Source organism: Miniopterus natalensis, chromosome 1 (assembly GCF_054644295.1).
Source record: "Miniopterus natalensis isolate mMinNat1 chromosome 1, mMinNat1.hap1, whole genome shotgun sequence".
Classification (NCBI taxonomy): Eukaryota; Metazoa; Chordata; class Mammalia; order Chiroptera; family Miniopteridae; genus Miniopterus; species Miniopterus natalensis.
The window spans coordinates 29,512,189-29,741,654 of NC_142081.1; the positions used below are offsets into that span (position 1 = coordinate 29,512,189).

The following is a 229,466-nucleotide window of genomic DNA, read 5'->3' on the forward strand; positions in this document are numbered from 1 at the left end:
CACAAATATAATAATGAATAATAATAAAGAAGCCCATCTACCTGCAACCCGTGGCTTTTCCAGTGTGTGTGTGTGTACTTATGTGTGTCCCATAAACCTTCAAATAGGGAAGAAATGCATAACCACCTGCTCCTGGATTAAAAAATAGAGCACAGATGGAAAAAACGCATTTACTTATAAAAGAAAAAACTAAGAGTCACTTGGACAACACAACTTATTACCAGCACATACCTACCAGGTGTGGTCCACTGCACTTATATAATATGCGAGGTTGGTTTTTGACTCTGGAAGAGAGCAATTGGCTCTCTCTGATCCCATCTTTGATGTACTCATTGCATATGTTAAGTTTCTAACACACACATAAAAGTCTCTAATGTATATGGGTTAGCTGTTGCTGGGTTGCTCCAATGACTCTACACTTAATCAGGCCTTTGTCTTGCTGGATATGCAGAGAACAATGTTGTCTGCTTGGGAACGCCCTCCACGCGGGCACTGCTGTCACGGTCACTGGGACAGGGGCCTTCCCAACCTCCGGCTGGTGAACTGCTAAGAAGCGCCAGCTCCTGCTCGGAGGAGGAGACACGATGCTCCTGGTACGTGCCGCCTTCCCTTCGCCCAACGAATCCTGCGGGTCCAGCGCGGCTGCTCTCTGGGTACAGAAATCATCATTGCCTCTGACATGTATCCTTAAGATGTTCGCAAACGGCCTACGCAGAGTGAGTTCTCTCCTGTGTTCGCATGACTCATGCCACCCCAAGACCATTTCAGGGCCAAGTTTAGTGAAGAACGTCTGCCAGGAGATGGGGCAGTCTCCCAGGCACTTAAGCAAACTTCGTGTTGGAAATAAGCTGCCAAGGGAAATATCACCGGGTGCCTTTTCCAACGAGGCCTCTGCAACCGAGGGGCAGAGAGCAGCTGCCAAGCACTCATGACCCCCCTCCCCTGCTTAATAAAGTCACCTCTGTTTCACCAGAAATAAAATTTTATTAGTAACATGTCAAATATGTTTTAAAATACAGTTACCTTTCTTCTTCCTCTCAGTTTAAAAAACAATCCAATAAAAACTCTAAATCATGAACCAAATATTTTTAAATGTTAAAGAGACATATGTTAGCTTACGTAACAGGTACACGTTTTCCCGAATAAATGCTGGAGAACACCATCTGCTTGATATTCGGGTGCGTTTGCACAGAACAAAATTTCTTTTCTCCTTTTGTTAATGGTTCGTGACAAAGTTATGACACTATATTTCACAATAGCTATACCAACAATTTATGACCGAAGGAGAGCCTGACACAAAAAAAAATCACTTGGCATGCTCAGGTTAGACAGTTTTTGCGACACTCTCATTTACACGGGTCCTCTACCCCGGACTCGGGGCGGACGACCAGAGAGGGACAGGACGGCTGCAGCAAGGGGACCGTCGCCCGGGGAAGGAAGCTCGGGAAGGGGTCCGCGCGAGCAGCTGAGGGTGCCGTGCCGGTTTTCAGCTCAGATTTACCAAATTCTCCAGGCTGTGCAGCCACCCAGACGTCTCAGTTTAATATAAGGTCGTCTCAGGTTCGGCCAAGGAAAAAAAGTGCCAAATTCTTGCTAACTGAACAAACTCCCATCTCTGCCCTGATGTTACTGCCTGGCGCTCCCTTATCTGGGGGAATCGAGGAGAGAAAGTGGCCGTGTGCCATTTCCTGACGGATAAGGACGGCACATGATTGCGCCCATGTTCCTTTTTAGCTCCTTGGTGTAGAAACATTTGATAAGGGAAATAGTCTTCTGTGTATTTCACGATACAAAATATTCTCATATGTGTGGCCGATTCGGAAAACCAGTTTATGATATTTACTTTTTACTTTGCATTTCTTTAAAGAAAAAAAATTTCCATGGAAAACAGGTCTGAATACATATTCTTTGAAAATACTGAGTACAGGCTCGCGTATGTATTTGGATTCCCAAAGTGATACAGAGCCTCGCTGCTCAAGATACGTCAGTGGGCCCGCAGCACCCCATCAGCCAGGTAACGAGAAACGCTGACTCGCGGGCCCCGTCCCAGACCTTCAAAAGGAATCCGTATTTTAACAAGATCTTCCACGACTTGTATGCACAAAAGACTGGAGGAGTGCTAAGGCTGAGGAATGTTCTTCATCCACCCAACGATAAGTAATCCTTGGAACAGCTAGAACTACTTTAATGGGGAAATTTTGCCCAAAATGTTCAACCATGAATGCAACGACAACTTTTCAACATGGTCCACTTTAAAAAGAAACAAAAAACCCCTGAAACCTGTCACATGCTGATACATAGTACTGAAGTTTGAGAATGGGAAAATGTAAGTTAAAATTCCATATATTACATATTCATAAACTGTTTTAATTAATTACACACAGTCTGCCATTGTTTCCAATCTAAAGTTTTTTCTTTAGCAAAAACATATACAACGGATCACTATTACAGAGAACTCTAGAAACATGAAGATCACTTTAACAGACAATTATTTAATAACTAAGCACAATAGTTTTTAAAAGAATCGTATCAAGAAACTGATGAATTCTAGTTTGATACACTCTGGAAACCCTTTCCCACAAGAGTTCAACTACACTGCAAATGGTCGCTTTCCTGCGAGTATCACATCAAATCATGTCAATGCTGGGGGGGGAGAGCGAAGAATTACCGCAGAGGCTGGACGCTGGGCTGACTCGGGGAGGAAGCCAGCGGTCCGGGGGAGGACGGCTCCAGGACGGGTGTTAAGGTGTCCCCAGGGTTTATTCAAGCCGTTCGCAGCACAAGGCAAGCTCAAGAACGCTGCTCTGTTAACCTTGAACACACTACATGCAATTCTCAAGCTGTGATTTCCCAATTCTGCTTCTCCACCAAGACTCTCCTTGACATTAACATTAACCTGATTTCCCATTTTTAAAAAACAAACATGAAAGCTACAGAAGTCAGAGGAGGAGGAACTGGTCTGTGTTTGCATTTGTCTCCCCCCCTCGCCTATGGCCTCTTGGGTCCCAGGGATGAGCTAAGGTCAGCCATGCTTTCCCTCTTCAACCCCGGTTTCCTATTATGCCTCCAAGTCTAAAACATGCTGCAAAGCGGAACGCACACTCCTTTCCTAAAATCTGGGTTCACAGGCCTTCCCTTCTCCCTGTGCGGCTTCCGAGCCACAGATGCCTTTGGAGTCCTGTGTTTGAGAACCATCCCACAGTTTGGAAAAGAGAAATGCAGGTGCTACTCCCAACAGGGTTCTTGCCGTTTCGGTGAAAGCCAAACGTCACCGAGTTCCTCTGTCATCAGTGCGATGCTCAAGCAAAGAAACCGTGCGCACGGGCCTCTCTGCCCTCAACCCCGGCAAGCGCCTGGCTCACAGCAGTTGCTCAATTAGTGGTGGGGAACTGGCCTTATTTCCAAGCCCTCTAGCACTAGAATTGACCAAATCTAGGGGTGTACGTTGGAATCTGCGCGTGCATCTGAGCCTCTCCATGTACACACAGGCTCACCAGGGAGTCTTTCCTCCAACTTAATTTCTGTGTTTCTTTTTCTCATCTCCCGGGGAGCTCAGTGTCAGGACTGTTTCACAGTGATTCCACATTTCAAATACATACACTGAACAGGATCTAACCTCATGCATCTTCAGGGAATGAAAGAAAGGATAGTGCATTGTGGAGATCAGGTTTTAGATGCATAACAAAGACAGGAAAGAAAATTGCGCAGAGCAAGCAAGGAGCCCCTCCCCACATGAAACAACTTTCTCTTTCACGTACGGGTCCTGTCCCTGATTTCTCTGCCCTCCTTTTTTCCCTTCCTCACCTTTTCATTTTTCCTATTCTCTTTTTAAAATGTTCTCCATTTTTACTTGGCTGTTTGGGTACCCACGAGAATGATCGACATTACCAAAGGCACTCGGATTTCCCATCCTGTCTGTCTTCCTCTGAAAGTGGCTCTGGTCACCAGAGAAACGGTGTCCGGGTTCAAAAAAGTTGTAACTTGTCTCCACCTTTTACCTCTCCCGTAACAGAGCAGGCAGGATGGGTCAGCAGAGCAAGACTATGTAGGGTCTCCCTATAAATCAGTTTGGCTGATAAATAACATCCATCTTGTTGGTTAACTCAGAAAGTTACATAGCTGAAATACAAACTATTATTTTTGTAAAGTCAAGATAACATTAGTCAACTCATCTATGAATTGTTTATTGGAAAAGAAATTAGATGCTCTAGAAGGTATTTTTTTAAATAACTTGTTTTGAAGTCAGCATATATATTTTTTAAAAGCATATTCACAAATACTGCTGTTTTCTAAGACAGTTCCTTCTCTACATATGACTGTATAGATCGGAGAGCTGGTTAATGTCACCAAATAAACAGACTTCACCTCTCTTACTGGTTCGTTGACCAAGAGGTCTTGCTTTGTTTAAGATTTCTGACATACAGTAAATATTACAATTTCACACTTTCTTGGTAATTTTTTTCTCTCCCTCTCTCTTAAACTGCAAAGTATGTGCATTTCTCTCATCAAACAACTCTAATATGTGACATTTTTGTAAGTCACATCTATTAGCACTGTCCTAAACCAAGCCAAATGTTCTTTTCAGTAAAAAAACTTAAACTACTGGAGAGCTAATTCTATTTTTAATTATGTGATAGTATAAGTATCCTAAAAAATTTGGAGTCTATTCAATTACTGTCCCCATTGTTTAAGAAACCTACATTTTAAAAGACACATTCTGAAAAATAAGGTATTTTCTAAGCAGTGAAATAAAGTTTCTAAACTTTGCTGCCAAATTATGGCCCTTAAATTAATTTTTAAACATCTCTATTTGTATTTCAAAGCTATCTCACCATTTATACCAAATTGCCTTTAGAAATTAACCTCAATTATAATTGTTCAGTTTGTTCTAAAGCATTTTTTTGCCTAATTTTGATTGAGCAATTAAATATAAAGCTGATACTTTTACCAATTATATATCTGTGTTGCTTTAACAATGCATGCTGGTTAGAGTACCAATATTCTCTATACCAAAAGCATCCGTGTTAATCGCCTCTATGATTCGTTAGAGGGAGCAAGTTCTGAATCAAAACTGAAAACAAAATTCTCTTGAAGAGAAAAGGCCTTCTTGGTTATAAGATGGCTTTCAACTAGGCAAGATACAAGGCTGACACATCACCACGTTTAAATTTGCTGAAACATATGATGGATGAAGGCCTGTAATGTCTTTAATTAAAGCAGTGTCCTTGACTACCATTGTTATGTATAAAGTGCTCTGAAAGCACGTTAGTAAGCAAATCGTTCAAAACCCTTGACGATGTTCTCCGAGGTCCTGTACAATCCTTATTTAAGACTCTTATCTTGATTATCACAGTCTGTCCAGCACTCATCTTTGGGTCTTTGGTATTTTGAATATACCTTTGGCACCTAGTTTTCCCAATCTGTTTTATCAGCTAGTGACAATTATTTAAATGGTATGCTCCATAGGACGCAACTCCGGACATTGAAATCAGACATCTCACTCGAACCTCAAAGAAAATGATGAACCACTTCAAACAATTCCAGGAAATCTATGCAACTTGTTAAATAATTAGCTTTCAAGTTGCACAATAGAGGGACTTATCTAAACTTGACCACCAAAGGCATTCTGAAACATTTGTCAAATAGTGAATGGTCAACTATTATACAAAAATCAGTGCAAAGTTTCATCCAGGCAGCCTGAAATGCACTCTAAGATGATGAAATCACATCATGGAGAATTTCTGTTGCTCTCCCCAATTTTTGCAGATAAGACTTTTTAAAAAAATTATCAACCCATTAAAAACAAATTTTGCCTGCCTACTCTTTTCCTGAGCTTCACGGCCTATAAAAATTACATCGTAAATAAAATCTAAACTCTTAACTAAAGACCCACCACAAATTTTAACTGCCCCTAGAACTTAGAGATAAGCCCATCCACAAGGCTATTTTATTAAATTTCACTTTAAAAGAGAAAAATCTACCAAGACAAAAAAAAACAAAACCTAAAAGCAAAATGGAAACTGGATCAGGTTGGAGCAGTCTGGTCGTTACACTGAGCAGTCCGGTCGCAGTGCGGCGGCCCCGCCCTGAATGGCCGCTGATGCTAAAGGGGGACTGGCGCCAATCAGCGGTTTGGCACAACGCTTGGCGAGCCGAAGCTTTGCAGCAAGAACCTCCCCCTCCTCATCCTCTACAGAAAATTACTGTAAATGTGTCCCACCCTTAATCCTCAGGGACAAGATTTTATCAGTTTGAGTTGTTACTTTCTGTTACTTTCCACTGTGAGTGGCACAATTTGCAAAGAGGGGGCTTAAAAGGTTTAAATCTGTGTAAAATGTTGATACGGGTCTCTTTCCTATATACCTTATCTTTAAAAAAAAAATTGGGGAAGGGCTTCTAGAGCACTTATTCGCCACTTTATAACAGGTGGGTGTGTTTCCAATTTGACTGGATGACACTAAGGACTGCTGAGTAATAACCAGAGCTCTCTCCAATCAGTTTAGCATGCATCTCATCTTTGATCTCAAGTGCCTTATGTTAACGTCTTCACTATAAACAGTTCAGGCATTTAGAAACAAAGTATCAATGGACTTAACAGTTACTTTAATTCATTTTATAAATAAGCAACTGGGAATTCTGCTCCAAGTGGCTGCTAGTGTAGCCCATCCCATAAATGGCATTTTCCGAAGCATAAGGCACAATATGATACGAATGCAGCTCTTCGTAATAGAGCGACTGAGAACAGCATTCCTGTACCATAAACTTCAGCCGTTTTCTTGTATCAGAATAAGCAGTCTTATAACAGGGAGCTTCTTTAAAGTATTCATAGCTCTCTTTCTCCGTCTCCAGGTGGATCTTCCTCAGCAAATTGTTAATTAACACAGACCTTCTCAAGTAGGTTTCTGGGTCTTCTAGAAACCGCAGCTTCTCCAGGGACAGTTTGAGTATGCAGGTCCTGTCCTCGGGCAATATCAGGTGCTGGAAAGCAATCGCACCGTTAAATCTGCTTTTTTTTTAGAAACATGAAAACCAAAGCTTTTTGCTACTGGCAAGACTCATATAAAAATGAAAGAAGAATAAGTGAGCCCTTACTTTTGGAAAATACCCATGGTAATCTTGATGTAAATCTTCTTCTTCTGCATATTTTCTCTTAAAGTAGGCTACTTTCGACGTTGTTAATGTGTATGTTAATACTTTTGTTGGATAAGCTAAACAAAACAGAATAATTGGAGAAGAGTCAGATTTTGCAACAAAGAGTGTTTTATAACAAAAGCGCTACTTGTAAAAAGGAACAGGTGAGCCCAGAAAATCATGTTCTCTCGTCATTTACGAAGCAACATGGCAAAGCGGTCAGTGGCGATTTTCCTGTGGCCGAAAAGCCTGTTTGCAAGCAAATGCCACTATTCAGAACCAGACAAGATGTCTAGGTTGCAGAATTATAATTATTTCCTTAAGCATCTGCTCAAAAATAAAATACTTACCAATCCTCTATTTAATTTCATGCCATTTAATGTCAAAACATACCCAGATTTGAAGTCCATTCACAAAATGTAATTTTAAAAAAGCTGTTATTTTCATCATTTTTTAACTGTCTCATTTACAGCAGTAATTTAACATTTCTGGGTTAATCAAGTTGGTGTCAAATTGGCTGGTGGCCCAATTACACATTAAAGAAATAACTGTGCATGTCTATAGACAAACCCTATGACATGGCCATGGACATAACCAGCCTCACAGCGCCTGGCTTAACAGAGCCAATCATCAGGAAGTGAAAGGTTTAAATAACATCCTGACTAGCAAACGTCACCTTGGTATAATGTCTAGCAGTAAAAATCTGTGCTCTCTCCTTTAAAATACTATTGTTGTCGAGGATTCTGACTGACTTGAGGAAGGACCGTGTTCTGAGAGCAGATTTTCAGAAGCGAGATGGTTCGGTTTAAAGGAAGCTCCCAGCGTGTCCTCTAGGTGGTGCTCATATCACAGAAAAGAAGCAAGTTCAACGTCAAAGGAAAAGGCAAGGAGCTGCCTGGGGAAAGCAGGGAATGAATTTAGGCTACAGATTGAGGTCCTGTTCGGTACTCCTGCCTCAGAGGGCCAGGCCAGGGGGGGGAAGTTCGTACTGAAACATTGTCTATTTTACCTTTAATCCACACCCTCATCTATTGCTAGGTGTTAAAACCATGTGATTCACAAAATAAGCAGTTTATGAATGTGTTGGTTAAATAAATTTTTGGTTAAGACATTTGATGTTTTTCCTCTAGCATCCTAAATTTTTTAAATCATAAATATTTAAAATGTGTTTTTCAAGAACCTGCCTCTTCGAATTTTTCCCCAACTTGATGTCATTTGTATGAATGCTTCCTGCAGCTTTTTGTAGCCAAGTGGTTTTGTTCTAAACTGGTAGGAAAAGCTACAAAAATCACACCTAAAGCACTCCAAATGTTCACTTCCCCACAGTGGATTACAAACCCGAGAGAGCCTTAAAATAGTTAGCATGTTATGTAAAAAACAATAAAAATTTTAAACCACTGGTGTGCCTGACCTAAAAAGAGACAAATGTGTAATGATCACTCACGAGCTAAGCAAAGACAAGAATTGCTACTCTATGTACATAATCTTTGAACTCAATAAGCAAAATTCGGCTTATATTCAGTTTTTACAGATTTCAAAAGGTTAAAACAAAAGAATAGCAGCATTGATTGTATTGAAAACAAAGGAAGCATCATTGAAAGCAGTTTTCCCAGGGGCTGTTTTCTAGTAAACTGCATTTTCTTTGGTGTACTTTAAACGGGTTTAATCCAATAATTAGGTGAAGCTTTGGGTTATTCCGTGATGACAATCGATTACTGTGACTGACTTCTTTTTAAACTGTTTAACTAGTTGATGCCATAGCGGCCCTCAAATGGTAGCCGGCATTGGAGCCATGGGAGAGCTCCTTAGGACCCGGATTGCTGGGCCCCACCCCCAGAGTTTCTACTTCAGCAGGTCTGGGCCAGGGGCAGAGACATGACATTTGTAACAAATTTCCAGGTGATGCTGATGCTGCAGGTCCGAGGGCCACATTTTCAGAGCCTCTGTACCAAAGCATTAGGCAAGCTCGGGAGTAGCACCACAGCAAGCGGAAAAACAGAACAGCCAGCCAATCAGCCCACTGCCGTATCGTCAGAATGCCAAGCAATCAGCCTGATTGATTTCTGTTGTTGCTGGTGCAACGCTGGCTGTATTGGCTTAGATGCTTCAGCCCCATGAACAAAGCCAGGCTGCATTTTAACTAAACAGTGAAGAAAGGATGATGTCACTTTTCAACAGAATTTCCTGGGCTCACATTAAGAAGTATCAATGGCTGTTATTAGCATTACAACTGGAGAAGTCACTGATTTCTTTAAATAAGGTCCAGTGCCTTACTACAGCGTAACAAAGGATGAAGAAAGACTTGGAAATGAGAAGAGTGACTTTACCATAAGAAAAACATCATGTGTGTGTGTGTATATATATATATATATATATATATATATATATATACACACATATAAAAAATATATCATCTTTAAATGTCTGCATTTTATTTTCCAAAGCAATGCAATGTCTACAGCATTTACGACCAATTAAAAACCTTTGAATGAATGATATAAGGAAGGGCAGGTGGCAGCTTGGAGCAATAAACTGGAACCAAATGTCAAATAAAGTAAGCGACGCTCTGGGGAAGACATTTTTATTTAAGAGATCAAGGCCAAAAAAATATACCCAATGTCTCCAAGGTTCATAAAGATTCTGTCCGGCTGTATTCGAGCAGTCAGCCTAAGATTATGAATGTTTCAGACCCTGAAAATACAGAGTAAATTCTCAGGGGACTAGATTCGTGTCTCCGCTCCATGGGCAACACACTTAGCTACTTAGTTTATTGCTCTTAAAAAAACACCCCCATGGGTTGTTGAAATGCTGAAAAGCTTTCACAGCTGGTATCAGTTTGACAATTACCTCCTTGCAGGCTGTTTAGCTATTTGCAATGTTTTCGGCATCACATGTTGGAGGATGCTTTCAGCCACTTTGAGGCTAAAATATATAGCAAACATAAGTTCCTACATCTGTTTTCTTGGCTGAACTGTAACTCAAAAACCCAGACCTGGAAACTATTACTGATCACCTGGTTCAGACTCCAACTCCAAAGTCTGCAGAGGAGGAAACTGTGGCCCAGAGGGGTTCAGTGATTTACAGTCTGTTGTGCACTAAGAGTGTGGGTTTTGAAGTCAGATGGAGGTGGGTTTGAATTCCAGCTCTGCTGCTTAGATGTGTAACCTTGAGAGAATTACATCAACTCTCTACAAATCTCATTTGTAAAGTGGGGAGAGAAATAATACTGGCTCATAGGACCACTGAAATAACTCATGGCAAGTGGCTGGCACTGTGCCTAACATATAGTAAGTACTCAATAAATCCTAGCTCTTATTAGTGCCAATAGGACAGATCTATCCCACAGAAGCAAATCCCGGCCTGGCCTCCTAGCTCTGACTCGGAGCCACTTTCCATCACCCTGCCTTCCAGAGATACTAGATTATAATTAGAGAGTTAAAAGACTGCAAAGGAATTTATCAAACAGTCATATTTAAAAATATAGCACAGGGACTATAAAGGCTCCAGGCAAATATTTCTGGATTTATCGCTACCGGCCATACATTTTGGGTGAAAGAAATGTTTTTGAAACATACAGTCATTTGAAGAGTTAAAGTTACTCTGAATATCCAAAGAAGTTTGCCTGTTATAGTCCAGTAAACATGTGTAAATCTGTGTATATCAGTCTCCTGCAACTAAAAGGGGAAACTCAGCCCAGCCTGTAATTCAAATAAAGCTGACGAAACAGAGAAAAAAAAGTAAAATGACATTGTCTTCCTATACAGTGTCCTGAGCTCTGAGAACAGCATATAAATCATAAAACTGAATTAGGCTGAGCCTAAATTTATCTCTGAAGGTAAAAGGCCAAAGCCGTCTTGTATATTCAAACTGTTTTTAATGCTATAACCTCTGGGCACATGAAATCTTTCTGCTGGGCTCAATGGATTTCATAGTGTGAAACAGCAACAAGCCACAAATGAAGCCACAGGACAGAATGACCATCCCCATCACTGGAGCTCTGGCAGTACAATTTACATGTATTTCTTTAAATAAATGTTTAAAATGTAATTACAAACGATTGCTCAAACGCTCTTTCTTACTGTTCTGCTTCTGCCTCCAGACAACTGAAACCCTATTATTGTGCAAGTGATTTCATTTGGTACACGGCCCCGGGGCAGTACATTAAGGAAAGATCATCAGCAAATTAATTTACAAACACTTTGGAAGAACAGACAATAATAAAAGAACAACTCTTGTCATCGTAACCCGTTCTTTGTCCGAGGCTGTGAAAGGCCCGAGAGGTGGTGAAGCACCAGTGAGTCCAGCGCATCTGAATTTTGGTAAGGTTTTCATTTTCCTTCAGTCACACACTGCCAAACCAGCGCTGAGAGCATCCCGGTCGCTGTGTGCGTCTGCAGCCACAGACAAAAGGAGAGTCTGGTCCACGGGGAAATAAGGTGGGTTCTAGTCTCAGGTCAACAACTAACCCATGCTGTGGACAACTCAGGGGCCTTGGCTTCCAGTCTCCCATGGTTTCCCTTTGTATGGAGTTAGCCTGGCATGAGCCTTAATAAGAACATGTCCCTACCTATCTAAATAATGCTTTGCTGGTGGCAAAGCTACCGGACAGCCTTCTTTAAGGGCCATGGCCACTTTTTAGAAAGAGCTATCCCATCTGTCACTGTTATTCACATTCTGTAATCCTGCTCCATGGCTTAACATACATACTTCAGCAGCAGGATTTTCTAGCGCTGCCCCACAGTGCTGGTTCAAATCCCAGCTCTGCAGTTTATTTGCTTAGCGACTTTGGGCAAAGTATTAACCTCAAAGAGCCTGAGTTTCCCCATCAAGGAAATATAAACTCACTGAGTTGTATGCAAGTTAAATGAGATGATGTTTTAAAAGCACATACTCGGTGCCTGTCGTAAATCCACGTATTTTCTGCTCAATAAATGTTAGGTACTATTATTGCAGTGACCTTGCTTTTAAAATCACGCATATATTCTTCCCAGCAGCACTGGGTTGTATGTGGGACATCTGTCCTCCCTCTAGTGTTAAGCACAGGCTGCCTGAAGCACTCCTGAGTGTATTCAAGGACGGACATGGGTGCAGCACCCACGGTTGTAATGCTATGCCATCTGTGGACCTTCAGTTTTGTTTATAATTCATCAGTCTTCTCCCTCATAAGTCTTTGCCGGGCACCTTTCTGGGAACTGTGTTCTGTGGGAGCAGAACTCGGGGCCAGTTTTGTGCTCTGAATCATGGACAATCGCTTGCTTCCCATGTATCATCTACCCCAAGCACAAGGTGCACTCTATGGACAGTTTAAAATTACCAACGAGCTGCAGCTCCTGGAAGACTTTCTTAGGAACTTTCACTGGGAAGCTGACAGCCAGCGAGTTAGAAGGGTTTCTCAGCAGCTTTGGGGACAGCCCCAGTTACAGGCACAGAATATTAAATAAAATGCCACCAATTCCACAAGTGTCTCCTGTTCCACTAGTGATGGCCTCGGAACCAAAGAGAAGAGCATTAAATGGGATATGACCAGCCACGTGGTTATGAATTACCTTAGACGCTGCAGAAAGCCTAACTTCTGCCATGAGCTGGCCCTAGCAATGACAGACACCAAGTGCTCTAGGTTTCGTGGGTGAACCGTGGGACTCACCCCTCACAAGTGCATTCCTTGTTTTGAAGATTATGCTCCCTCTCTCTCCACCTCTCACTTTGGAAAGTGGAAATAAGACATTAGCAAAGCAATCGCATGGCTATATATAGGTTCCAAGAAGTATCTCACCAACAGTGTCTAGGGAGATGCTCTCGCTGCCTCGGATGCCCGCGTCTGTTGCTCAGAGAGGAGGGCTGTCACCCCAGTACAGAGAGAGGGGTGGTCCTTAGGGAAGTACTTGACCTGTATCACCCGCACCATCTTCCTCTGATACCACCGTCGGGTCTGAGTACCTCACCCAAAACATTTAGCCAGGTACCCCAAAGGGTTGGTAGAGAAACACGAAATGTAACTACTCATTAACAACTTGACCCACTGAGGGTATCTGAGGATTTGCTCTGGAGCTGGGTGGTTCTCTGTCCTCACTCTCACGGTGCCTGATTTGTGTCACCACCTGGAGTTGCTCTAGTGGCGAAATGTTCTTCATTCCCAGGGTGTCTGTCTTCTAGGTGCTGTCGGTGCTTCACTGAATTGCATTGCGTTCAAGCTCAAGCACCCCACCTAAGTTAATAATAGTCGGTCTATCTCCCGCATACATGTAGAGAAACTGAGCCATGAAGTGGTACCACAAGCAGCACATGGGGGCAGCATTGAGACGAGGCTCCGGAGTCCGGATTTCCTTTGCAAATCCCCAAATTTTCTTGATATTTTTGATCCTTGCTCCCTTTTTATAAGCATTTAAAAAATAATACATACTCTTATACACCACCGCAGAGAAGTGCCCGCTTCAAACCTGCCCCTCCTCCCCTTCTAAACATCACTGGTATGGAGAAGATACTTGGGTCTCGGCCTACCGAGAAGACTTTCTGTTACACTTTACATATAATTTATAATATGAAAACGTTTTTTTATTCCAAATATAAAGCTATATTACAATACTGAACATAACACTAGCCAACCCTTAGTGCTTTTCATTAATAACCTCCTACCACCCCAGTGAGAATTAGAGCAGTAAACTAGATGGCTCTGTTATTAGCCTGTTTGTAAAAATTTAATCAGAAAAAATAAAACATAATTGGGTTAGATTAAAAGGAGAAAGTACTGATACTATTAGATAGACAACTTACTAGAAAATAAGATGTGGGGATGGGAGCTTGAGCAGGATCGGCTTCTCCTAAACTGAACCGTGTACTTCTCCCTCAGTTTTAGTGCCCAGTGATTGCGGTCAATTTCCTCCTCTGCTTCTGAAATTATTCTAATTTCAGCTTTTGCTGGGTTTCTTAAGCACACTGCTCTGACAAATAGAGCAATATGAACTGGCCGTGCCTTAGCTTTGGAGCTATTGTTGGGAAGTCGGTGTCTTGGCAGCAAAAACAGCTGGCACGAGTCCCCAGTGGAGAGCCCAGATGCAGGCAAGAAGCCTCCGTGTCTTCATCAAACCTTTCAACTTCCCTCCACGTTTCAAAGCCTCTTCTTAACCTCATGACAGTAACATGACATAAAATTGAACATGGAATGTTCATAAAGACCTAAAAACGTCCAACTAGAGTTAGAAAAAACTGAAACGAGGGCGGTTTCAGTTATAACCAGACTGACCTCAGCTTTACCTAAGCCTCCTAGACCACAGTCTACCCCCCTCTATAAGCCACGGTCTGCTCGTCACAGCTGGTGTTCCCATTGATGAGGGGCTGCATTCTTAACTGGAAAGTGGTGGAATCGTTTCTCACACTCTGACTTAGGATCCACCAATGTCTCTAGGATTAAATGCTTATATTATAATGATTCTATTTGATTTACTTAAAGCTAAATACCACGATAACATTTTCTGGCGAATGATTTTAAACAGATCTGTTCTTCAAAAGTACACAACATATAGTCTGCACATTATACATTCATGATAAAATCACAATAAAAATGTAAGAACCTCTTTTATTTGACCTTTTTTATTGTGACCATGGTCTTCACGAAAGGACAGACTCATTCACATAATTAAAGGCACTGAATGATTTTGAACTTCTATGCATGCTACATAAAAAATAGGATGAGTGTAAATTACTAAACACAAGACTAAGGCATATGCATGAACCAGTACTTGTGGCTGCTTTACTCCAACTTCCCTCAGATTGACAGCATGGTTAGATCCCTACAAACATCTCACGGTGGATGACAGTGAATCTTTCTGGTCTCCTTGGATTTGTTTCTCACCATAAAATGTAGTAATTGTGATGGAGAAAGAAAAAAGGGTGGGCTGTGCTACAGACTAATTGAAACCTACATCTGTGATGGTTCAAATGGTCATCTTTAATGCTTAAAATGATTAAACCTCAGATATTTCAATGCCTGTGGAGACCAGCACTTCTGAAGTCTCACGAAATTCATAAACACTATACTAACGTAACTAACATAATATTGTATATCAACTATACTTAAGTAAAATAAAAACACTATACAACCACCAGGACAAAATAAATTTTCAAATAGGTTTCTGAGTAAAATTGTTCAATTATTTATTTTTACAAAGAGAAGGAAGGAAGGGGGAGAAAGGTAGCATGGCACATTTTCATGAACTTGGTTGTAACTTGCTAGGCTGGTTGGTTACCTACAGGAAGCGCACATGGATGGCTCAGTGCATGTGAAAGTTACACAACGCTGGAGGGCTGAACACTCATTACAAGACTGTATTCAGTCTTGAAAATTGAGTTTAAATGCTTAACACTGATGGGTTTGTATCACCATGACCTTAATGCAAATTAAATTTAAAACATCACCACAATCTTTTTTGCAGCTTAGAGAGTTCTCTTCATTGCCTCCATTCAGACATGCACTGGGGTGCCGAGCGGGCTTCCGCCTGGCCTGTTCCCTGCGCCAGGCTACCTACTTTGGCTCACCCTGCTCACACGGGTCTAAGAGAGGAAGACCTGCCAGCCCACAAATGTGCTTTCTACAGAAAACCTCTATTGACTTCTACCCAGCAACCATCTATATAAACAACCCCTTATATTGATCTTGTAAGTTATGGTAATGCTACATTAGCATTTATTTCTCTGGATACATATTCAAACAGTAATTTCTTTCAAGCCAGTGATTACCTGGTAATGCTGAATCAATCTGAAAAGCGTATTTCTAGGACAGCTTCAGAAACTCTGGTGAGAGTCCCCCTTTGCACAGTGAGCATTTCTCACAGCCTCCGGCTCATGAATGAACGGTTACCTGAGATTTTGAAACAAGGAGACAAACACGAGTGACACGGGAAGCGTCAGGACTGCACCGGTTGCCCAGTCAGGAGAGAGCGTTTACTAGGAGGACACTGAGAGGTTTTGAGGTGGGGCTGATCTGGACCAGAGAGACAAACAGATAAACTTCTGAATGCACAATTAATTTAATCTCCAGATTTCATTTCAAACATGAGGAATCTTAACTACCCCAAGAAATCTGGAAATAACTGAATAACTGAACTCACTGGTAGATTATCAGGAGGTTCGCTTTTTAAAAAGCCAGAGTCAGAGATAGGTAACTTGTTTTCAGATGCCAGCGTCTGTGTAATGTCAGAAAATACACTCTCCCAAGGAACGATCCAGCTGTTAACTCAAAACACACCCACTCGCTCCTTCTCTGGGATGCACACCATTTCTCACAAGATCTGAAATAGGCGAATGGTGCTTTTCTTTAACCGGCACGTCTAGCTGCACCGTTTCTACAGGGCATGTGGGCTCCCAGAGCCCATCGTCTTCTATCTTGAGAGAGCCGAGCTTCGGGGGGAGATGGGCAGCCATGGGGAGACCCGGCAGGAGAGGTGAGTTACTATGGTTACTTTTCAGGAACTGAGTGAAGGGCGGGCTGCTCCCGGCCAGGGGACCCCGTCCAGGGCGGGACCTGGGCGGGTGCCGCTCTCCCTGCCGACTCGAGGGTGCGGGCTGACACGAGGTCACTTCAGCCTCCCCGCGGCTTCCCACGGTGGCCGCGGCTTCCACGGTGGCCGCGCCTGCAGCTCTCCCGGCCCCGCAGGCAGCCCCGTCAGGGCAGAAGCAGGGCTGAAAACTTCGAGCACAGACCTTAGGCGGCGCGGGCAGGGAAGTCCTCAAGAACCACGTTCCAGGATTAAAAAACACACACACCAAAAACCCGAGTCGGGGTATTTGGGGCCACCAGCTGACCACCTTCCAGGGGCCGGGGCGGCATCTCGAAACACCTCCCTGCCCTCGCCCGCAATGAAAGGGGTCCCCTCGGAGCCTCGCGGAAGGCGCCTGGCCGGGGGCGCCCGCACCTACCTGGCGAGCTGGGTCCACTCACGCGGGAGAGGCGCGCGCTCGCTCAGCAAAGGTGCGCGGGGCGCTCCCGGCGGGGCGGCGCTGTCCCTCTCGGGCCCGGCGCTGGCGGCGGCGGCGGCGGCGGCACCCGCTCCCTCCCGGCAGCCTGCTCCTGCGGGTCTGCCCTTCCCTCGCCAGCGCCTCTCCCCGTTCGCAGCGCGAGGCGGCGCGCAGCTGTTCTCCGCTCGCATTGGACCAGAGGGAGCAGATGTTACCCGGTTGCTAGGAGCGTTGCTAGGAGGCGATGACGCCCCTCCAGCAGCTCGCGAGCAACTTTCCTGTTGGTCGGGCGCCCTGGCGGACGCTGCTAGGAGCAAGGTTGGCGAGCAGGGATGAAGGGCGGCTGCGAACAGAGCCCCAGACAGGGAGGGTCCTGGTGTCGCCTAAGTTGGGTCCAGGAGAGCGCGCAGGGGCCCTGGGGCGGGCGACGCAGCCACCGGCGCCTGGCCTCTTCTGGCTGGGCTCCCACAGGGCTGCGCAGGTGATTGGGGGGGGGGGGGGGGCGGCATGTGCCTCCCAGGGCGGGGTCATTCTCTGTAGGTCCTAGCTGGACGTCCCCTGTGGGGATCTGGTATGGGGACCGGAGTGGGACAGCACTTTCCGCGGCTGAGGGAGCAGCAGGACTTGGTCAGTGCGTTTTAGACACTGAGACTTCCACAGGGATGCTCCTTTGCCTTGGGGCAGGTCCCTGGCAAGGGGAGAGGTAGAGGAGTTGTGCTTGTGACCTGGGTTGAGGCATGTGGGATGAGGCGCTTAAGGTCTTCTGCAGTCTGGGACTCTCCCCTCCAGAGGGTTCCTGTTCATGTCTGCGGGTTTGAGCAGTTGTTAAATTTTAAAGAGTGAAATATTAATCCATGAAAATGAGACCAGGGTCTAATTCCTTCTAACGTTGTCCATGGCTGACTATTGGCATGCTGTCAAAGATTTCAGAAAAATGCCCCCGTTGGCCTAAAAGACTTCCCTTATAACAGAAAGTCTTCATTTTCATCTGATGGCTAATCAAAACTCAGAGTAATATGCAAACTTCTGTAAAGTAAAAATATATAAAACAAACTTTTCACAAAGAAGATTGGAGAAGTTATGCATGTTTCAGTCATTTACACTTTAGTATAAATTCACTCAAAAGATTCTATCATCTCTGATATCTCATTCAAGTTATATTTTTTACTATTGCTTTTTGTTGTTGTTGTCCAATGGGGTTGAAATTCCTGGATGGAGAGGGTAATGGAAACATCAAAGTGGGCAAATTTGGGTAGCCAATGAGCCAAAATTAAAGGCAGGAAAATGACAAACCTAGCAGGAAAACGCTGCCCAAAGCTATCCTCAGAGGGGGAAATCTCACTGAAGGAGATACACCACTTTCCTGGTTCCCTACAGGATTGGGACAGGGCCTAGACGGAAGAGAGCACCACTGGGAATCAATTAAAATGAAAAGCTGCTGTCCTTGGAGCCAGAGCAGGGCTCCTGTGCAGTATCAGGTTGACTCCTGCCAATGGCAGACGTTCTGCAAAATATAAGGGCTACACAGTGACCCTGCTCCTCTCAGAGGCCCCTACTCCTGCAGGCACCCCGTACCCGCTTAGCACATCCGACAAACCTTAGAGTCAACAGTTTGTTAGCCCTAAGACTTTCCCCTTTGCTCTTCAAGGTCTAGTCACTCTGGACTTTTTTCGGCTTCTCTGAGTGGGGGAGGTTTTCATTTGTCCCGGGTATTTTGTACCTGCTGTGTCTTCTTCCTTAACACGCGCCCCCTTTTCCCTGGCTTACTCCTCCCCAGCCTTCAAGCCTCTGCTTAAACACCACTTCCTCGTAGTGCCTTTCTTTCCCTTGCAGCCTCCCACTGACTAGGTTAGTCTCCTCATTACATTCTCAAATCCTACTGATCCCACCTCACAATAGTCACCTCGCCAGGTTTTAAGCTAGTTCCATATTGTTAACATTCTGTCCCCAGCACCTAGCTCACAGTGCCTGGTACATAAAAGGTACTCAAGAGCACATCTGAATGGATGGAGCCCCCCTGCCCGGCCCCATGTCCCTGCTCATACCTTAGCCATGTAGCTATCAGTCAGTGAACTGACACAGCCATGAGGGCGGCGACTAGCTGCTGTCCTTTCAGGAAATCAAGTAGGGGGCAAAAGCCTATTATACAGAAAATTGTTTTCTGCCCTTAATGAGACATCGAGTAGATACAGCAAGGTGTGTTTTTCCAACGCATCTTATAAAGGTTGCTACCTGGATTTTAGTGGCGTTAGGAAATGACCTGAAAGTCCTTTATTTTCCGAATTCTCTTCTGTGTCCTCCAGAATGAGTCCTCTGAACTGAATTGCTTCCTTTCCTTCAAACACTCCTCTACCTCAGGTGAAAAGCAGCCTTGATAATCACGTGCTGCATGTTCATGGAGAAAAAAACAAACCTATTCGGGGAGCTGCCCATGAACTTGACCAGTAGGGCAGCACGTCTAGTCTACTTCATCAGGATAGACAAGGATATATTCTTTTCTGCTGTCGATAGAACTCACCAAGTAACTGCCAAATCCTCTCTTCATCTGGGACCACCTCAAGAAAAATAACAGATGTTGGAAGACATGAGGAAAGGTCAAGGTAACGTCAAGGCCACAGAGTTGCTTGGTGGCCAGGCCAGAAACAGACCACAGGTACGAGAGCTGAATCTTTACTGGACTACTTATGTTTGCAGATTTAATTTTTAAATTCTTCAATTCTCTGGACAAGTGATTAGAGCAAATCTTTCACTAAACAATTTTGGATTTTAAAATTAAATATTAAAATACCATACAATCCATCTTAGACTTCATCTAAATTCTAATCTCCTCTCCACTGAATCTTGTCCCTCCTCAAGACAACTACAGATGTGATGCTAATCCTGTCTCCTACGCCTTGTTTGCTGAAAAGAATGAGATGTTTTATTATGTAGTAGAATGAACATTAAAATTCATCAGAGCTCTGAGTTGTCAGCCAATCTTCCTCTTGAGTCATGTCTCTGAATATCCCTGGAGAAACCTGAGGGAAACTGCAAAGAGAGACTAAAGTTTACAAGACATAAAATGTGACTTGATGCATTAATAAAATGTTACTCAGGATGGTTAAAATTTTTTTAATTACTACAAAAGACTTCAAGAACCAGAGTCATAGCTTGGTGTGTCCATTATTTTTAACACTTAAGGATGGGTAAGTCTTTGAAGGAATGTCAGAAGGTAGCAATCACTTGTCAAGATTTAGGTCCTGCAGATGATTTACTCTACGAGTCATATACTGAATAATTTCTTCCCTCTGCAATATTCTGCTTTTGTTCAGATATTTTTTATGATTTGCTTTGGTGTTTTTAGTATGTCACATATGTACATATTTACTAGGGCACATACACATGTAGAAACGGTCAACCTGGCTCAGGTTATCAGTCCAGAAATGTGAAGTCAAATGGTTTTTATTTGCAACAGCACCCACCTCGCCAACAGTGTTGAGATGCTCTGAGATGACCCGGGTGAACAAGTAGAATCCTTCATCGGCCCATCATGTTCTAATGCCCTAGGGGTTAGAAAGAACTTAAGCAACAGTGAGCCTGCAGTCAGCAAGCTTTCTTTAAATTATCAAGTGAACAGCATTTGAAATAATTTTTTTAAAAAGAAAGATGTACATGTGCTAGATATTATCTAGAAGAATCTCACCAAACATTTCATTTTCCTGTACATACAAACTACAATTCCCAGCCTTCTTAACTATAGGTGGAGCCATGTGACTAGCTCTGACCAATATAGTTTGGACAGCAGCAGAGATGACCACCTCTCTGGCGCCTTAAATATACATTTGATTCTAAGACCCCTTTTCCCCCTCCATGTGCAGGGCAAAGGATTCCTTAAGGACTCTAAGATAGCCCTCAATCTCTGAGATGCTGCTAAGAAAGAAAACCGCATGGACAAAAATGGATTAGAGAAATAAACCTTTCTTATGGTAACTCTCTGATATTTAGGGTGGTTTATTAGAACAGGTAGCATTACTTAATTGTCTCAGCTAATACAATGTGCACACCAGCCATACTTTCTGGTCATGGAGGTGTTTGATCATAATAGCCCTGCCCCCCTACTTCTATTTGGCTGCATCAGAGCCTCATAAACTTAGGAGAACTGGGTACACGTGGAGGGGAGAGGGCTCCAGAAAAGAGCCTCTCTGATGAGCAATTACCTACACTTTTAGTCAGGAATACCTACATTTTGCCTTCTTGGAATCCTCTTCAGATGCAGTTTAGTTATTTCAGGTGATCTTTACATTTATATAGCTCCTCACTTATCCAATATTCTTAATTTAAATTCCACACTTTAGCATTTGAGTTGATATACATTGATGTACATACATGCTCAACATAAAAGCTGACAGCACCCCAAAACCAAAATAAATTATGTGGATCATAAACGTAATGCTTGTTGTTCTAATATATATATCTGCAGTTGGTGTGGTTTTTGTAGATACTAAAATAAGCAATATCATTCGGGCTCATAAAATGTGCATGTTGATACTGCAAAACTGTATCTTTTTTAACATAAAAAATTTCACACATATACATATAAGCCATCTGCTTAAACTTTATTGACAAAACCAGTAGCAGCAGTTTCACAAAATTGGAATGATTTTCAGTTTTGAACTATCATGAGTTCAGCCGCAGCAGACATTTTGTACAAACTGGGGCTAATGTTTCTTCTATATTTCTGTCTGAAACAAAAAGCAATTAGAATTTATCCTCATGCATTTAAATATCTAATACAGAAATAGTTTTGGGGCTGCATAAAATATGCTTCCAAAAATCATTGCGAGACTGAACATCTGCCTGAAGCATTATTTGTACAAAAAAAACAGTATAATTCTTCTAATCACGAACTTACTCTTTATCACAGGTAAACGATTTTATACTTTCTAACATATTTTCCAAGGGTGATCCTAAAACAACAGTATCGCCATAAGATATTTCACTGGGGTGCCCAGTTAAAACACAAGACCTAACAGTGCAACAGTAACACACTAAAGCGACTGTTTAATGAAATCTTGACCACTATAAACGGTTAAAAGCTACACTAGTTTTTTTAGGTTTAACAATTAAAAATTTTTCCAAACCTTTTCCCATATACTAATTATTCACCAATAGTAGTTTTAAAAATGGGGTGGGTCATCACATTCTATGGCTGTTTGTTCTGTTAACAGCTAGAGATACATTCATACTTCTGAAGTGGGAGACACTGTAAGTCAATAAGCGATGGCGTGAGAAATATAAGGAAACCTGCATGGAATGTACTGAAGATGTTCAAAGTTTCTAGAATTTAAGTTCAACCCTTTGGCCCTGGCCTGTGTGGCTCAGTGTTGCAGCATTGGACCATGCACCAAAGGATCACGATTCCTGGTCAAGGGCACATTACCTGGGTTGCAGGTTTGATCCCTGGAGAGGCAACCAATTAACGCGTCTCTCACATGGATGTTTCTCTCACTCTCTCTCTCTTTCCCTGCTCTCTCTCTTCCACTCTTTCTAAAAAAGTCAATGGAAAAAATATCCTCAGGTGAGGATTAAAGAAACAAAAAACTGAAGCCTCTGGAGGAGAAGATATTTTTTGTTTGTTTCTTGAACCTCTGGAACCCCCAGGGATTCTCTGCTGGAAATCTTTGGGAGAGGAAATATGAAAGCAGACAAGTCTGAAAATGCCCATGAAACAATGGGAGATGTTTGGGGCAGCTTCTATCTTACAACTAAGTCTGGCCTTGAACAATGCATTTGACCAGGAATGCCTTCCAGTGACTTAGTAATCTAAAGGAAGGGCAGATTTTATACTAAACCATGTTATGCTAAACTGTCCTGATACGTGAAACTATTGACAGCCATTTACAACCACCAAAAACCCAGGACAGTCAATACACAGACACAACTCATTCAAATAAACATGGACTAGAAAAGGCACAGGTTTACAACATTAAGAAATCTTCAGCATCCAGCTGTGAGTAGAACAGAAGTACAAAGCACACTCCCTGCTAAGAGCAGCGTGCTTGCTCCATGTAGGGTAAAATCTCTCCAAAGTAGTTACATATGTTCAAAATGAATGAATCATTCACATTTACATTTTTAATGCAAGTTCTTCAAGGACACCCATCAAAAGTTGAGATAGAACAGAAAACCAATGAAATATTTTAAAACAACGGAGTTGCACACAGTATGCATATGGGGAAACATAAATGTGTGAATATGAACAACTGTTTTGGATGCCATATGAAGACCAAAAAAAAAAAAAGAGAGAAAGTCAAATTTATCTTGCACTGTGAACGCAAAATATTGTTATGAAATTTTGGACATACCTTGAAACATTTTTTTATTTTTACTTGTTTTCTGAGAGGTAATAAGTGGTATTTAGGAAGAAAGGATTACATGGGTGAGGAAAGTCACCTGGAGCAGAGAGATGGAGAAGCCTAATTTTTCTAAAGAAAAACAGTAACATAGATCGGAGGAACTTTTTTTGGTGGGAGGAGAATCTTCCCAAATACTGCATTTAAATCCTATTTTATGGGGGGGAAAATGCTATTCAATTGAATACTTTCCCTGAATTCAAAGTTAATATTCTTAAAAAGAAAAAAGAACGAAAAAAACAAAAGAAAAGGTCTGTGCTCAACTCAAAGGTTGGCAAGCTGGCTGAAAAGGTGGGTTTTCAATTTGTTCTGTGGTCAGGGTGTCTGAACAAAAGAATTAGAACCAGTACTTCATCTTCCCAGAGGCAGAATGGCTACAGACCATTCCATTGTAACTTTCAGTCAAATCACTAACGTTCTGTGAGTATAGCTCAATGATTGGCAGAGTTCTCAAAGTGTCAATTACTTTGATATATCAACATAAAGAAATGATTTGACCTTAAAATAAAAATAATCAAAGGTCTTGTCGTCTTCAAAAACTCTTAATTCTGCAAAGTATTTTTCCACCTATGACCTTGCCATGCTACATAGTGGGGACTCAGAATGTTTTAGTATATTAATGAAGGAATCTCATTCTTACAACAATCTGGAGAAAAATCAATGAGATAAGTATCACTATTTCCATCTGACAGATGCCGAAGTGAAGGCTTGGAGAACTCGTGACTCGACATTCATTTTAGACCTCATTGGGGAAAGGTTTGGTACTGGAACACAGGCCTCATTAATTTTAATCTAATCGAATATTCTTTCCACAACCACACCATCATCTCTGCAGTAACGCCAGGTTCCACAAGTCGCTGCAACTACAAAGCCAAGGGCAGTCAATACACATACCAATACTGTCAAAATGTTCACCGGATATTGATCATCCGTCAGGCCTCCCCATTCACCCAGTGTGATTATCAGTACGATCACTGCAACATCCATGCACCTGCCCACTGAGCCTCCGAACTATCGTGGGTCATCCCCCACTCGGAGCTCGGAGCTCGGAGCTGCGTGTGAGCCAGGTGCTTACCTACCACTTTTGGTTGGTTTGCACAACTGATGATGACAGGGCACAATCACAAAGCTTCCTTTCTCTCGGCAGCAGTAGGAAAGTCACATAAACTAGTAATAGAAGGTGGTTTTCTATCATGAATGAGTAATAACATAATTAGCACTTTTTAAATCATTGCTCAACAACAGAAAACACAGTCACTAAATTTGGGGGTCACATCCTCATAGCCTTAAGAACGTTGTTTAGATACCAATGGAGGGAGGGGGAAAAGGCTTAGATGGGTTAACATAAATTATGAAACTGTGGTATTTTTCATGATTCTTCTCCTCAGATGTAAAATAAGCCCAGTATCAGGTGAAATAGAATCCAGACTGGAAGTTGCTACATTTTATTTCATTTAATGACTAATGTGAATTAATCCAACTATTTTTGAGAACGTGCACATTAACAAAATGTACCATAGCAATGAGAACTACAAACAAAGGTAAATAAAGGTAAGTAAAAAACTGGTACATCCAGACAATGGGATATTATTATTCAGTGCTACAAAGAGATGAGCTATCAAGCCATGAAAAGACATGGAGGAAACTTAAATGCGTATTAGTAAGTGAAAGAAGCCTATCTGACAAGACTACGTACTATATGATTCCAACCATATGACATTCAGGAAAAGGCAGAAGCGCGGAAAGATTAAAAAGATCAGATCGGTGGTTCAAGGGTTGGGGGCAGGGATGCACGGGCAGAGCACACAGTATTTTTAGGGTAGTGAAACACCAAGAGTGAAACCGAATGTGAACTATGGGCTTTGGGGGCTAATGATGTGTCAATGTAGGTTCATAGATGGTAACAAATGCACCCATCCTGACCTGGGATGTTGACAGAGGAGGAAGTTGTCGGGGGGGAGGGCGGGGAGTAGGAGCTATATAGAAACTCTGTACTTTCCATTCAGTTTTGCTGGGAACCTGAAACTGCTCAAAGAATTAAAGTTATTAAAAATTTAAAATGTAGAGATCACAAAATTACCATCATGCTTTTTCCTGTAAATATAGGTCAAATCTTACCCCAACAGATATTATTACACAAATTTCTCAATTACAATAAAGAGTGCAAATACTAACTTATTCATAAACTTAAAATCTGCAATACAATTTTAAAATCCTGGAAGAGACTTTGTATTTCATAGTAAAGTTTAGTTTGTAGCTGTATTACTATGGTAGCAGAACAGAAGACTGCTTTATAATTTGGTGTAGTTGTGAATTAACAAAAATTATTATCATGGGTCACAGGAAAATGTGGCAAAATTAATAAGCTTTGCTCAAGGTGCCAACTATAAGGAACTTGACAAAGAAACTCTTGAGAGAGACATGTGGACTAGAATGTGAATATATTATACGGGATAACATACATGAAAATCTTCTTTTAGTATGCATGTTCCCCACTAATCTGTTTTTATTGGCAGCCTTCTGCTATCTTTTCCCAAATATCAGGTCTTCATCAAATAGGAGATGTAAATTTTTTTATTATGGGCTGTCAACTGGGCAACACTAAAAAATTGTCTTCAATAAGAATTTTTAGGGATATTAAAGATTCCAACTTAACTCACATGAACTGAGACATGTTTAGTAGATATTTAAGATACGTTTTTATGATATCAAAAATTACAAGCAATAAATCCATTGGCAAAACTTCTATTTTTGTCTCCTGTTATAAAATTGAAACCATTAAGAGTTAGATTCAGGCCGGTTTAAAATTGTTTGAGACAAAGTACTGGCTAACCTGCCAAGGTAGGGACACTTCCAATGTTGCTTTTTACCCATGTCATAGGGATGCCCCGCATGTGTTTAGTGTGTAATATCTAAGACAGCTTAATCAAAAGACACAGAGGAGTAAGCAGAGTTCTTTGTTCACACCATCACCCCTGGAACTGGCAGCTACTGTCCCCTCACTCTTTCAAAGAGTAAAAGGTAGCAATGCCTTTCAACTATTAACACAGTTTATAGGAAATGTATCACATTTGTTTGTACGGACCTAGCATTCCAGGGTCTAACTTACTGCCTTGCAAAGGTGACTTAATATTTAATTATAAAAATAAGAACATCTATTTTATGCTACATTGCTTCCTTCAGATGCAAAGCACACCCGTTTATCTTGAAGGGAGAGACACAAAAAAAGTCTACGTCTGAACTCGAGGCAGAGTAGTAACTTCCCCTTTCCATAATCCTTTCCCTTTCGACGGGGTTGGAGGAGAAACCATTAGAGGAGTACATTAAGCCCAAAATTAAAGGGTTATAAAAGATCTTACTGTTTACCTAGAGTTCTTATTAAGATCAAGTTGTGTGTGTGTTTTTTAAAAAGGAATATTTAGCAACAAAAATGATGGTTGATCTCAAACTGTTGTACTCACCTGCTGTTCTCTAGCCCCCAGCCCAGAGTCTGGGACATAGTATACTTAATAAATGTCTTTTTAATAAATATGTCTTATATAAACTAAAATAATTTTTAAAAACCTGCAAGTAGGGGAACAGGAAGTAAACCAAAATAATGCATAAATATAGTGAACTAATGGGAAAGGCAGCGTCCTCCTCACATCCTCACAGAGGGAGTGGAAACACTGACCTGAAATAAGCAGCGTGACTGAGCCGCAGAGTCGGGAGCAACGTTCTGCGGTGATTTTGTCCTAGGAGGCCCGCAGGCCTCTGCATTTGTTCTGTGAAGCCTCAGCTGTTTTACAGCGGACACAAATATAGCTGATTCTGGTCTGTGTGTCTAAGATACTGCTTTGTGACCCAAGGGAAACACAAACAAAGTCCCGTGAGAGAGGAAGCTCACTCAGAGCCTGCAGACACCCCTCATCACCTAACCAAAGCCCAGACAGCAACTCCCCAGAGAAAATCTTGTATGATACAGAGGAAAATCAACGTGGGAAAATGTCCAAAGTGGGAAAGGTCAGGCCTAGTGTTGTCACTGTGGATCCTGTTTGGAGGTTACATATAAAAAATTAGACTTGGGAGGAACTCTATGAAGACTGTCTTCCTGGTGCCCCCCGTTCTCCTGTAGACAGAACCCACAACTCACGCAGATGTTTCTATTCTAAAAGACTCCCTAAGATGGTGATTCTGTGATCTCCCTTGGGGAGCCCCCTTCCAACATGACCGAGGCTTAAATTCAAGTCCCAGGCTTCCTGGATGTTTTCTCCAAGTAATTCTGTCAATATATTTTACCTCTTTCCAATAACCCAGAACAAGGAAGTCTACTTTTTATGGCCTGTGATTAGACTAATTGAACAAGTATGTGTTGGTAAGCACTGCTGGTGTGATTACGATGACTAATGCTTCCATGTGTTGTCGCAGCCCAAAAAAGATGTTAGGTTCTGCGCTATCCCACAGAGCATAGTGCTAGACACAAGGAAATCCAATGAATACATTTTTAGTTAATTCAAAACAACCTTCATATAATTCTCCTTATATCTTAAATTCTCTTGACCTTCATTCAGGTGGAATCTCTGACTGTCCACATGGCCCAGAAGAGGAGTGCATTGGCCTCTGGGTCAGAGCTCCTTATGTCCTGGATAACTGGTACTATAAATCACTCCACAGCCTTCTCAACTCCCCACAACCCCTTTAACGTCCCGACCTGCCAAGTTATTCCCATCTAAAACCCCTAAGCTAAGGGATTCTCCAATTTATTCATATTTCTCCTGAATTGGGGAGCCCAGAACTTGAGTCAGCATACTGGCAATTCGGCAACATTGGGAATATAGCCTTCCACTTCCCCATCCCAGAATCATGCTTAATATAGAGACACAAGTAGTCCATGACTGGCTCATGGCACCTGGTTACACTGAACCTGAGGAGGTGTGTTACTGACCACTTCTTCAGATCAAATGTCCACAAAGCTTTTTCTAAATCCTCGGGAAACTTGCCTCTTTACTCAAGGTTCGAACACTTGAGAACAACTGAACATACTTTCTGTCCTACCAACAAGTCACTCTTAAAACTTTCCAAAAAGAAGTTAGTATAAACTCTGATAAAATTCATTTCATTAAGGTATTTTAAGGGAAACAGTAATAAATAACTGGTCCTGAACAGAATTTTCCAGTCCAACCAGCTTGATATAAGTTTTGGTAGTTGCATTATTAGATCGTTTAAAATTTTTGTCTGTATTGGCTATAGTATGGATGTATAATATCAGCCCCAAAAAAAGTGTTGTCTGTTTTAAGAAGGGTGTGAGTACAGCGCCACACCTTTTACCTTAGGTTTTCAGATCACAGTTGGAATATGTCCTCAGGTTGCCCTCTTCACCAACTCTTCGGATGATGACAAGGTGCTCTATCCAGGTACAAATAAGAGAGCAGAGCTGGTGATGAGGAGAGGCCTTCTGTGTGAGTTACTAAGATGGGCATACAAGCACTCAAGTTTTGCATCTCCTCGAAACTAAGGAGGGGGCAAATAAACAAAGATTTGGTTATTATACCTCACAGGGACTTATTAAGACTCAATATCCTCCATATAAAAGGCGTATCTCTTCTTAGGTTGTCCTAAGAAGACTTCTTTCTTTACAAATCCAGACTAGCTCCATGAGCCTATCCTTTTTAAACTTTCCTCTAATGTTATCATTTCTTTCATTAGAAATGGAAACAAATCTTAAATACCTCTTTTTCTTTTTAAAGCATGATTATGAGAGGGAAATATGGACTGTGTACTCTCTGCCAGGCTCTATGCTGTTATTTCTTGAATGTCTCTTTAAAACCTTTATGAGGTAGATGTTATTTCCATTTTCCAGTTGAAGAAAAAGGGACACAGGCCGGATAAGTAATTTTCTTAAGGCTGCACAGTTGTTAGGGTTCCACCCAAACCCAGGCTAAAACCACAGCCTACCAACCTCTCTGAGTGTGTTAGACCCGTCTCATCTTTAAGTATTTTCCAGAATTCCACGAGATGTGAAAAGTGATAGCTAGTTAGCCTGAAACATCCTTTGGATTCTTAGTTTACTCTTCTTGAATATATGCTGGGAGATGCTGAAGTTATCCAGCTTATTTATTTATTCGTCAATTCTTCCATACGCATGCTATACGATTGTTTGTTTTTTTATAGCTTGCATAGCTTTTTTCTTTGGAATAAAAGAATGACTATCTTAAGGCAAAATACTTTTGCCAGTTCAGGATTATCTATCAGTTGCTTTTATTATGACTCATATAGAATGGAATGTGTGTTCTTTAGCCACACTTCCCTCAAAGGTAAGAGATGCTGCTGCATGAATTTTTATCATGAAAGAATATGCCTTCATTTGGTTTTATGTCACCTACGAATAACCCTTTTCTACTCAGCTCTCTGATCTTAATGTACTAAGTCCTCGGCTGCAAAAGGACAGCCATGCTTTGGGGAAACTGATAATTCAAAGTCCACAATGAACCACCCATTTAATCAATCCATTGGCTACCAGAGAAGCACTCTGAAGCAACCTGATAGTCACTTCAACTTACACAATGCTTATTTGAAAAGAAAAGTTTTCATTCTCAGATAAGACCATCTTGTGCAGTCAGGACATAAAGCACAGTTCCTGACTGAGAGGTGTCAACAATTTGTAAAATACTGTGCGAGCCACCTGTAGCACCCGGCACTATGGCGGATCTCAACATTTGGGGTCGATTATTGTCTTTGGGGGAATAGCAGAGTGAACAAGTGGCAATGCAGTACCAAACTCTCTTTCCCCTTGAAATCACAAGGAGGATTCTTTCTCAAACTCTGTGCAGATAGAATGCTGAGTGCAATACATCAGAAGGGATTGTGGTGAGGCCTCCCCTCACAGTTACGCAACATCAGCCAAAGCAGGTCCCAAACAACTGCGCAGCGCACTGGGCCCCAGGGAGGGGGAGGGGAGCGAGCAGGTGCGCAGCTGCCTGTGAATGGCCCATTCACAGACCCAACAGTGTCAGAGGGGCGACGGGTAAAACCAGCCCTTCGTGATCCAGTATAAACCCATGCGCTGCAAGAAGGCACACTAGAAAGCCGATTTCCATAAGCCCGGTGAATCAATTTCTCTCAACAATCTTATTGAAAAAGCACCTCTTCAGGAAAAATCATGGAGAGAACTACTCATGCAGCAAACACTGGTGCTTCCTCAACTTCAAATGTCCCTGTGAGATATTAATTATGAGCCAGATAAAATACGTAAAAGCAGCTTTTTTACTTCAGAACCAACTAATTATCTTTCATAACTCTTTTGAAAAGCAAATGTAGACATAAAAGCTGGAGTGAAAAACATGTTAAATGCATCGTGTCTAGACTGCCAAAAAAATAAGGGAGTTTAAATGCACAAAATCGAAAAGATCTTACTAAACCAGAATTTCAAATCAATGTAAAAAAAATTCCAGCCACAGATTTTAATGTATCGTGTCATTAGCATTTTATATTTATACATCAGCTTTAGGGTGGATGTTGCTGTATATTCAAGATACACATACATCCCACATGGTGAGTAGCACCAATATTGTAAAATTATAAAAATAAAAAAGTGCTTTTCAGGCATCCCTTCCCTTAAGATGCTGCACATTCCTGTAACTGTCAAAGGCAGACTATTGGAAAGCAGATCAAACATAAAAAGATATCTTCACTGCACCAGCAGAAAACCTTAAAAATGGGTGGGTCAAGGCAGCAGAAAGGGAAGTGGAGGTGATTATTGGGCACCACAAGGTGAGGGATGCAGCGAAACATACGGAGGGAAAATAGGAGGGGGGAAGAGATCCAGGATGGTCTGCACAATATATGCAGATTTTTTCAAATGTAAATTGTCAAGTGAATGCTGCTTTTATGCTCCTGCATAAAGGAAGGCATAACAAGGCTGCTCTACTTCCCTTTAAACACAGGCACATAAAGAGAGTAAGAGATGTGAAAAGCCAATTCTTTGAGCCGCTACTTAATCAATTGCACTCAGTTCTACTCGATGACACAGCCACACTGCAAAGACCACTCAGCAGTTAATGGATATAATGTTGGAAAAGCACTTTGAGGTCTTCCAAAAGAAGACGGGGTAAAAACCCAGAGAGGCATGGCTTTATTACTTATTAACTGAGCAGCATTCTACACGAAACTCCCCTGACCTGAAAAGAAAAGATATTAATTTATTTTGCATATTATTCTGATGATTCCATACAAAAGCACTTCTTTCCAGACTTGGAATTTGAAAGCGTGGTAGGGTTATCCTGCGCCCTGGGCTGGTCTTGTCAGGATAACCATTATACGCTGTAAGGAATAAATATGTTCTTCAAGTGTTACAGCCTACGTTTACAATCTGTCCAAATGTAGAGCTGAGGAGGAGTTATGTGTTTTTAACTGTATACATCCATCACTAGCTATCACTCTTTCCACAGACAGCAAAAAGTCAACAGTGAAACATAAAAGCTAAAAATAAGAGCCTGAGCAATTGCTCAGAAGAGCTGCACATGGGCACAGTGTTACATGGACACACATCCCTTCCCTTTTTTATTACTGCCAATTTAAAGTATCTGAAATTAAGGGCTCAGATCTAGGAAAAACGAAATAAACATGCACTGCACAAATATGTAAAAGTCGGTTGGAAGTAAAACTTCATGCTCAAAACTGCACAATATCACCGTTCCAAAGGGCACGTGCCCAGATGCAGGTAGTGACTAAAATGTTTTGCTGCAAATGCCATAAAAAATGACAATTATCGGCACTTCAAATGCTCCAAGAAAAATTTAGTGTCATTCCATACAAGCTGAAAATATTTCTCCACTCACAGGCATTTTAACATGTTCATTTCCAAGAGTCAATCAAGTTGACATTATTAAAGACCCACTGTTTACAACTTACCATGCTCTAATGATTGGAAATATGGCATAAAAAGAGTATGGTTTACATGCAGGCGTATGCTCAAAATACATGTCTGCGTATATAATTGCATATAGAAAAAGTATAATGTAAAAGGGAAGCACTAGACTCAGAAAAATCAATAAATCCATGACTTAAATAGGTTTTTTTGTGTTTTCCCCCCTCATTCTGTAAGGATTGATTAGGTGAGAAAAAAAGCATAAAAACCTTGGAAGTTGTAAGTTTGAAATCTTACCTATTCAAAAGAAACAAGTTGTCTTTCAACAGTAGTTTTTGAACTATTTTTTAGCTTCAAAATGATTTATCTAACCAAACCTCGTAGGAAACCACAATATATGAGATAAAAAGGTATTTAATTCATACAAATCTGTGGTGCAAGTTTATAATATGTATTTGTTAGGGAAATAAATGGAGGGGTGATAAAGAGAAAATTGTGAAATAGGAGACTAGGGGTGACAGTTGCATTCTTCTTTGAGCCTCAGTGTCTGACTCATTTCTGTATTTTGGAGTTTTTTGCACCATATTAAGAAAATTCTGATTCATACACAGAAGTGGTTACAAATAGTAACATTTAACAGCTCCCTTGCAATCTGAGGTTACTCTTCAAGCAAACAGAAAAGAGAGCAGGAGAAGCTTCATTCCACAGCCTGAACCAAACTCAATAACCTATTAACACAATTAACTCATCTTCACTGCTTGCAACGATGCTAACATTTTCCACATAGTTGACTGTATATGTAAATTTTTTTTAAATTACAATATGTAAATCCAATTCAAACCATTTAGAAACCCGAAGATCCCCATCCGCCCAACCTCCACATCTCCCCCGACACAAAATGTCCTCGGGGGTTAGGGGAACCCAACCCCTGTTTGAAAGCCTGTCTTTAAAAAGCCTGCCAGCATACACTGAGACGGTGTTAGCAGTCAACCAGTAGGGTGACCGGGGCGGATGTAGCATAGGGAAACCTGTTGGCAAACCTAGGATTCGAGCAAGGTGTGCCACCTGCAGACCTGCTGGCCTTTGGTCTCCTTCATTTCCTCCCAATGGTCTTGTTCTTCCTCCCCACTACTGTTTTGGCCCAGAGCGATCCAACCAATCATCTCTTTACGCTTCATAGTACGCCTGTTATAAACCGAAATCATCAACGTGACATCAGAGAGCTGAAAGAGGGCCACCTGGAAAACAAAGGTCTCCTTATAGACAGGATTGGGCTGGCCACGTCGAATGGATGTCTTGCAGCGGGACATCTCTTGACCCACAGAATTGAGGAGAAAGAGCTTTCCATATGTATCTAAGGAAAAAACAACAACAATGGAAATGAGAAAACATCAGTGCTTTCTGTTTTGCTGGTCTAGTTGTAATATTTACGTGGGTAGTGTGTAACATACTGATCAGCATCCTTAGGCCTGGTACTTGCTGTAGGACTAACATATCTTACATAACTGATTAAGGAAAGGAATTATTACCTTGAATGTTTAATGTTTCATGAAGCCCACTATCGAGCACCTTGCTGATGTTCATCAGAAGCTCTACACATACAGGAGTGTATACATGCACAGCGTAAGTGCAATGGTGTTTGTGGGCATGCACTGTTTTTCATTCACATTTTATGTATGTAACAAGATAAATATATACATTTTGCTCTTCATGTATTTTTCTTTCCATAGTCAAAATACTGTTTTATGCCTGAGTTAAAGAATGTCTTCTTTTCTCATTGTGTATATATACTTTGGACTATTTCATCTACTCAATGACAACCACCAAATCTGGCTTCCATGACAACTACCAAATCTGTATCTCTAGCATAGACTTCTCTCCCAAGATGAAGATCCAACTGAATACTACGTTTCTCTTCATGGACACCCACACACATCTCAGACATATCAGGTTCCCAATTCCTAAAAACGTGCTGCTCCAGTGTTCCCCACCTCTGTGAATCGTAGCGCTATCCCCTCAATGATCCAAATCAGAAACCAGGACTACATTTTTGACAAGACTGGCTTCCTCACCCTGGTCCAGCCAATGAATCATCAAGTATTACTCATTCTATCTCCTAAATAGCTCCCAACCCACCCACTTTTTTCCATCCCCAATGCCACCGAACTCTCAGTGTTCACTGTAAGTTCAGATCACCAGCATCTCTCACCTTCATTACTGTATACTTGCTCACCAAACACCAGTCACTGGATAAAGCGATATTTGTAAAATGCATATCTGGTCATATCACTCTCACTAATAAGCCAAAACTAAACCATCAATGCTTCCTACTAGTCTCAGGATAAAACTAAATTTCTTTATATAGACTACACACTTGGGCCCTGTTTATCTTCTAGTCTTATTACATACCTCTGTTGCCTTTACAAATTATAATCCAACTATTTTGAACTAGCTTCATCCCTCCAACCCCAACTGATCTCTTTCCCTTTCACTTTTGCACAAACTATACCCACCTGGACATCCCAAGTAATACCCACTTTCACACGACTTCTATACACTAGTTTGGTTTGGACGTTACTTTATCCAGGAACTTTTGCTGACCACTCTCCCTCCCCACCAGCCCTAGTTCAGATAACCCTCCTGTGGGTTCCATCAAAATCAAGTTTTACAGACTCACAGATACAGAGAACAGACCGATGGTTGCCAGAGGGGAGGAGGGCTGGAGCAGTAGGGGAAGGCAAAGGGATTGAGAAGCACAGATTGGCGGTCGCAAAATAGGCACAAGGATGTAAAGTACAGCACAGGAGATATAGCCCATAATATAATAACTATGGATGGTGCCGGGGGGTACTGGAAACATGGTGGGGAACACTTTGTAAGTATAGGATTTGCTCTACACCTGAAACTGATATAAAATAATATTGAATATAAACTGTAATTGAAAAAAAAATTTCAATTTTAAATCAAGTTTTAGCTTGTTTCAACACTTATCACCTTGTATTTCATTGCCTATTTATTGTCTGCAAGATTATCAGTACCTCAATGGTAAAAAGAGGAACTGCCCTGTTTACCACTGTACCCAATGCTGGCCCAGGGTCTAACATGTAGCAGATATTTAATAAGTATTAAATATTTTATAATGAATGTTCATGACTAGCCAGGAGGCTCGGCTTTCTTTTTGCTTTTGGTCTCAAGTTTTTTCAAACTTGCAAAATGTAGCTACACCCCTTGTTATATAACCCTTGCACTAGAATGCTATACAGTAGTAACTAACATCATATGCTTAGCCATTTATAGAAAGGAAAGTAAATATCCAAATCACTGATATAGTCTATTACTTTTGCTAAAATTCTTGAAAGGATCATTACAAAGAACATTATCTCCTAAGACCATTATATTTTTACTAAAATCATTTATCAACTTCTTGACTTTTTTCTTAACTACAACTTTTACCACTAAGTTATATGTGCTCTACTTTTTTTTTTCCAATCCTAAATGTTACAGTGTTTTCCAAATTTGTTTTTTCTGTACATTCTGTTCAGGCTGAAAGTTGATGAGTGTTTACTGCTCACTTTCCCACCTAAAGCCAGTCAAACTTTTTAAAAGTGAAAACCCAGGCTTCTGTAATTTACTGTTCCCTACAAGAGCACCGTGCGACGCGGAACAAATTACAACCTGCAGGTTTCCTTTCGATGTTGATCTTTTCCTATTCCAGTTTGATGTGTTATTTTATGCACTTATCCGCTGAGAAACACAAGGTGTGAAATTACACTTCAGGTGGGAAAACACTTCTCTGTCTCAGGGCTCTCCACTCTTCAAACTGCTCCACGGAAAAGCTATCAGGAAACCAACAATGGGGGAGTGAATTTGCCTTGTCGCAGCTGGAGGGCTAGAGGGAAAAGCTCACCCCAGCCGCCAAACTGCTCTGGGAATTCTGCTGCCTGCACGGCGCTGGGAATGGAGTTAATCTTGCAAACCAAGACCTGCTCATTTCACAAACAGAGCAATATCAAGCTTTATCCTGACATAAGATTGTTTTCTAATTATGAGAACGGCCACTTACTACAAAACCTCTATCGTGGAAGCTGAACTGTAAGTGAAAAGAAAGGAAAATAGTAATTTTATAAACAATCCAGTCTGAGGACACCTGACCGAAAGAAGGAAAGGTGCTGATCGTTCTAGCACAAAGGGGAACCTTTCTCAGCAGTAATGCTGTGCTTGCTTTTCCTGGGCCACACCAGAGGCCCAGGAAAGTCTATTGTGCAGAAGGTTGCGGAGCACGGCTGGGGAATTCTGGGTTCCGTGACTTATTCCGATGAGCACCAGTCCAAATAGATAGAGTCCACTGAAGTAAATATACAACTAAACTTAGCTCTGTTTTAATTCTTTGAAATTGATAATACTTGTTACAGAAAAACACCAAGCAATATTTTACCTTTTGACGATGACTTAGAAAGTCTCTCAGTGTCTCTAGTAACTCAAAACTATCATCAGAGCACTAGGACCCTTTCAAGGGTCCTAGTCCCTTGAAAGTCCTGGATGCTGCTCTTCTGGCTCTGTCCTGCCAACTGTTTTACTGGTCACTTGTTTCTCCATAAAGGAAGATACCACATGTAACAAAATATTGTAACAGTACAGTACTCCCCCCCCCCAATCTGTGGTTTTTCTTTCCATGGTCAGAAAATGTTAAGTGAAATTTTTCAGAAATAAACAATAAATTTTAAATTGCACACCATTCTGAGTAGCATGATGATCTCCTGCCATCCCTGTCAGTCCTACCAGGGAGGCGAAGCATCCTGTTGTCCAGCGTATCCATGCTGTACATGCTCCTCACCCATTAGTCACTCAGTTGCCATCTTTGTTACCTCATCAACTGTGGATATCACCATGCTTGTGTTCAAGTAACCCTGATTTCACTTAATAATGCCATATTCACATAACTTTTATTATAGTATTTGTTGTAACTTGTATTTTATTATTAATTTATTAATCTCTTACTAATTTATAAGTTAAACTTTATCACAGGTATGTATGTATAAGAAAATATAGTACACAAAGGGTTCGGTACTATCCACAGTTTCAGGCACCTACTGTGGGTCTTGGAAAGTATCCCCTACAGATAAGGGGGACTACTGTACACACATTCTCAATTTATCATGGCACAAAGCACGTTGCTTGGAACTCAGAAGTCACAGTGATTACTTATATAGTCCATGCCAAAAGCTACCCATTTATAGCATGGTCGTCCACCACTTGTACTACAAATTTAGCCTCAAGAGTGGGGCCAGGGGAACCACGATTCTCTGGGCAAGAGAAAGGAATTTGGTTATTTAACCTCCCCTACCTCTGGAATTTATTAACAACTATAAAACATTTAAAACTTACATAAGAGAGTATAGTATTACATATGTCCACCCAGACTTGTGATATTTAGTATTTGTCATATTTACTACAGATCTTTATGCTTTTTGTTTGATGTTTAGGAAATAAAATAGTACAACTGAAGATCCTTGAGCATCCCTCCTTGATCCTGTTTAATGTCTCACATTAAAGGTAACTAATACCCTGGGTTTGAACTTCATCATTTTCATGTATGTTTTTAGATTTTCACCATATAAGCAGATATATCTTATATTTTCACTATATACATAAAGATGTCCAAAATATATTTAACAGTATTTTGAACATTAAAAAATATTTAACATTTTAGTGTATGTCTTCCCAAAACTTAACTTTTTTCATTTGACATTAAAGTTGTTACATTATCTATATTGATAGATAAACCTGTAATTCATTTATTTTAGTAAACTACAGTGTTTAATATACTACAATTTAGTCATCCCTACTTTTAACTAATGGACATTTAATTGTTTATAATAACCAAGAATTGAAAGTAGTTCAGTGAACATTTTTCTATACTTTGCATTGTACCAATATTAAGACAATGTTTCCAGTATAAACCCAGAGGTGAGTTACTGGCTCTTTATAAATTTTAGATACAGAATCTTTGTTATATTTCCCACTAGTACCTTCTCCCTGCTTGTAGCTTAACCTTTTGCTTTGTTTATAGTGAGTTTTGTAGTATAAATGTTTTACATTTTTATGGCATCAGATTTATCAATGTTTTTCCTTTTCAGTTGGTGATTTTTAAACAAAATTAAGAAATTCTACCCAAACTCAACAGTCTCCCATACTTTTTTCTACAAGCCTTAAGAATTTATTTTTCACACTGGATCTTCTCTTTTAGATATAATTGACATCTAAGTTTGTTAGTTTCAAGTGTACAACATAATAATTTGATATATGCATATATCACAAAATGATGACAATATGTGGAGTTATCATCCATGACCACGCATAGTTTCAAGTTATTTTTCTTGTGATAAGAACTTTCAAGATCTACTCAGCTTTCAAACATACAACATAGTATTGCTGACTACAGTCACCATCACCATGCTGTACCTGACATGCCCAGGACTTGCTTACCTTACCACTGCAAGTTTGAACCTTCTGACCACCTGCGCCCATTTCACCCCCCACATCTCCCACCTCTGGAAACCACCAATCTGTTCTCTATATCGATCTTTAAAAAAAAAAAAAAAAAGATACCACATATAACTGAAATCATACACTATTTGTCTTTCTCTGTCTGACTTACTACATTTAATTTTTAATCCAACTGAAATTGATCTTTGTGTGTGGTGTGAAGTAGGGGTCTAATTATGTTTCCATATGGGAAGTGTTATTCATTAAAGGGTCCATTATCTCCCAGCTGGTTTGTAATATGACATCTGTCAGGTATCAAGTTTCTAAGTTTGAGAGTCTTTCTCTAAGCCTGATAATATTGATTATCATCATTTTTAATATGTCTTGATATCTGCTAGGAAGAATCCCTCTATTGCCTTTCTAAAAAATGTATCTTTATTGTCGAAAGTATTAGGGCTGTCCTCCTTTTTCCCCCGTTGCCCCCTCCAACCCGCTCCTGCCCCCTCCCCGCACTATTGTCTGAGTCTATGGGTTATGCATATATCACATAAGTTCTTTGGTTAATCTCTTCCCGCCCTCCCCCCCTTCCCTATATCATCTTTTTTAAAATTAAGTTACTCTAAGCTTTCGCTTGGTTTAACTGGCTCTTGCATATGAATTTTAGAATCAGCTTATCAAGTTCTATTTTTTTAATTTAAAACAAAGGGCAAAACATACCAAAAACACTGTCAGGATTTCGATTGGGATTGTGCCGGATATATGGATTGATGGGGAAAAGCTGTTGTTTTCATAAAATGGAATATTCTCACCAATGAACATGATATATCTATCTAGTTTACTTTTGTGTCTTTTAGAAAGCTTTAGAATTGTTTCCATACTTTTCATATTCATCTTTTATTGTTACCCTTTAGTTTATATATGTATATATGTAAATGTATATTTATCTTAGATATTTTGTTGCTGTTGTAAATAGTGATGTTTTAAAACTCTACTTTCTAATTGTTCCTGATTCATTAGAAAATAAATGATTTTGTATAAGAGACATCTTAGTTTAAATTTGTAGATTTTATTGTATTTTTATGCAGACAACCATATTTTCTACAAATAATGGTAATTTTGTTTCCTCCTTTCCAAGCTTTAACTTTTTTTTCTTATTCTATTGCATTGCCTTCAGCCTCCAGCCTAATGTTTAATAAGTGAAGTGATGGTAGTGGGAGCCTTATTTTGTCCTGACTTTGAAGGGATTCCAGGATTAAGAATGATGGTATGTATTTTCTTAAAATGCCCACTACTGAGGCTAAGCAAGTTCCCTCTGAACCACATATTAGTTGTTGATATGCAATACCATTTCTACCTTTCTAAGCCCTTTCCTGTACTAAAAGGGTATAAAACCTTAAAACTAAATCTCTTGCCTGTAAGGCCCCAGTTAGATTCCACTAATAAAAGCTACTTTTATGAGGCTGGAAAGCAGAAGGAAAGGGAGAGCCATAACTGTCTAGACACAGTTGCAGGAATGTGTGCAGCTTAGAAGATTCTGCCCTGACCAGGTAGCTCAGTTGGATAGAGCGTCACCCCTAGAAACAGAGTTTCGGGTTGGATCCCTGGTCAGGGCACATATAAGGATCAACCAATGAATGCATAAATAAGTACAACAAATCCATGTTTCTCTCCCCTCCCCCTGGCCCTCAAATCAATCAATCAATTTTAAGAAGAGACGAGAAGGAGATTGCAGATCAAGGGTTTTGCCCACGATGTTCAAACATCCTTGTGCTCAGAACATACTGGCACCTTTCCTGTGGTACCAGTACTTCCCGATTTCCTGAAGAGGGCCGGCTGACACTTTCTCCCCCGCCTTCCCATGCTTAAACCCTGTAATAAACAACTCCCGACTCAAAATACCTATTTTCCTGACAAAATCTGACTGATGTAGTAATTGGTCATCTGAACTGGAATGTTACCATAATAATAAAAATAAAAAGATACGCAATGGCCTAGAAGTTGGGTGCTGGGTGAGGAAGAAACTAATATCGGAGGCTAGAACCGCGGAGAGCCATAATCCATATTAGGTGATGGTAAAAACCGCCATCCGCTATAGCTCGGAAGGAAGAGCATATGCCTAATGAAGTCGCTGCTCTCAGAGGACAGGTTGGAAACAGAATGTTAACAGTTGAGTATTTGGTACGACTGGCTTCACTTGGCAGGTGCAGGGGCGTGAAAGGTAAGCTAGGGAAAGGACTGACTAATATGTAAGGAAAAAGGAAAGGAGAGAGAATATAGGAATTCAGACCCTTCTGTGGTTGGAAAAGCTGATTGCTTCTAGGCCTCCAAATAATAAGAGGTGGATAATGGTTACTGATTCACGTCAAATCCCAAATTAAGATGTAGGCTTCCCACCAGATTTGAGTTGATTGGGCCGTGTGACTGAGTTCTGAATAACACAATAGGAGCAGAGAGATGTTGCCTTCCCATGGCTCTACCCAGCCACTCCCGCCAAGCAGGAAGTCTCCCCGGCGGCCGCCTCCCCTTTCATGGCAACGATGGAGGTCACATTTGAATACAATACTATGTCCTGACTAAAGAGCCTGCCTCCGTGATTCACTTTGGAGACGGATGCAAGGGAGCTAAACCTTGGCTGTAGAAGCCACTGAGACTGTAGGATGTATCTGCTACTGCACGACAGCCGAGTCTATGCTAATACACCTTCTATTATTCATCTGCTAAGGGTACTTTTTATCAGTAATGGATACTCAATTTTATCAAAAGCTCCTTTCGCATCTATTGAGAAAACCATGTTTTCTCATAAATTCGTTAATATGGTGAACTACACCAGCAGATTGTCCTGATGTTAAATTATCCTTGCATTCCTGAGCTAAGCCCAATATGTTGGTTATTAGGTGTTTTTTCTTCCTTATTAGGATGCTGGGTGGGCACAATATAGACTGCAGTGTATATGAGAGGTTGTGGGGAGAAGGGACAGGGAGAGACTGAGAAGAGAAATATTAATCTAATGTTATACCTATTTTTTACATAGCAGTCCCTTTACATTTATTATAACCACTGATTATTTTGATTTTTATTGTTTGGGTTCATGCTTTCTAATCTGGATTTTCTATGCTTTTAAATATCTTTTTCTGCTTTCTATTGGATTGAAGTTTTTTATTCTAATTTATTCCCTCTCTTGGTTTGAATGTTGGATTATAATGTTAACATGTACACTTGATTTAGCCTCTCAAATCAATCAATATCTCTTAAGCAACATCAGGACCTTAGAATTCTTTGATTTCCATGTCTCCTTCCCATACTTCATGTTATTCCTGCCTAGAATTTTATTTCCACTTTGTGGTTATATTCCCAGTGTCGGTCATTTACTGTTGCTGTTTTGATGTGCGCAGTCTGCACGTGCTCATATTTACCTACACTGTTGACCATTTTTTGTTCATTCCTCCTTCTTGCACTTCCCTTCTTCCCTGCTCAATTTCCTTCTTCCTGAAATACACCCGTTAGTTCTTTCAGGGATAAATCCTCTCACTGTGTGGAAAATATCTTTATCTTTCCTTGACATGAGCAGAACACAAAGTTGGGAATGGTTTTCCACCCAGAACTTGGATGATATCCACCCCCACCCCCCACCCTGCTCGTCATTGCTGCGGAGAGGCCTCTCCTCCCTCTTATTGTTATTCTTCTGCAGGTAACTTGAATTTTTTGTTTTTTCTTTTTATAGTGTTATTTTTTTCTTTTCATGTTTTTTTTTAAAACAGCTTTATTGAGATTTAATTCATATGCCATGGGAACTGTATTTTCTCTCCTGTTGCTTTTCAGGTTTCCTAACTTTGACATGGTTGCAGGAATTACATGAGTCGGTGTCAGTGAAGGGAGACCATTTACGTACTCAGTCAGTGCCGTAACTGAGTTGGTCCCACTGCTGAGCGTAAAGGGGCTATTGGTAAGTATCACTCTATTTAACTGAAACCTGGACCAGGATTTTTAAAGGTGGGATGCCCCACATCCTCACTTGGGAGGCGGTTATCACATGTGGCCAATCCTGCACATGCTGACAGGCTGGGGAATTTGTTTTAACAGGCCGGAACAGCTTAATGATGGTTTTTTACCAGGACCGTTACTTGTGTGTGTACACACACATACACAATGCAGTAACACGTCGGAAAAGGAGACATAGCCAAGACAGAGATGGAGAGAACCTGCAACAGAAAAGCTAATATTTTTTCAACATAGCACTTGTATCAGTAACATCAGCTTGTTGACCTCACTTAATAGGGAAGAAAATGAAATCCAGGGAGGTTAAATGCAGGCCATGCAGTAATTGGGTGACAGGCCCAGGAAACGGACAGAACAGAGCTGCCAAACTGTTAAGAGAATTGCCTTCCCATGAAGTCAACTTCAATAGGTAATTAAATGTTTCTAATTCTCAATGGTGACTTTTCCAAAAGCATTTGCAAATACATGTCAGGGTTTTAGATGTCTCCCAGACACTATAAGCTGCCCTTTCACCTGGACAATCCCTTGCCATCACATTTGTAGACTATCCTGGACCCTCTTAACAGCAATCACGACCGCAATATTTTGAACACTGGTCAGATATACTAAATGAGATGTTACCTTGAAAGTGCCTGGAATGACTCCTTGTTATGTGACGTGGGCTAAGATGAGTTCATGTTGCTACCTCATTTATATATTGTTTCTGAATAGGGTCTATGAGCCAGTTTCAGTAATTTTTCAAATAGCCTATTTTATCTTCCGTAGCCCACCTATGATTTGAAAAAAACACAGCAATTTATAACATGGACACTTTCACCAAAAAGGTGATTGTTAGGTAGGTAGGTAGGTAGATTGATAGACAAATAGATTTTCTAAATCTACCTATCAAATTAACAGAGAAAAGATTAAACTTGGAAATGAAGAAATGCCCAGCCACATACTTTTTCTTGGGATGAATCTGGTTTATGGAAGATACTGCAGAAGATGTCCTCAGGTCCAGCTGCTTGGTACCATCTATCCTGTCCCAGGTTGACTCAGGGAAATAGAGTTCGACCTTGAGATGTCACCATGATGAAAAACAATGTAATGCCAACCACAGAAGCCTGTGTCCACGGCTGAGACTCCAGTTTTTATTTTCACCCTCCCGGCCCCGCTGAGCTATTCCAGACCATTTTTTCCTACTCAGTATTTTATAATTAAAATTGTCAAATGCACTAAAGATTTGAAATAATTGTGCAGTGGACACCCACATACCCATCAACTAGATTCTTCGATATTTCGCTCCATTTGCACTATGGACTAAATACACACATCCTCCCACAACTCACATGCTGAAGCCCCATCCTCAGTGTGATGCCCTTTGAATGCCATGGTAACTGAGGCCATTGGGAGGTGATTAGGTCATGAGGGTGAATGCTCAGGAATGAGATTAGTGCCCTTATAAGAAGAGACATGAGAGAGATGTGAGGACATAGCAAGAAGGCTGGCTTAGCAAGAAGGTGTCTGTCTGCAAACCAGGAACATGATTCTCACCAGGAACCAAATCAGCTGGCACCTGGATCTTGGAGTTCCCAGCGTCCGCACCATGAGAAATAAATTTCTGTTGTTTAAGCCACCTGGTCTATGGTATTTTTGTTATAGCAGCCTGAACTAAGACAGTTTGCTTTCTTATGTATCTATCCATCTATCTAAACATCAGTCTATCGTAGCTGTAGCCATTCATTGCTCTTCACCTAAACATTTCAGCATGCATTTCATTAACTAGAGTTCAATATTTTATGGTTCTTTCTAAGTTAAAATTTACACACAGTGAAATGTACAAAGCCTAGTACCATTCAGTAAGTTTTTTATTAAATTTATTGGGTGACATTGGTTAATAGGATCATACAGGTTCCAAGTGTACATTTCTGTGATACATGATCTGTATATTGCACTGTGTGTCCACCACCCAAGTAAGTTTTGACAAATGCAAACATCCATTTAACACAAACTCCTTTTAAAATATAGAACAAGTCTATCCCCCCAGAATATTCCCTCATGTCCCTGCCCAATCCATCTTGACACCAATACGAATCCTAAAGCAACCACTCTCTACTTTCTAAATTCACTATAGATGAGTTTTGCCTGTTTTAGAACTTCATATAAATGGAACCAGGCAGTAGGTACTCAATACGTTTTTGAGATGCCTCCATGCTGTTAAATGCCTCAGTTAATTCCATTCCTTTTTATTGCTGAATAGTATTCCACCACAGAAATAGATCTTAATGTGTTGATTCATTCATGAGGACATGAGGACTTTTTGCAGTTTTTGATATTATGAATAGAGCTGCTATGAACACTCTCGTGCAGATCTTTTTTTTTTTAACTTATGGGTAACTGCCTGAGGATGGAACTGCTGGATATTCAGGGCATATTTAGTTGTATAAGAAACTGCCAGGCCTTTTCCCAAAGTGGTTGCTTCATTTTCCACTCCCACCAAGAATGTATTCTCCACACTTGGTGGAACTTGTCTTAGTTTTAGCCATTCTGGGAGAGGGGTGCGGGAGACTCACATCCTTAAGTATGCTCCCACCACCTCCTGCTCATCAGAGTTAAACCTGCCCCTCACTGAGCCTTCTCCCCAAGGATTCAACTCAAACGTTTGGGGAGGGGAGCTTACATTTCAGTGGCTTATTTCTTCTAAGACCCTAATAGAGGAGAGGAACTTCATCTACTATCTGTCCAAGTCTTTTATCTTGCTTAAGAAGACAAGTTTAAAATATCGGAACAGTCATCTGACTGAATCAAGCTGGCCAATTCAATGTTATCTTCTGTCTCATGATATATTTTGAGACAAAAAATTCACACATCTAAATCTCAGCCTTTGTCTCTGCTTCCAGCAAGATTTAGAACCATCACTATTTTAGAGAAGGAAAGTTCCCAGTACACAGGCTCAGCCTGTTTTCCTTCAGCTTCCCTAAGAACTATTCTTAATATTATCACAGCCACCCTGTAAGGCTGGATCGATGTCTTGACAGAGTAGATAACTGCACCCATGCCAAGAGTCCCCAGCACAAGATCTGTGGCCCTCGCACATACATGCTCCTACAGGTCTCTTTCTGCTGGCAGGCACCTCCTACATCCTTCTTGGTGGACTCTTCCATGGGGCTTTGGTCACACATCCTGCCCTCGCTCCCCCTTCACCTTGGAGGCCAGTGCGCTTGGCAAGGTCCTTCCACTCCCCCGCCCCCGCCCCACTCCCAATCCCATTAATTTTCCCACTCACATCGTCTTTCTTTCTCCCCATTTCTTCCAACTCTGCTCAGTTACCTCATAAAACTCTTGTCCCCTCACCCTTCCTCTTGTTCTCTTCCATATGGGAACTAAAAATGTATCCTAAGCTTGCCTGATGACTGCCAAAGTAGTGCTGGTGGTGTAAGGAAGTGAGACAGAATGAAGAACCAAGTCGACATCGAGAGCCCTTGAAAGTACCAAGAGGTCCCTTTCACAAAGGAACCGTCCACTTTCTCAACCCCTCCTAATTAAGCTGGATTTTCCTCAAGTACCGGCATTCTATGTAAACAAAAAACTTTTGTCTTCCCTATTGGGTTTCTGGTCTAATTAATAGCACCACAGCAATATTGTCTTCTATTACTTTGATTGCAAAGACACAACATGTCAGTTACATTTTAAATTAAATTGCAACACTATGTCTATGAAAAATCAAGTTGTAAATGCCAAGCTGACTTAAACTTCTGGAATCAAGTAAATTTCTAAATTAGAACTTACTTTTTTTTCTCCTATTTTGTTGTAAACATTTGTTGTAAGAATTTCTCTTTGGCATATTTTCTTTCATATAGAAATGTATGAAAATACAATAGTAGCATCCTCAACATCACAGCTTTCTTTTGATGCAGTATTCCTACCTAGAAAGTATATATTGTTATGACCCCATTTTACAGATGAAGAAACAGATTCAGAAAACTTTATTAACTCACAGCTAGTTAAGTGCCAGAGACTGAATTCATACCTTAGTTTGTTGGCCTCTAGCTGATACTTTCTTAGCCACCGGGCTGTCCTTCCCCACCCCTTGTATATCCTGGTACCAGCCAGCACACAAATTAAAGCTTCCCAGCATGCAGTGGAATGAGTCATGACTGTGTGATCCACCTTCCCCATCATTCTCTGTAGCGCTGCCATGCTCTTCCCCACAAACTGTTCAGATTTCACCAAACCTCAGGAGGAAAGAGACCAGCAAAAGGTCTGAAGATAAAGCATTAAATCCAGATCTTTCGTAATTCCAGAGCTATTTTAAAAAGCAAAGCTGTATCTAACAGTTAAGCTGTGCAAACAGTACCTACTATGTGTTTTAAATAGCTCTCACCTGGCTATGAGTGTCAACACAGACTGTGGCTTACGCACCTGTCTATTTGTTATCTGCTGTGCTGGGCTTTCCTTATGAACTTGCTCTAATGGCTTTAATACACATTGGCTAACAAAATACCACTGAATGGAGACTTCCTGGGGTGCAGCACAGTTAAAGGCTAAAAAGAGTAAGAGCCCCCCCTCCCCCCAAAAAGAGTAAAAGCCAATGTTTGGTTGTTGGAGCCAAACTTTTTCTACCAGCTCTGCTGGCTCTTCACCTGATGCTGACATATGAGACCAGAGTCCATTGGCTCGTGCAGCCTACCATGTTGTTACCGACTTCATCTTTGTTTCAGGAAGACTTTGGTGCCAATGGGGACAGGCTCACTTGCCCTCCACTCTACCCACTTCTAGTTCATCTTCCTATACTTGAAAGGCTGGAGATTCAACAACAACATTTTTCAGACTCTCTTGCAGCTAGCATTCTTTATACAAGTTAGGTTCCTCTGATTAGATGTACTTACGTGAGATCCAGAGGGCAGAGCTGAGGCAAAAATCATCTTCCCGCCCCCTTTAAGCTGTTTTTTGCTGACAAGTAAGATAATTAAAGGTAAGCTCATTTTTAGCAGCATCATTCCAGTGTTCAATCTCCCACTTCTTGGGCATTGAGAGGTAGTTGGCAAGAGCTCGTTTCCTGAACCCTGGGTTGCAGCTACTGAAGTATGTCTTGAGCCCCTCTTCCTAGTGGTGATCTCATAAGTGGTGGATCAGGCCTGTATTGCCCTAGATCTTCCTCCTTCATATATCTCCCTCCATTAACACCGAAACTACTAACATTTCTAGTATGCTCGCTGTGTCTTAGGCACTGTGCTAACACTCTACATAAATCATTTTATTTACACCCCAAAAGAACCCCATGAGGAAGATACTATTAATATCTTTTTGTTCTAGATGAGCCTACCAAGATTCAGAGAAAACAAGAAAATTGCACAGATCAGAGCAAAGCTAGTAGATAAGCAAACAGACCTGCCTCCAATGCCTGAGCTCTGCCTCTATGAAGAGGTGTGAGGGCCTGGGACCTACTGGCAGATTTTAATCGCCCGTACACATTATGATGCTGAAAAGCCATCACTCCTTTCCCTTAAACAATATACACAAAGAGGTCAAGATGTGTCTGGATATCAAAGAAGCCTCCAATCAAATTAAATAGAAAGGCAATTAAAAAACACAAAGGTATCACTTTGTAAAAACTCTCTAAACCATACCAAGATCACTTTTGTAGTAAAAGTTAAAGAACTAAGATGAGAGCAGACACAGCGTTGTATTTGCTCCTGGAAGGAGTAGAGCTGGGGGAGAGACATGCACTTACCAGGCGCTCTGTTCACAGCGAGGTTTCGGAAATGGCTGCCTTTGATCATTTCCACAGATAATCGCCCCGTTGTGGCATTGTAGGACAGCCCCACCAACAGCTCTGGCGCCCCTCCATGAGACAGCGACTGCGTGGATGAAGCACTATCACTGTGAGAAACGGCAGATGGGCTGAGCGAAGAATCTCCACTCTGGAGGGGAAGAAAAACAAAGAATCCATTGGCCCACGCTGCACTACTCTCTTACAGAAAGCCAATATTATGTTTGGTGAAATTGTGGCCCAATCTCAATGGCTGCCAAAGATTACTAAGGAAGGGCGCACTCCGTGTGAATGATAATGGGCCCGGGGAGCTGGTTGAGGGTGAGAGCCCCTGCATTATTAACTGACATCTCTGTTTCAAGAGCTGTCGCCATTCAATATTTTCTCTAAAGACAAAGCGAACCAAGATGTTATTACTAGTGTAAATCAAACCCTCTAAGATTCATAGAGAGCTAATAATACATTTAATATAGACCAAAATTCCCTCCTGTGTAATTTGTGCTTGAGTGTTTCTATGGAACCCATCCCTCCATTCTCTGCAGCTTTGTGATGAATATAGCAATTCAAAGGACATTTTGTCTTCACTAGAAAAATGACCACTGGATGTCTACTACCAGATGGGACATTTGGCCCCTAGTTCTGCTTCCTAAGGTTGGCAGGAATATGCCAGGTGCTATGTTTTTCCTCCTAAGAAATGAATTACATTGAAAATGAGCACTTTTTTATAAGGAAGCTGACACATGGACTGCGATCTCAGAGACCTGGCAGGCACCAGATGAGCCCAGGGCAGAGCCCCCAAGTTCTGTTTATTCACGAGCATGCTTCTCAGAGGCACCCACTTTTATGCACCAGGCACACCGGGAAGAGGAGCGTGAAACTGATCACCAGGTTGATTCTCACTCAGGAAAGGGGAGTAGGAATCAGCTCTGCAGGGGAAACCAGCCAGCCTCCTGGAGCCATCACCTCCTCCACCAGAAACAAGGACACTGGATTTTGCTCAAACCTTTCTTCTCTACATCTAAAATCATTTCCTAAAACTTCTTATCAGAAACTCCAAAGAATAAGTGCATTAAAAGCAATTAAATATTCTTTACATCTGTAGGAAAATATCCTGTTTACCAAGCCATGGGCATCTAGAGCCTGGGCCTTCATGGAATACAATTTGTAAACTACAGGGCCAGGCGGTTTTGATAGTGCCTCACAGCACCTACTGGATGAATGATAACCCAATGTTGGAATATTTGCTTTGTTTTGGTTGAGGATTGCCCTCCCCTGCGTTTCTAAAGAAGCATCTACTGTGGCACCTATCGCTGCATAGCTTGCCTCTCCCATCAAATTCCCAATCCTTATAGACCTCTCAGGCCACAGTGCATAGCTCAGTGTCTGGCCTATAATCACACTCAACAAATAACTGGAGAATGGAAAAGTTTTGACCCTCAAAGTTCTTTCATACGGACTGATTTTCCCCACTCAACTCTGTGCTCCAGGCACACAGCACAGGGCCTGCACAGGGAAACGGGTGTGATCACACCTATCTTGAAGCTCTACAGTGCAGGCAGGGCTCCTGACCTCCCATGGCTTCTGTTTTTCATGATTTCAGATATGCTTTCCTCAGAGCTTCAGAAAAAAGAGGGATTTGAGCAGAGATGCCACATGATCTGGCTTATGTCTTAAAAGGCTCATTCTGAGCCCATGTTGGGAATAGTCTGAGGGGCAATGGCAGCAGCAGGGAGAACACTAGGAGACCATTTCTTCCAGCGGAGAGTCGGGTTCCAGTTGTATTTTTAAGACAGCCAATAGGATTTCAGGTGGGAAGGAGAGAAGTCACGAATGACTTATAAGATTTTTAACCTGAGCAACTAAAAGGATGAAATTGCCTTTAGCCAAGATGGAAAGGCTGTAGGTGGAATAGAATTAGAGGCAAAAATCTGGATGTCAAGTCTGGAGATATTAATTTTGAGACATCTATTAAAAATGTAAGTGGCTGGCTCTCCTGTCGCTACACTGGCTCCCCTCCTCCTCCCGAGACTGACGAGCTCCTCCCCACCCAACACCTGCACGCGCCCTTCTGTCTGACATCTCTGTCTTCTACATGTCACCAGCTTCCTCCCCTGATTCCTTGAGTTCTGTATTTTATCACCACCTCAAAGGAACTTTCTCTGACTCTTGTGAAGAAACAGCAGCCTGTCACAGTCTTTCCTTCCTGCCCTGGTTTGCCCACTGCATCCCCTCCACCAGACTGTAAGCTCCCAGAGAACAGAGGGCTCACCTATTGAGCTCTTCCCTGCATCCCCTTCACAGTACCTGACACAGAGTAGGCTTTCCGGAAACATTTTTGAACAAATGACTGACTGACCCAACAGCCCAAGAGAGCTACTTGATCTTTTTAGGTGTTTTTTAAAAGGTGATACTCACACGAGAGGACACATCACATGGCAATACTGACCTGCCCGTCTTATAGACACGCAAGCTGCTCTGTCTTTGCTCGAAACCCCAGGGGAGGCTGAGGATGGGGCACATGGAGGAGCTTGGTTTTAGAAGTGACTGGGGTCCTGGGTTACTGTTTCAGCCTACTTAGGCACACTTGTCAAGGACCTCTCCTTGACAGTCCCATCTCTGAGATTCATCATTATGCACGTTGGGGGCAGAGCAGGGTGATGGGTGGTAGGGCCGTTTATTAGCTAACTAGAAAGCTTACCCACCTCTCCTGGTTTTCCCAAGCCCTCGACACTGTGCTCTTATTTCCTAACATGGACATCCATCAGGTAATAGAGAAGATGGGCACAAAAAACCCAAGGAAGCATAAAGTGCAAATCATGGCTCATAAGGACACGGAGAACCACATGGAAAATTAAAGTGTTTGAATCCACAGGCCAAATGTACTAAATCAGGGGCTGACAGTTCCACACCCTTGACCACAGCACATCGTTAGCAGCACCATTTAACACACTCACACTGATGTTACTTCTTGGCTCCAGAACGAGAGTGGCTTTCATTTCCCCTTCTGGGAGCAGGTGGCTGAGATAGAACAGCTTCTCTCCCATCATCCTCTCACGCGTCACCTTGCGGGCAGCATAGAGGCGGAAGCGGATGGCACAGGCAGCCACGTCCCGGGGCTCCAGCTTGGCGAAGGTGATCTTCTCCTTGAAGACAGGGTGGGGCCCCTTCTGTATGTTCGTCCTGCCCCTCTGTTTCTTACTGGGCAGCAGGACAACGTGGACCTGCCAGGAACTGATGCCACTCCGGTCCTTATCTGGGAGGCCCTGGGCTCTCACAATGGTCACTGTGAGTTTCTGGCTGGCGGCTCTATATTCAAAGATGACATCCAGATCACCACACTTTGAGATGGGCTCTGGGACCCCAGATGGCACCTGAAAATCGGCCCCATCCTGCTCCTGTTGTAGACAGAGGGAAAGATTAGGAATGGAAATGATAATACCCAGTTACATTTCTGTGAGACGATGCCCCTTCTGGGCTCTTTTGGAACCCTGTGCTAGCTCAGACCCCTCCATATTAGAAGGGTCTGTTTACTGGTCTATTTCTCCATTAGACTGTGAATTTTTTGAGGGCACAGTGCCTGGCATACGAGAAGGCTTCATGAATGCTTTTGGAAAGAATGAACAAAGCTTTTATATTTTGCAGTGTCTTCATCTAACACTGCCTCTCAAAGAGCACAACTGACCACTATCATTGAGACCAACTGAGATACAAAGTCTAAGAGTAGTCAGCTACACAACTGCTAAGGGGTAACTTTACCTTGAATCCCAGGAGAAATGGATGAGCCTGAGCCTTTGCTCTATGGGCAACGGCCACATAATAAAATTGGGGTCATGGGTAGGTGATCCCTCAGTATATTCAATCTACATGGGAGAAAAATTTAGGGCAGAGCTTCTCAAATGTGCATGTGGACTTGAATCAGCCAGGGATTCTTACTCAGTGGGAGTGGGGTAGAACCTGAGATTTTCCATTTTCAGAAGATTTTGAGGATGTCACAACTGGCCTCGAATCCCTCTCTGAGTAGCAAGTGTTTAGGGGGGCATCCCCAGCAGCCATTTAGTGAGCAGCGACATTGGACTTGAAGACAGAACACCTAGGCAGAATGTCTACATGAGTGCCAAGCAAAAATCATCACTCTACCACTGACTAGCTTTTTGACCCTGGCCATACAGGCCATCCTGTCTGTACTTTTGTTGGGGGTGGGTTGGCGGGGGAGAGCATTAAGATGCCTACTTGATAGAGTGCTGCTGTGAGGTTTTAACAGATGTGAAAAAATACCTGGCTCAGAACAGACTCCATAAATATCTATTCCCATTTGTAGACGGGTGCTACCTATTTTCAAACAAGCTCCCCTCATTATGAAATATCACCCTTAGACAGCAATTCACCTGTAGCCAGTCAGAGCTGATGACCTCACTGAGAAAACTGAGCTGAACTGCATTTACTGTAATGAACCACCCTCCAACAGACTATAAATAATGTCAGCCTAATTTGATTTCTCCTCCGAAGGCATGACTCTTACCCATAACTAAACTTTGGTTGGATTTCTTATTGTAAATCAGAATCAGTTCTTGTTTATGTAACAGCAGACCAGACTTTGCTAACTTAAGGACCTCTTTATTTCAAAAAATATATAATAAAACACCTGAGAAATGCAAGTACATCAACATAACTTTCCAATGCACAGTTCTCTGGAATGAGACTGCCTTAGGAATCCCAGGTCTACCACCTGCTACCTCCATGACACTGGGCAAGTTATCTAATCCTTTCCACTTCCTGTTTTTTCTCAACAGTAAAATGGACAGAGAGTACCCACTTTATAGGGTTGCTGTGAAAATCAAAGGACTTGACATATAGGAGACAGCTATTAAATGCCCTCTCTCTTTAGGTTCACATTAGTCGACCAAGAAAATTTAGGTTTCTTGCAAAATAAGGGAAGCTCCTTCTATCTCCTCCTCTGAGTATGCATGCATTCATGTGTGAGTGTTTCTATTCAGAGGCACTTAGTTTCAAGTGGTAAAAGTGGTTGCTATAGAGACTTCTGAATACAACTGACTAGATATAATATTAGAAGCAAGTCTCTAAGGAGTTAGGCCAACTAAACTCAAGTCACAGTCTTCTGTTAAAACTCCTGTCTATTTTAGCCTGCTCTTGATCATTTCTATATTGCTTGCCAGAACATAAGTAATAATAGATAACATATACTAAGCCCTCCCTTATCCCAGGTACCCTACTAAACCCTTTTAGACTACAAAAGCCCGCTTTCGTGCACTTCAGACTCTCTCAGCCTCACCTTGTATTCCATCTTCCCCTAGAAGCTGAGCCTGTCTGTGCTCTAAGTGTCTTCAGCCTAGAGAAATTCAATAGTCTTCCCTCCTGCCATGCTGTGTAGCTCTCCGCTCCTACCACAGGCTCTCTGTGGATGTCAAGACTTGGAAAGTCACAGGATCCTGCTTGGCACTTATGTACAGAAAGTCCAGAGCATGTGGGGAGTTAATGTCTCATGCACTCAACTTTTCTCCCCTTGGAAAGATGTCCTGACATTAGTTTATACAGCCTCACAGAACACAGTCCCACAAGAGCAAGCCGTGAGTCACACTCAGTGGTGCCAATTTGATTATACTCGTAATGACGCTCCGCTCTTCCCCGCCTCAGTCCCTTGTCTCTCGCTCTTCCCTGGGATTGCATGTCCTGTGCTTTTCGGGAAATGCAGCTAAGAAATGTTATCTTTTAAAATATTCACATTAACTTAATGAGGTAGGTATTTTAATATCTTCCTTTTGATAGGGGAGCAAACTCTGGCTTAGAAAGGCTAAGTAATTCACTCCCTGCCCCCAGCATCATAAGCTCAGCCAGGACTATCCAGGGTTTACCAGTACTAGTGCTTAAAATCCCAAACCTTATGTTGAACCATAAGTTCTCCCCGAAACTTTTCACCGCAGCCATTTATGTCTAGTAAGTGTTTGAGATAAGAGGGGATGAGATGGGAGCAGAGAGTTGAAAATGCACACTACTTTGAATTTCACATCCTTTTAGGTCCCTGCTCTTAATATTAGTTAACAGTTTCCAGTTTTGTCATCAACTTCAATGCCACGGTAAAAATATCCTAGTTAATGACTCTCTCTCCACTTACCCATCATGCTGTCTATTAGATAACACTCGCTGCACCTGCAGGTTTGTGATAAAGTCCTGGGGGGCAGGGGAGCGACTCTGCAATAACTAAATAAGACACAGCTCCAGGCAAAGACCAGGCTCTGGATGGAGACGATCCAAACGGTGACCCATGAAAACTGGGGTGTGGCCCCTTCCTGGGTTGATCTGGAATGAAGGTTTGTGAAGGCCGGTATTTTCAGAGCAATTAATCATTTCAACACACCTTACCTATCACCAGGCAACTAAAGGCACTCATCATGTGGGTTGCCATTAATATCACTAATCCATCTGACCTTCCTGCAAGGAAAAGATCTCTTCATTTGTATCCCCATTTGGCAGATTTTAATTAACTTCTCAAGGCAGACCAGTTAATCAGTGGAAACAGAGATGAAAAGTGGGACACCTGCCTCCCTGTGTGCTCAGCATCACCAGCCACCCGCCCATCATCTCCCACCCCATCCCGAGCCCTAGGCTTGCAGGAAAGAGTTGAGGGCCTTTTCCAGCAGGAAAGAACAGCATGTGGAAATCCATCAGCCTAACAGGTAGCCACACTACATGACCAGTTTCCTTCTGAGTCCAAAATAAATGATTCCTTTCACTCTAAGAGCCTGGGGTTGTCTTTCAGATGGGAATACTTGTGCCACATTGTCAGAAACCCATGTAGGTTTAAAGATTTTCTATCAAATTGAAAGTCTTTTTTTGTTCTGGTAAGACAGTATTGATGTCATCTGTGTGGCCCAAAGTAAACAGACCCACGATATGTTCCCGATGCCAGATACACGGGGGAAGACAGGGCTCTTAATACAGCTAAGAGGCAAATCAATCAATTCTTAAAAGGCGAGCTAAGCCTGCCAAGTAGGCAGTTACAGGAACTGTCTCCGAGCTGCATTTGAGGTTCTACTGTAAGAGCACAAATTACAGTTTTTGTCTCAAAATAGATAGGAGGTTGAATGGAGCACACAAAGATGTCTGGGTATTTCTGGAGTCTGAGAACATTTAGTGCCCTCAACACCAAGTCTTCTATTAAAGCTCCACAAGGCAGGCAAATGGGCGATTACCTGGAGAAAGCAATCCCAGGCTAATGGTACAGTGATCAAGGGGACGGAGTATCACCAGGCAGGTAAACACTTCTGTTTTGTTTATGTGGTGAGAGAGCCAAAAAGAGTATTTTTAAACATTAAATGTTACTGTGTGGGATTTAATATGAAACTGACAGGGAAACACATTTAAAAAAAATTTTTTTTTTTTACAAAACTTGTAAGTTAATAGCTTGGGGTGTCTCCATATGAAGGGCTGCTTTTAAGAAGCCACAGGTACACATCTGAGTTACCATCTCCTGTCCTGAGCAGGAGCACCAACACAGGCATGCACATGCATGTGCAACCTCCTCACGCTCTCTAGCAGTAAGGATGTGGAACGTGATTTTTTTTCTTCTCCTTGATAAGCATTTGGTGCATGTGACAGTCCAGGCCCTAATAAGAGATTTTCATCCTGTTTATTTCCTCAGTCAGACTGAAGCTAATAAAACCCACTCACCCTTCTCTTCCTCTATCCCCACAAATTACATGGCAGTTTTATATACTTATATGACTTATTTCATCAAAATTAATTTCAATAATGGTATTAGACACCACTATTTAATATCTCTTAATGTTATATAATCTTTATAGAAGGAATTTAACTAATAAGGAGTAACCGTAAATGCTTGTTAAGATAAAACTCTTTGTAAAATCCCTATCACGGTGCTTGGCACATAGTAATTGCTCAATAAATGGTAGTTTCAAGTGCTATCACCTCCAGTCGCACCTCTGGTTAATTAGGCATATTCTGGAGTAAGTTTTAATTGAAAAATAAATTTAGAAGAAGCATCTTTTAACATAGATTTATTTCAGAAAGCAAAGTCAATAGCCAGAGGGCTATTATAGACTCCTGCCATCTCTTAGACCTTTAATTCAATGAAAAGCTAACAAATACACTGTAAGATCATCATCGTAATATCTTGTATAATTTCATTTGGAGGGCCACTGTATTTTAGCTTAATTTTCAAATAATTCTCATATTCAAATAATCATTACTCAAGATTTGGAGTAAATAAAAATAGACTCCACTTAATTGAAACCATAAAGGAAATAAACCAGTCTCTCTAAAGAACTAAAAGCTCCTTTATGTACAAAAGAAGCCTGATTGTTGTTGGGCCCATCCTGCCGCCATTCTACTTTCCTTTTTTCCATTTTGATAAAAATGTATACATAATTCTTTTATTGGTCCACATAGGGATTGGGCTTTGGTCATCTGAACAAAAATTTAGTTAAATAAAGGCTCTTTAGGTCTTTGTTTTTCAAGGCAATGCTTTCTTTTGGGGGAAATTTTTGTCTTGAGGGATGGGGGAGGGGAGGAGCACAAGAACTAGACAGAGCACAAAACACTAGAGCAAGAAAGGAATGGAAAACAAGTAACTTGCCTCTGGACTCCACGCAGAGGAGCTGTCAGTGGCATAGGAGTCTTCAAGTCCCCGGTTATTAAAAGCGGTCTCCATCTCCAAGCTGCCCTCTGTGGACTGGCGACTGAGCCTGCGGACCACACTGGTCTCTTGGGGAGATGCTCCATGGTGCCTGGCACCCCCCACCTCACATGGGGGCTGTGAGTGGGCAGAGATGGGACCATCGTCACCACAGGACAGACTCTCAGAACAATTCAGTTGGCTGATTCCATCCAAATCTAAATTTGCAACAAGGAAATCATTTCAAATATGTTATTATTTTATACCTTATTATCTAGAGAAATTGAGCAGTCGCAACTACACCAATCAAGACTTCAAAAACAAAACCCACAAAGTAACACCTGCAGATATATAATTCCATTCATACAATGGATACACTTGGTCCATATAACCCAAAGGACCACTGTTCATTATGTGGGACAGAAGGTTAAATACTTTCTAATAATATGAGTGCAAAGGATGTGTATTTCTGTTAGGAGGTTAAATGAAACACATTAGCATTTTGTTGGAGCGAATGACCACAAGACTTTGGGGATGGATCTAGAAAGCAAGAACAGCAGTCTACTGTGGAGACCACGGGGTCTCCTGACTCTACCCTTTCTCTTCTCTTCCACGTTCAACATATTACTCTCTGCTCAAAAGGCTTCGGTGGTTTTCTCAAGTAGAAAGTTCTCTACTGATCTGTGCAAATAACAGTGGGTTTGGATTCAGATAATAAGGATTTAAGGACTTGAACAATGTGAGCTGCCTGAACCTTTGTTTCCTTATCTATAAAATAATGACAGAAGCCCTCAGAGAGATGCATCAAATAATAGCTGCCTGGTAGCCACCAGGCCTTCCATAAATATTAGCCTTGCTTACTTGTATGGCCCAAACTGGCCTCATCCCACCCAGCAAACCTCACTTTCTCCTACCTCCCAACTCTGTCACCTGTGGTCTCACTAGCTCATGAAAATGCTAGTTGTGTATTTCTGTTCACAGCAGTTCTCAAGCTCTCCCTCTTGTCCTTTCCTCCTGTCCATCTAAAGCCTCAACACCTCCCAAATCTTCCTTGGCTCCTTCAAACTCAGTGTTTTTCTCAAACCACCTCCTCCTGCTCTCTTCTCTTCTCCCTCTTCCTCTCCCTCTCTCAGTATTTCCTTACTCTGTTCATCCCCTACACTCACAAAGGAGCCAAGGATTTCTTATCTCTTTGGCCTTCAGGCTCCCCCAGCAGCCTCTATCCCAGGATGAGAGAAAAGTACGAGATACAGACAGGATAAGTGAGTGGGTGACAAAGTATGTATCAAAAATTCAGCTGTTATTTATACACTGCATGGCAACAATTGTTTCCACTGTTAGTCTTTAAGTTTCAGCTAGAACATAAGCTCCTTGAAAGCACTGAGCCACGTACACCTACTGCATAGTCTTTATCTACCAGTGGACTTCACTAAACCCTCAAATAACTTCAAAAGCTAGGCAGGTACCAAATACTTGAAGAAGCCATGTGTGTAGCAATATGGAGTGGTGGTGACAGTGGCTTACCAGACAGTATATGACCTACTTATATTAAACATGCAAACTTAAAACTATCTCATCAGCTTTGCAAACCATATAAAAACATTTCCAGGCAGACTTGGTCCTCAGTGCACTTCAGACTCCTGATTTGGGATTCTGCAAAACCATGGCAAGCCATTGAGAAGTTCCCCTATCTGCCTTGTTATTCTTAATAATTCGGTTCAGGGCCCTTGGGAACACTTTCATAGGACACCATAACATTTTTACATGCACACTTTCAGTTATTTGGCAAATACAACTTTTAAAAAGGCCATGGAAAATGACAAAACAAGGGTTATTCCATATGCAAAACCCTACAACATAAAGCAGAATTTTCTTCCAAGGCTCTAATTAGCACATCCATTCCTCACATACATGAACACTAAAATGTCCTATTAAACAGTAGGTCATCCATCAACGTGTGTAGCACCCAGCAGGGTTTCAGCATAAAATCTAACTCTGCCAAGAAATTACTCCCATAAAATTGTCTCATGACTTCAACTCCTACAGTGATAATACCTAGATCAGTAATAAGAGAATTTTCCAAAGCTACATCAAGCCTTGAAAAGCTATTCATAACGGAAAAACATAAGAACTATATTAATGTAACAAACCATTTTCCTTGACAGACATTCAAGGATGAATTAGACAAGCAAATCTGGGGTGCAAGTTGAGTTGCAAGGAGCAGGAGAGGGAAAGGTGATTCACCGTTATATAAAGCAGTCTTCCCAAGCTTTAAATTAGAGAAGATCATGTCACCTTAAACACGTACAGAAAAGTAATTGCCTGTTGTCAGAGAAATGTATCCTGACTTTGTAGGAATTACAGGGCATAATTATGTCACATCAACCACATTAATCTCAGCAGAGGAATTCATCTGTTTAGTCCATACCCCACACTGATGGAGTGTAACCAATTACTTTCTTTTACACTCCCACCTCCTCTCTCCCGACACCACTCAAATACAAATACTTTTACTTACCATCTATGATGGTCAGTGTTAGGTGTCAATGTGGCTAGCCTATAGGTAGGTCCCAAATATTCAATTAAACACTAATTTAGGTGTTGCTGTGAAGGTACTTTGTAGATGGGATTAAAGCCCTTAAGCAGTTGACTAAATAAAGGAGATTATCTTACATAATCAGTGCATTAAAAGGCCTTACCGGGAGAACCAAGGGGTCTGTGGAGAAGAAACTTCACCTGTGGACTGCTTTGGCTCCTACCTGAGAGTTTAAAGCCTTCCCAGCAGCTGTTCCTATGCATTTCAGAACTGCCATTCTGTTGGCCTAGCGAGCCCACCTTTCATGCCTAGGGATGTGAGGCACAGCCTCTGATCCAGATCACTTAGCCCAAACCCTCTTTGACATTACCAGGAATACAGTGACAATCAGTGCAAAATAACACTAGGTGAGATATGAGAGACAAGAGAGACCTTGGCTAGAATGAGAAGACAGCATTGTCTTGGTTCTAAAATAGCCTCATCACTCAATCTAGAGTGAAGGGTCTCACTTAAGCAGAAGAAACATGAGACAACCTATCAGGAACTCACTCTCCGTTCAGGTTTTACTTGAATTTTGCGGGTCCCACAGTTTGAATGCGTTTTTAAAGTAAGAATTGTCTACAATGAAATTTTATCTTAGAAAATCAGTGTAAGGTAGAGTGAAAAAATAGCTAAATAGAGCACAGGCCAAAAAAAAAAAAATGCTCTCAGGGTACACACTTAATCTCATTATTCTCTATCACTGAAACAAATTCACTGATCTACAGATGAACAAAAAGAAATGACATGGGAAAAAATCATACAATAAAATTTAGCATGCAGTGACTCATTCCTAGGAAAACCCTGCTGGTTTTCTTTAAAAACTACAGGTAATTCATTCACCGTCATGGACTTTTTCCTCTCTCCTATAGAGAAAAATTTACCTCTCCTATCACCATCTGTCAAAAAATTTAGAATCACCAGTTATGACAAAAGTTGTTGCTAATTTCAGGAATGGTGAAGGTTAGAGGGGTTGTCAGAACATCAGCCAATTGACTAAATCAGAAACTAGACACTCAGGCTTCTGGGAAATGGGGCCATTAGCTTTAGAATTAAACAAGCGACTCCTAGGGAGTCAACTGTTATTAAGTTTCATTAGCTAGCATTTGCCCTCCCCGTGGAGAGGGAGGAATGCTGTGATGTAACATGAGAGGGAGAGAGAAAAGAAAGCAGGAGAGGGTAAAAGGAAATGATGGAGGGTCAGCAGTAAGCTTTGGTTACATAAGGCATCTATTTCTTGGCTTACCTTGGGCTAAAAAGAATAGCAATAAAATATGTTACGTTGCCCATATCAACAAGTAAAATTCTATGATGGACAGCAAGTTATGATATTCCCACTGGGAAACAGAGTCAAAAAATATTGCTACAAAGAATAGCAATAAAATATGTCGCCTGTATCCGTAAGTAAAATTCCATGACAGATACCCAGTTATGATACTCCTGCCGAAAATTGGGGTTCTTTCTGTCAATTCTCCCTTTTCCCCTGTGTTCTTTCTCTGCCTGCCTCATCTACAAGTCAAGTCAGAAACCTCTCTGTCATCTCCTCTCAATTTTTCACTTTCCTTTTTCTGTTTCCTTTTTCTACCGCTATGTGTTGAAAACCCATAGAGGAGCTACAGCTACAGCCCCACTGGTGTGACCACAGTCCAAAAGGAAAAAAGAATAGATGAGAGAAGCCAGGTCACTGAGACCAGGTCACCGAGGCATGGCACGTTCTCCATCAGCCTTTTATCGTATGCATTGCACAGCCCCTTCCCTTCCTCATGTCCTGTGCCCACTCAGGGCTCTGGGCACAAGGGAGTCAAGGAGATGCCCAGCCTTCACTCAGGAAAGCACTCAGGAGCACTGTACTGTCCTCTGCCCAGCTTATTTTGTGCAAGTGGTGGGGAGGGGGGAGGGTGCTCCACGAGGCCGTCCCTCCATACGGGCTGTGCTCACCCTGCCCCCGAGTGTCCCCGCTCCTCTGTGGAGGGTGAACGTAGTACAAAGGTGCTAGAGGAAGGCCTAAGACCCTGCTCTTGCCCTGCAAGTCTCATGTGAAGTGGGGGTAGGGGTGTCCAGAAACTCAGGGAAGGAGCAAGAGGGAGCAGGGCATGTGCTGTTTGAGAAAGGCTATTCAATATTATGTTTTTATTTGAAAAAATAAAACATGCCTATTGTCGTAATACTACAAACCATTAAAAGAAAGGCTTAAAAAATCTTCTGAGGTTACAGAGCTATGTGACAAACAGACTTGATGATTGCAAACAGGAGCAAAGGCTCAGGATCTCAATGTTAGCGGTCAGGTGTGTGACGTTTTTGCACGTGTCAGAAGGGATAGAGATTATATGTTATAAAGCTTGATAAATACCATTCCGGTCATTAGTGCTCAGAACACACAAAGTAGTAACTCCAAGGAAGGAAGGAGACCCATGAATCAGGGGTCCAGGCCTCAGCGCCTCTGACGCATCCCCTGCCCCGGCTCCCTGCAGGATGCCCCCTGCCCTGCAAAGTATGAGCAGCCCTTTCTCTGTCCCAGCCTCTGGCTCCTACCCCACGTTCTCTCCCTCTCTGGACTCTCAGATGCAAGTGCAGAGGTTACGTGACTCAAAGACACCCTCCCCGTTGGCCACCCCTGGTCTAGACAGAGGGAGGGCTGGGTGCGAAGGGTACCTTCCCCAGCAGACACCTGGGTGCTGTCCTCTTCCCTGGTGGAGAGCAAGCGGCGGACTTTTGGCTTCTGCTCCGATCCTGTCTGCTTGCTTTTCTCAGACGCTCTTGTGCGGAAACTCTGGGACCGGGACACAGAAATCTCAAACTGTTTGATCACTTCCTCGTCAGTGTCAGAAGATGTGCACAGCTCTTCGTCATCTCCAAAGCTGTTAACTGAGAGCAAACAAGAGCCATGAGTCCCCCACAGGGCCCGCAAGCATACAGAGGAAGACAGTCAGAGAAACAGGAGAGCTTGGGCCGTGAGTCTGGATCGAGCAGTTCCAAGTTGGACAGAAAGAATCTAAAGCAGGGTTGAAACACAAATTTGAGTCTACATGAATGAAACGGGAAGAGGCAGCTCCCAAGGGCAATCAGGAGGAGATGCCTAGAGCCCCGAGAAACCACTGGGATGGCCCTGACCAACGCTATGGGCCCTCTCACTGAGCCAGCAACCCTGCTGCTTTGCTGTTGCTGACACGTGCTCGTAACTGGGAGGCGGAAACTTATCCGTGCACATGCCTTATGTGCAGGTCCAGTCACCATGACAGAAAATACGCTCTCTGCTGCCCCTCAGCTATTCAAACCCACAGAGCAGACTGAGATCTGCAACTGAGGTTTTCCAAAAGCTTCCTGGTTTTGAAAAGAGGCATCCGTGTGCACGTGTGATCCTGTTTCTACTAGAAACGTTCTGATGCCTTTCTCAACACCAACAACCCAACCCAAATACCCTCTGAATTATTTGTGCCGCTTTCTCTGCGCTCCCCACCCCCCAGCACACGGGTCCTCTTTCAGTTTTTCCAACATGCCCAGGCCATTCCTGCCTGAGTTCTTTGCATTTGTTGCTCTTTTTGCCTGGAAACTTCCCTCCCCTGGCTCCTCTCACCAAGTGTCAGCTCGACAAACTCTACCCTAATCACCTTCCTGATCATCCTACCAAAAGCAGTTCTCCTCATAGCACTTTCCAGTTTTATTTCTCTCTTCTCTCCCATCACTTCCATAAGAATAAAGACATCATCTGTTTTATTAAATGACGTGTGCCATTGTGTAAAACAATGCCTGTTGGAAACTGAGTGCTTAATAGACACTTGTTAAGTGTTGAATAAATTGGTGAGTACCCAGTGTTTTATCCCAACCCTGAAGGCTCCCTCATATACATAGTTCCCTGTGCCTGGAATAGTCTCCAGCCCCTACTCAGACTAGTCAAAAATCTAGCTCACATTCAGGTCTCAGCACAGAAAGCCCTTCCTGACCCCTTAAATCATGGTCAGGGCTCCTTCCACACGCTGTAAAAATCTTTCTGTGTCCTGCCCTGACAGCACTCCCTCCAGTGTTGGGGCAGAATTACCTGTTTAATTGGCAACTATTCCACCTATCCTGTGCACACCGTGAGGGTAAGAGCACATCAGGCCACCCACTTTGCATCCCCCTAGGCCTGATCTCTGCACCAAGCACATGGCAGACTACCCTGTAAATATTTTCTGAATGTGAACTGGAAATGATAAATAATGAGAAATTATTTTTTGAAAATTTCCTCCTTCCATCCAAAAGTCACACAGTGATTCTGGGTAAGAATATGGTCGTTAGTTCACAGATGGCTCCTGAAGATTGCTTCTGAATCAGAAGCTAAGAGGAAATTAAAAAGCCATATTTTAAGTGAGAGAAAATACTTCAAACACCAGCCTGGTCAAAACATTTATTCTCTGGCTTATTTAAGAGTTGATATTTTGAGGTTCTTTGGAAGACTAATAATAAAAACAAACACGTTTTGAATACTTTTTATGTGCCAGGAACTATCCTAAGCCCCTTGCACATATGATCTCATTTAAACCACACACACACACCCACCCACCCACCCACCCACACACACACACACACACCTATTATTGTTCCCATTTTGCAGGTAAGAGAACTGAGGCAGAGAGAAGTCTGAAACTGGCTGAAGATCACACTGACAATAAGCAGTAGAATCAAGACTTGAATTCAAGGAAGCCTGTGTCTAGAGGCCATGTTTCTAATCACCACGCTGGAGGACCAGAGAGAGGTAGTGGAGGTAATTCTTATTCTATATACTCACATGAACTAGCTGAATCCCTGTGGCTAAGTCCCTTAATCTTTCTGGCCCTGTTTCATCATGTGTGGGTCATTTCTAACATCTGGGTCATCTCCCAGGTCTTTTCTAGATCTAAATTCTCCGACTCCAAACTTCCTGCCCACAGGCATTAAAATGTTATCTGTTTCTCTCTTTTTTAGAGCAGGTAATCCAAGAACATGAGAGCACATCATTGTCAGCTCACTCAATTCTATCAGCTGTGACCAGCACCGTGGGAGGGCCTGAAAAGACTAGATTCATGTCAGAAGAGACTAGATTTCCCACTAACAACTCGAATGCATCCCAACAAAACTCTACCACAATGAGCAATCTGCTCATGTCTCAACATGCTGGGCACTGCATTCTGGTAAGGGGTGAACCATCACAAATGGGAGACATCCAGAGACATATTGGGGCAAAATTAAACTCTACCTTTAGAATATAGGATCAGCTAAGTACCTGGGAGGGAGTCAGGGATATTAGCACAGGAGGGGTGGTTGGATTAGACATCTGCTTGTAGTTCTTTTCATCTTTGAGATTCCATTCCACTTGTATTGCTGGCAGGCACTTTTTAAATTTAACTAGTCATAAGTCATCAATTTCAAATTAAGTAAGTTAGCTCATGGATACTTCTCCACATATAAAATCAGTAATTAGAATTCATTAATTTACCAGTATGTGGTCCTTGATTTTTTTTCCAGTGAGTCACTGATCACCCACAGAGCAAGATTCCCCTCACTTGATATAAGAATCATGATAGAAATTATAACATTTCCCATTTACTAAACATATACGATATGCCAGGTACCTTTCTTGGGACTTTGCGTATATTATCCCATTTAATCATCATAGCAACAGCAGGAAGTAGAGATGATGATTATTCCCATTGCAGAGATAGGAAACAGAGGCACAGAGAAGTTAAGGAACTTGCCCTAGGCAACAAAGTTAGCAAAGTAACAAAACAGACTTAAACAGAGTACCTATACTCTTAGCCACTGTGCATATCGTCAGACATCACTGCAGCAGGTCACTACAGCCATATCTAGCTTACTTTTTAGAGGAAGGTGAGAGAACTCTGCCACTTCCACCCTGACGTCAGTCAGGAGGTTGCTTCCTTTGTGAGAAGAGCAGAGCAGTGAGAAGGGTCAGTCCCTGTGGGAGTGAATGCTTACAGGCAAGCCGAAGTGTAACTCCTATTGCTCCTTATGGGATTATAAATAAACCTGCTGTGCTATTCTAAACCTTCCTCCCCAAGGATCTCAGGGAATTCTCCACCTAAAAAGCAAAACTTTCCATCCCTTCTGGAAACCACTGAGCAGCAACAGACGTCAATGGTGGCACTATTACAAGGATAAGATCAATCCCACATACATTAATTATGTGCCAACCATTGTTCTAGAAATTTACATCTGTTAATCTATTTACTCCTCACAATAACCCTTAATGAAATTGGTATTTTATTGTCCCCATTGTATGGATGGGGAAAGTGAGGCACAGTGAGGCCAGTAATTTGCCACAATCATAAGAGTGAGTAAATAATGGAACCAACATTCAAACTCAGGCTGTCTTGCTCCAAGGTCAGTGTTATGAATGACCACATTATGCTCCCTCTACCATCTACTGCCTCAAGGAATAAACTTAAATCCTGGTCAAAATCTACATAACTGCGTTTTATCCCTAAAAAGACAAGAATCATGTAGGTGGAGCTGGAAAGAATTTTCATAAGCATCTATCTATTCCATCATTTTCACAAGGAGAAACCAAAGCCCAAAGAGGCAGTGTTTTGCCCACAGTTATACCGTGCCAGCACCAAATGTGAGTCTCCAGTGTTCCACATCAATGGGTTTGCTGCATTGTTTTCCCAGCTCTTCACCAATGGGCTGTTTTTTCAAATTCAAATATTGACTCTTATCTTTTTGAAAGATCCCAGCTACTCCCCTTGTAATGAGTCCATGTCAACAACTAAATAATGGATCTGGATTTCATTCAACCTAAATCTTTGAAAATCACAAAGTCTCACCTAAGTTGGGGCACTTATTTCGGAGGTAAGATACGTCTTCCTGTATTGCCATATCGAATACCAACTTCAAATCCCTTTTAAGATAAGTACCCAGGAAACAGCGCAGTGGGGATTTATATTAAAATCTTCACCCCTTCATCCAATTACCTTGCTAAAATAACAGGAAAAAGTTGCACCATTATATGGATGTGGATACATCCTGAAGATACGATTGTTCATTTCCTCAAATCACAGAATGCAGAGAGATCTTAGACACCCCCCCAACATACCAGACTCTTCTGCAGTCTCTCTGACGCATAGCCACCCAGCTTCATCCCTTTGTTCACATACTATCAAGGTGCTACTCTGGGCTTCCTGCTCTGGCAGGAAGCTCATGACTTTGACACGCAGAGAGGGCTAACTATAGATCCATCAATACCCAGTCCCTGCTTCAATGAAGTCAGATGGTCCCTCCCTCTAACTTTAATGATTTTTTTCTATTTTAAATAGATAGAAACAGAGGAAATGATATCTCCATCTTGCACATTTAAGAGAGGAAGGTGGTTCCCCAGTGCCACAACACTGCCTGTCAAGTGTAACATCAGGTAAAGCTAGAGTGGCTAAGGATGTGGAATCTGGAGCCAGGACGCCTGAGTTTAAATCTTCTATTTGCTGTTTTGAGACCTCAGCAAGTTCCTTAATCTTTCTGAACATAAGTGTTCTTATTTTGATATTCCTTACTTTTCAAAATTGTTGAGAAGACTAAATGAGATAAACCATATAAAGGCACTTAGCACATGCCAGGCATATGCTATGTTAATAATAATAATAATAATTATTATTATGCTCCATCATGGCAGTGACCTATACAGATAGGTCACTTTTATGAAGCCTTGTGTTTACATGCAAAGAGTGTGCCTGCTCTTGCAGTGTCTAACTTGAAAACACATCACCAGAATTACTGTGGGAGGGCAAAAGAAACAAGGATGGGAAAGGAGAAGATTAAACTGAGAATGTAGGTTGTACGACCTTCCTAACCTCACCACTCTTCTTCTTAAGTCTGGAGGTGGCATGCTCTGTAAGAGTTGGCAATGCTGTCTGGATGTGGGCAGTGCCCACACCTGCTCATTTTGTTGTTTCCTTTAAGACAACAAAACCACCAACTGGTGAGGCAAGATTATTTCTTAAGCCTGCCTGCTGCTATTTTACAGATGGAGAAAGAATTCTAAGTGATCAGTACAGCTCCAAGATTATTAATTCCTTCCCACCCACATAGGAGCAGTTAGGTGGAGGGAAGTACTACTTATCTCATAGATGGGAAATGGAGATGGGGGTGGGTGGTGCATGGGGGTGCAGTACCAGGGAGCTACTTTTAGCTACAATGGCAGGAAATCCCTTATATAGCATATTTCACAAATACCCACAGCAAACGACTGCCCATGGTGGCTAGATAAGGACAGATATAAGAATAAAATGTTGGTTAAAGTGAAAAAGCAGAAAGGAGGTCTAAGGTAACAACTGCACATTTGGGGTCCTAAGAATATGGCCACAATCCAGCCATTCTTGGATTTGGGCAGAATAGGAAAACATTTGTATAAGTCACTCAGCCTTGATTTTTTTCCAGACTATACTCTGTGGAAGCCTAGGGTTCCACAAAGCAGCTTCAATGCCACTGTACAAGTAGAGATGGGGATTGCTGCACTGAGCAGGCTGAGCTATGCACCATCTTCAATTAGGGCTATTTTTCTTTAATGTGGTTTATATTTTGTAAGATTCTGTTGGGATGTAGAAAAAATAGGAATCCTGACACTGTTTAAAAGTTTGAAAATTTTTGATATAACCTAACTCCCTCATTCTATAGAAGAGAACCTAAGGATGAGACTACTTAAGAGATTTATTTATAGTCAAACAGCTGTTTAGTGACAGAGGAAGAATTAGCATCTGGGTCTCCTGGACACACCTGCTCTGTAACCCTACACCTTGTATGGAATGTTTTGACAACTCCATTTTGTATATAAACAAAGAGGTGGCACATGTAATGGTTACATATGAGTGAGTCAAACAGAAAATCTTTTATAAAAATTAGTAACATACAGATCACTATGCAAGGGAAAAAGTAAATTACAATATTGAGGATTCCAGTTCTGATAACAGCAAAGCAAGTGATTTGAACTAAACTACTACTAATAATAATAAATTCACACACACAAAAATAATAAACCAACTATTTGAAAGCACAGAGAATGAGCAAGAGCAGGTAGAAATGGGAGGAAATCCAATGTTTGAAAGAAGGAAACTTCACTGGGTGAGATACATGGTTACATTGCTTACCTGCTAAAAGCACTCCTCAGTCAGTGCAGCACAGAGCACCTAGGACTCACGCAGAAGTCAGAAGTCTATTGACTTGAGTGTACAGAATCCAGGGAAGCTAGAGCAGCTGGAAATGGAGAAACCCCAGAAAGAAGGGAACCACAGAGAGGTAATCCCAAATCCACATGTGAACCTATCTCAAACTCTTGGCTGAAAGTGGAACTATGAATGCATGGGGGGAATCCAAGAAACCCAGAAAAGTAACAGCTAGTGGGCTAAAAATTTGAACAGACATTTTGGCTGTATCCTACCTCAGGTGAGACCAAGTTAGGAGCTTGAATCTGGCCAAGTTAGAAGGACTGGGCCAACATGCCAGGATTTCCATTAAAACCCTAGAAGGGTCAATCTCAGAAGCAAGACTAAAAGTAAAAGTGAAAGGAGCCCATTGTAACAAAGTATAAAACCTATAATACTTCACAACCTCAAATGAACCAACTAGTAATTAAATTGTGGGCTAAAACAAAAAGTGATTCTTTACAGAAAGATGAAAGAATCCAATGCCTCTACATTTCATCTTTAGTGTCCATTGTACAATCAAAAATTACTAGACATACAAAGAAACAAGAAAATGTAAAGAAACAAGAAAAATGTAAATCATCAAGAAAAGAAGCAGTCAATTGAAACTATCCCAAAGATGACTCCGATGTTAGATACAGAAGACAAAATCTTTAAAGCATCTATTATAAATATGCTCAAAGAATCAAAGGGAAAAGTGATCATAATAAATATATAGAAGGATAATCTCAGCAGAAAATGGAATCAATATAATAAAACTAAATAAATACTTAATTGGAAAGAAAATCTCTGAAATAAAAAAAAAAATTACTGGACTGGTTTTATAGCAGATTGGTGATGGCAATGAACTTTGAGAGATCTCAATAGAAAAAAACCAACTGAAGAACGTAAACTTGAAAAGAATAAACAAAACCTCAGTGAAAAACAATAGCATATCAAGTTGTCTAAAATGTGTATAATGAGTGCAAGACAGAAAAAAACAAAACAAAAAATGTGGGGAAAAGTACTTTAAGAATAATGGCTGAGCATCTCCCAAATTTGGTGAAAAAACAACAGCATACAGATTCAAAAATTTTGACAACCTTGTTCAAAAGTTCAATAGCTAAACATATCATAGTCAATCGGCTGAGAATCAAAGGTGAAGTAATATGTTTGAAAGTAGGAAGAAAAAAAATCACATATGGGAGAGCAATAATACAGATGAAAACTGGCTTTTCTCAGAAAAATGAAAGCCAGAAACTACATGTTTTAAGAGCGGAAATAAAAAAAAGTTAACACTAAATTCTATATCCAGAGAAACTATCCTTCAGAAAGTAATGTAAAATAAACAAGTTTTTATATAAATGAATAGAAAATTCATTAGACTTGCAGTTCAAAAAATATTACAGGAATTTCTTCATGTGAAAGAGAACTGGTAAAAAAGTAAATTTCTGATCCAAGGGAAAGAATAAAGAGCAATAATGGCAATTTTACATATGGTAAATACAAAAAAAATTGATGTTTTCTCCTTTTACTTTTTCTAAAGATAAATGAAGAAAGTATATACTATTGCATCATGAGGTTGATAAAGTGTGAAGTAAAATATAACGTAACACAAGAGTGAAGAGGTAATGATTTATACTGTTGCAAAATAAAAATCATTGTAAAGTGGTATAATGCAAAGAGCAAATGTTGCAAAGTGGGCTGTGATAAACTAAAGATGTATATGTAGGTATGTAATTCTTAGAGCAACCACTAAATAAAGAAAATACTAACAGGTATAGCGAAAAATATAATGGAGAAATTGAATGCTAACAACAGAAGTAACAGACGAAAAAATCAGAGGCAACAATGAGAAAACAAACATCAAAATGACATACCTAAACCCAATAATATACATACACTAAATGCAAATGAAATAAATATCCCATTTGAAAGCAGAGATTGTCAAACTGAATAAAAATGCAATACCCAATTATATGATGGCTGTAAGAGACACATTTTACATATAAAAATACAACAGGTTAAAAGTAAAAGGATTTTAAAAGATCTGTTATGTAAAGTACAAGCATAAGGAAGCTGGTACAGTTTTATTAAAATTGAAGTAGACTCCAAGACAAGAGTTTTACCAGAGATAAAAAAGGATACTTTACTTAGCATAATACCCTCTAGGTCCATCCATACTGTGGCAAATGATAAGATTTCATTCTTTTTATGGCTGAATAATATTCCATTGTATATATGTACCACCATTTTTTTATCCACTCATCTCCAGATAGGCACTTGGGTTGCTTCTACATATAGACTATTGTAAATAACCCTGCAATAAACATAGGAGTGTATATATTCTTTCAAATTAGTATTTTTGGGTTTCTTTGGATATAAACCCAGAAGTAGAACTGCTGGGTCACAAGGCAGTTCCATTTTTAATTTTTTTGAGGGAACTCCATATTGTTTTCCATAATGGTTGCATCAATCTATATTCCCACCAAAAGTGCGCAAGGGTTCAAAGTAGTAGTTACAAAATAGTCACGGGGATGTAAAGTACAGCATAGGGAATACAGTCAATAATTTTGTAATAACTGAATGGTGCCAGGTGGGTACAGGAAATATCATGGGAAACACTTTGTAAAGTATATGACTGTCTAACCACTATGCTATACACCTGAAAGTAATACAAAATAATATTGAATGTAAACTGTAATTAAAAAATAAAATTTTAAAAAATTAAAAAGGATATTTTATAATGATAAAGTGATTGATTCATCAAGACACAAAAATCATAAGTGTGTACTTATTAACCTGGCTTCAAAATACACGATGAAAAAACTAATAGAAGATACAGGTGAAATAGACAAATTCAAAATAAAGTTGAAGATTTTAACAGCCCCCTCCTCAGAAGTTGATAGAGCAAAATTTTAAAAATCTGTAAGTATATAAATTTGTATTATGACCCAACAAATACTAAATTGTGATAATGTGGACTTAAAAAAATAAAACTTCTGCAGTTTGGGGGTACAGAGTTCTATAACTGTCAGATAATACCGGTATCTACACAACTCTTATAGAAGGTAGAAAAAACATTTCTCAACTTATTTTATGAGGCCAGCATAACCCAAATACAAACACCTGACAAAGATATCACATGTACAGAAAATTGCATACGAATATAACTTATGATTATAGTTACAAAAAATCTTTGGCAAAATATTAAGAAATGGAATTCAGTAATGTATTAAATGCATCATATATTATATCCACATAATGTTTATCCTAGCAATGCAAAGTTGGTTTAAAATATTAAATCAATTGATGTAATTCAACAAATTAACAATAAAAAAGAAAAACCAAATAACCATCTCAACAGTTACAGAAAAGTTATTGCCAATATTTAATATCAATTTCAGATAAAAAAAATTTCAGCTCACTAGGGATGTGCATTAATCTGAAAAAAGGGAATCTACTAAAACTCTACAGCTAACCTCAATGGTGAGACTACTTAGCGAAATTAGCAAAGTCAATATATAAAAATCATTTCTATTTCTATATTCTGATAATAAATTAAAAATATAACTTTTAAAAATTCTGTTTACAATAGCATCAAAATACATGAATAGTGAGGAATAAATTTAACAAGAGGTATCTGAAACCACAAAGCTAAAAGCAATAAAATATGACTGTGAGAAAATAGAGAAGATTCAATGTTAACATGTTACTCTCTCCAAATCAGTCTACTGATTTAGTACAATCCAAATCAAATCAAAGCAGATGTTTTATAGAATTCTACAAATAGATCTAAAATATATAAGGAAATATAAAGGATTTAGAATATTCAAAATAATTCATAAAAAGAAAAAAGTGGGAGTACCAACATGCCTGATTTTAAGACTTATTACGTAGATACACTAATCAAGACAAGCTGCTATTGGCAAAAAGAATAAAGCAATAGAATAGAATTAGAGTCCAGAAATAGCCCCATACAAGTACGGTCAAGTTTTATTTTTAAAAGTGCCAGGGTAATTCAATGGAGAAATTAAAGTCCTTCCAAAAAATGATGCCTGAGCAAAATGGATATTAATATGGAACATCAACCCTTATCTCACACTGTGTGTCTGTGTGTGCGCGCGCACGTGTGTGTGTGTATGTATCTAATTGTAAAATTTTAAACTATAAGACTCCTGGTGGAAAAACAGAGGAGAAATTTTTGCAACCTTAAGATATGCAAAAGCATGAACCAGAAAGGAAAACACTGATAAATTAGACTTCAACATTTAAAACTTTTGCTCTTTGAAAGATCATTATGAAATGAAAAGACAAGCCACAGACCGAGAGAAAATATTTACATACATATGTCAGATAAAGGACTTGTATCCAGAATATAAAAAGGCCTTTTACAATTCAGTAATAATATAACAATACAAACAACCCAATAAAAATTTTCAAACCAACACATTACAAACTAATATGTGCAAATGACTATAAAGCAAGTGAAAAGATGTTTAACCTCAGTAATCACCAGGGTAATACAAATCAAAACTAAAATGATATACTAATAAAGTTTTTTAAAGTGACTATATCAAGGGCAAGGAAGTAAATCATCGGAAGCTCTTGTACACTCCTGGTTGAAATGTAAAATGGTAAAACAATTTTAGTAGTTTCTTAAAAATTCAAACATACATTTGACTGCATAACCTAGCCACTCCACTGCTAGATATTTTCCCAAAGGCAAAAAAAAAACACACATGTCCACACAAAGGCTTTTAGACAAATGTTATGGAAGCTTATATTTGTGATAGCCCAAATCTGGAAGTAACCCAAAAGTGCAGCAACAGGTGAATGGATAAACAAATTGTGATATAGCCTACAATGGAACACTAGTCAACAATCAAGAGGAATGAACTATTTATACCTGCAGCAACATGGATGAATCTCAAAAGCGTTAGCTGAGTTGGGGGAGAAAGTCAAAAAAGAGTATACTGGTAAAAAATAAAAAATAAAAAAGAGTACCCATTGTATGATTCCATTTATATAATATTCTAGAAAACTTAAAATAATATGTTGTAATAGAAAACAGACCGGTGGTTGTCAGGAATGGATTACCAAGGGGCATCAGGAAACTTTTGGAGTGATGTAAACGTTTTCTTAATTCTGGTGGTGACTTCACATGTATAGTAAGTCAAACTTGCCAAATTGTACACTTTATATACATGTAGTTTACTGTATTTCAATTGTACCTCAAAAAACTTTTTAAAAAATGGTTGCAGTAGCCCTGGCTGGTGTTGCCCAGTTGGTTGGGCATCGTCCAGTACACCAAAAGTTTGCTGGTTCGATCCCTGGTGAGGGCACATGCCCTGTTGCGGGCTGGATCCCTGGTAAGGGGCATGCAAGAGGTAGCTGACAGATATTCCTCTCTCACATTGATGTTTCTCTCTTTCTCTCTCCCTCTCACCTTCCTCTCTCGAAAGCTCAATAAAAAAATATTTTTTAAATGGTTGAAATAATGCTATATCCCATGGCAGCCTTACCTCCCCCCAACCCCCTGCAAGGCATGAGGACCTCCCCTATGGACTGAAATATTCCCAGCCTTGAGCCATTTCTGTGCAGTTGAGAAGGCTCCAAGCCAATGAGGTCTAGAACTTGTCCTCCTACTCTAGCCCTAGAAAAGATGTTGGAGTGCCAGAGCACCCACCAAATGGAGCATCTCTCTGATCCCCACTGTGTCCACATGAGAAGTTCTTCTGGCTTTCTGATTTATATTCTGAGTTTCCAGATAAGCCTTGAAATGCAACCCTCATTTAGCTCCTCTGGCCTCTCTATGTCTCCAGTTATTGGACCTTATTGCCACAGCCAACAGCTACTTACCAAAGTCAAACCTAGCTAGCCGTAAAGACAGAGACAATGCTGCCACAACCTGGACTCCCCTGCTGCCATACTCAGCTCACCATATATATCACCAGGAGAAAGGTGTTTGCCTAATCAGCCCCATATTTTCCTTGCATCTATAGACGATGCAAGGAATTTGTTTTACTAATTACCGCCTAAGGGATTAACCCTAGACCCAGGGTTTCTTTAGTCTCTTTAAGACTGATTTCTCTTCCCCACCAGGTCAAACTCACCTAAAATATGAGAGAAGGCATTGTGAAAACATTGAGGGGTAGGGTGATCAGCTCTGATTGTGGGGATATTCTGAACAGACCTGTATTTGCACTCACTGGGCCCTCATTTTTCACTATTCGGACTCTTGAGTACAAATGTTTTCTGAGCAGTTGGCTTTGACAATCACTCTAAGCTGTTTCATTGCTGCAACAGGACTGACCTGGACAAGAGCAAGTGCTAAACTGTCAAATTCCCTGTTGCTTTCAAGCTCTGCTCTCTAATTTGTATGCCTCCTACAAGGGAATTTCTTGATGGGACCCAAGTGTTGTGTTGTTTTCCTACAATGGTGGCATTTACATACAAATTAATGGCCAAGGCTGTAATTTACTCTGTTGAGAACTGAGGTGACCTGATAATTAAATTTCTGCACATACGGAGAAAATATAAAACCATCATGGCTGTTTGCTTTTCCCCCCAAGCCCCCAATAGTTCTCTATCACTCCAAAGAACTCTTACAAGTAAATGTGAATCAACATTTTAATTTACAAATGTTCTGATTAGGAAGACAAAAAACAATTCCATTGCCATGGATACTAAAATGCAGGGCATGGAATGTGTAACCCAGGCTAAGGAAGATAATGAACAGATCTTGTGATTTGCAGGTGTTATTTCTGAAATCCTAGCTGTTCACTTCATTCCCTCATCTTCCCATCCTGTTCTGCAAATGATCCTCAAGTCAGTTTCCAAAGTTTTGTTTTATCTTGCAACAGACCCCAGCCAAGCGGCAGAGATAATTTCTATAAGACAGTTTTAAGTCTCCCCAGCACCAAATCTACAGTAAATATATCCAAATATATCATGACAACTGAAAATAAACAGACTGAAATACTCCCTTAGCTAAGTAACAGCTTTTTCAGAAAAAAGAAAAAAAGTCATATTCTCAAAAAAAAGTCATGCGATTCATGCGTCAGATACTCAGTCGTGGTATGCACACATTAGAATAGCAGCCCCCAGTGATGCCTTGAAAATCAGAAAAATTAATGGAAAATTTTCTAAAAGTTCCATTTTCCCCATAAAGTTTCTATGCCTCAGGTGCCTGTGATCATACATGCTGACAAGCAAAAGCAGGTAATAAAACACATGAATATTAAAGGAACTGCTAATCATGCTTCCTTCCTCAGCTTGTTTTGTCTTGAACATGCATCCTCACAGCTGTGACTGTTATGTGGCTTACAAAATCTAGTCACATTTTCCATTGGAAAAATGATTCCTGATTCATGATGGAAATAAATGCATTAAAATTTCATGGGGTGCTACAAAAAGCACCTCAATTTTCAGGCATTGAACCACCTGAACAAGCTGGGTACCAATGCATTCAAAATGTTGCCCTGGGTATAATAATAGCCCCTGTTCCATCCTCAATCTTAACCATCATGCAGCGTTCACCTTCTATTCGTTTTCTTAGTTACATTTTCTAATGAGTTTATGTAATTGTGACTCTTCTAACATCTTAAAGGAATCTGCAGTCTTAATTCATTCTTCTCTAGTCTGTCCACTTAGTGTCTAATAAACTATTAGGAAAAAAACAAATGCTAAATAAATTTGAAATTAGTACAATACTATATTAGTCAAGGTTCTCCAGAGGAACAGAACCAATAGGAGAATATATAGGGTATCCCCCCAAAATGTATAAACACTTTACAGCTGATGGCTTAATTGATACTTCTTTCTTTTCAGATTTAACCCATTGGAATTAATAATTATTCAAAGTGTGTATACATTTTTGGGGACACCCTGCATATATGGCATTGGCTTACAAAATTATGGAGGCTGAGAAGTCCCAAGACCTGCAGTTGGCAAGCTAGAGACTCGAGAGGACCACAGTGTAGTTCCAGCCTGACTGAAGGTCTGAGAACCAGGAGAGCCAATGGTGTAAGTTCTAGTTGGAGGGGAGGAGAAGGCTGATGTTCCAGCTCAAGCAGAAAGGCAGGGAAAGTTCCCTTTAACTCAGTTTTTTTGTTCTATTCAGTCTTCAACTGATTGGGTGAGGCCCACCCACATTAGGGAGGGCAATCTGCTTTACTCAGTCTACTAATTCAAATTTCATTCACAAAAACCCTTTGGGACACACCCAGAATAATTTGGCCAACTCTCTTGGCACCATGTGGCCCAGTCCGATCGGCAGATAAGATTAACTGTAACAAATAGCACATAAAAACTAAATGCAAAGCAGGAAGAATACCAACAAGAAGCAGATCACATGAAGGTTTTAATCTCAGTTCGGGTACTTTCCAATTAGGTGACCTTAGGTGATCGCTAAACCTGTTTATTCATATTTAAAAATTAGACCAGCTTTTGGCTCTAGCTGTATGGAAGCCTGAGACCATATAGAACCCTCCTGCTACAAACTCATAGAGATACTGATGAAATGAGAACCTGGTGTTAGTCCAAAAGGGTAACCAACTTGTTTGCAGGTCCCATAGACTGGTATCTAGGATATTAATAGTCCTGGGTTCATGCAAACCTGGCTGGATTCAGGACTCTAGCATAAGGCTTCTGCTCTTTAATAAGAGCTGCCCTTTCTTTGAAAAGGGGACTCATAAAATTTCATCTAACAGTTTGGACCTAGAGAAGTAGCAAAAAAGGTTGCTATCTGTTGGGGCTGTAAATGAGGGGGGAAAGCCCTATAAGAAATAAAAACACCAAGTCTTTACTTCTCACAGAGATATAATATCAGAACAGAGATAAAATATCTGAAGGCAAGGACTTAATCAGAGAAATGGTTAAGCATCTATAGAATCCAGGAGACCTTAGAGAAGCAAAGTGCAAAATTCATCTATAAGAACAACTCCATAACCCAAGGTACACAGGATTATACCCCTCACTAAGCACAAAAAGACCCATTCTGAAGATAAGTTCTCCCCACAAACACACAGAATATAATACACAAAAGAGATTAAGCTATCATGAGGTGGGATGAAAACAATCTAAGAATACACAGTAATTTCAAGTATGTAAGAAAGATTTACAAAAGCTAGCCATGTATTAGGCCATAGAGGAAGCTTCAAAAATATGATTAGACCACATTATAATTTCAACACAGTAAGAAATAAAACAAAAGACTTTTTAAAAATTATAAAAATGCTTTTGGAAACCAGAAACCACATTTTTAAATAATTGATGGGTCAATGAAGAAACCCTAATTGGAATTATAAAATATTTATAACTGAGAAATAATGACTGCATCACGTATCATATACTTGTGGGATATATTTAAAGTGGTACTTAAAGGAAATTCATGGATTAATTTAAGATATATATTAGAAATAAAAAAGATTTAAAAATATAACTGGTAAATTCAAGATGTTATCAATCAACAGTTAAACAAAGCAAAATATAAGGAAGAAATAGAAGAGAGAAAAGCAGATATTAATAAAAATCTTAATATAAAGAAAACATTAAGAACTAGAGATGAGAAAAACTACCTTTAATGATAAACCATTGGCAAGACTGAGACAAACAATACATTTACAAATATAGTGGGCATTTAAAAATCACAAGAGAGAAAAAACAAGTTTAAACAATTTTTTCAAAGAAAAAATAGAAAACATAATAGCCACTAAAAAGTTAAATATAGAAAAAAATTAAAAAGGGACATATCACATCAAGATGGTTTTATATGATTGCTTCCAACTTTGAAAGAATGGGTAATTGCTCTTTTATACAAGTTGTTCTAGAAGATAAACCTTCCTGTATCCTTTTATAAGGTTAACATAAACCCAAGTAAGGTAATTTATATATCAATCTCTTATGATCCTAGTTGCAAATATTCTAAACAGCAACAAACAAAATTTATGATGTATTAAAAACAAATACATCAAGAATAAGAATTTATACCAGACAAGCACAGAAGTTTAAGTATCAGGACAGTCTCTTAAATGTAATTAACCACATTAACTGATTAAAGATGAAAAACAATTATCTCAGTAGATTTGGGAAATTACTGAATAAATTTCAATATCCATTCACAATAAAACTCTTAGCAAACTAGGAACAAAAGAAAACTTTCTCAACTGAAGAAGAATATATACCATGCATCATACTCAAAAGTAAATTTTTTTTAGTTGGTATAGGGGGATATAAACAATAATATTGTAATAAGTTTGCAAGTAATGAATGATTACTAGAATTAGTGGGTTGATCATATAGTAAGGTATAAAAATGTTGAATCACTATATTGTACACAGGAAACTCATATAACTAATATAATATTGTACATAAAAAGTAAACTTTATCATTCTTTATAAACAGCAAAAGACAAAAATACTTGCTCTTATCTCTCCCTTGTAATTTTGTACTGGAAGTCTTACAAGTGCTATAAGACAAGAAAAATAAATGAAGAGTGTGGATCAGAAAACGAGAAATGAAATTCCAAGAGATCTAACTTTCCATATTCAAAAAAATAGAAGAAAAGCTAAGGTCAACCTTTAAATTATTAAGAGTTTATCAAGAAGGCATTTGCCTTTGATCACAATAGAATAATAAGTACCAAATTTACCTTCACACATGCAACAACTAAAAATCTGGGCACAAATAACTCTTCTCAAGATATTGAACATTATACAACAAAAAAACAGGGACACCTGAAAGATGAGAAATGAGCAAGTCAGTCCTGTGATTGCCCAAACTGACTGCTTGGAGGAAGTTTTGAGGCCACCATGCAGGGAAGGGGAAGCCAGGCAAAGCTGGTGGTCTCCCTGAGTTGAGGAGATGGAGCTAGGAGGCCAGGGAGGCCAAGGCTATGAGAGCTTACCAAAGCAGTATTAGAGCAGAAAGCTACAGAGAAAGAACTCCAGAGATCTGCTGTATTTGAATACTCAGCTGAATACTGATGTGTGTGCATGTGAGGAAACCACCCAAAGCCATGGAGAGAACCACTGGAAAAGAATGGAGGTAACAGTACCTGGAGCTCAGTGCCTGATTCAACTAGAATAGAAAACCTCATAATTAATGGGGTATCAGCTAAACTACTCAGAAGGGTTTTGCCTCGGTAGGGAAGATCAATTAACACTAGATAAAACAGTACTTTGGTCCTACCTAACAAAGCTTCAAACCAAGGCCTGAAATGATCAAACTGCTCCCAAGTAACTTAACCACATCTCAGAACAAAGCTCAAGAACATTTATATATCCAGCATGCAACAAGGTAAAATATCCTTCAAAAACAAAGGCAAAATATAGACTTTTCAGAAAGAATTCATCATCAGCAAAATAAGAAATGTTAAAAGAAGTCCTTCAAACAGAAGAAAAATGATACCAGATACAAATGTGTAGCTAGCTACACAAAGAAACGAAAAGCACCTGAAATCACTAGGTGGGTAAAACTGCAGAAAGATTTAGGTTCTTATTATTTAAATTTCTTTTTTAAAAGTGCCAAGTTTTAGATATGTGTTGTACCATACAGATGTTAATTTTGACCTTCTGGGGGCTTTCTTTCTCTTTAAGTAATGATATTCTGGTTTTTATTTATTCACTTATTTTTAGAAAACCACTCCCCTTTAAATCTCAATCCACAAGGTTGGAGTGAGGTTGACCATACACTTCTTCATTTTAAGAAAGGCATAAAACTCAAATCTGGCCAATGACAGCCAGGCTCAGGACTTCGTTAGAAATACTGAAACCTATTTCCTTCTAGCTTATCAACTCTGCACCTAGGGTTGAGAAGTTAGAAGGATATAAGCCTGTCTCTACTATCACCTAGAGGGACAGCCTGCTGAAGAGAGAAACCAACACAGAAAAAAAGCAGGACTAAGAATTGTGAGTTCCCGATACTAACCACTGTGAGCTGGAGCCAATCATTCCTGTATCCAGCACAACCTAGTGGGCTTTTTACTTTTGTGAGCCAATAAACTTGTGTGTGTGCCCCTTTTGAGCTGAGTTTCTGTCAACTGCACCCTGAAGGATTCTGACTAATACAGTAGTAAAGTGTAGAGAGTATTATCATAGGCGAGAACAAATGGATCTCCATTCTAGATCTGCCTCTGTCAACACATAATTATGAAATCTTGGCCAAGGAACTTTATGTCCTCTATATTGCTCTCTCTTCTGAATTCCTGCAATAAATGCTGTCTGCATAATTTATTAAGCAAATACGTATGTACTGCCTTGTGATATATCTTCTCTCTTGACTATATTTAAATCTTTATTAACGTTTTATTCACTTACATCTTATTTCCCCAATCAGATTATATGTCCTTGATTCCTCCCACACAGCTGATGCTGCTCCCCTGAACCCAAACACACACAAAGCATGCCTTATATGAATAAGCTGATCTATTAGGGCCCTTTCTGTTTAAAATAAATCTACGCTCTTGTAAGAATACTGTGGTCCCAGATATCATGACTGTTTTTCTGATTCCACAGCATACACTGACCAAGCCACCCCATGCCCTGTCCCAAAAATACCACGAGTCCCCAGAAGCAGAGTACGCCTTGGGCTTTTACAGCCCCCAGATAAAGTACAGGCTCTTGATGCTGTCAGCATACTGAAAGCATCAGCTGAATTAAACTGAATCTATCTAAATTTCCTTTCATGTCCAGAAATATTTTCTTGTACTGAAGAAGAGTAGAAGTGAAGAGCAAAGGATTTAGAATCAAAAGACCCAAGTTTTAGCTCTGGTTCTGCCATTTGTTAGCTGTGTGCTATTTGCCATTTGTTAATTAACTTCTCAGAGCTGCCATTTCTTCAAATATAAATGGAAATAATAATCCTTGCCTTGCCTTTTAAGATTGCTGTGAGGAACAAAAGTAATAATTTGTGGGCAAAGAAGGACTGCAAGTGACATTTACTAAGCATTATGATGTACTCATATTACATATAATAGTCCATTTAAAACTTATCACGTCCTCACTTACTGTATCCTTACTTGGCAGATGACATAACTGAGGCTCACAAAAGTCCAGTAACGGTAGGCTGTGTGACTCCCAAATCGGGATTCCTTCCATCACACTATTCCACTTGGCAAACACAAAGATGTACAAATAACAAGTGTTCTGTTCCCCAGGTCCCAGGAGACTATGAAAGACAACAGGCTGGGCTTCAAAACCAAATGAAAAACAGGAAATGAGAAACTCAGTGCAACCCAAAGAGTCCCTGCGTATCCACAGTAGTTAGGATTGACAAAATCGTGGAGCACGTGCCACTGTACTTTCCTCCCATATCCAAAGCAGAGGACACTAACTGGTCATGACTCTCTTTCCTGAGAAGCTTGGCCATGTCCTCAGAATCTGTAAACATCACTCCAAATGGCAAAACCCACCCTTCAGAGCTGCCTGCAACATGAAGCCTCTAGTCATACTCCATGTAAAGACTCTGCCTCCGTCCTATTTATAGACTGGAGAATGGAGCTATAGCCAGGCCAGGGAGCAGGACGGGAAGAGGAAAGGGAATGAAAGGAAATTCACTTACTGAAAAGTCCACCTGCTTAATAAAGAGCATTGATTGCACAACACGCAAGGCCCAGAGCCTGATGTCAGACACACGTGGGAACAGAAATAAACCCCGGCCCTCGGCTGGCATTTATAATCCCACCAGCTCTGTCTTCTATGATACCAAAAGGCTTCGGGGTCCATGAAGCAGCCTGGAAAAGTGGGCTCATTTAAGAAAGCAAAAGTAGCTTAGATGGGTCAGCAACTAAAGAGACTGCTAAGTCCATCGGTGGAACCCTTGGGGTTAGATACGTTTCAGAATTCGGGTTCTCTTAGATTTTACAAAAGAAATATGGTATACATGCCATATATTATTTAAAACCCCAGTGGAGTCTTAGGCAACACCTCGTAATAAAACACATTAATAATTAAATCATGCGAATATTCACTCAGATAAGTAAAAGCTCTAAATAACCTCATTCCAGTTTGAGTCATCCCTGACCTTATAAAGATATATTCCACTTTTCGATGTTTTGGATTTGGGAATTCCAGATAAGGGTTAGCACATGTGTATTAGGATAATGTTGAATATATCAATTTAAGATAAAAGCTAATTTTATGTTACTTGATTTCTAGAAAAGATATCCGAAACCATATGTTGCATAAAGCTATGCAAACCTTTTACCCACATTTATTCATAAATTAATAATTTTTAAGATGTAGGAATCTCAAAAATTCTAAAAATTCTTGTTTTAGGATATTAAAGTACATTTTCAGGATAATGCACAATTCTAGGGTCTGGAGATAGCACAGGGTAGGTGAAGAAATTACACAAATACAAGGAAAACACTAGAAAACCAAAAGGACCTTGTGAACTGGGACCCTGCCATAATTAAGCTGGAGGGGCAAAAGGCTCATGCCAATATCTTCTCCCATTTAGTTGGTGGTCTTGTTTTGCTGGCGGTTTCTTCTGCTGTGTGGAAGCTTTTTAGTGTGATATAGTCCCACTCATTTACTTTTGCCTTTACTTCCCTTGCCTTTGGGGTCAAATTCATAAAATCCTTTCTAGCACCAAGGTCCATAAGTTTAGTACTCATGTTTTCTTCTATGTCATTTATTGTTTCAGCTCTTATATTGAGGTCTTTGATCCATTTTGAGTTGATTTTTGTATATAGAGGCAAACAGCAGTTTAGTTTCATTCTTTTGCATTGAGGTTCCTCAAAAAATTAAAATAAAGTTATTACCATGTAACCCAGCAACCCTTCTTCTCAGTATCTACTCAAAAAATTTGAAAACATTTATTTGCAAAGATGTATACACCCTTATGTTCACTGCAGCCAAGACATGGAAACAACTAAAGTCTCCTTTGATGGATGATTGGTAAAGAAGATGTGGTACATATATACAATGGAATACTAGTTTCCATAAGAAACGGTGGAATACTGCCATTTGCAACAACATGGATGGCTCTTGAGAATATCATACTAAGCCAAGTCAGATGGAAAAAGACAAGAACCATATGATTTCACTCACATGTGGGATATAAAACTGAAAGCAATGAATGAACAAACAAAACAAACAAACAAAAACTCACAGACACAGACAACATTATGGTGGTTATCAGAGGGAAGGTGGGGTGGAAAGGTAGTAAAAACATAGGGGTGGAATATATGGTGACGGAAGGACATCTGACTTTGGGTGGTAAACACACAATGCAATATACAGATGTATCATAGAATTATACACTTGAAACCTATATAATTTTATTAACCAATGTTACCTCAATAAATTTAATTTTTAAAAAAGAGCTCATGCCCCTGACAGTCACTTAATGTGGGTCCAGTGTCCTCAGAGCACGTAAAACCTGCTTTGTAGCTCAGGGGCCAAAGTGTCTAAGAAGCACAATGACTTGTCCCTTGCTGCACACAAAGGATGCTTGCTTTTAGGCCCTACTTGACTGTCCCCTCACAGGATGTGACACCACTGACAACATGCCTTCCCTGGTCTTCCAGGGCAGCGGAGCCTCCTGTTTTCCTCCATCCCCCTTGCTCGTCTCTTGGCACCGGTATTCTTCAGTGTTCTACTCTGAGCACTTTTGCTCCATCCTCATGCTGTCCCTGCAAATCTCAAACCACCAGTTCAACTACCACGTCCACAATGTCAACACGCAGAGCAGCTCCACCCCTCTCCTGAGCTCTGCAATAATGCGTTCTACATGTGCCTCTAGCCAGGCTTTCTCTACGACCCCTGCCCCGCCCATTCTGCTCCCATCTACTCCCAAACAATGCACTGTTGCCTTTTTCCTTTATTCATATTCTCAATTCTCTGTGCCCAGAATGACCTCTGCTCCCCTCAACTCCCATTCCCAATTTTAACCTCGTTTGTCAAAATGCTTCTGGCTTGACCCTGTTCAGAGTCTAGTCTCCCACCCCCAAATCACAGCCTGAGCTTGGGTTTCCTTCCCTCACTATTGCGACCCCTGCCCTGTGTGCTTACCCCTATGGAAGCACTGCCTGAAGTAATTTCAAACTCTGTTGACTTGCACATGCCCCTCTCTAGTGTCAGCTCCTTAAATGTAGGAGCAGAGTCCCTCTCTCTGCATCATCAGAGCCACGCCAGCATTGGGTCAGGCCCATGGCAGCTGCTCAGTGCATACTTATTGAATGAAAGCAGTAATTAATAATTAGTCCTATCATACTGTAGGGAAAGGAGTTGGAACCCCAAAAGCATCTAACAGGGAAAAGTACCTTTCACCATAATCAGGCACAGAGAGGGTGCTTCACGCATGTGTTAAGTGAATCAATTACATATTTCATTAGTATTTATATGACTCTTCATCTTGTATTTCAGATACACACAGATTAAATGAGCTTTTGTGGTCTGGACATCAGCTCCAAATCATAGGAAAATGCCTTTCTAGTTCCAGACAGCTTAGCAAGCAGCCTCTGGAACACACCCATTGGTAAGCAGAGACTGGGTGTACAACAGTGAAACACCATTTATCAAATGTAGCTTTTATTAATCTATTGTAATTATTTTTTTCTAAACCTGTAAATGGATATCTACCTTTCTCTTTGATGCAATTACAAATTTTTTCCCTCATATTTGCTCTCAGTATTCTATCCATCCTCTCTTCATCTTCATGGGTTTTCTTTTTTTAATTAAATGGACTTGACGTTGTTACGAGATACTATAACATGATAAAGAGATGAACAGAATCATCTAAACAAATAATTAAGACAAGGTAAAAATCAAAGCAGTACACAGCACGAATAGAAACAATTCATACTTTTAAAAATAAGATGCTAAACAACTGGGCTCTGTGCCCTTGGCACTACTTCACGCTGAGTTCTGGAACATCGCTTCTAAATTAAGAAACTGGTGGTCTGCGAGTACGGGGTTCAGTCAGGTCCACCCTTCACAGTAAAACTTTTGTCATTTTCTGGAAAATGACTGTATGAGACAGGTTTCATTTAGGGGGTGGAGGGTTGGGTTCAGGGGGTCTGGGCTATTTTAAACAGCTTTATTGAGATATAATTCACATGCCATACAATTCACCAATTTTAAGTGTACAGTATAGTGGTTTATAGAGCTATGCAGCCATAACCACAATTCTAGAATATTCTCATCCCAAAATAAAACTTTGTATCTCTTACCCACCATCCCCTCCCCTCAATCTCCTCAGCCCTAGCCAGCCATTCATCTACTTTTCATTTCTGTGGATTGGCCTACTGCAGACATTTCATATGAAAGGAATCCTATAATATGTGGTCTTTTGAGACTGGCTTCTTTCACTTAGCATAGTGTTTTCAAGGTTCATCCACATTGTAGTATGAATCAGTACTGCATTCCTTTTTATGGCTGAATAATATTCCACTGTATGGATGTACCACATTTGCTTATCAACTCATCAGTTGATGGACATTTGAGTTGTTTCACTTTTTAGTTATTATGAATAATGCTCTCATGGACACTCATGTACAAGTTTTTGTGTGGACATGTGTTTTCATTTCTCTTGGATACGTACTTAGCAGTGGATACGTACTTAGCATGGGTTATATAATAACTCCATGTTACCAAATATGCTACACCATTTTATATTCCAACCAGCAGTGTATAAAGCTTCCAATTTTTCTATATTCTCATCAACACTTGTTATTACCTTTTTTATTATAGTTATCCTAGTGAATGTGAGGTGCTATCTTATTGTAGTCTGAATTTACATTTCCCTGATGACTAACGATGTTGAACATCTTTTCATGTGCTTATTGGCCATTTGTATACCTTCTTTGGGAAGATGTCTATTCAAGTCCTTTCCCCATTTTCTAATTGGGTTATTGCCTTTTTACTATTGAATTGTAAGAGTTCTTTACATATTGTATATGTAAGTCCCTTATGAGATGTATTATTTGCAAGAACTGTCTTCCATTTTTTACGTTGCCTTTTCATTTTGTTGATAGTATCATTGGTAGCACAAAAGATTTTAATTTTATGAAATCTAATTTATCTAGTTGTTAGTTTTTGTGTCACTTGCACTTTTAGTGTCCCATCTAGTAAGGCTTTGGCTAAACCAAAGTCATAAAGTTTACTCCCAGGTTTGTTTTTAAGAGTTTTATAGTTTAGCTTTTACAGTTATGTCTATGACCCATTTTGAGTTAATTTCTGTATATGCTGTAAGAAGGTGTTTTTAATTGGATATTAGTTACATATTTACAAATTGTAGCATATCTCTGCATCTTCCGTTTTCTTACAAGTTACTAACCCACTCCTTTGCCCCTCCAGCTTGCTCATGCTTTCATACACCATCTCTTCATAATGGCTTATGAAGTTCTTCTCAAATGATTCAGTTGATACATGATTGTTAAATTTCTTCCAGAATGTGTGTCCTTGCTTTGAAAATTAAAAAGTGAGGTATTCTATGCCAGTTTCTATTCTTTATGCATTGGGGTGAGGAAGGAGGGATATCCCTGATCTAATGACTGAAGTTTGTACTTAGCACATTTATTTGTCATATTGTCCAACATTTTATTTCCACTTTTGACCTCCAGGAGGAAAAAATTCAGCTTATGTCATTAGTAACAAAATCTGAAGATACAAATTCATCCTGGATTGTATAAAATGTCCATAGAACCTACTTTTCAATTTTCCTATGGTTTTTGAGATGTACTTTGCTTTTATATTTTAAAATAAAATTAAGTATTTAGCCTTCTATATTTTTGAGACATTATATTTTCTGAAATATTTAGAGAAATATATTTTCCTTGAGTTTATTATGCTAACTTAACATCAGAGATACTTTTAACATCATGAAATATCTTTTGAAGGTTACTGATATGGGAATTTATGATCTAGTGTTAGATTTACATTTAAGAGTTGGTATATTTCTAGAAGTACAGAATTCCAAAGTAAACCAGACCAGACGGGTTCACCTGAAGTAACTAAGGACAGGTATTTCTTTCATCCACTGCAATGACGCTCATTGGGTAAATAGATTTTTTTTAAATTCTATTTACCTAAATAGTCTATTCCTGAATCCCTGAAAAAACCACCAGCCACCCCACTTTCAATTCTTCTCACTTAGTTGTTTTAAATTTTGTTATATTTACCTTAGTTTTTTTTACTTAGAAGCTCCCCAATGTATCAATATTATGTTTAATCAGATATTCAAAATTGAATAAGAGTTTTGCTTGAAAACTAACCAGGTATTTAAAACGAAAAGGTCATTATCATTACTCAGTTTCAGTACCCTGTATGGACTGATTTTGATAAACTCAAATGAATGATATATTTATAAACTAAAATGTTATGTATTGGGTAAACAAAAACCTCCTAAGCTCATGGACATTACAAAATAACAGGTTTGAAATTGCCAGTATTTGGAGGAATTTTTAAGTAAATGATTACTGATTCTTCCAAATGTCATAGAAAAACAGGCCTTTAGGGTGGTAGGCTATTTTAATTCTTACCTTACAGAGAAAGGAATTAAAACCCAGAAAGATTAAATAGTTTTTCCATAGTGAAGAAAATGACAAAAATTCTCTTGTATAGTATCCTCAATTTCTATAGAACTTTAAATTTTATTAAAATGATCAGGTGCTAGCAGTGACACCAACATTTACCCTCCTTGTTGTTTAGGCTTCTACCATTTTTCTTTTGTAACTTGCCTCTCCTACTTCCCATGCTTGCCTTTCTTTCAGCTTACTGGGCCATCAACTTCATCATTCCTGGTTTACTCATCTAAGACACTAATTCCCTTGTAACCTCTGGAGCCCATGTCAAGGTAAACACCCATTACTCTTCATTCTGTTAAATTCCCTTCCATTTTTATAGTTTGAAAATTATGCTGCAGCTGCCTTTTTTAGACTTTAGTGTCTGCAGCCTCTTGCTTTTAGGGGTCAGATGAAGTCTATCTTTCCTATATAGGTGCTTCCTTATGTCTCAACTGTCTTTTAGTACCAGATAAAGCCTTTCTCTTTGGGCCAAACTCTGGTACACAGACACCACCCATTCTTACCTTCCATGTGAGGCCCAGCTCCTCAGTGTCAAGGATCACTTAATCAGAAGTCACCACTTTATCAAGATTTTCTAATTTACTGAGGAAGGTGAGTTTGATTTTGAGTCATTTCATGAATCATGATGTCACCACCCATTCATGTGATTTAGAGCAAGTTCACCATACCCTCCAGGTCTCAGTTTCCTGGACTGTAACATGAAGGGACTCTTCTGATTTCTAACTTACTTTTAGCCCTAAAACACGATCATTTAACTCACTTCCAGGCTCACATTTGCCTTTCTTGTTTCCATGAATAGTAGGGGTGAAAAGATGCCCAAAAGTTCAACTACCTGTTCATGTAGATTAGTAACTATTTGCCTTTCAAATGAGGTTGAACTATTTTTTTCCACCTTTAAAATATACTGTGAATACCATCTTCATTTCTGAACAGCTCCACAGTGTTTTTCTAACTATAGTGTTTGTGCTAAATGTGAAGAGACCTGCAAATTAATGCAGTTTAGCTCACTCGAAACCCAGATTGGCAAGTCTCTTTCTCTGAACTCAACCAAACAGGAGTCAGTTTTGAGGACATGGTTGTGTTTAATATGGAAATGTCTGCATTTATTTGTGCATTGTGACCTTTTATCTTTTAAGACACTGAGTATATTTTAAAAGGGACTTTGAAGCAAACTTTCAAAATATTAAGCTAAGTTGATTTTAATAATTCAAAAAAATCTATTCTACACAGCTTGTGTGCTTTACAGTATCTTATGTAATCCTCACAACAATGCTATGAGACAAGTATTATTATTTCTCCCCATTTTATAGACAGGGAAACGGAGGCACAGAGGAAGTAAGTTAACATGCCCAGAGATACCTAAGCTCTAAACACAGACAGTCTGGTTCCAAAGAACATATTCTTTTACTTGAAATCAAATGATATGGCATCTGTTTCTGACTAATAACTAAATGCAGCAGATAAATTATGGCCTTAATTTTCTTTCTTTGCAGGTTTTATTTTATAAATACAAAGGCCACTGTCTGAAAATCCATTTAACTTCACCTATGCTTGGCTTCAATTAATGATGATTTAATACACTCTATTCACTAACAGAGAGAAAAGTTAAAACCACCTTTGAATCTGATTAACAAGTAGCAAAAGAAACCTGCATAACCATGCTATAGACAGATCAAAGATATATTCTGCCCCTTAGCAAGGAAGTGAAACAGGTAGTTCAACCAAAACTGCATAAAAAAAAAGTGAGGGTAATCAACAAAATTCATGGCACAAAACTAGACTGGATTTGGACTGCTGTGGAGATGGCCTACATGGACCTCTTATTTTCAAACAACTGACGGTAAATCGAGGCCACACTAGTCTCAGTACAACTTGTCATTTGAAGACCTTCAAAATGATTTCTACTCAAGGGATTCATTACTTTTTGGTTGAATTTTCAATAGTCTATGAGCAAGTTCTGTTTATAACACTTTCATAACTAACTTCTTTCCCTTAGCAGCACAATATTAAGTGGGCAAAGTTGCCATTCTATTAAAAAGACTGATCCAAACAAAAAAAGTCAGAGAAAGACTGGCAAAAATGGCTTTAATCTGAGCAGGAAGAGACATTTCAGTTTGGTTCTGACTGAATCTTTTCAACAATTGTCAAACTTTCCTACTGCCCAAACCTCCCTAACAGAGCTAAACATTGCATCGCTTTTCTGCACTATCTGCTGATGCCCAGCAGAAGAAGAGGTGGGGGGAGGAACCAGTGGCTGAGAGTGGTCACCTATCAGCTCCTGTTAAAACCTGTCAACTGGTGAATGAATCCTCCTGATTTGTGAGCAATTTCAAAAAAAACAGAACTAGCATCTGGGAAGTGGGAAGATGATGCCACTTGGCAAAAATGTTTCAGAAAACATAAGCGAACACAGAAACACCAACACACCAATGTGCACACATACATACACAAAGAGAAATGCAATGCCCTCAAGCTGATAAAACTGGCAAACTCTCCCTTAACTTTTCCTCCAACTATCCTACGTTAAAAGGGAGGTGGGAGACTTCCTCCAGAGAGTCCGTGGGGAGAGGAACAACTGGCTTCCACTGGGAGTCCCACTGCTGACTCACTACCCGACTTCAAGCAAACCACCTGCTATGAATTTCAGGCAGAGTTTATCAATCTGCAAAGCAGGTGTGAGCATTCTCACCTTCCACAAATCATGAAGCTCATTTAAATGAGGATTTCAAAGAACTGTGCTATTCTGGGAGTAGAATTCCCAAAAGGAAGTGTAATATGTCATTTTTAGAGCTCCGCATGATCTCCATACACTCATCAAGAATCTTCACATCAAGATAAAACCACTGTGGGCATCGCTATTTGTTCACACAGGTGCAGCAGAAAAGCCTGACGTCTGTTCCCAGGGTGAGGTGTGGCTGCCACCAATACTGAGAGAAAGTGATGGATGCTCTTTATATCTCCTTTTCACCTCCTGTTCACCCAAGACTTTGCTCCAAAAGGGCCACTTCATTCCTAATTGTGATGTCCAGGCTGGCCCCATGGGAACCACTCCAACGAAAGGCAATTGTTTAGAGCATCACGCATTGCTTGAAACTCTGCCCCCTTCCTGAATTTTCCACTGAGGAACAGACATAGCTACGTTCGCTTTAAAGAAGGAGCTTCCAGAATTGGACACTGAAATGTTCTATATTTGTTTTTTATTATACTTACTAAATTCCACTAAGTTTCCCCTACTTCTTTTTTTGGTTACACTTCAAGGTACTGTCTATATACTTAGTACTTCCAAGTTCGCATTTACAAATTAATTTTCAAGTTCCCTTTTTAAATTGTCTTTTGAGCCCAATCCAAAATATTAGTGTACTTTTTTTTTTAAAAATCCTTACCCAAGGATATTTTTTCCATTGCTTTTCAGAGAGAGTGGAAGGGAGAGAGAGCATGCTTGAGAGAAACATCAATGTGAGAGAGGCATATCATTGGCTTGCCTCCCACACGATGCCCCGACTGGGGTGGAGAGAACCTGCAACCCAGGTACATGCCACAGGGAATGGAACCTGAGACCCTTCAGTCTGAGGATGTTCTAATCACTGAGCCAAACCAGCTAGGGCAGTGTAGTATACTTTTTAAAAAAGAATATTTACTTCAGCACTGGTTGTAATAATAGGATTTTAGCCTTTCAGATGTTAATGCTTTGATGACTTTCCCATTTAATCATAAATCCTATTCTCCTTAACCAGCCCTTTCAAGTAATTCTCAATTCTATTTTGACAACCATAATTAACAGGGGAATTCATATACAATATTCTCCAATTTACACAAAAGTTTAAAGAAACAGAAGAATGCTGTAGGTTAATTATTTACAAAGGCAGCATAACCTTGCGGTTAAGAGTCAGACTGCCCGTGTCCAAATCCTGCTGTGCCACATACTAGCTATGTGACTCTGGGTTTACACATATGCCTCAGCTTCCTCTTTTGTAAAATGGGGTCAATAATAGTGGTTATAGAATTGTTGGGAGGATTAAATTATTTAATGTATATAAAGCACTTAGAACTGCTTAATACACAGTAAGCTTTCAAGAAATGATACCAATTATAATCACCGTCATTACCACCATCACCAGGACCAAGTTCAACATAACCCAGTAAGTGCACAACCCACTGTGTTTGAGGAACTGATCAAAGAGCTGCAAGAAACCAACTGAAGGCAGAGGCCAGATGTAAATGACTATTCAGGGCATCATATGGTGGGACAACCCAATTGAGCAAATTCTGCCTTCCAAAGCCCAGCCCGGCCAAGAATGGCACAGTGACGTCCCTGGAATAAAAAGCAGCTCAGATGGAGCATCAAAGCTGTCAGTAGTAGATAAGAATAAAACTCAGAGGTTCCTCCTTCCTAAGGAATCAGATCTTACATTTGACACAAACCCCAACAGTAATGAAGTCTGTAAGTAGAAACGAGCACTACTTATTTTCAAAGATGCACTACTGCACAAGCTACAGGTTTCTCTCTGAAATAGAAGTCTCTTCTGAGCAGTTTGAGGGAGGTAACAGAAAGAACAGAAGACTCGAGTTAAACATGGCCGCCTTGAGATTTCTGAGCTGTGTTTTCCATCGGTACCCAGGCCTGATTCAATGGGAAGGTCAAGGAGAGTTAAACTCCCAGCATAATATTGAGCATGAAAGATCATGACACTGTAAGAACCAAAGGATGGTGATCTGTGAAATGTCACCTCTGAGAGTACTACTACAGTGCAAGTAAGTCTGGACTGAAATACCATGAATGGCAAACTCATGCTTCAATCTAAAAAAACACAGTAACATGGTAGAAGAAGGATGTTAAATTTTCTTTAACAGCGCACAAGACATCAGCAGGAACCAATCAGAATCGCCTCTGCATGAAGAAGCTCTTATACCCATCCCTGCCGTGTACCCTGAGAGCAGGGGTGGAGAACCTTTTTTCTGCCAAGGGTCATTTGGATATTTATTAACATCATTTGTGAGCCATACAAAATTATCAACTTAAAACTTAACTACAAACAAAGCTCCTAGATTTACTGAATTTCAAGTCCTGCTTGCGGCTGCCTTGGCAGGGCCAGACCAAATGATTTCTGTACCCCTGCCCTAGAGAAACCCAGATCTAGAGCCCCACACAAGAAAGTGAGGTCTCTCAGCTCAGAGCACAGTCCCCCTTACTGGGCTCTATTTTCGAGGTGGTTAGAGCCATTTCTCTTGCCTGGTCCCGCATCAATACAATTAGGTCTGTATTCGTTCTGGCAAGCACTGCTATTAGATATGAAACGTGGCCAAACTGGGATGTGAAGCCATACACTGCATCTTATAGATAAAGCCACAGGTACTAAATGAGGAAGTGGGGGGGGGGGGAAGAGGCTCAACTTGCTCTCATGGAATTTTTCCACATAGACCATTGAAATGACATATTTCAAGTGTTGAAAGAAAAAGAAAACTATCAACCAGTGAAAATATATCTCAAAAATGAAATAGAAATATAGACATTTTCAAACAAACAAAACCAGAGTTCATTTGCAGCACATCTGTACTCTAAGTTCTTCAGAGTGAGGAACTATAACACGGACGGAAACCTGCATAAAGAAATAAAGAGTAATAGACATGACATACATGAAAGTTAAGTTTAAAAATTTATTTTCTTATTTCTAAATTTTCTAAAAGGTAACTAAAGCAAAAATAATAGCTATATATTGGGTATTTAGAGTACATGTTAGAGTAAATGTGTGATGATGACAAAGGACAGGGAGGAGGAATTAGGAATATACTGTTGTGAGGTTCTTATACTACACATGAAGTGGTAAACTATTTAAATTATACCTCAATCAGATTAAAAAACAAATATTAATTACAATTCCTTGGGGATTTAAAATACGTGTAGAAGTAAAAGGTATGACAACAGGAACACAAAAGTACAAAGGTGGATATATACAATTAAACTGTTACAAAGTCTTTGCATTGCTCAGGAAGTAATAAAATTTAGAGTAGACTTTTAAAACTTAATGATAAATATTATAATCTCTAGGGTAGTCATCTAAAAGTATATACTACTAAAAAGTTAATTTAAAAATGAAGTAATGCAAGTATTTGATTAATTCAAAAGGCAAGAAAGGAAATAATGGAACAAAAAAAGCAGGGTGGGTATAGAAATTAAACAGTAAAATGCTTTAAACCCACTTGTATCAGTAATTACATTAAATGTAAATGAGCTGACTATTCCGCTTATAATATAAATATTGTCATAGTGGGTAAAAGTAAAGAAAACCCAACTGTATCTATTGACAAGAAACCTGCTTTACATTTTATAAAAATAGATAGAAAATAAAACAAACATGCAAACAGTAACCAAAAGTAATATGGTACATTTTTATTGATATCTGAATAAACTTTAAGGCAAGGAGTATTACTCAAAATAAGAAAAATATTTCATAATAATAAAGTGTTTTTAATAGGAAGAGAAAACAACTCTCAATAATATAAATTCAAATTATATAAAGAAAAATAGAGAAATCTGTAATCCTATTTAAAGATTTTAATACTCCTCTCTCTAAAATAAATGTAACTGAAAATAAATCAGATTGTATAAAAATTGAACATGATTAACCAATTTACCCTAATGAGAGAATATACGTATATACACACACTTTCGTGAGAGGCATTCTTTTCAAATTTTAATGGAATGTTTAACAAAAATGGACTACATACCGTGCCAGTAAAGAAAGCAACACAAATTTCAAATATTAAAGGATTGAAGTTACAACAGTATATCCTCTGACCACAGGGCAGCTAAACCAGACATCAATAAAAGAAAGATAACTGGAAAGATACTTGAAAAAAATTAGAGAATATGTTGAGCATAATTATAATGAAAATACAACATATTAAATCTGTGGGTGGCAAGTAAAGTGGTGTTTTTTAAGGAAATGTAACTTTATATGAATATGTTAGAAAAGCATACATTAGAAAAGATCTGATAGAAGAAAACCTGAAAGGTCTATTATATATTAAAGAAATTCAATCAATTATTTAATTTCTTTCCACAAAGAAAACTCCAGTTCCAGATAGCTTCCCTGGTGAAATCTGCTCAACTGTACAAGAAGAACTAACACCAAACTTGCATAATAAGAGAACAGAAAAAGAAGCAAACATTGCCCAAATCACGTGATTCGAGACAGGCACGCCCTCAATAGTAAAACCTGAAAAGGACATTACAAGAAAGGAAAATGACAGGCCAATATATTTCATGAACAAAAAGATGTGGAAACTATAATCAAGACATTTGAAATTCAAATCCCTTCATATATAAGAACAACACATCATAACCGGGTAGGATTTATTATAAGAATATGAAGTTGGTTTAACATTTGAAAATCAACCAATAAAATCCACTCCGCGACAGAATAAAGGAGAAAAAAATCATATGGCTGTTTCAATATGTGCAGAAAAAGCATACAATGAAACTTATCATCTGCTCTAGCCCCAAACTAGGAATACAAAGAGAATTCCTTAATCTGTGTTGACAGAAGTTAGGGCTGCGGCTACCTTAGGGAACAGGCGCGAGGAAGCCGGCTGGGGTCTCTCACTAGATGCCGACGGTAATCACAACAGTGTAATTCTGCAGGTTGTACACTTACACTGACCACTGCGCTTCACCGGATATAAGTTATACCTCAATAAAAGAATTCGGAAAAAGACAGAAAATACCCCCGCCGGCCTCTGTATGAGAACAGGAACTGACCCATGGCTAATGGACTCGATAAGGCATCCCTGAAACAGATCAGCAGACAGAAGAACGTGATCCATGATAAAGGGAACTCTACAATTTCACAAAGATCAATGGGGCAGGAGGAAGAAATTGTTCAATAAATGGTACTTTGAAAAAGATGGCCCATCTGGGGGGAAAAAAAAAAAAATCTCCAAGTTAAAAACTTCACCAACATGCACCACTAAGGGATGAACAAGTTCAGTGTAAAAACCACGCCCCTCCCACCCCTACAGCCCCCAGGGCAAAAAAGCTAAGAGAGACTGTGACTGAATATTCAACTGACAGGCCCTCCCGCGGTCAGTGTCCCCTGAGAGCTTCCCACGGGCCAGGACCTTAAAGGCCCTGCATGCAGCGCACACTATTCACAGGCAGGCAGCAGCGGGGATGGGAAACTGGGGCCCAGAGAGTCCAAGCGGTTTGCCCCAGGGTCACACAGGAAATAAGAGGTTGGGCCAGAATTCAAACCCACATTTTCCGGGCTCATTTTCGCCACGGCCCCTTGCTGTTGCAGCGTGATACCTCAGAAAGCGGGGCTTGAGGTAAAACTGACTGGAGATTTCATTCTTGCCTTTTGATTCTGAACATAACAATGAACAACCCCCCCCCCCATGACCCACTGATACTATATAATAGCATATCCGCAAAGATATTTGCAAAACAGTACTAATGCTTGAGAGTTACGAGTTTTTAGGAGGGGAAGGATTACGTAGAATCCCGCCCCCCCCCCCGCCCCCATGAATAAAACCTCTTAGAAGGGCACCCACACGGACGGTCAATGGACACGGGTTGGTTTGTTTTTGAATCCACAGACAGTTCAGACCCCAAGGAAGAATAAAATGTCCTCTCACGAGCGTGAACCTTCACAACTTTTCTTTTCCTCAGACCACCCGCATTTGAGAATTCGGAACTCAATCCAGCGCACACCCGTTAACGGCATGCGTGTGAATTTCCAGACCCGCGGCCACCGCTAAGCGGCGCGAGCCGCACATACCAGCGCGGGGAGCCCGGGTTCCCAGGTCTGTGCGGCGGCCATGCTCCGGTGCCCATCCGCGCTGCCCATGCGCAGCGGTCATGCGCGGTGCCCATGCGCGGCGGTCACGTGCGGCGGTCTTGCGCAGTGCCCATGCGCGCGGCGCCGCGCATGGCCACTGCGCATGACCGTCGGGACGAAATTTGCAGTGCAGTGGAGATGCCCAGCCCGGAGCTGAGCGCTGTCTGCTGCCCACTGGAGACCTCCGCAGAGATGCTGCGCGCTCGGTCAAGGGCGCGCTCAGGCCACACTGAGCCCACCGCGTGCGAGGCTGGCGTCTGCGGTTTCTGCCGAGAGCCAGGGCTGCTGGTCGGTGAGAACAAGTTGTAGAGGGGTAAGTGAAAATGTGGCAGCTTCTGGGGAGGCGAAGGGGGCACTCCCATCACCCCCTGCCCTCCCCTCCCCTTGGGAAATGAGGAAAACGTTGAACTTGAGCCCTCCGAATTCAGTTCAACAACATTTTCTGGATGAAGATGCAGGTAAAGTTAGGAACTCTACAGAGATCTGTAAAATAATAAAGATTTAAAAATACTCCAATGTGGAATCTAATGAACAGAATAAGCTGGTAAGATACAGAGATACAGAACCATGGAGCAGTCGGACGAATTTCAGAGGGGAGGCAGGGGGAGGGAGGTGGGGGGGATATGCATCAAAGAACTTAGATGCAGAGATACATGACCTGTGGACACAGACAATAGTGTGAAGAGGCCCTGGGAGGGAGCAGGGGTAGATGCTGGGTGGAGGGGATCAGTGGGGGGGGGGGGGGGAAGAGGGGGACATCTGTAATACTTTCAACAATAAAGAAAAATAAATAAAAGATTTAAAACTAAAGGACAGGTAGGTGCTAGGGTTGTAGCTGCTATTCTATAAAAGATGCAAGGCGAGGGGGTTATAAAGAAAAAATATCTACAGACCCTGCAGTAAACATGAGGTTATATGTTAGTTTGTTTTTTACCTATTACTAGAGAAGGGGGGAAAAACCTCTTTAAGGAAATGAAATCAGTGAGGATTTTAAAAGGCCTCAGATTCTCTGAACTTCTTTACAATCCACCTAAATAAAAGAGCCAGAAAATAAAGAAATCTCCAGAAGTTGAAATAACTCTTAAGATTGTCAGGCCAGTTGCTTCAGGAATTTTTTAATGTGATATATGAAATGATCCAGATAAAATAATCTGCCTTTTCTAATCCAGTGTATCGCTAACAAATAAGTTAAGGGGGAAGGGGATCTCTCTATTGATACCTGCTAGTAAAATTGATAAAGTGTTCAGCAATCAAAAACAGCCAAATCGTAGTCAAGAGTCTAGATAAAAATAGTGAATAGTGAAGATGTAAAAAATAACTGTGTATCAACAACATACTTAGCACAGAGGATGATAATTGGTTTGAAAACATGGTAATTGATAAATTAAAAGATTGAAAAGAATGGGCTCAAAGTGAACATATTTTAGGAATTCTGTAACCAATTGAAATTGAGACTTAGAAAAGTTATGTAATTTTCCCAAAGTGGTATAGTTTGCTTATATTTTTATATGTAAAGTTATATTTAATAACTTTTGCATATCTAAGTAAGTCTAAAAGAGCTCTTTCAATAAACATAAAAAGTTTAAAAGTATAAATTTTAGAAAAACATTCTGTTATAGTTTAATTGGAAAAGTTTTTTTCCTTCTCAATTACGTATAATATAATGGTACTTCTGGGAATTGATGGTATCTTAGATTAAATAAAGTACTGAAGCTGGGGGGGGGGGATTCCCTTTATTGCCCTGGCTGGTGGCTCATTTGGTTGGAGCGTCATCCCATACACTAAAGGTTGCAGGTTGATCCCTGGTTGGGGCACATACAGGAGGCAACCAATCGATGTTTCTCTCTCACATCGATTCTTTTCTCTCTGGTCCTTCCTCTCTCTCTCAAAATCAATAAACATGTCCACTGGTGAAAATTAAAAAAAAAAAAAATTCCCTTCATCAATTCCCACTAATTCCAATCTCCAAGGTGGTGGTGGTGTTATTATAGCATTATTTTTTTTTAATTAAATTTATTGGGGTGGCATTGGCTAATAAAATTATATAAGTTTCAAGTATACAATTCTATGATACATCATCTGTATATTGCATTGTTTCAAGTCTCCTTCCATCACTAAGGTGGAAGAATAGTCTTTGATGGGATTATAATCAGGCCGCCGTTTAGAATAGGTTGTTACATCAGCACTTTTAAGTGATACGGTGGGAAGCTCATCTTCATCAGGGGCGCCAGGAAAGAAATCTGGTGCCCCCTCCTCTGGGCACATTCCACCCAAGGTGGACCCGGGGACTTCCCATGACCCTCCTGCAGCTTCTGCCTGGTTACATAGCAGGCTGGCAAAAGAAGACTGGCTATGTTTGCAAATGTATCACCTGGAGAAGGAAATGTATCACCTGATTCTAGGTCAATCTTCAATTTACAAAAGACCCTATACAAAACAGCAACAACAACATGCCTAACTTAATGCCTGGTTTGGTGCAGGTTCTCACATTTCACCAGATACTCTTACCTCATGCTACAGGTGAGAAAAAAGAGTTCTCTTTAGGTCAAGTAATTTGTCAATGCTCACCCAGCAAGAAAGTGGAAGTGTTGGCATTTGAACCCAAATGGCTCCAAGGACCAGAATCTTCACACACATGGTTCACTGTGATAATTCAGAAAATGAAACTGATTTTTTTTCTGAGGAAAAAGGTATAAAATATCTCCATTTGTGTGTTTTCTTCCATGTTCCCAGCTTCTTTTAAGAAATAAGCACATGCTAATTCTGTTTGTCTATTAAAATCTAAGCTTTAAAAAAAAGTCATTTGTATTGCCACAGTATTATTTCTTCTATTAACGTTTTAGCCAATTTCTTTCTAATACCTTGTAAAACATGAAGAAAAGCTACAATTCTTCCATTTCAGTAGCTTAAAGTTTCTCTTTTTACAAATCTAAAAGCATCTCATGGCAAATTCAGTCACTCAATTTATGAATGCTGTCAGAATAAACTGAAAACGGTATAACAAATACCAACAAAAAGCATTCATTTATTTGAAAAATATTTATTTCCACCATGAGGCAAGCACTTCTAGATGTAGGGGACACATCCATGAATGGAGATGTGTGCCCTCCTAGAGACAGACAGACAAGCAAGGAAAATAGGTCAAATCGTGATAACTGGTGTCGGAGGGTCAGGGGGAATGCCATAAAAGGGGATGGGATGGTGGAGAGTGGAGGGAGGTACAAGTAAAATTCATGTGATGGGAGAGGCCGTTGAGAAGGGCCATTTAACAAAGAAGTGAGGGAAGTGTGGGACCAAATGCTAAAGACATCTGGAGGACTGGCATTCAAGTCAGAGGAGACAGCATGTACAAACCCAGAGGCAGGAGCACAGCTGGTGTTTTAGAAGAAGATCTGAAGCAGCCAGAATTGCTGAAGCAGAGTTGGCAAGAGAGAAAAGGGTAGTAAGAGGTCAGAGAGTGGCATGGGGCTAGGTTACTATGGATCTGGTAGCCACTAAAAGGGCTCTAGCTTGTATTCTAAATGAGTTGGAAACTATAGGGTGGGACAAAAGAGACAAGTCCAAAGGCTGAGTTCTGGATTGTGATAACATTGAGAGGTTGGGGAGATATTAACGATCAAGTAAGGGAGATGAAGAGAAACTGCCCAGGCCAGTAGGAGGAAACATTTATATTCCTACACCAAAAATGTAACCTTTGGATCTGCAAAGAATTGGTAATAAAACAGATACTTGATAAATATCAGTTTTCCACAAATTTTCTTTTTTTAAAAAATTCCTGAATACAGAACAGGTAGGCCAAAAGAGCAAGCAAGCAAGTACTCTTCGGACATGTCTCCAGAGTCTTCCATTGCCTGACAAAGCTACACCAGAACCTCGGCAAAGTGTAATAGTCCCCCTAATTAATTTATGAAGCATTTATTGTAAACCTAACATGAAAGTCATAGTGCTAAATATAGTGGGGATGGGATGGATACAGGGAATGTTAATACATGATCCCTGTTCTAAGGAGTTTATACAGTCTAGCAAGGAAGCTCAAGCACCAGAAAAAAATGAGACGTTAATATAAATAAAATCACAGCAGTTTCAGAAACACATTTGAGGGTCAAATACTTACCACTTTGAAAAGAATTCCATTATCAATGCCATAACTATAAACCAAAAATATAACTGAAATAATTTAAAGACTCAGTCAATAACCAGCAAAATAAATATTCTTCTGTGCTAATACTGAATGACAGTTCCTCCCTGGTATATATACCTCTTCTCCCATCTTAGCTAAAAATCTCTTGACATGGAGACACCTCTTGTGAAAATGACTCAGGGCTGTGCCACTGAGGACTGAACTATCATGACTTCATTTCCACGGCTGGAGTGCCAAAGGAGAGCTATTGCTCCCTTGATCTTTTGTCCCTGGTGAGTGCTCAGGAGATGCTGCCGGGACCTATCAATTGGCTTTACATTGTAGTGGTTTTACTATTGCCAGGTTGACTGAGATGGGCCCGTTTACAGCTGCTACACATGGTGATTCCATGGTAGCCTCTCCGGTACAATGGGAGCCCCCTACTTCAATCCCAGAAGCAGAATTCATGTGCCCTGCCCTGTATCTCAGAGAAACAACTAACCACGACAAGTGAAGGCTGACACAGTCACGTTCACAATTCATTTTCACTTGCCTTTTAAGTCTTCCTTAATGCTGGGTGGGGAAGGTCAAGGCAAATCTTAAGATCCTGTCTTTTTGCCTGTCTTCCAACAGTGTCAAAAGTGCTAAGCCGGAGTTTGCACTGGGGTGTGCAAGAGTAAATACTAAAGCTCGAGTCCTGCCAGTTGGCAAGCATGGGACTCTTTAACAAGTGCAAAGCGAGAAAAGGAGAATGTAAAGCTTGTGTACTGACTGAGACTAGGAGCCTGGCCAGCCAGTAGGGAAGACCAGCGTGGACAAAAACAAATGCTCCTTCCTATGGAAGAGCCTTCAAAAGGGACATTCCAGCCCTGGCCGGGTGGCCTCGGTTGGTTGGAGCATTGTCCCATATACCAAAAGGTTGTGGGTTGACTCCTGGTGAGGGCACATTCCTTGGTTTCAGGTTAGATCCCCGGCTGGGGCATGTACGTACGGGAGGCAACCGATCGATGATTCTCTTTTACATCAATGTTTCTCTCTCCCCCTCCCTCTCTCTTTAAAAATCAATATAAACATATCCTTGGGTGAAGATTAAAAATAATTATTTTTTTTAAAGGGACATTCTATCTCCATGGTCTGCCCTCCACCCTGAGTAACACTGCCAACTATAGGTTAGCCTTGGAGCTGGGAGAAACCCTTTAGGGTAGTGAGAATCCAACCTTCCGTGCATTTGGTGGGATCTGTGGATGGAAGCATGGTGGATCCCCAGCTGATTCACAAGTGTAAACGAGGCCTTTACATATGGAAAGAGGAATTAGGGCAGATGACTTTCCTACCTGTGAGCCTTTTGGGAGAATCACTGTCAAATGTTGACAGTTATTTGAAATATTTTAAGCTCCTTCCTTGAATTCCTCTCCTTTCCTTGGGGACTTAGATGGCCAGGAAGCCATAGACACCACCCTAAATTTCCCCAGTGATTGGAATGATGCTAGAAGTGAAACCCTGAGTGAACGGCTCCTCCGCCTTCTCAGACCCACCAGAGTGACAGCCTGCTTGTACTGGTTATGTAGTGTTAAATGTATAAGAAACCATACATTCTCCTGTTTTCTCATGTTTCTTCTGTGTGGATAAAAATAAAGTGAAGTATGCAAATTATTTGAATGCCCTAGAAGGAAGGTACTTTTCAAAGACAGTATTTAGAACCAATAAACTTACTATTTTTACAGCAAAAAAAAAAAAAAAAAAAAAGAGTTAAGAAACTTAGTGTTTTTGACTAGATTCTTCCAACAATATATAATCTATAGGATATTTACAGACTGATCATTTTCCTGAAGGTAATCAGATACAGCGGTGACAGCTAAGATTAGGTTTATGTTCACTCCTTAAGACATTCATCTTTTTTCTATTCATGGTGCTGTGCTAAATGTCCTGCCACCAAAGAGCCTACACACTTGTATGGACACACTTGTTAAAAAAAAAAAAAATTACAATGTAAAATCTGTATTACTGAGAAAAGCAATATGCTGTTGGAACACAAAAGAGGAAGCAACTAACTGCCAGAAAAAGGCAGGGTGGGGGGGGAGATGTGCATATGGGAAACGTGACAGAAGCTGGAGAAAGAAGATAGGGAAGGCTTTTAGTTATGAACCGAATGTCTGTATCCTCCAGAATTCACATGTTGACATCCTAACCTGCAATGTGATGATAGTAGGAGGGGTAAACTTTGGGAGGTAATTGGGTCATGAGGGTGGAGCCCTCCCAAATGGAATTACTGCCCTACAAAAAAGACTATCTTTTATACACCCCATCTAAATAAACTCCACTATATATGCTCAAAGATATATTTACATTGCAGAATTACTTGTAATAGTGAAAATTTTGAAATTAATTAGATGTTCACAAGAATGGATAAATTAGATCAGCATAAGAATTGATAAATGGTTTGTTAATTAACACAGTGGACTACTATATAACAGTTACTATAAACCAAACCTATATCTATCTGAATAATTTAAAAGCATAACATTGAGGGGGAAGCAAAAACAAGTTGCAGGAAAATATGTTCAATATTATATCACTTGTGTAAACTTTTAAAACATGGTATGTGTAATTTATAGATACAAAAACTTGCAGGAGAAGAATAAAAATACAATGAGAATCATAACCCCCAAATTTAGAGTTGTTTTACTCCTAGTAAGGAGAGAAGGGAAGGAAAACAAAGAGGGCTTCTCAGGGAACTCCAATTATATCTGTCCTAGATGGCTTCTTTAAAATAAATCTGAATTAAATACGGAAAAATGTTAAGATTTGGCAAAGTTAAATGGTGGTTTTGTGGGTGTTTGTTATATCATGCTGTATTTTTCTACATTTTTTGAAATGTTTCATAAATTTAAAAACTAGGCAATGTAAAGGGCACTAAAAACTCCATTAGCAGTGGCCTCCCCCACCCCCAGCAGAATTCACAAGAGCCCAAAGAGAAGAGAGACAATCACATCTCAGAAACTCTATAACGCTCTTTTTCAAAAATAAGACTCTCTCTCCTCAGGAGTGGATATTGGAAAAGAGGACCAGGGGAGGGAGAAAGGGGGGGTTACCAAAGAAGAATAAAAGAGGGGGAGAAGAGAACAGGATATTTCTGTGGTATTTAAAAAGATAGACAACACACAAACACACAGGTAAGAATCTCCCTCAAGCAAAAAGAAACAAGATAAATGGGGGGGGGGGTCTTCTTAAGCTACTAATTCCTACCTGGCCCCAACTTCACCATTAGGCTAGGTAATTGCAAGAAAGATGCGCCTGGCTCCATTACCGCCTGAGTCTCAGGGCTAGGAAGACTCCTGAGCCTTCTTCTCATCAGAAATTCCATTATGTAAAAAAAAATTCTGGTTCTTTGAGAATCATTAAAATGGAATTTAAGCTTATTTGTAGTATGTCACCTCTAATTCCTATAATCCATTCCTAATGATGGTAAGAATGGGAAAATAGAAAATGGACTTTATTTTCTCACTTTAAACCTGCCCTTAAAAAATGTTCTAGCATTTGTTATAACACCCAGAAATCAAGGTAAAATTGAATCAGTATTTTCATCATGTGTACAAGTTATGTGTTCTAACTTCTGTCCATGTAGGATTTTGTTACATGCCTGAAATTTCCTTTAAAAATGACAAACATTGCAAAATAAATAAAATGGCAATAACAAAGTCCTTGCCTCAGTGTCAAGACCCTGAAAACTATATGTCAGCTTTCAGCATGTTCATTAATACCTATTGTTTCTAAAACGTGCAAGTCAACATATTGAGAAAATTAACCTCATAAAGCTTTTAGAAAACAAATCTGAAGCTTTTTCCGACTGAACCTTTTTCCGTGGACAGTTCTAGACAACCAAGGAACATGAATGCATTTGCTATCATATGAAGGCCTAACAAATGAAGATAAATTAAACCAGGAATAGATTTACTCTCAAGAAAGCACTTGTGCAATGAAAAAGCAAAGTGCCAGTATTACAAATAAAGGATCGGCAGGATGCAACACTTTATGTGCAGTCACGCGTCCTATAGAGAGGCAATGAAGCCTGTATGATTTATAAATCAACTGCATTACATTCCCTGGGACCATTTAGTCTCGACTGCCACGAGTCATCCTAAGAGCGTCAACAGAACAAAATACCTTCAGTCCATAAAAGCTTGAGACCAACCAGCAACTAGGAACACTGTAGGATTTTCCCTTCCATGTCATACTAACCTCATGGAACAATCTGATTCAACAGTCAAATTATTCCACCCTCATTTCAAAGCCTACTGTTCTACTTTTTCAATACATTGCATGTAGCCAAAGAGTGTTTCTAAAGTCCTATGTGCCAGTGTGCTTGGAACACATTAATTCCATTAGCAGGCTATTTCAGGAAACGGGGAGCATATTTCTTGGAAACAAATACATGTGGTTAAAACACAGCCTCAAAAAAAAAAAAAAAAAAAAATAGGAGGTGAAAAACTGAAAACAAAGATTATTTTTTTAAATGCAATTAGAACTCTCCCAATACATATCAAAGGTGTCACAACTGCTTCTTGACTGAGAAGTTGGTGTTTTGGATTTGGATCTTTAAACCGAAAAGCCAATCTTGATATGGCACTGTGAGGAGTCTCTCTGCCTCTTAATCATAGGCAACTGCTAAATGAAGTGTATCTATTTTCTCCGCTACATTACTATTGGCAACCAGGTCCTCAGTAAGTGCCCAGAAATGTTTCCATGGTTACAAAAAGCATTCAGCATCCCTCTTGTTTTAGGCCAATTTAGCTTAAAATCTATTGTGGAGAAAAATATGGCACATTAAGGAACATAAAATCAAGACAGCGTTATGAAAAGAATTCAAGGTTAAATGGGAAAAGCAGGCTTGACAAGGCTTTTTAAAAAGCGCATATAAATCACTGATTAAAATGCTGCCTTTTCCTAGTATATCTCCACATACATCTCTCTATAGACTGCAAAGCAGCCCATGTGCTGTGTCTGACGTGATCCCTTGGTATAAAGGAGAAAATAAACGTGAACATAATTTAAGGCTGTTAACCAGCAGGTAAAATCCCCCCCCCCAAAAAAAAAGTGTTTGAACATTCATAGAGCTGAGAGTCCAGTCCCTTATCCCAGTTTCATAGGGTCCTGGGGTATTTAAATATTTTAAGGAAAAAAAGGAATAAGAGCTTTTGTTATTTTGCTGTAGGCATTTGAAGAGAATTAATTAGTGGGCTCTATCACATCAGGGAGAGAAAAAGATGGACGCTTCTTAGAGGCAACTTAGTAAAGCTCCTCCATCTATAAAGTCACCAGTGAATTGGGACTAGGGGACCGTCTCATTCTAGGTCCCTACTGCATTCCCAACTCCCACTGCCAGCAAAGAGCCACCAAAGGGCATCACAAACATTTTTGCATCTTCTGGAACATGTTAAGCAAATGGTATAAGCTTTTCAATAATGTGAAGGAGAGGCCTACTCCCCACAGTGCTTTGTACACGGTAGGCATTCGATAAATATTTGCCTAACTGAAAAGGGCACCCTAAGAGACCTCTCTTTATAGAGAAATGTCTCTCCCGGGTTTACCTGTGCACACGGACCACCCTTGCTCATTTTCTGTTCTCATTTTCACTGTGAAATGGAGAAAAGTGGTGGGATTTAAAATCCTAATGCCAGGAAGAACTAATTCAAAGACTCTTCCAGGAAGGCAGAATAGATGTTCTTTTCTCTATTATTCACCCTGCTTACAACCAACAGAACCCTTCTCTTCTTTGTATACAGGACAAAGGAGAGAAGACTGAGCAGTGCCGAGAAGAAGGCAGACGGGCTGGGACCAGGGACTCGGGGAAAACCTGGTGGTGAGTGCCCGGTTCTGTGCCTCGTGGAGCTGAGCCTTGAAGCTGAAGGAGCTGGCAACCCTGGAATGCCAATGGGCGCAGACAAAAAAGGCCCCGAGAAAAGCCTGCTCTCTCTACGCAAAGGACCCGGGAAAGGGCAGCCTAGCAAAAGAGAAAACTTTTAGACAATAAATGTTCTGCTCCAGCCAAAGAGCACAGAAGACACTGTGTTCCCTGTCCTCGCCCACACCAGCAGAGCCAAGTGGGGAGCCTAGACTTGCATCCTCACCAGCCTGTAATGAGGCACCTCAGTACCCTCACCAGGCAGTGCAGAGAAGGCTGCACAGGGGTCCAGGACTTGCTCCTTGATGGCCGGTGATGAGCATCTGCACCCCCGCAGAATCCGAGGAGACCGCCTGGAGAGCCTGGCCCCCACACATACTGGGAAGCGATGAGGCGCCTCTGCCCCTCCCAGCCTGGGTGGTGTCAAAAGAGGTCTAGTGGAGATTCAGGATTTTCACCATTGCCCAGCAGTAATAAGGCTACTCTCAGCTCTGTAATAGTGCAGACCATGTGGGGAAACAGAACCCCCGTCCCTACCCTGCACTCATGAGGAGCACCCCTTCAAGTGTTGAGGCCAAGAGGGAGACCTGGACTTCTCCCTCCACCTACCAGGAATGAGCCGGTGCTCCACTGCGCCGACAGAGCCCTGTCAAAGACTCTTTTTTACATGCCCTTTTCAGGGAGCAACATCAAAATAATGACAAGAGCCTGGGCCAGTGCTGCTCAGTGGTTAGAGTGTCGGCCCTGTGCACCGAAGGGTCCCAGGTTCGATTCTAGGTCAAGTGCATGTACCTGGGTTGCAGGTTCGATCCCCTGCCCCAGTCGGGGTGCATGTGGGAAGCAACCAGTTGATGTGTGTCTCCCACACAGATGTCTCTCCCTTTCTCTCTCCCTTCCTCCCTTCCACTCTCTAAAAATCAGTGGAAAACATATCCTTGGGTGGGGATTAACAATAAAAATAATTATGATGGCAAGAATTTCCTCATATATATTTACAGTTTTACACAGTTTCTTCTGACAAGCTATTATAATAGCTCCCTAACATTTATTTTTTCCTCCCATTTAGCCTCCAAGCTGATGCTTGAGTTGTCCTTCTCAAACAGAGCTCTGTTGGTGTCACTCCTGATTAAGATCTTTTTGAGATTCCCAACTTGTACAGAATAAAACCTAAATCCTTAACATGAAAAGCCAAAAACCTTCCCAACTGCAGCCTAAACTCTAGCTTCATGACCCATCCCTGAGAAGGCCGGGCTTGTCCACATGTGTGTTCATGCCGCCTCCTTCCATTGGGATGCCTTCTTCCTCCATGCACCTGTCAAATGTCACCTGTGCTCAGTTTGCAGTCCTACAAAGTCTGTTCTGTGGAACTTTTTCTGACCGCCTCTGGCAAAATCACCCCCAAAGCTATCATGTACATAATTGTTGTAACTTTACCCAAACTTTTTTTATGCAGCTTGTTACACATAACTGTCTCTCAGGCATTATAGAACTCCTTAAGGGAAAACCAGTATAATCTTCTACCCAGACAGACCCCACCTTCTGTAAAAAGAAAAAACAAAAATGGGAGACAAAAACTACCAATACCAGAAAATAAAGGAGATCGCTGTAAACCTTAAAAGCAGTAAAAAGATAACCAGAAAATATTATGTCCATAAATTTAACGACATAGATGAAAAGGAAAAAAACCTTAAAAATGCCAAAAATCACTTAAGACCTATAACCTGAACATTCCTATGCATATTAAAGAAATTGAATTTGGTTTTTGTTTTATTTTCTTTTACTGAATTTATTGGGGTGACATTGATTAATAAAATTATATAGGATTCAGGTGTACAGTTCTAGAGAAGATAGTTGGCACACCCCCAGGGAAAGGGCTGGGAGTTCTGGCTGGGGACAGGCACCTCAAGAATCTCACCCGCCTGGTTCTTTGCCTTCAGGCGAGCCCTGATCTGTGGCAGGTACTTCTGAGGCCTTGGCAGACTTCCTGTCCCCCTCTTTCCCAAGTCCTGAGCAGTGGGGATGGAGATGGTGGCTCTTGTCCACAGGCTGTGGGTCTCCAGGGGTGTTAAGAGCTGCCCAGAGCCCATGTCCTAGCCAGACCCAGCTGGTGGAATGAGGTATTGGCCCCAGTCCTAGTGCAGGTTTATAAGCTCTAAAGGTACAGTCCCCTGGTCTCCTGGAGGGCCAGTGGGAATTGTCCCCTACTCCCACTCCCCATCCCCAAAAGCACGAAATGGGGTCGGGCTGCCTCCAGAGCTGGGTGAGGGGGAGAGACATCAGGTAGCCTGGGAGGGGGGTGTAAAGGCTAAAATAAAAATTAAAACGTGTCAAGTAAAAAATAAATAAAATAAATTTATATTTCAAGATTTTCCACAAAATAAAATTCCAAGCTCATCTGGCTTCACTGGAAAATTCTAGCAAACATTTAATTAATAAATAATACTGATTTAACACAAATTTGTCTGAACTATAGGAAAGGAGAAACATTTCACAACTCATAAGGCCAGCATTACCCAAGGACCGAAACCAGAGAGACTGTAGGAAAACAAAACTACAAGCTAATATCTCTAATGAAAATATATTTTTAAAAATCCTCAACAAAACACTAGCAAATCAAATCCAGCAATATATTAAAATGGTAGTATATCATGGCCAAGTGGGTTTTATCCCATGTATGCAAGACTAGTTGAACACTCAAAAATTAATCTGTAATTCATTTCAATAGATTAATCAAGAAAAATCATATGATCTGCTCAACAGATGCAAAATAGCACTGAACAGAATTCAACATCCCTTTTGATAAAAACGCTCAGCAATTGGAATAGAAGGGAATTTCTTCAATATAATAAAGAGCATCTACAGAAACCTACAGCTAACTACTAAGTAACAGTGAAAGACAAAGCTTTTCCACTAAGGCAAAGATAGTTCCACTTTCCCCACTCTTATTCAAAATGATAATATACTGTAATCAGTCAAGAAAGAAATCATAGGCATAGATACTGAAAAGGAAGAAATAAAACTGTCATTTCTCTCATAGATTACATTATCGTCCACATAGAAAATCCCAAAATAGCTACAAAAAAGAGCTATTAGGACTAATCAGTGAGTTTAGGGAGGTTGTAGAATACAAGATCATGATACAAAAATCAATGGTATTTCTATCTACTAGCAAGTAACAATTGAAAATTAAAAATTATTAAAGTATTATTTATAATAGTCTCCAACGAAAGGAAATACTTAGTTATAAATCTAACAAAATACAGGTGTGAGACCTGTAGGCTGAAAACTACAAAACAGAGGAGAAAATTTAAGAACTAAAGTAATACGCATGTTCGTGGATTGAAAAACACATTGTTAGCATGTCATTCTCTCCAAACTGATCTATGGAGTCAACATAATTTCCATGATATTTCTAACAATTTTTTAAAAAATCAGTAACCTTATTCCAAAAATTATATAGGAAAGCAAATAAACTACAATAGTCAAAACATTTTTAAAAATATAATAAAGTTGGAGGGCTCACACTACCTGATTTCAAGACTTATTATAAAGCAATAGTAAACAAGATAGTGTGATATTGAAGAAAGAATACAAATATAGATTAATGGGGAAATGTACAGTCCGGTAACATTATCTACATATGTAGATAACAGGTTACTGACAATGATGTCAAAGCACATAATGGAGAAAGAATGGTAATTTCAACAAATGGTGTAGGAATAATTGGACATCTATATGGGGGTGGGGGACTACAGTCTATACCTTGTATTATATAAAAAATTTCCTGGAATAAAACGGGAAAAATCTTTTTGACGCTAGGTTATATGGATTTCTTAGATATGATAGCAAAAGCACAATTCATAAAAGAAAACTCGATAAATTGGATCTCCTCTAAGAATCTCTGTTCTTTGAGTGACATTGTTAAGAGAATGAAAAGACAAGCCCCCAAACTGGGGGGAAATAGTTTTAAATCGTGTATCTGAAAAGTAACATGATTATATTCAGAATACAGTTTTAACTCTCAAATCTCAAAAACAAGAAAAGAATTCAATAAAAGTGGACAAAAGATTTGAAGACTTTCCCACAAAAGCCATACACATGACAAATAACTACATGAAAAGATGCTCAGAGTCATTAGTTATTAGGGAAATGAAAAGTAAAGCCAGTTGGGATGTTAAAACCTACAAAGGGTCTGAGGTTTTACCCTACTTGCATACTAACAAATTAGCCTGCTACAGTTTTAGGGACGCTGGCGGAAGACCCAAGACTTTTAGGTCAAAGACAAAGGATGGCAATGCGTTAGGGCACAGCAAGCAACGTGAGCAGCGCTGGTTCCCCATCCTTCAGGGCCTGCGGGGACAGATTCTGCGCGGGCGGTAAGTGTATGTCACAGCCAGGGGACACCAAGTCTGGGAAACCTCTAGCATTTGCAAGCAAGTCTGCTTAAGCTTTGCCCTGAAGAGAGGCACATTAGAATGGACAGCAAACAGATCTCCCCCTGCTCTGGAGGGAGACACCGTATCTTCCAAGGCTCTTTGTCCTACAAATGTCCTTGAAAAGACAACCCAAAATAAAAGATGTTTGTGACTGTGCTCTCAGGACATGCAAAAATGCAGGAGACCAATGAAGAATTACCTCCTAACGTAAGCTACCACGATAAGAATGGCTTTACATTTTTTAAATTACACCTATAAGAATGGCTTTACATTTTTAAAATAACACCATCAAGTGCTGGTGAGGATATGAGCGGCTGGAAACCTCATAGATCACTCTGAGAATGCAAAACGATACTTTGGAAAACAGTGACGTTTCTTTTATAAAGTTAAACATACACTTCCCACATGACCCAGCAATCCCACTTCTAGCTATTTACCTAATTGAAATAAAAACTTACATTCGCACAAAAGCTTGTTTTGCAGATGGGGTGGTAGCAGCTTTACTCATATTGCTAAAAACTGAAAACAACCCAAACACCCCTCAACTAACCCATAAAGCAGCCCAGCGGGGCGTCCGCGCAAGGGACGCCCCCCCAGGAAGCGAGCAAGCTGCTGGGACGCGGCCGACGGCCCTCCGGTCGCCAGGGCGGGTGCGGCGCAAGGCGGCCAGGTTCCAAAGGCAGCGAACCGCACGACTCCATTCCTGTGACATTCTGGGAAAGGCGAACGACAGAGACCGAAACTGCCAGCGATTGCCAGGGCTGAAGGTAGGGGAAAGGATTCACTGCAAAGGGACTTGGGGGAATTTTTCTGAGGCGGTAGAACTGCTTTGTACCTTGATTGTGGCAGTGGTTACAAGACTATGCGCGTTTGTCAAAACTCACAGGTCCTGCGCTAAAAAGGGTGAATTTTACTCTCTGTAAATTGTACCTTTAAAAGGAAAAAAGGGAGCGTGTATGTGTAAGCTCTAGAATCGGACTTCCTGAGCGCCGCCTCTTTCTTAATGTGGATCTTGGGTATATGTTCAAACTCTCCAAGCATCGATTTTCTCAACTGTGAAGTGAGAATAACAGTATTTACATCCTGCTGCTGTTCCAACATGAATTATTATTTGATGTCCTATTATATACGTAACATTGTGCTTGATGTTAAGGATACAGAAATGAGTCTATGACATGGCCCCTGCCTTCCCGGAGGCTACAATCTAGTGAATATGCATCTCCTGAATGGACAAATGAAAACAATTGTTTTTAGACTATTACAATGCCTTTGGATTATTACAATGATTACAGAAATTGGCAAAAGAATTGTTAAGCATCTATTGAGTCAAATTTATGTTAAAATTTTTAAATATAGTTCAACTTGAAGAGTTTTCTAAAAGAGGAATCAATTTTTCAAGTCAATTCTAAGAAATCCTCCTGGTAGCCCAGATATTTCCAGAATTATCTCTACAGATAATTTTTAAACACTTGAAATTGTACTTACTTATCGTTGATCAGATTCAGAAAGAATACCAGCCTACCTTGTTTTCACCAATTTATTCTAGCATTTAATATTACTTTAACTTGAGTATCAAGGAAGCATAAAAAGGACATGAAAATGTCTCCTCATTTTCCAAAACTTAATATATCCGAATAAAACATTTCCTTAAACAAGATAAAGCCATATAGTATAGTTTGATGTCTGGTAGTGCACATATTCGCCAATGATACATCTGATAAGGGGTTAATTTCCAAATATACAAAGAACTCATACAACTCAACACCAGAAAGACAAACAATCCAATTAAAAAATGAGCAAAGGACCCAAATAGACACTTCTCCAAAGAGGACATACAGATGGCCAAGAGACATGAAAAAATGCTCAACATCGCTAATCGCCAGAGAAATGCAAATTAAAACCACAATGATACATCCTTGGCAAATATGTTTTCCCAGACCGTGGGGTTCCTTTGTATTTTGAGGCTGTTTTCTTCTGCTGTGCAGAAGCTGATGTTCATAGCAGCACAGTTTACAATAGCTAAGATCTGGAAACAGCTCAAGTGCCCATCAGTAGATGAGTGGACAAAAAAGCTGTGGGACATTCACACCGTGGAATACTACGCAGCTGTAAAGAAGAAGGATCTCGTACCCTTTGGGACAGTATGGATGGATCTGGAGAATATTATGCTAAGTGAAATAAGCCAGGCAAAGAAAGACAAACATCACATGATCTCGCTTATACATGGAATCTAAAGAACTTAATAAACTGATGAACAGAATAGATTCAATGACATGGAAGCACAGATGAGTCTGACGAATGTCAGGGATGGAGGAGGGCAGGTGGGTGGAGGGGGAGAGAGTAACCAAAGAATTTATATGCATATATGCACAACCCAAGGACACGAACAATGGTGGGGAGAGGGGCTGGGGAGGGGAATGAGACACAGTGGAACGGGTCATTGGGGAGAAAAAGGGACATCTGTAATATTTTTAAACAGAAATAAAATTTAAAAAAATAAATTAATTTAAAAAAAACAATGAGGTGTCACCTCACACCTGCCAAATGGCTGTGGAGAAAAGGGAACCCTAGTGCACTGCTGGTGGGAATGCAGACTGGTGCAGACACTGTGGAAAAGAGTATGGTGTTTCTTCAAAAAATTAAAAATTGAACTTCCATTTCATCCAGTGGTCCCACTTCTGGGCATATATCCTAAGAAACCTGAAACACCAATCAGAAAGAATATCTGCACCCCTATGTTCACAGCAGCGCAATTTACAATAGCTAAGATCTGGAAACAGCCCAAGTGCCCATCAGTAGGTGAGTGGATAAAAAGTTGTGGGACATTCACACCATGGAATACTATGCAGCTGTAAAGAAGGATCTCTTATCCTTTGGGACAGCATGGATGGACCTGGAGAGTATTATGCTAAGTGAAATAAGCCAGGCAGAGAAAGACAAACATCACATGATCTCACTTATATGTGGAATCTAGTGAACAAAATAAACTGACAGACAAAATAGGTCCAGAGACATGGAAGCAGATTGAGGGGTCTCAGAGAGGTGGGGAGTGGAGGGGATGGAAAGAGATTAACCAAAGAACATGTATGCATATGTGCATAACCCATGGACACAGATAATAGTGCGGGCAAGGCCTGGGGTGGGGTGGGGGCTGGGTAGAAGTGGGCAAAGGGGGAGGTAATGGAGGACATCTGCAATACTGTCAACGATAAATAAAAAGATAAAGGTAAAAGGCATCATGAAAATAGATGAAGAAATTATGAAATAGTCCAGAAATGTCTGCTTCCCCTAATAAGAGAATTAATTACTTCACCTTTGTATTACATAAAAGATCCAATAGTCCGCGTGAGCTATGTATTACCACACATCCTGCATACACACCCAGCGCCTTTCTCTGCAGAGCACGTACCTCTCCGTCCCTAGCCAGGCGGATGTCCTTACTTCCAGCTTGGGGTATTGGAAGTGTGAAAAAGATCCAGAACATACTACAGCTGCCTTTACAGAGTTAATTACAGCCTCACCGCATGCATTTTACATTTATTGAAGGCCCATTATATGCTCAGTTCTGACAGGATAAAGCTTTATAGGCAGTTTGTTTTAAATATATCCTTTCCATTCAAGGCTAAAAGAAAATCAAGCTATTCTTATTTCAAAGATTTTCTATCTACTGTCATCTCACATCACGTCTCAGTGAAATACTGTGAGAAGTGTTCTTGGAGTGTTATCAACTAAAAATTTTGCAACAAGTATGGCTTTTTGCACAGGATTTCACACTGAATAATATAGTAACATCTAGAGATTCCTAACCTAGTGGGAAAAAGAGAACAGCTTAAAAGATATTTTAAAAAGCATGACATGCATAAGGGGCCTCTCAAACAGAACCCACAGACTCATTTTCAACATTTCACTTGCTTGCAACTTTTGTTTTGGAATATGAATCCCACAAATACGGATATTTCAAAATTTTATATGTTGAAAATATTCCTAAGGATTACAACTCTCAATAAAAAGCCAGCATATGGAAAGGTATAAGAGGGAGAAAAATAAAAGTCATATGACATCTAAAGTAAGTCAAAATAAAATGAGCAGAAATGTCCTTTGGCAGAACCCAGAGAAAATGATTACTGGCTAGCTTACCTTGCTTTTTTCCATAAACATTTTCTAAAGTACCAGAGTGCTGGCTCTCAAAGCCATGTTGAAGGTCACTCGTTTGCTTTTCAAGGTAATGTTCTTCCTCAGCAATAGAAGAAAGCACATGTGGTGGCTTTTGGTCATCACGGGTCTGATTGGGCCATTTGGATATAATGGAACATGAGTCCTTTGCATGTTGGCTAAGTCTAGGGCTTGACTTTTGGGCAGAGTCCTGCAAATCACTATTACAACAAGAAAAATGATCCACTTCAAGAAACAAGGAGTTCATGTCCTCTTGACTCCCATCATTGCTTTGTGCTTCATCCTCAAAGTCAGTTTCCTGAATCTGAATGTCATCTAAGTCCTGGTCTAGCTTGTCACTCAATTTAGAGTCTTGCTTGCTTAAGTTAACCAACGAGGCAGATAACACATCTCCTGCTTGCTGGAGAGCTTCATATACCCGAGATATCCAGGAAGAGAGAGGCTGGAAGAAGTTGTGAGCATCCTGAGACGCCATGGCCAACACCATGGCCAGAGATCTGAAGTCTGAAAGTCCACTTGTTGACTTCCTTCAGTGCTGTGGACTTAATATGAACTACAGAATGACCATGATGAGACATTAAACTGGAGGTCTCTTAATGGCTGTGAATATTTCACTCTCAAAACTTCTCAGCTGAAACAGAGGAAAGAAATACTTACACCCGTTCAGGTTACAACTTTGGACCCATCACCAAACGCCTACCATCAATGTCAAACAGCAATTGGGGACAAAAAGAGATCATCGTTGAAATCGTAAGGCAGCGAAATAAAAGTGACTGTGAAAGTTTAAACGTAAATTATTTCAACGCATATTCGCCTCCACAGGCACGTGCGAAACTTCCATTACCAGTAATGGGCTCTATTCACGTGGACTGAAAAACGTCTATCCCCACAGACCATACCTAACAGTGTGAAAAGAACAGATGAATCTTCATTAAAAGGCAGTTGGATATGACATTTGAAAATACAAGAAAGGCTGGATGCTTCATCTACGAACACGCAGATCCCAGAGAGCAGGTTAATAAGCATCTCTGCTCATGACACAAAGATTTATCCTTTCAAAGGAAATGTGTGCCTGGCATTGAAAAGCTTTTAACAAATCTAAAAGTAGGATTTTATATTTTTATGCAATTTGTAGAAATTATATCTATTCTTGGGGAGCAAACCATCACTGAAAAACTGAGGATGGAAAGTGGATTTTGCAGCTTACTGAAGACATGTCCCTAGCATTTGGTTGTCTTTGTCTATATTCCAACCTCCAGCTCCCCAAGAGACCCCTCCCCAACCTATGAGACTCCTGGGAGCCACTTCTTCCTATCAGACGCACAACCTCAGGGAGGCAGCTGGGGGACATCAACAGAGCAACAGGGCACAATGAAGGCTGGAGAGCTTAATATCTGCACTTTTATATATATATATATATGGCCTTTAACTGCTCATCAACTGCTCAGGATGAGTGTTATAAATGACAGCAGAGCCTAAATTCGCTGCTTATACTTAATTACCCCGTCTCTCTTATAGCAATAGCTTCCTTCTGGCCAAATCTACCAGCAGTAAGTTTGAGCCCTCTTGACCTCAGGCTACTGCATTTAATATGATTGCCTATATTGTCCTAAAATTTTCTCTTTAGCCTTGTGAAAACCATGCATGCATGCATTGATTTAGTCAATAAATATTGATTAAGTGCCTATTGAGTGCTGGGCACAATGCCAGGTGAAGGTAACCCCGAGGTCTGTCCCCATGGAGCCCACATTCCAGTTAAGGGGAAACTGAGCTCTCTGCACTTTGCCCTCACGCTGAACAATCCGTGTGTCCGCCTTACAGGCTCCTCCTCGCCTCCCCACCCGCGGCACCCACGCAGCCACTCACTGTCCTCTGGTTTCTCCTCTCCCTTTATCCGCATCAGCTGGGAGAGCTGGTCCATCCATAAGTCTCAATGAACACTTTTTAAAAAAAACTCCAAAATATACATCTCCAGCCCTTAGCTCCTCCCTCTTTCCAGGCTTGTATCTGTGGTTATCTAAGTCGGTGGTTCTCAAACTTTGCCGTGTCAGTGCCACCAGGGGAGCTAATAAAAAACACAGAGGCCCAGGCTGGCTGAAGGACTAGGCCCTGGACCTTTGTATTTCTTTTGTTCCCCATGTGATTCTGACACCACCAAAGTTTCAGAAAGGCCGATCTCAGAAAATATCTACACATGGTGTCCATCAAACTGTTAAATTCAGCTCATCAAAACCTAGCACATCATTTTTGCAGCCGCAACTTTCCACACTCTAAAACTCACAACATTCTAGGGGCTTCGAATGTCCCTCCTGGACGCTTCCCCATTCCACTCCGACTTCTGCTAGTTTGGGGCCCGTGAAACCTGTCTTCCGTTATGTTTTGTACAGTGGTCACTGTTCCCTAGTTGGTTTCGGCCTCTGGTCTTCCCCGGCCTCAATCCACCCCCCAGGTTTGCTCACCACCAACCTGTCCCGGTACCAGGCCGATTGACCATCTCCTGCCCTAGAACGAAAAGTTCCGTGGAGGGCAGAGAGAGTAAATTCGCAATAAATGAATTAGCAAATCCCCTACTTAAAATTGTGCCTGGGACAGTGTCTAGCATATGGTATGTACTCGAATGTGTTAAATTGATGAATAAAAACCAACACGGAATTGTCGGAAACATCTTCATGTTCCCACACAAATCCCCTGCTTGGTAACATTCAAGAGTTCTTTCGGCATTTGTTCCACCCCATTTCACCACCCACGGCTTTTCGTTTGTTTTTTCTCCACAAATATTTTGCTTGAGTTAATACGCGTCAGAGCATCCCCGACTCAGAAAGTTCTCAAAAATCACTGCGTTTAGCTTCTCCCATTGTGCTTTACGCACCTGAAACTTTTAAAGGCAGAAATAACATATCTTCCCTACAATCCAATAATCCCTTCTATTGTTTTATCGTAAAGGAAACAAAATACTTTGTTTTTCATATGCAACCCAAGATCTTTGCATTTAAGCCAGCATTTTCTAGTCCAATATTTGAACTAGGAAGAGCCATGCTCTCAAGTCTCTTATCTCCATGTCTTCTGTAAATCTCTGTCCATCAAAACATCATGGCAATTTTAAAAAGTAAATAAACCTTGTATCACTTCTCCAGTTTAAAAAAAAAAATGTGGTTCCCTGTTCCTTATACTGTGAAATTTGAGCACTGGCAAACATTTGTTTATGGTTGTGGACACGGACTTCTTTAAAAGTTCATTTTAATACCTCAAATTCATTACAGTCCTCAACTTTCCCTGTTCTTTACACACACTTGCTTTGCTCATTTCTCTGGAGCCTCCCTACCTATGGAGGCATTTGAATTTTCAAATCCTACCCTATAGGATGAAGTTTACATTCTTTACTAAGGCAAATGACAGGAGAGGAGAGATGCTCAAAAAAATGAATGATCAGCACCATCTAACTGGCCTAGAGGGTTCCTGCTGGGTGTCAACTTTTGAATCCCTGAATCCCTGGGTGTGAGGAGGTCTGGGGGTGCAACAAGACAGTGCAAGAGGCCTTAGATCGTTGGCTATTTATCAGCCAGCCTGGAACTATTTCTACATTTTCACAACTCACAGAGCCCTCCCTTTTGTCCTGAACGAACGTCCAGGTGGGCATGAGCTGTCCCCAGTAACACTGCCCCACGGTGGGGACTCAGCTACTCCTCCCCACTCACCTGTGCAGCCAGGCTAACACACTCAGCGTTTTCCAAGGCAACTGCTCTTTCCTGACTTGTTTCCTCTGCCCTGAGGCCTTCTCTCGCTAGACTGCCTGGTAAAGGCTCATTCCGTACAATGAAACTCTTACATGGACTCTTCATCTACAACCAAGGGTGTGGCTTCAAGAGCTCTGAATGTGCCTTGATGATACAAGGTGTCACTTGATGTGTTAACTGTTTGTCAATCTTCTTATTCCAATGAACTGTGGAGACGGTAAGTGCTGGGACTGTGTTTATATTTAATAACTCCAGGACCCACACAGGGTGGGGACTCAAAAGCTATCTGCTGAATGAATGAATGTTATTAATGAAAATGTTTGAAGCTAAATAGCCCTGATTCTTTCACTTTTCTTCATCTGTAAAGTGAAGTTAAGTAACTACATAACCTCAAACAGTTCCTTTCTCTTTGAAACCCATGAATTTACCAGTGTGGGCCAGAAAGCACTGTAATATTGACTCTGGATATATTTAGCAGTAAGTTGCCTTTTCAGGGATTGGTTCTGTACTTTTGTCAATAACCACTGTCAGATGAGCTCAGAGTGACTGGAAAGAGGCCAAATCTCAGTCTATATATGAAACAGTGTTCAGCTGTTATATTCCAAAATGCTAAAAAAAGGAAGGGCACCTACAGCTAGAACCTGAAAAATGATCTAGTTAGCAACACTGGAGACCTTTCATGCATTGCTAAAGCAGTCTAAAGCCAAAAAGGCCATGTCCTGGCTGAGTAACCATGGAGATGTCTTTGCTGCTTAGGTAAATTTCAGTTTCACTGGTAGAGCACGCCAAGGGTGATACCAGATATATACCTGATAACTTGGTTTTGGGGGGGTTGTGTTACAGCTAAGAAGACAAAGCGGCCTCTGGTATTATAATAATAATTTTTAAAACTGAAAAAAGAAAAACAGACAAGAAAAGACAGTCCAGGCCCCTATTAAAAGGAAAAATACATATAAGGTCTGTGGTAGCTGAGAAGGCTCATTATTTGAATTAAAATAGTTATGATACTTCATTCTTATGAGAAGTTAAAACAAAACAACAAAAAACTATGTGTGTGCATGTTTAGGTGTATATGTTTCAGATACAAGCTCCAACCACAAACATGCCCAGGGACTACATACAAACATCTCCAAGTACTAAACTAATAAAGAATTAATGACAATTAATAAGTAAAGGTGGAAGTAAAGCCATTGATTTATTCCTAGGGGCTACCTTTTTAAAAATTCTGCGTTAATTAGAATTACATTTTAATTATAAAAGTATTTATTTAATTAAGGTTATTTTAAACATAGGAACAACTAAACAGTAAACATAAAGAGTTGTGCTTCTGTAGGGGGAAAACTCTCAAATCCCTGAGCCATATGCTTTATCACATATTTTGATCACTCTCACGAAGGGTGATTATGAATAGAAGCGCTCCATACCCAGAACAGTAGGTCCTTCAAAGGCTGTTTAGTTGAATCTTTCTGCCCCCATTTTCTATCTGATGACAGGTGTTTGAAGGGAAGGGGAGAGCTAGGACCTAAGAAGAAATGCCAGCTTCTAGGGGCCATGCCTTACAAACCAGGTTATTTCAGTGAAAGTAAAAGTGGAAGCCTATATGCCTCTGTGATTTTTAAAGGATTCTCAGCTCCTGGAGAGAGTCAGACAAATTCTGAGAGAGAAGAAAATGTTTCCAATATGGTCCCCAGGTAACCAATCCCCAAATTAAAACCTTAAACAAGTTCATCTGCGAAAGTGTGTTAATGTTCAGCAGTTTTTGAAGGAGAAATTGCCTTGGAGAATCTACTTCTTGAGCAAGATCTGCAGGGCAGTCATGAGGAAAAAGTCAAGAAAACCAGGTTTACTTAAAGTGTCTTCTCGCGGCCACCAGTTAACTCCCTTGTGTCATCTCTTAGATATGGGTTAGGTATTACTGACTTCCTAGAATGGTCATGAGGCTAATCAAGTCTACAGTTTTCATGACGATCATCAGACCTTTCAGAGAAAAGCATTTTGCACTGCCTACTATGAACAGGAAGGCTTAGAAAGATGAACAACGCATGTGGTCAAAATAAGAACCATGAAATGGGCCACAATCCACCTTCAACGTGATTCAGAAGAGCCTACAGGTGTTTTCTGTTAAGAGCAAATTTGTCATGTGGGTAGGAATATGTGCCACTGAGATGAAATAACTTTTGTAGCATTTGTCCAAAATGTGTTCTAAATGCTTGGAATCCTGACAAATATAAAAATGGACTACTGAGGACTCTTTCTATCATCAATATGGATACAGCACAGCCACGCTGTCATTGCTGGGCCATGGGCAATCCAACGGGCTCTTTCCCACTGGGCTTCAGGGGGGCAGTTAATGTAAAATGAAATGTATAACCACCCTATAATCAAAATAGACTTTTTCTCAGTAGACACTGAGAAAAATGAGACAATGTGAAGGAAAGAAACAGCAAAGGCCTTGGAATCTCACAAAAACATGCTCAGTGTTGGATTTTCCCTCCGTTATGCCACAGCATGGGGCAAATCATGTTACCTGGGGCACCTACATGTCCTCATCTATAATACAGGGAGCACTAGCCCCTGTCTTGCAATTCACTGTGGCAATTACATTACACAGTGTTTCTAAAGTTCCTAGAATAGAGCCCAGTAGACAGCAGGCACTCAGTACCAGTCGTTATTACTAAACCAAAATTTGTGACATTATAAAAGGCAAAAACAGGTTCAAGTCTTGTAGTCTTCTCCATAGTGTGCTAAGAAATCAGAAAAATGACACTATTGTTATAGCTAACATTTACCAAACACTTGGCAGTATGCAATTCTTTTTGACAATTTATATGAATAAAAATTCTTTGAGAAGATCTTTAGCTTTCCCATTTTACAGCTGAAGTAACTGAGGCTCAGAAAGAATAAGTGACTTGCCCCAAGGTTCATACCTTTAATAAAGAGTGAAGTTGGTATTCCAATTCTCTTTTATTGAATTACAAATTCTTGCTTTTACTGCTGTTCCAAATCTTCACAAAATGCCAATAAAACAGAAGACACCAGGAATAAAAAAGTGAAGGTATTTTCCTAATAAGTGGCCAATGTGGGCTCAAATCCAGGTCTGTCTGACTCCAAGGTCTGTTCTCATTCTGTTTCCACTCTACTTCTTTCACTAATGAAACTCTTAAAAATGAAAACTGTTGCAATTGCTTTTCCAAAATAAGTGTAATAAAGTAAAAAATTCTAAAATACTTTTTAAGTTAAGAAATGTTTATTTTAAAACATGGCTTTCAAACTCCATCCAACAGACAGCTTTGTGTTTGAGCAGGATCATCTCAAAAAGACTAGGATTGGCTCAGAGAGTTTTAAATTGCTCAAGGTTTTTGCCATTGTAACAACAGCACTTTCAAATATCCTCCCAACTGTATAAGCCCATGGAGTACTTTGGAACATCTATTATATCCAACGCAGAGCCTTACATGCCCTCCACAAACACTCAGCGGTTATATAAACACATGAGGTCTTTGGCGTTTCCAGAGAGATCATTTAAAGGGGCTTTAATGACACAATTTCCTTAAGAGATTGTCACTGCCCTTGCGCAAAAACCCATTCTCAGACTCGCATATAATAAAATTTTTATTGAGAATTTAAGGCTGAGTTATATCTAACTAATATTTACTGTTTTAAAGATGCAACCAAAATGATAATCTAATTTTGCATCACCTTGGCTGAAGTGATCACAACAGACCCCCGACAAGCGTGCACCTGTATTACTGGCACCTATCAACTGGCCCCAAATAAAGGAGATGCTGACATCTCAAATAACATCCACAGTATGAAGAAATGTAATTAGAAGTTAATATAATGAAATCGAGGAAGGCAAAATGCAAGCATAATTAACTGGAATTACTCTCAGACTTGGAGGTTTACCAGATTGTTGATTTTTTTTGTCCCAAGAGAAGAGAGAGAAATATCATTTGTATCACTTGAAAATGTAGACTCAAAAATAAGGGGAAATTATGGAACAAGTGTAACTGCAGCCCTCTGGAGATAGATTAAGAAACTCTCTTTCAGCAATCATTCAGTGTTTGTTAGATTTTTATTCATTATGGAAATAATATCAGCCTTATAAAAATTTGGTTAAAAAAAGGGGGAGGGGGATCACTTATAATCTCTCCACCGTAACACAACTCTGATTTTCGCACATTTCTTCTATCATTTTTCCTTGTAATCTGCAGAGCTGTGATCATACATATAGGAACTGAGAATTATCTTTAACGACTCCTATCCTGCCCTAGAATTCATCCCCAAGCCTACCCATTCTTCCATCTAAATAACTCTTGAACCTACCTGCCTTTTTTCACCTGCACAGGTCATAGCGGAACCTAAGTCACCATCATTCCCACCTGAACCACTTCTTAGGTGCTCTCCTTGCGTTTCACTCCTACTCCATGTTTCCACAGAAGGAATGGCTTTTGTGATCTTTCTAAGATACATATTTGATCATGTCATTCAAGCAATTGATCAAGTAATTAAAATGACTTAAAATCACTTCCCATTGCTTCTAGGATAAAATCCAAAATCTTACAGAAGACGCAGAAGGCCGTGCCTGGTGTTTCTATCTTCAGCCTTCTTACCTTTAGCCACCCTGCTCGCTAGGGGTTAGCTCACCTCCTCTTTTCAGCCTCTCGCTTCGCTGACCTCTCCCCCCTCCATGTTCCTTCCCCGTCCCCAGCACCCACTCACCTCCTTTCAGGGTTCAGTTTACACTTCACTTGAGAGAACACTTTGCTGGACAACCAGCGCCCCCCCCATAAGCCAGGCTCCATTATGTCTCCCTAAAATAATCTCTTATTTCCTCTTTACACTTATTATAATTGTAGTTTATTGATGACTTACGTCATTATTTCTTTTAACAGATGCCTTCCCCACTAAACTAGCCACTCCGTGAGACCAGGTAGCAGGCTAATTTTTGTCTCTGCCCTGTTGTCAGCATCTAGTTGAGAGGCTACCACAGAATTGGAAATCAAGCTCTGAATATCTTAATACACACGCATATTATGTCTTGTTTCTTTCATTTAACATTTTCAATGTTTTGCATGTTTCCAGTCTTTTGTGTTTATCATTTTTGATTATTTAATATTTTAAAAACTAAATTTTTAATGAGGGCCTGAATACCTTTTCCCAAATTCAAATCTATGAAGGTACCCACTCTCATAATAATATGCAATCCTTTACATCTCAAAAAAAAATATCCAGTATTCCCCATCAGAACAAGAATATCAACAACTTACATTAATTCACACATCAAACAATTGATAGAAGAGCTTTGCCTAAAGCTACGCTAAAGCTGACTTCTATATTTAGTATTAAATTTTTTTAAAAGTATAGCTGGCTAAACAAGATAACATTATCATAAAAATATTTTAGGGGACTATTTACCTTACAATTTTTATTTTTTTCATAAGAGGTTGGGAGAGGGCCCTAAGGTTTTTCTTTCCTAATCAGCTTATGCGGCTGCTCCACTGACACACTGAACAGCAAGGTTTTACTGAGGCGCAATCACAGGATAAAACCCACCCATCTCAGTGCACAGATCAACACTTTTTAGTAAGTTCATCGAGCGGTGCAACCATCAGTATAACCCAGTGTAAGAACGTTTTCACAGTCCCAATAAGCTCTCTCATGATCATATATAATTAGTCCCCATTCCCACTCCAGCCCCAGGCAACCACTAATCTACTTTCTGTTTTTATAATTTGCCTTTTCTGGGGATTCTATATAAGTGGAATAATACAATTTTTTTATAAAGGTTATGAGAGACAGTGGGAATAACACTGGAGGCTAACTTCGAATAAGATCTAGGGATGGTTTTTATAAATTTTAAGCTATATGCAAAATATTAAATGAATAAGATTTTTCCTGGATATGATGTTTCTATTTTTTTGAGAGTCTCAAAAGGGTCCCTTATCCCCTACTGGCACTGCTATAAGTAGCCCAGATTAGTCTGTCTCTGAAAGATACCTTACAACCAACAACTATACCAATTTTAATCAGGTTCCCAGTATGTTCGTGATGAGAGAAATATAAATCTTTCTTCTAATGAAATGTTCACTTATAGCCAGAAAACCACATCCTAGCAGAAATTATTAATCCATTGCATGTGTTTCTGCTAGGTCCTAGGACATGGCCTTCCATTCTTATTTCTACTGGCCCCCTTCTGTCTCTGAATGAACACATCAATACTCTTGAGTTGGAGCTCTCAACCTAAATCATTGCTGGCAAGCACTCAATCTTTTCCCTTATGTTTTCATTTCATTTGTTTACACAAGCCTCAAACTACGCAGGTATTAAAAGTGTTCATTACTAAAATGACTATTGCTACCGATTTTATCTCCTTCATTAGCGGTTATCAAAATAAGTTCTCCTGGGGTCCTTGATGACTGGGCTCTTAGAATAGTAATGCTAATAACATGACAATGTCAATACTTCTGTGTCTGGCAAACATTAATAATCAGATCCCCCTGGGATCCCATCAAAAGCAGCAGTCTTAATGGGATCTTTGTGGTTACAGACATAAGTAGGTTAGGTGGGTGGAGCATGACGTCTCTCAGGTCTGCCCAGCCAGAGTGGCCCCAACTAAAAACATTTGGAAACACTCCTTCTACATTTCCCTTTCCATTGGCAAGGAATTTCACATAGGAACTGGGAAGCACTGTTTTCTAAGCATGATAGTGGATCCACACATTCTTTAAATGTGTGGATTTTAAATACATGCATTACCTCTTTTATAGCATTATATATAGTTACATAGAACATACATGAATGACCTCTTTATAGCATTATATAGTTATATAGAACATACATGTATGACCTCTTTATAGCATTATATATATCTACACAGATTGTGCCTATTCAGTTAAAACAAAATGCAGTTATATTTCTATTGTAAGCCAATAATGCCTGACTTTTACTTTTTTCTTCTCTTTCAATCCTTCCCATTTCTTACTAAAATATATAGAAGCTAATTCACTGAGGAACAGCAAATATCTCTATAGTCTTCTGACAGCACAGTTCAGTTTGGCTAGGATTTACTACCATTGCCCATAATGAATGGATTCTACTTTCTGGTAGCAAAATACTAACAGTGCAATCCAAAAAAATACTAGTATAAATATGATTATCCTCATATTATCTGCAATAAAGCAAATAATAGAAAGGAAAATCCAACTGGTATGGAAAATATTTCATGTTGGCCTCCCATTTCTAAACATGATCCCCCACAAAATACACACTTTGGTTAGTTTCAGATTCTTTGGGGAAATTCTAAATGCAACCCTTTCCCTGAAATGTTCTTAAAACTAATTGCAGTTAGGTCTTCGACTATAAAGCCAACCCATGGGAAAAACAGAAATGTAAAAGGCCTCTGACATCTTTCCCGCGTAGAGTAATGACCTACCACAAACAGCTGTAGTAAGCACACTTGTTTAGGGGCAGAGGGGTGACGGAGGGGTTTGGGAAGATCAAAGACCAACTTTAAAAAGAAAGAGCTTTGTGCCAAAGAATAAAGGTGACATTGAGAGCTTCGCCATACTTCCCATAATGTGCCTTATAATGCCGTGATTTCTATTTTGCTTCAAGATAATTTTAAAAGGAACATTCCAAGAGTTAATGCCCTGAAAGTTTTTCTCCATCATCCTCTCTTGTATCAAGTGGCCCACACTTCTGTGGAATGACAACTATAAATTACCGCTCTGTCGTCAATGCTCACTGGGGAAAAACAAAAAGGAACAGCAGTTTTTAAGCAGGTAGCAATTTGATTCTATAAAACTGACATTAATTGCTCTTAAGCATTAAGAACTGTTTTTGAGGATTCAGAGTATAGAAACTAAGAAAATAAGATTCAAAATGTTTTTGGAATTCCTAAATTCACACACTTCAAATAATACCTGTCACCTTGTCATTAAACCTCAATCAGACAGCCTGGAATAACATAGGCTTGAAATGACTGTGAGGGTTTTTGTGAATAAGGCATTTGCTCCTGCGAGTGGGTTTCAGAGGAATGCAGATATTTCAACGGAAACACATAACCATAGGCTTGCCCTTTCTTTTACTTTAATCTGTCAGGTTAAGAAAAATGATGATATTTTAAACCTATGACTCCAATAACTAGTTTAAAACAGATTACTCAAATAGCTACGTAAACATATACACTCACAGACACCCACATCAAGGCGGAAACAGTGATCTGTGCTACTAACTCTTCTACTCAAACAATAATCCTTTTTCCCTGCTGCCCACCCATCAACTGAATTTTTTTATTTAAGGCATGTATCCTTTTAAAGTATAATGGGCATTACTGTCTTGCTGACAGAAAAGCACAGAAACCAATTATTCTCAGAAAAATGTAACGGATGCCACCCAAGGTGCCCTCCAGGCATGAATGTTTCTCTAGAAGACACCAGAGAGATCAGCCGTCCTTAACGATGCCATTCTTTAGTGCACGCAAACAAGTGCACAAGCTTTACACTTATGAGCCTTTTCCTTGTCTATAAGTGAGAATGACATGTTCATCTCCACCACATCAAAATCCCTCAAAACTACCCAAAAAGTTGGTGAGATACCTTCACTATCTCCAGCAAAAGGATGTATGTGTGGGTTTCCCTCAGATCACCCTGGGAGCCCTGCTGCAGAATCAGGTGAGAACTTCAGTCCACCACGCAACAGACATCTCCTGGGGGCTTCTCTTTCATCTACCAAGGGTTACTGAGGTCTACTTAGCATGAAGTTCCATGCCATGGCTCTTTCAGATACGAAATGGCTCAGTTTCTGCCAAAAATTAAGACTTGGAACTATGTATGTATGTTGAGAGAGGGGTGGGGGGGAGAGAGGGAAGAGGAAGAGAGATGCTCTAAGGTCACTGGTAAACCTCTCCACAGTAATTCACGCTTACAGAGAGCTTCTGATTGCTTTTTATTAAAATCCCAGTATCACAAAGGAAGCCCAAATGCCACAAGAAGAATGTTTGCGAGGTAACTCACTGAGCACCCTTATGTAAATAGCTCAGACAGTAGACCTGCTTATATTCTAACTGCAATTGTGTCCAGCTCTGTCAAAAGACTTTTCGTGTCCTCCCGACCTTTAATCTAATGTCCCCATCTCCAGCAATCAGCTAGCTGTGTAACATGTTCATTTGCTGAGTCAAATTCTTGAGCAGGGGACTATAACCCATCATCTAAGTTGCAAAAAAAAATAAAAATAGTAAACGATGGAGATTTTAAAGGGACATTATTCCCTCTTGAGCAAGAAAAACAAGAAAATGGAGACAACAGGGTATAACTACCCAATCCATAACTCTAACACAAACTACTGTGCATTCCAAACATTTGTAAATTGTATAACAAGCAATTCAGTGGCACTTACAGTATTAGAAAAAAAAAGGAGGGGAATACTAAACCTTTTTTTATTCCAAAATATTTGGTCCACTTAACATTCATCTGAGTAGTCCAGGCCCAAACCACCTCACAGACCTGCAGATGAAGAAACCTAAGCTCTGGGTACAGGTGAAAGAAAATACAGCGCTAAAGACGACAACCGGAACCTGCCGTGAAGAGTATGGGTTGTAGGCTTTTACATGACCCTAGGAGCACCTTTTTCTGCCTTTACCTAATGCATCAACCACACTGAACATGAAGTGTAAAGAAACGGATGCTGGTTATTTACAACTGTAAGAGGGACACATGCCTAAATGTCCCCATCTCAAGGAGCCTAAATAAATACATAAATACATACACACACACGTACATACATACATACATACACACATACATAAAAAAAGTAACCATCCATGTGCGCTGGCCAGTATACTTTATATTGTCACTTTTACATCTGTTTCAGATCCTGATTCATACCATTCTGTAAAATTTGTCATTGCTCTTGCATCTTTAAGCGTAAAAGGAAACTAGAATGCAGTCTAAATCATTCAGAAATCACTGAAAGTTATGTAGACGGGGCAGCGAAGCTCTTCTGTTTTACTCAAATTCACTAGGAATTTGTAAAACCCTCAGAATCTTGAATATAAATTAGAGCTGGTTGTAATTTGAATAATCTTATAGAGACTTGTTCTAAATACCTTATTTTTTGTAATCCCTGCGCAGAATTCAAGTGTTGGTAGTGTTACGGGGCGATGGGAAGGAAAAGCATCATGAAGGAAAAAGCTCACTTGCTGACCACGTAGAGCTGAACTGAGCTGGTCAGGGAGGGAACCACCTGCCTGGTTAGCAGGAACCACCAGATGGAGAATTTGTGGGCAGAAGCAACAGTGGAGCGCACCAGTGTTAACACTCTACCCAAATGCTTCCCTTCCCGACCTGAAAGAAAAAATTAGCAATGAACCACCCCTTCTGTCAGCGGTTCTCCACCCCGGCCACACCTGTAAATCACCTGGATTCTTTTCAAGCCATATAATTTGCAAAACCCAGTGCAAAATGAAAATGAAGGGCCCTGGGTTCAAAAAGCATTAAGAATTTCAGGATGGCCACAGCAGAGCATTAAACCATGCACAGGGACCCTTCCAAGCTTGGGGCCCTGTGCAACTGACTGCATAGCTCGCGCAGCCATGAAGCCGACCCTGGCTGCAGGAAGCCTCAGGTAATTTCCCCCCCAGCCTCTGATAGGGGCCCACCTCACCCCAAGTTGCAGCAGCTCTCTGGCTGGTTCACTGACTCCTACTCCTCTGCAGTCTTCTCCCCACAGAGTCATGCAGAAACTTCTAAAACCCGTTTGACATGAGCTCACCTGAGGAAGTGTGCGGGTGTCTTCTAAAGTTCCTGCACCTCCATCCCCACCAATATGTTCTATCCAGTGCCCCTACCCCAGGCCCACGAGGGACACGTGTAGGCAGCCACTGCTCCAAACGGGAAGCACATGGCCCTCTGCTTTCTGCCTCTTCCTCCGGCCATGTTGGATTCTGATTCTCACTACTACTACTTTGACCCCACCCTCCATCTGCCATCCTTCTCAGGGTCCAGGTGACATCTCAAGCCCTTGGAATCTCTTTCTCTCTAATCTTTCCAAGCCATGGGCTGCCCTTTCCGGCAGTGAAAGGGCTTCCTCTTCCCCTCCCTGCCTTTGGGGAGCTGTCCTCATAACACATCCTCTATTCTTTCCACATTGTGCCTCTTAAAATGAAGCCCCAACTTCTAAATTTTGCCTTTGATATATACAGAAAGCTTTTCAAGGAGAAAAAATTCTCCTTCCTCTCTCTCTCTCAAAGCTGGACTTGTTTAAAAACTATTATCTTACCATGGCACTTACATTTTTAACCAGTTTTTTATCTCAAAGTTGAACGATGGCTTCTTTATTCCAAGTGGCATCCACCCTTTCCCCAAAGCAATCACTGCCAATGAACAACACAAGTACCTTACATAAAGAAACAAAATAATGCATGTGATATACTTACCAAGGGCATGACAACACTAGATGCAAAATAAATGATAGCTACCAATTATCCTTACCTAACTATTATCATTACCTGTTTTACTAGGAAAAACAGTTTCCTCCTTTCTCCCCTTACCCAAATCCAAATAGAATAATATGTCTAAATTCTTTGAACTTTGAAAAATATATAACCTAAAGGAAGGTACAGTATTTATCAGGTAAATTATTTTGCTTAGTAGGTTCAAAAATTAAATTGTCACTCTTACCTCTCTGATATCACCACACAAACAAAAAGAATTACTTTATTCCTTAGAATCTCACATATATTACATTATAATAATTAGGTTTCTGATATTCAGCCATTTTTTGATCTATAAAAATTGCAATTTTATATGGTTCAACCTAAGAATAGAATGATCTAGTTGATTTTTTAATGATTTTTAATTGGCCTCTTTCATTTATAGACTGAGACCTAGAGAAGAAATTGCCATGGTAACCCTAAAAATCAAACAGGATTGCACAATAGGAATTGGGAGAAACCTAGGACAGACTCATCAATTTGCAAATGAGGACTTAAGGTCCGGAGAGATGAAGTGAGCTTCCCAAAATATCATGGCCAATTAGTGGCAGAACTAAGCTCTGTCTGCACTGTGCTTCTTGCCACCACATCAGGCAGGCTTCCTTCCTTCTTTACATTTGTCAAAATATGTTAAGAACATCACAACCTCACTGAGAAATCAGTGCTCTGAGGCTGATAATGAAGGCGAATATCAAAAGTTAGAGGCAATCTGGGATAGAAGCATGCTTTTCAAAGACTTTTGATCAATGATAATTAAACTTTTAAAAGGAGAAATGTCAATCAAAATGAAGGTGCTTGCTTCTTAGGCATTATAATTTGGAGATTCTTCTGATTAAACTATTTTTCAAGCCCCCTTTATGGCCCTACTCTGAGTTTTCAGACACGGACTTTTCAGTGTTTCTTGAGCTAATAGCTTCTGGTTTGTGCTTTATTGTTATTGTTTCAACATTACCTTCAACCCTCAACTTATTTGCAAGTATAATTCATAATTGCCTCTCAAATACTATAATATGTCAAACAAGGCAAAAAGGAAATATCTTAAATACCTCGAACCTTAGTTCTTTGTAACCATAATAGTTTGCAAAGGAGAAAACATCACCAACTTTAATCTCCCAATTTAAATAGTGTTTACGTGTGATGTCATTCCTTGAAGCCGTTACTGTGACTGGTATTTTGTTAATGCTGCACAGCTATGGGTAAAGTTCTATTAGGACTTTCACCATAGGCACCACAGTGGTATCTATATGAAAAGGATTCATTCAATCTCTATCAACCCTGAAAGGGCTATATTGATAATCCCAACATGCAGATAAGGAAACTGATGTTTAGGAAGGTTCCATAACTGTCCGAGGTCCCACAACTAGTGACAGCTGCTGTAGGGAGAGTAGAATCGCTATCAATCCTACCTCCATGCCACCGCACGACCAAGCAGAAGTCTATTCATCCTACTAACTTATGTCCCAGATGGGACAGTTGTAGCTAAACCATTTGTAAGTCCCGGATTTCACATGACAAACTCTACTGAAAATATTCCAGTCTATTTTCAGATGAGTCAGAGGTCCCAAGGGGAGTTCAAAACATAAGGCCCCTGCAACAGCAGCAGTGCCAAATCCATTGCCAGATCTGCACTTATACCTCTCCCATTACCGTCTCCTATGGTGACTTTTAACTATATCCACACAGTCTTTGATACTCTTTCCTTTAAAAGTGGAGCTTAATTCCTCTTCCCCTGGGTGTAGACTGTACCTGGTGAATGAATAGAATGTGGAAGAAGTGACAACGTATGACTTCCCAGGCCAGCTCAGAAAAGGAACTGTGGCTTCCTCCTTGCTCTCCTTTCTATTGGTCACTCTGGGGGAAGTGGGCTGCCATGTAACCCCTACATTCCAGCAGCTCTGTGGGGGATCCCATGTGGGCAGGATCGGAAGCCTTCTTCTATCCTGGAAGTGAGTCCATCAGCCCCAGTCAAGTCTTCAGATGACTGCAGGAGAAGTTCCAACTGCAGCTTCATGAAAACCCTCAATCTAGAACCACCCAACTAAGGTGACCCCAGATACCCAAACTTCAGAAACTGTAAGCTAATGAACATTTGCTTTAAGCTTTCAAGTTTGGAAGTAATTTGTTATGAAACAATAGATAATGAATACACATTTATGCTTAAATTACGTCTTTTCTTATAACAAAGTAAAAAGCTGAACTACCCATGGCTACAAAAGCAGCTAATATCCACAGGCCAAATATTCTCCTTGGTCCAGATTCACTTAGAACACACCCAGGAGGTGAGATGACTAGAAGGTGTTCTCCTCAAGCCTTTGCCCCTATCAAAAATATAATGTAAGACACACACACACATACATGGTGTCTCAAAAATATGTTTACACATTTTTAATTATTGATTCCAATGAGTTAAATCTGAAAAGAAAGAAACATCAATTAAACTATCAGCTGTAAAGTGTGTACACATTTTTGGGGGGACACCCTGTATATATAATGCAAGATTGCTTCTCTACCAGTTACATCATGCCCCATGCCCTAGGAGAAGCAGACTGATTTAAAAAGAGAGAGAAAGAGAGCAAAATTGTTCCCTGTAAGATCACAGCACTATCTCTGAATGTCCAGCCTATGTGTGACTATAGCCATCACTCTGTGATAACACCCTGCATCACAAAGTTCTATAGCAACTGAAAATAGAACATGTCCTTTAAGGGCAGGAAGCCAATTATTTCTTTAACTATGTTATTTTCCTCCATCAAACTGAAGGCAGCTAGTAAATGATGTAGTAGATTCAGGGAACTTAACCAGTAAAAACCTCCCTTTGAAAAGTGGCTGTTGCCATCTGAAGTGAGGACTGGTCCCGAGCACCGACAATCTCAGAAACAGCGAACTGGAGTGAAATGTCAACCCTGTGCCAACATAATGAGACCAACACACATCAAGGCTCTTGTCCATCAGAAAACATGTTTTTCTTCCAGTTTCAGAGGGAAGCTGCGCACAGACATCTAAGAAGCTAAGGCGGCGGGAAGCGGTGGTCAGCGTTTTCCCAGCTGCTCTCCAAAGTGAAAGGAGAGCACTGCCTTCCTGAAGCTAAGGCCCCCTTCAGAGCCATTCATCACGTCCCCACCGCGTGGCCGGACCGCTCACGCGTGATTTCTTAACGGGGCCCATCCTGGAAACAGCGACACTCCTCCCCTGGCCCGAACCAGCCGGGGCCACGCTCGGGAGAATGTGAAGCGTGATGCTTACCCAGCCCTTCGCGGATCCCAGTCTGGTCTTTCGAGTGCTTTCTTTTCCCCTGTTGCTCCAAGAATGGCAGGCCGCCTATCTTCTCGAAACACAGCTTCTTGTTGATGAAGAGGAACAGGACCGCCAGGAGAATGACAAAGACCCCGGCTGCAGACAAGAAGCCAATGGCTTCAGGGGGGACTGGAAGGGAACACAAAGGAAAAAATATCATCACAATGAAAGTGACCCAACTTTTAGTTCTAACACATGGTCAGGTTTACTCGGAATCTTTATGTTGATCCATGAGAATGGCAAACGCCCCACAAGTCCTGACTTGCTGACGCCTCCAGGCCTGTGTGCCGGGGAAGGACCCCAGCGGGCCCGTCCCGAGGGGCTGCTGCCTCACAGCACAGGCCTCCATGCCTTCGCACACGTGCGTTCTTCTACTTGGAATACAACTCTTCCCACGCCTGTCCTCAGCCTAATAGTCAACTGCGAGAAGCCCAACTCGAAGAGAGAAATCCATCAAATGTATTGAGCTGGGAATGGTTGGCCAGTGTCATTAACGCAAGTCTCTTAATAACACAGCTGCCTAACGCTTTAAAATAATCACTTGGGACAAACTTTCAGACATATACATCCATCAATATTAGTGATTGGAACAAAAGTCATTTCCTGGGTACATGTTTGCAAATCCACCTATGCAATATGACGATGATGGTTATCAATGGTGACAAGAAAACTCCTAATCCATGCCATCCATGTAAGAAATGAGAATTATATTTTGACTGCTAATATTTTAGAATTTTGGAAGATGGGATTGCATCTATCTCCTTCTCCTCGTAAAAAAAATCCTAAACTTTAAATAACCCTGATTAAGTGTTATCAGTATGCCTCAGAGTCCCAGCCACTGTGTTCAGCTGTGAGGTGTAGAGAGTAGGGAGACCAGAGCTAGTTTGGGGTTGAGGAAAGGTTCCTTTAAGGAAATGATATTTGAGCCTAGACAACATTCAGTAAAGGAATCCAGACATCCCCCTGGCCAGTGTGGCTCAGTTGGTTGGAGGGTCTTCCCATACACCGAAAGGTGATGGGTTTGATTCCCAGTCAGGGCACATACCCAGGTTCCAGGTTCAATCCCTGGTCGGAGCCTGTGCAGGAGGCAGCCAATGGACATTTCTCATTTCTTTCTCACATGGATGTTTTCTCTCTCCCTCCGCCCCCCTCTCTGTAAAACTCAATTTTTTAAAAAAAGAAATCCAGACATCAACTAGTATAGAGAAAGTGATTACAGAGCAGGTGTCAATAAGTTACTCAAGGGAGTTGGGGATAGGTAAAAGCTTATGAAAATGAATCTCCTAAGAGCGGCTTTAATACTTGGGCCGATTTAACACGTGCATTAACAATATGCAGGAGAAATACTCACCTTACCCTACCGTCCAGATAAACAGAAAAAGCATGAATCCAAACAGTCCTAACTCCATGAAAAGATAAAGAAAATGAATAGTACTGCCTCCCTAAGTCTGTCTAGTGACAAGCCAATAAAAGAACAAGCAAAACAAAAAACAGCAGATAATAGCTTTGTCGTCTGCAAAATGATAACAGTGCCTGCTATCAAAGCCAACGTATACCATGAATAAAAAATATGCACATAACAATGATTCCCTCGCCCTTCCGAGGCAGCAGCCAGAGGTGTTCTCTGGCATGGGTTCAGCAGTGACACTGCCTGGAAGAAATCTGTACTCTACCACTCAGTATCTGTGTGGCCTCGGCAAATTATTTAACTTCTCTGTGCTACAGGTTTCTAAGCAATTAAAGGAGATAATAAATATAGCTACATCAAGATTAAAGTGAAAGACAAATATCACATGATCTCACTTATACGTGGAATCTAAAGAACTTAATAAACTGATGAACAGAATAGATTCAATGACATGGAAGCATAAATGAGACTGATGAATGTCAGGGGGATGGAGGAGGGTGGGTGGGTGGAGGGGAGAGAGTAACCAAAGAATTTATATGCACGTATGCACAACCCAAGGACACGGACAATGGTGGGGAGAGGGACTGGGGAGGGGGAAGGAACGGGGTGGATCGCGTCATTGGGGAGAAAAAGGGACATCTGTAATATTTTAAACAAAAATAAAGTTTTAAAAATAAAATAAATAAATAAATAAATAAACAAATAAATAAAAAGATTAAATGAGGTAACACAGGGAAAATAGTCTGTGTGGCACCTGACACATAGAGAGTGCTCAAGCAGGAGTAAGCACCTTCCTCAACTATCACCATCATCATCTTTACAGAGCTGTTAAACTGTCTAGGAGCAGTCACATGTGGGATGGAAGCACTGTGCTTTGGACCCATCTCCCTCCCTTTCACCGAAACAATTATCTCTGCTTTTTTGCCCCTCACTTCTGTATTTTCAACTACTTTCCCTTGTAGAGACACCTTCTTCCTCATCTTCATTAAAAATGCACCAAGTATCTCCCTTCCTTTAAAAGCCCCTCCTTACCACCATGTGCTCCTCAGCCGTAGCCCTCTCTCCTTTCCCCTTCGCAGCCAACCACCTTCAGAGTATTCCCTGCGCTCATCTCTACTTTCTTACCTTCAAAGCCACGAGCATCCTTCGCCCAGACTCCCACTGGTCTCCATGTGCCCAGCCTGACCCACTGATATCCCTTCTCCATACAGTCGCCAGAGTGGTCCTTCTGAACTCTAAGTCTGATTTGTTCAACTGCCCTCCTAAAACCCTCTGGAGTTGTGGTCCCCCAAAAGATAGTTCCACCCTGAATCTCAGAATGTGACAGTATTTGAAATAAAGTTCTTTGCATATGCAATCAGGGTAAGATCTTAAGAAGACATCATCCTGTACTAGAGTGAGGCCTAAATTCAATGATAGGAGTCACTATAAGAGACTGGGGGGAAAAAAAGAAGACACTGAAGAAAGTTGTGTGAATACAGGACAGAGACTGGAGTTATGAAGCCGGCAGCTGAGGAATGCCAAGGGTTGCCAGCAGCTCCCAGAATCTAGGAGCTGAAACAGATTCTCCTTCAGGGATTCCAGAGGAACCAACCCTGCTGACACCTGGATTTTTTACTTCCGGCCTCCAAAGCTGTGAGAGAATAAATTTCTGTTGTTTTAAGCCATCAAGGTGGTGGTAATTTGTCCTGGTAACCTTAGGGAACAAATACACTCTCCAATGGCTTTCTATTACCCAAAGGACAAAATTTTAATTCCTTTACCTGGTTTACAAAGTCTCTCATGACCTAGCTACTGACTCCAGCCTTTCTCACTCATCACTCACCAACATCAAACTCTATTGTCAGTGTATTCATCTATTTCTGGTTCCCCAAACATAGCTCACCCCCAGGTCTTTAAAAAGGCTAGTTCAACTCTGTGGGACAAATGCTTGCCTCTCTTCTGGCGAACTCTGACACTCTGTTTCCTCTGAACGCCTGTCTCGTTCCTCTTGACCAGGCTGGATGCTTATACTGTATGTTCCCACCCACTGGGCCCTTGACAGCTTTTTCAACAGTTTCCAAGTAAGTTTTAAAGTTCATAAGAACAGGGCCTATGCCTCAGCCACTCACTGTACTCTCAGCAGCTAGCACAGGGTAGGCAGGCACTCACGACATATTTGCTACCTGAGTGAATGTGGAACTTTTCTATGTTAGAACACGTTGAAAAATGTACCTATCAATGAAAACTCCTGGAAAGAAAAGATAAATCTCAAGTGGGTCAGTAACATGCACCACACAGGATTTGACTTACACAAAATCTGATCTTAGAAAAAAGAGAGTTCATATCATTCATAAGCAGAAACATGTGCACCTAATAATTCCATTCATTCATGAAACTAAACTTTGATGTTTGAATAAAGTCTATTTTTTCAATGTGATGAGGCTCATCACATAAAATCTGCAAAATATAGAAAAAGATGAAGACAACCACTGTTAAGGCTTTGTGCTCTTCTAGTCACTTTGACTTTTCAAGTTGGTAGAGAAAACTAGGAATAAGTACAAATGTAGCTGAAGCAGAGAGAAAGCTGAGTTTGGCAGAGTTCACGTTCCTCCCAGAATCTGTCAATTCCAACTTCATCCTTTTGTATGTGTTCGGGGGCACTTAGTGGGAGGTTTGAAAGGGTGCGTAAGGGCCTGAGAGCCAACTGCTTTGTTAAATGTAGGTTAGCTTGTTGTGCTTTCTACATGAGTAGAGCACCACAGAAATGGCTAAGAAGTTGGCAGTGACCCCAGACTTGTAAGAATTGCTTAGCCAGGGTTGTACACAAACTGTCCTCTTTAAAAGTGATTTAAAATTCCAGACATAACCCAGCAGTTCCACTTCTAGGTATATTCCCAAGAGAACTGAAAATACGTTTACACAAAAACGTGCGCATGAATTTTCATAAGAGAATTATTCATAATAGCCAAAAAGTGGAAATAGCCCAAATGTCCATCAACTGAAAAACTGGGTAAACAACATGCATTATATCCAAACAATGGAATATTATTCTGCAATAAAAAATGAAGTACTGATACATGCTGCAACATGGATGAACCTTGAAAACACTGTGCTAAGTGAAAGAAGCCAGACACAAAAGCCCGTATGTTGTATGATTCCAGTTATAGGAAATGTCCAGAATAGGCAAATTCATGGAGACAGAAAGTATATTTTGTTGTTCCCAGGAGCTGGGGGGAGGGAGATATGAGGAGTGACTACAAATGGGTATCTGTTTTCTTTCTGAGGTAATGAAATTATTCTGGAATTGGATAGTGGTGATGATTGTAAAACTTTGCAAGTATACTAAAACCAGTGAATTGTACACTTTGAGAGGGTGTGAATTTTATGGAATATGAATTTTATCTCAAAAAAGTTTAAATAGAAATATATCACTTTTATGAGAAAATGTATAATCATTTTCTTAGATTTGGTTTGAAAGTGATTTTCTTCATGTTAAAATAATCTGTGATTTTATTATTCAATACTTAGAGTTAAAAATAAAGTTTAAATATAATAGGTCATGAGTACTGTAGTCAGCACAGCTCTACCCTCAATGTGTAGCACTGAACACAACAAGCCAATGGCTCTATCAGAATGAGCCAAAGAGGGTTGGATGCTGTATCTGAGTCCAAACAAAATTAGAAACTTTGGCAGAGAAGTTTAAAGTCATTTTGCATCCCATCTATACAAATGCTGGAGTGGAGAACAAGCATCACGTGTATCATCTGCAATCGATGACAAGGGCACATATGTCAAGAAACGTCAGTGCCATCTGCAGAGTAACTCATCTAATTAGTCCAGTAATTACTAAATTGGAAATCAGATGGCTGTGAAGTTCGGTCACACAGTTCATATTGAAAACTTCCTCAAAGTGAAACGTATCTCTCGCGTGCCACTGGATAGCCCATCTGTTGATTCTCAAGCAATGGCTCTAGGTCTAGGAGAAGACAGGGCATACAACAAAATACACAGAGAGGCCTCTGCATGCCATGCAGTCACTAGATGTCTGTAGATTTCATTCTATGGTTGGTAAAGAGGTTAAAATTAAAAGGACAACCTATTGCAGCCATCTGACTCAGAAGAACTAGAAATAAGATGAGAGGAAGGTGAGGATTTAGTTAACAAAACAATAATGGGGGAATCAGAATTAAATGACAATAGAAAGAATTAAAGAGTAAAGTTGTACTTCCTCAGGAATAAACTTTCTTGGCACTGCTCTGAGGAATGTGAGGTAGCTCATTTGAAAATAAGAGGAAAGCTTAGGGTAGGCACTACCTTGAGGTAAATCTAGAACTCATTTATACACCCTTACCATCTTTGAGTATCCATCAACCTGAAAGTCCTGTTTTCAGTGATATATTTCAATTTCATAATCCCTTTAAAAAGCAGCTTGACTTTAGAATTGTTTCTGAGGTTCTCAAGCACAGTCATGCAGCACAGAAGTTCCTGACTCAGAGTTAAGCTTGTTCCTCTTAGAATTCCAGGACTGATCTAATGCACAGCATAGTGACTATAGACAACAGTGCTGTATTATAAACTTCAAAGCTGCTAAGAGATTAGATCTTAAGTGTTCCCACCACAAATAAAAGAAATTATAATTATGTAACACGACAGATGCCTTAGCTAATGATCGTGTGGTGATCACAATGCAATACATAAGTGTATCAAATCAACGTGTTGTATACTTGAAACTCATGCAGTGTTATATGTCAATTATATCTCAATAAAAATAGATTTAAAAAAGAATTCAGGATTGCCTGGGTATGTCTATACCTTCCTCCAGGGAGTCATCCATCTGAGGACCCAAGGAGCTTCCCAGGAAGGCAGAGGTGGCCTGAGTACCGCACAGGTGTCTACCACTCAGGTTGACTCAAGTCCACACTCCTTTGGTTGCAGGGCAAGGAGGTGACAATAAAAGCTATAGCATTAAATATGAGCAGCTTTTGCAAGACAAGGAGATGTTTTCAAAAGCAATTTTGGTGCAATAAGAGTTGAGGCCCTTTACCTATACTTTATGTCCAAACTTTCTTTGAAACCACCAAAAAGAACAGAAGGTAAGAAACAAGAAACTTTTAAGAGTTGAATATCCATGTGCCAACTCCATATACAGCTACTTTGGTGCACAAATTCAAAATACATGTACAAACAACTAGACTCATTTATACCATTAGCTGTGCTTTTACAACCAACTACAAAATTAAATGTCACTTAAAAAATTAGTACAGAAGAAGTTAAACTGAGGGCTTTAATTTTCATTGTTTCCCACAGTGATGCTTCTGGAACTAAAACCTAAAAGAACAAAGCCTTTGATATGTAGCAGCCTATTATCTTGCCAATGTCCTAAATTTAGGTTGAGTCAGGAATTATATAATAACCTCAACAACCTTTGTAGATAGTCAATCGTTTTTCTAAAAATTTGTAGAACTATAAAATATAAAACATATGTATTTAATGTAAGAAAAAAAAGGTAGTTCCATTTAAATGTTCTTCCTATTAACAGCTAACAAGGATATGGCAACTACATATTCAAATAAATTCTTTGGAAGGAAAAAACAGACCTTTCAAAAAATAGGAAAAAATTGGCTTAATGAAACCTAAGTGAGATTTTAACATGTTCCAAAATAAAATATAGCAACATATGGAGTCACTAGCAACCAATCATTTCTCAAAACACTTGAGAACACAGCCTTTGGGGGTATACATGGGGTGCTATCTTTAATGTAGTAATATATGTGTGTTGAAATGTGTCCATCTTCAGAGAAGTAACTTAACCTGTCTGCTTTAGATGTTTAAAATATAAATTCTCCCTTAGCATTAACACACACACACGTGCACGCACACATGCACGCTTCTAGAAGCCAAGAATTATTAGCAAGCTTGTTCTTCTTTCTCTTCATACTCAAATAGTTAGCTCAGAAGCAGAAACTAGTGATGAAAATGGCTGAAATGCACCAGTAGGTCCAAAGAGGGAATCTTTGAGGTTTTTTTCCCTTGTCTTGAGTTTCTCTGGATACTTTACTGATTATCCACTGTCCCCAACCTCTCCATTTCCCTACATTTTCCCAGATGGGGAAGAGGCTAGAAAGAAAGCAAAAGGAATTAGACGATGTTGATGATTTATAAGCCTACAGTGAACATTTCTGGATTGGTAAATTTTTTTAATATCTTTTTATTCATTTCAGAGAGAGGGAGAGGGAGAGAGAGAGAAACATCAATGATGTGAGTCATTGATCAGCTGCCTCCTGCATGCTCCCTGCTAGGGATCAAGCCCACAACCCAGGCATGTGCCCTTATGGGGAATCCAACCGTGACCTCCTGGTTCATGGGTCAACACTCAACCACTAACCCACGCTGGCCAGGCTGGACTGGTAAATTTTTAATGGCATGCTAAGTTGCTGAATTTAATTGAGTAATATATAGGCCTTGTACAATTTATGTCATTTGCCAAATAATGTAATATATTATTATATATAATTATACGATAAAATTAGGAGCATATACCCAATAAAAGCATGTCGTGTTCAAACATCCGAGAATAAACTTATGGTTTTGGTGGAATGGTTGCTGAATCAATGTGGCAATTTAGCTTTCAAGTAAAAAGAATGTTTTTATAAATGAGAGAAATTGAGAGACAAGTCTACTTCAGACAGACAGGAAATATCTTAGAAGAAAGATATCCAATTTTCTTCAACTCCCCAAAACACAGGCATGTGGAGAGCATTTGGAGAGAAGTATGATTTTGGTTTGTTTATAACTTCTTTACTTTTCAACTCACGGACTCCTGCCCACACAGTGAGAGTGAAACTTTAGCAGAATTGTTTTTGCCAATCCAATACCCTCAAAAAAAAAACCCACAAAAAGAAAACCCACAACATTTTTCTTGCAGTCTAAAAATATTTTAATGATTATTATAAAGTATCTTCAAGTTTTAACCATGGACCCCAAAAGGTAGTATGTAGAGATTTGTGCTCAAGGACTGAGCAGCATACGGAACGTCTGGAAACAGGAACAAGATTCGAAGGCATTTACATCCCTGATTTCTCAGACGATAAAAATACTTGCTGTATTCAGAAAGTTATCCATCCACAGACATACAGGCTCACCCTGTTACTAAGAATTCATTGAGAGCACTCAAAATCCACTGCCATTTCAGCTGAGAGAAAAAATGTATAGCCCTAACGATGAGATCGATTCTCCAGCCCTAGCATCCCTTTCTGAAGTTCAGACCATGTGACACAATTTCAATAACAAATAAACAAGATTATCATTGTATTCAAATAAAACAGGCATCTTTCCCCTATTCTAGTTCCTTAGTAGAAGCTAAGAAGCTTCTCTGCAGTCAATTTCTGAATAAAACCTCCTTCTAACACAGATGAGATTCTATTTGGTTCTCAGATTCCTCTACTAGAACTACTTACTGGTTCTTTTTAATTACCAAAAAAAAAAACCACCATAAATTGTCTGTTTTACTGTCTGTGCTAATTTCACTTCATTATATTCTTGGAGGAAGCTATTATTTTCCCACTGGTTCCCATGGCATTCTTCATTATCAGCTGCTAATTGTCTAGCGTTCACAGAGGACTGTGAACCAAGTAGGCTGCTGCGTGGGCTGAAGTTCTTGGGGAAGCTGAACGGCGCTGGGATTCTGCATTGTTATTATTGTGACACATTAGAAAGTTTCCACCCACTTACGCGTCCACATCACTCTGCTGCACAGCAGCCAGACCCAGAGGGGCTGTGCACCGAAGCATGGGAGGCCATCTGCACCAGGCATTCCACTTGGTGATTATCACACCCATCAAGGGAAGATTACATGGGGCCAAGCTGTGGCAGCGTGGAAGCCAGAGGTCTGGCTCCATATGGCCGGCATTGATCTTAAAACGCAACGATGACAGGTCCATCTGAAAGGGCTTCTTTATTCCCAACCTTGGGCATAAGTACCTGACTCAGCCCAGTGACTCCCTCAAGCTTCTCCTCACTGACCCTTCCAGGACCAAAGCCAAGTCGGGAATTTAAACATTTTTTGAAAGACACAAAGAGGTTAGACACTTTTAAGTAGATTTTGAGATGTACTGCTCCTTGAAGTTATTCCCCAGTGGAGACTTAGATATCTGGAGCTAATTACATTTGACCTTATAAATTCAGAATGTGCCAAACAAAAGCTATTCGAAGAGCCAAAACAACATGCAACATTTCACACATTCAGGTCAGGAGGGAGTTGTGAAAGTCTCTTAATTAGCAAAGCAAACAAGAATTATAAAAGTGGGGCTTTGAGGCACAGAAGGTGGTGCTTTCATTCCTCATGCTTTGCAGGCACCACGTTGCAAAGTCTTACGAAACAAAGCTCTGATTTCACAGCATGCGACGTGCTGATCACTTTTATCAGAAAAGTACGCCTCTCCAGAGACCCGTGCCTCCTCTGGGCACACCCTCCCAGGGTACAGGGCTACCCTCACCTGCTCAGAGTCACAGGGAGCTAAATTTTTTTTATAGATTAACCAGGATCACTCCAGTGCCCTACAACATGAAAGAGGTAGAGTGATGTTAGAGATAGAAAGAGGTAAGCTTCAAGCTGAGCCTCACTTGCTGCATCCTGGTGAGGCCACCGCAGTCCAACTACTATTCCAGGGCCTTCAAAGAACAAGAAGATGATATTTAAAGTTTACCTCAAGATGCTCAGCCTCTTGAGGACTAGCTCACTCTAATGAAACCAGCCAGAGGCGGAGAGCAGAGAGGCAGAGGAAATACAAAAGAGCATCTGGCTGAGTTAGGAGGTTCAGCTACAGCACTGTACTACCTAATTCTATAAACTAAGGTGATGTGAGGTCCTGAGGACAGGTCTATGTCTTGACTGCATGGCATCTATGTGATTATTATTGTTGTATTCCAACAATAATGTATGTGATAAATCAGGACACCAACTTTTATATTTATAATGATTATTTCTGGACCAGGAACTAGAACCAACCTTGTATCTATAGAACTACAGTCAACCTTGTATCTTGGGGTGGCTACACTTAAGATAGAATTATGGGTCAAAGGGTTGCCTGGGGAGCAATGAGTAAGAGCAAGAGTAGTTGGATCTTCTTGAGGCCTATTACCACCCATCTGCAGGGTAGATTACTCCATTATTTCTCCCAAGGACTCTCTTGCTCAGATCCCAGAATGGCCATTTAAAATGAGGCCACCTCAACCTCTGGACAGAGCTAGAACCCACATCAGCCATCCTTTTTCTTCAACTTTTCTTTCTACATGCCTAAGTCATTGCCAGGATCTTCTGGTATAGGGTTATCTTCTTGTCACTTCAACCACTCTCTCAAAGCTCCACTTCTCTGCTACCTCTCAGAGATTTTATGTTTGGGCCCCATTCCCATTTTAACAATCATTCCTTCAGATATTTTATGTCTTCTCGTGGCTTCAGCCATCAGTGAGGGCTGCCAAGTATGTGTCCATAAGTCAAGACTCTAATCTGACACATATATCTCTACTAGGATGTCCTTCAGGCATTCCCTCAATTACCAAGCCTAGGAGTTAATGCATCTTCTCTTCAAAAGGCCTCTGAAACCTCCCAAATCTCCACCGCTCCATCCTCGGTGCAGTGCTTTGGTCAGGCCCTTACAGGCTGGGCCACCATGAAAGCCCCCAAGGGGATGTTGTCTTCCATCTCCTTCCCTTTTACTTTTTTTAATTTTAGATTTTTTAAAAACCTAGGTCAATTTTTCAACTATTTAATTTCTTAGAAACATAATTTGGGTCTTTGGTAGAGAAGACTTAGCTGACTAAGCTACTTTAATACACTTACAGAATGAGGTGCAGATAAAGATCATTTCAGGCAAATGGTTGAACATTAATTATCACACACACACCTGTGCTGGATAGTGCCAGAGCGCCCACAACTCCAATCCATTCTACTAACCCCTAGGAGAGTTAGCCATATATATCACAGACCCACAGACATGTATAAAAGATAGTAGGACTCTGCACTGCCTGAGGATTAAAGCTCAAACTATTACCGTAAGATTTGAGACCCTTTCCGAACCAGCCCAAACTACCTTTCCAGTCTGGCTGCCAAGCACACCTCCCAGGTACACTGTGCTTAGCTAACCCAGATACTCACTGTTCTCTAAACATGCCAAGTACTTTCAAACCTCTATGCATTTCTTCATAGAAATCCCTCTCCCTTGAATGACCTTCTCTATCGGGCAAAGTCCTGTTCATCATGTAAAAACCCACAAGAAATTCAACTCCTCCGCAAAGCCTATCCCTGTCCCACCAGGCAGAATATATTATTGTGCCCTTTGCTTGTATCTTTCCACTTAACTCAATGACGTTGCATTGTTGTTAGTTTAATCCAGATGTGATCCCAGCTAGACTGCAAACTTACTGAAACCAGAGAGGGCGTCTTCTTACTCATCTCTATATTCCTGATGTTCATAACAGATCCATAATGTATGCTAGTTTAATTAAATTAAAAATGTTAACCTCCAAGGTTACATTTTATTTTAAATGAGTTTACTGATGGGGTTATTGTATATAAACTATCACTGCATTAAGAGTATGGAAAGAGTCGTCTCTGGAAGATTCCTTATGAAAATGGATCCCATGTGTGATATGTTCTGGGTGGCTTCCAGGCATATTGTTCCGCCGCCCTTGCACTAGGGTTCGAGTCCACCAATGTTTCAGTGTCTGCAGTCAACTATTACCTTAAAACTATTGATTTAGAAGGAAACCTGGAGGACACTGATTTGACTTTTCATTTAACAAAAATAAACACCAAAGGCCAAAGAGGCCAAGAGGTCTGTCCAGAATACCCAACCAGATGGTGGCAGAGCCAAGGCCAGAGCCAGGTGTCCCCATGCATTCTGACAGTGCTGATTTGCCCCCTCTCCACTGCTTCTTCCTGACATGTGCTCACAGAAGCACAGCATCTTTGGAGTAGTGCCCTTCTCCCCACAAAGAACTTCAAGCATCTCACTAAATGAAGGAGCCCAGTATACACCATCCATGACTGACAGCCATCAGCATCTACTTGAACACTTCTGGTGGCTGGGAAGCTCACTCCACTGCCAAGGAACCCATCTCTTCTTTGTCCATATTTTCGGGGTAGACACCCTTCACAGAGAAAGCCAGCATCAACGCTGCCAATAGCTAAAGACAGTACTTATGCCTCCCAATTTTTTCTCTAACTGAAAAAACTGTAGTTTCTTCAACTATTCCTCAAAACATATGGTTGTGTCTCTACAATTCTACTGGTTGCCCTCCTCTGCCCCACAGAACTTGACCTAGCCCTAAACAGCTTTTGGCTTTGAAAAGAGAAGAGAAATAAAATCTTTGAAAAAAAAAAGTGCTTCAATGCCTATCTCTCTCGTTTTTTTCAATGTAAAATTGTCATTTCCATCAGCTTTATAAGATATCTGAACAGTAATATGCAGGATCCATCAACAGAAAATATTAGCTGAGAATGTTCTGTTTTCAAACCAGTTTATATTTGGTAACGACCTAAGGAGGAGATACAAGCATTAGGCAAGTAATAAGAAAATTAATCTTTTGGGCCACACTGTCCTAGAACATAAGCAAATCAAACTAAAACTTCAGAATGAATTTAAACCTCTCAAGACATCCTCTCCTATTTTTCTCCTTTCAACCACCATCCCAAGTTTAGGAAAGCACTCACTAAAATATCAATTCAAAACCAAAAATATTCTGTACATATCTCTGCTATGATCACAACCATCTAAACTCCTGCAGAGATTCCCTTTCAGAATCCCACTGTGAGCACGAAAACAGAAGAAGGAATTTATCTCTCAGCTTATCTAACACCTCGCAACTAAACTTTCATTATGTAAACCTAGCGGAGTCCCATTTTGATAACACCACTGATATCTCCCTTAAAGAAAATGAAGACTGAATAGAGCCTGCTCTCCCACAGGGAGGACCAACCCGAGATTACTCCTCCAGTAATTCAGCTGGTTACTAACTAGAGTTGATTCCTAACTCCAAGAAATTTAATAAAAATTTACAAGGAAGTTTTCATCCTTTTAAAATTTATTCCACACAAAACAAGACTTGAAGGGGATATAAGAATCAATTGTTTAAAATTAGAACATTTTTAAAGGAGGTGAAGTGACTTAGCAATAAGCACTCCAACAACGTGATCTAAAAGCATTCCATTATCTACATCTGTAAGCAACGCCTTATTATTAATAGTTCTAAAATTAAAATGAGACAAATACTTGAAACTTATAATTTATAAAATATACTCTGTCAAATTGCAGGAAGGTAGTGTGCTCGGCCAATTTTTTGAACACCTTTAATATTGGTAAACAAATTAGTTTGACTGATGAATAATATTTCCAAAGAAGCCCTGCCTGGCAAAGGCCAAGAACCTCTTCTTCTCTTGGATGAATTTCATCTGGCTCCACATATTTTCTGGAATGTTTGTTGGCTTGTCTTTGGATACCATCTTTAATATAAATCATTTCAGTTATCCAAAAGCTGGAAATTAGAGGCCTGCCCACACTGAGGCAGAAGCATGACAATTTGCTGTGGAGAAAGGGGCACATCTGCAGGCTTGGTAGTGGTGTCCGTTCATCTAGGGAAGGGATGGAGATTGGGAAGGGCGAACTAAAGTGAGCCACAGAGCTAGTGATGGAGAAAGAAAAAGGAGATTCTTTGTGACTAGGTAAGAGGGAGGCTACCGGCTGGAGCAAGAGAGGGTACAGCAAAGGTGCCAAGCAGGAGGCTCTGTCTCACGGAGGGCCTGCTAGAGGAAGGGAGAGGGTTAGGAACGTCTCACGGTGTCACTAAGGACTGCAAGAAGAGCCCCAGGTTGCAGGGAAGCAGAGGATTAAGATTACAGATTTCAAAGATTTTTTTAAAAAAAATTGTTGCTCCTTCCTAAGGCAAAAAATAATCTGAAGCGTGAGGACATTGGTGTAGATCTAAATTACTACTGATTTATGTATGAGCTGGTGCCTTGACGGTGGAGCTGTGAATCTCAGAGCTCTTGGCAGTCCTGTGACAACGTAATGTCTCACTAAGGGATTCCTGGGGGTCAGTTAGCGACTTGTAAGGGCCTCAGCAGTGGCCAGCCCAAGGCAGACCACAGGCCCAGGGAAAAGAGCTGGTGCTTGTGTTCCATGACCGTGTTCACGCAGATGCCTGTTTAACCTCCGAGAAGCAGACAATCTTACCTTCAACACCGACAGGGATCTTTGTCCTGTAGATCCCAACTAGAGAGCAAGAAGAGGTACAACCCCTCCCCGATATCAAAGACCATTCCAAACTTCTCCTTGGATAATAACAGGCTCCCAGCTCCAAAAAGTTGGTACAGTACTTCCGCAAGGTGACAAACATCTCAGCCAAGGCTGGGTAGCCCCTCCTTTCTGTGGAGTCCTCACGGGAGCTGTTCTCCAGGCACTGGCCTGAGGGGAAAGCAAAAGCTCCAGCAGAGCCTGTCTGTGACTCATCCAGCACAACCGCCCCAAGGGGAGCATAATTTATAGACCTTGTCAACTACTTCCAGTTATCGGTGATCGGCGGGATATATGGGCAGCTGGTCCAAAGAGGATTCCAGGGAAGCCTGCCCACCGCTATGTGGGTACAGAAGGGAAACCTGGTAGGGGGGGAAACAGAGAAGGAGCCAAATAAAATCTGAATCCCCAGGGAAGCTACTCAGAACAAAGGCAAGGCTAATAATAATTATGATATTTTACACGGACATGGCATTTACTATGTGCCAGGCCCTTTACACTCACTCAATCGCACAACAGTCCTCTGAGGTTGGAACTATTATTATCACTTAACAGATGAGAAGAGAACTGAGGCCTAAAGAGTAACTTATCCAAAGTTAGAGGGTAATAGTGTCAGAGCCATGATTTGACCCTGGCGGTCTAGTCTGGCTTGAGTCCCCTGTCTTAACCACTCTACTATCCTGCCTCATCATGGTTCCTGGCTTTTTTGAGACTAGAATGCAGTAGACTGTCATTAGGGTTTCAGGTGACTGTGAGGAAAGCAGTTACAGCCTAAAGGCCAGAGTGGAGTGAAAATTTAGAAGTGAGAGCCTGATGACCGGAGGCCTCAGCCTGAGCCAGCCAATGGCAATAGACAACAGAAATAAAGAGGGTATCACCTCAGAGGTCAAGGTAAAAGAAGTCAAAAGCAAGTGCTAACCCTGTAAGGGGGGCAATAATGAAAACTATGTAGTTGTAACTTACTATACCTGTTTATTCTATATGTTCTGTTCATCTTCATTATAAAAACTACCATGCACATAAACAGATGACTACAATAAATATGGTAAGACACTAGCATTGTCAGAAAAGTTAAAGGGAGAAAAGGAAAGGAGGAAGGCTGCTAATCCCAAAATTGGGAGTTGAAAACCTCCAGGTGACATCTGCCTAAATTCTCCTAGAAAAGAATGATAGAAAGCTGACTTGGGGAACTTTCTGGCTGGGATGGCCATTTTATCACAAGAGATAGATAGGGAGCAAGGCCTGGAGAAGGGCTCAGGAGAGAGGCTCAGCCTCTGTTCTCCTGCTCTCCTCATATTATTCCTCCTCAGGTACTGCTATGGATTGAACTGTGTTGCCCTCAAAATTCGTATGTTGAAGTCCTAACCCCCATACCTCAGAATGTGCCCCTATTTGGAGATAGGGTCTTTAAAGAGAAAATTAAGTTAAAATGTCTTTCAAGTGGGCCCAAATCCCCTACAACTGGTGCCCTTACAAAAGGAGGAAATTTGGGCCCTATCTGCTTTGGTTCAGTGGCTAGAGCGTCAGCCCGCAGACTGAAGGGTCCTGGGTTTGATTCTGGCCAAGAGCACTTACCTCGGTTGCAGGCTCGATCCTTGGCCCTGGTCAGAGCACGTGCAAGAGGCAACCAATTGATGGGTCTCTCTCACATCGACGTCTCTCTCTCTCTCTCTCTCTTTCACTCTCTCTGAAAAGTAATGGGGAAAAATAATAATAAAATAAATAAATAATAAAAGGAGGACATTTGGGCACACACGTCTGCACCAATGAAAGACAGTGTAAAGACAAAGGGAGCATACAGCCATCTAGAAGTCAAGGGGAGAGGCCTCAGAATGAAATCAACCCTGTCGACACCTTGCTCCGTGACTCCCAGCCTCCCAAACTGTGAGGGAAAACATTTTTGTGCTTAAGCCAGCCCCAGCAGACTAATAGAAGTCATGAACTACAAATGTACATGAGAGAATTATTAGTTCTCACTGAATAAACATGCATCTCTCCTGACCCTAAAACAGTGACAATCATTGCTTGGAAGGGATTATGCATCTAGTGGGGACAGAGGAGCAAATGACTGAAGTCCCTGCAGGCTTCTGCAGCCAAGTTTCTAAGTACTGTGACTCCTCTGTTCATGTCCTTGATGTATCTCTTATGAACCACCACAAAGTCCCTTTATATTCTGTTTCCATGCTCTCCCAGTCTTCCATGTCACTCTCCCTCAACCGATGTTAATGGTTTCCCATTAGCTACATCATAACGCCCGAATTCCTTTGCTCGTCTCTTAAGGCTATATGGGGTCCAACCCCAAGCAACCTCTCCAAGCTTATCCCACTGTGCTCCCCAAGGGAAATGTCTAGTTCAACAAAATTAGCACCCTGAACTCACGGTCCTGGACAGAGCGGTACTTGTCCACTTCAGGCATCTGGTCCTGTAATCTCAAGCCCTCCCAGGGAATGCCTTCCTAGTCGAATGCTACTCCAAGTCCCCTCTTATACGGCTCCTTCCCAGATAACTCTGAAGGTGACTGTATAGCATTTCCACCCCACTTACCCGGTGAGCATTTAACACCTGGCAACCTGAGCAGCTTTGTATAGCTAAAGCTCTTCTGCACTGTGAAGGCCTTGAAGGTAAATGTCTGATATTCCTTGTACCCCCCCCACACACACACTCTCCCAGCGCATCTTAGTCTTCTTGTCCAGTGCCGTTCACGCAACACCCGGGAATGGGGAAGGGAAAACAAGAGAGCCTCTAGCAGTCCCTATTCTGTGTAAGCCCCGCGTCTCTTAAAGCTGCTTTATCCTTAGATAATTGAAATTTTAAACCAGACTTACAGCCTAGATGTGTGTGATCTACTCTGTTCAAGCTTCCTCCCTGAGATAGTCTGTGTGTGTGGAGGCTCGGAAGAGGCATCGGATGAAAGAATGGACGTTCCTCCCTGGACCGCAAGCCCCTCGAAGGCAGACACTCGCGGTCATGCTTACTCTCCTACCACCTGAGCAAGTACACATCCCTCAGTACATGTGAGACAGGTTCATACATGATGGATGGATTCTACGCCTGACTATGAACATGTGACTCTCTGGGGTCTCCCACTGTCTCAGCACAGAGAAGGTCCCAATCCCCTCTCTCCTCCACTTCTCTGACCCAACAAACCCAAGAGCCAGGTCATATCTTGGAAGTCTGGTACCTAATTCAGACCTCATTTCTACCACTGAACCAACAATAACAACAGTCTACTCATATTGGACTCTGTCCCAACACTCCCCAGCTCTGCATGGAGAGGAGAGGAAGGGCTTCCTGTCCATCTAAAGTGGCTGTGTGCTAAGTCAATTACCTTGACTGCTCCCAAGGTCATCAGCGACTTTGTCAGCACATGCTCCCATAATTTTAACAAAAGAGCAGAGAGAGGTAGAGCACAAGTAGCTGACAACTGTTACATAAAATTTAAAAGCTGTCTTACAGCCCTGTCTACTACTTTCAAAGGACTTCCCTTCACGGATGGGCAAGGTAAGAAAGTTAGTCTTCTCCTGAGGCCAAAGATCACTCGTACTTTTCTAAACTCACTAAATCACTTAACTCTTTGTTAAATAAACAGAGATAAAATTTTCATACTGTGAGGTATGGTTCCTCTTAACACTGCTTGATCCAACAATTACGAATGATAACCAACTTTAAAAATCACGATGGAATCTACTTCACAGCAAAATTAGTTTAGAGCAAGTGTGAACTCTGAAGCTCTTGCAAATGGTATCACAAGGACATCAGTGCCACAGGGAAGTCTCCCCCACGCCCCCACCATGGAGGTGGGTGATAACATTGCTCCTGACACAAGCCTTTCTGCTGGCTTTGTCGTCTGTAAATAAGTCCACGCCTACCCTGGACAGCTGCTGAGGAGGCTTTTATAGTGCCTCAAAATCCTCCAATGGGAACAATTTGTTCAGATTTAACAAAACAAGGACGCGCAGGTACACCCTGTGACATGAGGTGACATGCTGCTATTTTTAGAAAACCTGAAAACTGGCTGAATTGTTACAAGAAAGGGAACATGTCAGGCCAGCAGCCTGAGGGTGATGAAAGATACCAGGGACAATGCCAGGGACGGTGCCCTGACATGTACCCCCACTGTCTGGGGGGCTCAGCCAGCCTCCTGGGCCTCTCTCCTCTGCCTTCCCGGCAGCTGAGACCACAGCTGTCCGAGCAGACACAGCCGAGAGGAGGGGGAGGGATGGGACCGGGAGCAGGGGGAAGGCCAAAGGGAACCGTGTGGAAAGAGGAGGACACGTGGAGCGCGGAGGAGAGGGGAAAGGAGACCATGGAGAGGTGCAGCAGCGCAGGGTTTCCTCAGGTGCACTCTCTGGGGAACCCCTGGCTGACGCCCAGCGTTTCTCCGACTGCCCCTGGGTGATCAGCAAACACGTTACCCGCCTTGCGGACTGGGGGTCAGTCCCCCTCAGTTGACAGTACAACCCTCTGCCCTCCCCATCCCCCGACAGCCAGGACAAACGTAGAATCATCTATCGCCCTTTTCATTTACACTAAACCACAGTTGCCGGTGCTCCTCTCTTTGCTGGGAAGTCATGGCAGAAAGTGATGATTCCTCATGCATTACTATGGAAACCCTAAAACTTCTAGAAAACATCAAAAAAGGCAACACATAACCCCACTCTGACTTTCAATCACGATTCTCTCCAAGGAAGAAAACTGAAAATTAGATGGATTCATTCCGAGTTCCCCTTTCCAATCAAACAGATGGGATTTCGATAAGCTCTTAAAGCAAATTGTGATTCATATAATAATATGTAAACTTATCTCAAGTCTCAGAGGCTTTTTCTAAAGAAGACTCGGATAATTAAAATGTTCCCGTAGAACTCAAATTCCATTAAAGTGATATAGTTAAATAAAGGCTCTCTCAGCTAAAATGTTTCTACACCCTGGCCAACAGGCCAGAATATTTGTGCCCTTTGCTCGGTTTATTAAAAAACTGATGATTATGAAAAATGTGATACTAACAACCTGAATAACAATTTTTTCTCCTATGTCCTTGTTTAATGGTGTTTAAGTCATTTCAAAAAATAAGTATTTAGAAAATACCTACTATGTGCCAAACATTATGCAAAAAACGATCGAGAGCAAACGGAGCACAATTATCAAAAACATCCTTCTATGTCTGTTGATTTGGGGTCCATATGCGACACATTCAAGTGAAGATCCTAAATTTATAGGCCAAACACTTTCCCAATGAAATTCCATGTTAAGGAGAAACTAGCATTTATCATGCTCTTCACATGTGCCGACCCTGCACTTGCAATGTCACATGGTCAGTTCCATCCCCCACCCCAAAAAACCTTACCAGACTGGGTTTACTACCATCACTGGCATAGATCATGGCACACAGGCTTAGAAAGATGCAGTGACCTCCCTGTTGGTCACAAAGGTCTGGTTGGCTGGAGAACCAAGACTAGGCCAAGACCAGCAATGAAGGGGTAGGGTTTTTCTGTAGCAGACAATGGGATCTGACTGGCTAAAAAGTGAAACCAGAAATATGATGAAAAGGTATACAAGTGCACAGATTAGAAAGAAAAGAGAATACATAAGACCAGAAAACAGCCAGAATGAGGGCAGTTTGGGCATCCAGGTAGAAGGAATGAATGAGAGCCACTAAGAGAATGGATTGGCTTCTGTTACTGCAGGACCCTGCGTTTCTGCTGAAGGGACATGCAGACGTCTTGGCTGGAGGGGCAGGACCACTTGATAGACAATGCCACACAAATGGCCTGCAGTGGGGACTAGGCAAAAATAGGAGGAAAGAAGGAATGAACAGTGGGCAAACAAAAATATTCTTTCACTAAGTAGTACTGAGTTCATCACGATAAAATTGCAGTAATTTGCCCAGGCCACACAGTTTTAAACTCTAGGAGCTATACTGAAAGTCCAGATTACTACAAATGAATTAAATGCAGCCGAGTCAGCTTCAGACCACTGAGGTGTCGTTCTGAAAGGAACTTCAGACGTCAACTAGAACAATTCTATACTTTGCAGGTAAGGAAACTGAGCATTTGTACAAGGTTCTATGAGCTAGTTAGTGGCAGAACTGGGTAAACTGAGCAGAACCAGGGAAACTGAGCTGGCCTCGGTCCCAGGCCAATCTCTGTCTGCTCTGCCCTACCACGTGCTCTGGGGTCATCACAGTCAAGCTGGTGCAGTAAAGGGATCTGGTCACCTCCTCGGCATTGGCTGGCATCCTAAGCACATTGTACCCAGAAGTGTAGTCCCAACTCATGTCATCTCTTCTTGAAACTTCCTTCGCATAATCATGCCTCAGTTCTGTAGCTAGCATGGCAGCTTTAGGATTTAAACGTTCATAATGCACTCTGTGCTTTCAGTCATCAGAGAGATTTTCTCAGGCTGATCCACCAGTTTAAAAAAAATTTAAATAACTAACATTTATTTAATGGGCACTTGCTGGTTTGCAGGGTTCTTTTTTAAAAGCCACTTACATCTAAGCATATAAGAATGTAAGCCTAGAAGTGTTTAAAGAAATGGAAAATCAGCCCTAGCTGATTTGGCTCAGTGGCTAGAGCATCAGCCTGTGGACTGAAGGGTTCCGGGTTCAATTCCAGCTAAGGGCATGTACCCCAGTTGTAGGCTCGATCCCCTGGGGGGCACAGGGGGAGGCAACCAATCAATGTGTCTCTCTCACATTGATGTTTCTCTCTCTCTCTCTCTCCCCCCCCCTCCACACTCTCTGAAAAGTGATGAAAAAAATATCCTCAGGTGAGGGTTAAAAAAAAAAAAGAAATGGAAAATCAGAAATAATCTAAGAGTCAAACATTGAAGGAAGTATTGAATCAGACCATAATATATTATTTTTTTGAAGGTTATACAATCATTAAAGTTATAGGCATGGAAATATCTGATGCTACGTAGCTGAATGAAAAATGTATGCAGGAAAACTATGCAGACACACACATATATATGAACATATACATATATGTGCACTCATATACATACACACATATAAAATTTGTACCAAAGTGTTAATTTGGGGGGTGAAGGAGTGAAATACAGGTGATTTTTAAAACTTTTCTCCTTAGTTTTCTAATTTTTCTACAATAGATTTTATTTTTTCCTTAAATAGAAAATAAGTTGCTTTTTTTAATGTTCAAAGGTTGGTCAACTAGGCAATCTGAGGTGTGTCTGACAACTTACCCCTCACTGTCCACACTGGCCCACCTGCACTGAGAGGCACAGGGCCCCCAGAATTGGAGGGACGGCGCTGGTCCCTGCACACGAGCTGCCTTAGCCGGGGCAGGACCACACTGAGGACACGCTCTCCTCAGAGCATGGGCAAGGAAGGTAGGGGTGGGGCCTCCCACCCCAAAAAGGCCAACTTGTTCTGTTTTTCCCAGCACCTCTTTCGTTTCAGAGTCCAAGGATTGACGAGAACAGCTCTCGCACCCTTGGACTCTCTAGAGAAAAGAACTGCCCTGCATGCTCCCACATCTAGGGATGGAGATGAGGGGTGGGAAGGCAGGGTTAGAGGTTCCAAGTTTCACTGATTCCCTCTTGCTGTCAGAGATCACGAGTGTGCCTCCCGCTCCAGATTTAACGCCTTGTTTCCGAAGCCAGAACATCCGTGCAAACAGACCATGAGGAGGGAGCGCTGCGGCTCCCAGCCCGCCTCTGACAGGCAGCCTGGTGATTTAACTGTCAAACGCGAAGCAGCACATCTTCTTTCAAGAGGCTCCGCAGACCACTTCAGAAACTGACAGAGGAATGTAACAAACAAACAAGGGCCTGAAAGCTTTTGTGTTGTCATGGCAACTAGCTGAGCTTTTTCCCAAACTCACAAGGTAAAAACTATTCCACCAAAAAGAAGAATGTAACTCACAAACTTGATTTTTTTTTAATGCTGCTGTACCTGCCAGACTAGTGTTTCCAGAAACAGCCACAGCCGAGGCTAACTACCAACCAGGTCAAAACGGCCCTGGGCCTGGGAGTCCAGCAGGAGGGTTTTGCTGTTCACGCTGAGTGAGCAGAGATGTCAGGCTGGTGTCCACTCAGCAGATGTTTACGGGCCTCACACCCCACCACATAAGGAGGCTGCTACACTACATAACATGCACCGTCTCTATATGTGAATCGCGAGTAGCTCGGCTTCCTGAATAAAGAAGGCCTGGAGTCAAGACGGGGCGGGGAGTTCAGGGAGGTAAGAGGGCCTGTCTGTGGGGTCCATACTAACTTTCCTTTATAGGCTCCTGCCAGAGACTGGAAGCCGATCCAAACAGGTGGGGCCCGTGAGCTCTACCCTTGGTTTCCAGCATTTGATGTGGTGGGAACAGGAAGGCCAACCCACAGACTTCTCTGAGTAGGCACGGTACCAGTCCATTGGAGGGCTGATAGGACGCTGTCTCAGGTACAAAGGAGCTGGGTGTGCTGGTTGGGGACCATGGTGCCAGGTCTGTGTCCAACTGGTTAGATCAGTGCCCACTCCCAAAGTAAAATTATCCTCTTGCCACCTTTGATGTCATGCTCTCTAGTCCTCACATTTGTCCCAAAGATGGCAAGAGCATGAAGGTCAATCTGATGAAAGGACAGTGCTGGTAAAATTGTCCTAGAGGGCATCATACATCATAAAAATTCCAGAGTCTCTAACCCAGCTATTATTACACCTAAACAAGTGAGTGTAATAAGTAAATGAGGTCTGCAAGTGGACTAGGGTGGTGGCACAACAGAGGCAGGAAGATTGGTGTGTTAGTTTTCTATTGCTGCTGTAACTAATTATCACAAACCAAGTAACGTAAAAAAAATACAGATTTATTTTCTCATGGTTCTATAGGTCAGAAGTCCAAATAGGTCTCACTGGGCTAAAATCAGGATGTCAGGAGGGCTACCTTCCTTTCTGAAGGCTCTAGGGGAATTCATTTCCTCACCTTTTTTCTGATTCTAGAAGCAGCTCTAATTCCTTTGGTTAATGGCCCTTTCCCTCATCTTCAAAGCCTGCGAGGGCAGGATAAGCCCTTCTCCCATTTACATCACTCTGAGGTCCACTTCTGCCTCCCTCTTCCACTTGTACTAACTCTTGTGATCATATTGGTCCTACCTGCATAACCCAGAACACTTTCCCTATTTTAAAGTCAGTTGATTAGCAAACTTAATTAATTACCCTTTGTCATGGAACCTAACATATTCCCAGGTTCTGGGATTAGAATGTGAACATCTTTTGGGAGCCATTATTCTGCCTACTGGAACCAGTTAGAAAATCATTACAATGACCCAAATGAGGGTCTGAAGAATGGCAATAGCAGTGGTGATGGGTGGAGAAGGCAGTTGCATTAGACATAAGGTTGAAACCTTTGGGATTAGGAGGCCAGTTAGAAATGCGGAGTGAGCTGGAGCTTAGGTACCAGGTTGAGCTGTTAGCACTCAGAGAGACAGGAAATGCATGCAAGGGACCAGCTTAGGGGGACAGAACATGGTATGCATGTAGAACTTGAGGGGCTCCTGGGATGTGGGGGTAGACATGGCCAGTAGCATCTGGCTCTATAAGCAGATGGTCTGGAAAGAGGCCTGGACTGGATTAAAAGAAGTGGGAGACAATGGTGTAAAGCTCCTGGATGAGGCAAAGGAGACGAACAGGCTGAGCTGTGTGCTCCGGTATGAATGACATAGAACAGAGAAGCCTTTCTTTATGGATACCTCCATTCTGCACTTAGCATCCATTGAGAAGCCCTCAGTAAGATGCAAGCACTACATAGGGCAAGAAGGATTATTATCAAGGTGGATGAACCAAGCTGGCCCCTTCCTCGCTCAATTAAAGCCATAGGAAAAAGTGTCTTATGTTTCCAGAAGTCCTAAAGTACTTCTCTAAATTGGCAAGTACAAAATAGTCATGGGATGTAAAGTACAGCATAGGGAATAGAGTCAATAATACTGTAATAACTATGTGTGGTGCCAGGTGGGTACTAGACTTATCGGGGGAATCACTTCGTAAGTTGTATAAATGTTTAACCACTATGTTGTATACCCGAAACTAATATAATATTGAATGTCAGCTGTAATTGAAAAATTTGAAAAAAAATTTAAGTACTTCTCTAAGTTAACCATACCACAAAACTGCCTTATGTATAATTCAATCTAGTGAACTGTGTTATAGAAAAGCTCCAGTGTATTTCCAGCAGTCTTAACTACTTTATAAGTTTTTAAAATGCTATTAAATAACTTTTTAAAACATTAAAAACACCGTAAGTTTTACCCAGCTGGAGTGGCTCAGCTGGTTGAGCATCAGCCTGTGCACAGAAAGGTTGCCGGTTCAATTCCTGGTCAGGGCACACACCTGGGTTGTGGGTTCGATCCCCAGTTGGGAAGTGTGAGGAAGGCAACTGAATGATGTTTCTCCCTCACACTGATGTTTCTCTCTCTCTCCCTCCCTCTCTCTAAGTATGTCCTCAGGTGAGGATTGAAAAGGGAAAAAAACACACGTAAATTTTAAATCACTCTTATAGCTAGTTTTGGGAACACCTCTGCTAAGACACTATCTTTTTAGAAGCACTCATGGAAAAAATTTTTAAAAACCCATTTGATCTCCCACAGTCACATTCAAGTTTCCCACAACACACATCCTCCAGGGACACAAATGCTCTGGCGATGCAATCATCACATATCCCCGAAGATATTTCAGATGTGCCTGCCCTGTAAACTCAGGAACCGAAGGCAAAAGAAAAATATATGTATGTTTTAAAATATATATATTGGTTGCATCAGTTTTAGTTTTGTCCAATTACTACTGAAGCGAATACTCTCCCTGAAACAGTTAAAGCCCAGAAAGAGTGATGTGGGTAGCAGATCCAGCAGGATCCTGAGAGACAGTTCAGTGAATTCAACCTCCTCTTACGTATGAGGCCACTGAGGAACAGGGAGAATTAGTGACTTGCCTGAGGTCACTATAGCAAGGGCAGCCCCAGCCCCGGATGCCGGGCCAGCTCCCAGGTTAGTGTTCCTCACAAGGCCCTGTGCCCATCTCTCCTCCTCACCTGCCCAGGACACATCCTTCTCTTGCACAACAAACACATTTTACCCACTCCTGTCCATCTCTCTGTATGAAATTACAGATGCCTAGAATTTTCTTTCCCCATTCCACACCCACCACTCACATCTCCAGGGACCCCCAATGATTTCCTAGTCTGCCCAGCCCGAGAGGCCAGCGAGCAGGCGTGGCCCGCAGACCTCACAGAATCTGCTCCCCCAGTTCCTACAGATACACCGAGCGTAGCTGGAGGAACTGACTATATAAAAGATAACCAGGGTTTCTTTACTAGTACTCTCTGGATCACTCTCCTTTGGGCCTCAGAAAGGACAGAAAAGCAGAATTAAACCAACGCCGAAGAGGCAAAGCAGAAAAAAATTATAGTGCAAGGATTTTTCATACACATTTAGCGATGTTATTGCTCCACAGTAGAAAGCGTGTTTCCCCCACAGCTACAGGCTGTCGCTAATGACTGCACACAGGAAGTGTCAGGCTCGCGTCTATTCAATCACCTTGCTTCCTGCGAGAGACAGTGCTTTGGGACAGGCTTTTACCCTTATTTATGTACTTATCCTCATTACCGTGTTCCTGATAACCAGCTGTATGCTATGCTCCAGCCCCCGAAGGAAGCAATGCTCAGTTCTCAACCCAGCTTATTAAAAAATAACCAGACGCCTCCAGTGTGCCTTTGAACAGTGGAGTATCCAATGTCTACAAACATGAGCCAGTCTTAGAGAAAGAAACAAGCTTTGCAAATGGGAACAAAATGTAATTGCCACCATCTGCTCCTGCCAATCCCCAGAAGACTGGCCTTCTCACCTAGATGTAAAACAATCAGGTGTCCACAAATGCCAGACCGGGTTGCCATGGGATTTCTGATGACTATAGATCGCTAATCCTCGCATACAGCCCCACCTGGCTAGGTATTCAGACACACAGAAGGCAGGCTGTACATAGGCTCACTCAGCTCAAAGCTCTGTGCCAAGGTCAAAACTAGTTTAAAAAACGGACACAAGCATAGGGGAGCGAAACGTTGGTTATATCCTTCCTATCTTCCTGCCAATGGCTGTATGGCAAACAGCCTTCTATCATTTACTCTCCTTAGGGCCCCTGAATGTCCATTCCTGTCTCTCGTGATGGGAGAAAAAAGCAAAGGTGCCAATTGCAGCTCTGATCAGCATCCTTCCCCTGCTTCCCAGGCCTACATACCACCTCCAGCCCTGTCCAGCTCCAACTCGCAACCTCCCTCCATCTCCTATCTTGGTCGGGTGAACTCAGATGACACAGATCCATAAGGGGTTGAAACTCCTGGCACTAAAAATCTCTCAGATTCACTAAAAATAAAACAAAACTGTAACAGGTTAAATACCCAATTTTCATCTATTATGGTTTTATACTATTCTCAAAGACAATGGTCCCCTTTCCTCAGAACACCAAAGTTGGCCCGAGAATCGTTCAGAGCAACCAACTCACCCGGCTCTGTGGAGGGTCAACTGCAGAGCAGGTGAGGCCAGGCATGGCATCTCCTTGAGAAAGTTGATCCAGTAATTGCTTCGAGACCACCTAAATATTTCCTGAAAGTACACCTCCACCTCCCCTTCTCCTAACTCCAGGTTATTAATTTTTTTCTAACTCTAGGTCATAATGACTCTTTCCCCTCCTTGGAGTTAGTAATATGCATTCCAACTGCGCAGAACCGCAGTTCCCGTCAAAAGACGGTGAAAGAGAGCTGGCTGTTTATTTGAGGGTGAGAAGCACCGAAGGAATGTTTGCTAAAGAGGAGGGAGAGAAACTACTCTGACTCACCATGATAGCTATTAGAACCTTCTGCCTTAATAATTTAATAATTTTTTGGTAAACAGATAACCACCTGTTCAGTGGCATTATTATTTCTCTCTTTATGAGAGAAATTACCTTCCTGATAAATGTGCTCCAAGTTATTATTCATTTGCTATCAACCTGTAAGTAATTATTCCCTTTAGGGCACAGATGTAATTTGCTGCCCAGACTAAACTCAGACTCTGGCCATAAATATTTTAGTTAAACATAAAAGTGCTTTGTTTTTCTTATTTGTGCCTACAACCCTTGTAATCAAAAGCAAGTACAAGGTAGCAGCTGGGATTCTGGTGGAGACAAAATGCCTAGTCTCCCATGAATACTGTAACCTGGAATAAAAATACAGAATTTTCCAAGCATTAACACTCATTTCTTCACTGAATAGCTCTTCAGAGCTTCAGGGTGAGATGAAGCCAAGCTTCCTGGAATCTGAAACCTGGAGAGTCACAGAAAGTCAAGGATTAAACTGTGAAGCCAGAAGCAACACCTGAGCTGTCACTCTGGGAAAACTAAAAATGTGAAGGTATGTGGCATGAAGGGCTATTGTTGTTGACTTGGGACACTTTTTTTTTCTTTATCTTTTCTTTTTTTCCCCATCACCATTTAACCTCCTCTATTCTCTCTTCCACCTCTACTCACCCCCTCACCTTGCAGTCACCACACTGTTGTCCACGTTGGAACACATTTTAAATAACCCTGCTCCATACAAGAGGAGCCCTGTAATTACACTGAGAATCAGTTAAAGAATGTCTAATTAGTCTGTTTTCCCTCTGTATGAAAGAAAGAGAACTGCTATTTTATTTTCATGCATACTTAAAAAAAGACTCCGTTTCTGGGGTAGAAGACCTCACTCCCATGGTTCATATCTCTGGGAAAAAGAACTCCCTTTGAAACTGATGTAGGCTCTGAACCCTCTCCAAGGGGAAAGAAATGTACAGACAAAATTTTGTGAATACATTCACAGAATGCATCGTGTGCCCTTAAAAATTCATCCCCAAAAAAGCCCTTTGAGGTTCTCAAACTCCAGGTTAAGAATTTCTGCTTCAGAGGTAATATCTGGCCCAGGCCTAAGTCCAATTCTCCCATCAACCCAACACAAAAACCCATTCCTCTTTCACATTACAGCTCTCTGAAAGAGTGGAAGGCGCTCTCCTTCCGACTGACCTTGATTAGACATTATTTTTACACTCCTTTATTTTCTACTCATATTTCCCCGAAGTGCACAATCAGAATGTTCTGAGAAATGAAATGATATGCCTCAAACTGAACCGAGTTGCCCGTCCCTGGGAATGGACAGAGAATGGGCTCTCACACGTTAGGGGTGTCGCAGAGCAGGCTCAAGAATCAGGAGGGCACTGGCATAAACAGCCTCTGAAGTCCACTCCAACCTGAGATTTCATGATCACGTTGAACCCCAATGTCCTTCAAGGGACTGCACTAAGAACTAAACACAGTGCTTCCTGTGAGGTTCAACCAGGCAGGGCACCTGTGCTACTTTGATTCTGTGCATTAATTTGGGCAGAGTCAACCCACTTTTACTACCAAGGTAAGCACATTCCTTCCAGCATCTAAGCTCTTATTAGTTTTTGAAAGTCACAAGTTGGCTCTTATTGAATTCCAAGTCAATTAAACCCTCTCTTTTACACGTGGGCTGCTAAGACACATCACCCACCATTGTAGGCAATTCATGTATCCCAATCGTTCACTTAGACGATATATTTTTGCTGATAACCTATGATGTACCGAGCAGATTCTAGACATACGGCCAGGATGGGGGCAGAAAAAGTCCCTGCGGTCATAAATCTACACGAGGTCTCACACAGTCTGAACCATGACTCTGGGCCCAAAACGTGCAAGTTTTCCCCCCTCCTGAAATACTCACGAGGATGGCGGATCACACGCCTCCTTTCCCCTGAGGATGGAACATGAGGGCCCCACAGAGCCCGAAGGTCATTCTTCTGGGACTTCACTTTCAAGGTGCGAAATTCTGACTCACTCACTCCACGTGAAGAGCAAGAGGAACATAATCGCTGCATCACAGAACTTAAGAAGAAAGCAAAGCAAAAACGTAAAAGATGGCCACAGTAAAGCCTAACCTTGACATTCTCCTAAGGACAGGACACGGACACGTGCGCAGGCGATCAGTAAGCACCCCCCCCCCCCCCCCACGAGCCCTGGAGAAGGAGCCTTTCTCTTTCGTCTATTCAGTACAATGGGTCTAGGCAGTGCTCAGTCGTTTCTGAAGCAATTCTGAAAAGTGTTTGTTTTCCACAATAGTAAATGCTGAGAATGTAATTAGCTACTTAAATGCGAATGCTAATACATCAGTTGTGTCCACAGTCAACGCTCTTTGCACAACACACAATTTGATGCTAATCGGTGCCAAGATTTTCTTCCGCACTCACAAATTAACTGAAACTGGCCACAGGAATTCCTTCCTCACTGCCAAAAAGCTTCCTTTTTAGGCTTAGCACTTTCCAATCTAAAGGAGAAGAGTCACGGCAGGTGTAAATGGCTGAGAGAAGGGGGGAGAAGGGAGCCGTTGGAGGGCACCTATGGCAGACACTCTCCCAGGCTCGGGTGCCAGAGGCTGCTAGGTGGCCTCAATAGCTGCTCTCTCCTCCCTCCCTATGACTGGAACCATCAATTATTAGCTAGGCAAGTGGCTGTCCTAAATTAAGATGGCATTTCTCAGCACCTCCAGCAACTCAATGAGGCCATGCGACTAAGGAGACACAAAGTGGAACTTACGGGCAACTCTGAGATGTGAGGATGGTGAAGCAACAAGACAGAAGGAGCCTGGGTCCCTGAAGCCAACACAATGTCCCCAAACGAAGCTACCTGTGGACTTGGCCTCGGTGAGAAATAAGCTGCCTTGATGAAGAGACTGTCATTTGGGGTTTTCTGTTGCTTGTAGCTGAATTTGGGATGTAACGGACTTATTTAATCCACACGACGTGTCCATTAGAGAGGTATTACTGGCGGGAAGAACATCTCTGCAAGCTCCCTCATAAGCAAAAGAATCCCATACGTGAGAAGGAAACTGTGGCAGGTGGTCTGAGAAGCAAGCAGCACATCTTGGTGCAAAAGACAGGCAACACTAACTAGGTTGTCACGCAGGATTTTAATATAGAAGTTTGAGGATTCAATAAATACCCAAACCTAGATTTAATTTAGGAGCTTGATTTAATCCTGAAAGGGGAATAAACCCTAGTTCTGAATGCAAAGCATACCGGTTGTTTACACACTAAATTGCAGCTGCTGTGGCTCCTACTAGCACCTTTACTCCTGGGTTAAACTGCTATGACGTTTCCAAGTCGCACTCTACAATTTCATCCAAATGGCAGCCCAGCTCCTTACATATCACAGTTAACTATTCCATATATGGTACACCTGCTGCCCCTTTCTCACTATGTTCTTCTTTGGCATCTCTCCATGGCCCTCACAAAGTGCTAAGTATTACTAGGATTATCAAAAAAGTCACTTGAAGGAATCATCTAACGTGCAAGAATCACCACCTCAACTTTTGTGTCAAAATAATTTCAACGTCTTCATACCCCTCCTTCCACCCTGGTTCTGCACGGACCGTGGTCTTTCTCATACAGCACTGTGTAGGGATTAACTTTGCCTGATCGGGACTCAACTTTTAAGGGAAACTATACATTTCCCCAAACAACAGCAAGAACAAAAGACTGACAGCAATCCCAAAATGTATTCATTGTAGTCTTAATAAGAATGGAGTCTTAGGGTCATTTGTGCCAATGTGGTTTTGAAGGAAGGTCAAATTCCCAATCATAATGCGTTGATTTTGAATCTTTATAAAGAAGTGACAGCATGATTTTCAAGAACTTTAGAAAACATACCAAATACTAGGTAATTAAGTTGGGACAGTTAAACACTTTAAGCTGAAAATTCATTTCCATTTGTCTGACTCAGGCATTTAACTGTACTGTGTCCTAATAGGTGCATTAAGATGTTCAGAGGTTACAAATTAAGTTTCCTTCCAGACCTCAGCCTAGTAGGAGACAACTATACAACAATTAGCAAGTGTTCGCCCTCAATCATTGGCCAAAACTCAGAAAGGGATGGTCATCTAGTGGTGAGGTCAGGAAGAGATTGGGGAAAAGGCGTTTGGGGCCCGTGCAACGGTGGTTTGACTCTGTGTAGTAACCAGAGCAACACAGATCAGTAACTTATTACTGAAATCAATGTAGTTCAAGCCACATGGCATTTTTTAAGAGAAAAAGGTAAAGAGATAGCTGTTTCGTTATCTTGATATAGTTACGATGAATGTGGTTGGTACCATAGTTCCAGTAAGTTATAGCCCAACTAGTTGGAATATTTTTTCATTACCCTCATAACTTTCTATATAATTTAAAAATCCACAGAATGAGCAGAATTTTATACCAATAATCCCTCCACCCTTCTCTAACATTAGTTTCATCCCCACCAATAAGAACGTATAAAGCATTTCTTTACTCCTTTACACGTGGCACTAGTTGGGCCCTAAGTGTGATCTTTCTTTTGAAACCGTATTGACTATTAAATAAGTGACAGGTAGCCTCCCTTCAGACAAAAGATCCCTGTGCTCACTTTTAAGCCAAGGAAACAAACTCATAAATTGCTTCCTTCGGCTAAAACAGCTAGTATTTTACTGGAGCTAAGACCTGAAACAGGTACATCTCCTCCTAAGAATCTTTCTTAACCACTGTACAATTACTGGCTTTTTGGTCTCATTTCCAACAGGACCTGTGCTTTGAGGTTGTTGCCCCACAGGTGACAAACGGTTATCTTTCTCTTGCTGGGTTCCTCATGTGACTAATAACAATTTGCAGAGTAGCTGGTTTGGGTTAGACAGTGTTGACACAGAAGAGGCCAAACATATGGTCCTTCAATGGCTCTGAGCCCCTAACTCTAATCAACAAAGCCAGCAGGGCTCAGGCGAGCAGCTCACAACCTGAGGTGACCTACTCAATATGGAATACGGGCAGCTGAGGACAGAACCCAGAGTGAATATATAATTAGGGCAGACACGAAATTAAATATTGACACTGCCTACAGAGCAAAGGTTATGAACACAACAGACACACAGCAGTTTCCCGATGGACTGGGCCTAGGAAGATGGCCCCCTTGCTTATGATTAGTCACAGACAGCTTCTCAGAGGAGAGTTTCAGGTGTCGCCAGAATGAGAAAGTGTCAGTGACCTTTGCAACAAAGAGCGATGTTGTTGGACCCGATTCAAAGGGCAAAGTGAGCAGAAGGGGAAGGCTCTAGGACAACCCACTGCTACAGCAGCACAGCGCCGTGATGATAATGACGCAACGCGGGAGCATTTATTTGGGTCAACAAACAAGATCTTCTGCGCTGACCGTGCGGGGCTCTGTGCTCAACGCCGCGGTAACAAAGACGAGGAGGTCAGTGAGTATTTTCCACAGGGAGACAAGATGCGAACACGGATGCAGCTCTCACGCGACAGCTCCTGCGCTGGAAGGGAGCACGGGGCTGAGGGGACACAGCGAGGTGCTCCCGCAGGTCTGGGGAGAGTTTACCAGAAACAAGGCTGAGACTGTGTAGCTGTTTAACCCAGTCGCTGGAGCCCGAAGTCTGCACTCAGAAAACAGCTCCACCACTCACTGCGCTGTAAAAATTAGGCAGGTCACTTAACCTTTCTGGGCCTCAATTTCTTTTTTTTCTTTTTTTCAGTTTTTATATATCTTTATTGATTTCAGAGAGAGGGCAGCAGCAGGCGAGAGAGATACAAACACCAATGATGAGAGAGTCATTGGGGATGGAGCCTGCAACCCGGGCATGTGCCCTGACCAGGAATCGAACCTCGATCTCCTGGATCCTAGGTCGGTGCTCAACCGCTGAGCCACGGCGGCTCAGTCGGTTGGAGCGTCGTTCCATACACCAAAAGGTTGCAGGTTCGATCCCCAGTTGGGGCATGTGTGGGAGACAACCAATAGATGTTTCTCACATTGATGTTTCTCTCCCCCCCTTTCCTCTCTCTCTAAAATCAATAAAAGCATGTCCTTGGGTGAGAATTTTTAAAAAGGAAGGAAGAGAGAATAATATCTACTTCATGCAGATGTCCTAAAGACTAAAACTTAGAAGAGTCTGGCATTTGCACTAAACAATCAATAAAGTTACTTAGTTGCATTGCTGAATAGAGTAATGAACATTCATTCAACAAATAAGTGGTGGGGGTGAGGGGCATCAAGAGGAAGTCTGTCTTGAATGTCAAGTGGCCACAATGTCTATGGGACACCCAAGTAAAGGCTCCTAGTAGGCACTTGTATATGCAGATCTACAGACAGGACTCGAGCTAGAGATACATGTTTGAGAACCATCAGGTGACTGAAGTCATGAGAATGAATGAGATCATCTAAGAAGAGAGAGGAAGAGGAGGGTTACGACCAAGTTCTGAGCAGATCAAACATTTCATATCAGGAAACGAAGAGGAACCAGAAAAGGAAAATAAGAAGGTAGGAAGAAAATCAGGTACATGGCAACCAAAAGAATGAAAGACCAAGGGACCAGCATCAGCGAAGGCAGAGGCGTGTGTCACAGCAATGTGTGTGCGCACAAGCTGGGGTGGCCGAGAAATTACTACAATGTCAGCACAACCTGAGCATAAACTGAGAGGCAGGAGGGAGATGAAGACTGAAATAAAAGTAAAGCCAAAGGATGAGAAACCTTGTATGTCAAGTCAAGGACTTTGGATGATTAAGAGACTCACAGAGGTTTTAACCAGGACAGAGGTCTGACTGGGTGTGCATAGTAGGGAGCTTGTTCAGTAGCTATGAGGATGATGTCTATGGGAGGCAGAATAATGGCCCCCCCAAAAATGTGTATGTCCTAATCCCTGGAACTTGTGAATATTTTAGATTACATGGCAAAGGGGCATCAAGGTTGCAGGTGAAATTAAGGTTACTAATCAGATGATCTTACAAAAGGGAGATTATCCTAGATTATCTAGATGGATCCAATGTAATCACCAGGGTCCTTAAAAGTGGAAGAGGGAATCAAAAGAGAGAACCAAAGAAATGGCAGCAGAACTTGACCCACTGTTGTTGGCTTTGAAGATGAAGGGAAAGGGCCACAAGCCAAGGAATGTGAGCAGCCTCTAGAAAATGCAAGAAAATTTGCCCCAGGAACTTTCAGAAAGAAATTCAGCCTTGCTGACACTCTGTGAGGTGCACTTGGACTTCTGAACAACAGACCTGAATGATAAGTTCGTGAACTTTGAAGCTACTAAATTTGTCATCACTTGTTACAGCAGCAATAAGAAACTAACACAATGTCCTTAAGAGGTAAAAATATTGGAATCAGGGAAACCTAGGAGGCCGTTGCATTAGTGCTGAGGAGAGATGACAAAGGTCTGTCTTAGGAAAATGGAACAGGGTAGGAATGAGACTGGAGCTTCTCTGAGCCTCCATGATTCTTGTGATTATCAACACATTTCTATCAGATGGACAGGTAGGTCTCTTCAGAGAACACGTTTCTGCAAAGTTAAAACATACTCCAGTTGAAGGAAGACCTACCTAATAAATTGAATTGGAAACTACTACCAAAGAAGTTTAAAACAGTGGTAACCTATTGTCATGCTTTTAAGACTGTATCCAAGATCTGCCTTTTCTTCTATGAATCCTCCCCATATGTTGAGTTTTGTATTACTTCCAAAAGTTAGAAAAATGTTTTTATGACTGTTGATTCTCTCCTCTACATTTCTCTGACACCTAAAAATGCCATGCCTGCATGTTTGCAGTCCTAGTGATTTTCTCTCTCAGGAGCTACCTTCAGCTTCTCTTTTTTTAATGCAAGACACTCATATTCATGGTAGAAAAATTAGAGCATAAGCAAGCAAAAGAAAAAGGTAAATCATTCTAATCCCACCCCCTTGAGATGATCAGTTCTTGCATTTTTCAGAGGTATCTTTGATAATGTTTTATTAATATTTATACATATGCATGCATTTTATTTTTTTTAAAAAAGAAGCATACTCTTCTAAAATGTCATGTTTTTCTTGCCAGGTAATATATTATGAATCTTTCCATGAATATAAGTAAGCTTTTAAAATATAATGCTTAAAGAATACTAAATATTTTGACACAAGAATATATCATAGTTTATTTACTCGGTCCCCTTATCACTGGGTGTTGGTTTTGTCTTTCCTTCACCCCATGTTCTGTGCCCCCCACCCGTCATCTGTTTATCCAGGTGCTCTCAGGCATCGCCGCTGGTTGCCCGTCAGCCTTGCTGCAGCCTGTGGCTCCTACAACCACCACGGCTCTGGGGGCTGCCGGGTCTTCTCCATCTGATTGACTACTCAGGTCTCCCAGGCCTCTTACCAGCATGGCACTGGGTAATACGGAGACAACATGTGTTTAAAAAAGAACAATAAACTTGACCTTTGTCAATGTTAATAGTGACTGGCGATATATATCACTCCAAAAAGTCCTCAGTGCCCAAGCTTTGGTTACTAAGGCTAAAAAGCTCCCTACTTTATTATTGCTTATAGTTTATAGTTCTGTGTTAAAAGCCTTGCCACATCATATAGCCCTTGCTTTTATTTGCAAGTGACAGAAAATGCCAACTCAAGTGGCTTTTAAGCAAAAAACAAAACAAAACAAAACAGGTGTTTCGGCTCACTTAAAATCTCAGACATGATCAGATCCAGATACTCAGACAATTTCAGGAAGCTGGTAACTGACCTCTTGGCTCTGCTGTGAGTTGTGCCGGCTTTACTTTCAGGTTGGGAGGGTTGTCCCTTAAGGTAGCAAACATTTCCAGGTTTCTATCATTATAGCTCCAAGTCCAGCAGAAGATGCTTCCTTCCTTAATCTCTCTAAAAAAATAAACCTTGGAACTGGCTATAATTGGACCACTAAGGTCATGTTCTTGTCCCTGTGGCCCAGAGAATGCATAGGTTCATTGACTTAATTAGAGCTGGGTTACAGGCCTCCCATACTCTGTAGTAAGTATGGCCAAAGACATCAGATACAATGGCCAGAGGAGGGAAATGGATGCTGTGTAAGCAATACAACAGATGTCCATGCAAGGGTGGAATTCTCTAGGACAGTGACCTCAACTTTTTCGGGTCACAAACCCCTCTGAGAATCTAATACAAGCTCTCAACGGAGGGAAATGAGCAGAAGCATACACAACACACATCTGGCTCACGATACCCTCGTAGATTGAAATTTTATTTCCTTCAGTGGGTAGAATATACAAGCAACCTTACAAAGAGTTATGTTTCTCACTCATTTTTCATGCAAAAATTAATTTGTATTTCCTGAACAATAACTGAAATAAATCCAAATTTTGCCTCCCCCCCCGCAAAAATCTGCTCAAGGTAAATTTCAACAAGAAGATTGAAGTTGTTCAACTTGAATTAGATGTTGAAATTATGAAATGGTTTTGAAACAGAATGCGAATCATCTTTAATATTTAAGCAACTTTTCATTTTGATAGCAACTAGTCCTGAAACAAATGACTCATCCAGACACAGAAGCCAAGAATCAAAGCACCCATCTTTCACCTTGACAGACAGGCAGGCTTGTATCAAGGAACACGAGAATGCTCCAAGGCTTGGGCTGGATTCGTGTTGTACCATTTCCTTTGTCCTCAGACCCATGAGATCATCTTTGGCAAAACTGTATCATTGGTGCACTGATGTCAGCAGGAAGAGAATTAATAATCCATGCTTTAATATAAAGGTCTTCCAAGTAGAAGCAACCTTCAAACAAATTCTGCAGTGTTCTCAGAGGTCCACAGATTTCTCCCCATAGAAAGATTAACTGACGAGACATTGTCACCTAGACTCCAGCACACAGGAGCGATTTTCCAGCAATGGAATTTCTATGGAAAGCTACGTCCTTTATAGTGGCAACCTGATCAAAACAGTCCTCCATCATGGTGACTTGGGAAATAAAAACATATATATGTGTGTATGTATATGTGTGCACATACACATATTCAAAAAGAAAACCAAGCCCTAGCCAGGTCGCTCAGTGGTTAGTGTCGGCCTGCGGACTGCAGGGTTCCGGGCTCGATTCCGACCAAAGGCACGTACCTCGGCTGCAGGTTCGACCCCCGGCCCTGGTTGGTGCGAGCCAGAGGCAACCCATTGATGTGTCTCTCTCACATCCATGTTTCTCTCTCTCTTCCCCTACCCCCCACCTTCTACTCTCTCTGAAAAGCAATGGAAAAAATATCCTCAGGTGAGGATTTAAAAATATTTTAAAAAAAGAAAACCAATAAAGAATTTACTCCTCCCTGCCAAATGTTTCCAAGTGGGTTTTTTATTTCTCTCAAAATAAGTTAGTTTAAATTTGTTCAATCAGGTGCTTCAAACATTTGATGTCTAAAAATTCAAAGAATTTCTGATAGTAGGGAGTTGCATATTGTGATTCTATTTCATGGCTATGTATTATATATATAAACGCATGTAATAGATAGATAAATAGATAGATGGATACTTTTTTAAGGCATTTATCATCTTAAAATATAAGTTCCATGAGAACAGGGACTTTGTTCCCTTCGCTGCTATATCCCTCTTGGCCGAAGATCTAAAGCCATGTTCATCCCTCAGTTTTATCATGAAAAAGGCTGACATTTTGACTGTCCTTGGTGTCCTATTTATAAAATTCAGACATGACAGGAAAAAAAGCGGTATTATTTGATGTCTCCCAAAACCACAAACATATGAAAAAAAGTAAAAGTCCCAGAGAATGGCAGGTTTTCTCCCAGCCTCAGTAACCAGGAGCACAGTAAGAGGAATGGGGGGGAATAGGATTGGCCAAGGTCATGTCTGACCCACAAGGCCCTGGTGAGAAGCCACTGGAGGGTTCTGAGCCGGAGTATAATAGGCCTGATTTATAGCTTAAAAGGCTCCTTTTGCTGCTGTGCGGAGAAGAGGCTGGAAGGGGCAAGTATGGAAGAAGGGAGATTAGTTAGGACCCTCCCTCAGTTCAAGAAAGGGGTAATGGTGGCTTGGGCCTGGGTGACAGCGGTGGAGGTAGATATATTTTGGAAGGTAGAGCTAAGCCGACAGGTATGCTGACAGATCGAATATATGTTGCGAAGGAAATGGGAGAGTCAAGGACAGCTCCAAGGACTTGAACTCCGCAGGGAGGTGGCGCCTCTTTACGCAGCCGGGGCAATGCTTTAGGAGAAACAGGTGGGGTGGAGAATCGAGTCTGTCCCGGGACGGTGCTGGCAGGAGACCTGACTTCGAATGGCGAACGCAAAATACAATATACAGGTGATGTATTATAAACTGTACACCTGAAACCTATATCATTTTATTAACCAATGTCACCCCAATAAATTCAATAAAAAACGAAATTTAAAAAGAGAGTTCGTCTTGGGCATGTTCAATCACAGATGCCTACTAGACACCCAAGTGAACATGTTACCTGGACCAATAAGTCTGGATTTCAAGTCAAGACTGGTGATAAAAATGGGGAGTCCTAAGAGTACTAATAGTATGCATGTGACTGAATAAGACTGCTTTGTATAGACATCAAGATTCAGCAACAGCATAACATGAGAAGCTACTGCTTCACCAAAATGGGAAAAAATAGATATATTTCATCTATACTTTATCGGGTTTCAGAGGCCAAGCTTTTCCTTCCAGTTGGAGTTTTGCCTGGAAAAGAAACTTTGCTTGGACCTCAGTCTCAGAAGTCATGAGGCTTCTCCGATCTTGAAGTGATATAAAAAAATATGTATATTACAGAGTGATTAATGTTCTCCCAAACTGAGCAAATTATAACTCCCTATACCATCTCAAAGATGTCAATGGCTTTTAAAGTTTCCAAGAAGAGCTCCTCAAATAAGAGAAACAGGTCAGGCCATCCTGAGAGATAGTAATATCATCCATCTGCGTGCTAAAGAGATGTGACCTAACTAATTCTTCCAAAACCCGCTTCGAAATATCAGATTTGCCTGTCATTCTGGAGCTGTTCCAGTTGTGCATGGCTCTTTGTCCTTGGCACTGGAATCAAAAATGTAAACAAGGGTATCATGTTGGGCAAAAACAAGTTTGGTCTCTTCTCATGAAGATCTATTCTGTCTGATGTATTTTCAACATGCAGGGATGTAAGGTCCTCCCTTCAGCTTTATTACCTCCAGGTTCTCTTCAGCCAGAGAGAGAGGGAGAGAGAGAGAGAGAGGGAGGGAGGGAGGGAAGAGAAAAAAATCCCACACAAAGAGGATGATTTTATTTTCTTCTCTGTCATTTTCTGTTGAGGCTAAACCCAGTGTAAATAAAGTCCAGTGTCCATAATCATATCAGCAGGGTGTATTTTCTTTTATTTCCACCAACTGAAAATTATTTAATTTTAAAACATAAAAATGGCAATAAGTATATATCACCTAGCAATACACGTCTGCATCCCATGCCACCCGACTCTTAGTATATTATATGACACTTGTTTTTCTTTAACAGCAATCTTAAAAGGGTAACAAGAAAATAGTTTTTTGGCTGGCCCACCAATCTCATCAAGGCCATACACTAAGTCTTTGGAAAATGTAAAGGAGGTCCTCATGCTTCTATGGTGGCAAATTCCATCCCCAGAACCCATTCATTCATTCACTCACTCACTCACTCGTCCTTTCATTAGGTGATTGTGTACTGTGTGCTGGGCACTGTGGCTCTGAGCAGCCAGCAGCAAGCCCCACAAAATCCCTACACTCACGAACCCCCAGCCTAGTGGTAGAAACAGACAAACTAGCAAACAAATATCTGATATATTTTCAGATAGTGACAAGTTACCAAGAAGAAAAATATAGTGAGGTAAGGAAATAAAGACAGATTTGAGCTGTCTGCAGGGTAGGGAGAGGGAGTGGGAGAAGATTTTAAAAGGATGTCACATTTGAGCCAAGATCTGGATGAAATGAGGGAGGGCCAAGCCTTCAGATTTCCCCAAAGAATTCATCACTCCCTACTTCCCTACTTCATGTTTCTATTGCACTTTAAATCTCTATTCATTCATTTTGACAAATACTTCTTGAGTGCCTACCACATCCCGGGCGCTGTTCCCGGAGCTCTATTGTAGCTTTAGCTCATCCTGTTTCTATCTGTTCCGACCAAGAGATTGCAGTGATGGGGACTGGGTCTTTGTAGCTCCTTTAGTGCTTTGTATTTGGGGAAATAGAGTGTTTGACGGAGAGATGAATAGATGGATAATTGGACAGACAGTCCAAACCTCAAGTACTTCCAAGAGTCAATTTTGTTATTTTCCTTGCTGCTCCCCCGGCCAATATTCATCTTCTCTCGGAAGAAAACCAAGGTTACATAGACGACTCCTAGAGAACTCAGCATAATAAATCAGGTTGGGCCTCTTGGGAAATAAAGGATTCGAGTAAAAGGAAATCTTTGATTAAAAATGTAGTTCATTATTCAACACTCTTTGCTAGACAGCAAATATAAAGGCCATAAACCTTGTCTCAACTCAATAATTCAGAGAGCTCCCCAAACACAGGGTAATACACTGACTTACTTGAAATCGTACCCAACAAGTGGCTCACTGGTCACAAGGGCACACAATGTCACACTTGTGTGCAATGCTGTCAGTGCAACAATTCTCAGATGTCAGAAGCAAAATGAAAATGAATTTGGTAATCCTACCCAATCCTCTAATTTTAAAGAAGCCCACATATTTCCCTCTTTTTCACGCTTAATTCTGTCTTTCTTGGTGCTTAGAGAAACCTTTTCAAATTAGAAGTTGTGATAAATCCTTAGTCTCTCAGGAGGGGACATGTACTAAGAGGAGTTCAAAATATTAGCTAGTTGATCAAAATTAGTTAGAAAATGGCATTAAAGCTTGAAAACATCACTCGCATCATCAAACTGAAAATATACATGACATTAATGAATTCGCAATTGAATTTCTGCCAGCATCCCTTGTAAGGTCCGTACCAAATGCCTTCCCAACAATTTTCTGCCTCTATAATCATTTAGTAAATTGCAATAATAACACACTTGTTTCCCCCTAACTGCACTTTTTGGCTAAGGCAGATAATATTCCTCATGTAAACCCCTGTTTCTGTTGTTTTAAAGATCAAACATCCTTTCACCTGAGCAGCACAGAGGAGCCGGTTTCCCTGGCAACAACGTAATTTCCTTCCAGTTCAATGGAACATCGAGTTCTTTTTCATGGGTTCACTGCACTGAGAGGCCAATCATAGCTCCCAGAGCCCCGCTTCCTTTGCAAAGCACTGTTCAAAAAACAGTCTGTTGCTAAGGTGTTTTTGTTATGGTTAAATGAACCTCTTAAATATTGATTTTAATGCTTTCAATTTTTAAAGCAGCTCTGCTTTCAGCTTTTCCTTAAACACATAGGACACAGCTCCTCTGAGTTTCTTATTCATCTGCTGTGGCTCTTTCATTTCAATTATGCAAATCCACTGGCATCGTCTTTGGTAGGGTTTTTTTCAACTAAAAACAACAATCATTTGACTAAATGAGGATTGGAGAGAACCTGTTTTTCCAACTCTGTATTAAATAACCCAGAACTGTAACAAAATGAATGCCCCTCTGAATTGGCTAAGCCTTGACCTCTAGACTAAAATACTTAAAGATCCTTTGATTGGCACTGGATTTGTATTAAAGGTAATGACTTTGGACCATACTGGCAAATGCCTAGTTCTGAGAGCAGATCTTCAAAGCTAGTTAGGTGCTAGTCTGTGGCCTAGTCCTTCAAAATTCAACCTCTGCACCCATTTCAGGGGGTATCTAGTTGCCCAGTTGGAATTCCAGTGAAATATTTGTCCATAAAAGAAATCTGTATGAGGTAACACCTTACAAAATTTACTCAGAAAATTTCAGGTGAGTACATTAAAAACCGCTGCCTGCATGGTTAGTAAATAGGCAAAAAACAAACAAACAACCACCACAAAAACCCCACAAAACTCTTCTACAACAAAATCCCAGTGAAATGGCATGTTGTTGCCAAAAGACAAGCAGGAGCTCGGGTAACATATAAAAATGAAATATAGGAAAACAGCTTCTGAAAATGGTGGGAAACAGCTTCTGAAATGGGGGCTTATTACTCATCGCACCAAAGCCGGCTTCACATATTGGAACACACTTAAAGACAGCGGACATTTTGCAGAAAGTATTAAGATAAGATGATGTCATATCTGAAAAATTATATAGAGCTGGAGTGCCTATATTTATATGGGTATGCCTGATAGCAAGGAGTAGAAATAGCTATCATAATAGAAATACAGTTGTCAAATTTAGGGCAAGAATTTTCTATTTGTTAAGACAACTCTAAGTGAATGCAAACAAGCTGAAGATGGTCCCTTGTATAGCAGAGACGCTGTGTCAAAAAGCAACACAACCAGTGTGATGCATGTTCAGTGTGGGGTGTGGAAATAGACAACGCACATGAGGCTGATGCAGAGGGGGCTTAGAAGGAAAAAAGACACAGGTACGGACAAGGCCAAGGACATGGCTAAATGCTGCGTCAGCCATTCTTGATTAAAGGCTCCACCAATATTCGGTAAAGAAAAATTAATAGTTAACTCCAGTTACAAGTCATCTTATATAGCGTTCGCTTTCAGTTTTACAGCAGTGTAGTGAGTTGAATGGTGGCACCCAAAAAGATATGTCCATATCCTAACCCCCGGGACCCGGGATTATGACCTTACTTGAAATAAAAAGGTCTTTGCAGATGTACTGAAATAAAGGAGCCAAAATAAGATAAACCTGAATTCTTCAAGTGAGCGCTAAATCTAATGACAAATGTCCTTCTAAGAGATGCAGAGGAGAAACACACAAGGAGAGGCGAGGAAGGCTCTGTAAAGACCGAGAGTGAGTTATGCAGTCACAGCGAAGGAACACCTGCACCCATCAAATGCTGTAAGAGGCAAGGAAAGTTCTCCCCTGGAGCCTTCAGATGGCGCACAGGCCTGCCAACATCTCAGTTTTGGACTGTGGCCTCCATAAATGTGAGAGATTAAATTTATATTGTTCTAAGCCAACAAGTTTGTGGCATTATGGTGGTCACAGGAAACCAAACAAATAGTACTTACCATGTATACAATGCAATAGTATCTCTTACAGGGTTTACAGTTAGCACATGATGTAAAAATTGCATATAGTCTACATTACTTTGAAAATTCTTTGTATTACTTACTCTGAAAGTACTCTCAAAAATATACAGTATGGTTGTTTTTCCATTTATTTTCAGAGAGAGTGGAAGGGAGGGAGGGAGGAAGGGAAAGGAAGAGAGAGAGAGAGACATCAATGTGAGAAACATCGATATGAGAGAGACACATCAAATGGTTGCCTCCCACACACACCCCCGGCCAGAAGCTGGGAGTGAACCTGCAATCCAGGTATGTGCCCTTGACCAGAAATCGAACCCACGACACTTTGGTGCATGGGCTTACACTCTAACCACTGAACCACACTGGCCAGGGCTACAGTATGGCTCACTTTGACTTCAGCGTTTGAAATGGATTGCTGCTTCTTGGTTGAGCACCAGATGCAGAAGCTGGCTTGAGTTTCAGGAACACTTATCTAAATCAATGTTTTTTAATCTTATGGAACCTAAAGATTACCTGACTTGCTTTTTGAAAAACACAGGCCTCTCCTTGGAAGATTCTGATTCTGTAGGTCTGCACCAGGCTAAGAATCTCTATGTCTAACAAGTAACAGGTAATTACAACCCAGCAAGTTTGTAAATCACTAATTTAATCCATAGCATATGCTAGGTTCTCCTCATCTCTGTCTTGTTGTCTTTATAAAGTATCAAGTGAAAGTAACACCTTAAGATTTCACTAAGCAGCTAACCCTGGTACACCCATATCAACTCTACAGTCAGCATGCTGGGGAGAAATTGGGAAGAAAAGACAGGACAGGTTAAACAGCAGCCTTTAGGGACCAAAGGCTGGTCTTGTCCGAGAGCAGTGTCCCAAGGCCTCACTCAAGTAATGATTATGAAACAATGGGACCTATGTTTTAAGACCCAAGGTCTTAAAGTCACAAAGTATTTGAAAAAAAAGAGCCTACAAAATCAAAACTGTACAGTTATGGGCACACCTCCACCTAAACACAAAGGGAGTCTTTCATACTCTATGCCCTTTGTATGTGGTCCTAAAAGCCCTAAGATGGCCTGACTCTCTTTGTAGGAACATGGTCCTGTGCTCACTTTGTTAAAGGGGTATTTAAAAAAGTGAAAAAAGTTACGGAGAAAGGATATTATGGTAGCCAACCAGCCTTCAAGATGGCCCACAATGATCTCCACCTACTGGTACTCACACCTTTCTTTAGTCCCTCCCCGTATTGTATCAGGGTTACCTGTGTGACCAGTAAACACAGAAAAAGTAATGGCATGTTACTCCTGAGGCTAGGTCAGAAAGGATATTGTACCCCTGCTCCCACCTTTGGATTGTACACTGTGGGGAAAGGGAGCAGCCACGTCATGAGCAGCCCTACGGAGAAGTGAGGAGCTGGGGCCTCCAGCCAACAGCCATGTGAGTGCACCTGCTTAGAGGGGGATCCTCCAGCCCCAGTCAAACCTTCCGATGACTGCAGTCACTGCTGACATTCATGAGAGACTCTGAGCTAAAACCACACAGCTAAGTAACTCCTGGGTTACTGACATCAGAAACTATGAAATAAGAAATGTTTGTTGTTTTAAGCTGCCTACTTATGGGGTAGTTTATTACATGCCAAAAGATAACTAATGCAGATTTCATTTACATAGTAAATTTTCAATGGTAATAATCATTCATAAAAACATCATCTCTAGTTATTGTATAGGTCTTGCTCAGGAAACTCAAATAGGTGTTTTACTGAAAATATTCAAAGCAGCTATAACCAAGTATAAAGCAATCAGATAGTTAAAAGCTGTTTGTATGCTGCACTTGAATTCAAGTTTCCATGAACCAAGTGGCTATTGAGGGAACTGAACCACTCTGTCCAGCTCCCCTCCCCCTTAGTGCAGTTCTATTGCTAAAGACAAAAGGGTGTTTGGACCCATCTTTGCCTCCACCAGGCCTTTAGAGCAGAAATTCTACATACTGATATCCAATGCAGCTTCTAGCACAGGATATAGATGATAAGCATTTAAAACACTAATTCACTTCTAAAACGATTTCTAATTTTCAAAATGTGAGCTCCATGAGACAAGAGATGCTGTGTGTTGCCCTGCTGGTGTGGCTCAGCTAGTTGAGCATAGTCCTGTGTACCAAAAGGTTGCCAGTTTGATTCCTGGTCAGGGCACATGCCCAGGTTGTGGGATCTATCCCCAAGAGGGGGCATGCAGCAGGCAGCCAATCGATGATTCTCTCTCACATAGATATTTCTCTCTCTCTAATCAATTTTTTAAGAAGCATTTTTTTTTAATTTTAAAGAGATGCTGTGTGTCTCATGTATCACTGTGTCCTCAGAGCCTCACAGAGCTCCTGGCACAAAATAGGTAGCACGTACAAGTAATGGATAGGTGGATGTGTGGATGTGTGGGTGTGTGGGTGGGTGGGTGAGTGGGTGGGTGGTTGGATGGGTTGGTGGGTGGGTGGAAGGATGGAAGGATGGAAGGATGGAAGGATGGAAGGATGGATGGATGGATGGATGGATGGATGGATGGATGGATGAAGAGTACATCCTGAGCTATTTAGTACAACCATTTGTTTATAAAAGATTTAATTTTTGACATTGGAGCCAGGGAGGGGAAACTAAAACCCTTGTGTTCTACAGCTTAGGACTATAGGAGATGATTTACAAATATTCACTCAGGCTATGAAAATAAGAGAAAGGGAAACATTATACTAAGAAAGCTAAAGAGTGAAAGAAGAATCTTAATGTTAACTCAGTGAGAAATCCCTTTTAACCAATAGGCTACAGAAGTACAGAGCTCTAACAAAAATAATTAGGTAACGAAATTAATTTTGTGACTCACTGCTAGATCCTCTCCCATAACCCTTGGCCACAACCCCCAACTCCTCTTCCCTGAGGAACTTGGCTATCTCAAATTATCCATCAATATATTTTTAATCAAGTGTTTTACAACTTTATTAGTTAGGGTAGCACTAGATGTGGTAATAAACCTGAATTCTCAGTAGCTTAACACAACAGAAGTCCAATTGCAGCAGAAAGCAGGGGTGGAAGGGAATTGTTCCACACTTTCCAGGGGCCTGGACTGATGAAGACCCTGCTGTCATCAACTTGTGACTTCCAAGGAGACCCTGGGTGTGGACAGTCAGCAGGTACAGGAAGAGGGCAAATAAATCATGGCACAGAAGGTTGTCCTAGGCTAGGCCTGGGAACAGCTTCCATCACCTGCATCCACTTTCTGCTGACCAGAACTCAGTCATATGCCCCAGGCCGAAACGAGAGGGCTGGGAAATGTAGTTCCTGCCTAGAGAGTCTCTTCCCAGCAACAACTCCACACTATAAAGTGGGAGCATGAATCTTTGGACATCCCTACTCACAAAACTCATTCACACAAAGGTGTTAATATCTGATAAGAGCTTCAAGCTTCCCAGAGGGATCTGTTAGCAGAATTCAAGACTAGAATCTAAAGGGGCGTCTTGGATGGAATTTTAGGCATCTGAGAACAGCATGGGGCTTCGCTCATCTTTCTGGCCCTCGGGCAGAAATCAGTGCTGCTGCGTCCTCTACGTTAGGTTTTTTAAGAAACGAGGGAGAAATCTAAGGGAGAGGTTTCGAAGTGGGTGATACGTAAACACATGCTACTCTACTTTGACCCCAATTATAACGGAAGCAATTACATGGCATCACAAGTCTTAGGCTACCTGAGAAAATGTGCTCATGATTATTCCTTCATCTCCTGTAAGTGAATTTTAATATCTCCCTCTTTTAATAATTGCTGTTTCTAACCTCCCAGTGGTCCCGCGTATTCAAGTGAATTATGATTAGGAACTGCTAATTATAGCAATGAGAAATAGGAAAGAAAAGACAAATGGAAAAATCCACAAATACAATACATGTGACAAAAGTAGGCCAAAGCCTCAGTCATCCGAGCTTTTGAGGCCCAGTGAGAAGCATGGGATGCGCCAGTGAGTGACCCCAAAGCCTTGACTCGCTCCATCCGTTCGTGACCAGCCCCCAAAGGGCGCACAGATTTGCTCTTTCCCTGGTAGTTCCTCTTTATCTGAAATCATTACAACTCATGGCGTCCGGCCAGCTACTCAAATAACCACCCAGCAAGTGGGAAAGAGCGTCTTAGTGACAGACATACTCCAACCACGCACCTCCAAAAGGATGCGGGGCCGCTGCCTGTGTTATTAATCCAGAGATGAAAATAAGCTCCACGTGCTACATTTCCAAGACACAGACTCAAACCAGAGAAAGCCAGGGCTCAAGGCTCTTCCTAAAGGTTTGACCTAAACATGATTATTAAGAAACGCAAACCTCCTAACATCATGGTAACTCGAAAACTGACTCTACGTCGACTCCAAGGGAGAGGGAATCTCAGCTTTGCTTCTCACGTTACACTGAGCTGCTCTCGGTGAAGCCCTAGGAGGAGGCCGGCGTCCACCCTCTGCAGTGCGAGGAAGCTGACTCCCGGGGAGAGCGGGGAAGGGAAAGAAACAACTCCTGACCTCCCAGAGTTGGCAGCCCTAAGTCAAGTCCCAGGCGTGGCATATGGAGGGCATCCATAGCAGTAAACTCTACAGCGGTGGAGACCCTGGGGAAAGCCAGGGGATCAGGCAATTATCAGTTAATGCCGGGTTGTGGACGGGAGTAAGCTAAATAGCCAGTCCGGGCAGTACGCAGGAGCAAAGCTGGGCTCAGTCTCCCATGACTGGGAGTTTTCAGGCAGAGATGAAAAGCAGGGTCAACCCCTCTCAGGAAGTATTGGCAAAGCCTCCCTCATTGGTGATACCCTTGGAGGACATGAGGAAGCCCAGTCTTCAGAAGAATGCTAATCTACAGGAAAAAAACAAATTCCAATTCTTCAGTACCCCAGCAGTGATGACCTTAATACCAGGCTCCTACCCCTGGCTGGCAGCTGGCACAGAGTCAGCTTTACTTGCTACAGCTTGTGAATGGATCTAAACAACTGCATCAAGGGCCTGGCGGGGGCAAAGGGTAGCAAGTGTTTCCATAATTACCTATAATTTACTTCCTATACTCTTAACCTACTCATTCAACAGTTTCCATCCAGCTCAAAAAATATGGATATTTAGTAAATATTTACTTAGCACATGCTCCATGCGGGGCATGGGCTAAGCACTAAGGGTGTGTCAGTGAAACAGGCGGAGTCACTGCTTTCGTGGAATTTCCACGCTAGTGAGAAGAAAGCCCAGTCTACCCTCTGCCTCATTCATAATAAGAAGGCACAGCTCCTCTTTTCTTCACAATTTACTACCTCATGGAGGGAGATAAACACGGTACGTTTAATGAGGGCCCACCATGGGACAGAGTAAGATGTGACTCACAGTCTACGGGGGGAGACCACACGCTCACGAAAGGTTACAATACAGCCAGGTGTTATGGGTTTAATTGTGTCCCCACTGTCAAAATGACATGCTAATGTCCTAACCTCAGTACCTCAAAATGTGACCATTTGTTTTCAGAACAGAGGTACCAGCAAGAAAATGGCAGAAAGCCAGAGGGTGTCGCTCACTGTCCGGCACCAAAACCACTACCCGTGGTGGGCCAAAGGCGTGATGTCGAGCCAGCTGCTCCTGTCCCTTTGAGAATCATGAAGCCGCCTCGTGTACCCTGTGCGATACGGGATAACAGAAGTTCTAATACGACCTAGATTTCCTACCTGCACCAATCACTGTATTAATCCCTGTTTTAGTTTTATAGACACCAAAAAAAGGAGTGCTGTTTCCAGAAATTAGTTCTCTCTTCTGCATACTGTTCCGCGCTGGGAGATTCACTGACTGTGGTTTCCCTCCTCAGTACCTGGTGTCAAGAACAAAGGAAACTTCTCAGATCAGATCAGCCTGTCTTTCGGCTCTAAGCCCAATTATTCCCTAGGGCTTTGTTCGGCTAAAATCAGGTTTCAAATCCCAGGCTTTCCACACAGCCTGAGGCAGAGCCCATTGTAAAGTCAAATCTACATTTCCACCAGAATCGGTGTTCTGATTCTTTCAAGTTCGCTTTCGATGAGCACAGTTGCAATATTCTTGATGCTACATTTGAAATTAAGACATTCTTTCCCTTACTGATGCTTCTGTACCTTTCAGATGTATTCACTCAAGCAGTCCACACAGTACCTTCCATGGGTTAGAACTAGAGGTAGGCAGGTTGTCAGGTCCCTGGAGGGAAGTAAATGTTACTCATTTTGTATCTCAGGCCTAGCAGAGCACGTGGCACACGACAACAGGCCCAGAAAAGTTTCCTAGTCAAAGGAAAGGTTTGTTTCACCAACAGATAGATGCAAAGTAGATTTCAATGGCCTATCCTAAGGTCCTACCTGAATCTCAAGTCTTAGGTTATGCGGAGCAGGCAGAACTCCAGAGTCATACTGCTGGGCTCCAAATCCTGGCTCCACCCCTCTGACTGTGTGATCCTAGCCTGACTAATGCACCTTTAAAAGCCTTAATTTTCTCTGTCAATGGAATTAGAAAACCCACCTCACAAAGCCATGAAAAGTATTAAACAAGAAAATGCTTGAAAATCACCTAGAACAGTGCCTGGCTAATAGTATTTATAAATGTGACTATATCTGGTACAAATTTTATAAATCATAAACTCCAATGTGCAAGAAACATAACTGTATTTCCTATAACTCAGTTTAATTTCAGCCATGATGGGAATGAGGCTATGGCCTACTTCACAGGCTATAACTCATCCCATCCAGTCCTTCACACAGGAAATGAGCAGCACTTTCATGAATGGCTCCCTGGAGCTAGTGATCCACTGAGATGTTGGCACACCGTGGGCAGAGACTGTCCAAGTCACATTTCTCCGACACATATCTCCCATGCTGTCTGAAAGGCTCTTTCAGCATGGGGGAGAGGGGGGCGCACACTCTCATGTGGCTCCCTCCCGTGAGAGGGAGCCATAGAGAATCTGCAGAGATCTCCAAGGCTTTCTCCCGCCTCGACACACATCGTAACTAGTTCTACTATACAACAGCACTGTGACGACAACAGAAACTCCTCCATGAGACCCATCTCGTGAATCCACCCAGGATGCCAGGCGTGGATCCTCTGTACTGTCATATCCCTAATCAAAGTGGGGAGCAGTAATTGTGTCCCCGCAACCCCAGAACTCAGCTTGAAGTGGGAATCAAGAAGAGGACACACCAGTCGGTGTGACTCAGCAGTTGAGCATCGACCATGAACCTGGAGGTCACGGTTTGATTCCTGGTCAGGGCACATGCCCAGGTTTCAGGCTCAATCCCCAGTAGGGGGCGTGTGGGAGGCAGCCAATCGATGACTCTCATCATTCATGTTTCTCTCTCTCTCCCTTCCCTTCTCTGAAAGAAATAAAAATAAATAAAATAAAAAGAACAGGATACAAATGAGGTGGGGGGTGGAGGAGGGGGAGAGGAGAAGGGAGAAGGAGAGAGGAGGGGGAGGAGAGGGGAGGGGAAGAGAGGGGAGGGGGGAGGAGGGGGAAAGAGGGGGAGGGGAAAGGGGAGGGGAAGAGAGGGGAGGAGGGAAGGGGAGGGGGAGAAGGGGGAGAAGAGGGGAGGGAGAGGGCAGGGAGAGGAGAGCGGAGAGGGAGGAGGGGGGGGTGAAAGAGCAGAAAGAGGAGCGGGAGGGGAGAGAGGAAGAGAAGGGACAGAGGGGGAGTTCTCTCTCCCCCCCACCCCCTACCCCGCCCGTCAGAAGGTCCTTACTCCTACAGAAGAGGAGAGGTGAGAGGGGACCGAGAGGGGGAAGGTCAAGGAGGAAAGCAGAGAGAATTGTTCTGTCTCCTCACACTTACTTCCCCAGCCCATGTCGCCCTCTTCTGTTTTGCATTTGGGAGTTAAGAATTGCCACATTCTCTGCAATTTGCTTCTGACAACCCCTCTGGGGGTACATGCTGACTAGGAGTGGTGAGAGAACTGACAAAAAGAAAAAGATGAATCCAATCGTTCACCTCTGACATCATTAAGACCAAAGCACCATAAAATGGGACTCGAGTGCAGATGTTGGGACCCTCTCTGATCTGCGTATCCACAGGACAGGCCCCTGCGCAGCAAGGGCAGCCCCCAGATGGAGCGTCGCACTGTGAAGACAGCCGGCCAGGCCTTAGGAGGGAAGCCCAGAGCTCGGGCCTGGGGGGGCAGGGTTCGGGATGACAGGCAAGCTCTGGCCCAGTCCCTGGTCCAAGTGTGCCTCCGGGTTTCAAGTGACTTTTCTTTCGCCTTTATCTTCCAGATGGTTCTCGCCTGCCTCCCTTATCTTGTCAATACTGAGATTTCTTTCAAAGTTGCTTGACTTGGGAAGCAAATCAGCTGTGTGACTCTCGCTGTGCACTCGCTCCCTCAATCACACATTCCAGGGCTGTTGTTAGCTGCTATTTATTTTTCATCTACAGATGGCATCATAAAAGCCATTCTCCTTATTTGCAAAAAAAGTCCAAGTGGTAGCTGGATATTCATTTAAGATGCAAATCAGGTTATGCAGGTGGCATAAAATCACAGCAGCTTGAAGAGCCGCGATGGGAGGTGGAACTGACACAAACACCACGCGCGCTGCGTGATGAAGGCGCACCTCCCGCCTGCTTCCTCCAGATCCGCCTCCGCCACGGGCTGTTCTGCTCCTACCTGGAGACGTATAAAGAGAATTCTAAACAAACAGAATGCTCTCCCTGAAATTCCTCCTCATGGTGCATCCGCATCCTAGACCAGGGGTCAGGATGCAGGCCACAGTTTGCAGGCCACACAGTCTCTGTTTGCAACTGCTGGACTCTGCCAGTGTTGTGGGAAAGCAGCCACAGACAACCACCACTAAGTGAATGAGCAGGGCTGTGTTCCAATAAAACTTTATAGGTGCCGACATCCGAATTGCAAGTAATGTTGACATGTCATGAAATATTATTGTTTTGATTTTGTTCTAACTATTTGAGACTGTAAAAACTATTCTTTGCTCTTAAGCCATACAAAGCAGGCAGTGGACCAGGTCTGGCCCACAGTCCATAGTTTGTGATCTTTGACTTAAATCATTACAGTCTAATAGGATAGATCGCAATTCTAACAAACTAATGCTGGTCCCAAGTAATACATGAAAAGAAACTTTATTAACCCATCTCTTTTTGAATATAATATAAAAGACAAGGGGGCTAGAGTTTACCTATTTCTTTTATAGAAATAATGCAAAATTATAAGATGACCATTAACTGCAAAAAACATTTTCGAGTACAAAGTCTATGAGTGAAAACTCATTTTTATTCATGAAAAGTGTGACAGGGTCCCTACTGGCAGTATTTTATTGGCCTATGTTGAATGGCCCTGAATTCAGTCAAAGAAATTATATTTCCCTGTAAAGTTTATAGCCCAGAATTTTCATTTGTTCACTCTAGCCTTACTACCACCACCTATGTTCAGTGTGAATCGGTAAGTTGCTCATATCCAACAATTTTGTTCCAGAACAACTCTTAAGGACACGTTGCTCATGGCTAACAATATATTTGAGCCCTCGCTGCTCACCTCTGTGCTATGATTTCAGAGGCATAGCTCAAGAAACCTCCTCCCAACATCCTTCCCACCAAAAAAAAGGGTGTGTGTGGGGAAGTGGGGGAGGGTCTGTTCCACACGTGAATTTCCTCCATGAATGATGTTTTGATTTAAGGAGTTCCAAAAGAAAATAAATAAAATTTGGAGGGTGCTGTATTGTGCGCAGTGCAGAGATGAAGCACGGAATTATAAAACTTCCCTTACATTTAGGGACCCTAGGACAAGGGGTTTGTGCCTCAATTCCTGGGGAATAGCCCAGGGAGCCTGTAGGCCTTATAGGGAGACCTCAAGTCCAGCTTGGTCCCCACAAGTGCCAGGGCAAGAAGTCTGAGCTCAGCCTCACGAGGAAGCGGCCAGCATGAAGCCAGAGAACATGTGAAAATTTCTCATTGGTGTTTGTCCATCCAACCCCTTACCAGGTCCAAAAATGGCTTAGAAGAGGCCAGGCCAAGCTTAGAGGTGTGTAAGGACCGAGGCCAAAGAACAAACTGAAGTGAAAACAAAGTACGTCAGTGCAGATGGAGCATAATTATGGACTACACAGCCCTGCATCCATTGTAGGGTCGGATGGAAACCCCAGGTGGTTCGCTCCTCCTCTGAGGAAAAGAAAAGTGGCTGAAAGGGGAGTCTTCCAAATTAACCACTTACCTAAAAATCCAAAAGAGAATAAATTTACTTTGAAATTGACAAGATAAGATATTTTCTGACATTAGGAGTAACTGAGGCTCAAAATCCAAATTAAGAGAAGTAACACAAAGAGTAAAAATAGTAGTAATACAGTAGCAATAATAGTTATAGTAATAATACAATAGTAATAGTCAGAGTAGTAGTAGTAATAATACAGTAGTATATAGTAGCAGTGATAGTATAGTGTAGGTAGTGATGGTGGGAGTAACAGAAGTACTAAATAGCAGCTAACATTTATTGAGTACTTTCTATTTGCCAGGCTTTGTTCTAAGCATTTTACATAACAGAGCTCATTTAATCCCTGCAACAATCCTATGAGGCAGGTATGTATCCCCATTTTACAGATGAGAAAACTGAGACACAAGAAAAAGATAAAAGCTTGTTTTACATGATCTCACTCATATGTGGAATCTAATGAACAAGATAAACCTATGAACAAAATAGATCCAGAGACACAGAAGCATGGAACAGACTGAGGGATCTCAGAGGGGAGGCGGGGGTGGAGGGAGATTAATGAAGGAACTTATATGCATATATACATAACCCAGGGACATGAACAATAGTGTGGTGAAGGCCTGGGTGGGGGTGGATACGGGGTGGAGGAGTCAATGGGGGGAAAAAGGGGGACATCTGTAATACTTTCAACAATAAAGATAAATTTTTAAAAAGAATGAATATTTGTGGAGTGGATGAACGGGTTCATTTATGGCATCAGACATAAAGAGAAAGTGGTTCCCACATCAAGTCAAAAGGAAGTGAGCATCCCAAAGTCACTGACAAAGCTTTTTAGTGCTCTGGACTGGGAAACCGAAGTTAAAAAAAATAAAAAAGAATGAAAGAAACCTTTAAAATACTATTCAGACAACAGAGATAAGTACAGGTAACTATCACAGGCTAACTTACCAACTCACCTTTTCTATCCTATCGTTTCCTCCAGCCCTCATGTTAGCTCACAGTGGATTCCTCTATTTTCCCTCTGAGGTAATGTTATCGGTTCTATCAGCTTCCAAAAGGAAGCTCCTAAAGCCAGTGTTTTTCCTGCCGTTCGGCACTGGAGCAGCGGGCCAGGCTGAGGAGGGAGGGAGCCGGCAGGGAGGTGTCCTTAGGTCCGGAGGGCCAGGGACTGAAAATCCACTGGAGCCCACAGCCCCTCTTGGTCTACACACTGCCCACCTCTCAGCCACGGCCCCATCTCTTTAGTGATTTAATACACTGTCATTTGAGGGCCTTTTCTCCATGCCAAAGTCCTTAGCGGCGTATATTTACTTTATGATTAAAGAGATTTTAAGTTTTTAAAACAGGGTGATTTCCTACTGAGCCCCAGGGCAGGTTAGCGGTCGCACTCAGGGAATGAACAGAGGCATCTTCTGCACGCAGAATGCGGCCCTCTCCCGAGAAGGCCGGCCCTGGGCCCGGGGCGACCGCGCCACCTAGCGGCGCACTCGATCCCGTGCGCCGCCCTCCATCCGAAACGAGGGTGCCCAGCCATCAGCTAAATTATTCCATTTCACAGCCTATGAATTTCAATAAATATGCCATCTGTTCACCTTCTGTGTGGGAGTTCAATCATCTTCCTGGCAGCAGTGTTATTCTACAGCAATTACCTATGTCTTTATCGCCCCTCTTTGAGCTGCAGCAGCATCTCTGTGAAGGCGACGAGTTTTAAACCACAGTCTCTGTACACAGGACAGTCTCTGTGGAGGGAACACAGAAAAATATCTGCACTGAACTGTGTGCTGGGCGGGGAGCAGAACCTTATGAAATGAGCAGGCTTTCCCTGAGCCCGGTGTAAGGCCGAGGAGCCTTCATTGCAGGCTGCCCAGGTCTCGATCGATTGAAGGAACAAGACTGGCGAAAGGAAAGGCCACACTGCAGAGAGGAGCCTCCTGCTGACAGGCACGCAGTCAGGGCTGCGGGGTCGGCCTTCAGCTCTGCCCCTAACCTGCTGTGCGACTGTGTGCACAGTCAAGTATCCTCTCTGGGCCTCAGTTTCCTCTTCTGGGAAATGAGGCTGAAATGAGTGACCACTGAACGAGCCTCCCTTTGGCTCTGAAATTGTCAGATTTCAGACAATTCGGAGCATACGGCGCAGCCCACGCCCAGATGCACCACTGACTTGCTGAGCTCCACTGAGTTGCTAAGTAAAATTATAGCTTGAAAAAAAACCTCACAACCACCAAAGTGATTTGAATGCTTTTTTTATTTAGATGTAATTGGCATGTAACTTTATATGTTTTTGTTTCAGGTGAGTGTTTTTTAAATGTGGGTATTACTGATATTTTCTTGTGCAGTATCTGAGAAAAGAAAACCGGGGCTACAAGCGGCTACTTGTTCAGTTACCCCTAGAAAAGGGGAAGCTGGGGGTTAGTTCATGCATGCCATTTGGTTCCAAAGTCCAAGCTCTTAAATATAGTGCCCTATCAGAAGGCATCATGAAAAAGCAGAATTTTAGGACAAGGTGTCAATCCAAAGAAGGGATGGATGGTATTTCAGAGGAAAGCATATTAATATCTCACGAATCCCCAGCATTAACTGAATTTTGGTTCCATTCAGTCATATATCCAAACAAACTGACTATGGCCCTAATAGTGCTACACTTTCCTCAAACCCCATTCAATTTCCTCTGGGCACATAAAAATGCTAAATTATCAGCATCGCTGGCAGTTGGAGTGGGAACAAGGGATTATGTTCTGATCAACGGAATGTGGGTAGAAATTCTGTATACCATCTGAGTGTGGCCATAGGGCCCTCACTCTTTCCCTCCTGCCCATGCAGCTGGAAGCGATGGTCTCAGCACAGCACCACGTAATTCAGAAGCCTCAATCCCTGGTCGGCCCACTCTGGGAAGCCTTACAGAAGGCTGCTCACCTGCACTGGACTATGGAGATTGGGAAACAAACATTGAAAACAAACCTTTATTTGTATCCTCCTGAGATTTGAAGGTTGTTACTGTTGTTGTTGTTAATTTTGATGATTATTAATGATATTTTCTTGTAGACTAAGTAGTCAGTAGACCACTAGTCAGTAGACCGGCCAACGGGAATAGCAATGTACCTTACTTTTTGCCTGCCCAGTATCCAGTACCCTTTCTTCTGAATCCAATCCCCAGTTCCCCTTCTCTAGCACCTTCGTTTTCCTGAACTTCAGCCTTCATGGTTCAGAAAGGGATACCACCACCCCTCCTCAGCTCCGAGGCCCGCCAGCCTGTTCCAGCCCAGCATCAGCCAAACGAGAGGCACTCTTGGGACATTTTGCTGAAACTACTGTGGAAGAGACACACTTTTTCCACTGGGAAGTCTAAGCTAGATGATGTAAGTCTGGAGCTGCAGGGAGGTCACCACAGAAGAGACCCTGCCCTAGAATCAAGTCAGCATGTGGAACAACAGAACTATGAGAGGGGCAGGGAGGGAGAGAAGGCAGAGCAAGAGAGAACAGGCAGGCAGGGGCACAGGGAGGCAAGAAAGCAGGAGGGAACACAGCAGGCAAAGAGAGGAAAGGGTGTGAGGTAGGAATGACAGAGGGAAGGACAGAAGGGGGAGAGGGGGCCGAGGGGGAGAGCTTGGAAGGGAAGAGACAGAGAGTGGGATCAGAGAGAGGAACTGCCAGGGACCCCGAGAGATCAGGCAGCCACAGCGAGCAGAGCGGGGAGACAGGCAGAACCTGAGAGAGAAGGCCAAGGGGAAGGAGGGGGAGAAGGGAGACGGAGAAGAGGGTTCATGGCTGGGGGCTGGGGGGCTGTGGAGAGGGGCAGAGATGCAGAAGGAGAGGCAGGGAAAGAGAGGGGCAGAGGGAGAAAGGAAGGGAAGGAAGCGGATCCTCATTTGAGTCCCTGGGTCCAGCCCTACCTGGTCAGCCTTACCCCTGGATTTCTCTATTATATGAGTTCAATTCTCTTTTGCATTTATCCATTTTAATTGGGGTTCTGCCACAAGCTACAGAGATTTTTTATGTATTTTCCAAAACAACCTCAAAAACAGATGAAAGCAACTTTTAAATGTCAAAACATGGACGCACGATTATGTAAGACATTCAACAAAAACTGACTCCTTTCTACCAAAATGAGGATTTTTGGTATGTAAAAGCATCTCTATCGGCCTATCCTTTCAGTCTCCCAGCTGACTTCTTCAGCCCTCCTGGCCTGCGATGACAAATTCTATTATGATTTCTGGCTGGATTCTTTTCTCTCTCTCTCCTTCAATCTTGTTCTCTATTCTAATAAGTTGTTCTGTGTTTATCACCTTTTCCTGGTGCAACTTTCCTTGTTTCTGGCTTCGAATTGTGTGAGGGTCCCAGGTGTCAGTCCCTTCGGTCCCAGATCTACTCTCAGCACATGAACTCGAGCCCACGGGCTGCCAGCTCCAGCTGCTGCCGCTCAGGTCACCCAACGGGAGTCAACAGTGAGCTGCGATCCATGGTTTTCACTTCCCCAACGTCACTCTCTCAACAGCAGAACCAAGAGACAACTAGGTTGAAATGCAAGTCAATGCTCAAATTTTCAAGGACAAAATAAAACATGAAAATATGCTTGACACAAATTGCAAATGGAAGAGAGACGGACATAGAGAGACAGAGCAAGACTCTGTGTGTGTGTGTGTGTGTGTGTGTGTGTGTGTGTGTGTGTGTACACACGGGGGCACATATTCTGGAAGGAGGGGGTAGATGGTAAATCAAAGAACCAGCTCTCAAATGCTCACCTGAAAGTAAAACACTCCGGCCTTCTCTAGAGTCAGAAGAAAAATTAATTAGAAGAGAAGTACCTCGGCTAAAGCCAAGGGAAAAATTTTACAAATTGGGGGCAAACACCACCTCCTCTCTGAACCAGAGTTGCCAACAGGGAGTCCCTGCACACTGGGGACTTATTTCTTTTCACAGCATATTTCGTATCCAGTCAAGCAAAATGACATATATGACATTTGGGCACAAGGTCTTGTTCAAAGAGAAAAAAGTCAACCCAGCCAAGCTAATTTTCCTCACTCACCAGCCGCCACCCCACCCGCCCGCCTCCAGCCCTCTACCATTCACTCACACATCACAGCCAGGGAACTGTTCAATACAGTCCCAGAAGCTTGGGTTTTTTCCTGCTACTCTTATGCATAATTTACTCATATACACAATTCCTGTCAACAGTGGCCTCGGTTTTTCATCTATCAACGAATTTCAAGGCTCTATAAAAATCTGGATCCAGATAAAAGAATACTATAGACAAAAACCTCAGTGCTTTTCTAAAAAGAAGTGAAAACTGTATTTCTATAGAAGGTTAAGTTTCTGTTGTTGTTGTCGTCGTCTTGGGGTGTTATTAAGAAAACACTCCTGATAGATTTAAGACCACCCAACTCCTTCCTTCACCTGAACTCCACACTCAGGGACCCAAGGGACAAATGTAGCCCCTCCACTTTGGACAGGGCAGCGAGCCTAAACCTTCATTCCTCTCATTACTGTGTGGAATGAGACGGGCATCTTGAAAAGAAACCCTGAGCACCCCCTCTCTCCTTCCCTGCTTTGCATCCACAGCTCTGGGACCTGCCCAGGCCCCTCCTTTTATCCAGAGCAGCAGTCCTCCCTCCAACCTCCCAACCCAGATTACCCACAGCCACAGGCCCCGAACCCTCTATGGTCCCGCCAGAGGTACCCACCCACCCAGTCTTGTAACGTCTGAAACCAAAGGCGGGAGCGAGGGAAGGCTCGCCCAAGGTTGAGCAGCACCCCGCCTCTGCCTGCTCTCCCCCCCTGGAAGAGGGTTTCCCTCATTCCCCAAGGGCCGGCCCGCGCTCTGTGTCCCTGGTGGCCGCGACCCCCTTATTCTCCGCAGCGGCTACCAGAACCTCTCCCCGGACCTCCCAGCGTGACTGTGACCCTAATGCCTGTACCAGAGCTGGCAAGAACTCAGGCGTGAGAGATTCCAAGATGTGACGTGACATCGAGAGCTACCAGTTTTATCCCCATCACTGTAGCTTTTTAGGAAAAAATAGGTAGAAATAAGGTCTATTTATTAAGACATATGTGGGGTATGTCTTAATGACAAATTAAGACAACAAATGAACAAACATGAAAAAAAAAACCCTCATAGACACAGACAACACTATGGTGGTTACCAGAGGGGAAGGGGGTGGGGGAGGCAGAAGAAGGCAAAGGGGGAAAGTACACGGTGACAGGAGACCTGACTTTGGGTGGTAAACACGCAATACCATGCACAGATGATGTATTATAGAATTGTATATTTGAAACCTACATAATTAACCAATGTCACCCCAATAAATTTAGTAAAAATCTTTTAAAGATACCATAAAACAGGGATTTGATTTTATTTCCAAATAGCTGCTTGCTTAGCCAAGCCTTGATTGACCATTAATAGACATTAACCTGGCTACAAGTGCAAGGATTCATCTATCCACAGATGTTAGCACCAGGCCGAATTTACCTTCATTGTCCCCTGAAAGATCCAAGGATAACTTCTGGCCATTCCCCACTCACCTCAATAATAACAGTAATTTTAGTAGTGGCCATCACTATCTGCCATGCATTTTACATAAATAAATGTAATTATCACAGAAATACTCTGTAGAAGGTACTGTTATCTTCCCCCATTTTACAGATAAAGAAATGAAGGTAAAGAGTAGATGAGTTACTCACCCAAGGTCACATAACCAGCTGAGTCAAAATTTGAATCCAGATCCCTGGTTCAAGAGCCCAACTCCCTATGCCCATTTAAATTCAAGATCAGGTATCTTGTTACCCAATATCAGACAGCTAATGCGTGTCTAACGCTACTTTCTGAAACAACAGCACCTAAGAAGAAAATAAAGCTGGGTGTGACCCAACCAAAGAAACCGGTAAAGATTATTTTGCTCACAGCTTTCATGGGAGAAATCATTCCATTATGTTTCTGGCTTGTGTCAAAAGAGGACAGTTTGACTTTATTTCCTGGAGTCCTCTGGTTTTTAGTGGGTCCCAAGTGAGAAATCTGTTGGAGACTTTTCAATGTTGTACAAAGCCACCAATCACTTTTATTGACTTTCTGCCCTACAAACAGTGGGGAAAGTGACTTCATCCCCCAATCAGCATAACAGATCTTGACGCTGGACGAGCAAAAGCTTTTTGCATTCCAGAAAAGCAATTATTTTCTGGGGGGGGAAACAACAGTCAACTTCGTAGGCATAATAAACCCACCTATTAATCTTGTCCTGCTACTCTTGCTAATTCTGAAGAAAGGACCGGAGTCACGCCTTGTTACTCTCAAATTTTAAAACCATGCACTTCATCAACAACAAAGGACTTCTCAACTCTGTGCTTCAATTGGTCAAGCTCCTCTGCGAGCAACTACTTAGGCACCTACGATGGAGAAGAGACGCTATCTGATTATCACTTTAATTGCTGTGAGGTATCTAAATATCATTGACTAAAGCACTTTAAAGAACCCTTTAGTAATTACAAAATGCACTTCCTTAACCAGGTGAAAATCTATGTCTAATAAAGCAAGGAAAGCAACAATAAATTGACTTTGAATCACTAACAGTCCTTAATATTAACATAGGGAGCCTGAGGAGTTCTTTTTAATGCTTTCATGAGGCAGGGGTGGAGGGATGAGCTGCCAGGTAGTGCACCAGTTCCAGGTCACTAGTTCTGCTAATACATTTCCTTCCAACAATTAGGGCCGATCTGCCCTCTGTTACTGAAAAAGCATCTACAGACTTCAGCTTGAAGAAGAGGTAGGCGCAGAAAGAGAAAAGCACTTGAGCGATCAATAGCTGTACAAGATACAACAGTTGTACGGAAATTCAAAGGATGCTTCAAAAATCTGGAAAAAAAGTGATACTGAAATTAAATACAAATTCCTGATCAAGTCATTGGTATCTGAGAGCGCAGTCCTGCGCTGTCTTGCTTACCCTGTGTTAATTCTATTTTTATATGACACAATGTCTATTATATGAGAGTGATTTAATTATACTCATATTTTTTAAAGGACCACTTTGGCTATCATGTTGAGGACCAACTGGAGAAAACTAATATCGGAGTTTAGAAGAGTTTAGAACAAAAACAGTTCTGAAGCTATTGCAGCAACTCGACATGGTGACGGAGCAGAAGGATGCAAATGGGCACAGAGGGACCTGGACGGGTTCGGAAAAGGAATTTAGGCAGCAGCACGGTCAACGTCGGTGATGCACTGGGTTCGAGGCTGAGGAAGGTGGCGGCGTCTGGTTTAATGGGTGGTCGTGGCGGCTGATGAAACGGAGAACAAGTTTATGGGACAAAGATGATAAACACGTTGGGACCTGCTGAACTGGAGGTGCCTGCAAGACACTGGAGTAGACATGAGACAAAAGTGATTGGAGGTGCATTATAATCCGTAAGGCCCAGGCAACAAATATTTGTCAATCTATTATCTACCAGACACGGGACTAGGTGCTGGGGATGGCGCGGTAAACAGGTTAGACATCGGCCCTGCCCTTGTGAAAGGTGGGGTCTAGGTGAAGGGAAGGGCATTAAACAAGTAATCGCCTAAATGAGTAATAAGTGGAAGCCATGAAAAGGACCTATTGCAAGATGGGTTTGGGCCCATGACATCAAACGATGCCGAGAGAGAGAGAAAAGGAAACTCTTGTACTTGGTGACAATGGAGGTCACTGTAATCTTGACAAGAGCTGTTTCGGTAGAGTACCAAAGCCAGAGGCCAGGCTCCAGTGAGTCGAAAAGAAAACCATCAGGTGAGGAAGTAGAGACACTGGCCATAGGGCACTTGTTCAAAAGGTTTCGCTGAGAAGGGGAGCAGAAAAAAGGAGCAGTGGCTAGAAAGGGGACATTGGTCAAGGAAGAGCTGATTGTCCCACGTAGGGCCCTTTGTTATATTTGCCATCCACACTGGGCACTATACGCTATTTAGGATGGATGGTTTTAAAGCATATCTGCATGTTTGGGAAGATTCCAGCAGAAAGGCAGAAGGTGGTACACTGGAGAGAGGGGACCCTGCATGAGCCAAGTCAAAGAATATTAAAAGCACAGGGGTTATTCTTTGGGGAGGCAGTGATGGGAGGGAGCACAGGGGGTGGGGTGGGGTTCGGAGGCATAAATAATGTTCTGTTTCCTGATCTGGGTACTAGTTAAATAAGTGTATTCATTTTGTTAAACTGTATCTGTGTCTATACTGTATGTCAATTAAATGTTTTTTTAAAGCAGGATTAAAAGGGAGGAAACAAAAGCCATCATTTTTTGTAAGTGACAGTACTGTGTACAGAGAAAACGCTGACAAATTTATAAACTAAAGGAAATTTTAGCCAAGTGGCTGCATATAAGAAAAATGTCCAAATCCACTGTACCACAATAAAAAAACGGAAGACATAATTTTTAAAAGCACCACTTACCAATAGAAACAAAAGCTATACACTACCTTGTAAGAACTAAACAGGATATATGTTCAACCTGGATACAGAAAACTGTCATATGTTATTGAAAGATATTAAAGGAAAATTAAATAGAGCACTAGATGGGTTCGCGAACAGGAAGATTTGATTTTGTGATGATGTCAATTGTCCCCCAAACTGATGTATAGACTCGATGAAACGCCAACCAAAAACCTCAACAGGATTTTGTGGAACTTTGTAAGCTGGTACTAAAATGCGCATGAAATAGTAAAGGGCCAAGAAGAGCCAATACACCTCTAAGAAAGAAAGGAAGGGAGCACTTGCCCCTCCAAGTGCCGGGACTCGTTATGAAGCTGGGTAGCTACCTGTAGAGTGACTGGGACGGCGCTGGAGCGGCGGGCGCCGATCTGAACAGCGAGCCTAGAAGCTGATCGTCCCACGTAGGGAATTTGTTATGTTTGTCATCCAAACTGGGGCACTAAGGGGAACCATTTATCCATAATTATGTCAGGCCAATGAACGTAAACCACTCCTGAACCGGCCGAATGAGGGTGCGTTCTCAGCCCATCCACGACAAAGCTGGGAAAGAAAAAGTAGCAGCAGCTTTTGATGGGAACAAAGACACTTCACCTGCAGACACACTGTGGAAAATGGAGTGTGATGAAGACATAGAGGCCCGTCAGGCTTGATGACGGGGATCTGGCCGCCTCGCTACTTTTATTTTCTCAGTAAACTTTGAGGCAAGGTCATCAGCTGAAGGTAAGTGCGAAAGTAGCACAGGGAGACACCTGCTGAGCATGGTGGGGTTGCCGAGCAGTGTCAAGGGTTAATTTTAGATTTGCATCATGAATCTGTAGATCAATGAGCACAAGTATGCATTTTTCTCCTGCAACATTTAGCTGCTTACATAACTATAATGACCAATTGTGAAATCTAAACTAGGTTAAATAAATGAATAAATATTTATTTGTTTATTTATATATAAGCATGTGTGTATGTATATATATATATATATATATATATATATATATATATATATGGAGATAAGGGGGGTCATGGGCAATGAAAATGTGGTGAGGCGATGGATCAGAAGTCTGCCGGGTGATTGCACTGAAGAGGGTGAGCTGGGAAGGTGGCGTGAGTGTCACAGAGCAGGCTCCTCAAAACTAAAATGTCAGTGATGGTGACATTTTTGGCTGATAAGATGTCAAAGGACGGTAGAAATGGGAGAGCAAGGAATAATATTACTTAGATGACAAAAACATGGATCATAAAATGTCAGAGCTGAGGTCCAGGGGGGTAGAGCAGTGAGGGAGGGCGTGCATGGAGCTCATACCATTCGCCACGAGCATGGAGGTGAAGTGTGACGAGTCCCCAGCACACTATCGAACGGGGGTCCTCACTTCTTGGCAGTGGCGATCTCTCTTGTCACTCATTTTATGAACTGGGAGGCAAGAAAAAGCACACTGCTCTTTTTTGTTTTTAGTCATTATGGGAGCCAACTAGGAAAATGATTAGTAATAAAGTTACGGTTTGCTCCCTGGGAACACTGGTAGCTGCGTGGGTGACATTCTGAGGTGGGGTGCGGATGACCTGTTCCCTAGAGGGACACTGAGTCTATGTACCGGGGGAAGGGACTCACCCAAAGAAGCCAAGATAACAGCAGGGCGTGGTGGGAGAGACGTACCCAAATTTGTGTATAAAAGACTGTTAGTTGCTTACACTGGGAGCCCCGATGTGTGGTCTGGGCCTTTTGAGCCAACGCTTTCGTCGTCCTAAGTAAACATTAAAAAAAGCAAGCGTGTTGGCTGCATAGACATGTTTCTAGAGAAATACGCTACCAGCTCCGTGGCTGCCCCTCCAGGCCCCTCCCATTTAGCATCTCTACACCTCCCGCTACAGGATGTCTAAAATCTTTCTAATGTTCTCTGAGACTCTTCCATGTCACCAGAACGCGGACCCCCTCAAGTTCATTTTGGAAGCTATGCTGATATGAAGGGAGTGGGGACTGAAAAAAAAAGAATAGAAAATTCAAATGACTTCAAAACCCAGGTTTTGCTGTGATTCTGGTTGAAATTTCTTATTTTTCTTCTTTCTCAAATCGGCGTCCTTAGGATTTGGCAAGCCCGTGTGAGAGATGGGAGTCTGCTCAAGTGTGACCATGTAGCCATCGATGGATTTCACGGTCAGGTACACCTGAAAATCAGGCCCGTTAGGCTTTAGTCACATAACCGCCTCTGGGAACCACGCAAACGGGGCTGCCCACGGAGTTTCCTTTCATGCACGTGCAGCAGGGCTACATCTCAGCTCCCTGTGAGATGAGGTTTCCTTACCAACTCTGGTGTTCCTGCAAGTGGGTGATTATATAACCGAGCAAAAAAGAGTCAAGAAACATCTGCCTTTGGCTTGTGGCGTTTTAGGAGAAATAGTCAACATGTCTTTTACCATTACCCTGAGAATGTTTTAAAGGTTACATAATCACCTTCGTTTTCAATGTAATAATCATCACTGATTTTCTTCATGAAGACAAAAAAAGAGGTAAGAAAGAACATCTCATTTCCTTTTAAAAATTATTTGCTGCAGCAACTCCAATGCTATTATTATTTAAGCTACACGTGATTTTCGTTGGAGCCCTAGACAAGGGTGAGTGAAATTACACGGTGTTGACACACTCCCAGGGCCTTGCTCAGGCCTGATGTATTTATGATGTTTGCCTATGTGCCTAAAATATTCTGTTCTTATCACTCTTCCTGGTCAGAAACACGCAGGGATTAGGCCTCTTCTTATCAGTTTCCCATAACCTAGTCGCCTCCTAAATGTTTCCACTATGTTTCTACCCAACTGTGAGCCTCAATTCTCCTGCACGCTCCTGAGAGAGTAAGAATTGCACCCAGATTGTGAAGACCAAGGAACCCACCCTGCTGGGACCACGTGCCCATCCGTTCTCGCACGGAGCTGCTGAGGACATGGGGCAAGCACTGAGCTCGGGGCAGGAGGGAGGAAGCCCAAGATCTCCAGCCCCAGGCCTTTCTCTTCCCAGCCTGGTCCTGGGGGCCCAACACTCTTTAGCAGGGGCTGAGAAGGGAGAAAATGGGAATGACTTTCAAGCTCTAATTACCTGGGGAACTTTTAAACCCACAGGGGCCCAAGCCGTACCAAAGAGCCAATGAATCAGAAGTCTCAGGAGCGTGTATTGTGTAAAGCTCCAAAAGAAAGTCATATACAAAAGAGACTCAAACTCAGATTTTTTGTCCTACCCTCTTAGTACCAGGAAGTGGGGCCTTCAGACTTCACAAAAGATCTCTGTTTCTGCTTCGTCCTTGATTTCAGACCTAAGTAGGGGTGTGTGTGTGTGTGAACCTTCCTTGAGGTGCAGTGGAAAATGCTAAGAAGATACCAAACGATACATGCCCTTCAGATAAAAGACTGAGTGTTGCACTCCACTCATATGAGGCTCCGCTGGCTTCCTGGTAGAAAAAAATACCCAAGGGCCAGCTCCTAAAGAAAATCTACCCCACACACACACACAAACACACACACACACACACAGTAAATGCAGACTTGTGATTGGTGTGTTTGGAGACAATGCATTAGGAGCAACAGAGAAGTTTGCTGAGTGGAAGAAAGCGAAGGAATCTAATGAGAACCCTCAGCGCGCACACGCACACACGCACACACACACACCACAGAGCCAAGAAGAAAAGAGGGCTCACTCCAGTTCTGTCTGAATAACCGATAGGTGAACTCGGAGAGTAAATGACCCGGGTCCCCCAGCTGTAGCAGAGGCACAGATACTTCTGTTCCTAGGCAACAGGCAGCTGCCTTTATCTCCCATCATCGCTCAGGCTGGAATAATTCAGTTCCCTTACGCCTCACCTCCAGCTTCCCACCTGCCTGCAGAACAGAAGCCTGCAATGGTGCCCTGGCTCTTATCTGACGCTTTCTCACGCACGGGCCATCATTTTCTGAAAGACTTGGTCGTGTTCTCTTTGGGTGCAAGGAAAGGAACATAATCTAGAACGCCATCTGTCATCCTGAAATAGCCAATAGTGGCACTATTTTTACCCGGCAATTATCAAACAAATGGAGTCATCTGAAAGAGTCACAGCTGTTCCTTGGTGTTATCTCAGTGCAAATATGACACAGTGCCTGCTGATTTTGTTTTCTGCTTTGTGTCTCATGTATACCAAGGCAGTGATCATCTCTCCCCCTCCCACCAGAGCCGAGTCAAAGTGTGTACTCCACAACTGAGTCACGCAAGCAAACTGAAAACCTCTCATTATCTTGATTACATGGTCAGGGCTTCACGAAATACGACTCTCATTTAGAAAGCGAGTGCAGTGAACTCGTATTTCAGGGTGAGTGTTAGGAAGCTTTCTTATTTCACAGAAAACATCAAGTGTACTCCTGGCTGAATCTGACCTAAAAGAATGATTGGTACTCGTGATTTTTATATATATTATCACTTCAAACAAAAAAGCAAAATTCTGCAAAATGAATCCTCCTTTCCCATTACTGACCGTCATCTTAAACTCAGAAAGGTGTCCTATTGAAATAATTGTCTCTAGTAAACGGAACACACACACTCATGTGCACACACAGGTGTACACACTCACACACACACACACACACACACACACACAGCTCCATCAAACATTTGCCATTCTTTTTGTCCACCTGCCTCTCAACCCTCTTCCTGTGTATGGGGAATTCCCAGCCTAACCAGGCAGCGCTCACCTGTCACAGTGAAAGTGAAAATGCAAAACTTGCTTTCCTAGCTCCCCTTGCAGTTGGGACAAAGGCACGAGGTTTAAGCACCTCCAATCAGATGAACCGGCCCAAGAGTTAGAGACCACCCAGCGCTCCCTCTGGGAAGAGAGATGCTGCGGGGAACACAGGGCTCCACGCGGTGCTCAGTGTGTTCAGGAGCAACGGTGGCCGCCACCTCCAAAGCCGGCCCCCGGGGTGGCCGCCACCTCCAAAGCTGTGCAGCAACAGGAGTGTCCACCGGAGCAGCTCTGCAGGCTGACTCGGGCTCCACCCTGGCTTCACAGCCACAGCCTGGCTCTCCAGCCCAGCCAGAGGCCCCGTGAACCAGGCAAAACCCTTTCAATAACCCGTCTGCTGCTGCTTAACTCAGCCAACACTGGCTGATTGCCACAACCAAGAACCATGAGTCCAAAAGTATTTACCCAACGTTTTAACCATGAGAAGACCAATCATACGCCTGGGGGTTTTGTTATCCTTCAAAATTTTCCAGCTCCTTCCCAACTCCTGAGTCTCTCAGTTTTATTTTATATACACCCAACCCACAGAAATTTCTCTAATCCCCGAAAATGCCCTGGTCCCTCATTTTCACCTAGGAGTGTATCCACAAGCAGGAAGATAAAATTCAAGGCGGGAGATGCAGAATGACAGGGCCACTTCCTTGTAAGACTAGTCCCTGGGGAATCAAGAAGGATGAGATATCTAGATGCTAAAACCACAACACTATATAGACAGACCTCGTCATTTTCGAGCAGTGTCTCTCAAATTTTCACGCCTCTGAATCTCGTGGGGATTGTGTTAAGATGCAAACTTGGAGTCAGTGGGTCTGAGGTTCTTGAGCTCCTCTCCCATGCGCCCAGGCGCTGCCCGCCTGCTAGTCTGCCACTGCGCTTTGCACAGTGAGGCTGCCAAGCGCTCATGCACTACTCCGAAGTCACCAAAACACCTGTCCCAGGCCAAAAAACCTCAATGTGCTCTCTCTCCAGTTTCTGGAGCTCAGCTCCTTCATACCTCCTTTTAATTTTATATTTAGAATAACTAGACTCTAAAGCGGCGATACATTCCACCATTTGGCACAGGACTCGCACCAAATGGAAAATTTCTTACATGCAAAGTGCTAGAACATATGACACAAATTAGATCTTGCTTCACTGGTTCTGAAAATGCCGAGTGCTCTAAAACTAGCCTGTCTAATACAAAGGCCGCTGAGGCTTTCAGTTTGGATCCTACAGAGTAAATGGGATTAGAGACGACCACTCTCTTATGGTTCCCAAAATTCTCACTTGGGTGGGCATATTGTTTAAATAGTGTTTAAATGTAAATTAAAATTACAAAGGCTTATCTTTGATGCATAGCAGCCCCTGGACAGAAAGGCGTGGGGCACAAAAAAGGAAATATTCTCTGTTCCTGATCCTCCCGTAAAAATATATTTCATGTGCATTTTCTTGTCTCACTTTCCTCTCGTGCCCTTGATGGAATTTTCCAGAGCAATGTCTTTCAAAGGGGGAGGCCTGTTCCTTTTCAGTATGGACCCCATTGTCTTGCATCGTGCTGTGCAGTTAGAGGTCACATCCAGATCCCCTACAGAGCTCAGGTACCACTTCAGAAACTTTTACCCCCAAGGTAGCCATTGTATCTTTCTGAGCATTAGCCAATGGAATTTCTGCCTTATTCGTAACGCTGGTGACTCCTCATTAAATATGTCCAAAATTCCACAAAACATAAGAAAATTAAGAGGGCGCCAACAACCCTTTTTTTTATACCTCTAGAAACAACTGTAGTCAGTTTATAATTTCCTAGGAGGCCACAGGGTAGATAAGATCATCCCACTTCTAGCTATACTAACATGAAATTTTATCTTTTTTTATATCATGATGGATAGGTACGATTAACGGCCGAGGTACATGCCCTTGGCCTGACTAAAACCTGGGAGGACCCTTCGGTCCACGGGCTGACGCTCTAACCACTGAGCCAAACCAGCCAGGGCTGAATAATAGTTTTTAATAGTTCAATAATCACCCTATTATATGCACATATACATCTGTAGTTCCCTGCAAATTCATCATTTACTAAGCCACCAACAGGCACAAGATAAGTCTATTCCTTTAACTTTCTTTAGGAAATTTGCTTGGAGTCCAATAGCATTGTCTAGAGTCCAGCAGCGTAAACATACCTGTGTCTGCCTCGTGACTTGAAGGACTTGGTTTTTGATTTGCAGTTAATGAATTATAAAAAGAGAAAAGCTTTTTAGACACCAAGCTAATGATCAATAAAGTTATCTGGGTCCTTTCAGAAGAAGAGTATGTATTCAATACAGCATTCGTAGTTCATATAACCTGACTCCTCCATTTCCGATAAAAGCAAGTGTGATGCGAGAAAAATCCAAGGAAAGTGCCTTTCACTTAAGAAGCAAGTGCTAGAAGTACCACTACTACAAGACAAACAAATAAGATCCGGACTCCTTCCTCTAAGTGAGGTGGGAGGGGAGGCATTTGCTATGTAAGTCAGGGCTTGGCAAGTGGAAAGAAAATGAAAGAATGAACAACAGTGTCGACAAAATTTAGGTCAACTCCTAAAGAACTCACTGTTTTCTATGCTTGAGTTTCCCCATTTGCAAAACGTAGGCCTCCCATTGGGCATAAAACCCTGACCCTGAACATAGCCGCAGAGACGAGATACCCAGCCTAGGACAGGCCCAGTAACTCAGGGTCCAAAGTCATTCCAATTCCTATGCCTGTACAGCTGTTTCTGCTTAGAACAAGTAAAGACCAACAAAAAGTCAAACTCCACGCTTTAAATCATCAGTGATGCAACAGGCAACAAAACTCAGTGTTTACAGTGTCGACTTGACTAAAAAGAAATAATAAATAAATAAATAAATAAATAAATAAATAAATAAATAAAATCCTAATTAACTCTCTTTCAATAAAAAAGACACCTTGCATTTTTAAATCATCTTTCAGAGCAACTGAAAGCAGCCAGTTCAGCCCCTTAACCCTGTCACAGAGTCAAAAAGAAGACATAATGTTGGCCTCAAGAGAAACCAGAGAACATTCAGACTCACTAATTATCACCAACACAGGCAAAGGCAAACAGAAGGCCTGGAGGCCTCACTGTTCAAACCAAAGCAATACATTGTTGCCAAATGCATCTGATATAGAGAACACTGAAGGGATAAACAGGAGAGAATTTCTTTCTTCAAAGTGTTTACAATTTAGTTACTGGGTAGACATAATAAAATTCTAAAAAAAAATTTTAATCCTCACCTGAGGATATATTTTTATTAATTTTTAGAGAGACTGGGAAGGAGAGAGAGAGAAACATCAATGCGAGAAACACTGATCGGTTGCCTTCCACTGGTGCCCCGACCAGGATGGAACCTGCAACATAGGCATGTGCCCTGAGCGGGAATCAACCCCGCATCCTTTATGGTGGGACAGATGATGTTCCAACTAACTGAGCCACCCGGCCAGGGCTAGAAAAACATTTTTTTTAACATAATCAGTTAATATTAAAGAATTTCAAATTAAGCAGACTCGGATATTCCAAAAGACTTTTAAATAAAAATTGCCAATCTTGCAGTTCCCCATTGCTTCTCATTACATGCTACTGGACACGAAAGCAAGGACACAGGATAAGGCCATTCTCTTTTCTAGACCCAAACTGGGCTGGTGGGCCAGCTGCCAAGCATCGTCTGCAACATGCAAGAAAAGCCAGGAACACAGCCGTAAGCATGTCCGAACACAATGATTGCTAAGAGCGGACACTGATTTCTTTTACCTTGAATTACACATGGTCCCCTGCCAAAGGATCCCGGATAGTTCTGGGAGGCCCAACTGCTCTCTCCAGATGAGCCTAGGAAACCTTTGGGTACATCCTACAGTGACTATTATTCAGCCCAGGGAGATGCCCGGGGATTTCTACCCATTTCAGTAGATTCTCAAGCCAATTTGATCCCTAGACCCCAAAACATGTTCCAAAGGACAGAGGGCCACAGAGCTAACCTAACCCCACTGCCTTCCCCTCACTTGGGTGACTGTTCCACTAATTCTCTCCCGTTTTCCCATCTTCAGCCCCCCCCCCGCAGGCCTGTACACGCGGTCGGGTCTTCCCTCCTCAGTCTTCTATCGCAGTGCTGAGCGCCCTCTGCTCTCCCGACCGTCTACAGACCTCCTGGGAGCAGCCCGAGCTCACCAGCCCTGCCCGTCACCCCCCATACCTGAGCGCTCGGACCCCTGCTGCCGCTCCCCCGGCCTCCTGGGCTCACCCCCGCCGCCCCCCGCCCCCCACCTGCCGCCCTGTCGCGGCCTCCGCTCGCTCCCTCCCGTCTCATCCCTGGGCTGTAGGACGGTGCACTGTGGCCTTCGCCGGCTATGACCACTCTCCCGGGGCTGCGTCCTACCTCGGGCCGCTCTCTCCTGGTCTCATTTGTGATGCTGTGGTCATCCACCTACTGGGGAACACTGGTACCCCTAAAGCTCTGGCCGTACCTCTTTTTCCTCTTCCACTCACTCTCACCACGAGACCTTGTTCACTTGTGGCTTCCCTGGAAGCCTTCCCGGATGTCTCCCCAAACCGCCAGTCCTCTCCCGGGCTGCAGACTCGTATCTCCAGTAGCCCACCCTGCTTATCTTTCCAGAATTCCCACACGCATCTCAAATGTGCCACCAAACAACTCTTACTTAGGCCTCCAGATGTGCTTCTCCCACCTTCTGTTTCAAACAATGAGATTTTCATCCAACCAGCTGTCTATGAAAACCATATCCTCTTTTCTTTCTCCTGCACCCACATGTCTAATCTAAGATCTGTAAAGCCCTGGACTCCATCATCTCTGAAATGTCTCTTAGCCACATGTTCCTCACGTTGCCTGAGTTCAGCCCCTGAACAGCTCTTCCTTAGCCTGGTCCATCAACTGCTCACTCCCCTCTCCCTCCCCCTTCTCCCCGCCCGGCCCCTCCCCTCTCCCCGTGTATGTCCCCTGACACTCCCTCCACATTAATTACGGTTCTTGAGCAGGGAAAGAGGTACAAGTAGAGTTAGCCTTGAGGGACTGGCCCATTTCCCTAAGTAAGCCTCTGGGAATCTAATGCAACAGCAAATGCATTGTGACTTCTTGGCCTAAAAGATAAATTATAATTTTCTTAGTATAGTAAATGAGGTCCTCTGGGATTAGGCTCGAGCCCAGCTCACCTGCACTCACTGACTCTCCCAAATAACTCCTTCGCGGGCATCACACAGAGCCGCCACGCATGCCCCGTCAACCCAGCAGCGTGGGGACTCCAGGCCCACGCTCCTGCAACCCCGCCGCCTGGAGTGTGCGGTGCCTCACCGCTTCCCCACCTTGCAGATGCTCTTTCACATCTCCAGACCCAGCTCACAGGCCATCTCCTGTGGGGAACACCTCCTGCCCCAGGTGGAGTTATTATCACTTCCTTCAGCACCCCCACACAATTCAGGATGAACCCCTCTCCTAGCACTCAGTACCCCATTTACATTATGTGATTGTGACTGTGAGGTCATCTTCACAGTGCGAGAAGCTAGAACAATACTTCGCCTATGGTACAAACTCAATAAACAAACATCGATTCCACGGCTAGGGCTGACCCACGTAAAGAGGTGATTTTGCCCAGCAGGGGCCTTAGTCCTGTTGCCAACACTAAACATAAGGGAACACGGTGATTTATTGAGATTTTAATTTGCCCTTTTTCCTGCTTCTGTTGCTGTTATCAGCATTTTTCTTTCTCCCTCCCAAGAAAGTAGACAACTGTAGGATTGGAGTTCTGGACTCCCCGGCCAGTCACACAAGATTTTTAATGGTTTTTGTGTGTTGCAGGGTCATAAAAGGAAGTTGCCAAATACCCACAAACGTTCCCATCCAGACAGAAGAGGGCCTCTGCCATAAGAGGAAGAGCATGGACCTTCCTAAGACCAGGAGAGGAGTGCGTCTGAGGGGTTGCACTCTGTCAGAAACCCACTGTGCCTGGGTTTGAGGGCGGGCGGGGAGGGGAGGGTGCCCCAGGAAGCCTACAATGGATGGACACCATGCACCGTGTCCCAGAGTGATCGGTGGTGTGAACAGCCGGTGGGGCAGTGTCATCTGACGCAGCATAAACGCTGCTAGTTTCAGCTGCAGCTTATCAGACTGTGCGACTATCACCGTGGAGCAGACTGGCCCCACCCCAAATCTGTGGCCCCGCCTTAGCCTGGGATTCTTATATGATCCCATGGTGCAGGTAATGATTGAAATTGAATTTTCCCTCTGTCTGGGCAACTAACTCAATGTAATTTAGAAAAATAAGGGAATGTGACCAAAAATAATACTGTGATCTAACAGCAATACCAACTATACAATGCTCTTTCAAATCCCCAGGAAAATTATAGGGTCCCTGAGAGCATCCTGGAAACAGCTTTGGAACATACCAGTCCATTAGTACTCTGAACACACATTATGTAATCACCAAGATACTATTATGCGGGCAATACAATTCCTGCACAAATATATCTGTTTGAAACTATTAAAAAGTCTTCTTTTAGCAAGTGCTGCAACATATCTCTTCAAATCATACCAATTCACACAGCCAAAGGCCAAAACAATCCAGGGTGACTAATTCAGCTTTGCGGGATGCTGGGCTCTAAGAAGGAAGGTGGCATTTGAGGAAGTACAGTTCTCAAGCATGGCCACAAGGTGGCAGAGTGACTCTGTACACCAGCAGCATCTCCTCAACATTTAACAATCTGGAACCCAGGGTTTGTTACAGAAGCCAGGAGACAGATATAGCATAGGGTGGTTAGAAAGCATGTTTCTAGAGGATTTCCTGCCGAGGGATCTATTCTCATATTCCCATGTTATAGAGGCGGGTCCTCCAAGAGCCTTCCTGAGGCCCGAGGAACTTTCAGGTATCAAGCCCACAGCTCAAGGATCAGCCTCCCAAGCTCAGTGGGGGATCAGTACCTGTAATGAGGCCTGGCCCTGCTCACTAGCGCAAAGTTGCCACTGAACAGGGGTCTAATTTGAAGTCCCTTCTATCTCCCGGGCCTCCAAAGAGGAAGAAAGGAAAGACAAGCTTAATGTCAAACATTTCATCAAAGGCAGGCTCAACTGCCTCAGAGACTGGAGGGCGGACTTTCCATTACACATGACCCCGCCGGCTTCACACCACTTCCCTCACTCCTGTCAGCACAGGTTAGTGCACCTTCTGCAGGGGAGACTGGAAGGTCCACAGAAGCAACCAGAAAACGGCCAGGAATTCATGTGGGAAAATAAACACCAAATTCGATATTCGGGTGAGGCTACAAGAAATTTTATTCAAAGAAATGTAGAAAATCCTAATGAAAGATAAAGACAGACATGAATAAATGGAGATCTATATTACCCAGGACTGAGTGGCTAACAAGCTTATTTCCCTGGCAACCCTCACATAGTTCTGCAAGCTGCCATACACCCTATAGTTAAATCCCCTTTTCCTTAAGGTAGTTGAGTGGGTTCCACTGTCTGCAATAAAAACCCTGATTATTACAGAAGACAAGGAAACAGGTGAATTGCTAAGTCACTCTATAGAAAAAAAGATAATCGGTAAAAGGAAAAGAGTAAAATGAGGCAAGGATGGCTAAGGAATGGCTAGTTGGTTTTAGAATGGGCACATCTAACATTCAGTTTTAAGCTGTTTGTGTTACTGAAACACATACTTCTCCAATCGCCTCAAACTATCAATTGGCCGCCTACATACTCAAATGTCTTTCAAGTGAATGGACTGTATGTTTGTGTAAGTTACAAAAAATGGATTCAGTTCCTCATCTGGGTCAGTGCGATGCAGACACAAGAGCAATCATCACAGTGAAAGTGCAGAGGTCAAAGGACACTTAGAAGCAGGAACAGAGAGCTGGAAGAGACTACGATAAATCGAGCCCCAGGAATTCGACGTCTATGATTTGTATGAAGGAGAGGCTGTGGGGGTGTAGAACTTGAGCTGACCTCTGAGTTACACCAGGATAAGCTGCTTCTAACCCAGCCATTCTCCCACTTGGCATGAGAATCACAGGGAGGGGTCAATCAAGCAGATTGCTGAACTCCATGAGTTTCTCAGTAGGTCTGGTCCCAGTGATGCAACTTTGGTTAACATTAGAATATTTCTTTTCCAAGCAAGGCAATTATCATTTCAGGCTGTACTATCCCAACGTTATCTAAAGTTTTAAAGAGGCATGTGATACTGCAAACAAAAATCTAGTTGAAGTGGATGTTGAGAGTTTCATAGGGAGCATGGCAGACTCTAAGATGATCTCCAGTTGTCTCCACCTCCTAGTACTAATGTTCTTATTTAATCCCTTTGTTCTGACTTTAGACAGAATCTATAAGTTGCTTCTAACCAATAAATATGGCAAAGGTGATGAGATGTCCCTTCCATGATTCCATCACATAAGATTTTAACACCTGTCTTGCCAGGAGACTCTGTCCCTTGCTAGCTTTGATAAAGTAAGTGGCCATATGAGGGAGGTTCATGTATGAAGGACCTGAGGGTGCCCTCCAGCCAACAGCCAGTAAAAAATGGAGTCCTTCAGTCCATCAGATTGCAAGGCTCTGAATCCTGCCAACACCAAGTGAGTTTGGAAGTGGGTTCTTCCCCAGTCAAGCCTCAGGCCTTCAGATGAGAACCCAGTCCCTTCCGACACCTTAATTACAGCCTTGCAGACTCCTGACTCCTAGAAGCCCTGCCCAGACTCCCGACTTCCAGGGCTGTGAGTGACAAATGTGTTTTCTTAAAAGCCTCTAGGTTTGTGATAATTTGTTACGCAGCAATAGATAACAAATACAAAGAGAGTGCAAAGAAAAATAACACATACAACTATAATTATGATTATAATTATCACCACTAAATATAACAATTGACTTTATGCTAATAGACCATTTAGGAAAGACACTATAATGTGCCTCTAAAAAGCCTGAGGAAGGATGGTAAGGACTGAGGGGTTGTCTTCTCCCTCCTTCCTGCGGAGAGGCAGCAGGGGGCTGGTTAAGGCAGCAGATCTGATGGAGACTCCGCAAACCTGAGGCTGGCAGAGCCCGTGTGTCTCAGCCAAATTCAAAGGAAAAGTGAGGCAGAAGGGAAACACAGATTGGCAGATAGGAGAGTCAGAGCATGAGCTGGGAAGGAAGAGCAAGAAGGACTTTCAAGACGGACAGTGGGAGGACCTCCCAGGGCAGGACTGTGACCCAGACAAAGGCTGCTCTCAGAATCTGGAAGCCAAGGTCAAGGGCATCAGACACCAGGCAGATGAGGTCATTATGTATGGACATACCAGAAGATTAAGCCTTTGTAAAGCTCAATAATGGGATAACCAGCAACTTCCTGAGGTTTATCAACATCATTAAACAGGCTTTTCTAAGACTGCAAAGCCAGGAGGGTATCGAACTCTAGGGAGGCCCCTGAAGCAACATCTACCCGGTGCGACAGCCACATCAGTCATGCCCAAGTGAGGGGGGGGGGGGGCAGGCTGCGAAGCAAAGAGACCACCGAGGGCAAGTAGCAGACAGGGTCCCAGAATCCCCCGGCGCTTCAGTGGCAGAGGCGGCTGTGGTAGCCCCTCAGACCCACCACTGAAATATCCCTGGGTTATTAAAAGTTGTGCGTGTGCACATGCCCTGCAAACTCACATGCTCACTGTACATCCTGCAACACAGGAAAACAATAAGCTTTGGGAGAGAAAACGTCATGATCAATGTGTTTCAATGATTAGCTTCTGTTTAAAATCTGAGTTCTGCACCTTTAGGAGATTTCGTCCGATTCTCTTCCCTGGTCTTACATTGCTGAGCAAACCACTTGGTCCTAATTTTGTATGTTTCACAGAGAAAAATGGAATCGATGACTGGGGACCACATTTCTGAAAGTCAGTTTGTTCCTGTAACATGAGACACACACTGGGGAGGATCTCGTAGGGTTGCGGAGACAACACTGATTTAATGTCTGCCGTGTGTACCACCTCACTCACTTCTTATGACTCAGAGCGGAAAAAGCCAAAGCCTCCGGGAAGTGAAACAATTTCCCCAACGACATCCAGCCAGTGAGTGGAGGGCCAGAGCTCAGAACTCGGGTCCTCTGAAGCTGGCCTGTGCTTTCTTCCACCACCCGACTCGGAGTTCATCCATCTCTTGAAATTTCTACTGAGTTAGGTCCATGGAAAACTTAATCATGGTTGGTAATAGATTATGTTTCAAGTGGTACGTAAATATACTAGCATATAAGCCAGGGGACTTTTTACATAGGGTGGAAAAAATCTTTTTATATCTCTTAACCTTTGCTCCATTATAAATCAAACTATAAAATGTGATTTCTTGCTTTCCTAAAATTAGAACTCTCAAGAATATTGTACGCTGGCAATGAGAAAATCTAGTGTAAAGGGATGGTATCTATGCATAAATTTAAACTGCCTAAATCAGATGTGCATAATCCCTCAGTGGGAGGAGTATGCCGCACAGAAGAATTTCATTTGCAATATGTGCTTCAGATGCTTCCTTAAGCCATTGGAAAGAGCTGCAGCGAGTTTCACCATCACATTAACATACAGATAATCGCTGCTAGATGGCACAATGGGCAGCCTTTTATCATTCCACGATGCTAAATAACAGGCGTTAATTACTAAATGATAGCCTAGAGCCCTAAAAGAGCAAATGTCGCCCAAACCGACCACACCCAGGAGATTTATTCCTCCCAGAGGGCCTGGCCAATTCTGTCGCAACACAGAAGAAAGTCGGCTCAGTAAGAAAAGGCTTCGAGGGCTTCCCCAGCCAGAGATGCCACCCTGAAAAGAATACATGGAACTCTACTCAAGTGGGAGGCAATTAGTCACCCTGACTGACTGTAAAATGTTTTATTAGGATAAGATCTAATAAGTAAATCAGCCCAGATTACTGTCTCCATACTCACATTTAGGTTTTCTTCAAGAATTTAGTCCTTGGCTTAAAAAGAGGAGGAAGAGTTTGGAAAACAAAAACAAGCAGCTTCGCAGGCCCGTGATAATCCCCCAGGCCCAGCAGCCTCGCACTGAACGCGAGCGTGCAGCCCACATGCGCCAAATCCACGCGCTTCTCAGAACTCGGGCTGCTGTTCTACAACACTAACAACAAAAAGAGAAAAAAAGAAAACACACACACACAAAAGAGACGGTTAAATAACATGATGCCTTCCATTTGCTTTCAGAATAGCTCCTCCTGAAAAAGTGGGAGCTCTGGCCGGGCGGTATCATTTGTGACGCTTTTTAATAATTATGATCGGAAATAATTTTACTCAACAATTTGAGTCCATTTTCAACCAAAGTCAAGCAGTTTTCTTTCAAATCCTAAACATCCTAAGTGCTGAACCTGGCTGAGGACCTGGCTGAGGTTCAGAACCTTCACCTGCTTAGGGCCTAAATTTGACTCTCCCCTCCCTACTCTCACCCCCTTCTGCCCTCCAGCAATAAGCCCAGAGTGGGAACTGCTGATGGGAACTGCCGGTCGCTGACCAGTAAATAGAAGGGAGGGAAGGACCACTGAGGGAGGTTCCCTGCAGGTTAGCAACAACCGGCTCGTGGATGGACCAGGCAAAATGACATCAGACCAACCAGTAAAGCAGGAGCAACCAAATGGGGACCACATGTTTCCCTTAGGATGCCAACTGTTCATCAACAACAGCCCCAAAAACGCACCCACCCAAGAAATGCTCGAGATTTCCAGGGCATAATAGTTACATATTCCCAACACTGCCCAAACTCACCTGGCTGTCCCTGAGAAATTATCCCTATCAACAGACCACAGAGAGTTCAACAATACTCATAAGGGGAGGTATCAATGATGCAAAAAAATGACATAAATGGAAGACAAAGAGATAAATACTTCACTATGGCCTGGAAACACAAAATTATCCGAAATACCTGTCACCGAGGGAGCCCTGACGCATAGTTCCAATACCTAAGTACCACCGCTTGATGTAACAAACCAGCTGCTCATGCAAACAGGGTTTTTTCCTATTAGTCTCTATCTTGTTTTCTATTACAATTCCTCCCAATTTTTTCAACCTTTTAGAGATCTGATAAGCCTGAGTTAACCAAATAAAAATATGACCAGCTCAAGGAGAATTTAATTTGAGGGCTTCCAAGTCCCATTTCAAGATAACTCACTGAAAACAAGTTGGGGCGCTGAGATTCCCCCTCTGGAATCTGCCCTCAGACAGGAGGCTGTTCGGACATAAGGGCATTTTCTTTCTATTGGTTACATTCTTTTCTGTGAATATTATAAGTTCCCAGGCAAATATTTTTAAACTATCTTTGTAGTTATGTACATTTACATACCACATTCATAAAGAAAGTCCTTCTGGATTCCTTCCAGAAATGACTGGAGTAGAGGATTCCGACTCTGCCTGGCTTTAGAACCAATTTTTCCCCAAGGGGAATTTCTTGTGGGGGAAAATGGAGAAAGCCGTCAGCTCCAGCCCAGGCAACACTGTGCCCAGGATGATGTATCTCAAGGAGGCCATGGCCTCGCTGCACGGTGACGGGGCAGGACTGCCAAAGGAGCGATCGTCACTCTGATCCTGCCTGCCTCTCACCTGTCATTCCCTCACCTACAGAGGTAAGGACAGGAAGCGCAGCGGCTTCATGAGCGCCTGGAGCTTTGTGAGAAGTGAAAACTCTCAGGCTATAACCAGGCTTACTGAATCGGAGACTCTGGGGGTACAGCCTGGCAATCTGCTTTTAACAAGCCCTCCAGGTGATTACGAGGCACATCAAAGTCTGAGACTTACTACAATAAAAAATTAATAAATAAAATAAATAGCCCTGGCCAGGTAGCTCAGTTAGTTAGAGCGCTGTCCCAATAAGCCAACGCTACAAGTTCGATCCCCTGTCCGGGCACATACAAGAACCAACCAATGAACGCATAAGTAGAACAACAAATTAATGTTTCTCTCACTCTCTCCCTTCCTCTCTCTCTCTAAACTCAATCAATAAAACTTTTTTTAAAAGAGAGGAAATTAAAAACAAAAACAAAAAACTGAAGCCAGCATGCCCTGGCGAGTGTGTCTCAGTTGGTTGGAGCATCCTCCCATACACATAAGAGTCTTGGGTTCAATTTCCGATCAAGGTGCGTGGGGGAGGCAACCGATGGATGTTTCTCTCTCACATCAATGTTCCTCTCTCCCTCTCCCTTCCTCTCTCTCTAAAATCAGTGGAAACATACACTCAGGTGAAGATTTTTAAAAAAATAAATAAATAAAATAAAATAAAGCCAGCATATTTTTTAAGCTGTTGGAGTAATTCTAATATGCAACAAGGCTGAGAACCAGAGCTAACCAAGGAACTCTATGTGGGGGAGTAGCCCTGGGCTCTGCAGTTTCAGGGTCACCTCTATGCTGAGGGCTGTGGGACTTGAAGGTACAGACATGGTCAAGATTTGTGGAGTTTTCAGGACACTGGCTGAAATTATGTCCCTTCTCTTCATTTCCCTAGTGGGGACACAGAGTAAGTCTCTCTCGTTACTTCTGAGTAAGAACAAAAGTGAACTAATTATCCCCTACACTCTGGAACCTTTCAGAGCTCCAGCTCTATCCCAGCGGAGAAGGAGCATAATTAAGACTGAGCCTAAAAATGAATTCAAGAGCTAAGCTCGTTGAATATCATCATCATTTTTTCCACAAACAAACAAAACCAATGGGATAAAAGTTGATTTTTCAGTAGAGTTGAATCTACCATGTAAGGAAGCAGAAGAAACAATTATCTAAATAAATTGGTACAGAGCATGGACAATTCTTTTTCTAGGAAACTAAATGTATCATCTTTACCCAAAATATAAGAAAATGAATAGCAACCCTGTCCATGTGTTAAGCCTGCAGATACTTCAAACGCCTTTGCCTTTATTTTTCTTAAGAAATACAGTAATAGGCCAAATCTAATTACCTTCCTCTTCGTTGAGTCTTACTTTATTGATAAAAGCTTAAATCCATTATCTTTTTCTAAACCAAAAAAAATTTTTTTAAATTAAGCCAGACTATACTTTTTATAAATGAGCAGAGAAAAGGGGAGCCTTAGTCCAGTTTAGCTGATTTTATTATAAACACGATCTACATTTATTTCATTTCAAAAAGAGGAGAACATGTTGGTATCTCGACACATTTAAAATGAAGGCAAAGAGGGAGGAGGGAGGGGGAGAGCAACCACCCTTGACTGAGGGCCAACTGTGTGCCCACCACTGTGCAAGAGACGGGACAGCTGCCTCCCGACTTCACAGAGAGATAAAGAGCCTGAGGGCACCTCCCACGGTCCCACTGCGAGTGAATTTCAGGGGTTTAAAATACAGGTCTGTTTGGCTACAGAAACCCCTGCTCTCCGCACTACACCAAAGCTGTGTTCTTGGCTGGGATAATATAGGGTTTAAAGTAAAAATAATAAATTATTGCAGAAATGTTGACCCCTATCTTTGTCTCTTCTCACATCTCAAAAATGCCTGCCAAAGGGTGTCCCTAACCAGTACACCATTCATTCATTCATTCATTCATTCATTCATTCATTCATTCCTTCCTTCCTTCCTTCCTTCCTTCCTTCATTCGTGAGTCACTACATGCGCCAGGTGCGCCTGTGGGCTCTGACCGCAGCACCTGCTCTCCGCTGGGTATGCAGCAGGTGTGACTGGTGCTTTTACTCTGATCTCCCCTGGAGGCTCCAATGATACATAGAGTACACGGAAAATATAATGATAATATCTAGCTTCCAATACATCTAACTCAACGGGCTTTCATAGACGTGACTCCATTTCCAGAAAGCACTGAGCCAATAAAGCAGGGCTGACAAGACGCCGAAAGCAGGCCAACCAGCGCCTCCCACCGTTTCCATCCAGTGGCTTTAGCCTGACCTGTCCACAGCTAAGCGCACTCGGTCCACAGCGACCGGACGCGGTCTCCGGCCGCGCTCAGCGGCCCCGGGAACATGCCGAGGGGCCACAGCGCAGCCCAGCAGTCCCGTCCCCTTACCCCGGAGGCAAGTTCGCAAATCCAGCCCAGAACTCGGGACGAACCTTGAACTCACGGCGCCTCGGTGGCGGGGCTCCCCGAAGGCTGGCTCGGGCCTGCGGGCACTGCCCCCGGCCGCGATGGCAGCCCCGCCCGCCGCGGCGCAGGACCCCCGGCTCCGCGCGGCGCGCGCCCTTCGGCCACATGCCCCCAGCGCGCTGCCGCCACCACCTGCGCCTCTCAAGTCCCGCCCGGCAGCCAAGGGTGATGGGCAGAGGAGCAAGGGCCCGTCCAGGGGCGCGGGGGAACCCCGGCCGCGGGTCCCGCGAGCCCGGCTTAAGGACAGGCGTCGCGAAGAGGAGAACTTCCCACCCCTGGGCCCCGCGGCCTCCCACCCGCGGCCTCCACGGCCCGGGCGCACTTACTGTCAGTCGCCATGGTCCGGCTGGGGGCTGCGGGGCCGCCACCGGCGGCTGGGGGACCCTGCGCCGAGCCCATCCAGGCGCACGCTCCTCTCCAGGCCCCGCGCGCTCGGGGGCCGCGCCGCGCACAGCCCCTCCCGCCGCGCGCCCCCGCCGCGCCGCCCCGCGCCCCGCCGCAGCCTCCCGCCGCCGCCTGGCCCGGGCCCGGGGAGCCCAGCCCCGCGGGCAGAGCCGGCTGAGCCGCGGGCGCCAGGCAGCTGACCCACCCCAACCCGCCTCGCAGCACCCGCCCCCTCGCCTCTCCTCCCCCAAGACAATGAAGGCTGCCGCTTGGAAGCACGCTCCTGGCCACGCCACAGCCACCTCTCCAGGCTCCATCTCCCATTTTACCTAGTTTCCGCCTCATCCCGGCCTCGAGCTTCCTACCTGTGGCTTGGGAATCAAGCGTCAGTGCTCACCCGCGGCTGTAAGGAGCAAAACGTGAAAAAGAGTTGGGAGTGGAAGGCAACGCTGAGCCAGGTGCGGGACATGAATCCTCCAGCGCGCGGGAACTTTGGGGAAACTACCCCACACACCATCCTGGTAGGTTCCAGCGGTCCTGTGCACCTCATGTTACCATCTCTTTTGTCTCCAGTGGGAAAATAGCGTCTGGCACATAGTAGGCTCTCAATAAATACCAGCTGGGTGAGTGACTATGTCACTGGAGGCCTGCATGAATAAATGAATGAACGGCCAACTAACTGGGTGCCAACCGGATGAGCAGCTAATTGGCATATGACCGGAGGCCAAACCACAGCCCTGCCAGCTGACTGGGAGTGGATGCTGGAGTCAGTGGATCAGCCTAAATGAGTGAGCAAGACCGTTTGGTGCCTCGCAGGCCACTTGTGTTTCAGGGGTTCTGCCCTGAAGCTGTCTGTGAAAGTTGAATACATCTTCTTGAAGCCCCGAAACTGATTTCTGATGGACTCTTCGTATACGGAGGGAGTGGTACCTGAGACCCCAGATCCTTATGTAAATAATCAAATGGCTTAAGTGTGTGTCCTAAAGCATATAGCAGGGCATCTACTTCTTATAGACACAATGTTTGATGCCCTTGGGGGTGCACATTCAACCCAATCAGTGGGTCATCCCAGCCCTGGGCTGGGCACTGAGAAGACCCTGGCATAGGTGGTCAGAAGCTGCTCGCATTTGGCTGGGCAGACACAAAAAACCAGCAGAGAATGACACAGGTGTCCTTTCTGAGGTCACGGAGCACAGATAAGGGAGCCATGGATATTCTGCGTGCGCACCACATCCAGTCAGGACATCTGCAGTGGGACCTAGGCGATCGGGGTGTTATGGTTTTTAATCTTTGCATGTTTAGCACAGGTGATTCTGAAGCACCCCCTAGTTGACCACCACAGAGATCTGGCCCATGTCTCTCTCACAGCCGCCCTCAGTGGTAGGCCCCGAAGCCAAAAGATTTAAAATGGGTTAGACAGGGAAAGAGAAACAAAGAATTAAAAATGAGCCCCAAGCTTTGATCCTATTGGAAGCTCAGAAATCAGGAGGTTAAGCTGGTTTGAGGGAAAAGGTGGTGAGCTGGGATTGGACTCATTTGAATAGAACATTCTTGAAGCTCTTTATTCATTAGTTGAACGTACTTTTCTAAGTCAGACGGAGGAAAAACGGCAAAAACGGCAAGCCAAAGTATAGATTCCGTAACGTACACGGGTGCCTCGGTTTCCGAATGTGACCCATTCCGGAGACCACTTGAGTTCTGAAATGTTCAAGAACCAAGGGACCCACAGCCGACAGCTGGGCCTCAGGATCTTGCCCTCAGCAAAAGCCGGGGGGGGGGGGGGGGGGGCGGCATGTTCGACTCTCGAGGCGAGTTCGAAACCCGAAGCATTTACTTCTGGGTCTACGGCATTCGTAACCTGAAATGTTCATCAACAGAGACGTTCCAGAACCGAGGTGCCACTGTACTCTGAATGACCCGTTAGACGACAGTTTTATGAGCCAGGAGCCAGGTATCAGGTGAGAAGGGGTTAAGGAGTAGATTTTGAAGAGGTAAAGGCCCCGGGTAGAATTCTGTGGGTTTGGCAGGGAGGGAATGAAAGGGATGGAGAGCTTCAGCGGGGAGCAGGATTGAGGGAAGACTGGGTTTCTTGTGTTTTTTTAAGCCAGAGGATTGTTCAGTATGAAATACACTTCTGTCCAAATATTCAAGTACACAAAAGGAAATAACTTCACTTTTCTATACTAAATTAAATGTCTGGCCCAAGTCCCCATCCTACCTGTTGTTAGGTTTGATTTTAGTTGGTTCAGGGTAAGCTCCATCCATCAGGTATTCCTCAGGCAATTCAGAGATTTCCTTCCCCACTTTTCCTTGGGGTTGTGCCCCATTTTGGAGGAACGGGTTGGGTAGCATGAGGGCCGTGAAGAGGTATCTGGCCTCCAGCAGTGTCCACACTGATGGACCACTTCTGTCTGGACTCCCGAGCTCATCACACCTCCCAGTTGTGGATGGCCTCCAGGTATCAGTCCGTGACTGCGGCACCCGCAGCTCTGGCCTCACCCACATGCAATGCCTCTCCAAGTCTGCCTTTTTCTCCTTGACTTCCCCATGGGGAAATATGGCTATTTGCCCATGTCATTCTCGGGAAATCTGTGAAGTCTCAGGCATTTCTAATAGGCCGTACAACCATTCCTTTCTTGCCATTCTCTTACCTTGGTGGCTAAGGAGAACTGTATACTTTGCCAACAAACAAGATGTTTAATATGATTATGACAAAGGTTCCCTTAGGTCTCAGTTTCTCCAACCTGTTAGTTCTATCACCCCACCCACCCAAATCCTTGGTGATGGGACTTTTCTCTAGGGAAGGAGTGGGTATGGGATGTTTTCAACTACATGTAACTGCATAAGGGTGGCCTACGCAGTAAGAACTGCTTATCATCTCGTATAACAAGGAACACAAAGGTGGGTGGTCCCATGGTTGGTTAAGCATCTCAACAACATCCGTGAAGAATCAGCCTCTTTCCAACTTCCTACTTTGCCATCTGCACTTTGTCAGCAGGTCCCCCTCATGATCACGAGATTGCTGCAGCACAAAACCTCATGTCCTCACATGACAACATTCCAAAGTCAGGGAGAGGATATACCTTATCTATTTTTATTAAGGAAGACAATCTTTGTAAAAGCCCTCAGAAGCCTCTTCCATCAATTCTAGCTGCAATGGAGGCTGGGGAAGCAAGTGTCTGTTTTTCAGCTTGTATGACATGAAGTACATTCTGCCAGCAAGAAAGAAGGGGGTAGGGAAAGGCTGCTGGGTTCACCATCAATGTCTGCCTTTATCGTCTCATACCCCCAGTAGAATCTCACCTCGTTGCTCAATGCTCACCTCACTGCTCTTCTCTCCATGGCCCAGGAAATCTATCTCGTAAGGGGCTGGAAAACTGACTCTTAAAAGATCCTGCATCCTTGCAAATCTTTGTATCTTTTACCTGGATCTTAGCTTTTAAAATTCAAAAGCAAAGATTTTGGCTCCTACAGCTCTTAGATACCAGGGTTGAGACAGGGAGACCCACAGGGTAAATGAAATTACATAACAAAAATGAAAAATACATAAGTATCAAGCTAGGATGCCAGTAGTTCCAAGGGGAGAAGGAGCCATTGGAAGGGAAGGATCTAAAGTATAAAGAGAGGCAAGAATGGGCATCAGATGAAAGAGTGGCCGGCATTGCTAGCATAGGCTAAGTGTCATCTTAGAAAGACCCATTTCGGTCTCAGAAACTTAAGCTGAGACAAAGAAAGTAATGACACAAGGATTTTGTGGCTCAATGAGGAAGGCTGAAGGAGCTCAGGTCCCCAAGTTCTCTATAATGTAGGGCATATACTTAGTTGCCAAAAAGGAAGGAAGCGGAGGTGAGGTCGAGGTTAGGTCAGTGGGAAAGGTTTTAAGCTGCCTCTACTAGGAAGGTGAGAAGGAACCCAAGGATTCCAGCCACAGTGAGGGCCCTCCTTGAATCAGACCTCAGGAGCACACGCAGCAAGGTGGCACATGGAAGCTTTCTCCACCACTGTTGGGGAAAGGAGGTAATGGAAGGAGATGGGACTTGAAGGAAGGCCAAAATGGGGAGGGATTCTAAGTCACTGTGTCCTCCCCACAGCCAGCAACAGGGCTGGGGGTGGGGGATGGTTGGGGGGGATAAGTGAAGTCACAGCAGGAGTGAAGAGGGACTGGGGGGACAGGGAGGGACCCAGGGCCTGCAGACCCTGAGGACGTCAAGTAGAAGGAAGGACAGGCTACGATGGTCTAGGGGGACATTAGTTTTGGGGGCTGTGTACATAGGACAAAGGACAGGACTGAGCAATTGCTTATAAAATGTTTTAGCTAAGGTACAAATTGATGGTCGCCAGACAGGAACCACCCCCCAATTCCCTTCCCAAATTGCCAGTTTGTAGTCACAGAGATATAAAGTATAGCATGGAAAACACAGTAAATAATATTGTAATAACTACGTGTGGTGTCACATGGGTACAAGACTTACTGGGTAATCATTTCATAAGTTATAAAATGTCTAATCACAATGTTGTACACCTGGAACTAATATAATACTCTATGTCAACTGTAATTGAAAAATAAAACTTTAAAGTTTAAATAAAGTGTTTTAAGTAAGGTAATTTATGGTTATTGCAAGTATCTTCTGACATTATTTGCCATAATTGAAATTCAGATGTCACCATCCACATTGCTTGAGTGCATTTCCAGTGTAAGACAGGACAAATATCTCTGGAACACACTGCGAAGAAATTATCATATAGGTCCTCTGACCCTTGGCCTATGACCACATCCTGTTGACTTTATCAACACTCAGGCTATAACAAGAAATGAGGAGGGCAGGGAAGGGGGCAGGGTTGAAGCCACACACTGAGTGGGTCTGCGTCACCGTGGAGACTATTTTTGGTTGAAATGGCCATTGCTTAGTCTCTTTGTTAGAGTAGGTAAAAATAGAAAACTTATTTGAACTAAGATTGTGCATGTAGCTGGAGAGCTACTGAGCATTTTATCCAACAAAAGAAGGGTTTTTGATTGTTTTGTGTAAAACTTCCCGTTGATTTTCATTCAGTCTCTGTATCTGTCCTAAGTTTCTGAACTCAAATATTTCAGAATATTCAAACATGGCATAGGTTATAATAAACCAATAAAGCTTTTCCAACTTCTTTCAAGCCATTGGGTATTATGACACTAAATTATGATCCTATAATGCCTTGGGTGACTTAAACGACTTAAACTCCCACAGAATACTAAGTGGAATCTTGGTAACCTAGGAGATGCTCAGGACACAAACCCAGTGAGGGTTCAATAACCTCTGGATAAATAGGTGGCTATGGTCTCATTCCTTTCTGATGCAACCCTTGACAGAAGGAGAGATCCATGCTTATACAACTTTGCCCTGAGTGCACATCCCTGTCCATGGAACAGGGCAGGTAGAACACAGGCAGAAAGCCTGAGTCTTACTAAACTGAGGAGTCAGAGAATGGAGACTAGGCTGTCAGGGTGGTTCTAAATCAAGATGGGAAATCCCTGAAAGCAGCAATTACAGAGAGGTCAAACCCAGACTATGAGTGTAAAGTCCCCATGAAGTCTTGGGCTACAAGCAGGACAAGAACTCCATTGATTCCAGGCCAAATAAACTGCTGCAGAACAGACAATGCTCAGCAGATATTTCAGCAGCTGCCCACTCAGGGGTCTCCTGGGTTTAAACTTCTGCCCTGCCAGGATAGAGCCATGTGGGAAACACTTTAGGCTTTCCATTAAAACTCGAAGTTCACACCCTTACAAGTAAGGGCCACATACCAGGACTAAGGTATTTGCCATAAAATTAAGGACGAAACCAAAACAGATCCAGCTAACAAAGCCTACAATCAAACCTCTACAAGTTCAAAATGCTCGGTCAGTAATTTAACCATCTCCAAGAAAAGCACTCAACATGCTTCACAGAGAGATAATAGAGTCCAACGCCTCTAATATGTATGATCATACAATTAAAAAAAAATTACTATATGGGGGAAAAAAATGGGAAAATGTGACCTACAGTCTATAGGGGAAAAAAACATTCAACGGATACACATACACTGATGATGCCAACGTTGGAACTAGCAGAGACTTCAAAATAATTAGGTAAGTATATTAGACAATCTGCAGTTAAAGATGAATATAATGGGTAAAAACACAGAGAATTTCAGCAGAGATATGAAAACCATGAAAAAGGACTATGGGGACATCCTAAAACTGAAAAATCCTACATCTAAATTTTAAAAGTTATTGGATGAGATTAACAACAGGTTGAATACCTGAGAAGCAAGGATTTGTGAGCTTGAAAACAAGTTTAAAGGAATCATCCAGTCTGGAGAACAGATAAAATTATTGGGGGGAAGTCACAATGATCCTTGGGACAGTATCAAGCAGTCAACACACATGTAACTGGAGTCCTAAAAAGAGGAGAGACCAGTGCAGAAAAGCACATATGATAGACTGAGAAAATAAACCACAATAGACACATATTAAACTGCTGAAAACCAAAAATAAAGAAAAAAATGTCATTTTTAAAAGCAGTCAGAAAAAAAGAGGCATATCATATGCAAGGGAACAACAAGAATCAAAACTTCTCATCAGAAACAATGAAGGCTGAAGACAATGGAACAATTTTTGAAGTGCTGAAAGAAAAAGAGCTGTCAACCTAGAATTCTAAACCCAGCAAAAATATCTTTCAAACATGCAGGTGAAATAAAGACATTTTCAGACAAACAAAAGCTCATAGAATTTATCTCCAACACAGCTGAGCTACAAGAAATTAGTATTAAAAGAAATTCTTCAGCCTGGCAGGCGTGGCTCAGCAGTGGAGTATCGACCTAGGATCCAGGCAATTGTGGTTCGATTCCTGGTCAGGACACATGCCGGGGGTTGAGGGCCTGATCCCCAGTAGGAGGCTTGCAGGAGGCAGCTGATCAATGACTCTCTCATTATTGATGCTTCTCTCTTTCTCCCTCTCTCTCTGAAATCAATAAAGACATTTAAAAAAAAAAAAATTCTTCAGACTGAAGGAAAATTATTCCAAAATGCAAGCACAGATTTGCATGAAGGAAAGAAGAGTACAGGAAAAGCTTCATATGTGGGTTATTTTTTCTTTGTTTAAAGCAAGAAAAGTGTATGATGAGGTTCATAACATATGGAAGTAAAATACATGACACTATAGCAAGAGGTAGTAGGGAGTTTAAGTGGAATTATATTAAGTGAAGGATATACATCCCTAACTTATCACATGGTAAGCCCAGAGCTAACCAAGGCAGTCCGGCCCCCAAGCAGTTTCTCTTAACCACTGTGCAATGCTGCTGTTTGTCAAATGAATACTTTTGCCACTACTTTATTGCTTCACAAAGCTGCAATACTGACAATAATGTATAGCATCTTTATCATTTTAATCAAATCATGATTGGGCAAAGAAATCCATGAGATTCCAAAGGCCTGTCCTGCTCACAACCTCTTCTAAGTTGCCAGAGTTGGGTCCTCCACATAACTTGCTGTGCCCTGTGGCTTGTGAACCTGCTATACTGGCCACAACTGATTGTACCAAGGATCTATGCCTTAGTTAAGGACAGCCATCCTCTGGGTGGACATGAGAGACCAGAAAGACCCAGTAATCTGTGCCCAATCAGGGGGCTCTCTTTCAGATTATAACTAGTAGAATCAATCAGGCCTCTTTCAAAGACAGAAGCAGCAGAGGAAATGTGCAGAGAGAAGCTGGAAAACACATGAATAAGAGTATGCATATTGTGACTGCACAGCAGTGGTCATCCACGTCAAGATGAGGCCAGAACCTGGCCATCGAGCAGCTGGCTGTACTACTTGACAAAGACCTATTTTTTCAGCTTTCCAAGAAGCTGTGCCTCTGATGAGATGATGGCCTTACTGTCCTCTATACTCTATTTTCTTTTTTATTTTAAAAAGAGAGTAAAGGGAGAGGGAGAAACATCGACATGAGAGTAAAACATTGATCAGTTGCCTCCCGCACATGCCCTGACCAGGGATCAAACGCTCAACCTTCCAGTGTACAGGACAACGCTCCAAACAACTGAGCCACACTGGCCAGGGCTGTCCTCTACATTCTTAAATGAGCCTCCAGCATTTAAGATAACGTGCCTTTGTTCTGTGCAAGCTCAAGTAGCCTGTCCAAAATTATCTTAAAAAAGAATAAAAATCCAGACCTGCAATATATAGCACATTAAACCAAATGATTCAGGCATAAAAAATACCATGTAAAAAGGGGTTATACAGCCTAAGGCACTAGCATTTACCTTAATACAGGGAATCTTTAAAATGTGCTATGAAAATTACTACATAGTTCAAAGAGAAATGGAAATGAAAATAGTTAAGCACCCACAGTCCTCTCAATGCTATTTAAAAAGCAAGCATTCTTCAAATTGTAATTGAATTCAAGAATCAGGAGTAGACTGGGAAGGCATTAATAACTCTGCATATTTTCTAGGCTCTTCATGTCAAAGCAAAAGTAATTTTCAGCTCACAAAGTTCCTTTTTAAAGATACCTCAGTTAAAGATATTTTCTCTCTCTCTACATGTATGAATCTTTTTGTCATAACCAAAATATGCTATTAGGAAGAAGATATATATTGTACCTAATTCAACTTGAAAAAAGAAAACCAGGCACTCCTGAAATTGTCAATTGAGCAGTAGGAGCTTTGTCTCATACCAATCTGAGGATCGTTGTAAACACGTAAGCTTTCAATTATTATGACTTAAGAAATCACCTCGTCTGGCCAGGCGTGGCTCAGCAGTTGATCGTCGACATAGATCCAGAAGACAGCAGCACGATTCCTGGTCAGGGCACATGCCCGGGTTGCTGGCTCCATCCCGTCAGGGGCGAGCAGGAGGCAGCCGATCGATGACTCTCTCATCATTGATGTTTCTATCGCTCTCTCTCCCTCTCCCTTCCTCTCTCTGAAGTCAATAATTAAGATATATTTTTTTTAAAAATCAACTCAAAAACCGCATAAAGCACTAATAACCACTCTAGTTTCCTTAGAGTATATCCAAGTACATTTTAAAAGCTTACACTTTCCGGTGGCAGTTATTTTGAAGCTTAGCATTCGTATCTTTGCATTTTCAAAGCAGCATGCAGTTCTTAATATTTCTGACAAGTCAGGAATACAGTTCTGTAATATCTTGAATTCACAGCTGAGAAAAGGATTTAAACAAAACGAAATTAATGTTTTAAGGAGACACAATGAATCTGTGGCAGAATCAGGACGGATACAAATTTCTGACTTTCTAATTTCCAGGTGAGAAAATTACAAGTATTCAAACCATTTAGATAAATGAAATTTCAATGCATTTCCCTATTATATTGCTGTCCTAGAAATTCCTGTAGAAGACAAAGCCTTTGCCTGTAAGTTGGTTCACTGTCCCTCCTCTGGCAGTAGAAAATACCCTGCAGGCGGTACAACTGTGTGTGTTTCAGGGAAGGAGCACTTTAATTGGGTGTTGAGCGATTGGGAGTGTTTCCCACACTGAATCTATCTGCTCAGCGAGAAAACCTCTGAAGCATTAAGAGAAAGGTTAGAAACCCAGATGGGAACTTAGGTGTGCTTACAACAACATAAACCCGTAACAGAACCAGAAAAGAAAACAAAGAACACACAAAGATTTCTCATACAGAACTGCACATTTTCAGGATGGTTTCTTTCTGAAGAAACAAATTATAATACTTTATTTTCAAAGTGAAAAATACAGTCCACCAATAAGCATCCACACAACAAGCTCCATTTTCGTTACGGTCCCACTTTTTATTCACAATTTGTTTTTTAGATCCTCCAAGTAAACCTGGCCTATAACATTAAAACTGCTCTAATTCCAATTCTCTATTTTGAACAATACTTCCATATAGTAAGATTTCTGAAAGTAAAGTGACATGACGTTAAAATACAGCTCTTCTACGGACACTGCTACAAAGCTTCTTCCCCTACAAAACATTAATTTAGTAAATTAATATTCAAATCATGTACTTATAACTTGGTACAGTTATTTTATTATAATTAAGTTGAAAATGCAAGTAGTTTAATTTAATAGGTAACTAGTACTTGAACACATTTTAATTCTGAAAACCTACTGTTAAACACATTTTCTACTTTAACTCTGTTCAATAAGTTTCAATTTCACACTTAAATAAAGCAAAGCTATCAAGTGGTTCACGCTGTATTTTCATCATATATTCATGAAAAACCTGCTATCAGCTAAAGCACTACACTCTCTCAGATATAACCATGTAACAACTCACATCTGCATAGTACAATTTTGTTACTTTTATCTATTTTCTATATTTTCTGTTAAGATTCAGGCTGTAGTCAACTGACAATTACAAAGAAAACCAGTGTAATGGAGGTGTGGAGAGTCCCTTGCATATACTGTTAGTAGGAATGTAAATTGGCAGTCTTTTTGGAGTTCAATTTGGCAACAATTATAAAAATTATATATGTGTGTGTACACACACACAATTTGACAGGCAAATTCATGTGTAGATTTATCCAACAGAAATACCAACATAAGTGAGCCAAGACACACATATAAATGTCAACCGAGAGTTGTTTGAAATAGTGAAAAGTGGAATGAACCCACCTGTGCAGAAGAGGTAACTGCAGGCCCGGAGACTCCTACCCTAAGAAAGGCTTGCTTGCAAGGTTGGCCTTTGGCTAGTGTCTGGGAACCTGGCTGGTGAACAGGTCCCTGCACTGATATAAAGCTTTCCCCAAGGACTCAAACCTGGATATAGAAGCCATCAAGGAACTGAGGTACTACAGTGTATAACCCAGAACCACCCGCACTGAGACTCAACTGGTTTCAAAATCAACCTTTCTTATTGTTTAAGACATTTTGAAATGGCTTAATGCTTGCAGTCAAAAGTATTCCACTGGATTTCCGTTTCTGTTGGCTTATATAAAATGACAATGAAATTATAGGCAAGAGTCTGTTTTTGTACCCCAGATGCACCACTTACTAACTTTGTGAATGTGGGCAAGGCATTCTGAGGTAGTTTCTTCACTGTACATGTGAAATGATACCTTATATTTTATGAGTATTGCTATAAAAAAATAGGGAGATACTCACTGTGTTAGCTGTACAATGTTTGTAAACCTTAATGATCAGGCAAGTTCAGGCAAATAACCTGGTATACAAGTGGCCAATAATGAATCCATATCTCTGAGTGCCCCAACCATAGAATATTTAAAACCCAGAAACTCTGCTCAATATGCACATTATGAAAACTGCCCTATTACCAGAAATATCTGAAGTCAATCATGGGAAACAATTTTGTTTAGTAGTTAGTGTGATGACATAGATTCTAATAAATGAAAGTTTTATTTGGGCTAGTGTTAGTATTTTGATTTTAAAAGGTTATAGATATCATATATTATCACTCAGAGGGCACTTAAGAGAATTTCTGAATATTCAATGCTGGAAAACAGTCTAGAGTAGAATCAACTGTAAGACAAGCTGAGCCCACATGTTGTGGAGATGGCTTGCTGCTGGCAGCAATTTAAACAGCATGGCTCAAGCAATCTCCATTTAAATGTCTCAAATGGGAAATTAACGGAGGCATAGGTAGA

The 229,466-nt window shown here is 41.9% G+C and overlaps 1 protein-coding gene and 2 long non-coding RNA genes across 3 annotated transcripts; 1 reads left to right on the forward strand and 2 right to left on the reverse strand.

The window, feature by feature from the left end:
• Positions 1-2,709: 2,709 nt before the first annotated feature.
• On the reverse strand, positions 2,710-17,108 carry LOC107542729 (uncharacterized). The gene is made up of 4 exons (XR_015714020.1): positions 17,044-17,108; positions 15,865-15,985; positions 7,093-7,208; positions 2,710-6,978 (listed from the first exon to the last, which is right to left on the reverse strand). It is a non-coding gene; the product is annotated as an uncharacterized LOC107542729 (long non-coding RNA).
• Positions 17,109-32,348: 15,240 nt separating this feature from the next.
• Positions 32,349-217,883, reverse strand: SYT16 (synaptotagmin 16). Its single transcript, XM_087819998.1, has 8 exons — positions 217,805-217,883; positions 134,395-134,574; positions 115,888-116,554; positions 62,431-62,643; positions 57,165-57,421; positions 51,508-51,948; positions 48,515-48,704; positions 32,349-33,673 (listed from the first exon to the last, which is right to left on the reverse strand). The coding sequence occupies exons 3-8, from the start codon at positions 116,408-116,410 to the stop codon at positions 33,360-33,362; spliced, it is 1,938 nt and encodes a 645-aa protein (XP_087676124.1). The 5' UTR covers positions 116,411-116,554; positions 134,395-134,574; positions 217,805-217,883; the 3' UTR covers positions 32,349-33,359.
• LOC148094068 (uncharacterized) lies at positions 97,370-109,073 on the forward strand. The gene is made up of 2 exons (XR_015714986.1): positions 97,370-97,605; positions 107,196-109,073. It is a non-coding gene; the product is annotated as an uncharacterized LOC148094068 (long non-coding RNA).
• Positions 217,884-229,466: the final 11,583 nt, after the last annotated feature.

Coding starts and splice junctions, on each gene's coding strand:
- SYT16 (XM_087819998.1), bottom strand. CDS start 116,410: ATGGTGTTGGCCATGGCGTCTCAGGATGCTCACAACTTCTTCCAGCCT. Junction 62,644..115,887: donor TGTTTATGGAAAAAAGCAAG/GTAAGCTAGCCA, acceptor GTTTGCTCTCAG/TTAACAGCTTTGGAGATGAC. Junction 57,422..62,430: donor CCAGGTGTCTGCTGGGGAAG/GTACCCTTCGCA, acceptor TTGCAAATTTAG/ATTTGGATGGAATCAGCCAA.